The sequence below is a fragment of the Mesocricetus auratus genome, unplaced genomic scaffold (genome assembly GCF_017639785.1).
Source record: "Mesocricetus auratus isolate SY011 unplaced genomic scaffold, BCM_Maur_2.0 Super-Scaffold_6730, whole genome shotgun sequence".
Classification (NCBI taxonomy): Eukaryota; Metazoa; Chordata; class Mammalia; order Rodentia; family Cricetidae; genus Mesocricetus; species Mesocricetus auratus.
In genome coordinates this window covers 78,708,198-78,956,731 of record NW_024429184.1, presented here as the reverse complement: position 1 = coordinate 78,956,731, position 248,534 = coordinate 78,708,198, and the positions used below count along the sequence as shown (strand labels likewise).

Genomic DNA, 248,534 nt, shown 5'->3' with positions numbered 1-248,534 from the left:
AAGGCAAGGATATTTGCCTGGGAACTACCTCTTCCCTAGTGTGATATTCCTCAAAATTGGAGCCTGAAATGAAAAGAATTGCTACCAAGGAATTTCTAATTGGTTTGCACACATACAAGAAACATTTATAATTCTATTCCATTGATTCTGTAATATCTTGCCATTTCCTAGACATTTCTAAATAGTCAATTGCTTTTATCTATTTGATATGTGTAGAAATTAATAGACACTGGAAACAGCATTCACAAATATGGAACAATCTTAGTAACACTCCTCAGCCCTAGATCAAATGGTATTTAGCAGCCCTGTACAGCTAAAAATAGATTTCAAAGTAGCCCAATTTCTCCCATGCCAGGAGACTACACATGGGGGAGTCTATGTGGACTCTGGTGAATGCAAATTAAGTGGAGCTGTTTCAACAGCTGAAGTGGATAGGAGCCTTGCTAGGTCTGTGCTGGAGGAGCAAGAAGCACTTGAATTCCTGCCTCTCTCTACCCAGACTACAGCCAGAGTTTAAAAGCTGTTGTCATAGCAGTGCTGGAATTACTTAATTTGGGGATATTTTTGTTTGGCTCCTCTTGTTTTGTATGCAACCTCACTTTGTAAGCAGGCTCCACAAAGTCTGCATTCTGGCAAAATGACATAGACTTGTGTACTTTGTAACAATTTAACCTTTTCGGAGACAGGATATGGGTCTCACACTTTCTGTTTACTTTTCTTGATTAGTTTAGTTTTAAATTAGTGATGCTCCTGAAAGTTAATCCATTATAATTGTGTGCATTAGTGTTTCAGGTTGTTTTGACTGCCTATATTTGCAAGTTTTTATTCTGGAGTTAGCCATTGGCGATTCTGTGGCTCAAGTTACAGAATACATGTATTTAATACAAAATGTTGATGATCATTTAGAGAATGATTCATGGTAGACGTCACACTTTAGCTACTAAGCACTAATTATCCTGAATCTGCTCTGCTAAATTCTCCTTCTATTTTAGGTATAATTTTTGAAGGAAATAAAAAGGAATTATATATGCTATAAAAATGTAAAGTGTGCATAGCTTTCCAAGAGGTAGCAAAAATTTGCATAAAACTATTTGGTAATTTGATGTTTAAAATAGTTTGCATAGATTTAATGGAAGACTCCAAGTTCCACAATCTGAGATCGTTTCTCTTTAGAAAACTTAACTTCTTACATTGCATTTAACAACCCATATCCATAATTTTAATAAAGATTTTTGAGTTAGAAGTTCCATAACTGCTAATGGATCCAAGTGTAAATGTATTAAGACCAAGCGAGTCCTTTAGAGTTGCAGGCTGTTCATGTCACTCACATTCACAGCCTCTAGATCTCTTAAAAACTGAATTCTGTCTTTTGCCTTCCTTTGACTTGGATGGAATTTTGAAAGCAGTTTCTAGGCTTGCTTGAAAAGGCATTCATGTCCTCATGTCCACTCAGGCCAGACAATTCTGGCAGGCCCTCAGAATCCCGAGAAAGTCAGAGTGGCTACAAACCACTGGATCCACCGTTGTTTAGTGTGCAGATGGAAATAGAAACGCTAAAAGGATGTAAGCAAAAGCACAGGCCGGATCCACATTCACACAGCCATCCCGTGGTGCCTGGAGCTCAGGGCAGCACAGTCAATAGTTATGTTGGTAATAACACCTACTCATAACATTGATATATTCCTAGTCCCTTTCTCACAATAATTAATTTGATACAGATTCCCAGAGAAGCTTGTTCCATATTGATTTTCCATATCACAATCTCACCCTCACATTATTCGGGGAAGTATATAGGTAGTAGGTTATGTGATATTATGATCTTGTATTGGCTGGAAGAATCCGGAGGATATGGGAAGAATAAACACACTGCTGAAATATGCAACTTTCAGGTGAATACTGTTGAGTTCATCCTAGAACATTGGGCCACAAGGAGTTCATTCTTGTGGCTGCTTTGAAAATGGGCTTTATTTTGTCTATTAATTAATCTGCTTTGAAAAGGAGTCTCCCTATATTGCTCAGGCTGACCTCAAGTCCATAAGCCCAAGCAAGCCACCTGTCTCAGCCTCCTGAGATGATATTAGTGAGCATCACTGCCCCTGGCTTTGTATGCAGAATTGAAAGTTTCAGAGGGTTGAAGAGATTGCGGGCAGGTTTTGCTTTTATATGAAATGTTCATTCTTATGGTAACCACAAATGTAATTACCAGAAAGTTTCAGTGGTTATGTAAGGAAACAGACATGTCTAGCCTCAGTGGCAGTTATCGCATTAACTGGTCTCTAATGCAAATGCTATACTTTCAACTGTCGCTTACTTATAAAAAGATTAGCCTGTGGTCTTCCTACTGAAATACAATTTGAGAAAACACCTGTATTTTAGAATTAATTTGTTATGCCATATCTAGATTTTATTCACTTGGAAATGTCAAAATCTAAAACAAGTCAAAGAGACCAAGTATGTATGTGACTTGCTGCTTTGGATAGTAGCAGACAAATACTGTATCCAGGGCCTCCTCGTCTGTGGAGAGATTTATTTTCCATATGATAACCATTGGCTTTCCTGGCTACATGAGTTCATGCATTTTTTTTGTGACACACTTAGGTGAGAATGCCCACTGCATGCTAGACAGTTGCTAGAACTAAGAACAGGAAACAAACTACAGACTGGAGCATATAAATGATTGGAATGTATGCAAAATACCACCCAAGCCACACCCATAGCCCTAGTACTTAGGAGGCTGAGGCAGGAGGACCACAGATGTCAAGCCAGCCCATGCTGTATAGTGAGACCTTGCCTCAAGACAAAACGCAAATAGGAAAACATAATACCATCAAGTGGGGCTTACATAGCTGTTTTCCTTTAGCTGGCATTTAATTCAATCATCATTTTGGAAGATTAACAGTACAATATTTAATTCCATTGAATAAGCAGAACATGGGAAAATAAAACAGCTTTTCAAACTGCCTGGTAAATCAGTGAGCAGGTCTTGCTTTTTTATGAATTTTTCATTCTCGTGGTAATCATGAATGTAATTACCAGGATTTTTCAGTGGTTATGTAAAGAAACAGATATGTCTAGCCTCAGTGGCAGTTATTGCATTAACCAGTCCCTGTTATAAATTCAGTTTATCTGCAACAGTTATTTATGTGGAGTTGTTCCTCATTTAGATCAGTATCACCTGTATTCCAAGCTCCAGCCTTAAATGATGTTATTTTTCAGCGATTTGAAGTTGACATTTGTAACTGAGTTTTTAAAATCCTCTCTGGAAAGCCTCACACATGGTAGATGTTGCATTGTGCATGATTCAAAGGTTCAAACAAGATGGTCATCAGCCACCAAAAGCAGGAGAACTTTAGAAGCACAGCAAGTCAGACAGAATTAAATGGAGAGTAGCTTGGTCAAAATATTACCAACTCAAAACTGTAGATGAGAGGATTTCCTTGCAATCCCAGAGTGGGTTTCGCATCTCCACTTTGAATGACTTCAGTGAAGTTAAGTGATTTGAAATTGAATGCAGGGGGGTAAGCTGGTGAGAGGGCTCAGAGCTATTGCAGGTCAAGGAAATGAGGGAAAGAGGCATCATCCTGCCTTTCAATCCCCCTCATTGTAGAAACACCAGCACCTTCGGACTCTGAGCACGGCTGCATCTTGTTACACATATAGAAGTTTTTAAATCAATTTGATTTCCACGGGTATGATTCTCTAGTGTACTTAATATGCTATGGATGGATTTCCAAGAATAGTAAGAAGCAGTTACACTTCTCATGAATATATAGCAGATGAGGCACTCTGATTTATTATTCCATTCGATTTTAGAACACGCTTATGATTTTAAAAAAAGCAAAAAGAGAAATTCTTAAGAGTCAGAGTAGTAGATATGAGTTTTTATCCTCTCACTTGTAAGGGAACTCACGGTAAACGACACAAAACTATTACAAAACTTTGTATCTAAGTTCCTCTGTCTACAGAATCTGCTAAAACCTCTAATTTATTATACACATTATGTTTAGGTAACATATCTTGAAGCCTTTCAATGTGCACTCAGAATTAAATGTGTTTCATTTATTTTCTATTCATGAAATTTTTATGCTAATTTTTATTAATTTATCTGAAACTAAAAGAGACAGGAAACAATGGAAAGCTTTGCAGGAAAAAAATCACAGGTGTCTGGATGGTGGAAAGAGAAAACCAAATTCTGCAAGTTGTCCTCCTTTGTCCACATGCATGTGTCACAGTCACACATGTTCCCAGCCACCCCCAACACACACATACAAGAGAAATAAAAGTAAATGAAAATCAAATAAAAATATTGCATAGTGCTAACTCACAGCATCAACACTAAAACTCAAGAGAACTCTAGAATGGACTCAAAGGTCACTAATCAAAGATATGTAGGAAGTGATGTGCATGCAACTCATGATGGGTTTGTTTGCTTATTCTTTGAGCCATGTTTTCGCTATATAGGCAGGCTGTCCTCAAATTCATGGTCCCTCTTACTTTGCCTCCTGAGTGCTGGGACTACAAGAATGTGTAGCCACACTCAGGCCCAATAATACATTTTGAGTATCCATCAGGAAGCGTGCTGTTGCTGGGTTTCATTGTGACCTCCCTGGCATCACAGACTCCAACAGCCTCTCTCTTTTCACCAATGGAGGTAGCATTCAGCTGGCCTGTTCTTTCCCACACCCTCTTTGGTGATTTTTTTCTGCCTTTGTTTTTGTGACCTTACAAAAGTGTCAATAGATGTAACACCAAGAAATAAGCAAGGGTCAGTATATCCCACTGACAGAGTAGAAAGTCATTTAACTTTGCTTCCCATGTAATTGATTTTGCAATACTTCTCATGTAGTTTGTGTGTGAGCATTTATGTTCTTGTGCACGTGGGTGCACATGTGTGCATGAGCATGTGAAGACGAGGTATCAATACTGAGTGTCCACCTTATGCAAAGAGGCAGGGTCTCTCTCCCTCCCTCCCTCCCTCCCTCCCTCCCTCCCTCCCTCCCTCCCTCCCTCCCTCCCTCCCTCCCTCCCTCCCTCCCTCCCTCCCTCTCTCTCTCTCTCTCTCTCTCTCTCTCTCTCTCTCTCTCTCTGTCATTTGAACCCAAAACTCACTGATTCTGCTAGTCTAGCTAGCCAGTGTGTTCAAGGGATCTCAACTCTGTCTCTTGGATACAAGCAGACCATGACATCCACCTATTTAAGTGAATGCATGGGATCCAAACTCCAGTGTTCACATTTTACCTGCTAAGAAATCTCCCTAGCCTACATAATTGATTCCTTATATCCTGGAAGCAAGGTAGACCTTTAAAAACCCTGTAAACCATATGTTGTGCTAAAATTTTGATTATTCCAATTTAGACTAATTTTGACTGGATCTAACTTGTACCCCTAAGATATATAACAAGGAAAAGAGAAAAAGTGCAGGGAAGTCCTAAGCCAGATTACGAAGCTAAAATCAGTTACTAAAATTCGGTGTTTGTTTTGGCAATTGCATGGCCCTGTGTAGAGAGTACTGAGAGGCGAGAGGGCAGAGCAGCCATCCAGCTGGAGAGGCTGTGGCCTTCGTGTGTTGGGAACATTGTGTAGGGTCCATCCGCACCTCTTAGTGTGTGAGATATCTGCTTGCCTGCCCCAGAACACAGACAGAAATGCATGAGTCCCAAGGGGCTGTTGAAGCATTTGCTTGCCATACACAGTCATCTGAATGTGAGAACACACGTGTAATATCTCATATACAGATGCTGTCCCAAATCTAAACATGTGTATCTATCAAAGTGACCTTCCAGGGGATACACGCTTTCTTTCTGTGCAAGCAAACATGTTCTCCAAAAGATTTTCACCAAGTGTTAACAGCACTGGGAGGAGCAGTGTGCTGGCTTGCAGAGCCCATGTGCAGCTCAAGGCAGAATTTGAGGAGCTAGGTAAGCCAAGGAGTAGGACACCAAGGAGGGAGGGCTTTCAGTAGAAGGGATAGGCAAAAGCCAAATTGTTCACTACTTATATTAATACTTGGAGTTGATACTGTGCCTCACACAGATAAGACCCCCTGCATTCTAGGGTATATAACCTGAACATGCAGGTTACAATGTTTAAGTCTTAGTTATTTAATTCAAATTTTAAAATTTTGTTCTTATTCTTTGAAATTTTTATATGTGCATCTAATGTTCTTGATTATATCCACCCCTCATAGCTTCCTTCCAACTGCCCCCAGAATCCTCTATTATATCTCCCTCCCTCCCAAATTCATGTCCTCCTTTTATAATTGTTTACTTATTTTCTGCTATTTTTTAACCCACTGAGTTTAATGGGATCATCCACGGGGGCTTGGAGAACCTACCAGTGGCCTCACTCCTAAAGGAATGTGACTCTCTCCTCGCCATCAGCCGGTAACTGCCAATAGCTGCCCAGCTAGGAGTGGGAGCTTGGGATCCCCTCCTTCATCCATACTGGAGTTTTTAACTGGCTTGATCTTGCATCAGGTAACCACAGCCATTGTGAGCTCATGTGTGCAATAGTCAGGCCATAGTCAGAAGACAGCATTTGAGAACACTCCTCCAAGTCCTCCAACTCTCCCCCAGAGAGTGGGGAGGGTTTTAATGCAGCTGTCCCATCTACAGCTGAGCACCCACAATTAGTTATTCCCAATGCTCTGAGCAGGTGAGAGTCTACATTGGCCCCTGCCCACTCCAGTAAGAAACTGATCTGAGCAAGGCTGTAAGCAGCACAGGTCTATGGACATAAACATGAATGTTTAGAAAGGAGTTGGACTGCACAGTGACTACATCGATGGGTTCTCCACCTAGGTCCAATGAGTTCCCTAGCTATTGGTTTGGATCATGTTTACAACACCAGGCTTGAGTTCTGCCCTACAGAGCAGGCTGCAAAGCCAATAAAGAGAGCAGTTTGTTGCCTCTGAAGCAGTCTTGCCACGATTGCACCAGTGGGAATGTCACATCTTGGCCAGTGTTATAGCATGCAGGTCCAGTACTGGATAAGAACAATGATGGTTTTTCCTCTTCCAGAAGCCTACCTAGCACTTACCAGCACTATGAAAGCTAGCTATCAGGGAGCATTTCAGTGGCATCTGCTTTGTTAGCTGCTTTTCCTGTCCTGTGACTGTCAACAGAACATGACATTTCATCTATTCATGTGGCTCATGTCACTGAGCCTGGGGAAATGAATGTGCCTAACATTCATGTGGCCCTAGGTTTCATGTCTAGCAGATAAAATATAATTAAATCATGAACATAAATATAAAAATGAAAAGTTTTGTAATAAAATCATTATTGTAATAAAATTAATGAATTCTAATATATGTGACATTTTTATTGGAAGCCATAGCAGACATATATGTTAATTAATATTTTCCATGTTTTAGCTAGAATTCAGACTGTGTGTTTTCGAGGAGAAATTTTGGAAATGTCAGATAGGAACAAAACTTATTTTTCATTGGAACACCATAAACTTCCCAATAGAACTGAAAATATAGTTATCCTGATTTAGTCTGATTTTTAAAATGAATCAAAATGTATTCTTTCCACTTATAAGAGTTAGGCTTAACTGTAAGAATTCATTTAAATGCCCTCATGAAAATTGAAGATTTACAATAGCATTGGTTGGTGTTTCTTGCACAAACTAGAATAAATTAGCACAGCAGGCATTTGTTGGAAGTATGTACACCCTCCCTGGGGTAAGCAATGGATGTTGCTCCCTGCAGAAAGCAAAGCTCCTAGTCAGGAAGTAGAAGGGGAAAGGAAAGACACTTAGAACTTCAGCCCAGGAAGGTGGCCAGCATCATCGGCATTTGCAGATACTGAGACTGGCTCCTGGAAGGAGTGTCTCAGTCCTGTCTGGGTGCTATAACATAAATACCTTGCTAACTTAAACAATGTTTGTTTCTCAGTGCTGTGGACTCTGTGAAGTTCAAGATCAAGGTACCAGCAAACCATAGTGTCAGATGAGAGCTCCTTAGGAGATTCATTGGCAGCTGTTTCCTTGCTAGACAGGACATAAGGGGACAGAGCCCTAACAATGAAACTGATCCTATTCATAAGGGTTCCATCCTTACAAACTTCATCAATCCCCTAGCCTGAACTGCCTAAGTGATCCTCTCGAAGGCAGGGCTTCAATAAATGAATGTTGGAGTGTTAGAAATACTCAGTCCCTGCCAAAGAGACTTGGATGGCGTTTTGCTTTGGAATAGAAAGTGGGAAGAGGGTCAGGTACCCCAGGCAAGAAAGACAGTATGAGGCAAAACAATCCACAATGAAAAATATAGGCCTGAATGCAGTTAGGGATTTGCGTTGGCAATATGGACAGATGAGCTGGGGGACAGGGAGGTGGGAACACAGGTCATAAGAAGACCTGGAAACTCCGGAGGAATTTAAAGTGGATGTTTTTCCTGTGATGACCAGGGGATCCATTACAGGTTTTTGAACAGGAGTATGCCACAGTATTTAAGAGAAAGTGATTATATTTGAGCTTATAAAAGTTATGCTAGTGTATTCATTGACTGATTCTCTTTGTACGTTTATGTGTGTGAATCCTAGTCCCTTCTCATTTGGTTTACTATTTATGTATACTGTAGTATGGCACATTATCATATCCACCCCTCTTGTCCATTTTCTGACGGCTGAGTGCGGGAAAAACCAGGAATGGAATATCTCCTGGAACATGAGGCCACCTGGGCTGGAGGACCACAGTGAGAATGGGAAAGCAGAACCAGGTATCCAGGCCTTGGCTTTAGGTTGCCCTTGGTTGCCATGGGATTGGTCCTGCCTGGCATCCTGCTACCGCTAACAACTGTTGTGAGCACCACTCATGGAATCATGAAGGTACCACATGAAGGTGACACATCCCTAATTAGCATCTTCGGGTCTCATCCCTCCACCAATGCATTTATACGCTAGTGGTCCATGCCTTTTCCACATCACACCACTTGGGTTTTCTTCTATTGTCTGGCATGTTTGAGGCCAGGGCTCTAAGAAAGATATACCTTCCATGCATAATGTTCTTTCTGTCTTCTATCGCTAAGTCATTGAGGTCTACTAGCTTCCCCCACCCTCTCTGCTTGTAAATATTTTTTAAGAAGAAAGTAGGGGGAAGGAAGGTAAGCATTTTAATTTTTGGGATGCCTCCAAACCCATTCATTAATTTTGAAAAGTGAAATGCATCTAACCTGATGGAATATTTATAAAAATTGGAAGCTTGTTGTCAACTAAATCACATTTATTTAATCTAGTATTAGACTGCTTTTTTTTTCAACCAGATGGAAAACATTAGCAGTAATAGTGAACAAACATCCAGTCTCCCAGAGGTCATTTTTAACCACCATTAACAATCTGGTTTTCACAGATTAGCAATAATGCAGAAAGCGGCAGTCCAGTAAAAGACGCACAAAGCACAGCTGAGACTTCTCTGTGTCCTTATTTACCTAATACCTAGACACTTTCAAAAATGCATTGTAAAGGGGACATTTGTATCTTCTAAGCTCTAAATTGGTCATTTTTTGCTCAGAAATTGCAGTAAAATCTCTATTTGAAATAGACACCACCACAAAATGTTAATAAAACCTCCACGGAACTGATGAAAAGAACAGCCTGTTGTTAATGGCACCAGAAGATTTTCCTGTAGTCAGTATTTTTCCATTTATTAGCTATTGATTTACAGGTACTCTATGAATATAATGCTAGTAATTATGAAGGGGAAAGGAAACATGGTTATATCTATTTTAATTTTCAAAATTTATCCATCCAATTGAAATGTAATACAAGATAAACAGTTCTCAAAATACATTACTGAATCAAAAAGCTGGTCTACAGCATGGTAAGGACAAGGCTTCTAGATGTGTTTTCACACCTCACCGAAGTCATGTTTTGAAAGTTAGATTGAGAAAGTTGTACAATGGGACAGTGCCATCTCACTGCGTGTGAGCAAGTGCAGAGGCAGGCACCTGCTCGCTCTTCTCTGGTTAGATTCAGCATTGCATCAGTAGGGAACGTCTGTCCTGGTCAACTGACACTAAATAGGCAGACCTGTGCCTAACACACATTTATCTTCATTTCAAAATGCCACCATGCTTGGTTTACATATTAATGGTTTGTTATCAACCTATTTTTTCAAGTAGGGGATCAGATTTCTTAGGGATTCTTTTGCAGTCTACAACTGTGAGCCTTCACATGTATTTTCCTCACTGTAAAGAGAAGAAAACCGAGTTGCCAAGTTCAAGAGTGCACTTGAGCCTATAGAGAGAGGTCATGTTCAAGATGTATTGGAACGGAGTTGTAAGGATATGTCCCACTTGTTAGAGAATGCCTGCTACTAAGGACCACAAGAGTATGAAGGAAATATTAGACTCCAACCCAAGGATGCATCTGTTTGAGGATATTTAAATGTATGAATCAGTTGCATATAAGTCCTTAAGGGAAGGAATGCACATACACATGCACCTTCACACACTCCACAGTGTCAGCATGTGGAGTCTACATGTCTGTCCATGGTGTAGATTGCTGCTTTGTGAAGAAATCCTGTTTGTCTTTTTACAGAAATTTTACCTTGACAGTGAGATCTCCCAGTATTCCAACAAGTGCCCGAGGGCCATTACACTCCATTTCTTTCTGAGGGAAATTAATAAATAGCAAGCAGAGACTTGAGTGATACATTCTGGCTGGAGCCATGACTTAGAATTTATGTCCTCCTGGGGTTCCTTCCGTAACAACGGAAGACAATTTATTGAGGGCTTATTGTATGTCCAGCCCCCTGTTAGACACCAGCTAGCCTTAGAAAAGAGACAGAGTCCGTGCCTCCAGCAGCACCTGGGCTAGTGGGTAAAGAAGAGGAGGGGGCAGGCAAAGCCCCATGCCCAGGATCTGCTGACATATAGGAGGTGCCACGCCTCTGGGAACCAGCATGAAGAATCCACAGAACCTTTTTGGAGAACCATTACCTGCACTATCACACCTTTTTAGACAAACACAGAAGCTTAATCAAACCATGTGATTGTGTTGAAATTTGAAAACATAGTCATCTAACTGGCTGAATGAATGGGTTAAACCTTTGATGCATTTGGGCTCTCCAATTCATGAAGATACAATTTGCTGTAGTGAATGCACTGTTTAGTTTGCCATTACTCTAGTTAGCACATAGTGAAGCATGAACAGTCTAACCTTCATCCATAATGTAGATGACTAGCTTATTTAGTATGGCTCAGAAGCTGGGGTTGAAGCTTAGACCTAGTACTTGCGAAGTCTGTGCTTCCCTCCTGGGCTCCACCCTCAGTTCCCACGGTCCCCAAAGTCATTTTTATTGGTCCCCGATGAGTAGTTAAGAGACCCTTTCTGAGTGAGTAAATATTTTCAGACTACCAGATAAGTTACCTCACCTCTCTGCTGCAGTGTGCATTTCTTTTCAGTCAGCTGTCAATGGTCAGGAAACCCTCCAGGCACATGACCACTCTCCTATGACAAGTCAAGGACTCTTCACGCTTCCTTTTTCGCTGTTCCAAACTTGAGGGGGGCCAAAACTTTGGGAAACATCTGCCTGTTGAATTCTCAAGGGCCACTCAGGGGGAGCAGGTGTTGTCACTTCTGCAATTCTGTTCTTCAAGAGCCAGACAGGCTCTGCTCTCATTTCCTAGAGGGTGTCTGCGACTCAGTGCTGTTGTAGCCTTCACAAGAATAGCATTTAGTCCTGTGAGTTCCTAATGTCAGGTTGTATTAAATAAACTCTTTTTTTAGATGTTAAAAAAGTGAAAAGCTGGGTGAAAGTAGTCCATGCAAACTAATATTTCTCCCTATTTTTTTTTAGGTGAACACACACAAGAAACCAATTCACCTCATTCACTCAAAAAGGATGTAGAAAATATGGGGAAAGGTAAAAACATTATTGAATGTTGTATACTTCTCTTAGCTTTTAAAGAGTACAGAGATAATAAGAAGATATTTTTGTTCTGCACCATATTTTAAGCTTGACAAGCAACATATGAATAATATATGGACCATTGGGTGGATATAATTGAGATTAATGCATACATATCAATCAATACATGACACTGTAATATAATACTTTAAAATAATATATTACATTGATTTATATTCATGGATTTCTGCACAAAAATCTATCCTATGTCTATGCAACATTTTTTAAACTGGTAAAATATTTTGTCTTATAATAACAAATTGCCCAATGTAACAGTTCTCTGGAGAGTTATTTGTAAAGATTAGTAAAACTGCTCTTCTTTTTTTTTCCCCTTTTAGAGGAACTTCAGAAGGTTTTATTTGAGCAAATAGATTTACGGAGGCGACTGGAGCAAGAATTCCAAGTGTTAAAAGGAAATACATCCTTCCCGGTGTTCAGTAAGGAATCCCTTTCCTTTCATTCCATGTGTGATGTTTGCTGCAATTTCTACAGTTAGGTTTAAGTGAGTGCGAGCCGGAAGTGTCTAAGTGCAACGCCCACACAACTTCCCACACTGTGCTGGGATAATCATATGTGTTAATCCCTCATCTCCACTTTGAATAGACTCAAAGGCAAAACTTCTCACAATTTGCTGTTTATGTTCTAATGTATGGGTAGCTGTGTCTGTGCATTTAAAATATGTATGTAAACACGTAATTCAGCATGAAATGCATTCACATATCCAAATATGTCCAGATTATATATTTTAATACACAATAATCCCTTGGTATTTATTATTTCCTTACTAGGAAATAATAACATTATTATTTTATTATTACCCTTTATTCCCAGATAGCTCTGGTTAGCTACTGATGTGGGAGATATGTACAAACATGAAGATTTAAACAATTTGATGTTAATGAATCTATTTGATTACATTAGCTCCTGTGTTTTGAGGGGGTATGCCTGGCAGCACCCAATGGATGCATGAAACTTGCAGATAGTTTCACATGCTCTCTGTACCTTTTCCCTCTACTCACATTCTTATGATAAAGTTAATTTGTGAGAGATTAGTAAAAAATAACCAAGGACAAAAATAGGACAATTATGGCCATCTATACTATAATAAAAGCTATTTAAAATTTATGAATTGTTTATTTCTAGAATTTCCACTTAATATTTTTAGGCCATACTTGACCTTGTATAAATAAAACCAAAGAAAGCAAACCCAGTGCTAAGGGGCACTACCATAATTAAAACCATTTTAGTAGTTTTACACTCTCAATCTATTTTGCTGTGAAATTCCATTCCAGTGTGAAGCAGAAAACCTTGCAGCCTCTAGGTTATCACTTTGCTCCCAGAATCATAGAATTTCAGAAAGACCTCATGGTAGGTATACATGTAAAATTGTAAAATTCACCTGCTATGAGCAGGATAGCCCAGGAACACATGATAGTGGGGGTGTTTTTCAAGTTTCATTTAGTTGTGTTCCCCTCTTCCAAGAAGTGAAAGTGAGAAGTAAAATAGCATGCAAACAAGTTTTTAATTTATTTTGTTTTGCGTGTGTCTCTGTATCTCTCTCTCTCTCTCTTTCTCTCTGTGTGTGTGTGTCTACCTGTCTGCCTTTGTCTCTGTCTGTCTGTGTGTTTGTGTGTGTGTGTGTGTGTGTCTGTGTCTGTGTATGTGTATGTACACATAAATGTAGGCACCCAAGGAAGCCAGAGATGTCAGACACCCCTGAGCTGCCCACCATGGGTGCTGGGAATCAAACTCTGGTCCTCTGCAAGAGCAGTAAATACTCTTAACCACTAGGCCATCTCTCCAACCCCAGTATTTTTTAATTATGCAAATTCAATTTTTTCTGAGACACTTCTTTAAAATGTCAGCATGTCTCTTGTAATTAATCCGGACATCACAGAACTGGAGCTACATGAAGCTCTAGAGTTCTTGCTTGAGAAAGACCATACCCCATGGTCTCCACAGCACTATAGTCAGGCTGATCTAAGCGTGGGTTCAAGTTCAGTGAAGCCCCACAGTACCCTCTTAGTTCCTCATGAGGCCAGTGTGATCATAATTTCTTCTATTAGTAACAGCTAATTAAAAATCATTTAAGGGATTGAGTAACTCAAAGAAATGTATATACTTGTACATTGTCCTTACTCTAACATAAATCATGTATATTATATAATGTTAGACTGGCCTAGAGCATAACTCAGCCCTGAATTCAGTCCCCACACCATACAAAAAACAAAAACCCTGCAAAAATAACAAAATGTAGGTCTCTCTCCACCCACCGAATAAACATTCAGAGGCTTAGTATTAATTATAATTGTTTGACCAATGGCTCAGGCATATTACTGACTAGATCTCACAATTAAATTGACTCATTTTTACTAATCTGTGTATCGCCATGTGACTGTGGCTTACTGGTAATGCTCTGACAGCTTACTGCTTAAGTGAGGCTACATGGTGTCTCCCTGAATCCTCTTCTTTCTCTCTGTATTTCTGCTTGGATTTCCCACTTAGCTACATTCTGCCCTGCCTTATGCCAAAACAGCTTTATTCAGCATAAAAATAACACATGTTCATAGCATACAAAGGACTCCCTACATCAAGTAGTCACTTTTATCTGAGTTATGTGAGTCAGCCTATGACTGCTACACATATGAAGGATTTCAATAAGCAACATTTTCCAGTTTTGGAAATCTGTAACCTGCTCCACTCACCAAGAACGTGGTGGGTGCATACCCAATGTTGAACAGTGAATGGTTTAGACACACCAAAAATGTAGTTTGGCACAATGAAGATAGTAAATATGCATGAGATGCTTGTGAGCTAACTATAACTGTGGTGAGGCCAGCGTATAGACTCAGCCTTCCCTGTTTGCCAGACCTGGAGGAAGTACAGGAGACTCTCCTACAAGTCTCAAAAGCCTTTTACAAAGATCTTCACAGCCAGGGCAAAATCCCATGCTTAAGCCAGGCAGTGGTAGCACACACCTTTAATTTCAGCACTCAGAGGGCAGAGGCAGGCAGATCTCTGGGTTCTAGACCAACCAGGTCTACAAAGTGAGTTCCAGCACAGCCAGGGCTACACAAAGAAACCATGTCTCCAAAAAAGAAAGGAAGGAAGGAAGAAAGGAAAGATCCTTGAGCTTTGGAGCATGGGGGTTTGGGTGAGAAGCTGTAGGGTGTGGTCACCAGGAGTCCAGGTTCTACAGTCCACCAGACCCCAGCAAGCTTCTCCTCACAGGTTTTCTTGACCTTGGAGGCTGCCAACTGGGGCAGATAGTTCCTGCCCCCAGGATGAAAGAACTAAACGACACAATCCATGCAAAGCTCTGTGTGTGCACTTGGCTCAAGTGAGGTATTCAATGGCTATCCTCTGTAGTCCCCGGTGGCAATGCAGAAACAGGAAGAGGAGGGGAGACTCAGCTGCAGGGAGGATTTCTAAACATCCGGCTGTGGGGTCTTTGTGTGGCTCTGAGGGCTGAGCAGAGTCACAGAAAAGAGTCCTGGACACAGAGTGAATAGGTGGACATGTGAGAGGGAAAGAGAAAGGAGGCAGAGGGAGAGAAGAAAGAGAGAGTGGGGAGGAAGAGGAGGAGGGAGAAGGAAGTGAAGAACGGGGAAGGGAGGGGGAGCATGCCTCTTAGAGGAGGGCAGAAGTCTGGGAGGGGGTGGCAGGCTAATCCCACCCTGTGTTTAGAAGGGCTTTCGGGAACTAAAATTCATGTGTGTACCTGTCTGGCCCTGGTCAGGGAAACACTGGAGGAGGACAGGATCCCAAAGCCAGGCGCACAGTCACTAGAGCAGGGCGAGAACATGTGTTCTGAAGGGGGGCTCAAAGTTGCTTGCCCAGGCACATTCCCCAGCCTCTTTCCCAACTGTACAGCAGTAAATGGGTGCTCTGTGTCTACCCCCATCCTTTTCTGCCCCAACCCGCCCCATTCCCCTGAAACACCACCTTTGACACCAAGTTCTGCACCCAAGGAGCTGCCTGCTGCTCGTTAAGTGTCTGTAGTAACTCCTGCCCGGGGAAAACCCCCACCTGGCACCGCCTGCCTCTGAGCATTTCCACTTGTTCCGTCCCTGCTCCAGTGGGCCACAGGGTCATTCGGCCCCTCCTCTTCCTTTCTTGTCCCTCTAGTTCTCAAGGTCCCTTGCTCAGGTCCTCCTCCCCATCTGTGACACTGCTCAGGCTTCTCCACCACCGCGATGCCCTCCCACCCTGTGACCCTTTTCTAGAAGACTGAAGGATGTATCTCTCCAGGATTCTTCGTGACTTTCACCCATCCACACTGCTGACCTCCACCCGGGCACTCCTCTGTTGCCGCCTTCAACATGGGTGTGTTGTGGGTGCCAACGGCTCTTAGGAAGTGGTCGAGTCACGTGTTACTGTTGTATTTTAAATTAACACTGACCGTGAAGGATGATATCAGATCAGCAAAGGCTGGACAGAGGTGACTTGGCTGGGCTGATGAGCTGGTTCTGGATTCTGTGAGTTTAAAGACAAAACTCCTAGCCTTTTGCAGAAGAGGGTGAACAGGTGAGCAGAGCTTTGTGGGTGTTAGAATCCATCCAAAGTGCCCTCGAATCACCCTTCACATTTATTTTTCTGGTTACTTATTTTTTTATTTCTCTCTCTCTCTCTCTCTCTCTCTCTCTCTCTCTCTCTCTCTCTCTCTCTCTCTCTCTCTCTCTCTCTCTCTGTGTGTGTGTGTGTGTGTGTCGAGGGTTAACAAATGCGCGTGCAGGAGCACATACATACATATGCTCACTGTGGAAGCCAGAAGACAACCTTGGGTGTCATTCCTCGGCAAAGCCCTTTCTTTCCTTTGAGATAGGGCCTCTCACTGGCCTGGAACTAACCCATTAGACTAGACTGACTGGCCAGCCAGTCCCAGAGATCCTCCTGCCTCTGTCTCCCCACCACAGGATTACGTATCTGTGAAGCGACGCCTAGCATTTTTACATGGTTTCTGGGGGTTGAACTGGGATCACAAGGTAGCCTTTGCCCACTGAGCATCCCCACGGTCCCAATTATTTCTCACTGAAAACAAACTCTGCTTCACCTACAACAAATCCTATTGTCCCAATTGTTTTTTTTTTTTTTTTTTTTTTTGGTCCCAATTCTTTGTCTGTGACTTACTTATTTGCAAGGATTCGTTTTATACTTAAGGTTCTCCTCCTTCATCCCTGTCTCTTTTTGTGGCCTCCTCTGGAAACGAACATGGGAGAGAATTCCCAAGTCCTAAGGGACCAAAAGTCTCCAGAGTTAAGTTTGCAAACGGTAATAAAGGGTAAAGACGACGGGTCGCATGCCTACAGCTCTGTGAGCTGGGCCTTCCGGTGAGCCGTATGCGCCAGATGATGCGCTTCTTACCCACAGTCCTAGGAATGCGTGCGGCACACTTTCTACTGCTATTTGGAAAACTGTGCTTCCAAAGTGTTCTCAGCTGCCATGTGCAGCCCTGTCGCCATGTTGGCTGACATATTTCACTGCAACGCCTTTCTTAGCTGCCTCTCATAACAGGAGTAAGCTTGGTGATTTTTCATCTTCAGTTATTCCTTCGTCAGCGATTGAAATACAGCAAAATTTTAAATGTTTCATTTTCAAATTGGCAATCTTTTAATCTCAAAAGTCATGCACATGTTTATCACAGAAAAATTTAGACAGGAATACAAAGAGAAGAGAAGAAAGTCACTCATAATCATGTTACCAAGCTAACCCTCCCCTCAAAAGTTAGCATTTTAGTATTTTCAGTCTTTCTATTAAAAATATAGTATATCTTTTTAGAGATGAACCTCCTAATTTGTTAATACCAATTGTCAGCCCTAAAAACATACACATATGAGCAACACTAAACAGACTCAGTAGGTTGTTTTTATATATTAATTCATTATGTGTGTTAAAAATATATTTATTAAAATATATTAAAGAATGTAATAAATATTAATGAAAATGAATTTGAGGGGGAATAAGGCTTTGTGGGAGGAGTTGAAGGAGAAATGACATAAATACAGTACACATATTTGAAATTAAAAACTAAATAATTTTTTAAAAGGAGTGTAAAATGTGCATTGGACACCAAGCCTTGTCTGGAGTTCCAGATGAAGGGTGGCATTGCAGCTAAGTCTGCACAGCACAGGACATTATTACCTCTTTGTGATGTTCCTAAATGAACTGCTCTGCTGACGGGCATGAACTTGAAACTTCTTAATGTCTAACTTCAAGTCCTTTTCCATAAAGGATGCACTAGTCTGTATCCCTGTCCTTGGTACCACATGCACCATATTTTCTTTTTTATTTCCTTTTCTTCCTCTGGTTGCCCACATTTTGTTTGTCATCCTTTAAATGTCTTGTGAACCCTGTCTCCCCACATTTCTTTTGGCTTGTTACTTTGTTACTGGGTTGTAAGAATTTCTTTTTCTTTTGTCCATACTGAGGAAGGAACCCAAGATCTTATACATGCTGGGCAAGCATTCTACCCTGAGATGCAGTTCACCCATGCATAATCCCATTAAATAGTAAACTATTGTCTGATCTGTAACCAGTATTCCTTAAATTTATCTTTAAATGTTAACGATGGTGTTTTGTGGGAAGTTCAATGTGTGATTTGTTTTCATACTGAAGTTTTCAGTTTCTGGCTAATCAAATCCATCAGTCTTGGGTGTGGTACCACATGCTTATACTCTCAGCACTGGAGCACTAGAAGCAGGAGAATCAGGAGATCAGGGTTATCCCCAGCTACATAATGAACTTAAGGCTAGCTTAAACAGCTAGACCTGGCTTCAAACAAAATAAAACAAAAAAGATCAATAGATACTCTGCCCTTGGCCTTTTGCCATTGATGACCTTTCCCACTACAATCTAAGAAAAACATTCACCTTTCTCTCACCCTCGATGCCCCCATCTTTCAAGGAACTGTGTTCATTACATCACAGACCGGCATTGATTGTGAATTAGGGAAAGTCTAGTTGCCACCATTCCACTCTAAATTGCCCTTGGCTGCTCCACCTCACTCGCTTGGAACCCTCCGGGATCCAGGGAAGTGCCCTGGAGAGGTAACCAGCTCCTGCCTGTCCCTTAGCCTCATCCCCCTCACTTACCCTCCAGGTAGATCACTGCATGAAAAGAGGGATCTACTGTGAGGAAAGTCAAACCACTGTGTCTGGGAACGTGGTGACTCCGATGAAGGTCCTGGGAGCAGACTGTGGGAGAAGGCATGAAAACCAGGGCAGTTTGTAGTAGGCTGCTTCCCTTGTTGCCTGCTGCCCAAAATGTGACCTCCTGATGTGAGGTGGCTCCTAACTTCTCACATGGCACCTTCCTTCTAATTGCCATAGAGCATACATGCCAGAATCAAGCACTTCTAGCAGGAAGGGTACCTGGACCCTGACCAAATCACTTTGCTTTGTCATCAGATCTTAAAATGCTACAGCAAGAATAATCCTTAGGGACACCATCTCCACCCCATTCCTTCTGAGGAAGGCCCAAGACACCAGAGCTGGGCGTTTACCACTGGTGCTAAAGCCTGACCCTCTCTCTGTTGATGCTGATTTGTTTTTCTTACTCTCATTCCATCACTCTCCCTCACTGTCTGCTGAGGACTGCCATGGCCTGGAAATTTTTTAAGTATTTAAGTTTTACCTTTCTGTTCTGCGAACCCATTATATAGCTAGCTGGAAGACAAATGTATCCTAACTTATAATACATATTATGGATATGCTTGTAGGGGTGTGGGCAGCTAGCTGGAAGAGTCCAAAAGAAAGGTCTTTGATTCTGGCAGGAGAGTCAAGGAAACTGGAAGACTTTTACAGGGAGGATGTATTTGGACTGGGACTGAAGGAAAATGAAGGTACTTGCTGTAAGGGTAGACCACAGCAGGAACAAGGTTCCAGAGACAAGGAACATAATGCCTGTTTGAAAACTGGAGAATGGTTTGATGGGTGGCAGAGTTCTGGAAATCTCTTCCTTGCCCTCTGCTTCAGCCAGCCAAGCCACCTGTAGTTCCCCTTGCTCCTCCCAACCCTACCTAGGGTGCTGTTTACCTCTGTTCCAGGTCTTCCTCCCTCCCACCAATCCCTCTACCCTATGCTGTAAAGCCCTCCTCATCACATTTGGAAGTGAAAATAGGGATTGGGTGTTTTTCAGACAGGAATGATAAAATATGCCTTGAATTCTAATCACACAGAAAGGTAAATGCCAAGGAAATGAAAACAACAATTTAAAAAAAATTTAGACACCTACAAACTTGCGATTTGTTACCTTGAAAATGTTAAGAAGTCATCAGAGATTTTTCAGGCAGAATTTCAGGAAAATGAAAAGCGTTTGTGGAGGAAGAACTGGAGGTCTGAGGTCGGTCAGAAACCTGTTCAGAAAGAGGCTCCTGTGTTTGAAGGCAGAAGGGGGGCGGTGAAAGGAGAGCACAGGGTTCACTGACAGCTTGTTGACGGGAAAAGCAAAAGAAAGAAAGGAAAGATGTGGATGGTTTCTGGTTTCTCCAAGCTTCTTCCTGCCCACCACAGCGTGGTGTGAATTCATGCTCCTTTATTTTTTAAGGGGAAAGAGCCAAGTTATGCAAGACTACCCTTTAAAAAACAACACATGGAGAACATGCCATGCCATGCTATAGGTTTGGGAATGATTTATGCAAAATTAAAATAATTAGCACACATAATATCAATACTATTTTATATAACAGTCTCTCTTTTTTTTCTTTTGGTTTTTTGAGACAGGGTTTCTCTGTATAGCCTTGGCTGTCCTGGAACTCGCTCTGTTGACCAGGTTGGCCTCTAACTCATAGATCTGCCTGCCTCTGTCACCTGAGTGCTGGGATTAAAGATGCAACGATGGTGTGTGCCACCTCCGCCTGGCTTTATGGCAATGACTCTTAAAGTTCCCCTTTCCTTAGATTGTGGCCAAGTCTATAGCATTTGTGAGACCAAAGAAGACCAAAACAAGGCCGGCATGGGTGAGAAGGCTTGCTATTTGTAGAGTCGGGCTGGAGTACAAAGGTATTGAGTTGCAAGGGAGCCGGGCAAGCATTTTTCATGTCTTACCCATCAGGCATCACACGCATGCACGGCACTCAGCGTTCCCTTGGTTAGCATGCCCTCCACTGCAGCACTGCAAACACTTCTCATGCTGTGACCTGCAGAAGCAGAGGACACAACCGCACTGCTCATTTCTCATTCCTACATGCAAGGGAATCACAGACTCGAAGGAGGGTGGGATACTGTAAAGGCATGGCATGGTCTGACCTCAGAATTTCCTGTGCAGTCTACTAAAATTATAATGTTGACAACGCCTCTTCAAATTACTGAACTGTTTACTTACAAGAAAGGAAAGAAACAGACCTGTGCATATGCCTGTAATCCCCGCACTTGAGAGGCAACAACAACAATTTAAGACCATCCTGATCTTAGAGAGTTCCAGACTAGACAGGGCTATACAGTGAGAGCTTGTGCTAAAAAGAAAAGGAAAAGGAGGAGAGGGGAGAAGAGGGGAGGAGAGGGGAAGGGAGGGGAATCGAGGGGAAGGGAGGGGAAGGGATGGGAGGGGAGATCAGATCTAAAAGGGGTAAGAGACTCTAAGGTACTGCCAGTCATATTTTTTTCAGATGTAGTCATCCTTCAGTATACATGGGGGATTATCTCCAGGACCCTCTGCAGATAACAAAATTCCATGGATGCACCAGTCTCATGGGGCATTGCTTAGTGTTTTTATATAACCCATGTAATCCTCCCACATACTTTAGACTACACCTAATAAAATAAACCATGAGTCACAACCTCCACATGGAGTCACATTAGTGAGTGTGGGAGTCATGCAATTTGGGGCAACAGTGACAGGTTTTTGAACATTAGACAAGCAAAAGTTAACTCAAAATCAAGTGCATAGTGAATCCAAGATGTTTAGGGTCGCACTTGTACTTGTGTAGCAGGACTTAACTAGTACCGCTGACCAAGTCATACAGTTCCGGGGAACACCTCAGCTCAAGAATAACATATTTAAGTTTCATAATTATCATACAAAGTTTTATGCTCTTTAAATATAATGGTTTAGTTACAGAAAATTTTTAAACTATTTTATTTTTATGTATATGGGTGTTTAGCCTACATATATGCCTTTGCACTACATGTAAAGTACCAGGGAAGCCAGAATAAGATGTAGGATCCCCTTGAACTAGAATTACAGGCAGTTGTGAGCTGCCGTGTGAGTGCTGGAAATTGAACCCAGGGCCCCTAGAAGAGCAGCCAGTGCCCTTAACCTCTTAGGCAACTTTCCAGGAACCTGAGTGCTTATTTTTTATGTCTCCCTATAATCATTCTTCATCATATAAAGATCAATTTAATGTGTCCTTTGATTATATTGTGTTAGGATGTTTGGTTTTTAAAAGTTGTTGTTACTTGAGTAACTGACTTGAGTTTCCTAAGATAATAAATAAATGAACTTTGCTTTGGGATTAGGAAAGAATTTCCAACAATTTCTTAAGCATATATCTGCCATTCTGTAGTACATATTTATGTAAAAACCACATTCTCAGTATTTATAATTACAAGATCAAAATATCAATCAAATGAAAAATGCTAAAGATATCCTATGATATCAAATATTCTGCCAACATTTGACTCTTTACATAAAGTTAAACAAGCATATCTACCTGTGTAGTAGGTTTGATTTTGTCACTAACAAATTGTGAAGTTAGATGAATACCACAGAGTTGTTTTAAAATAAACTTCTGTATTTTTATATATTTATATATCAACCAGTATTTGGCTTGTATACCTATCTTATATACCTGCATACCTGGGTCACAAAAGTTTCTGAGAAACAAGTTTCCTATGGGCTCCTGAGTAGAGAGAGTTTCAGAAGCCTTTCTCTGGACGTCCCCATCACTGATACAGGTAGATGCTGTGTGGGTGGATGTTACTCCATTTTCCTTATTACAGATTCAGTGTCACGTTGTTGCTCTGAGGTTGGTTCAACAGTGCCAGGAGCCTAGGATTTGGTGGATGGACCGCACACTAAACCTGGATTTTGAACTTTCATTAATTTCCTTTCTGTTCCTCTTTTCCTCAGATAACTTTCAGGATCAGATGAAAAGGGAACTGGCTTACCGAGAAGAAATGGTTCAGCAGTTGCAAATCGTAAGAGGCATTTCTGCTTATAAATACATGCAAGGGCGTTGATTTGTTTCCAAGGCCCTTGATGCATGCCACACCATTGGTCCACTTACCTCTCAGCTGGTTGAGATGCTAATTACCAAGGGATTTACGTAGACTCTCAGAGTAAACAGATGTGTCAGTGTGTTTCTTCTAACTGTAACTACCTCCCATGTGTTAATAGACAGATGTGTGCATTGCCTCCGTGGGCAAACCGGAGGTACATAGCATTCTTTCCCAGTGCAAACTAGCAGGCACCATGTGTGGATGGAATGGGAACTCACATAAAGGACACAGCTCCTGCCCTCTGCACCTTCCACCAGCCAGGCCCTCCGCGGTCAATAGAACAGAACACACACACAATTAACCAATTTGTGTGCACTCGAGGATGATGAAAAGAAGCAAATCATTTCCAAGTGAAGTGCTCCTCTCTATCCTCATCATGTCTCAAAGTGATCTCTTTACATGGAAAACAGCAACAGTCAGGAAGATTTTGTTTTGAGTATTTGTTTTCTGAATGCCTTGATGTTCCATCCCATGTGGACACATCTGGTATAAGCTCTGGATTTTTAAATTGGTCTCCCAAGCTTCTTCATTTTTGCAAAGAGCAAGCAGTAGAGGAAGTAACTTATACTCGATATTTTTTAGATTATTTTTAAAACCTGGAAAAAGACTTATGCTGATCTCTGGTAGCATGATTGTCATAATTTTGGTTGTTTTTTATTGTGTTTAGCTGATTTGTTCTCTCCTTAGACCACTGAGCATGTCTAAAGTGTCTTGTCTTACGAGCCAAATATGTAGGGATTTTTTGGTCAGGATTATTTGAGGAAGATGGCTGGTGATGTTTCCTTGTATGGGAGGAGGAAGTATGCCCATGTTCACAGAGATTCCTGGGAATGTGTCAAAGCAACCTGGGATTACATTACATTTTCTGCATGAGGGTTGAGCTAAAAGTGGGGTTTATAGTAAATGTGACACTCCCACTGTGGTTTCTCTGGTCTCAGGTGCTCCTTAATAACTCTAGGTTTGGAAAACCTTTATTCCAGATATTGCTTATGTAAGGCCTTCTTGTGAGTTTTTGTTGTTGTTGTGGTTGTTGTTGTTGTTGGTGGTGGTGGGGTGTGTGTGTGTGTGTTGGTTTAGATTGCACTTAAATTCATTGGGCAGTTAAGGATATTCTTCATTGATTGATAGTACATACAGAGGGTAAAAACAAATGTATCTACTATTCTCAGTCTTTGATTTTGGATGGTAAGAGCTAAAATTCTTTATGGTGACTATGCTCATTGTTTTCTCCCTCCAGAGGAAGATGTAAATATAAGATTGGAGGCATCTGGGACAGGATGTTAAGGCCTGAATTAATCTGCTTACGCATCTTTTTTTCTGGCTTTTAAAACAGAAAATGCCATCCAAGAACAAACAGGAATTGAGATTTTGGGGTGATGGTGAATAGGACAAAATGAGAGTTAAGACAGGAGTTTATTTCAGGACCCCCTTTGAAGGCTATCTGTGTAACTTTAATGTCTTAATTTCCTTTGACAGTTTTTTCTTTAGTAAAAGAGGAAAGAATGACTATGCATATAACAAGCACTTACTATTTCTAGAAGAGAGAGTGTCTTTGATCTCACTATGTACTGCGTTCATGAAAGATACAAGCTGGTATTACTAACGTGGCAAGCTTTATTTATTCACATCCTACTAGATAGTAAAGTGCTCCTGGGGCGAATGAAACAGCTTGGGAGAGCCAAGACCTCCACAACACACATGAGCCACGCACACACATGAACATACTGCCCCCTACACACACACACACACACACACACACACACACACACACACACACACGCACCCACCCATGCACGCACGCGCGCACACACACCCATGCAAGCACACACGCACATACACGTACATCTTTGGGTACAGTATAATTACTGAAATTCAAAAAGACATTTGTATCCAAGCAACAAAAAAATTAATGAAACAAACATGACTTATTTTTTTCCTTATTCCCTCTCCTTTGGGTCCCTTGCAACAAGAAATCCAGGGCTATGGAGCTGCCTCCAGCACCCAGCATAGTATATAGCCTACAACACTTGAAGCAAACATTGTTGCACAAACTACCCCAACCTAATTCCTACACAATACAGCCATTCTTTTTTATTCTTTCTCAAGTTTTCCTGGGTTGGGCCTGATGTCCTCACATGCTCTTTACACCCCAGTAAAGGAAGGCACAGTAGTGAATTACAGAGAGCTCATGTGTCAATACTTCCCTGCCTGCCACTAATAGACATGCTATAAAGTCTACTAAATTGGACTCAAGGCCCATCCCCTGAGTGTCAGTTCTCCCAAAAATGAGCTGCAGTGAGGCTGAACCTAACAGGAATATTATAACCCGAAGTCACATGAAGAGTAAACATAAATATGCCTGGAAGTCTTGCAGTATGTCACCAGTGTGAGTGGTCGGTAGTATAGCATGGGCCTTCTCAAAATAGTGGGACAAAATAAGCCTGGTGTCAGAGTTGCTTTGGGACAGGAAGGACAAGTTTTCTAATCCTCTGCTTTCTCTTAGAAAGGAGACAACAGGTGCAATGTTGGTTGAGCAATTATTTATCTGGTTCCTCAATCAGCTTTATGTATCTACATGCCCCTGAGGAGATGTCATCAGAGAATCCCTGAAGTTTATGTACGAGTTGTGAAGTGTCACAGTTTTATTTGCTCTCACAGTATTTTAGTGGAATGGTCTCCTCATCAGTCAATATGGTTACAAACTTTGCTCCCTGGTAACAAAACAAACAACTCAGGTTATTTCATATTCAAACTCTACACAGCATAGGGTCACAGAATACACACTCTTTTCATTTTTTCTTCCTTTTTTTAAAATTTAAGTTAGAAACAAGCTTGCTTTACATGTCAATCCCAGCTCCCTCTCCCTCCTCTCCTCTCCAACCCCAAAGCAGGCCCCCCAGTCCCCCAACCCAATCTCCACTCCAATCCCCAGGGAGGGTGAGGCCCTCCAGGGTGGATCTCCAGAGTCTGTCATTTCATCTAGGGCAGGGCCTTGACCTTCCCCCAAGAGTTCAGGCTGAGAAAGCATCCATCATTGTGGGATGGGCACTCAAAGTCCATTTGTACTCCAGGGATAAATACTACCCAAGGCCCCTTAGATTACCTAGGCCTCCCCACATTTAGAGGTCTGGCTCAGTCCTATGCTTTCCACACAGCCATTAATCTCGGGTCCAAGAGCTCCCCCTTGTTCAGGTCAACTGTTTCTAAGGGTTAAACCAGCCCAATCTTTGCTCATCAGTTCTCCCTTTCTGTCATTGAATTCCAGGAGTTCAGTTCAGTGTTTAGCTGTGGGTGTCTGCCTCTGCTTCCATCAGTCACTGGATGAAGGTTCTGTCTCCAAGACTCTCTGGCAATGCATTCTTTTCTTGAGATGAAGTAAAAACCTAGCCTGTCTTTCAGTTCTGGATAATTAAAATATATTAAAGCCATCGTATTTGGTAATGGTTCCTGTAGATGCACAGGGCATTTATTCTGTGTTGTTACACAGTGTTCTTATTCAAAATACTTGCATGGAAAGCATCTTGGGTATCGTTTCCATAAAAAAGAAAGACTCGTGAATTTCTTTGGCTCCTACATTTTTAGGTCCTCTGCTGACTATAATTCCTGTGCCTACTCTTTCCATTTTGTTGAATACAAACATGTAATGGCTATATAGTCAAATGACCAGGCCTCCTTCTGCATTTATAAATGAAAGTGCATATTCTGCAACACGAATGTTAAAGTACATGCAGAATTAGATTACTTAACGTTTATAAATGGCCACAAGCTAACTCTTAAAATGACACTTAAAATTTGAATTTTCTACTACTTATGTGCACAAAGAAAGAACCTGCCATCCCTGATCTCTGTTTTAATATCCTTAGAGTGTTTTATTTACTAAACAAGATTTATTTCTACAAAACAAAGAAAGGCATTCCTCTAGCTATATACAAAATGCAAATGTTTTAAAATTTTGCAAGTTTGTAAAAATGTGTTAGCATAATAAAAGGCAAAGGACTTCTTAAGTCACAATGAATTACAATTCTGGGAGAAATGTGTTCAGTTTTAAAGAGTAAAATCTGTCATCTATTAGGGCTGGAAAGAAACTGAAGATATTTCACTCAGCACAAAACCTTTCCATTGAAATTGACCTAGCTGGAATATGTAATAATTTATAGCAAGAACTTGGCTTTCTTTTTCATTGCTAATCTGACAATAACTCCTTAAGAAAGTGCATCTGTATCGGCAATTGCAGTAGGTTTGCCTAAGGCACACTCTTCGAACCACAAGCTCTTCAAGGATGCTGCCAGCTACTGGCACAGCGCTCCCAATCCAGAGCTTGGCCCAGACTCAGCACCTGAACTTGCCTGACAGCTTCTGTGAGGCATGGAGATGCGACAAATGTGCTAGTCTTGAAGTGCCCTCTGCTGTTGTTCTAGAATGCTGCAGTGATGTGTAGCTAGGGAAACAGAAGTTCCCCCATTAAAAGACCAATTAAAATAATGTTCAAGCAATAAATTTAGTATTAATGTTTCATTCGTGGTAGACTTGTAAAATCAGTTTGCCACTTACCTGTGATGGGAACATAGTAGCTCTTTACAGAGGAACAGTAAGCCCTTATCATCACTGGTGAGCACCAGTGAGGTGGGGACATAGATTTTCAGTGATAACCATCATCCCTCAGATATTGTCCAATAATCTTTGGGATAGAAACTTGACCAAATTTCCACAGTCTCCAACCAGAAAGTTCTTTAAATTGCATTGTCTGTCTTTTGACCAAATTTCCACAGTCTCCAACCAGAAAGTTCTTTAAATTGCATTGTCTGTCTTTTGACCAAATTTCCACAGTCTCCAACCAGAAAGTTCTTTAAATTGCATTGTCTGTCTTTTTTTCTAAAAGGTGAATAGAACTGTTCCTATCTTGTGTTTTTACAAAAAGATTCCCAGAGCTATTAAGGGGTTTGTTTTTGTGGCTAGGCATATGTAATAAGAAGGTCCCTGCAAGCTTTGGACTTGATAGGAAATCTGAACTCCCACAGAAGCATCCATAAGACTCTATAGCACTAGACGAACTTTGATGTTATGCATCTTTTCTTCCCCTCGTAATCAAGTGCCCTGTGTCTTGACAATGTCTCCATTGTCCCTCCATCCTGGGGCGTTCCTCTCATGTTTCTGGCTTTAAGATATTGACTTGCTTGAGAGTCTGAGCTTGATCCAATTCTCCCTCCACACAAACTTGAAACTTGCCTTCTTTAGTGAGACACCAATGCTTTTGACCTATTAGGATCAACTGGGTGAGATTATACAGTATGTAATGTTTCAAAGATTTTTATCCAAACCTTGATGGTTTCCACACTGGTCAAAAATGAAAAGAAATTTTTTGTAAGTCCTATAGTAGACTTCCATGGGAATAAATAGCTTGAATGGATTCTCTAGAACATGAAACTCCCAAGCCAGGAGTACTTGCTGACACCTGTAAATTTAATATTATATTTTATAGAATTTGAGAAACCATAATTTGTACAAGGCACATTGCATAATGACTCATAAAGAAAAAAGCTTCCAAATATAATTCTAATATACCATTTACTATCATACACCTGATTTCAGTGATGTTAAAATGTGCAGGGGAAAGTGTGTCTTGTAACCAGTAAAATAGTGTAGTTCTAGGCAACAAGTGGGCCCTGTGATAATCTTTATTTATCATTTATGTATGATTCAGGGCCTGTAGTTTAAACACAATGGTTGACCCAGATGGTTTTGTTCTTTGTTTTTGTTTTAGTCTGGCTTTCATTTTATCCTTGTTCCAAGGAAACAGATATGGAACCCAGCATTTGTCTGAGGACAACACTCTGTGGCAATTTAAGTTCTAATCTGGAGTTTTGAGACTCTGATGCAATTATTTGGAAATACCTCCCTTTTTCCTAGCTATATAAAATGTGAACAAGGGAGGAAAAGAGAGAGAACAGAATGGAGGGAAAGTGAGAAGGGAGACGCATGACTTGGCTAAGCAAACATCATCATTCCTGCAGTTTTCTCAGGTTAGATGTGGTTTACACCCTTTGGTGAGTGGTCCAGGGTGGTATGAATTTCTCTCCCATAGTGCCTGGCATGTAACGGAAACTAACAAAGTCCTGTAGCATCTAACCGTCACCTTGTAAGCAGGAAAATAGAATAAGTGCATCTTACTGTTAACTCTCACACTCAGAGGCTTATATCAAAACTTCTGTCCTAAATAATAAAATCCCATTCAAGCCTCATGTCATGTAGCTGACAAGAGAGGTCACCCATGTTGCTTGGTACTTACAGCCTACACTAGAATGGAACCTTCCCCCCCCAACCAAGAGTGTCTCTGTGAATAGCAGATATAGCATAACCTCCCATGAGAAGAAGAGGTAACTAGCATAGATCCCCATCTAACTGCCCTTGTCATAGTTATATAGATGATCTTAACTTCCGTCCTAAAATATCAAATTAGAGTGCTGAAAATTTTGTGTTATTGTGTAATCATTCATTTAAATGTTGCTAGTTTTGATTTATCCAATATATTGTGTATCAAAATGGCCAGGTGCTTCCTTTTATCTTCTTTTTGTCCATTAAAACATTGCTTGATTTAAGTGACCAGCTTTATAGCAATATGGTCCTGCCTGTTATCTTAGTCATTGCATCACTGTAAGCCCCAGTCTCTTTTCATTAATAAAGGCTCATGTGTGGACCACTGAATCAAGAAAGAAAATCAAATACCAATAAAATGCTGGGGTGGGGAGATGCAGACAAAGATAGAGTAAAATATTCCATAACCAAGCGTGGTGGTGTGGTGCACACCTCTAATTCTAGTACTTGGGAGGCTGAGGCAGGGGAATCACAATTTTGAATTCAGCCTGAGCTACAAAGGAAAGAATAGAATAAAGAAGGAGGAGAGAGGGAGGGAAGAAGGGAGAAAGGGAGGGAAGTGTTATCTAATTGAAGGGAAATGATCATTTGTTTTTTTCTCTCACTACTTTTATGTAGCAATCATATTTTGGGTTACATTCTAAAAGACTGAATATTGGGACTGGAGAAATGACTCATCTGTTAGGATCACTGGCTGCCCTTCAAAAGGATCCAGGTTCAATTCCCAGCATAACTTCTATCCTAACCTGAGTATCTGACACCCACAGCACTGCAAGTAGTTGGTGCAGAGATATAACATCCAAGCAAAGCAATAATAAAACAAAAGCAAATAAAATATCAAAAAGGGTTGGGTATTTATTTCCTCAAATGTAACACAGATGCAAATTTAGAGTCCTAAATTTAACCTCATAATGATGCAAGCAGGTAATACAATGACAGAGTTGCTTGACCAGGGTTAGAATAACACAATGGCAGAGTTGCTTGCCCAGGGTTAATATAACAGCAAATGTAAATAATGTATGTGTCTGTGCTCAGCCATTTGAATTTTCTAATGAAAAGTCACATATCAAATGTGATAGGCTTTCATTCACAACCCACTATTCAGAAACACCTTTCAAGTTCATCCAGATAGAGTTCTCGAGTTGTGTCTCCCATTCAGTGCAGTTATTTCTGATTCTTCTCAACAGTAATTGAGAATTTACCCAAAGTAATAATTTATGTTTAGTCTTCTTTATGAGTCACAATGATAGCATGTTTTATGAAGAAAACACTCTAATTAACCTGAATGACTGCCTTTGGACTAGTTTGTAATCTCATTCATCTTTTGTGACCTTGGACCTATTTCAACATTGTAATTCAGTTTTCAAATAGTAATACTGCCATACTATTAAATACAAAGACCTTAAAACTTTTTCAAAAGGAAAGCTCCTCGTGGTAACCTCCCCGATTAGCTGTAGCAGCAATCCGATGTGTGGCTGCCCATTCTGTCCTTGCTGTGCTTCTCAGTCAGGCTCTGCGATGCTGCACCTCAGCAGCCTCACACAGCTGAGCAGAGTGAGCTCTCTGAGGGAAGATCCACTGGCGTCTGGGTCATTAGGGATGACAAAGGTTCCCCATGAAGTATCTATCCCCAGCTTGATGGCTTGCATGTTTCTGTCTTGCAGATCCCCTATGCAGCAAGTTTGATCAGGAAAGAGAAGCTTGGTGCCCATCTCAGCAAGAGCTAAAAGGTGAGTTCTCCAGAGGAGACAGGTCTTCATAATCTTTCCTGCCAATGCTAGGGGTGTTCCTTAATGAAGTGTTAGTAATAGCCTGAGAGATTGAGAACGTTGTATGCTGTGTTTAAGGCAATACATCAACACATCTGTTATCCCAGCCTCCGACTTCCTAGAGGAATGGTTAAGTGCTTCTAAGAAATGCCACAGAAAACTCCTGAATTGAAAAATTTCTCAATCACTGTTCTTCAGCAGTGACAGTCATTCTCTGTAGGTGTCTGATGTGTCTTTCTCTGTAGGTCCCACCCAAACGTCAGTAGTCATCCTTACAGTGTCTCATTCTCTCTGCTGTTTCCCCCAGTCTGACTTCCAGTGAGTCACAACACACAGTGACATGAACAACTGGGGAGTAATACAAACCATAGAGACTTTCTGTTCAGGGAATAGTAATCTGACTTCTTCCTAAACCAAAACATTTCTCTCAGATGAAACCAACTTCACAGGCACATTCCTGGCAACAATTTAAAAGAAAATCATCTAAACTTTAAAAAAAAAAAGGGCAGGCAGTGAAAATCCTCTGATAATAGTCAGTGCATGCCTGAAATTTCAAAAGCAGTCTTGTGAGTCTATTGAGAAAGACATGCGGATTAATTAGAATTGTAAGACTACTAAAGCGTGATTAGGTTTGGATGACCTAGCAATCAGGATTGCTAAATCAGGCCAAGTCCAGTGCTGGATGTAACACCCGACCCTGTGCGTGCGTGCGTGCGTGCGTGTGGGGGCGCGCACGCGCGTTTTATGGTGTACGCATGTAGGAATGCAGGCCCACTTGTCCACACATACGTATGGAGGCCAGAAACCAATGCCTTCCTATATTGCTGTCCATCTTACTTTTTGATGTACTGTCTTCACTGAAACAGGAACTCACCACTTCCGTTAGACTAGCTGGCAGCAAGCTACCACGATCCACCTGTCTCTGCCCATCCCCCCACTCCAGCGCTTGCTTGGGTTACAGATATGTGCCACCAGACCCAGCTTTTCTGTGGGGGTACTGTGGACAGATCAGGTCCTTGTGCTTTCACAACAAGCACTTTACCCACTGAGTCATCTCCCAACCCTCAAGGTAGCATTCCCTCCTGCTCATGGACAAGAGGTGCATTTTATCCATTCCCTCCAGATGGCACTGAGATTTTTCCTCCCTCCGAAACTTATCTTCAACTCACTAGAATCTATCTGGGTGGGGGTCCTTACAAAGCAGGCTCCTTGTCCTTTTTGTCATCCATGCTTCTCTTTTGCTATTGTGTACCTACCATGTGCAGAGGGCTGCCCTTGCCACCATCTCTATCAGGAGCATATTTCTGTAGTTGCTTTGATAATGATAATGTCACATATTACATTCTCACAAAACCCCATGAAACGCTCATGTGCTGTCTCTTCATTTTGTACATGGGGAAATGAAGTGTGCAGAAAAGACACATGACATCTCCTGTCAGTGTTGCCAAACTAAGAAGACGTGTCAAGGCAGGATGCCTTAGACACAGTGTTTGTCTACTCCAACCTGGACATCTTGTTCTCAGTGTAGAATAGAAGAAAGCAAAAGTATTGGAAGTAACAGTATTCTGCTTCCATCTCCATAAAGCCAGACTCAAATGTGAGTCTGGCTCTCAACTGAAATATTTATACTAAGACTGATGTCAACTGAATGATTTTTTTCCACATTATAGTAGAGCAGGTTAGTACTGTTAAAGTGAATGGAAATTTTTATGATGTTCCATGAATCTTAAATCAGAATATCAAGGCAAGAATAGCTCAAATGAATTGTGATGAATATTGAAAATGTCAAACAAATTGCCTTTCAAATCACAGAGAAAATACTAGCATGAGTGTTTAAAAAGAACCTTGTGTGACACACATTCAGCAAAACCTACAAATTATGAAGTTGTATAAATGGTAATGTCTGCAACAAAACTGAGTTAGTGTGTACAAGATTTCCAGCACTTGATGATAGTCTTGCCTGGCTCGCAGCCTCTCTCCCACTTCCTATCCCCAACGTGAGCCTCACATCGAAGAGTGTTTGACTCAGTGTTTGTGAGATTCGTCCATTAGAGGTGGCTTGATTTATATGTAGGAACCTCAACGAGTTCTTTAATTCACTTCCCCATCTCATCTTCCCTGCTCGTCACAAATCCTATCCTACACCTACATAGTGAAGACTCATTGCCCTGAAATCTCTGACAGTGGCATAGCATATGGCTAGGTGAAGAAAGAGATTGATTTATGTTTAGTAACTAATGCTTCCTCCATGCTGATTTCGCTTCCATCCTTGCAGACAACAGGGATTTCTCTAAGTAGACCCTGGTGCTTTCGGAAGATTAGCGGTTACTTAACTGCTTAGCTCACTCAGCCATGCAGAGAATCATGGCCATGTTGTTAGACACAGTCCTTGACTTTCAACATGTGGAGCCTGCAAGGAGTTACCCCAAGAGAGATTATAAGATAAAAATCATTACAGCAAGGGAGAGAGACGCCTCCATCTTGCTGAGTGACCACAGGTTTCCAAATTAGGGACTGATGCATTAACATCTCACGCAGGAGTGACCCTTAAGGTACTCTTCATGCCACCCAGTGGATTCCAATATGAATATTAAGGGGAGGAAGCTTTTCTAAACCACAGGCAATCCATTTAATAAGCTGAGCAAGTACTGCCACATATCACTGCTCCACAAATTTTCTTGGCCTTCTGTTAGAACATAAGAAATTCCATGGTGTGTCAAATTAAAGCGTCTACCCAGGCCAGCATACCAACTCCAATTCCACCAGAAAAGCCAAGCTAGTCTTATTAACATCAACCTCACAGTTAAGGCACACGCACTGAGCACTCTTAACTCACCCTTAATATATTCATTATCTGTGGACTTATTTAAAGTCTTTCTTCAACCTAGGCACCGTCCTCTTTGGAACAATGAATTCTATTTGTTTAGCAACCAGCTGTGTAAAGGGTAGTTTATTTTATTTATTTCTAAACCATCTACTAAAATAAGCCCCATTAGGTTAGACATAGTTCTGCTTGGCTAGTCTGTTGTATTGTGAGCTCAGGAGAGCAGTGGGAAGGAGTTGAGAAACAAGTGTAAGAGTTATGTGTGGATACTCATCTGGGCCCTTCTAAACATTTATTTTAGTGTGTGTGTGTGTGTGTGTGTGTGTGTGTGTGTGTGTGTGTGATGTATGTGTGTACCATGTATGTGCAGGAGGTCAAAAGTGCTATCCTGGAACTGGAGTTACAGATGGTTGTGAGCCTCCTCATGAGTTCTGGGAGCTGAACCTGGTCCTCTGCAAGAGCACTAAGTGCTCTTAACCACTGAGCCATCTCTCCAGTCCTTGGATCCATTTTTAACTCTGGAGTCACTGCTGATATTTTTCCTTGGCTGTAGTTATTGCTCTGAACAGCTCCTGCAAGGCACTTCAGTGTCACCAACATGCAATCTCTACCCCAAATAGAAAATGTTATGGTGTCAACATTGATTTAATTATTACTTTATGTTCATTTTCTTTTAGTTACCTTCAAAATTTTGCTAATGCTTCTGTGTGACCGGTGGAAACACCTGTGTCTTTAGCAAGAAATAATGAAATTGCTTTACCTAAGTGGGAAGAGCATCATTGGATGGCTCATTTACAGTGGTATTCTATTGTCCATGCTGTAAATACCAGTATCTAGCATTACTTTAGCAGTGACTGTGCCAGATCTAGGACTAAACGCTTTGCTTTTTACCCTTGGGGCATGCGAGTCTATAAGGGAGATGATATAAGTCTTGAGGTGGATTACGGTTCTAAAGGGAGATGTTATAAGTCTTGAGGTGAATTACGGTTCTCCCCCGGTTTCACAGATCCAATCACTGAAGCTTAGGGAGGTCACAGAGCTGGCAACTGGAAAGGCTAGCATTCAGCCTTGGTCTGTTTGCCACTTGGCTGTTTTCCTGCCATCCTTGGATTCTAGGACTGATGAGGAGCAGGCAGGATTCTAAATATGACATAGCAGCCTTTGTCGCCTAGAGTAGTCCCACCCAATGCCTTAGCCTTTGCTCTTGTCTGTACATTATAAAAGGGCAAGCTCTCTTCCTGTTCTGTAGCCCTGGGGCTCACTCTTGCACCCCAGTCTTCTGCTACATTCGCCCTCTTCCCTAAAGGGCTGCTTTTGCTTATTTTTAAGTTTTATATTATATTGTTTTATTTTTAATTATATGGAGGTGGATGAACATGACTACAGGTGCTCACAGAGTCCGGAGGAAGGTGTTGGATCCCGTATCTGACTGGAGTCACAGGCATGTGTAATCAGCCAAATGTGGGTGGCTTCTGGGAACCACACCTGGGTCCTCCACCAAAGCAGTGTGTGTTCTTTACCACTAAACTATCTCTGCAACGCCAGAGGCTACAGACTCACAGATCATGAGCATATTTTTGCCTTTTTGCATTATTTCTATCACTAACGGCTACTTCAGACACTTCTAGAGAGTTTGAATATGTGACTTTTGCCCCTATGTTATGAACACCTACCTCTTTGCTAAATTACTAGTATTTTCACTTCACTTGTGGAAAAACAAAAACAAGCCTTAAGAACAATGAGAATAACATTGCGAAATAATCTTGAGATGATATAGCAAACACTCTGCCTTCCTTACATATGACTGAAGATGAAGAAGGGTGGCTCTGGTCAGACCCTAGAGGAGAAGAACCTCTCCTGGGAACAGCAATGTGCCCCACTGTCCTCAGCACCTCATGGCAATTGTCTTAGGTCATCCTGAGTCAGCCCACTGAGATGCACACTGCTGCTTCGGCCATGCGCCATCATAGGCCTGTTATCTGCAGTGTGGCCTGAGACTCTGGGCTTGGTCTGTGCTTCTCTGATCTGTGACCTGAAGCTGCTGCCTGCTTCCCTTCTTTCCATCAGTTATGAATGTGCCAATCTGATTTAGAAATCACACAACACTTAGGCATGCTTGTACATTGTCACTGACACCACAAGACAAAACAGCAACAAATAAATAAAATAGCGTGACTTAGAGCACCCAGCCAAAGCCAGCAGGTGAGGGGCCATGGACTGTATCTGTTCCTTCATGGCAGTATGGCTTAGCACTTGCCCAACAACTGGAAACTGGAGTTTCTAGAGGGAGTCAAATACCTTTACTGTGTAGAAAGCACAGAGAAGCAGCACACTCTGATTTAACTAACAGTTCTAGATTGCTTCAATGTCAGCAGAGATGAATAGTCTCACACAGCAGACAAATATATACAGACAAAAATACTAGCATATCTATACTTTTAAAACAAAATCTATTCAGGATCTGGGAAGATGAATTAACAAGCAAAGTGCTTGCTTCACAAGCCTAAGTGCCTACATTTAGATCCCTATCAACCATGCAACTGTGCATTTTTGAAACCCCAGCACAGGTAGAGCAGAGACAGGTGTATCCTCAGAGATCTCTGACCATCCAGACTAACCAAATCAAGGGGCTCCCAGTTCAGTAAGAGACTCTGCCTCAATAACTAGGGTGGAGAGTGATCTAGGAAGACATCAACATTGACCTCTGGCTTCGACATACACACTGATGTGCATGCATGGGCACCTGCATGCATATACACACAACAACCTATGCAAATGCATATACCACACTCAAACACACACACACACACACACACACACACACAATTGTTGAAATACATTGAAAATGTAATAAAAAATCTTCTCTGTCACTTTAAGTGTTCATTATCTGACTGTGTTATGCTTAGGTTGTCATGTACTTTTTTTTTGTCTTATCCCAGGTGGCAGACCCATTGACTCTTGTTCTCTTGTAAGATACAGCCTACCACTGAGCACTTGGGACCTGCAGAAGAACTGTGAAAGGGCTTGGGAATCAAAATCAGGTTCAAGAGACACCAAGGACAAGTGGCCTCACAGCAGCATGGACAGCCATGTAAAATAGACTGTGGCCATCATTCATTAGTAGGGGGAAGGGGGGAGACAACCAGAGCATTCGATGCTTGTCACATCTCTTGGTGGAACCAAAGTTTGAATGTTTGTGTTTTTGAAGCATAACTGAACCAAGCATAGGAAGTGCTGTTGGCCAACAGGCTGGATGGGGAATCCATGATCATCCCACATGGCCTCTGTAGTGGCACGCGATTGTTCTTTGCTTTTACGGAAGTGATTAGTAGTGGAAAGAAAACAGAAAACCAATCCCAGGAATGGAGACTTACGTTTAGATGAGCCTGGTTTTCATAGTGAGCTGGGACAGACACACATGGCCCCCTCCTCTCTGGTACTTTGCCTGCTGTATGAAGATTGTATTCCTCTGGAAATATTTTACAGTTTAATATTGAGTGTAATTAAGAATATAATCATGTTATCAAAATGGTATTTAACTCTGTTGTAGTTTCTTTAACATTCATGTGGATAAAAAGTCTATAATAAAAAAACTATGAAGGAATAGATGTGTTCATGTAGTTAAATGCATACTTGCTTGGGGGCAACTCATAGAAACTAATGCTTTTTTAGAGTTATTTTGGCATAAAGTATTTGAATAAATTATTTTTGAAAACAGAATTCCTTCACAAATGATTATTAAAGGTTAGACTAGCCTTTGACCCTGTCAGCATTTGGGAACCATTCCATGACCTTAGGATCCTTTTAAATTCCTATCAGATCTCCTACCAGATTTGGTGACAGAGTTAGGGCCATGGCTTTCTCCTTACTGTGATGGTAAATCCCAATCTATATAATAGCTTTATGAATACAGAAAAATGTTTTAGGTGTAATAAATAGCCGAAATTGTGACCCTTTGCAGCAGTACTTTCTAAGGTAGCTCTGAACAATCTCTCGAATGATCACCATGGATGACCTCTTGAAGTTGCCAAGGACCATCCTAACTTAAGATATGCTCTACAGTTGGCATCCCTTGACAGACTTCAAAAAATATTTAAAAGGCATCACCATGAGACTGGAGAGACAACAGTTAAAACACTTGCTGCTCTTGCACAGGACCCAAGTTCAGTTCCCAGCATCCACAACCATCTGTAATTCCAGATCCAAGGATCTGGTGCTTATGCAGTCATTTTCATATTCATGTGGACACACACACACACAATAATAATAATAATGTGAATTTTTAAAATGTGCATTCATGATGTTTAATAGTTTTACACACCAGCTCTATTATTGTGAACTATCTGCGATAGATAAATGTCCTATCTTTGCTGAAACAGTGTGTTAGCTTTCTGATGTTGTAACAAACATCCGAAATATATGAGCTTATAAAAAAATTAAAAAGTTGGGGCTGGAGAAATGGCCCAGAGACTAAGAGCGCTGGGTTTTCTTGCAGAGGACCTGGACTTGGTTCTCAGCACCCATGTCAGGTGGCTCACAACACTACAACTATAGTTCCGGGAGATGTGGTGCCCTTTTTTGGCCTCTTTAGGCACTGCATGCACATGGTGCACATATATTCAGGCATATACACATACACATTTTTAAAGTTTTTTAAAGGATTGGGAGAAGGTTCAGTGAGTAAAGCACTTGTCTCAGAAGTAATGAAGAACTGAATTTGGACCCGAGAACCCACATAAAGCCTCGATGTGATAGCACACATCTATAATCCTCATTTCTCCTAAGAGGAATGGAAGGTCAAGACAGGAGAATCCTGAATGCTCATGGGCTAGCTACCCTGGTGTAGGCAGCATGGATGAGACCCTATCTCAAACAAGGTAGAAGGTAGCGACCAGTGCTGGAGGTTTTCCTCTAACCTCCATACATGCACTGTGGCATGCACATGCCTGCACTCACACATGTGAACATACATCAGGGAGAGAGAGAGAGACAGAGAGAGACAGAGAGAGGGGGGAGAGAGAGAAAGGGAGACAGAGACAGAGAGACACGGAGAGAGACAGAGACAGAGACAGAAAGGGGAGAGAGAGAAGTGAAGGAGAGAGACAGACAGGAGAGGGAGAGAGGAGAGGAAGAGAGAGACAGAGAGCATGGGAGAGGAGAGTGGAGTGTCAGACAGAGGAAAGAAAGAGAGAGGACAGAGGGAGAGAGAAACAGAGGCTGAAAACAGAAGAATAAAAACTTTACTTTGCCTTATTGGTTTCAGTCCATGGTCAGTTGACCTTATTGACCTTAGGGCAATCACACTGTGATGGGAGTATATGGAGGCACCAGGATGCCAACAGACAAAAACAGGGAGTCCCAGGACCCCAATATTTGACTCAAGGGTACACCTCTAATAGCCTCACTCCCTCCCATGGTGGTAGAGACCTTTTAAGGTTCAACCATGGGCAGCAACCAAAGCACACATTATGAAACCAAAAGAAGCCTGCATCTTTTGTACCTTTTTCTTGGCTCATGAAGAATAAGAGGTCACATGGGAGACAATATGCAAAGTCCCTGCAGTCCACTGAGGAAACTGATACAGATGCTGCAATGAAGATTGTTCCCTTTAAGGATGGGCCTGCACAGGGAGAGACACCTGTTTGAGAAACCAGACTAGAACATCATTATTTCATTTCCAATTGCCACTTCAAATGTCTCAGTTGTTGCCTCACTAATACCAGAAAATAGGTATGAAGTAAAATGGAAATTTGAATTGGATAACTTAATAATTAGGTCCAGTTACAATCTTAGCATAGCTCTGAGTTGCCTTGATGAGCAGTCAGTGCAGAGACCTGTGGCCTCTGCAGCTAGGAACAAAACACTACATTGGTGTCTTCCCATTCTTCTAAATCCCAGGCTCCAGAGATGTTCCTCTTCATGCCTTTTCCTGAGCACCTTCCTGCCCCAAGAGGCCCATTTCTTAAGGTATTTTTACCTAAGTCTCTTTTCCCTTTGAGCGCTAGAACCCAATGGTCCTCCATGCAAGCATAAAGCAACTCACCAGAACCCAAAAGCATTCATGGAGAAAGCATCAAGGAATCCAGCATGTGCTATGGAAACATAGCATTTACCCCACGCAGCTTCTCATTAATACAGAGAGCACCTCACCCTGACTCCCCCTGCAGTAACTGGAACAATAAGAACTTCTTGCTAAAACTGGATCTTCCTGGGCTATCTGAGCTGCCTTGTAGGAACCGACACAACACCATCTGCAGTGCTGCAGGGGGCTAAAAATAAAGCCACTCTTTGGAAGGACAAATAAAAATTCTTGCTCCCCAAAATAACACCAGAGCAATGTCATGGTCCTCTTTTTCACTGTCTTATCATGCCAAAATGCAAGGTCAATCCAAATGCTAGCTAGTGAGAAAGATGGGCAATATTCATAGTGTCCTCTATTTTAATGTCCAATTAAATAATAAGATCAAAAAAGGCTGAAAGGAAGCTTTTAGCCTACCCAACTCATAACACATTTCCTGTTAGACATATTAGCCAGTCCTCAGAATACCCAAGTAATTGCTGCAGGCAAGAAGAGAGGGGTGTTACACCCCAATTTCCTTAGGTTGAGCAGCGAGGGTGGACAATAAAGGGAGACTCTCTTGTAGCTACAAGGAACATGATCAATCAGAGAAGAACTCTGTCCTTTAAGAATTAAAGACAGCATTGGTCAATAGTGTGGAATGCTAGTGAGATGATTATCTTGTCAATTCTGACACAGTCTAGAATCACCTGGGGAATTACAGTAAGGGACCGTCTAGATTAGGTTGGGCTGTAGGCATATCAGTGAAGATTGTCTTGATTCTGTTCTTTGGAACAGGAAGCCCCAGCCCACCATGGGCAGCAGCATTCCCTGTGTTTGAGTTCTAGACTGTATAGAACTGGAAATCATAAGCTGAGTATAGGCATGTATGTATTCGTTCTCTCTGCTCCCGACTATGTGTATGGTGTCACTTGTCACTTCAGGTTCCTTCCTTGAATCTCCCACAAGGATGAACTCCTACCTGGGACTATAAGCTAACTAAATCCTTTTTTCCTTAAGTGGATTTTTTTGTCACCATATTAATCACTGCAACAGAAACTAGGTCAGTCAGAAAAAAGGAATTCTGTCATGTGGGATGGATATGAGACCATGTCATTTAGGGGTCATCTGACTGACTCCAAGGCCCCATGATAGCTCCTTTGTCCCTCTTTACTGCATGCCCAAGGTCTGATCAATTCATCAGGTTTCCCATACCCACCCAAACCTTCTTTCCATTACACCCTCTTTTGTAGGGAGTTGTGGTATTGTGGTTTGAATATGGAAAGCCTCCCTTGTGTTTGACCCCTGGTGACACTATTTGGGAAGGTTGTATTTGAAAGGTAGAGCCTGGCTGGAGGAACCACATCAATGGTGTGTGTATGGGGGGATATTGAGGTTTTATAACCCAGCTTCACTTCCTGTTCTTTCTCTGCTTTCTGAATATGCAGCCTCACATTCCCTCTGCTATGCCTCCCAATCTACAGTGGACTCTATCCCTGGAACTGTAAGCCAGAATAAACTTTATCCTCTAAGCTGCTTTCATCACAGAAACAGAAAAGGAATAGATAGTGCATGTGCTTGTGTGTGTGTGTATGTGTGTGTGTGTGTGTGTGTGAGAGAGAGAGAGAGAGAGAGAGAGAGAGAGAGAGAGAGAGAGAGAGAGAGAGAGAGAGAGAGAGAGAGGAGGGAGTTGGAGTTGTCAGGGTATTCTAACACAGCAACAGAAAAGGAACTGAGTGTGTGTGTGCGCATGAGCATGTAGGGGGCAGTGAGCGGCACACACACATGCCATGGTGCACATGTGGAGGCCAGGGAGACAACTCCAGAGTCAGTTCCCTCTATCTACCTTTGCATGGGTCCTGGAGTTTGAACTCAGGTCATCAGGCTTGCACAAGCGCTTTGCCCACTGAACACCTCCTCCTTCTTTCTTGAAGTCTGTAATGTAAACAAGCCATAGAAACTGTTTGGGGCAACGTGGTGATTTTGAAGATGGGAACAATATACTAGTAGGACACAGGAAGGGAACAGAAGCTTGAGTCCTTGGGAACAACTGAGTCACCATTCCAACTCTGGGCTTCCTATTTCCAGATTTCTTTTATACCAGAAAGAAAACAGGGAAGATGGAGTTTTATTCACTTCATAATAGAGTAATGCTATCAGCTATTCCCCTCATTACACTTAAAGAATATTGTGTAACCTTACCACATAGCTTTAAAACCCAGAAAATGAGCGTGCTAGCCTTTCATCCATTCAAAATGAGCATAGCCCTTCTGATAGGTCACTTTGAGATGGGTCTGCCAAGCTCAGAGTGACTGTCCGTGCTCAGGTCCTTTCTGGAAGGGAACAGGAACCCCCAATATGAGGATGTCACCTGCAGTGCTTTGACTTTTGCCTTGTACTTCTGAGTCCTTATCCTGCTACATCATGCCTCTTCTCCTCAAGATTTACTCCAACTGATTTAAAAAACTCTTCCACTCATCAAATGTGTGTATCCCAAACTGCAAGGCTTTGCTGTTAATGTGGATTGTAAAATGAAAGTGTTAAAGATGGAAATGCAGTAATCAAAGGCAAAGTTCTACATGCATTTTATCTGCTCCCTTATCATCCATTCACACACTCATGGGTCCTTTAAATCACAGAATAGTTATTGAAGCCCATTTGACCAGTATTGCAGTCACGCCTGGGTCTCCACAGGTTTTGAGATCACCCAGAGTTAACTGTGTAGGTGACTATTTTGAAGGATAAGATATTCAACCAGACATAGAATTCTGGAGAGGCATTTGAAAAATCTCAAATTGACAAGTCATGTCCTGCTTGTTTTCTGTGCTGGGTATTCTAATTTGGAGGGAAGAGGCTCCAAAAAATTGGAAAATATTAACCTGAACATAACTTTTTAGTACTTATGATGTGCCAGCCTTATGAGTAAGCTGGGACATCAATTGTTTGCAAGTACTAGTTGCATTTAAAGTTATCTAAGTTAACTAGTAAAGTGCATTCCCAAACTCCATGTTTTGTAGATATGTAAAGGCTTAGGTATTTTAGAAGAAAATTGATCTTCATTTGAAAATAAACTTAAGTATGAAAAGCAATGATGATAAAATGGAACCTTTATTTCTGTATGGTTACCCATATAAACAGGGTGGATTAGTCAGAAGGAGCCTGGAATATGTCTTGGTCATTCTGTTTTCTAGGTGATGTTTCTAAGAATGTCAGCTTCTGAAGAATGAACTAATCAGAGCTTCCAATGGTTATAACTATCTTTCCTAATGACAGCCCTCTATTGACACAAGGGTTCAAGGACCTACATATATAGGTGTCATTGAATATAGTTTACCCAGACTTAAAAAAAAAAGCTTACATTAGAACCAAGAAATGAAGGGGAAGGAAGGAAGGAAATAAGTACTATTCGTCTAACCACAGATATATTGGGTTTTCTGTTACCTCTGATTATAAACCCTCTGTTCTATTTAGGGCCATGGCTCAGTCATGAGTTTGCATCATTTGGAACTCATTGCCCTTTGAATTAGATATTGAGTGTAAAGGTTAGCTAGTCAGAATCCACCTTAATCCAGTTATTCCATGAGAAGCTTTCCTGTTGGGTTCTTAACTGGCTTAGCCGTTAAGAACACTGGCTGGACTTCTAGAAAACCCAGGTTTGAGTCCACACAAACACCATGGCTCATGACAGTAACTCCAGTTTCAGAGGATCCAACGCCCTCTTCTGGTCTGTGTGGGCACTGCACTTACTTGTTGCACAGACGTCCACAAAACAATAGAGAACAGAGCTGAACGTGAAGGTGGTTTGCTAGATCAGAAACTGAGATGGAAAGGTACGCTCTGCCGCATTTTCACAAGTTCAACGTGACACAAGCAAAGATGCAACTAGGTGCACTGCCAGTTCCAACAAGTCCAGAGCTCCGCGTTACAGGCATGTTCAAGAGCAGCCAGTTGTCAATCAACATTCACCGTAATGGAATCCAGCTGCTCCTGTGGCTTTTGTGGGCAGGTTCCAGTCTTTGGATAAAAAGAACACCGAGAGTGTCAAGGAACAAGCCTCATACGGCAACTGGTTCTCCTGGACAGCAGAGTAGCAGGGGAGTTTGGTAAATCAGGCCACAGCTCTGGGATGCCTGAACTTGAGCCAGGAATGGCCAGGCATGCCTGGGAAGGAGGAGCTAAGGCTCTCTCTCTGTCTAGAGCTTGGTCTGAGTTGATTTGCGTTCTGGAACAGATACACAGTCGTAAGAACATTAAAGTGGACTGGTTTTCACTTGAGAAAGTTAGTTTGGAAGGTAGAGCCGGGTTGGAGGAAACACATCAGCTTGGAAAATACCTTTCTGCAGATGGCCACCTTTCTCTACTCTGGGACAGATACACATGTAATTTATAAACAGCAGTTTCACATTCTCCACAATGAGTAGTCGTTCTGAATCCCCTTGGCTCCCCAGGAAAGCAAGAACTCCTTGACAGCAAGGCCTGGGGGTTTCAAGTGATAAAACTCATGCTGTCATCCAACTTTTACATCATCTCTTAAGGACAGCAGCTTCCTGGATGACTCTTAATGATGGTTTTCTTTATTATATTTTAGACCATTTAGCAAAGTTTATTGATTTACACTTCCTTGTAATTAGTTGTAGTGGTTTAAATAGCTTTTACGGCCCTCTAGAGATTGACTTTTTCAAAGACTCAACATTTCCCCCAAATTGTGTACTTTAAAACATGGTTAAATACTGCTTAAATTCAACACTGTCGTTGGTGAAACTGCGATTTTAAATGTACTTGTTTTCTCATCTTTCTGCTTAAACAAAGAGACCATCCAATTACTTGGCAGCCAATCTCAGTAACAGCAGTGATCATCAGTTGAGTTTTTACAATAAGCTGAACCTTGTGCTGAATCTCTTAGTCTATTAATTCATATGATCCTCTCAATAGCCCTACAAAGTGGAGCCTATTGAATTGAACCTCAGAGTTAAGATGTTAAATTACTAAGTAGCAAGGCAAGGATTTGAACCTGGAGCCAGTGACACTTTGAAAGCTTTGATTTTTACCATTCAGTGTCACTACTCACTGCTAAGTGAGCCAAGTCGACCCCCATCTGCACATGAGTGCTAGAATTCCTAAGGAGGACTCTTATGTGCCTATTTCCTCCAAATTGAAGCATTCCCTCCTGACGGGAGGCACCATAAAACTCAGGAAGCAAATGAAATTTACTAGACTCAGGATCCGCAAGGCCCCTCCCCAAGGATGCAAGAGCAGGGACAATCCTGGGGAGGGAAGACTCACCCACCAGTCCAGCTGCCTGAAAATCAGGCAGGGAGCTCCAGAGACACAGTTTCTGTGAGTCCTTACCCATGCTTGGGTGGTGTGGTGGTTTGAAAGAAAACGACCCCCAAAGGGAATGGCACTATTAGGAGGTGTGACCTTGGTAGAGGAAGTGTGTCATTGTCGAGGCAGGCTTTGAAGTCTCAAATATGCTCAAGATATCAAGTGTGGTGATATTTTATTTATCCTATAACAAATAAAAACTTGTCTGGGGATCAGAGTGCAGAGCTAGCCGTACTAGTTAGCAATAGAGGCCAGGCAGTGGTGGCATACACATAGCAATAGGGAGACAGATGTAGAGGGATCTCTGTTAGTTCAAGGCCACCCTAGGCTACATGAAATTGATCCAGTCTAAAAGAGAAACAGCTCACACAAAGGTGATCCTAGCACTTGGGATCACACACCTTTATTCCCAACACTAGCGAGGTGGAGACAGGAGTGACATGATTGGGCAGAGAAAGAAATATAAGGTGGGAGGAAACAGGAGCTCAGAACAGTCTGAGTAACTGTCAATCGGAAGCAGTCTGAGGCAGTTAGTCTGAGGAGCAGTCAGTCTGAAGATGCAGTCAGAGGACGGGATCACCTGTTTGGTCTGAGCATTGGTAGAGGTAAGGACTCCAGTGGCTGGCCACTCTGCTTCTCTGATCCTTTGGCTTTCACCCTGTGATAGCTGACTCTGAGTTTTTATTATTAATACCAAAAAAAGTTTGTGCTACAATCTAATGTCTCAGTTCACTTCCTGTTGCCTTCTGATCAAGATGTAGCCAGCACCATGTCTGCCTGCACACCATCATACTCCCGCCCACCATGCTCCTCGCCATGATGATAATGGACTAAACTTCTGAAACTGTAAGCCGCACCTCAATTAAATGTTTTCTTTTATAAGAGTTTCCAAGGTCATGGTGTCTCTTAACAGCAATAGAAACCTTAGCTAAGACAAGTGGGCTTTTCAGAAAGACAGGTGCCCTTGAGTCATCCATGTCTCTATAAGTAACCCTGACAGAAACCTCCCTAAGTAACTCCAGTTAACTGACGAATTCACTTAGTTAGACTAGGATGAAATAATTTCTTTGATCTGTCATCAATGCCCTCCCTGAGTGGACAGATGTTTGTTCATGCTTTTTGAGAGCTTGGGGAACCACACAACAATTACATCATTTGTAAGGGTACCGACAGAACTTCCCTTTCCCAAATGCACTGGAAGCTAAAATTACACTTTTATGATTCCTTTGCCCATGGTGTAATGATCCTGGAAAGAGAAATACTCCAGGAAGACACTGCTCAGGATGGACCATGAAAGAATTAACAACATCAAACACTTAGAAGAAAACCTTGGGTGAGACGATGATTTCTCATATATACCTGATGATGAGGCCATTGGTAAGTAGAGACTGTCCCTGGTCTACAACTGCCTTTATCCATCCACTGCTTCCCCCCAAGAATGGAGTGGACAGACAGAGAAGCAAAAACAAGGGTAGCTTTATTTGTCACACATGACCAGGAAGCAAGAAATCTGATGACTCGCCTTAGAAGGAACTCCCTGCCTGAGGTAGGAGTCTCAAGCACAAGACATCAGCAAATCCATTTCCAGTCCTCTTTTTCTGTCTCCTGCATCGAGATTTCTTGTTTCTTGCCTCCTTTTTGACCCTAGAGTACCTTGCATGTGTTGGCTGTCAGCTGAGCCCTGATTAGCTGAATGAAGGAGTGAAAACAAGGCTAGAAATGGAACCAGCTGTCAAGGAAGAGGTGTCAAGAAGTCTCCTTGGTTCCAGTTGCTATGACGATCTCTGCCAGCAGCTGGTTGTTGCTTTCCTACCTTTGTTGGGCACAGGGCTCTGGCCTAACAGCCTGAAGCCAGGCTGTAATTTCCCTTGTAGCTTCCTCACCCTTGAGTTTCCCACCTATCAGAGAATCTCAAACAGCATAGTGTTAAGTCACCATGTTGAGCCTGAAACACCTCATCAGAGTCCCTCCTACTTCTATCAAAGTACCTAGCTAAAGAGAAAAGAATACACAAATTGGACTTGATCAAAAATCAAATGTTTGAGTAGAAATGGCACCATAACGAAAGTGAAAAGATAGCTCAGTATAAAAAAATACTTTCAAATCATTTTTGTGCCAATATCAAGCTGTTTTCAGGACTATAGCTCTATAATAGAGCTTGAGGTCAGGGATGGTGATGCCTCCGGACGTTGCCTTGTTAAACAGGGTTGTTTTGGCTATCCTGGGTCTTTTGTTTTTCCATACAAAATTGATTATTGTTCTTTCAAGGTCTGTGAAGAATTGTGCTGGGATTTTAATGGGGATTGCATTGAATCTGTAGATTGCTTTTGGCAGGATTGCCATTTTTACTACATTGATCCTACCTATCCAAGAGCATGGGAGATCTTTCCATTTTCTGAGGGCTTCTTTAATTTCTTTCTTTAAAGATTCAAAGCTCTTACGATACAGGTCTTTCACTTGTTTGGTTAGCGTTACCTCAAGGTATTTTATGTTGTTTGTGGCAATTGTAAAGGGTGATGTTTCTCTGATTTCTTTTTCAGCCCTTTTATCATCTGTATATAGTAGGGCTACTGATTTTCTTGAGTTGATCTTGTAGCCTGCCACTTTGCTGAAGGTGTTAATCAGCTGTAAGAGTTCCCTGGTAGAGTTCTTTGGGTCATTGATGTAAACTATCATATCGTCTGCAAACAGTGAAAGTTTGACCTCTTCCTTCCCAATTTGTATCCCCTTGATCCCCCTTTGTTGTCGTATGGCAATAGCTAGAACTTCAAGTACCATGTTGAAAAGGTATGGAGAGAGTGGACAGCCTTGTTTTGTTCCTGATTTTAGAGGAATTGCGTTGAGTTTCTGTCCATTTAGTTTGATGTTGGCTGTTGGTTTACTGTATATAGCTTTTATTATGTTTAAGTATGTCCCTGTTATCCCAGATCTCTCCAAGACCTTTATCATGAAGGGGTGTTGGATTTTGTCAAAGGCTTTTTCAGCATCTAGTGAGATGATCATGTGATTTTTGTTTTTCCGCTTGTTTATATGGTGGATTACGTTGATGGATTTTCGTATGTTGAACCATCCCTGCATCCCTGGGATGAAACCTACTTGATCGTGGTGAATGATTGTTTTGATGTGTTCTTGGATCTGATTTGCCAGTATTTTATTGAGTATTTTTGCATCAATGTTCATGAGGGATATTGGTCTGAAGTTCTCTTTCTTAGTTGTACCTTTGTGTGGCTTGGGGATCAAGGTTATTGAAGCCTCATAGAAAGAGTTTGGCAAAGACCCTTCTGCTTCTATTGTGTGGAACACTTTGAGAAGAATTGGTATAAGCTGTTCTTTGAATTTCTGGTAGAATTCTGCACTGAGGCCATCTGGACCTGGACTTTTTTTGGTTGGGAGACTTTTGATGACTGCTTCTATTTCCATAGGGGTTATAGGTCTATTTAAATTGCTTATCTGTTCTTGATTTAGTTTTGGCAAGTGATAGCTATCCAGGAAGTCATCCATTTCCTTTAAATTTTCGAATTTTGTGGAGTACAGGTTTTCAAAGTATGACCTAATGATTCTCTGGATTTCCTCAGAGTCTGTTGTTATGTCCCCCTTTTCATTTCTGATTTTGTTAATTTGTGTGTTCACTCTCTGCTGTTTGGTAAGTTTGGACAAAGGTTTGTCTATCTTGTTGATTTTCTCAAAGAACCAACTCTTCGTTGCATTGATTCTTTGTATTGTTTTCCTGGTTTCTACTTTATTGATTTCAGCCCTCAAATCATATATCTGATATGGGACTTGCCTCCAGGATATGTATAGAATCCTTATAGTCAACTAAAAGCTAAGCAAAAGATTTAAATAGGTATTCCTTCAGAGAAGAGATCACATGGCAAGATGCTGAAACTCGTAAGCTAGTCAGCAAATGCAAGTCAAATTGACAGAGTTACTACCGCTATGACTATTACCAGAAGGACAGCAGGGCTAGGATATGGCTTAGTTAGTAGAATGCTTGCCTAGTGTGCCCAAAGTCCTGGGTTCAGTCCTCGATGCTAGCATATAAAACCTGGTGTGGGGGAAGAAGCCTGTAATCCCATCACTTGGGAGGTGGAGGCAAGAGGATCAGAGGTTCAAAGTCATCCTTGGCTACACAGTAACGTCAGTGCCAGCCATCTCTACATGATACCCTACTTCAAGCAAATGGGCAGTTAAGAACCATCAATGAAGATGAGGGGAACTTAGATTTCTTATAAGTGGCTGGTGGGGATGTGGCCATCACAGCAAACACTTCAGTAGTTCCTCAAAAACAGAGAAGTCATCATCACACCGAGAACTTCCACTGAGGATACACTTGCTGTAGTTCTGACATGAAGTGTCCTGTCTCTCGAGGCTCAGCCCCAGCTGTCGGGTCCCAGGAGTGGTCTGCCCTGATGGATGGTTTTGGTCCACTGGTGGGTCAGAATGTGTTGAGTTGCTTGAGAGATGATGGAAACTAGGATTTGGGGGCCTGCGTGTCGAAGGACAGTATAGGTGCCTAGGGTCAGGTCCTGAAAGCACACACCCTGCTCCCAGTTCCTTTGCGCTCTCTGTTGGCCACCCTGAAGTGAGCGACTTTCCTCCAGCCCCTTAGCCACATGTTTCTACCTTGACACAGGCCTAAAAGCAATGGAGACACAAGACCATGGACTTTAACAAAAACAAACCTTCCCTCTTTTAAAGTTGTTTTCCTCAGGTGTGTTGTGATAGTGATGCAAAATCACCAATATAATACAACAAAGTATTGGAAACACATTCAAACAATGGCTTCTGATGGCTAAATTTTTTCTTTAAAAAAAAAACCAAAACATATTCAGGAGGCTGAGGATTGATGTGTGTTGTTCTAGTTTCATTTTATTTAAAATTGTATTTTTTTATTATCTATCTGTCTATCTATCTATATCTATCTATCTCAAGACAGGTTTTCTCTGTGTAGCCCTGGCTGTCCTGGAACTTCATCTGTAGACTAGGATGACCTTGAACTCAGAAATCTGCCTGCCTCTGACTCTCAAGTGCTGGAATTAAAGGTGTCCACTACCACACCTGGCTTATTTTATTCTATTCTATTCTATTCTATTCTATTCTATTCTATTCTATATTAATGGGTGGTTTGCATACATGTATGTTTGTATACCACATTTGTGCCAGCAGAGCCCAGAAGAGGGCATCAGATCTCCTGGAACTAGAGTTACTGATGGCTGTCAGCCACCATGAGGGGGCTGGGAATTGAATGCAGGTCCTCTGAAACAGGATCCAGTGCCCCTATCTGCTGAGTCATCTCGCTAGCCCTCTGGTGTCATTTCCATTGCTGTGGTAAAATGTTATGACAAAAAGCAGCAGAGGACCCAAGCATGGTGGCGCACCTTTAACCCAGCACTTGGATGGCGGAAGCAGGGAGATCTCTGTGAGTTCCAGGTCAGCAAGAGATAGTGTGTATATGGGGGCAGGGGAGGCAGGCAGCATGGGAGAGGAAAGGGTTTATTTATCTTACTTTTCAAGGTTAAAACACATCACTGAGGAGAAGTCAAGGCAGGAAATCAAGCAGCAACTTAATCCCATGCACAGTCAAGAACAGGGAAAATGAATATACTATACTGCCTGCTTGCTTGCTAGGTCTGCTCAGTGACTTCTTCATCTTTATACAGTTCAGGAGCCAGCCTATGAAAACAGTGTGGCCCACAATGGCCTGGGTCCTCCTCCACCAACTAACAACCAAGACAATTCTCTAAAGACAGGCCCACAGACCAATCTGAACCAGGTAATTTGTCATCTGAAACTCTTTCCAGGTGTGTCCAGGTGACAGTTAAAGCTAACCAGGTCATTGTGTATTGAAGGCCATCTGGGCTACAGAGTAAGTTCTATGCTAGCTTGGGCTATAGAGTGGCATGCTGTCTTAACAAACAAAGAAATAACACAAAACAAAAAGGGGGTGACTGGGAAGATGACTCAGTAGGTAAAGTGCTTACTCCATAAGCATGAAGGCCTGGGTTCAGATCTCCAGCACCCACATAAAAAGCCAGATGTGTCTGTGCACACATCTGTAACCCCAGCACTGGGAAACAAGAGAATCACCAGAACTCACTGGCTGGCTGAAATGGAGAATTCCAGGTTCAGTAAAGAGAACTTGTCTCAAAAAAGAAGGTGGAGAACAACTGAGGAAACAATTGACATTGACATCTGGCCTTACACACACACACACACACACACACACACACACACACACACACACACACACACACACGTACGAGCGCACACACATACATACACCACTCACGGATCAATGCAGAAGAGGATGAAGAAGGACTAAGCATCTGCAGCAAATCAGTATTTGTAGAGCATGACAACCTTTACATGCATGAACTCACAACAGCTGTGTCTGCAAGCGCAAGTCTTCCAAGCACGGGGCAGGAAGGACCCATGAAGTCTCACCCCATGTGTTTCATGCACCGCCTTGTCCTGGAAGACATTTACATGAATTTTAAAGCCTCAGAGGATCCTGATGCACAGCTCAGTCCTAACCTGCCCTTTTGTTCCATCTTAGCACTGAAGGCCTGCAGCTACATACCTGCTCGTAGTCTGTACCTCATTTTTCTTCGCGGGCAGCCTCTCCCGCCCAGCAAAAGAAACAGACCTGATTGTTTGTGCTTACCCTACCGCACCTCCCCAGATCTCTGCATGATGGAAGGTACTTCTTCAAAGTTCAATAAAGTCCTTTAAATTATGTTTAGATTCATTTATTTTATATGTGTGAGGATTCTGTCTGGGCACATGTGTGCCTGGTACCCTCAGGGGTCAGAAGAGGGCCCTGGCCCTGGAACTAGAGTTACAGATAGTTTTGAGCCACCACATAGGTGCTGAGAACCAAACCAGGATCCTCTGTAAGAAAAACAAGTGCTCTTAGCCTCTGAACCTCCTAAAGGTCAATAAATTCTTGAATGAAAAAGATGGACATATGAATGAATGGGTGAATAAATGACATACATTTAAGTAGTTTCTATAACTTTTTTTAAATTCTGATTTTATTTACTCTTCTGAGTAAATAAATTGGTGAGCTCAACGTAGCTTCTTAGGATTAATACCATTTTAAAATAGGTACAGTGACTCATTTTTATTTTTTTAAAGAAACTTTCCATTTTAAGGTCCTATTTTCAGAAACAGTTTATAATGTACAGGTTTTCAGCTTGCAAGTGGCTTCATTTGAGTCTTGTAATAGAAAATAGCTTGTATGTGTCCACAAACATGAGTGGAGCTCACTTGTGGCCTTTTTCTATTTTGGTCCAATGCTGACCCAAATAGAAGCCATTTGGGTGAATTCTGCTGCCATAAGCCTGTTTAAACTCAGGGTTGCTACTGTAAGTAACAGGATTAAAAGCAAACATACTTCAGTCATCATTGATTCCCATCTCAGACATAGAGGAGAAAATAAATATATATACTAAATATATTAACAAGACAAAAATGGTTTTTAAAAAATAATCCATTTTTGTCAGACTTCAAACTGAGTCTAAATTTTTAATAAATAACACATAATATGTCTCTCCATGGGCTATTTTTTAATGACCACGGAAATAGAGATGCTGAGATGTAAAACCAGGAAGAGAAAGGGCCAAGTCAAACAGTTCATGGAAAAATTCTTCTAACATCTAACTTGGGGGGAAAACAAAACTACCATACACCTCATTGTTTTCATCAGTGAAAGGTTTTGTAAATGTAGTGACTGTTTTCTTTAATCCATGTTTTCATTTTTTTCCTATGACAAACTATGGGGATATAAAAATGTGGGAAGTTCTATGGGACGGATACCCACACTCACCCAGCAAAAAGCTTGTTTTCATAAGAAGAACTTAGGATGCTCTAGGAAGAATTGTAAAACCTCGGCATCAAAGCGCCGGGCACCGGACCGAATCCTCTGCCCAAGGACGGGGCCAGACCACTGGATGCAAATGCAAGAGGCGATTTATTGGGTACACAGGCGCCTGCGGATGCTACTCCAACTCGGGTGCAGAGCATACCGGGCTTGTAGGGAGTACACTATTTATGGAGTTTTAATGATTACATAAGTATCAGCATAGCAACAGGTATTTCATTGGCTACTGAAGCATGGGCTGAGATCATCTGGGGGGGGCAGGGGTAGTTGCCAAGGACTAGGTTTCCTACATGAAAGACCCCGGCATGCTTCAACAATTAGTATCCGGGTCCTATGATTGCTACAGTGATCAGACACAATTGGGGGCCAGGGTAGTTGCCAAGGACTAGGTTTTCTAGTATTGTCATATGAAAGTTCCCAGCACGCTTCAGCAATTAGTATCCGGGTCTCATGATTGCTATAGTGAGTAGAGACATCCTGTTTTGAGGGTGAGACACCTGTCTGGGTTTTTCCACTAGGCAATGGCTTGGCTTTGTTTTTCTTTTTCCTAGGGGGGGGCCCTGAGTAGGGGTCTTTCAGAATGAATTGAGAGAGGGGCAAACCTTCCTAGGACACTCAAGAGGTGATGGAGCTGAGACCAGGATTTCAGTTAATGAGAAGGTGGGAATCAGTTAGAATACCCTAGACCCTGCCCTTTATGGGCAGAAATATGTTGGCTTACAGTTCTGGGGGCCAGAGAGCCCAAGATTAAAGAGCTAACAACTGGTGAGGGGATTTTTGCTGTGTCATTCCATGGTAGAAGGGCAAAGAGACACAAATCTGCCCTTTTACGATGAACTAGCTTTTGAAATTCACAGTATTAACCTACTCACAAGAAAAGTTAATAGATGCTAGTGGTCTTAGGTGTGACCTGAACCAAAACCCGTCCTCTGCAAGAATAGTTAAATGTTCTTAACCACTGATCTTTCCAGTCCTATCCCAAACACACTCTTATTGTTTTCCTTTGCAGGAAGGAACCGACTGGTTATTGAAGGTCCTAGTTCCTTGATTCCTGATGAGCAAATAAAAAGTCTCCAAATTTGCAATTATAAAGACACTGTATAGTAAGATGTTTTACGATAACTGACTGTGTTGTCTCTTAGCTCAGAGAGAAAACCCCAAACAGACAAAACACCCAGAAGGAAATGATGAAAAGTCATCACAGTCTGACCTTGGAAAAGTTTCACCTCCATCAGGAACATCTGATACGGTGATTGACATGAGTACATAAACCTTCTCAAATGTCCATCAGGAGCTAGGGTTAGACAGTGAGACCCTGTCACTAAATAAGCAAATAAACTGTAATATATATATATGTATATATATATATATTTCTACGTTTTTGTATTTCTTTGAAAATAAAGTAACATGTGTCTTTTTCGTTGTTGTTTCTCAAGACAGGGTTTCTCTGTGTAGCTCTGGCTGCCCTGAATACTCTGTAGACCAGACTGGCCTCGAACTTACACAGATCTACCTGTCTCTACCTCCTGAGTGCTGGGATTCAAGGCGTGGGCCACCACTGCCCAGTGCAACAGTTGTCTTAAAGGATATCCTTTTGAGAGAGAATGAATCAACTAACACAGCAGCAGAATTGTATACTCTGATATTTTAAGCTCGTTTTGCTATATTTTATAGAGAAAAGGACTTCAGAGATGATTATCACCTAATTTTATAAATGAAAGGGCAGAAGCCGGGAGAGATTAACCCGGTTTTCAAGGCAGTCAGAGAATCAGTTCACGTGGCAGCTGTAAGGGATTGCTCTGGGCAGCTCTGTTTCAGCTTCCATTCCAATCACTAATATATAGTTCATCACTCCCTTTTCAGTTCATTTTCTGTTCCTACAACAAAGCACTGGACTCAGGAGTCAAGGAGGGTGGGGTCATCCTAAGGCTGCAGCCGTGAACTGTTAGAAATGTTACTACATGCAAGTATTTCCATGTGGTCTGTAGTATTTACATCCTGGCTAAAGTTTGATCAACTTCCATCAAGTTTGAATGCTTCCCTGTGAATAATGTTAATAATTTTATACATTTCTTCAGGGGTAAAACCTGAGCACAAACTTTCCACACGGTTCTTGGGAACATGTAGGGGGCAGACAGGTTCAACAGAAACACAATACAAGCCTCACTTGTGATTCAGTTCTCAGAGGCACAGTAAACAAGAAAGCAAAAGTGGTTAGAAAAAATTGTTAGAAAAATATTTACTTCAAATATATTCCTATCACTTCAATATATAAAGAACATTTTTAAATTGTGCGATACTCTACATCTGTCAGCTCCTGTCTGTGAAGAATGACTGCTGTACCAAGTGTTCCAGATGCCCTGGGCAAGCCCAGAATGAACTCAGCACGGGGCGGGGCTCGGTCAGAGGAGGCGGGGTTCAGCCAGAGGGGGCGGGGCTCCTCGGTGAGCGCGGTTTGGGCCGCGCGGACTCCCGTAGCAGGGCGAGGTGGAGGCGCCACGTCCCGGGCGGCGTCCGGGAAGGAGTCAATCGGGCTCTGCTTGAGGGTTGACCATGGCCTTCACGCTGTATTCCCTGTTGCAGGCCGCCCTGCTGTGCGTGAACGCCATCGCGGTGTTGCACGAGGAGCGCTTCCTCAAGAACAGTGAGTGCCGGGGCGGCGGAGGGGCTGGGAACTGCCGAGCGGCCGGGAGAGGAGCGTCCCCGCGTGGCGAGCCGCGCGGGTGTGTGGGGCCTGGGGCTGGCGGCGAGGGACTCGGACTCGATCCTGCCCGCCTTGTGTTTCGCTCGTCATATCCTTGCATTTTTTTGTGGTGTTACCGATTCTACAGATGGGAAAGCTGGCGTGTGAGTTTTAAGAGCTGGGAGTGGAGACGCATGCGGAGTGCTCGTTGTTAGAATGACTGATGGAGAGCAGGAGGTTGGTTGGTGGGAGTTGCGGGTAATGGGGAAAGGAGTTAGTAGGGACTCCAGCCACCTTTGTTCCAGGAGCACGGCATTCAATTAGCACGACCCATATCGGTGTCTACCGTGTACCAAGGACCGTGCTGGAGTCCAGGAATACGAAAATGAAGACACGCACACGTTACAGTTTCTTCGACCTCACAGTCAGATCTTCATGCCAGTCTGGTCCAGCTGCTGCTTGCTAAATAGGGCAGAACAGACAGGACTACATTATGCGAGTGATTTGTTTCAGTATGCCAACTGTGTCCTTGGAATCATTGAAACTCAAACCCACAAGCAAGAATGATGCCATTTCATTTATTACTCTGGAAGAGATGAACACGAATATGTGTCAGATCTATGTAACAAAGGCAGGTTACACCAATTACCTGCCCTTAAAATGGAGTTTAATTTAATTTAAAATGATTAACAGATGTGTCAAATATTAAAAAGATGTAGGGTGATATTAAGGAGAATCCGAAAGGCCTGGAGGAAGTGTGTCTGACCTGAAGTCTAGTGAGTGAGTAAATATTAACTAGTTGAAAGCAAAAGATTGGGGAAATTTTGGAGGCTGAAGCCTTGAGACACTCTGTTATGAAAACTGAGGTAGGTGAAAACAGTTGTAATCAAGGATGTGACATGGCCAGGTTTGTGTTACTGAGTTCTGTTAGATGCAGTATGGAGAAGTGATGGGGAGGGAGAGGAGTGGATTTGGAAAGGGCCAGCCCAGGGCAAGTATTGATTGTAACCAGTAATTATGTAGTTTTTGCGTTAAGTGTTCACATACATGTGTTTGTACATGTAAGAGAGCACATGCGCAAGCTAGTTTACTGCAGCTCTATGATATAGTTGCTGTTTTTTTCCAGCTTCCAGGTAAGGAATCTGAAGCAGGAAGTGACTTGGTAACTTCTAGGATCACATGGGTAGAAGGTGGCACAGTTGAGCATACTGACTCCAGAGTCCATTTCTTTACCTCTGGACTATACAGAAAACTCTTTGTGATCGTGTCCTGACTCCGTGGTACCTGTGGCTGTGACCTTATTTGGAAACACCATCTTTGAAAATTTGTAATCAAATTGAGCTCTTCATGAGAGGATGAGGTGTTGGGCCTTAGATCTAACCAAGGAGAGCGAGATACTGAAGCACACAGACACTGAAGCACAGTGGCCACAGAGGCAGAGATTGGAGTGGCTTGGTTTCAAGCCAAGGACCCAGGAATTCTAGCAACTACCAGATGTTACTGGAGGCATAGATAAGATTGCCCCTCAGAGTTTCCAGAAGAAACCAGTTCTGGTGGGTTTTGGTCTTTGCCTCAAACTGTGAGAAAGTGATTTCTGTTGTGTTAAGCATTAGTTCATGGTGCTTTATTAAGGCAGCCCTAGGAGACTAATACAGACCAGAAAACAAGGCAGAACGTATTGTTGGAGAAGCTTGAAATTGTAAGGCCAGACTGAGCTACAGAGTGAGTTTAAGGCCACTGGGCAGCTTAGTGAGACCCTTCTCAGAAAATAAAAAGATGGCAGGACATACAGCTCACTGGTAGAGTGTTTGTTTCCCATGCATAAGCCCTAGGTTCAGTCCCTGCTTCTCCCGGCCACACACACAAAGAACATGTTACATTAGTAATGAGGGAGAAAAGATAAAGCCAAAAATTCCCCTGGTTTTCTGACTTTAGCCACTGAGTGAAATACCTTTATGGTGTTAGAGGAAAATTGGTTGATGGTGGTAGGTCAGGGGGTAAAACAGCAATGAAGTAAATCTGGACCTGCTCACTTTGAGATTTCTGTGCAAATAGATGTAGAATAGTTGGTGGGTTGAAGATAGCAGAAATGAACCAGGTGGATATGGAAATTTGAATGTGTTGAGTATAGATAATAAATGAAGCTGTGTGAGGAGATAGAATTGCTAAAAAAAAAGGGGGGGTTAGAGACATGATTGAGTGGTTAAGAATATTTGTTGCTTTTGCTGGGCCCAGATTCTGTTCCAAGCACCCACACGATGCTCACAACTCTCTGTAACTCCAGTTCTAGGGGAGCCAATGTCCTCTCTGACATCTATAGGCACTGCACACACTACATGGGGGCACATAAAAATAAATTAAAAATAAAGGACTAGAAAGAGAACACACAGATACCCAGGAGTGCAAAGCTCCTGTAGTATGCAGTGTTTAATGACTCACAGGAAAGTGTAATTGATCAAAACAGAAAACCTAGACAAGTGGGGGTTCCATTAAAAAGACAGCTGTTGAGCCAGGAGGTGGTGCTCTCCCTCCCCCTCTCCCTCCCTCCCCGCCCCCCCCACACGGACAGACACACACACACACGCACAGATTCCTTACTGTCATCAAGTACCTATTTAAATTTCATCAGATGTTCTTTAGAAGCTTGTGGTGGCTGTTCTTGGTTCAACCACATCTGGAATTAACTAAATTCAAGTGGCTGGGTACACCTGTGTGGGTGTTTCTTAATTAAATCATTTGAAGTTGGAAGCCCCACCTTTAATCTGGGCCACACCTGCTGCTGGCAGCCTAACTAAAAGACATGGAAGAAGGAGCTCTCTCTCTTCACTTGCTCGCTCTCCCTCTCCCTGGGAAATCCACTCCTTCACTTGCATTAGAGTCTGCTTCTTTGGTATTCTGAAGACCAGATAACATATCAGCCTTGCAGATTGAACAACTACTAGATTCTTGGTAGACAGTCAATGTTAGACTAGCTAGACCACAGCCTGTAAGCCATTCTAATGAATCCCAAATGTATATGGGATACACCACACACACACACACACACACACACACACACACACACACACACACACACACACACACACATTCATTCTCTAAGTTCTGCCAAGGGAATTAATCCAAAACTCTTCACTTTAGCCTCAGGCAGATTTTTCAGACAAGAGCAAAAGGCAGCCACATTCTTCACCTAAAAAGCATAAGAACAATTAGGCAACGTAACTGAAATTTGCTGAAACCTTCTGAGCCAGTTCAAATAATTCTAAGCACCATTGTCTTCCATGTTCATACTAGTATGGCCCATCAAGCAGCAGTCTCCAAATACTTCAGAGATCTACAGAATATGGCATTTAAGAAGTTTTAATAACGTAAAGCTTCTCATGACAGATATGTCCACTCCTGGCAGCACCAATCTACTTTAAAAAAAGTGGGGGAGGATGGGCATTGAAAAAACCTCCATATGGAATTTGCTTTCAAAGTGGCAAAGTTAACCAATGGGCAAGAAGTTGCCCTTGACTGCTATTGTATACTGTCCAAATTGGACAAGCAGGATACAAAAGGAGGCAAATGCCAAACTTTGGCAAGACAAGGTAGGGAAGTCCTTCAAAATTCTGGCCTCACAGAAAAGTCAGATATTCTAGGCCTGTAGGCAGAAAGTGGATGTCCCAACATTGCAGAGAAACCTTGGGTGACTGTGGCAACGGCCAGATATCTCTGTCAGATGTCTCTGTCGGTTCTATAGTTTTGGAATTGTTTGCTCTGAACTTCCTGTTTGCTCAAGTAATATTGTATCTTTCTCAGGTCTTCTGATGGAGTTGAAGATTAGATAGTTATAGTTACAGTTTTCCTTGTTACCAGGTTAAAAAAAAAAAACTCACAAAAGATGTAAAATATGTAAGACTGAGAGACATAAAAGTTTAAGTTGCTTATCTACAAAGATGTTTTAAGAACTAAAAAGAAGCCGGGCGGTGGTGGTGCACGCCTTTAATCCCAGCACTCGGGAGGCAGAGGCAGGCGGAGCTCTGTGAGTTCGAGGCCGGGCTGGACCGATAGCCTCCGAAACAATACAGAGAAACCTTGTCTCGTAAAAAAAAAAAAAAAAAGAACTAAAAAGATATTTCTAGGTTGGTAATACAAATTATGATAGAAAGTGAATTAGGTAAAAAAAAAAACTTTGGACTCACCAAGATATGATAGATAATAGAGTATTTTCTCCAAAATTGCCAAATATAAATGGACAGGACATTGTGAAAGTAATTCTTACCAATTCTTACCTGATAATTGTTTTTGTTATATATAGTTTTACTGTGTAACAGTTAAACACTTTCCTTTTTATTTAGACAAAAGGGGGGAGATGTTGCGTAATAGTTGTTTACACTGTGTGAAGATGTGTCACTCTGACTGATTTAATAAAGAGCTAAATGGCCAATAGCTAGGCAGGAGAGAATAGGCGGGACTTCCTGGCAGAGAGAGAACTTGGGATAAATCTAGGCATTTGAGATACCAGTGAAACACTGAAGTCGGACATATGGTACAGAGAAGAAATAGCCAAGCCACGTGGCAGAACGTAGATTAATAGAAACAGGTAAATTTAAGTTAAAAGAGCTAATTGGGAAAAAGCCAAAGCTAAGGCCAAACTTCCATAATTAATAGTAAGTCTCTGTGTTATTTGTGAGCTGGTGACCTAAAGAGCACTTAAAGCATTCCACTACTTTTCTAATCCACAGTTCCAAAGCCCATATTCCTTCAAACAAAATTGTGGTCGAGCCTATCACAGCAATACCTCACTCCTGGTACCAACTTCTGTCTTAGTTAGGGTTTCTATTGCTGTGAAGAAACACTATGACCATGGTAACTCTTATAAAGGAAAACATTTAATTGAAGTGGAGGCTTACAGACATTTAGTCCATTATCAATGCTGGAGCAGGAGCTGAGAGTTTTACATCTTGATATGCAGGCAGCAGGAAGTAAACTGTCTCACTAGGTGTGGCTTGAACATATATGAGACCTCAAAGCTTGTCTCTACAAAGATATACTTCCTCCAACAAGCCCACAGCTCCTAATAGTGCCACTTCATTTGGGGCCATTTTCTTTCAAACCACCACATTCACCAATGTATAAAAAGCATTATTTAACATGACCAAGTGGGATTTGCCCAAAATTTCAGGATCATTTCAGCATTTCGCTGTATTAATAACAGAAACCACATGACCAACACAATAGGCACAGGAAAAGCATTCAGAAAGCCCAGAATTCTGTTAATAGTACTCATCAAGAGGGCTGGGAATGACTCAGGTGGTGGTGTTTGCTGCAAAAGTAAGCTAAGGAGTTGGTCATTGAGGCCAGGTGTGACTTGTGCCCATAATCACATTCTGAGGAGGTAGAGACAGGATGGCGCTTTCTGGCTAGCTAGTCTAGTGGAATTTGCAAACTACAGGTTCAATGAGAGAATCTGTCTCTAATAATAGTAATAATAATAATGTGGAAAGTGATTTAGGGAAATACCAGGTTTGAACCTCTAGCCTAGGCATGCACATGTATATACACATACACACACAAAAAACAAAAATATTTATCAAACTAGAAATAGGAGGGAAGTCTTCAAACAGCCATACATCTTCTATGAAAATGTCCCAGTTGGATAGCATGCTTACTGGTGGAAGTCTGAATGCTTTCCCTGACTAAGAGAGGTCCTCTCTTGCTATTTCAGTTTAACACTGTGCTAAAGGTTCTGGCCAGGGAAATTTGACAAGAAGCAAGAACTAAAAGATCTACATTGTGAGATTTAAAAAGCAAAACTTTATCTGTTTGCAGATAATATACTCTTGTGTGTATAGAAAATCCTGAACAGTTCATTAGAAAGCTGTGAGGCTAGTAATACACAGGCTCATTAAGGTTGTGGAACACAAGAAAACACATAAAGACATGTTGTTTGGGGCTGGAGTGGATGGCTCAGTTGGTTAAGTGCCTCCCATAAAATCCTGAGGACTTGATTTGAGTTCCTGCCATCCACATGAATGCCTGCCTATAATCCTGGCACTCCAGGGGTACAGACAAGGGATGCCTGGAGCAAGCTTGATAACTAGACTAGTCAAATCTGGGAGCTCTAGGTGCAGTTAGAGACTGTACCTCAAGATACAAGTGGAGAACAGTCAGAGAAATTCCTGAGGTCAACCTCTAGTCTCTACATGTACACAGGTACATGCATGCCCAACACCAACACATATCAAGCTCTTGAACAAAATAGTTGAGAGACCCTGTGCAGCATTTAGAGGGAAACTGTCTGTGATAAACATCTCTTTCCCCTGGTCCTTCACATGCCATGTTTGTGTTTGTCTGTGAACACATCCATATAGAAATTGGCCCTGCTTTCCAAATGTTCATTGTCTAGAGATGAAGCCTAGCCATATTTCTTTCACTGGTGGATAGCCGTCTTTAAAAGTTTTCCTTTTTATTTTCGGCTTATTTTAAAGGTTTTCTTTTTTTTTTATGCATGTGGAAGTCTGGGGACAAACTCAAGTATAGGTCCTTGTGTTCCACCTTGTTTGAGACAGGATGTCTGTTGCTGCACAGATCAGCAATGCTGGTGCTCAAGCTTCCAGAGATTCTCCTTCCACCTCCCATCTCTCCACAGGAGCACTGGCCTTACAGATGTGCAACTGGCTTTATGTGGGTGCTGGGGATTTGAACTCAGGTCTTTGTGCTTGCACAGCAAGTGTTCTACCCACTGAACCATCCACAGTCTTCCCTTTTCTCAGTTTTAACTCAGTCTGCTGTAGTTCAGTTCAGCTTCACAGTCAAGAACTCATCTTCCCTTCCATTAAGCAGACTAACTCAGTCCACTGTAATTCAGTTCAGTTGCACACCATCTGCTCAGTACTTGCTGTGGTATAAGGAACGTGGAAACATGAAGACCAATGATTGAATGACAGCCCCTGTCCTCTAGGAATTTGTAATCTAATGGGGAGTTCTTGAAAGCACCTAACCAAGGGGAAGAAAGTCCCTATATATGTGGGATTTGGGGAACAAAGAGAAAGGGGGTTTACTGTAGTCCAGGCCAGTGCCTGGATATGACAGTCAGACCAGATCAGAAGTTGGCTTTAACGGTCGATGGGTAATTGGCTGGACCATTGTCTCTTAGTATCTGTGAGGGCTTGGTTCCAGCTCACCTTAACACACTCCACAATGCCAGTTTAAGGGCTTTGCAGTCCAGTGACCACTGTCACTGAATTCTTAATTTAAAGAAAATCTAAAGGGATTGAAACAGTGAGATTTAAGAGACATCTGACTTGAAAGTCTTGTGTTAACAAGGTGACAGAATGCACTTGGAAGCAAAAAGCCACTGACACCCTTGAGAGCTGAAGCCTGGAAGCAGACCCTCAGCCAGGCTTTGGGGTGGGGGTGTGGGGGTGGAACTAAAGTCAGCTCTTTCTCAAGTTGAATTTGAAATTGGTTTCATGCCACAACAGGACAGAAATGCAGACAGCCATTATTTAACTGTTATCTCAACCCAATAAAAGCTGATTAAGTAGAGTTTCCTGACGCTTGGTTCTCTTGTGTATAAAATAGACTTGTTCTCCGTCTTTAGGTTTAGAGGTTAACATGCCAGGAATTAATTAACTCTGTAGTCTAGTGAGAGTGCAAGTGGACCTGAAATGAGGACAAGAGAAGGACGAACTGCTGAAATGAGGACATAGCTTCAGAAAGTAACAAAAAGAAGTAGTAGATAAAGGATAAAAGTGGCTTGTAATGGGGAAGTGACAGGAGGTGAAAGACTCATTTACAGAGACTGACTCCAAATGCAAAAGTGAGGAATGATGGAGGAGATGGAAAACTGCTTGCGCTAAAGACCTGTCCAAAGTGCATGTTAAAACTGCCCACGTAATTCCCAGCTACTGCATTTTCATATGGGTACATTATTAGATGATAAACTTCTTAATTGAGTTAGTAATTATTTGCCCTAGCATATTTTCAGTTCTGCACTGAGAATCAGGGTTCCTTTGATAATATTAAAGAAAGAAAAAAACATCAGGTTGTGAGAGCAACCGTCTTCTGTGAATTGAATACCATGGATACAGTTGAACTGCAGATTACTTTATAAACTCAAAGAGAAATGAGGAGAATATATTTGTTGCCACTATGAAAAGAGAAAGAAAACCTATTTAGCTCGTATCTTAAGATGTATGACTTTATACTTTATGTCTTTACAGGGCTCAGACTAATCTTTTAAAAGATGACTAATGAGGGAACAAGACAAGCACATAATACATTTAATTCAGCTAATCATCTTTATCTTGCACAGTTGGCTGGGGAACAGACCAGGGAATTGGCGGATTCGGAGAGGAGCCAGGAATTAAATCCCAACTAATGAACCTTATTCGATCTGTAAGAACCGTGATGAGAGGTAAGAAGAAAACCTGACAGGCACTTTAAGTTACTATTTTGTGGTAGGATTTAAGTAGCAAAGCTTTTGAGAGTGAGAACCACTGGGTTCTCATTTGCGGTGGGAACTCTTTCTTTTTTAACCTAGATTTACTGCTTGAAGCTTGCTGGTCTCTTTTTTTAGTGCATCTGATTTCTAGGGAGATGGAATGTTACTAGTGGCTCCCACGTTGTAGAAGTAAAGGTTCCGTATCTGCCATTGTATTGAAAAATACTTTGGAACAATACTTCAATCAAGAAAGAGTGCAGATACCTTGTATTTAAACATCGAGATTAGAGACTTCTTATGTCTTAATCATAACTTTGGATTCATTGTTAACAAGTTTATTCTTCTTGATGGAACTACAGAACCTTCTTTGCACTGTATTTCTGCTCAGATGTGCAGCCATGTAACTCTGCCTGGTCCTTCTTGTTCCCATGGCTCTCCCAGTACCATCCAAAGACGCCTTCATGCATGTAGACATTCAGTGTGGTAGTCCACACCTGTAATCCCATCCCTTGGGAGGCAGGGAAAGGAGGTTACTGCAAGCTCCAGGTCAGCCTGAGGTATAGAGGAAAATGTCTTAGGTTTTATAATAGTATATTTTTCTATTGTTATTATTACTATTACAGTATGATTATGATGGCATATTTTTAGATACTTCCATCCTTCCTGGAAGCCACCTACTACTGCTTTTTTTTTTTCTTTCTCTTTTTTTATAGTAACAAACTTTTTTTTCTTTTCAGTGCCATTGATAATAGTAAACTCAATTACTATTGTATTGCTTTTGTTATTTGGCTGAACATCATTGGGAAATCAGAGACTCAGAAGAAAGGCCTCAGAAGTTACTATTGCCATCATGACTGGAATATTCATGTTTTAGCAGACTCATCTTGCAGTTGACAAAAAATGTAAAGTTGACAATAAAACCAGTTTCTATTTATTTGATTTTTCCAGTGTTGCACTTGTAGTTTCAGTACAAAAAGATCAGATTGTTAGAGGCAGGAGTGCTCTAGGATTGCACACAGTATGTGTGGTTAATCTAGGTTGTTAAAGGGCTGCTGCCTCTGTCTTCTTACGTATTGTTCTGTCTCACAACTCAGGGATGAACTTCTCTCCAAAGTTTTGGAATCCCCTGTTGTTAAGGTATAACCTAAGGGTAATTAACTTCTTGTGTAAACTTAAAAGAGTTTTTTTTTAAAGCAACAATTAAATATGATTGGCAAATTAGTAATTTAGATAATTTATTCTGAGCTCTTTGCTTAACTAGTCTACATCATCTCTGCTATAAAGAAATTTATAGATAACTACGTGGGGCAATACCCTGATTTCAGGGAAAATTCCAATTCTGTAAATCATTTGTTTGGTAACTGTGGTTTTAAGTTCTTTTTATGCTGTTGTTGACCTGAACAATGAGACCAGAATATTTACATATTTTCATTGTTAGAAAGTCTTCCCTTTTTACAATGATGATTTGTTTGATAAAATCAGTATAACTGTTAGTTGGCAAATTTGGCCCATATAATCACAAAGTAAGCTGTTGGAGCAGGACGTTTATCATGAAGTGTACCCCTTTCCCAGGTCATATTTCTATTTCTTGGTGGAGCAGCATAGGTAAAGTACGATTCTTAGTTGCTCATTCTGTCTGTCAGTAGACCATTTATGCTAGATAACTTTTGTTTTTTGTTTTGATGTCTTTTTTTTAATGTCTTAGGCCAACCTTGTGAGGTACTTTGCTCATCCGATATTGCTATAGTACAGTTTTATACTAGAAGATTTAAACTGTGCAAATATTATGTCAAATGTTTCGGTTACAATGTTTTAAAGGGGTGGGATGGCATCTTTCTGTACAGGAAAACTTTTATAATAAAGCTGACTTTCCAACTCGCATTTGGTTTGTGCTTTAGTGTAAACGTAGCATTATTAATTTGTTGACTTCTATTTTGTTCTTCACTGTAAAATTGCTGAATAGAGCTCTAATAAAATTAATTCTCATAATTCATTTATTTCTTCAGTGTGAATTGCTGACATAAATCAAGAGGACCCTTGAGTAATTTTTTTTTTTTTTTTTTTTTTTGGTTTTTATGAGACAGGGTTTCCCTGTATTGTTTTGGAGGCTGTCGGTCCAGCCTGGCCTCGAACTCACAGAGATCCGCCTGCCTCTGCCTCCCGAGTGCTGGGATTAAAGGCGTGCGCCACCACCGCCCGGCCTCGAGTAATTTTTTATGGCTTAATTTACTTCTAAAACTGGAGTAGGTGCTGAAGACCTTTTGGTCATATCTCAGTTGGAGAGGGTTGACCGATGTTGGGGAAGTCCTGTGTATATGTCAATAAAGCACTGTTGGCCAATAGGGAAGCAAGATAGGTGGGACTAGGAGTCGAGGAGGACTCTGGGTAGGAGAAACACAGGAAGTCAAGATGTAACCTCCATGGGGTAGGAAGCCCGGAAATTTCTCCGGTAAGAGAAATACTTAGATTAACAATTATGGGGTAAATACTTAAGTCAGAGCTAGCCAGTAAGAAACAAGCAAGGCCAACAGCTTCAAAATGAATATAGCCTCCTGTGTGTTTATTTGGGACTGATACAGCTCTGGAATCAGGCTGGCAGGAAGGCTTCCCTTTAAAGACCTTTCATTTGGACAAAAGGGCTGGTAGCTGGACCAGGAAAATATATTCAAATGCTTGGCTCCTAAGAGGAACTAGCATATTTGGTACTAGGATGTTCCTCTGGCCTAAGAGTTAATAGACCAGGTTTTATGTTTTTAAAACATTGAAGATGATTGAGTCCAAGTTTGAGTCTCTAATGAGATCTTTAAAAAGTGATCGATTCAGGACATCCCTATTTCTACGTACTGAGTCATTTCAGATTTTCAGAAAGAGACTTTGGTCCTACCCCTGTTGTTCATATAAGATATAACAACACAATTTCCTGTTAATTTAGTTTGGAATATTGTTCAAGTTCATTATACTGGGAGCCCGGCAGGACCAGTGTACTCTGTAGCTAAGCAGTTCTGAAAGCATGAAGCACTGGCTCCACGACACTTGCTTCTGGAGCCATGCTCATAATGTAGTTTTGATGTTGACTGGAGGCCTTGATTTCCCTCGAGCGAATGAGATTCAGAAACTGTAGTGTCTTATTCTAGTCCACAGTAGCCTGATATTCCTGATTCCCTCCTACATCCTCCCCTTGACCATTCTCAAGATGAACAGTGTGTGATCTTTCTAGACTCCAAGTGTTTTAGTAATTATGGTCCTCATGCTCTGGCCAATGTCTGCTTGTATAATGTGATTCTTTCTGCCAGCCTGGTTCCAGAGCCTTATCAACCCCAAATGACACACAGGACACTATATTAATTATGAAGTTGTTGGTCGTTTGCTTGGTTTCTTATTGGCTAGCTCTGACTTAATTATTAACCCATAACTGCTAATCTGAGTATTTCTACTTGGTCTTTTCTTAATGGAGAAAAGATCCGGACCTCTTACTTTTCTGGTATCCTACATCATGACTGACTGTGCCTCTCTTTCCCAGAATCCTCCTCGACTCCTAGTCACACCTATCTTGCTTCCCTATTGGCCAGCAGTGCTTTTTTTTTTTTTGGTTTTTTGAGACAGGGTTTCTCTATTGTTTTGGAAGCTGTTTTGGAATTCGCTCGGTAGACCAGGCTGGTCTCGAACTCACAGAGATCCACCTGCCTCTGCCTCCCAAGTGCTGGGATTAAAGGCGCACGCCACCAACGCCCGGCCCAGCAGTGCTTTATTTATCAACCAGTAGAACAACATATACACAGAAGGACTTCCCCTATCATCTCCTCTTTTCTGTCTAAATAAAAAGAAAGGTTTTAACTTTAACATAGTCAAAATTATACTTCTGACACCAAATGAAGATGAAACTGATCCCCAGAATGAACATTGGGAAGGGGGGGGTCTAAGATATTTATTTAGAGAGAGCAATCACATTAGAAGCTGGGTCAACACTATGGTCTCCGAGCCTTGGCCAGGATCCAAGAGAGTGTGCCCCTCCTCTACCATCTCTTAACAACTAAATCTACATACCTGTGACCACGCCCCCATGGTCAGCTGCAGGTAAGTGATCTCTCCCTACAGTCCTGCTCTGTTTTAAAGGGCCTTGATATTACTCTAGATATTAAACAAACTCAACACAGTTTTACTCGAGTATAGTGGTTTTTAGGCTTTGCTTATGAACTACAGACCCAGACTAGAAAGAAATAGAACTATGATGCCCTAACAGGTAAAACTCCACAGAGATCTGGTCTTTGGCAGTCATTTCTGTAGGTGTTAGGCAGCAGTGAGTGGAGGGGGCGGGCGGGTGGGAGGACCAGTGAGAGGGCTACAGACTTGGTGCAGGCCTCAACATCCTTAGCCTTATTAGAGTTACAACTCTGGTGCAGGCCTAGAAAGTCAAGATTCAAAAGTTGCTGACTGTGCCTCCAGGTAGTCCTAGGTCTCTGCCCTTGGTAGCAGTCAGTGTTACAGCTCATGAGTAGGCCTAGGCATTTGGAGTTTCTTGGCCTTAAAGACTTGGCTGTTTCCATAAACGCTCCCAGGCTTTTACTGTTTTTTGATCTGTCTTGGCATTCTGCCATTTTGTGCTGCCCTTGCCCTTTTTTCTTGCTCTGGCCACTCTGGCTGTTCAGCTACAGTTGGCTGCCCTCTGTAACTCAGCCCCACCACCTGCTGAGCTACACGAATGCATATTACTCTCCTGCTTCTTCCTTGGCATTGCCACCTCACCCTACACAACTGAGTAAGTGAGACCACTTGAGAGAAGATGTTTATGGCACCTGATGCTGCTGTACCAGGAGAGGCAGCACAGGAAAGTGTCTCCCTGTTGACTCTGTGAACCTAGACAGCCTACTTCCAGAGCCAAGAAGGGATGTTTGGACCAGTCACAGCTTTGTCCCTTCCTACCAGTTACAGCCATTGAGGCTTGAGTTTGGGGTCAATCACAGCCTCACAACTTTTGCACCAGGCTTGTTAACAAAATGTCTGGTACAATCTGATTCATCTAGACCAGCCTCAGATTGCACCTTCAGGAGGTAGGGTATTCAGGCATGACAAGGTGGTGTATTCTTCAAGGTTCTCTAGGGTGGCTTACAACCTAGTGAGGCTGTGGTCCAGATAGTCCAATAATGACCATCTACCAATGGACAGTACTTGCCAGATTCCCAAAGAAATTGACTCTAATGCCAGTGAAGGAATAGACTTGCCAGCAAGAGCAAGCAAAGAACAGACTTCCTTCTGTGTCTTTCTATAGAATGTCAGCAGAAGGTGTGGCCCAGATTCAAGGTGTGTCTTTCCACCTCAAGCGATCAGGGTTGAAGGTCAGTCTTCCCACTTCAAATTAAGAAAGAAAAAAATCCCTCCAGTATGGTCTACATCAAGAGCTCCAGGACAGCAAGGGCTACACAGAGAAACCCTGTCTTGAAAAACGGAAAAGAAAAAAACTCACAAGTGTCCCCAGATGTAGTCAATAGTCATCACAAGACTTTTGTCTTAGTCACTGCTCTGTTTCTGTGAGGAGACATTTCATTGGGGGTTTGCTTACAGTTCCAGAGGGTCATCCCCATCTACAAGCTGCAGACAGAAAGACACAATCAGGGCCTGGTAGGCTTTTGAGACCTCAAAACTCACCCACCAGTGACAGATTTCCTCCAACAAGGACACACATCCAAATCCCTTCCAAACAGTTCATCACCTGGGGACTAGGTGTGCAAACAGATGGGGGAGGGGATTCTCAGTCAAACCAGCACAGTGTCTGTGGAGTGTTACGGATGACTTGCTGGCATAGGATAAGTCAAGATGGCCGTTTCAGACTTTTTGCTCACAGCTGCCTGTTCCCCAGAGTCTGTGCTCGTTACACATTGAATGGTTTAATACATGGTGATCTCAACAGAATTCTCTGCCTCCTTCCCCAAGGACAGGTGGTCTCCCCGGTCCATCTCTATTGACTGCAACACTGGGAAGACGTACTAGATGGTGCTCTAACAGCATCTGGGTTCTGGGTCAGCTTCAGAGCAACATCTCAAGAGGTTCTGTATGAGTAAACTGTCACACCACACCTCCCAAGAGCTAATCCATTGTCACGGCATACACTTGCTTTTCTCACTGCTGTGACAAAACACCTGACCAAAACAACTCACAACGGATTTTTTTTTTCCGTTTAAGAATACAGCTCATCATAGTGGGGAAATTCTTGGCAACAAAAACATGAGGCTGCTGGCCACATTCATCGACAAGAAGCAGAGACAAATGTTGCCGCCCAGGGGACTTCTCTCCAATCCCTTTGTAATTAGCCTGGGACCTCGGTCTATGGACCAAGGATGGTACAGCCTACATTAAGGATGGGTCCTTCCCTTGGACAAGCTCTGCAAACACCTTCATAGACATGCCCAAAGGTGTGTCATTGGGTGATTCCAAACCTAGTCAAGCTGACATAATTAACCCTCACACATAGTGGACATATAAGGATGTCTATACCTGCACTCAATTTATTTGAATAAAAAGAAGACAAGCAGCGACTCCTAATGTGTGCAGAAAGGGGTGGTAAGGAAGACTGAGGCAAGTGGACCAAGATCTTCGTCTCCTAAAAACAGGTAAGGCCCATGGGAGCTCTCATGGAAGGAAAAGCAGGCCAGGAAAGCTGAAGGCACAATTTTGGATGACGTGATGGGAAAATGTAGAGGCCTGAAGTTACTGGAACACAAAGAAACACCAACGCAATTTAAGTAATAAGAGACAAGGGGCATGGGTTGTTGAAGGATTACGAAAATGTCTGCAGCCCCTAAAAACGACAAGAAGTAGGGAAGCGAGGAGGGGGAGGAGGCAATGCTTGTGCAATGGTGCTGCGGTGTGGGGCTCTATACCGAGCAATTACAGAAGTGACAGCTCCTTCGATCTCCTGGGTTCCAGAAGCTGCCCACCCGCCCGCCCGCCAGCCTGCCAACTGTGGCCGCTTCCCCTTTGGAAGCACACCAGAGTCTCCGGGCACTGTGCTTGGACGCGGGGCGGGGCTTCCGGTACGTCGGGACTCCTTCCGGGTCAAATGTGGTGCACCGCGACGCCTCGGCCTTTCCAGAGGACAGCGGGGCAGCGAGGGTGAGGAGGCGCGTGCAACCGAGAGGCCGCGGGCTGGGGAATGGCGGCCGCACCCCCTGCCGGAGGCCCCTTCTCCTGGGAGCGGGCTGGGGAAACGCCAGCGTCACCTTAGAGAGCAGCGCGGGCCGGGTCTCCCACGTCCCGGTGGAGCCCGCCCCTCTGCGCATGCGCAGAACTGCCCTCCCAGGGCCTTCCCTGGCGTTGTCTGGGCTCAGTTTCCCTAGGCGGATTATTGTGTGGTTGTCATTTTTACTGTACTGCGCTGTGCAGTGCGGACGCCAGCGTCCCCGGACCCTGGAACCCGAGTTAGGACAGAATGCAGGGGCCGAGGGCCTTCACCTCCAGGAGGTGAAAGCCATTGCAGTTAAGTTTGCAAAAACGAGGCCCTTGATCTTAGGTCTTGCCAGCTCAGAGAGAAATGCCTGAGTTCATTTGATTTAAGAGTCTCTTTTGAGCGTTCTCAGAAGAAAAGGCAACGGCCCTTCCACGTACAGAGCTCTACAGTTTAGTGGGAGATGCAGGCGGGGTTGGGCAAGGCCGGCAAGCTTTATACTATGGACACACAGAGCCCCGGAGAGGAGTTATCAGAGAAAATGATACCTGAGACTGGGCGCTACAGGAGGTGGCCAGAGGGAAGGAGCCCAGTGAAGGATAGGGGCAATTCTAGACAGCCACCGATGAGGGAAGCAGAAGTCTTGGACTGAGCAAGCTGCCAAGAACGTAGGTGTGGGAGTACTACTCTTCCTCGTATGGACTTCGGCTTGAGAGTATGGGGTTCCTGCAGAAGGAAGACCCAATAGGAGAATGGCTAGATAAATAATAGTATCATTTATTGATGTGACAGTGGCTTCCCAAAATGTTGGTAACCGTAAGAAAAGGGAAGCGTTTTAATCCCGAGCGTCCAGGTGGCATTATTGAAAAAACTCGATAAGAATGATTTTTTTTTTGAAATCTCATGTTTTACCTTATTTATACAGGCTCTTAAAATTATACGCAACAAATACCCTTGCTTTGGTAGTGTTCTCAAATCCCCAGTGCTTGCATCGTATTTGTCTTGGCAATTTTTTTATAGCCCTTATCACATCCCTTCTCAGTCTGATACAGAATCCCATCTTCTCAAGTGTGTAGCACTATTCATGGTGTTCAGTACACTCAGCAGTGAAGAAACAGGCTAAGCAGATACAATGTCCCCAGTTCATGTAGGCAGGGCTCATACCCAGACATGTTCCAGGTCGTGATTTGGGACGGGACTAAGACGATCGGAGAGGAGGTTTGAGATTTTCTTAAAATAGTGAAGAGGTGATATTAAAACTAAGGCAGTTTTGAAGATAAAGAGAAGTCATACTGAAAACCAAAGGGGGTAGGACTGACTGGATTGAACATTTGGGCTGCTGGTACTGCCTGTGGTTTACAGAGAAACGAGTGTCTTCAGGTAAAGACTGAACTGACCCAATGATTTTTTTTTTTTTTTAGGGCAACTGCACTCTGCAGTATTTGGCTCAGTTCTGCTTGGCATAAAAGTAAACGTGCTTTTCTTCTTTGCACTAAACAGTTCCCATCAGTCGCTTATGGGGTTTGGTTTTGTTTATCCGCCCTGGGTGGTCCAGCTCTTCATAACTGAGATTCTGTATAGTTTGTGGTAATTGACTGTTGGTCTCAGATTAGAACAAGACTGTAGGCTCCCTTTGAAGCCCTGATATTTCTTTCCAGGTTGATGCTCACCTATCACTGCAGTTGACCCTCCATATCTGCAGGCCCCGCCTCCGTACATTCAATCAACTGCCAACCAGAACTACTCCAAAAAAGGCAGATGCAGTGGTAGGCACCTGGAATTCCATCACTCAGGAAGCATGAGTTCATGAGTACAAGGCCAGCTTGGGCTGACTTTGTTCTAGAAATACAAAAAAGGAAGGAGAGAGGGAAGGAGGGCAAGACGTATTGTAAGGAGAAATAAAATTTTATTTATGCCAACAGTATGAAGTTCTTGTCATCATTACCTAAAGGATCCTGTAGAGCAGCATTTATTTACATTGCTTTAAGTGCATTCTACAGTTATCTGGAAGAAGAGGGATAGCTGTGGGCAAGTACTGTACCACATTAGACAAGGGTCTTGGGCCCGAGCCCATGGATACCAAGTGTCTTTGTCAAATAATAGTTTGTGGTTCAGTTGACAGGAACTATACAGGTTCACAAAGCGGTAGGTGTATTTTGAAGTTTGACTGGAGCATCTAAGTTCTGTTTTCCCTTTCTCACAGGAGCTCCAAAAGAATAAGGTATGTTCTATGGACATGATTTGAAAAAAAAAAAGTAGGCTTTTAAAATAACATTATGCCTTTGAGTGTTTCTGGAGGAATTAAAACCAAAACCATCAATAGTTTTGTGATTATTCTCTGGCACTAGTTGGACAGTTGTTTGCACAGTTTCTTTCTGGTGTTTTTCTAGTGTTCTTTAATAACCTTCAGTTAGCTTTTAGTTATGAGACACAGCCTTGCTAATTAGCTCATGTAAATTTGCTGAATGGCCTAGACCAGTCAGTCCCTTGCTGTGATCCTTCTGCGGTCTCCCAAATGCTAGGATCACCAGCATGCATAACCATGTCTTCATTCTAAGGTCACAATAAAGACCAGGAGAGAATGTTGTGAAGATTCATAAAAGGGAGAATTTTGCACTTGAGCCTCGCTTGACCACAGCTTTTCTTTTCTTTTTTTAATTATGTGTGTGTTCGTGTGCCTGCATGTATCTGTGTGCTGGCAGGAGCCCAAGGGAATCAGAAGAGAATGTTGTATTTCCTTGGAACTGGGTTACTTGGCACAGGCAGTTATGAACTGCCACATGGCTGCTGAGAACTGAACCTGGTCCTCTGCAAGAGCAGTAAGTGGTCTTAACCACTGAGCCATCTCTCCAACCCCGACTATTGCCTGTTTTTTGTTGTTGTTGTGTTTTGTTTAGTTCTAATAGGCCTTTTTTATAATTTAAATTAGAAACAAGGTTGCTTCACATGTCAATCCCAGGTCCCTCTCCCTTTCCTTCCCCTCTTCCCATACCCTCCCACCAAGCCCCCCAACACCCCCTCATTTCCCCAGAGAGGGTGAGGCCCTCCATGGGGTGTCCATAGTCTGTCATTTCATCCAGGGCAGGGCCTAAACCCTCCTCCAAGAGTCCAGGCTGAGGAGTATCTCTCATTGTTGGATGGGCACCCAAAGTCCATTTGTATGCCAGGGAAAAATACTGTTGCCTGTTCTTAATACTTTTTTATTTTATTTTTGGTCTCTGCACTCTTCCAGCAGGTATTTGACAAAAATAAGTAACCCAAGCTTGCCTCAAACTCAACTATATAACCAGAGGGTGTTCTTGAACTCTGGAGCTAGCATCATAGGTCTGTACCACCACACCCAGCCTTTTTCTTAAAATTAACTAATTCTATGGAGTTTTGTGCTGAGTGTATAAAATAACACCATGATTACAACTTAACAGTATTCTATAAAGGGGGATGCATGTACACCTTCAGACCTTGCAAGACCTCAGAGAAATGCTCACAGGTATCCACAAGGAGACATGGAAACTTGTTAATAGATGTGCTTTATGGTATAATAAAATAATAAAACTATGATTGCTTAACAAGAGAACATATTATAGTGCATTTATATAGTAGAAAACAGTGGTGAAAATGACCGTCCAAAGCTACCTATAGGAACCTACACACATCTAACATAATAGGGAATGATGTGGCAAATTGCTAAGTGTATACACCTTATATTATCATTAATATAAAAGCATTGATTATATAAGAAGAGGACTTGGATAAGATGGTAAACAGGAGGCTCTGACTATATATTTGTCTTCTGAAGTTGGAAGATGGGTAAAAGGGATGCTTTTATTGTTCGTAATACCTCTTTTGTAAAGCTGACAGTATTCTTTGTATTCTGACTAGTTTTATGTCAACTGGACAGAAGCTAGAATCATCTGAAAGGAGGGAACCTCAACTGAGGAAGCGCCTCCATAAGATCCAGTTATAAAACATTTTCTTAATTAGTGATTGATGGGGGAGGGCCCAGCCCATTGTGGGTGGTGCCATCCCTGGGCTGGTGGTCCTGGGTTTTTATAAGAAAGCAGGCTGAGCAAAGCTATGGAAGCAAGCCAGTAATTAGTATCCCTCCATGGTCTCTGTATCAGTTCCTGTCTCCAGGATCCTGCCCTACTTGAGTTCCCATCCTGACTTCCTTCAGTGATGAACAGTGAAGGAAGTGTAAGGCAAATAAACCCTTTCCTCCCCAAGTTGCTTTGGTTATGGTGTTTGATCACAGCAATAGTAACCCTAATTAAGATACCATGTAAAGGTAAGACAAATACCTATAATGCTGGCACTGGGAGACAGAAGCAGGAGTGCTGTCATGCATTGGAGGCAAACGTGGTCTACAGAATGGGTCCAGGCCAGGTAGGGCTACATGGTGAGACCTTATCTCAAAACAAACAGTTAAGTCTCAAATATCATTCCTGCTCTTGAGTCCGTCCGTCCCGTCTGTGCCCCCCCCCCAATGATCTATATTTATCATTAGGTGCTAAAACTCACAATAGACGTTAAAGGGGTCAGGCATGGTAGCACAGACCTGTAGCTTCAGCTCTTAGGAGGCAAGAGGATCGTGAATTCAAGGTTAGCCTGGGCTATAACAAGACCTTGTCAAATAAACCTAAGTAGTTAGCAAGTGTTTGAGGGGAAAGTATGCAGAGTAAAGTGGCACAGTAGAAAGTGAGGAAGCAATCTTGAAATATTGCTACAGGAGCTAGAGATGTAGCTTAGCTGATAGCATGCTATCCTTGCATATGTGAAGCCCAGGATTCAATCCCCAACATTGTAAGAACCAGGTATAGGGGTGCACAGCTGGGAGGTGGAGGCAGGGGGCTCAAGGTGGCCCTCGGCTGCACAGGGAGTTCAGCCTGGACTCTGTGAATACATTTATTTATTGTTACTATTATGACTCTCCCCCCCCCCAGTACCTATAAATACTGGCAGCTCCTTGGCCATACACACCAGTTCAGAACATAGCAGTGGCAATTAAAATGTTTTAATTGTCCATAACCAAAAATGAAAAGACCTTGTTAATGTCGTGTTCCTGTCTATGTATTCATTATTCTCATACTTAAAACAAATTATTCACCAGAGCTTCTCTAAGAAACCTGAAAGTAGGTAGTAGTATCTCATTTTAGCATTTTCCTTCCAAGTTTTAACTCGACTAAACAGAAAATAGATAAAAACTTAAGCATTATTAAAAGTTTCATGCATTAAATGTTGGGGTTTTGATTTTTTTAAATGCTATTTTTTTTCCAAAGAGGAGCAGCTTAACACTAAGCAATATCTTCCTGGATGTGAATGGTATTTTTGATTGCTTACCAGTTTTTAATTGTCCATTGTTTGTTAAACTGTATTTTTAATTTCATTTGCTCTCTCCTAGGGAATGAAGGATGGCAGCGCGCCGTGCGTTAAAAGCTGTTTTGGTAGATCTCAATGGCACACTTCACATTGAAGATGCAGCTGTGCCAGGCGCACAGGAAGCTCTTAAAAGGCAAGCTATCCTCCAGGTTCAGATGACAAATACGTTTTTAAGTGCCGCTTTACCAAGGCGGATCATTAGCTAAATGGATGGCCTTGAGATTGCGTCTCACCAGCTCACCATACATGGAGCAACTGCCTTGGGTTTAGCTAGAAGATGTATGCATTATAATATCCTCGAACATTGTTCTCTCGCCTTCATTAGGTTTGGCCTTTTGCTCTAGTCCTTTTGTTCTCTCTCCTCTCTTCCCCCGTCTGGTTTTTTTTAATCAATAATGTAAATTGGGGATGAAGACTCAAGAAACTAAAGTAACAATTTAGTTCTAAAAATATAACATAAATAGCTCTGGAAAAAATCATATGAATCCTGGAATTCAACTGAAAAATATATATAATGTGCATGCACACAGGCTTGTTCAGCCTCCTAATATCTAACATTGAATTTGCAACTGTTAAAAATAATGCTCACTTGAAAGACTTGGAATTTTTAAAAAATATTTTCATCAACTGCATTTAATACGTCCAAAGATTAAGGACTGTCTTATATTTCTGACTCACCAATATAGTACTAAACAAGTACAAATATAGAAGCAAGCAGAGAATACATGGTAAAAGTGTGTTAAAGAGAACTGAGTGGCTAGAAAGTTGACTCATTGATGACAGTGCTTGTCCTGTAAGCATGAGGACCTAAGTTCAGTCCCCAGCACCCACTTAAAGACAGGTGTGGTGGATCTGAGACTCACCAGCAGGCCAGTCGTCTTGCCAAATCCACCAGCCTCAGGCTAATGGGAGACTTGTCTCAAGAGAGGTAGAAAGCACCAACGAAGAAACACCTGAGTCTGTCCTCTGCACACCCACACACGTGTGCGCATATATACACAACATAAACTGAATATGGACGTTTGCTTCCAGGTGTCATGAACAAAAATTAGAGACTTCAGAATCAGCAATATAAAATTTGGTACTTGTCATTTTCAAACCCTAGAATATTCACTGTGTGAAAATCCGGTGACATTTATCACCCCTGCTGTGTAGGAGGGTAACAACTGACACAGGTCATCCTCCCTCTAGTCCTCACTCTCCATGTAGAGAATCAAACATAAGAACGCCAGTATACCTGGTGCTCATACAGTGGAGCTGTTCTGTTCATTTGCAGTCATGATGCTAACTTTGTAATCAGAGGAATGACGGGCAGTGCAGCGTTTAAAACCAAAAGACAACTGGGTATCCAGCTAGACTCCATCCCTTGACATAGTCTCTCTGGGTCAGCCTTCTAGGGCCAGGATGGGTATCTGCTGACCAGTGAACTTCTGTGAATGGACTCCTAGTGTTTGCTTTCTTGCCTTTTCAAGTATCTCAGGCTGGCCTTGAACTCAATAAAGCTGAAGGTGACCTTGTCTTCTGACCCCCATACTTGGATCTCTCAGGCAATGGAATTGCAGGTGTGTGCCACTACCCCCAGCCTGTAGAGTACTGGGGAGCAGAACCCAGGGTTTTGTGCATGGTACGAAGGCACTCATCCAACTGAGATGCAGCCCCAGATCTATTTATTTTTAACAGCTAAACTTAATTTTTATTTCCTTCATAGAAACCATTAGAGAAGCTGAGTTAAAATGTAATGCTGACTTTCTGCAAACTGTATAAAGGGCTTTATAAAAATAAGTAAAATTAGACAGAATTATTTAAACTATTTTATTATTTAAGGGATTTCCTTTGTGATAACATTACTACTCATCCAAGTCATCTTAGCTTCTCCAAAGCCAGAGCTTGAGATTTCTCTCCCAGATCGCCTCCCAGTTAGAGCACTGGTGTTCACTCCAGTGCGTTCCCAGCCCACAGTTCTTTCATTTGATTTTCTTTGATCTACACCTGAACTATGGAGACACTGATGGCAAGTGATTAAATTAGCATTAATTTCTAGAAGCAGTTTACTTGAGAATCTATTTTGGAATGGATGCTGTGCCACTTCTGTTAACACACTGAGCTCAGCTAATGTTCCCACAAGCTGCCAGTCACACTTAGGAACTTACAGACCTGTGGGTATGCCAGTGCTGCTTTCACAGTAAGACACCTACCTTCCACCCCACACCTCGTGTTCAAGGTAGAAACCTGTTGTCAGGATCTCCATTACCTTTAATTGTCTTAAGTATCATATTGCTCCATGTGTATATCCAAACCCACACTGAACAGAGAGTTCTGGATTGAAAAAGAGTTCCCACTTGTCTTTAAAATCTTTGTCCACAAGTTCAGCAAAACCACACATCAGTACTAGGTGTCACTACTTTGAAGATGCACTTTCTGCTCTAGGAGGAGAGAAAAATCTTTTTACCTCTGCTGAACAGAGACACCTGTGTGATCTGTGTGACCTAGGAGCCTGCCCCTCTGCCAGGCAGGAGGCTGTCTATTTCTCTGTCATTGTCACTGGCAGGTTTTCCTACCAGGGAAATCTCTACACTGGCCCTCCCACTCTGGTTTCTATGGAAACAAATAGACAAAGGAAGTTGAAGGACTAGTTACACAAAAAGTTAGTTGTTTGTCTTTAAACAAACTCAGTTGAAACTGGTGTGGTATTGCACAGTAACACCCGCCTCCCACCCAACCCGTCTTTAGCATAAGAGCCATGTTGAAGTAGCCACTTTCTTTTGTGAGATAAACCACCACATTGAATGTGTTTTGCTGAAAAGCTATCACACAGATTACAGTGAATTAGTCAACTAAATTTATTTAATGTTCTTTGGGTGAATTCTTAAAATTTCTATTTGTTTGATTGCTTTAAATTGTGTCTAGTACTTTTATGCCTTGTGACCTTCTGGGGAAGACATAAAAAGCAAGTTTATTAGTATAAATTCTAAATTATAGCTAAATTATAATTTTAGATTTTATATTAAAACACTATTGAACCAAGAAAAGAATATTTTTAAAGAAGGCTAGCTAGATTCACAAATTCTTTCTCTGAAACCATGCCAATTATTCAAAAACAGGTGGTGGAAGCAAACTAGTCCTATGTGTAAGCAGTTCAAGAGAGACAGGGCCTTGCTGTGTAGCCTGTGCTGGCCTTGAATTCACTGTATGGCCCAGGACAGCTTCAAACTTTCCATTCTTCTACAAGCTTCTGGGTCTGACAAGACACCAGTTTTGAGCTTCTCTCTGAGCTGTCCAAGTAGCTTCTGTTTGTAAGCACGATGACTCACTGGGGCAGGGCCATCTCCACTAACATCTCACTCTATGAGATGTGAGATTTGCTGGATTATCTATTGCACTTGTTTGGGTTTTGTTGTTGTTGTTATTTACTTCCAGATTACTTTCACAAGTCTCAAGTAACTGTGGCATCCTTGGTTCTCTTAGTAAGGGATATAAAACATTGCTGGAACACAGGAACCATTGTCATGGCTCCACTGAATAAAGCTGGGTTTGTCATGTTACACGAGTGGATCATCTTTAAGATACCTTACCCCTCAGACCTGTGAGGACAGTGGTATTTCGTTTCTTTACTAACCTCCACAGCAAAGGGTAGCTAAAGCCCAGAAGGTCCCACAAAAGTGGATGGAGCTTTCCAAATTTAACATTCTAGATTTTGGAGGTAAAGCACTGTCCATAGGGTGTAGATAATTTGTAAGCACTGGAAGATTAAAACAACACCAGCTTTATCCAGTCCACAACAGCACAGTGACTGATTTAGCCTTGTGCCCAAACGCTTAGCTTAGGCTCTCTGGACTAGGAGGTGAAAGCTGCCTCTTCACTTCTGAGTTTTCCTTTTCTAGGTTACGGGCTGCTTCTGTGATGGTTAGGTTTGTGACCAACACAACCAAAGAGAGCAAGCAAGACCTACTGGAAAGGTTGAAGAAGCTGGAATTTGACATCTCCGAAGATGAAATCTTCACCTCTCTGACGGCAGCCCGAAACTTAGTGGAGCAGAAACAAGTCAGGCCCATGCTGTTGGTTGATGACCGTGCACTGCCTGATTTCACAGGTGAGACAGGCTCGGGAGGAGTTACAACAAGCTCTTCATGCCTGATAGCATGTGGAAGAGGCATCTCCTTAGATGTCCCTGTTATTACTGAAAAGTCCACAAAACAGAAACAACAGAAACAACCTTGTCCATATCAATACAGCGACTTACCCGCTAAGGCTTGGCCGGCCAGCTCTATCACACACATTAGGAGCTGCTATAGACTAGGGAATAAAAGAAGTGCCTCTGCATTTGGAATTTGACTTTTCCAAGTCACCTGCTGTGTTAATAGAGTTTGAGTCTGAGTTGATGTTTCTCAAATCTTCTTAACAACCATCCACAGTAAGAGAGATTCACTGTGTAGTGATACATGTGTGTGGGTATGTTTCTATGTGTTAAATCATACTCTAACTTTGTGAGAAATGCTATATTATCTGTTTGTGTTCTTTGATTTTTAATGCTACTTAGAGTATTACAGATTAATTTCATAATCTGTTAGTGAATTGTGAGCCATGGTTAAAATGAATTATTTTGAATATTATAACTCCTAATCCAGGATATGCTCTCTTACCTTAGTTAAATAAGATAAATCAGGAGGACCTTCTTAAGAATAGATGCCATTCTACATGTTCAGTAAAAATTTGTTTTCACTTTAGAAAAAGTAACTATAAAAAATGTCCTCATTATATGAAGCCTTGCCGCATTGTTTTGTAAAATGATCAATATGCAAAATAGATGTGAATATCTTAATTATAATGCCATGTGATAGTTTTACAGGTTGGTCAGGACCTCCAAACCTGTACTAATAGGAAATATACTGTGTAGCAATCAGAATTATTACTTGTAAGAAATAGAAACTAACTTTGACTGCACTCAACTGATAAATATATTTCCATCCCTAAAATTTTGCAGGTTGTGTAGGTCTTCCAATGAGTGTGACAAACACGCACTTAGACTGTGGTGTCTGTTGTCTTTTTCCCTACTGTCGCTCCTGGAAAAGTGGCAGGCTCACTGCCTAAGCATGCAGTAGATGAGTATTGCTTGGTGCATTACGTTAGTAGAGAAACTCCTGAAGAGTTAATGATGAGGACATGCCCAAAGACCTCTATAAGGGATAATTTGAATATCAAAAAGAATGATGTGGTTTTTACAACACACATACAGACAAGCCCAGTGATGTTCAGTCCAGTATAGGCCACTAATGGAGATTAGGAGGACTCTATCTAGCTCCTTAACTCTGAAAAGAACAGGACAAGTATTTTATCTTACTCTTTCAGTTAAACTGTATTTTAGGATAACCAAATATTTGATAAAATTAAGTTATTTATAGAAGAATCACAGATAGAAATGCAGAATTAAGCATTACCACTTGATAAGTTCTCAAGAAATAGGCAAGAATATCAATAGACCTTAAAGTGTTAGCTAGCTGCAGGAGTGTGGGTAACAGTTCCTCCACTCCTCCAGTGATCAATTTCAACACCACTGCAAGTGGAATAACCAGAATCTTGCTTCATGATGTAATATGGTAAGAGATTCATAGTGTCATCTATGAAATAAGCTAGTTGGATATGAACCTATACAGCCTCTCAATCTAATGTCCCTGTACAGGAAAGACAGGGATAAAGGAACAACTTTACAATCAGCCAAATGCAGAGTTAGTGTCTCTTCGCACCAAGAAGGGGTGGAAGTAAACTTAGAGAATGAGAAATAAAAAGCATCAGTCAAAGGCAACATGGGCTTTGTAGATTGCCAGTTTGACATTCTCTATGTTAAGAAACAATTAAGGATGTTTGGGGAAATTCAAATATTGGATGATATTATGAGCTATTAACTTTTTTGTATATTTATATTAAGGTTTTTAATATTTTCATCATTTATTAATTAAAATAAATACTGAAATATGAAAGAGTAAAATGACACAATAATCTGGGTTTGCTCTAGAAAGACTTTCCAAAACTACAAGAGCTGATTGGCAAAATGTTGATGGCTGAAAAAAGCTAGATGACAGATCTACCTAGGCTTTCTGCTTTTGTGTGTTTGTGGATATTTTCATGATAACAAGAAAGGTCATGGAATAGCAGAATGGCTTAATGGATAAAGGCACTGAAAACCTGGGTTTCATCCAAGGGAACCTACACTGTGGAAGGGGGGAACAAATTCTTGCAAGTTGTCCTCTGATCTTCACACTTGCGCAAAGAAACAAATCCAAAAGACACACACACACACACACACACACACACACACACACAGTATTTTCAAGGCCCTGTAGTAGCCCACAGAACTGTCAAGGAAGCTGAAGAGTTAGTGTTCAGGGCTGTGAAGGCAGAAGCAGAGTGCAGCACCCATAGTAATCAGGTCCCACTGTTGTCCCTGTGGCCCCAGTAGGCACTACAGCTGGCACCTGGTAAGGTTGGCAGCCGCTGCTTTGGAGGAGTAGCTTCCTGCTCCTCTATGTTTCAAACTCCCAGTTCAAAGCCCCGCCTGGGGCTTCTGACTGGAAGAGCTTTAGTCTTAACCCACCCTTCTCAGCTTCAAGAGACCCCATTATTCTGGTATTCTCTGCCTCTGCCCCGTGATGCCACATGAGCCAACAAGTTCTCCAATGTGATACAGAAGCTGAGCAACTGAAAATCAAGACTCGTCTCCATAGTCAACATAGTCATTTCTGAAGAAGCAGAGGAAAGCAGAACAAGCTTTGAGTCTGACTTTCCCTTGCTGACTGTAGTAAACATTAAAATTCTAGCTATTAAAAAAAAAAGTGGGATTCTGATGCAGCAGCAGCAAGCTAGATTTGGGACATAAAAGCAGAATCCTGAGTCAGGACATGAAAGAAATCTTGTCATTCAGTGATCGGACTGCACCCCTTGGAACATATTTATATACATGAAAATAACCAATGTAGGTGAGTATTTCAAGAAAATCGTAACATCTTTGCCAACATCTCTGTTTCAGTGGTAGATATAATGAAAAGAATTAACATTACAAATACTCAATTCTCACTAAAGGCAATTACTTTAGTTTGTTTCCTTAACAAACATTAACAAGTTATTTAATATTTATGGCAATTAGTAACAAAAGAATCAAAACTGGGTATCTGAACACAACGACAGGCAAAGGTTATTCCTATGAAGGCACAAATTATCACTATGAAGGTAAATGTGTTTGTCATATCTGAAGTCCTATTATTAGATACTAAGGCCCTAAAACATCCTTTAATATGTGTGAAACTAAAAGTAGATTAGGAAATTATTATAAAACTGTAGAATTCTACATGATGGTGCTTTCCATATTTGTCATGCATGTGCCATTTAGAAATCTAATTTCCCTTGCCTCTTAGAATTCCATTCCCTCATCAGTAACTCATGTTCTCCTGGCTGTAATCAGTAAAACATTTTGAAATCAGGAATCACTAGCAAATATGAGATTACAATTTTCAATTCAAATATTCTAGATACTCAATAGCTATAAAACCATATATGAAGAATATAGAAAAATATTAATGTCTCTCCTTACCCAACCCTCTCCCTTTTCCTTTCTCTCTCCTTGTAGACTTCCAAATTATGGTGATAGCAAAATGTGCACGTCACTGGAAATTTGTTATGCAGTGTGACAACTCTCAACTCTTACATTTTTTCCATTGCCAGGAGTACAAACAGATGACCCCAACGCTGTGGTCATTGGCCTGGCACCAGAACATTTTCATTACCAGCTTCTGAATCAGGCATTTCGGTAAGCTAGCTACGTTTCGTCTCCCTTCATTTCTTCTTTAGATTTTAGCACATAAAATTTTGTATTTTAATTTCTAACTACCTAGATTGTGCATGAGGACAAATGTCTTCAAAGTCACTTCCATGTCAACATTAAATAATATTAGCTATGTTGGGTTTTATATTTGTTTGTTTGAGACAAGGTCTTTCTATATAGCTCTGACTGTCCTGGAACTCTATATGTAGACCAGGCTGGCCTTGAACACATAGAGATCTGCCTGCCTCTGTCTCCCAAGTGCTGGTATTAAAGACATGTGCCTCTATGCCCAGCTTTGTTTTTAGTTTTTTAAATTACATGTATTTCTTTGTGTGTATGTGTGTGTCACTACATGGAGGCTGGAGGAGAGCTTTCAAAAGCCGGTTGTTTCCTTTTAGCATGTGAGCCCTGAGGATCAAGTTTAAGTCATTAGGCTTGATGCAAGCACCTTTACATGCATCTTCTTGTTTTTGTTTTTCTAGTCATCTGGATGCTAATATGTGGTGATCATTTTTTCCTCTTATTGATAGAATCAGTGTTCTAGAATAGGAGTTGATAATAAAATTGCAGTTGGAAAGGAAGTGGTGTTTTGGTGTGGTTTTTATTATTATTACATTACTATTGGCTTTTTCCATGGACAGTGCTGGTCACTGAAAGTAGCATGCAGCTACTCAACTGAAAACAATGAGGGTGATTCCTCCTCACTGAGAAGCCAGGCTATGAAAAGAGTGGAACCTTTGGGCACATTATCAAGGCATCTAACAGTCAGTGCTATGAGGGACGGCCCTGGCACAGTGACTGTAGTGGAGGGTGGAGATTCAGGTAGTGTCATGTGACTTGCTAAATCACTAGGTCGGGTGGATCAGGGGCTGAAGAAGAGCATATCCAGAAGAATGTCAGATTCCAAGAGAGCTATGCACAGGCTTTAGTGGTGAGGAGTCTCCACTGGTATTCACAGACTCCTGCATGCCAATGCTGTAAATCCAGTTTATGCTTGTGTTTAGCATACACCAGCTCCTGTAGCTTCTTCCAAGAGAAAGACCATGGGCTTCTTCTCTTACTTTCCAAGAAGTTGGACAGAAGTTACTTACAAATCTGATCTGGAGAGATATTGTGATATTTTTCTGTAAAGTTTTCATTTTCTCATGTGCTTTTTATTTTTTGTCAAACAACAGTGTTAATTTGCCTTTGTATTTATGGCAGGTAAATAGTTTAAAATATTACAGAGAGATATATAAATTAATTTACAAAACAAAGTCAGTGGTTTGACAGAGGACTAGGAATGTAGAGTGCTTGTCTACCATGCACAAAATCCTTAGCTCAATCCCCAGCACCACATAAACTGGGACTGATGTGGCATGCATATGTAATCCCAGTCTCAAAGACTGAATCAGAAGGATCAGAAGTTCAGTCATTCTCAGCTCCATAGAGTTCAAAGTTAGCCTGGAAAACAAGACACTCTATCCCAAAACAACAACCCAAAATAACCAAACAAACAAAAGAAGGAAAAACAAACAATGGCCTGGTAGATGTCTAGTATTGTAACTGCAAGAACACTACTTTTTATTTTTCCTCCCAGTATAACGACATACAAGAATCACCCAAACATATCCTTGATGTAGAATTCATTTATTGATGTGCCATGCCCTATAAGAAATGTTAACTAAAACACAGTAGCAGGATTATGCATCTGGCCACATTGTTTGCTGTCAGTTTTGGAAAATGTCCACCCTCACCTAAAATCTGAATGGGCAGAAATTGCAGTTTGAGGGCAGGAGGGGTTTTTTTTGCTCTGTGCATGGCCATTGTGAATCCTTAGTCAATGGGAATGTCTTACTTACAGTTTCCACTGCTGCAATGAAACACCATGACCAAAAAACAAGTTGGAGAGGAAAGGGTTTGTTATGTTAGGCTTACATTTCAGCATTGTTGTTTATCACTGAAGGAAGTTATGTCAGGACCTCAAACAGGGCAGGAACCTGGAGGAAGGAGCTGATGCAGAGGCCATAGAGGGATGCTGCTTACTGGCTTTCCCCTTTAGCTTGCTCAACCCACCTTTGTATAGAACTGAGGACCACCAGCCCAGGGATGACACCACCCACATGGGCTGGGCCCTCCCCCATTGATCACTAATTGAGAGAATGTCTTACAGCTGGCTCTCAAGGAGGCATTTCCTCAGCTGAGGCTCCTTCCTCTAATGACTCTAGCTTGTGTCAAGTTGGCACACAGAAAACCAGCCAGTACAGGGAACCACCATTGTTTGCAGCTCTTGTAGGTATTGTGATACCTACAAGCCTTTATTTAAAATTCATCTGGTAATTGCTGAATGGCTTAAGAATGTATTTCACAGTGTATGACATTAAAATATCTTATGCTCCACATACTTTAATTATCCTGCTTTAGTTTCTTGTGGAATTGTCTGCCCTCCTTTTGTAAACCTCCAACCATATCAGAGCTGGTGTTTATTTGAAATAGAAACCCTGCATTGTTCTGTACTCCTGTTAGCCTCTTATGCATCCTCTAGCCACAGAATTCAAGAAGAAACTATTGATTGATTTTAGCTGGTAATTTGGGAAGGACATATTTAATAGGAAGTTGGGAGGTCTCTTTTAAATGAATACTAGACTCAGAGTAATAAAATGTATGTTGACATAATACTGTCTCTGTAATTGCTCGGATGCTGTCTAATTAGTACACTTTCCTAACCATATTGATTTTTTCAAACACCACATTTTAAAGCATTACAGTGTATTTATAGGTCAACTCTAATTTCACAAACGCACTTAACAGCTGGATGGAGAGTTAACAAAGATTCTAGGTCTTGGCCTTGTTTGCATATTGATGTTCCCACAGAGACTGTGCCTTCCAACCAGTGACTGCAGCTGTTTGGATTATATGTGGCAAATATAGGCATCTCAAATGAACCACCGATTAAATTACTATTCACGTTGATAATGAGAATAAACGTTGGATGTTAAAGCCCATTGCATAACTGCCTTCATAGGCATTATGCATCAAGACAGATGCATCAAATTTCATATTGCACTGCTTCATCCGTATTATATTTTTAATGAACTGGCCTCTCTAAAATGCATAGCTCATACATCTGTCTTACCTGCCTGAGTGAAATTGCAAATAATTTTAAAGCATTGATTTGGGGAAAGGATATAAACCAGCTGTAAAAAAAAATGGGTATCTGGATTTGTTTTGTCTAAAACATACAAGTCCTAAGACCCTGTGGCAACTTCTTTCCTCTTTCCTTAATACACACTACAGGAATAATTAATGTTCCTGTACCTATCAGTTATTTTAAGAAGTAGAAATTATCAGTATATTTGATAGTTCCTACAAATGTACACACACACATATACACACACACACAACACCTTGGTAATTGTAGTATTAGGACCATGAATGTGGTGCTCTCGTTTTCATTCATTTCTTTATCTGTGTCACATATGTAGTTATCCCTGACTGGTAGAAAGTATTAATTTTTTATCTTTTATAATTCTTCACCAGTTTGATTTCTTTCCTAGAAATATTGTATGACTCATTAATATGAACATAGTTGTATTTTTAATTTCACAGCATTATAGAAAGGTCTGTTTATCTTATGAGCATAACTAGAAGCAGTTATGTAATGGACAAATTGGAAGGAAGACTACATAGGTAAATATATAATTTAATAATCTAGTCTGATCCTAGTATTAATAAGACTAAAAAATAAGCTGGGTGTTGGTGGCACACACCTTTAATCCCAGCACTCCGGAAGCAGAGGCAGGTGGATCTCTGTGAGTTCGAGACCAGCCTGGTCTACAGAGCGAGTTCCAGGGCAGCTTCCAAAACAATACAGAGAAGCCCTGTCTCGAAAAACCAAAAAAAAAAAAAAAAAAAAAAAAAAAAAAGACTAAAAGATACTAAAACATAACTAATCATGAAAATAGCATGTTTTCATTGTAAAAAGTTATACATGCTAAGAAAGAGTAAACTAAAATTTTTCTGCTTTTGCAGATAATTAAAAGAATCATATTGGGCGGTGGTGGTACACACCTTTAGTCCCAACACTTGGAGGCAGAGGCAGGTGGATCTCTATAAATTCAAGACCAGCCTCAGCCTGGTCTACAGAGTAAGTTCCAGGACAGCCAGGACTGATACACAGAGAAACCCTGTCTCAAAAAGAAAAGAAAGGAAAAAGAATCATTTATGTATGCTGGAATATCACAGTACACAAAGGCACAGGGCATCACAACTCAACATCCAGGCACATAAGTGTTGCCTGTTTGAGAGGCAACTCTGCTGATAACCTCTCTCCTGTCTGAGCACTCTCCCAAGGTCAGGGCTGGGCTGATTTTGATATATTTTGGATTGAGGGGACATTTCTTTTTTTTTTTTTGGTTTTTACGAGACAGGGTTTCTCTGTATTGTTTCGGAGGCTATCGGTCCAGCCCGGCCTCGAACTCACAGAGATCCACCTGCCTCTGCCTCCCGAGTGCTGGGATTAAAGTCTTTTCTTTTTTTAATTAAACAATTGGGGTGGACTGGGGAGATGGTTCAACCATTAAGAGCACTGGCTGCCCATCCAGAGGAAGATTCAAATGCACAGGTCCCTCACAGGCACACAGGTGAAACATTCATACATATAAATAATTGTAATTATTTTTAATAATTCCATATATTTATATAAATAAATTCGGTCATTTTTACCTCCCATTCTGCATCCTCATCTCCCTCCCTCTCCCACTGAACCCTTCCTTCTTCCCAACATTGCTGTTGGATGGAAGAGTGCTTGCTTGGGAGCATATCAGGTTTCAGTGATCCAGTGCATTTAATTATGAATCATAAGAAGACAACAAAGGGGACAGGGGAAGAGGAACAGTTATGACCTCTGTGAGTACTGTTTGCGTGTAACTCTGGAATCTAAGTATTTGGAACACTGGATGGGTAATTTCAGAGTAGTGTGACACCAAGGCCAAATTAGAAAATTTTTGTGGGACTTTTCTATATTTGAAATGACTGTCTACTGTGCAGTTCTAATTAAAGCCCCCAAAAGGGTCAGCAAGATGGCTGAATATATAAAGGTGCTTGCTGCCCAGTGACCTGAGGACCGTCTCTAGAACCCACATAGTGGGAGGAGAGAACCTACTCCTACAAATTCAGACAGTAAGAAGTTAAAGCTTTGGACATGAGGAATGTAGAAAACATAGCCCAGAAGATTTTAGACCCCTGTGTACCCTGAACTGTGCTCACAATAAAGAGCGTTGCACCCCAGATGCTCCCATTGTTGGCAGCAAGGCTCCTCTCCAGGTAGCCCCTGCTCTGGTTTCTGTCACTAAGGCCAGATCACTTTTTGTTGTTCTGAGATTTGCCCACTCTTGGCTCTGCTCCTTCTTGCATTGTGTAATACAGTGTGAGCTTTCCACGCCTCTTATCTACTGCTCCTGGGCATCTTGTTAGATGTGTGGAGGTGTCCGACAGACTCAGGCTGTAGCCCGTCCTCACTGCAGATGCTGACAGACTGATCCTCAGAGGGAAGTCACTTGAAAAGATGGTGTAGTGTAGCTAAGAGAGTTCCCGGTTCTGACCCTGGTTCTGGCTCTCTTAATGTGTGAGAAGGTCCCTCTGACATACTCTGCTGCTTAGAGTCACAGTCCCCATCTGCCCTCGGGCAGCTTGTCTCTTGCTATGCAGTTTTCTGTATGCTGTTTCCCAGCTAGGGTTTTTTCAGTTATTTCTTTGCCAGCCTGAAACTTAGAAGCAGAGGCTCTGTTACCAGGCCTTTTTGTCTTTTCCCTTCATTTCTTACACCATTATAGGCTTATAGTTAAAAAGTTTTACCTTTCCTGCCAACATGTTATTTCTAGCAACAGAAATAGACACCAGCCACCCGCTGTTGCCTACTTAGTAGATATAGGAACACTCAAGATAGAGAAGAAGCTGCTTTTAATACACTTGTCATTGTTCTTGACACAGCATTTCACTGTTATCACTGTGTGTCCAGGCTGGCTTTGAACTTGAGATCTTCTAGCTCCTGCCTCCACAGAGGGAATTCTGAGAATACAGGAGTGTGCTACCATACCTGACTCTTATTTTCATATTTTCTGAAAAATATTTATTCACAAAAGACCTTTAAATCTGTGCCTAAGAAATATTTACTTAAATGTTTTTTTTTTACTTAAATATTCTTCAACCCTTCCAAGACCCAGTGAGGCCCATGCTGAGCAGAGAACAGTAGAGCGAGAGCCACCTTCCCAGCCACTACAGAGCCATCTTAGAGAATGGAGAGGAGCCCACAGGTTCAGCCCTTCTAGGGAAGACACTCAAAATTAAGTATACACATCAATCAAGATGGTAATTCTCAGCCCAGTTAATATATAATAAAATATTAACCAAGCTAAGTCAAATGAGTTTTTAGTTTTGCTATGTAAGTGGAAAGCAATTTTGAGGTCTATTGCATAAAGGATTTCAGTTCCGTGATGCAGAAGCAAGTAAATGGGCTTGGGAGGTGGGGCTAGGTGAGTCATCCTGGGCCGTGCTGAGCCACTGTGGTTCTTGAAGACCAGCAGAGGGCTTTGTAGGCTCTGTCCTGTGCTGTGAGCAATTTGTAGTAACTAACAGTAAACCTGTAATAGTCCGGGATTGGTTTTTACTTAATAAAATATTTAATCATAAATGTCTGAATTCTGCATCTCCCACAGGAAGTTATTTCTGTGCCCACTGACAAGAATAATTTAGCAGTTTCATAGCTGAGCGCTTAATTACTCATAATTGTGAAGGATAAGATGTGATGAATTCTTTCTCCATGGACTTACTAAATATTTTAACTAAGTAGATGACTTAAAGTAAATTAAGCTAGTGAGGTCATTTATTTCATGGTTAAAATCAGATTAAGTAGTAATGTCATATCTCCAATTCCACTAGACAGTAATCCAAACGTGACTACTTCTGCTTGACTCAAGCTGCTTTGTTGGGATAGGTGGCAGATTTGAGGGGTAGGTGTTAAGTTTGTGTAGATCTGCAATGTTTTTGCCCGAGTCGCTAACTCCTCACCCTAGTTATGTGTAGAGCTTGTTTCTCACACTGTGCGAAATCTTGACACCTTTTGTCCTGAGAAAGAGTACGGTTTGTCCTGTGGTAGATGTGTTAGTAGGCTGCACTTTAAACCGTGTTAGTAGTGTGGTGTTGGGAGCAGCCAGAAGGCTTTATGAAGAGGTGAAATCACAAGGAGAAACTAGAAAATTCTCTACTAAACTTCTGAAGAAAAAGAAACTTACAGTTTGAAGTAGAGGAGACGGAACTGCAAGTACTCAGTGCGAGCGCTCCTCCATCAAGGCAGCAACAACCCTGTGGTGTCTTCAGAGGCTCTGGAGCCTCCTGCTTCCCATTAGGGAAGGGAAACAACTCGTCTCATTAAGTTAAGCTTCTTCCCTCCAGTGCCTTATTTAGCATTAGTTCTCTTAATTCTCTTTCCCTGGTGATTTGGTAAAGTGTGTAAAATCACTAAAGGTAAAAGGTTGAAGCAATCCCAAATTTAATAATCTATCACCTTTCTTTAGTGTATCTGTGTGTGTAATTCCCAGCAGTTCTTTGTGAATTCATTAGAAGACAGCAAGTCATTAAAAGTTAATAAGAAACTACTTCGTTTTTCTGTGAATGTGAATAAAACCACTTTGTAAGTCTGACATTTTTTTCCCAGTCATAAAAGACTTGCTGTTAGCCTGTCTCTATTTTCTCCTTTTCTCTAGGTTACTCCTGGATGGAGCCCCTCTGATAGCTATCCACAAGGCCAGGTATTACAAGAAAAAAGATGGCTTAGCCCTGGGACCAGGACCGTTTGTGACCGCCTTAGAGTATGCCACAGACACGAAAGCCATAGTCGTGGGAAAACCAGAGAAGACTTTCTTTCTGGAAGCATTGAGGGACACTGGCTATGCGCCAGAGGAGGCCGTCATGATAGGAGATGTAAGTAGAAGAGCTCAAGAGATGTCCTGAGTTGTCTGTCATGCTAGCATATGCAGCTTTAAATCCCTGCCTCCTGTGGCAGCTGTCCTGTAGATGTTCAGTGGCATTCTTGTAAAAATAGTGTTGTGTCTAACATGTCTCCATAGCAACAGAATATATATATGCATATATATGTTTATATATATATATGAAAAACCATTTATACTCCAGTGAGCTAAATGCTTTATGTATCCTGCTAAAGAAAATCCTAATTCAGATCTCAAATATTTTTAATGTAACTTGTACAGAAAACTTATACCAAAAGAATTGTTGTTTTTTATCATAAACTTATGGAATTATCCAACTGGTGTATCCCTTTAACCAGGGATGCTGACCACTTTAGTTCTTTGAGTAGTGGGGCAGAGCCTGGAATGAGTGGAATGTGGTGATGTGCACCTTACTGTTGTCCTTATGAAGTGAGCTAGTATTTGCTATGTGTGCTGTGTATGTCAAGTTAGTATGAGTGGGTTAATTTAGATCTAAATAACAGCATGCCAGGCTGGAAGCAACCACTAATACTGTCTGATCCAACCCTTATTTTACACATTAGGAAACTGAAGCCTACGGAGGTGGGTGTCCTACCTAGCACCGCTGGATATAGACCTCAGGGTTTGACTCCCTCCTAGCTTCTTAGTCTCTGGTGGTGAAAGAGTCACAGTCCTCCTGGTGTCACCTTTTGCTTCTGGAGTCATTTACTAAAGTTGATAGAACGGTCATTGAACTTGATCATAGTTTGACAAACTATGTTTTTTGTCCCACCTTTTCCTCTTGGCATTTTACCTGGTTCCCTAGACAAATGTGTGTGACAAGTTAATTATCTGGGACTGAAAACTCCGAGAGATACAGAATGGGAGGAGGGAGAAGCATGTAGCGGTGTGCTCAGCTGCATGTGGTTGCCATTATCCAGGAGGGAGGCAGCTCCCTCCTCCCTCTCCCCATCCTCATTCTTCAACAGGGAAAATTTAGCTGTGTTAACATAAAAGGTCTTTATAGACTTCAAAGGAAGACTTTGACATTTGGGAAGATCATTTCCATGAACCATTGGTGAATAATAGTAATCATTTTTTAGAAAGGAACTGTCTTCAGGCATGATCTAAGTGAGTGTGCTTTCAGACGTGAATTGGATCTAAATGAGTGTGCTTTCAGACACAAATTGGCAAGGCTGGGTGTCTTGATGTTCCTCCTAGGCTTTGAATTTTTAGTTACCCCACATCCATTGTCAAAATCAACCAAGTATATGTTGGTGAAGCTTCTGATTTGGAGGGAATTTTTTTTCTGTTTCTTTTTTTTAATATTTTATTTATTTATTATGTATGCAATCTTATGCACGCCAGCAGAGGGCACCAGATCTCATTCAAGGTGGTTGTGAGCCACCATGTGGTTGCTGGGAGTTGAACTCAGGACCTCTGGAAGAACAGTCAGTGCTCTTAACCTCTGAGCCATCTCTCCAGCCCCTTGGAGGGAATTTTTTAAGATAAAATTTCCTGAACTGCCCAGCTAGCCTCAAGCTTATTCATTCAATGAATTTTTATGTCTCAGCTTCCTGAGTGAGTGCTGAGACCTTGGGTATGTGCCACCACACCTAGCTCCAGCAGGCATATTCATCTCTGCCTTGAGTAAGAATTGGTTTACAGAACTCCCTCCAGATGACTCTAATTGCTAAGTGTGAAACGAATGTAGACACTCTTCTTACATAAACTGCTTCACTTGATCCTACCTGGTTAGATGGACTTTAAAGGCATTTGGCCACAGAAAAGTTATTTTATGAGTCTAGTTCATTGACTGACTGAAGCTTGATAATTAACCTCTCAAAGATGCAGTTTCTCATGATCTCCCTTGAGAGGGCAGACACCCATGTGAAAAGTCTGGGGACTCATCCCTGTGTGTGTTCTGTGTAGGGACTTCTGCCCTGATGGTGTTCTCCAGCATGGCTTCCTCCCTAAGAGTGTTCACACATAGCTCCCTAACCCTTTATATACATGTTCTTTTCATGCGTTTTAAGAAAGACGAAAAGCAGGGTTTGGTGGTTTGAATAGGTATGGCCCCTACAGACTCATTAGTTTGAATGCTTGACCATAGTGAGGAATGGCGCTATTAGGAGGTGCCATTTGGCACTGTTAGGAATTGTGGTCTTGGAGTGGGTGTGGCCTTGCTGGAGGAAGTGTGTCACTGTGGAGGCATGCTTTGAGGTCTCATATATGCTCAAGTCACGCCCAGTAGGACAGTTGCTTCTGCTGCCTGCAGATCAAGATGTAGAACTCTCAGCTCCTCCTCCAGCACTATGTTTGCCTGCAAGATGCCATGAAGATAATGGACTAAACCACTGAAACTGTAAGCCAGCCCCAATTAAATGTTTTTCTTTATAAGTGTTGCTGTGGTAGGGACTGGAGAGGTGGCTCAGAGGTTAAGAGTGCTGACTGCTCTTCCAGGGGTCCTGAGTTCAATTCCCAGCAACCACATGGTGATTCATGACCATCTACAGTTCAATCAGGTACCCCCTTCTGGTGTGTAGGCAGAACACTGTATATGTAATAAATAAATAAATCTTAAAAAAAAAAAGAGTTGCCATGGTCATGGTGTCTCTTCACAGCAATAGAAACCCTAACTAAGACTCGGAATTTTAGGTGGCCAGTGCAGCCCAATCAGTCATTGGTGAAGTTTGTTGGCAAGCTGAGTAAGACTGGACTAAATGTCTTTATGTTTTACCAGGACTGCAGGGATGATGTTGGTGGGGCTCAGAACACTGGCATGCTGGGCATCTTAGTCAAAACTGGTATGTATCTTCTATATATGACTTCTCAAAGATAAGGATGGAGTGGGGTATGGTGGCACACCTTTAACACCAGCACTTGGGAGGCTGAGAGTGATGGATTGCCATGAGTTTGGGGCCAGTCTGGCCGACGTAGCAAGTTCTAGGCCAGTCAGGAAACTGTCTCCCTGAAACCAGGATATTAGAGGTCACAGTTGCTAGAACAGCCGTGGCAGAAGTGGCAGAGCTCTTTGGCCCTTTACTTCTCTTTCTAGCATGAAGCTAAAAGGGAATGAGTTTAGGATTCTGGGAAAAGGCTGCGAGGGATGGAGACATTGGAATAGTTACACAGAGAAGTACACACAGTTGTGTAGGTGTTCCTAGAAATGTGATTCTCATCAGAGGAAGCAGGAAGCCTGGGTCATGGTGCTCTGAAAATAACTCCTGTATTGTGTGGCAGGACAGTGAGGATGGTGATCTCTAGAAACAGGCCTGCTAGATGCTTTTATCCTACCTGTCCATTGTGCATTTTTTAAAGTATATGCAGAAAACATTTTTCTTGTCTCTTAACTTGTTTTGGTGTCAAAAGTTTAGGGGCCTAGGAATAAAGGTCAGTGGTAGAATGCTTGACTGCATAAGGCCTTGGGTTTATTTCCAATAAAATTAGTTTCCTTTACACAGTCTCTCAAGTTTAGGAAAAAGGAAATGCCTTTGACAGGTTCAGCTAATCTAGTCTAGGTTACTTGTCCTGTGTCTTGGTCTCAGCTGTGTGCTGACTAGCTGTGTGAGACAATCAAGCAAGGATGAAAACATGAAGTCACAGAAAAGTTATTACAGTGACCATTAAACGCCATCGCTTCAGAGTTAACTCAGCATCTCTTTAAATTTCTCCATCATCTCCTACCCAGAAGCACTACAACCCTATGATGTCAGCAACAAGGAAGCAGGGAGAAGTCAAGAAAAATAGCCCCATCCATCCTCCTTTTGTTTCCTTTTCACTTCACTACCATTGAAGGAACCCTAGGGAAACTATTTTTGCTTTTGGCTATTAGTTCATGAATGTTTCCTTTTTAGGCTCATAAAACTAAGGATTTTTATATCAACCACCCTAACTAGATCTGTGCAGTGCTGTGAATATTCCATCTGCCCTGACTGAGCTCCACCCACTCTGCTTTCTTCCTATCGAGCTGCTGATTATCAGCAACCTATCTCAGCTGCATCAAGTTAGTCCTGAAGAAGACAACATCTGAAACATGTAATCAGTAAAGCAACGGGCCCTTGAGAGAACAGGCCGTTCGAGCTGTTGATCTTAGAAAAACTTAGAGGAAGCCCATCGGTCTAAACCACAACAACAGAGTCCCTGGTGACTTCCAGCTCAGTGCAGTGGATAAGCACAAGCTGTCCTGGAATTTAAGATTATTCTGAACATCTATATTCATATTCAGTAAGAGTACTTTTCGTGGACTGTCTTGAGAAATTTTGCATATGGTCAGTGGTCAGTTTTGTATGTTCAGCTGCTGGTTAAAAGACTTCTGACTTGTCCTAACCAGAATTTATTCCTGCTTAGCATGTGAAATGGTGATCTAGAGAGCCGTGTGTGAGTCTTACAGCATCCTCATAGCTTCTTTACTGTCTCTCTCATCTCCCTTTATTGACTCAGGAAGGCACTGCTGCTGCTGTGAACCGGACAGATGTGCACCCTGCTTCATGCATTCAGCCAGACACCATGACAGGACAACTAAGCCACTATGTCTTTTGAGCCTTGTAGAAACCCCACTTGCTAACTAGTCTAGCAGAAGCATTCCAGAACCCCCTGGCTTAGACACTTATCTGTCCCTTAGACCACTGGATCTGGAAAGTAGGTGGTAGAGGAGTAGTCAGTCATTGACATGCCAAGCAGAAACTGCCAGCAGGTTTGCTCTTAGCAGGATTTAGCTTAGAGTCTGCTGTGTGCAGCGAGCACCTTGAGAAGTTGGGGTGAGTGAGGTATGTGTTAATCACATTTAGACCTTTGATGTTGATGTTGAAGAACTCCAGCAGGACAGAACAAGAACCGCCTTCTGAAAGAGGGAGCAATGGAACCAAGGGGCCTGTTTTGTGAGGAAAGCTAAATTCAGGCAGAGAAACCCTGATAAAACTACAGAATAAATAGATGTCATAGAAAAGGAGACAGAAAAAGAAAGAAAAATGCATGGTGGTCATGAGGCGACAGGCAAGTGTCTCCTCACCCCTCTTCTCCCTCCCTTTCTTCCCTCCTGTCCATTTTTTAAAGACATATTTAGGGAATGCTTGCCATGTGGCCATCATGATGTTAGGTGCTAGGTATCCATTAGGGTGCAGAGCAGACATAATCCCTGTTCCCAGAAGTCTTACAGTGTCCATCGCTATGAGCCATCAAACACATGGTAACTATAAATGATAAACATTGCGGAGACAACTGGATGCTAGAAGGGAAGAGGAGATTCAGAAAGCCATTGGGCCCAGGAAGACTCGTGAACCTGGACCCTGCTGCCTCCTTTACATATGCAAAGCCTCCCCACATCCCCTGCGGGGACAGGTTCCCCTTGGGACTGGTGTGCTATGTGCCAGAGTCACAAGTTAAGCAGCAGGCCTGCACTTGGCACCTGGTTCATATCTAGTCTATTTTAAAAAGCACTGATTCAAACCACCAGTCCAGCTTTAGACCTGAAGGTTGGGGAGAAAATGATTCCGTGATTTGAAGGAAACCTTAACTGTGAGGTGACCCTGCGTCTAGAACTATCCATTGTGAAAGATCAGAGGACCTGGGGAAGTTGATAAATGTAACAGTTCTTTGAATTGCCCTTTGCCTCTTCAAGCCTCAGGGGAAGGTGCTTTTGGGGGATGTGGACCCCTAGGTTCTCTGGTAATTGTAGGGTGCTCCTGGGTGTGTTGAACTTGGCATTCTAGCTGTAGCTTTTGTTCACTGGCGTTGCCTTCATTTCAGGGAAATACCGAACCGCCGATGAAGAAAAAATTAATCCACCTCCCTACTTAACTTGCGAGAGCTTCCCTCACGCTGTGGACCACATTCTGCAACATCTCCTGTGAACCAACATGTGATGTGAGGCAGCTTGATCCATAGCTTCCATTGTCTAGACTGGATGGATGGAGCCCTCTCTAATGCAGTGGCATCAGCAGACAGCGCCATCCAGTGCCAATCCTGTTGAACCTTCTTTCATTGTGCATTAATTAGAAAGCTGGGTACTGAATTGCAGCCAGCCCTGAGCTGGCTAATCTCTTTTGTTTAGTTTTGTAAAACAAGATGAGACCTGAAGAAAGGGAGAGCCGAGATTCTGTGCCATTCCTGTTAAAATATTCATCAGGTTCACTGGGCTGGGAGAAGCTCCCACGGGAGTGGAGTAGCCGTGGTTCCCACTTGTCTGCTGGAAATGAGAGGACAGCCGACTCATGCAGGGATGCACTGAAGGTGCATTAGGCTGTCATGGAGATGCAGAGTTCAACTGTGAAACCCAGCACAAGAGCCAAGTAGACCGCAAGACAAAAGCAGCATGGCAAGTCCTTCTGTTGAGATCCAATGAAGCTGCTGTAACAGATGTGGAGAGCCAAACCTTCCACTGTATTCCCAGCACAGATGACTTCTTTTTCTCTTCATTAGCCAGAGATGACTAATTTAAATTTAGAACCCGAATTTAATTTAAAATAATATTTCCATTAATAACCTATTCATTGCAGATACCTATTATACTGTGTAACAGTTGTTTTGGAAATTTTATGTAAAATTAAAACTATCAGTATTTTACAGATGTTTTAATTAGACATTGTTATTAACAGGAACAGTGCAGAAACTAAAATCAAGCCTTTAATGTCTTATAGACCGTGCATTTTTGAAGTTAGTGTCCACTGGGGACCTATTAACTGTACATTTGCAAGATTTCATTATTTTTGCCTCTGACACTATGGGAGAAATCTTTTCAGAACTATTGGGACAGATTCAAGCTTTTATGTACTTCTTACTACAGTTGTAAAATGAGATCTCGTCTCAGTGCCTGGATTATTCTTCTCATGTTAAACCCACCCAAATGAAGGAGACTAAGTGGGTAATGATTTTCCTGGTGCATTTGCATGCTGTGCTAATCCGAGGCCGTGGCAATTGCTTTACAGGGCTCTTGGGCATTGAATTATTAGAATGTAATTGTGCATCATTGCAGTGCTCACCTTATTGAGGCACACACTAATGTTAATGAGCTTCAGGCTTTGATGCTTGTTTAGAGATCAGCTCTGTCTTGGAGGAGAGAGAACAAAGCTAAATAAATGTCCTTCAGTAGGTGCTGCTTTCTTGGTTTAACAAATCCCCCAACTTAGTACTTATACACGGTCAAGTGCAGATGACAGTGGCATGATCACCGTGCCCAGTCAGAAAGATGTGAGGAGTGGCTGGGGGTACGGTTCCTGATATCTGACAAGCTCATGCCCTTTGACTCTGAGCAGGACTAAGTCACCCCACCCCTCACTGCACAGTACTGCTGCGAGCATCTAACATGGAAACCCATACTAAGTTCTTAGCCTAGAAAACCTGAAAAGGGCTGTCTTGACGAGATTGGTCTTGAGGGTCAAATGCTGTGCTGCATAGCCCTTGGGAAGAGCTGCATGTGATAAAAGTCAGCTGGCAGGAAAGCTGCACTGCCCTGGCACCTGGGGAAGGGGTCACAGCCATTTGTAGTCTGTGACTTGGGTACCAAGAGCAACTGTTCCTTTCTCAGGATATTCCATAGCTGGTGTGCACGAACTGCTGTGCTGGCCCCGGGTATTGTAGGAAATATTAAGTGTGGAAAAAAAGGCTTTTACCCTAAGGGGCTTTCTAGTTGAGAACCTAAGGAGACAATACTGAAGATCACTAGGAAGGTGGGACTCCATGTGTTGTCTGATGACTTCCCCACCTGCAAGATGGAACAAGGTGTCACAGCGTTCTGCCCAGGTGGTATCTGTAACAGTGCCCTCAAGCAGTTCCGCATCTCTTCTCTGGACAAGAGTGGCTCATTCTTTTTATGTCTGCCACCACGAAGGCAACTGAACAGTGGAAATGAGCTAAATATTACAGGAATTTAATGCTAGGATGCTTTATTGTGGGTGGAGAGGAAGCAAACCGTGGAGCAGATGCTCTGGAGACAGGACAGAGCTAAAGCAAAGGCAGCTCATGATAGAGCCAATGTAAGTATCATGGTCACCGGATAGGAGAGACCTCAGCCAGGCATCCAGCCTGGAGAAGAATCTTGTTCCAGTGCCACTAGGACCATGGGAATCTGTAACATTTAACACACATTAGGGCTTGTTAACTGGCCTGTCCGGAGGTCCAGGATGATAGCTTACAAGCTTACCTTAGACTTGCTAGAAACACTCCAGTAAGCGGCTGAGCTGGTTAGTCATCTTGGCCTTCTGCAGGAAATGTCACTCATGTGTCTGAGGGGCTTCCTCCACCAGCTGTCCTAGTTTTTCTTGTTGCTGTAACAAAATTTCTTGAGAGAGGGAGGTTTTAGCTTACAGTTCATAGTCCCAGTTCTTCATGAAGGCAGCAGGGGCTTAAAGCAGCTGTCCACAACACATCTCCACTCAAAAGAATGCACCAAACTGCTCAAGGGTCTTAATCCACTTTATATGGTCCAGGGTCACAACCAGGAAGTGGTGTCCCCCAGAGCACACAGTTCTTACCATACCAAAATCAAGAAAATCCCCTACCGGCAGCCCAGAGTGATTCTCGGTTCTGTTGAGACAGCACTAGCCATCACCCAGTCTCACAATCAAAGGGTTATGTTGTATTGATATGAAAGACTGAATCCACACTGGTTTCACTGTTAACTTATGGGCCAGGAAATGGGTTAAATGATACTATGAGCAGGATGGTGCTGACGATAGGGCATGACAGGGAATGATGGGTATCATGAGCACGGAACACACTGGTGGAGTGTGAGCCAGTCCAGTAGCGGCCGGGTTCCCACCGCTCCTCTGACACCTCACACAGCTGTAGTGGGTGTAGTTCTGCCTGCCTGCCACACTACATCCAGCAGAGCCTACCATGACAAGTCACAGAACAGAGGCCACTCCATTGTGATGGTTCCGCACAGGAAAGGGACCACTCCACTGTGATGACTCCACAAATGTCTCCAGGTGTGATGTCAGATACTATACTCCCTTGTAATGATAGCGCTGTCACTTCACCCTTAATCCCAGACTTTAAAATTCCAGTATCCTGTAGGGTGGGGAAGGTGGAAACACCCCTGTATTTATTATGTTCAGTTAGCTTTGGATCAGTGGTTCCAGTAACATGAAATTAAAGTCCTTAGGCTCCTGCAATAAAAAAATTTTTAAAACTGCATTAATCTATTTGACCAAAACACTCCTCCCTGAGTGGCAGAATGAATCCCTTTTTCATATTACAGTCATTTGCGTGGAGCCATGTTTACATTATCGTGTTTATTTGTCGTAAATCACAAAGATGTTTTCCACATAAATTCACGAGGGTTTTGCTGGCTTTTTATGATACCAGCCATCAAGGCCTACTAGCTGGAAGCACATTTCTGTCTTTAAGAGGCAGTAGTGAGGCATCAGATCAAAAATCATATAAACTGCATAGGTCACTGACAACTCTGAGTGTCTTCTAGTGTTTACTTTCTTGTCATATACATTGGAACCGTTTCCAAGACTGATGTGCCTTGGAAACTTCTATTTATTAAATGCTTACTGTGGCTAAAGCATAAGGAAGACAGCAGACATAGCTCTGTCTCCTAAGATGAGTATCTTCTAGTCAGGGTATTGAGGCATATAAAAATGAACTAACAGTACAAAGGACTCCGACAAATTCAAAGCAATGGTAGACTTCCTATAATGGAGTGCAGAAGCTGAGCAAGTTTCCTTAACTTCTGGGGATCAGGTAGTTGTTGGCCAACACCTTTTTAAAGAACACTTCATTAAATCAGTAAATGACAAAAGGACCTCAAACCATGGATCTTACTTCTGAGGACAACCAACGGAATCACACACACAGTTGCCGAATACAGTGCGAATGATTGGTAAGCGATGAAGACGACAACTAAGGCTGAGTTTACCGGTGATAAGTGTGGTCCACCAACCAGACATATAAAGGATTCCAGTAATACAGGAACAAGGGTTGACTAACCCTACTTGCCATCATTGAGAATGATGTTTCTAGGAAAATTAGATCTGGCAATGTTAGGCCAATGTTGACCTGGGCTGGGTCACTACTGTGCCCTTTAGAGAGTCCCTGGCCCTCACCAGTTCACCTGCCCCCCTCCTGCCTCTGCCTTATTCCATACCTAGCACACCTTACTCATGTACTATCAGTTTCCTTGCTACCTTAGTCATTTGAGTTGTGAACTCTGATTTATAACAAATAACAACAAAATACCCTACGATGGACTAAGTTAAATTTTATTTATTCCAACCACTGAGAAGTCAACTTCTCAGACAACTTCATATGTGTGTGTATGTAATGTGTGTATGTGTATAATCTTTTTTAAATGCATGCGTGTGCATGTGCACGTATGTTCTAGAGCCCAGAGGACAACCTCCAGTGTCACCCTCAGAAACACCATGCGCCACCTTTGAGGCAGGATCTTCTTGGTCTGGAGCTTACCTGCCTGGCCAGTGAGCCAGGGTGTCCTCCTGTCTCTGTTACCTCCCCAACACTGGAGTTGTAAACATGTACCACTCAAGATGGCATGTTTATGTGAATGTTAGGGATCAAACTCAGGCCCTCGTATTTCTGAGGCAAGCTAACTGAGCTATCTTCCCAACCCTTTAGAGCACTTGCATTCTTACAGAGGACCCCCTAGTATGGGGGTACACAGCACTTGTGTTGAGAGCTCACAACTGCCTGTGACTCCAGCTACAGGTGACCCCAGGAGCCGGCACACTCCTCTGGCCTCCATGGCATCTGTACACATGTGACATACACTCACACAGAAACATAAGGAACAAATAAATAACTGTAGAGTATAATCTAGAGTAAATCCATGCATTAGCTGGTCTCCTTTCTCAATGCCCCCCCCCAAAGAAAGGAAGAGAATTGAGAAATTATAAACCCACAAGATCAGCCAGTGAGAGAATGCAGATGAGAAGATGGAACAACAGAAGATGCAAAGTAGATGGAGAGCCAACCAAACTGAGTACACAATTTATCCTTCAGAACTCTTTCCTCAAAGCCTGGAGTCTTCCAGGCACCAGGAGGGGTTGCGAGGCAGAACTGAAAAGTCAAGTGATTGAAAGTTAGCTAATAAACTAGTTGGGATCCAGAAACCCTGAGAAGCTAGAGCAGGAGAATGGAGGTTTTCCTTTATTCCCTGGGAAAACAGAAGTTTGGGGCTTGGGGACAATAAGTGTGAGGCAGGACAGTGGTCACAGTGGTCAGCTAGGGTAAGAGGGACTGGAAAGAAAGGGTAGGTGCAAATCCGGTTCTATGGTGGTCTCCTTCCCCTAGAGCAGAGGAAGTGGGGAGAACAGAGTCACATGAGGTGTTCATGTTTAGGAAAGCACACTCGGGAGGCAGAGGTAGATGGATCTCTGTGAATTCAAAGCCAGACTGGTCTACAAAGCAGGTTCAGGCCAGCCAGCACTACACAAGCCTTGGAAGAAAGCCAAGAAAGGGGATGGGGGAGGGAGAGGGAGAGAGGGGATACTGATGATATCTGACAGGCTCGAGAACGTGTTACAAGAATGAAATTATGAACAGAGACTAAGAAAATACTTTTCTTCAAAATGAAGACCTCGGTTCACAGACAAGGAATACTACAAGAAACTTCTTCAAAATTTTATAGTCGAATTGTGAGGAAAAACTGCATTGCCTGACCCAACAGCACACATAAATCTTCACTTTGCTGACATCCATGCCACAAGATCTCATGTTTCCAAAATAACACAATTGTCCAAATTCATCCAGCGTTCAAGGATAATATCCTCCCTTCCACCAGAGTCATTGCTGTGGAGGCTGTCACTGACTCTGGCCAGGTCAGGCTGAGGGCAGCTTTACACAGACTCATATCTCTCTTGCCAGGCCAAGTATTTCTCAGTCAGATTCTTTGCTGAAGGCTTGGAGTGAGCCAACACATCCAAAAAGTCGCTCGTAGTCACAGTATCCAGCTGGATCCCGGGTAAACTGCTACTGCTCTCTAGACAAAAAGGCAGCAGTCAGGGCGCAGTGCGTAACAAGAATTCTTGAAAAGCTACTGGGCCAGGTCTGGAGACAGTGCCTAATATCCCGTTCCTGGCTCTAATGGAGCTCAAATGCACATCTGAAGAGGGCTGCTGGGGAAACTTTCTAACGTACAACTGACACCCTGACGCCCCACTCACCCTCACCTCCCTGCCTCCAGAAGGGACGTCAATATCTTGTTATCAAAGTACCATTACTGCTTTTGTAGTACCTCAGATGGACCCAGCCCCACACCAGCGTGTGCCAGAAAAGTAAAAACCCAGCAACTGGAATCTTGCAACAGAGGAAGCAGCTGAGTACATGGGGGATGGGGATTTGACCAGAGAGCACACAAATGTAAAAAACCACCAGGCTCCAGGCTCCACCTGCTGGTCAGACCGGGTGAGATGTTTGCACTCAAAGAAAGCATTTGGCCACTAAGCTGAGTCCATTTTAGTATTTGTACATTGAGACAACGTCTTGTTAAGTTGCCCAGGCTAGCTTTGAGCTCTCTATGTAATCCAGGCTGGCCTTAAACTTGATCTGGCCTTCGGTCCCAAGTGACTGGGAGTACAAGCATGTACCATCACATCCCACCAAGAGTTGGGATATGTAAACACAGATTTCTCTCCCAAGTCACGATCACTGTGGGACACCAATCATACCTGGCTGGTGATTTTCCAGCAGGTTGAAGATCTTTCTCACTGGCCGCATGGCTGCTTCCCTGCAGACTAGCTTGATGTCGGAGCCCGAGTAGCCCTCTGTCTCCTGAAACAGTAGCAAAGCTAGGACAGTCAGCAGGCAGAATGCTGGTGTCCTCTTCATTCTTGCAGGCAGGACCCAGTATCAGACTCCTGGCTTAGAATTTTGTCATCCCTGCTCACCATGCCAGCATCCCTGGGTAAGCAATGCTGGAGGGACAAAAGGTGCTAACAAGCACAGCTAACTGGCCATTGGGGTGATAGCTTCCTCATACCTTCGAATACGCTGTGAGATGACCATGGAGGACTGGACCACCCAGTGTTGTGGGGCCCTTATCCTAAGTCCATGATGGCTATAGTGGATGTCTTGTTTGTGCGTTAAATAAGAACATCATTGCGTTTGAGGAACTTCAGAAAACATTAGGTTTAAATATCTACCCAAAGCAGAAATCCTGGGAATGGATGCCTGTGGATGGCTGTTCTTGGCTGTATACTTGACTATATCTGGAATTAAATAAAACCCAAGCAGCTGGGTATAACTGTGAGGGATATTTTCTTAAATAAATCATTTGAAGTGCCAATAACCACTTTTAATTCAGATCTTTGGGGGTGGGAAGATCCACCTTCAATCTGGGCTATACCTTCTGCTGGCGGCCTATGTAAATGCATTGAAGAAGGAAGCTTACTCTGTCTGTCTGTCCTCATTCTTGCTAGAAACTCCATTCCTTCACTGGCACTAGAGAACCATTCAACTACCTCTTTGGGACTGTAGATTATACTGAAGACCAACTGAGACATTAGCTTTGTGGACTGAATTCTTGGGCCTTAATCTGGTAGACAGCCATTGTTGAAGTAGCTGGGCCATAGCATGTAAACCATTCTAATAATCCCCTTCATATGTGCATACATGCATGTACTGAATATACATATATTCATTTTATAAGTTCTGTTCCTCCTGAGGATGCCGATCAATACAATACCCAATGAGGATCAACAAGATACATGCCTTGAGTTTTTCTTTGCAGAGGATTCAATCAATTCATTAATCACAATAACCCACAATAACTGTGGATTCTTCTCTACCCATTTTAGAGATGGAGAAACTAAGGCTCAGAGAGGAAGTGATGTCCCTGAGGTCTCACAGCTGACATGCTGCAGGGCCAGGGTTCGACTGTAGGCTCTCTAAATCTGAACACCATGCTACTTCCTACAGCTCCCGCTTCCTTCTTCACTGTATCCCCACCAGCCTTGGAGCCCACTCTTTCATAGGGGGGTCCACTACCCTGCTGGGCAGCTTGGAGCCTCCCTCTGAGGCTGCCCACCTGGCTCAGCACGCTGTACTCCAGCTCTGTGTGCAGCTCCAGGGCATGGTTCTTGCTCACAGGGGGCAGCCAGTGGTAGATCATGGCCTCTCTAGCCTCTTGGCTGGGGAGATCAACCAGAATCCTCTTCTCCAAACGCCGTAACATGGCACAGTCCAGCTCCCTGTATCACAAGACAGGCAATGGATGGGGTGGCAAACAGTGCTTCAGATGGACAGACAGACAGGTAGATTTCTTACATCTAGAGAGAGAGAGAGAGAGAGAGAGAGAGAGAGAGAGAGAGAGAGAGAGAGAGAGAGAGAGAGAGAGAGAGAGAGAGAGAGAGAGAGAGAGAGACGGGACATGTGTGGAGGTCAGAGGACAGATTCTAGAAGTTGGTTTTCTCTTTCTACCTTGTGGGTCCCAGGTCACACTCAGGTCACACTCAGTCTTGGAGGCGGCTGACTTTACTCACTGAGCCGTCTCACTGGCCCCAGCATCTATATTCTAAGTGCAATCTATTTAGCCTTACAAGAAGCAATTCTGTACGTTAATTGTCACTATAACAGAGTAGTTAGGACAGTTACTTCATGTTGTTTAAAGAGAGAAAGAAAATTTAAAGATACGACAAAGGCTGGTGAAAAGGAAAAGGGAAGAAGGAGGAAAAGAGACAGGGCACCTTCAAGACTCGTCACCTGAGGGATGTGCATTAGTGACAGTGGGCAGAGGACGACTCACAACAACGAAGCATTTGACATTCCACTGAGATTTTAATATGACTTGCTGGATTTGATCTTGCCAGCAAGTCAGTTATTCTATAACGTCACTTGAGCATTCTGGAGGTATATGAACTTTCCTGAAACTCATCCATCCTGGGATGAATAACCACCTCAGTCCACTGCTCTGCTGAACTCAGCACCAATACCCTTCTTCCTAGATGCCCAGTACCAACATAGCCTAATGAAACATCCATTCCCCGTCAGGCCAGGTTTATACAATTTCACACTAGTAGGTAGTTTTCCTAAACCTCTTAATGTGAAAAATCCAAGTAAATAGAAAAGCAGAATAAAAGAATGCAATCCGGGGCTGGAGAGATGGCTCAGCGGTCAAGAGCACTGTCTGCTCTTCCAGAGATCCTGAGTTCAATTCCCAGCAACCACATGGTGGCTGACAGCCATCTATAATGGGATCTGATGCCCTATTCCTGCATGTAGTCTATATACATAAAATAAATAAACCTAGAAAAATGCAATCCATTTATACCCCTGCCATCTTGACTCAATAGCAGACAACACTTGGCCACATTTGCCTCATGTAGCTTCCCATATAGTCTTACTAAGCTTCTAGATAAATTGCACCATTAACCCCATCTATAAATTCCACTCCATCATGCCGAAAATATCTCTCCAGGATTTCCCCACCAAATCCAATGAACATGTATTGTATACAGTCATTGTCTCCTAAATCTGTTGCTCAAAGCGAGCCTCTCTGTCCCAGAGAGAAGGAATGGAGCTCACTGTAAAATGCCTCGCATCCTAAATTCTGGTGTTTTTCTTATGGTGCTGTGTGACAGGTCATTCTGTTACCTAGCTTTAGATAGAAGCTGGGACTAAAAGTTTGATTAGGACCAAGGTGCTCATTATGGAGAGTGTGTTTCTCAGGCAACATGGTTTTGTACTACAGCACATCAGGATACATATTTGTGTGTCTCAATATCAATGACATGGTGTCAATTGCTGAGATCATCTGGATACATCTTCTAATAAGTATTAAGCATTCTGTGTACAAGCCTTGACACCACATGTCCGTCCCATCCTTTCTCAGTTAGTAGTTGTAGAATCTGTTACTGACCCTTATTTGAAGGAACCACTGTTCACATAAGCTTTCATACAGTGATTTAATACTGTTTTTGTACCAGATTTTAAAAAACATTTATTTACTTATTATGTATACAGTAATCTGCCTGCATGAACACCTGCAGGTCAGAAGACGGCACCAGATTTCATTATGGATGGTTGTGAGCCACCATGGTTGCTGGGAATTAAACTCAGGACCTCTGGAAGAGCAGCCAGTGCTCTTGACCCTTGAGTCATCTCTCCAGCCCATGGAAAGATTTTGTTTTACTGAGACTATTTGTCTAGAAGGCCAACAGATCAATACCAGGAGTTCCAAAGAAAATGGCAGAGGAATCTCATGAAGAAGACAACTCAAGGGAATGTCCCAGATTCCCAGTAAAAGGTTTTCTGTGTTTGAAATGTTAATGAGACCTAACGTTGAAACAGCATTTGCTAGATGGCTGTGCCAAGCTCTTTACAGACACTAATTCACTTACAACCCCATGAGGCTATGCTATTGTTGTTAAGGATGAGGAAACAAAGGCTTAAAAGGAGTAAGTAGCTCACCTGAGCTACTGATGGCTCAGGAACGACAGTATGACTTGGAAAACAGGCTGGCACAGTTCTTGGCTCATGACTCCCAAACTGCCTCATACTGAGATTTCAGTACACCAGAACAAAGAAAGGATGACAGAAGTTTCCGGAGAGAAAACAACAAGTTACATACGATGGATTACACAAAACGCTTCTCAAGTCACACATGGTACTGCATACCTGTAATTCTAGAAGTTGGGAAACTGAAGGATGAGGATCAAGTGTTCAAGATTAGCCTGGGTGCTGGGCGGTGGTGGCGCATGCCTTTAATCCCAGCACTCTGGAGGCAGAGGCAGGCAGATCTCTGTGAGTTTGAGGCCAGCCTGGTCTAAAAAAAGCTAGTTCCAGGACAGCCTCCAAAGCCACAGAGAAATCCTGTCTCAAAAAATAAAAAAAATAAAAAATAAAGATTAGCCTGGGCTACACAAGCAAGCTCTGGGCCAGCCTTGGCAGCACAGCAGGATCGTGTCTAATTAAAAACAACAACAGCAACAAACTTTATCCACAGCCACATGAGATATTAAAAGAGACCAATGTCTTTAAAAGTTTGAGGAAAAAATAATTTCCAATAAAAAAATCTGTAGCTTGATCAAGCTATTGATAAGAATACAGATAGTTTCAACATGCGAAGCCTAAACAATAAAACGAACCAAAGCCAGGCAGGATCTAAGCTCCAGAGGACCTGACACAGAAGAGAAGGAAATTACCAGGGTGTGACCCCCTCTGCACATAAGGTGCATGGGACAAGCGATTCTGTTTGGACCTGGCATGAAGGTTCTAGAAGACAATCTGCAAGGAGAAGAATTTGACAGACTGGTACATCTGAGGGTATCAAGCAACTGTTGATTTTTGGACAGTACCTAATTCTTGTCCCCAACTTATCCTGAGTGGCTTCTTCATAGGAAGATCAAGACAACAGAAGCACATGGGGGGCGGGAAGGCAATTATTCAGTATAGATGTCTGTATTGATCAGCTAATGCCCTAAAGTGAGAGATTTACCTCAAAACTGCCTGTGGGTACAAAATAAGTGCAACTCTCTGACAGCCAGGCCTGATGAATGCACTCTTAATGACATCAATAATCATATCATCATATGAGAGAGGAAACAAAGGACAAATGGAATGTACCCAGAAATCATTCTTTATGCCAATATATTTATATATAAAATGTAACTTGTGGTCACCAGAGAAGACTCCTCCTGGCTCTTTGCACTTAGATTTTACACTAGTTATTTTTGTTCTCATGACTCCTTCCTCCTGGTTATTCAGTACTTCTATGCCATCAGTGGTCAAATCAGCCAGTAAGCATGAGACACATAAGACATATGAAATGCAGCAAGGCTCGCAGACCTCTGCCTACTCTAAACACAAAGCACGATATACCCCTGGCCACACTGAGCACTACCAAGGGCCACAATGCCTGGGATGTGACAGCCTCAGTAACCAAACCAGACCTTCAGGTATCCCCTCAACCTTGACCATCGTCTTTGCCATACTGCATTGCCCTGGAACTGTGATCATGCCAAAATTCACAGCATGAGAGAATCAAGCACAATTAAGTGTGTCCCTTCAACAAATACAGTATTTCAAGTTCAAGCTATCTCGGCATGCTAACAGAAGAGCAAGCCTCCATTCAGTAGACAAAGTCTTTGCAATCCATCCATAACCACATGAAATGGATGGCCATGGGAGAGCAGGCTGCGGAGCTATCTTTGATAGCTCACAGGGAGACAGAGGTTCAAGTGCTGTCTTCTACAGTGAGCCCCACACAGAAGGCTGCTACGTACACATTTCCCCAGATGGATCCACTCTCTGTCCTTGAGTTCACTTTCAATTCTAGCTCTGATGTGGGGGGAGGGGGCATTTACTGGGTTCACTACAAGGGAGGAAGTCTTGGCAGTAACTGCAGAATTGTTAGCATGTTCATGTCATTTTCTTTATGGGGACTTACTTTCCACTTTGTCAAAAGGGATGCCGTTGTTCAAAATCCAGAGAAAGTGCTCTCTCTGTGTGCAGTAAAGACTTTTGGTTTGCTTTATTATCTATCATAAAAATTACTTATTACACCAGGCATGGTGGTGCACACCTGTAATTCCAACACCTGTGCAGTGAGGAAGACAGGGCATGAGTTGGAGAGAGCCGGAGCCATACAGTGAGTTCAAAGCCAGCCTGAACTCCTAGCAAGATCACTCTTTTCTGTCTGCACACGTAGCTTACACGGTGCTGACTACATTCCTAGCTCATGGCTATTTATGCATATGTCTCCAGAGGCCAAGTATCACGGACAGTATGTCTTGGATTCCTGCTTCTTCCATCATGTAGAGCACTGAAAAGATCCCAAGAAATCCCACTCAGGTGGGCAGGTGTGCAAACTGTGCACGTGGATCTACTGGCTTTGTGTAAAATGGCCTGCTTTCTTAAACTCCTTGAGTTGTTTATAAAGGGGGTTGTGCTTTGTTGAAAAGTAGTGCATTATAGCCAAAATTAGCTTAGCTTCATAGGGAGGTACTACATTGACTTAGGCAATGGGGACAAAGCACTGTACTTCCATTCTTAGTGACAATCAGGGACATTGTGAGTTCTGGAACTAATCTGCTGGGCTCACATGGCAGTGCTTTTGAAGAGGCCTGGAGAGATGCATGTGCAGGGCTCCTCTTATCTGAGGGTCTGGAGAATCCAGCAAGGAAGCCGCAGCAGTTCAGTCTTTGCTGTACTCGTGTGTGAGCTAGAAGTGTCACTTCGTAGGAGTGACAATGACCTCACATTACCTATTGATTATTCCCATCCCAAAATACAGTACTGATAACTGAGGAGAAACATCTGATGGCTCTGACCACAGCAAAAGGATGAACTAGAACAGAAATCTTGTCTTAAGTCCCCTTTAAAACCTCAAGTAATTATAAAAAGCACTTTCTGAATGTACAGTGGAACCTCCTGGAGACAGAGGTTCTCAAGAGCCAAAAATAAAGAAGCTCAAAATCAAAACTGGATAGAAAATTATGGGAGACTTGGGCTATGTGCCTCTTGGTTGCAAAAGGCTTAGCTTTTAAAGGCTTCGTGTGGGGCAACCAAGAAGGCCTGGGTTCCTCAGAGGTAGCGCCAAGGCTTGTAACATAAAACAAATACTCGATATGGCTGAAGACATACCCAGTATGATAGCGTAGGTTAGAATATTTCCCCATTAGCAATGGAAGACATCAGGAAAGCAAGTTCTGCCTTGCACTTTGGGGAGAGAAAGTCTTCATGGATAGTTTTAAACTATTGGCCTTGTTGTCACAGTCCGAGATATCTTAAGCTGAGAAGAAAAATTAAGTGAAAGTGGTTCAAAGCCTGAAACAGTCAAATTTTCTCTAGGGTCTCAATGCATGACTCACATGGATAGCATCTATCATCAATAAAATTACAAAACAACCATTAATAAATTACCCTTAATGAATAAACCATTAATAAAATTACATGTAACGACCTCCATGAATGAAAGCCAGAAGGAAAAAAACCTAACAAACATGCACTCTATTGACTGGAGAATAAAATAATGTTTAAAATGTGACTCAAAAATATGATCAAGAGACTTGCACTTGTCACCCCCTGATGACTGAAACCCGTGGCTTTTATACAATAAATAACCTAAAGGGAGACTCTGAGAGGCTGGGAGAGGAGGCAGACTGTCCGGGGACCTCAGGACTTAAGAACTGTCATGGCAACCAGTGCCCTGGGCTTTCTCGCCTCTCATCTGTCCTGATGGTTCACTGGAGAAGCCTGTAACGCAAAACTGCACAGACAAAGCACCAGGAACCCTCTCCAGTCACAAGATCAGAAAGTGGAAATTTATAAGACAGAAACCTATTTGATATTATCTGTTATAATCTAGCCAAGCACCGCTGAAGATACCCCTCCCACCAAAAGATTGGAGGGGTGGCAAGGAGGGAGCAGAGTCACCAGTGGGATGAGACAAGTAGATGATGGAACACTAATGTAACAGAATTGTTTGCAAAGGTGACCGCAGTACATCAAGCAGGCCACAGCACAATACAATTCCACCCACAGGATGACTCCATTCTGTTGCAGTATGTGCTCCATGTGCACGGTCTGAACACATGGTATCTCTGGGGTGTGTTTGGCCACTAGATCTTCTTTTCAGTTTTGTTTGTTTGCTGTGCCGGATGGAACCCAAGGCCTCAGTCACACATGCTAGGCAAACACTCTACTTTCCCAGATAGGTCCTGCTTTCTGCACAGTGCTTACTGACCTGTGAGAGACCACATCAGGAAAATGTAGACCAGGTCAAAGCCTGAAGCTGGAAGACAGAACCTCAGAGAGCACTTCTCTTCCGCCAGGTTCAGAATGCTGGTGGCTATTGTGAAAAGAACCGGGGTTATGTTTGCTGGTCTTTTCCATCACAAACATGCATTTCTATAGGAACACCACACCAGGCAGGAGCATACAACAGGAAGAAATGCATTTACACTGGTGGCAGAAAGGCAGTCAGTCTAAGCCAGCCTAGCAGCTGTCCTAGGAACATTTTTTTTTATGAGACAGGGTTTTTCTGTATTGTTCTGGAGGCTGTCGGTCCAGCCTGGCCTCGAGCTCACAGGGATCCGCCTGCCTCTGCCTCCCGAGTGCTGGGATTAAAGGCGTGCACCACCACCACCCGGCTGTCCTAGGAACATTTTAAATATTCTAGAAAAATGGAAGTACAGTCACAAGGGCTCCCCCCATACAGGCCAGGACAGTTTCATTTGCAGAGCAGGAGACTCTCTGCTCTTACACCCTTTTCTGACTATTAGAAGAAACTTATCTTCTAGTTTTTTAACCTGCTTCATTGGGTCAGTATCTACTTTCCTAGAGGGTTCTTGGAATTTCTAGCCGTTTGGAAAGCAGCCAGGGAAGACAGGAGTGTCAGCATGTCACTCACTGCCCCCACACCTTATTTGTACAAACTACTGTAGAATTAAATAGACATCGCCAGCTGGAATTTGCCTTAATGGCCCTGTTCAGCACGTCATTTCCTCTGGACCGCTGGGCCTGAGCTTGTGAATATGCAACAATCAAGGCAGGTCAAATTAGCCCTAATTATGCTCCCTACATTTCTTAACATGGCTATTACATTAAGTGGTAATATTAAATGTGCAGCACTGTTTATGCCTCTTTGTTCACTTACACATCAGAAGACAGGGAGAAGTGTTCCTTCTTGCTTCCTTCAGGCCCTCTTCCATGCTACAGACCAACCAAGGTAAGTGAATAAAAACTGTAAGCCAGAACACTGCTGAGACAGCAATAAAGGATTGCTTGCCCAGTGCCTGAATGATGCGCTTGATGAGAACCGCCCCAACTCTAAGTAATTGGGTATTTTAAGACTGAGTTCTCCCATGATTGTTCTGAATTACTTACTTCCCCAGGTTAGACTGCTTGGGTCAAATGAGCCCCTTTCCTCAAGTAAGATCCTGAAGCCAGGAAAATCTTATTCATTAAGAATATTCCTCCTTCCTAGAATTTTCCTTATGAAAAGGAGTGGCAGTATGTCTCAAGAGTGTTAAAATACAAAGCCCTTTCATTCAGTAAGCCCACCTCCAGATATCTTTCATAACAACAGAACTATTCCCAAAGGTGTTGTTTTGTGCATGTGTGCACACTGGTTTATGTATGCACACTCATGTGTGTGGTGGGGGTACATGTACATGTGGAGACCAGAGGACAATCATGAGGTATCATTCTTCAGGTGTCACCACCCTCATTCCCCCACCCCCATTTTGAGAGAGTCTATCACTGGCCTGAAGCTCATTAAGAAGTCTTGGTTGGCTGGCCAGTGAGCCCCAGGGATCCCCAGTGCTGGGATTACAAAGACTTTACTGGCTGGCTCTCTCCCTAGTCCTTCCTGTTCACAAAGGCTTCTGTGCAAGGAAGCTCATTTCAGTGCAACTTCCTAATAGAGAAGGTTTGGGATCTTCATGTATGATCAACGGAAAGGAATGATCAAATGATGGTATAGTCCACAGGTGGGAATTTTGGGCAATCATTAGAAAATCCAGTTTCCAAGGATTATTTAATAACATCAGAAGTGTTCTCACTATAATGTTAAGTAATGAAAACAAGACACTAGTGGGACTAAAAAAATGGCACAGCCTCTATGGAGGGAAATCTGGCAGGCTACACCGCAATTCCATGAGCATTACCCTTTGACCTGGTGGTTTTCCTTCCAGGAGTCTATCCCAAAGCTGCACTGTTGAAAACAAACAGTGGCATATCCATGCCCACTCTTGACTGCATTGCTATCTGTAACAGCAATAGTAGGAATAGCCCTGTTGCCAACACTAAATGACAGACTAGATGAGTTTTCAGAGATTCACAATGGAGTTCTACGTAACTATCAAGGGAGTAAGGAAGAACTTGTGGCCTTATTTGGAAAGGTCTCCAGGGTATTCTGATATTTGGTTAAGAAAAAAAGCCAAAATATAGAACAATGTATATAGTATGCAGCCTTTTGTGTAGGAGATAAATACAAGATGTATGAGGCTGTTGCCTATAAAACATTGAGTGCTAGTTATAGTAAGATATTTTTAAACAGATTTTAAAATAATAAAAAGCTAGAGTAGTAAATATGTTTACTAACAACATGTAAATCAGTAACAGTCATTTGTTCTCGTTATTACGCACTGTACTGTGTATACTATACTTTGACACACTTAACACTTCAATACATTTACTGACACCAGCATCAACAAACATGTGAGCAAAGTGTTCACACTGTGTGGTGTGGAACCTCTGTGGCTCCGTTATTATCTCGTGGGACCACTGTGTATGAGGCCCATCATTGCCTAAGACATCATCTTGTGGTGCATGGCTTCAGTACATTCACAGGACTATGCAACTGCTACCACAAGCAATTTTGGAACAGACATTCTCTCTACCCCAAACCCCTCAGGTAGCTGAGGCTGACTTCAAACAATGGCCATGAACTCTTGACCCTCCAGCTCCCAAGTGCTGGAAGATCTGCCGGTGCCACCATGACAGGCCTTTACTGCATTTCTTGATTGCCTCAAGCGGCTACATTGAGTGAGTGGCTTACATCATCTAGGCTTGTCCTGCCTGCGTGATGGTAGATCTCGACAGTTCACTTAATGGGGCTAAGGGACAAGCTTCTGAACCGGTCTGTAAAGGCATTTGTAGGGAGGGTCAGTTGGGAGAAGACCCTCTTCAAGATCGAATGGCACCGGTATAAAACGGTCTGAGGAGAATGCAGAGCTGCTTGCTGCCTGCTTGGCTAGCCGTGTCGCTAATGCTGCTGGGCTGTCCCTAACGGCAGACTCTAGCTTGTTTGACCTTCCAGAGACGACTGAGAACCAGCGATTCCCATGCTCTTTCGGGCCTTCAGCGCAGACTGGCACTGCTAAGACATCCACCTTAGGAACTGAGCAACTGCCAGGCTCTCGGTCGGCCCAGCGTGCACATGGCCAAGGTTGGACTACCCAGCCACTATCAGTTGGAAGTCATTCCAGTAAACACCTCCCTTTGGTTTTTTGTTTATGTGTACCAATATTTTATGAACCACATGTGTGCCTTGTGTGGGAGGACAAGGTCAGAAGAGAATCCCCCAGGCCTGCAGTACAGATGGTTGTGAGCCATTACATGGGTGCTGGGAATCAAACCTGGGTCCTTTGCAAGAGCAATAAGTACTCTTAACCAGTGAGCTCTTAACCTTCCTTGATCAGGGGATGCTATACTCAGAGAGGTGTACAGCAGAGGAATAAAACCAATATCCCTGACCCCACAGATTAAGCTTGACTCACCAAAAGTGGAAAAACAAGACATTGTCCACCTCAGGGTGGGATGCAGTGTGATGCTTCTGATACTGAGGTAAAGTTTTAAGAAAATCTGTTGAACAGGAAGAAGATACTACCAAGACGACAGCTGACCTCAATCAACACAGCACAGAGTACTGCAGGAACTACTGAATTCATGTCGAGGAGAGGGCTTTCCACTCTTGGAAAAAAATTGTGTTTAAGTCTCTCAAGGTACAGACCTGGAACACGCATGTTAAGAGCTTCACAGCACCCACCCCAGTGAACACCCACAGTCACCAGGCGGCAGAGCAAAGGCATAAAAATCAAAAGCAGTTTGGTCCATTTCAAAGTAACAATCCTTGGAAAGTGGGAGACAAGGATACAAAACAACAGAAATAATAACAACTGACTGGCCAACGTCCGGTACTGGGTTGAAGTGTCTGGTTGTGGCAGTGCAGAGGGCACAACAGAGCCTTGAGGCATTTATGTGTAACTGGCCTATTTGTTTTTGAGACAGGGTTTCTCTGTAGCTTTGGAGGCTGTCCTGGAACTTACTTGGTAGACCAGGCTGGCCTCAAACTCACAGAGTTCCACCTGCCTCTGCCTCCCAAGTGCTGGGATTAGAGACATGCGCCACCAACACCCGACTACAACTTTTGAGTTCTTAGAAGATTAAATAACAACTGTCCCAGTTTGACTGAATGGAATTTTAACATTGCCAACTCCACACAGAAGCTTAGCCTAGCCCCAGATAATGGCTTCCAGTGGTGTTTATTGGACTCCACTTTAACAGTGTGTATCAACAGATCTTCACATGTTAAATGCTGGTCATCTGAGCATAACAGAACAAGTACTATAAATGCGCAGGTTAGGTTACAACTGTGTCTAAAGGAACAGATCACACATGAATTGCCTAAAATTGGTCTCGGTGTTTTCTGGTTTGGAACCTGGGTGATGAGCAAACAGAGGAGCGTTCTGTTTGTCCCCACATGTGGAAAAGGAGATGTGGTGGGGTGAGAGCCCTGGTCTGCACACTGCAGCTAACCCCCAACCGGCTGGTTCACCTTTCATGACCTTGGCCACCCTCTAAGAATGGTTCCTCATGTACCCCTTCCCTGTCCAGGACATAAAAGATAGCAATGTGAAAATGTGCTGATAACTGTAAGAGGATTATAACATTTTTGAAATATATTCTCCGAGTAGATATTGTTTTCCCCTAATCAACATCTCTTATTTCCCAATTCTTCTTCTAGAATTGTTATTAAACCACTCTGGGATACAGTTTGAGTAGGAAACTCTGAGAGTAGATTATATTTTCAATTAGAGATTATTTAGCTTTTTTATTTACTATATGGCATTAGAGAAAGGGTTTTCCTCCTAACTTAAAAAACTTTAATTTTAATACCAATAAAATCAAAACATTATTTCTGAAGTGTTCTTTGAGAACAAGAGATATTAAGCAATTATAGATCTATGTAAAACCTCTGCTTGATTCAAAAAAGAAAGCATAGTCCCTTCGTATGTCCTAATTTCTGTTACTTTAATAGTAATATATAAAAAACCGGCAAAGCAACTTCAGGGAGAAAGGGTTCATTTTGACTCACAGTTCCAGGTTACCAACCATCGTTGCAGGGCAGTCAGGAGGCATGACCCCTGGTCAAGAGCAGAGGGGAAGGAATGCATGCATACCTCTTGATCAGCTCGACTCGGCTCGTATGTAGCTTAAACCCCAAGCCCCAGAACAGTGCTCCCCACTCTGGTGCTGCTCTTTATGTCCGAAGGAGGTGGGCTCCTTGTCATACCCACATCTACTATGAATTCAACCTGAGTATAACTTCAGTACCTCCTCCTATAGCTCTCTATTTAGTGGATCACGGAAATGTGTGCAATGTATTCTCTTGACACCTTACCATGGCAGGTTAGACGCTGCTAAGACAAATACAAGGTCTTCTGAATGGGCCAACCCGTCCATCTGCACCAGTAATTCGGTCTTCATCCGAAGGCTTCCTTCGTGTTCTCCCCTACCGAGACAAGGAGATATGATTCCCTCTCACAGCAGAGACTCTGCTCTCGTGACAAGAGTGGCACTCACAGCAATGACCCTACGACTGTAAAACGGGCTCTATTCTGATAGCAAGTTAAAGAAAACTGGCATTTCGGGTACTTTATTTTTACATGAAAAGAGGTAAAAAGGTAACTAACACAATGATGATGTTTAAAAGAAAAGCAAAGGTTCACGGAAAACTAAAGAATAAATGAAGAACAGTTAGATTCAACATAACCCAGCTGTGTCTACCTGCTCCATTACTTAATCCTTTAAAAATGCCATAATTGCCACACTGGTGAGGCTGAGGCAGGAAAATTGCCATGAGTTTGAGAATAGCCTGGGCCACATAGTTTCAGGCCAGCTTGGGCTTAAAAATCAAATTTAATTAATTGAAATGGCATAACAGAATAACTCCTTCACAGCTGGGCGGTGGTGCCGCACGCCTTTAATCCCAGCACTCGGGAGGCAGAGGCAGGCGGATCTCTGTGAGTTCGAGGCCGGGCTGGACCGATAGCCTCCAAAACAATACAGAGAATCCTGTCTCGTAAAAACAAAAAAAAAAAAAGTAACTCCTTCACTTATAGAGCAGGCATCACATAATTTTCATGTTTCTTATTACTTGCGTATGTGTACATTTGTGTGTTATAAAATCCCTACAATGAATTGGCTTCATTCTCTCATAATGAAATGCATGATGATAACATAGATTTGAATCTGTTTTCTGAGCGAATTTGCCCTCTCAGCCTCCATTACCATTGCCTAAGTCCCTTCCACCAAGGGACACGCCATGAAGATCTGAACAATCTGTATTAGATTTAAACTCAGAACACTCTATGGAGATTCCATTCATTCACACTGATTTAGTTAAAAGAACAACAACAAAATGTCTTTCTTAGACTGAACAACATCTGACCTCTCGTGCATGTGTGAAAGTGACCATGCAAGTACAGACTGAGTATTCCTTATCCCAGATGCTGAGGACCAGCAGTGTTTCAGACTTTCTGAATCTTAGACAAAAAGAGTCATGTCCGGCATAAAACCGCAGTTTAAGCATGAAATTAATTTAAAGTTCATCTCTACCTTTTCACATGGCCTGAAGGTAATTTCTATGATATTTTATACTTTCACACATGAAATAAACTTTTGTGGGTAGAATTTCCCACTTTGTCTGCCAGCACTAAGAAAGGTTCAGAATAGGTCTGTTCAAACACTGGATTCTCACACCGGGGGTCTCCACCTGTGTGACTTCATAGACTCTGTGCCTCTCGAGGTCTAGACATTGTTTTCTAAGAGAAAAGACTCCCACTCTACAGTTCACATATCCTTTGCCCACAATTATGCATAATATGTGTGCATGTGCTAATTTCAATGTAACTGTCCATACTTATGCACAACTTGCATGACATGACCCAGGGAGACATCAAAACAGTTGCTTTTATTTTTTTATCTGTTTTTGTTTTTTCAGACAGGGCCTCAATATGTAGCCTTGGCGAAGTCAGAACTCACTATGTAGACCAGGATGGCTTCAAATTCACAAAGATTTGCCTGCCCCTGCCCCTGCCCCTGCCTCCCCTGCCCCTGCCTCCCCTGCCCCTGCCTCCCCCTGCCCCTGCCTCCCCTGCCCCTGCCTCTCCCCGCCCCTGCCTCCCCCTGCCTCCCCGTGCCCCTGCCCCTGCCTCCCCCTGCCCCTGCCTCCCCCTGCCCCTGCCTCCCCTGCCCCTGCCTCTCCCCGCCCCTGCCTCCCCCTGCCTCCCCGTGCCCCTGCCCCTGCCTCCCCCTGCCCCTGCCTCCCCGTGCCCCTGCCTCCCCCTGCCCCTGCCTCCCCTGCCCCTGCCTCTCCCTGCCTCCCTGTGCCCCTGCCTCCCCCTGCCCCTGCCTCCCCTGCCCCTGCCTCCCCCTGCCCCTGCCTCCCCCTGCCCCTGCCTCCCCCTGCCCCTGCCTCCCCCTGCCTCCCCTGACCCTGCCTCCCCCTGCCCCTGCCTCCCCCTGCCCCTGCCTCCCCCTGCCCCTGCCTCCCCCTGCCCCTGCCTCCCCCTGCCCCTGCCTCTCAGGTGAGCACTATTGCACTCAGCTTAGCTGCCCTTAATTTTTAAACTGAGATCTTCAAGTCCTATACACGGACACTGAAACTCAGAGAGAACCCAGATGAAGCACTTGCAATCAGAGATGGTAGAGGAAGAACCAAATTAGCAAAATCTAGGCCACAGGGAACTCTAGGAAGAATGGGCCACAAGGCAGGCAAAGGCCACCCCTGAGGCAGGCCCAATAGGCCTGTCTTTGCAGGGGGAGACAACTAGAGCACCCAGGGGCCTGTGGCTCTGGTGCAGCTGGGTGATCCTGTCAGGCTGGTGTAGCAAGGCAGAGGCTGCTGTGGGGTCTGACAAGGCACAGTAAGGACAGGTCCATGTCCCTTGTCAGTCAGCTGTAAACCCCCACCGTCTTGCCTGCAGCCTCCTTCTTCTGTTTCCCAGCTGGGAAAATGGTTCCTACTGAATAAAATTTCACAAATTATTTTCTAATTCAACTTTTATATTTCCAACAAGCAAATTCTTTGCCTTTTATTACCATGGGCTTTGTCTTGATAGCAGATTATTACAGGTCACTAATAAATACAGCTGCACAGAGATTTTCCAGACACCTGTTTTTATTTTTCCAGACAGAGGTGCCAAATTTAATAAAAAGTTTCAAAAAGTATCTCTGATCACAACAAATCAACGAGGTTGATAGAGTGCTTTCCTAGCAGACACAAAGCCCTGGGTTCAATCCCCAGCATGTATACTCACACGTGTAATACCACTCTTAGGAGGTGGAAACTGGAGAGTCAAAGTTCAGGATCATCCTAAGCTATATAGTGAGCTCAACACCAGCTAGAATACATGAGAACTCTGAGGATGTTTGGGAAAGCTATATGGACACCTGCTATTTTATGTTTCATATGTGTGTGATGTGTTTACCTAATTATTCTTTGTCAATGAAAACTGGCAGTCAGATATTAGGATAAGAACCTAAATGATCAGAGAAGTGACAGAGAAGCCACCAGTGACCTCCTATCTATTCCTGTTCCTCTAACCAAAAGGGCTGAGATCCTCTCTACTTCTTCCTTACTGCCTTACTACTTCCTGTCTCCTATTTGTCCTCAGTCCTCCAAACCTCTATGGTTAATTGTCATCAGCTAGTAGCTAGTTACACCCTCTGACTCAAAGCAAACTATTGTTGAAATCAATCAAAATATCATACATCATGTGTGTATGTACCCATGTATGTGTATATACATGCACATATTATAAACATGCTCACACCATATTCATTAAAAGTTTAGTTGGAGTTGCCCTTCATAGGGAATTATACTCATCCTAGAACCCATCCATGTCAAAAAGCTCCAAATTATCCTCTCCTCTATTGTTGGTCAAGGGTATCCTAGAGAACCCCCAAACAGTACAAGGCATTACTACTGCTCTCGATTGCCCATCAGAACTTGATTGTAAGATCCTATTGCTGAAGACAGCATGAACATTGGTCATAGAACATTGAGAAATCATGTTAGTATTGACCAGGAAGCTTCCTCCCTACTGGGTAACTCTACTAGAGAGTGCTATGCAGGATGGTGGGGGAGGGGAAGTTAATAGTCTTTTGTTATTGTTTTTCGAGACAGGGTCTCACTATGTATTTCTGGTTGTCCTGGAATTCACTGTTACCCAGGCTGGCCTCAAACTCACAGAGATCTGCCTGCCTCTGCCTCCTGAGTGCTGGGATTAAGAGTACCACTATGCCTGGCTTGGGAGTCAACAGTCTTATCCAGCTGTGACCCCTGTAAACTGCAATAATGACAGGTACGGCAAGGGTCACATTAATGTTATGGGGGTAACCAACTGCTTTCTGATTGGAGTGAAGGCCCCGTTCACCAGAGAAAGTACATGCCTGGTACTGCAAATCTAATCACTTTCCCAAGGTTAGGGAGTTCACAGGCCCCAGGGGTGAACCTACTACTGTTATTTTGCTAATTGGACATAGTATAAACTGTACTCTAAATTCATAACACTCTACCCATAGATTAATGGTGCTCTCATACTTTATCAGAGAAGTTTCTTTGTGCAAATATCGTGGCTAATGCAGAAACTCAAACTGACCAAAGCCACACATGAGACAAATCTATATGACACCCTTCCTTCCCTAGGGCTCAGGGACCATTGCAGAAGATGGGGTAGAAAGACTGTAAGAGCCAGAGGTCAGGGAGAACTGGAGCAAACAGCTGCACTCATGACCTCATAGCAGCTGTGAATGCCGGCACCAGACCAGCACAAGAGCAAGCCAATCAGCAGTCTAGCATGGAGTGGGAGGGGCTTCATGAGCCCTCACTCCTAACTGAGGAGCTGTGGACAGCTGATGGTTTCTAGGGGAGGGAGAATCAGTTCTCTTTAAGGGTGTGGCTTCTGGTAAGTTGACCATGCTCCAACAAATGGCCCTACACTCAGAAGTATATAGTCATCACATACTGGAGTCAATACATTTTCAAATAAATAATTTTTAAAAACTGAAGACACGAGCCAGGCAGTGGTGGTGCACAACTTTAAACACAGCACTCCGGAGGCCGAGGCAGGCAGATCTCTGAGCTGGAGGCCAGCCTGGTCTATAAAGCAAATTCCAGGACAGACAGGGTAATACAGAGAAACCCTTTGTGGTGGGAGGTGCAGGGGAGGGGGGGAGGAGTGAAGGGTGGAGAGGATTTGGAGAAATTAAAGGGAGTAACTAGGAGTGAATGTGCTCAAGATATACTGTATGAACTTCTCAAAGAATTAATAAAAATGTTTTAAAATAAATTTTAAAACTTAAAAATGGGGACTAAGGTGATAGCTCAGTTGGTAAAGTGCTGCTGTGTAAGCCCTAAGGACCTAAGTTTTGATTCCCAGCATCCACATGAAAAGCTAGACACATGCTCTCTCAAAACAAACAAAAACAACTTGGAAAGAGACCTCAGCCCCCACCACACATACAGACACACACGGAGACACACAGGTTACATGCACCAGCACAAATGTGCACACACAGCACAAGCCACACACACTCAACAAATCAAGCAGGCAGCAAATGACCCCACGTGCCCTTTCCAAAGCACAGCCAGAAAGCCTTTGTAACTGAGAGGTGTGCCTTCTTCCTTCTGGGGACATTTTTGGACACTTGATCTTTAGAAACAGTCCATGTGACAGATGTCAAAGAATCACTGGTTTCCTTGGCTCACGCACCATCAAACGCCGCCTCCAGAGAATGTGACGCAGAAGCAGCCCACCCTGTGGCTGCATGGGCGAGCCCCAGACCCCACTGGCAGCCCTCTGGCTCCAGAGGAGGTTATTTTGAGGCAGCCAGGCCATCATGGCAGCCTGGGGTTCTGCGGCTGGACCATCTTCAGGCCTGAAAGCCACTCTGTGGGGAAGGGGGATGATGTTTCCTCCGGTTATAAAGACTATTTAAATCAGCTACTCAGTTAACAGGATCTAATTTAAAGACCTTCCCATGTGACTGCAAAAAAAGCTGTGGGCTCATTAATAAGCTCATTCTGCTGGTAAATGTCGATGGGCTTCCGACCGTCACACACACTTACAAAGGGGAGAAGTGATGACCAAAAAAAAAACAACCCTGTCTGTTACCCAGGAGTCATGCCTCTCTGACTCATCACAGATTCCAGCTCGTCCAGGAAGATCGTGGAGGGGGCATGATAGCGGGCAAGTTCAAATAGCACCTGGGGGAAAAGCGAGGGCAGGTTCAAATGTATATTCTCACGTTAGTCCTCCTCACACACTTAAACTCTGGTCCTCAAAAGTTCCCGATTACACATTTATAGTTGCTGTAATAAGCATTTGTTCTACACCCATACTCTGAGGCAACTTTATAATCATCACTGTTATTTCTCCCTAGTTCTACCCTAGGGGGTTACATGGTCCAGTTATTTCAATTTATCATTTGAATAAATTAGTGCCAGAGAGAATAAGTGGCTAGTTCAAGGTTACCAGTGATATATGCGAGAGCTGAAGATAAAATTCAATTCCCAAGCTTCTTATTGACTTTTTAACCCCCAGGGATACCTGCCACTTATTCCAGGTAGACACAAACATTCTTAGAATATATAAGATCACGTAGTAACTTTCCCCCTTTCATCTTTGGGGACTATAGGATTGTTCTCAGAAGGAAGAAATTCAGGAAAAGGCCAGTCATGGATAACAAACTGAAACTGTCCTTTCCTGCTCCCCGAGTGATTCCACAGGGCCCCCACACCACCTCAACACTGCTTGCTAGGCTCGGGTTCTTTACACACCTCTTTTTTTTTGTTTTGTTTTGTTTTTTGTTTTCTACAGCTTAAGATAGACTGGAACTCACAATGTAGCTCAGTTTGGCCGGTGAACTCGGGGTGATCCTCCTGCCCTGCTTCCCAAATACCAGAGGAGCAGATTCTCAAAAGCAATTCCTGATTGAGTAAGATGTTCTGCTCCAGAGTGAAATATTACAGACTGAACAAGAACAAGAAAGCAGCCAGCAAAAGAACAGACATAGAAACCAAATAAAGAACCCAACAGGGAGACATAGTGGTGGTGAGCATTAGAAAGAGCTAAATCTTTTTTCTTTCTTAAATCCTGCAACTGATCTCTTGAGCCCCATATACCATTCTTCACTGGCTGATTGGAGAATGCATCAGTGATATGGAGAAGAGCAGAGAGTCTTGGGTTGCCATGGGGTATTTATTCTCCATGTCACTTAGCACAGGGAAAGCATTACAGGATAAATAGGAGGGGAGAAAGCTCGAGTGTGGCTTTTAGGAGTAGAGGCAGAATGTCCCTCTGAGGCCTCTCTGCCACCGAGGAGGAAAGCCCTCACCTTCCCCACAACTCAGGGTATGGTTGAGCCCAAGGTGATGTGTCAGCACTCCCCTGTCACAGGATCCCGGTTCACAGGACCCGGCTCCTTCTCATAAACTAAGGGAAGGACTGTGTGTAGATACTTCCTTTAATTGAAATATCCCCTCTTAGACAAAGGAGGGAAGCTAAGGAGACTCAAGAAATAAAGGGAACTTAAAAGTATCAGGAAGTAAAGGGAATTTACAAGGCTAAGGGAACAAGGGGAATCTACAAGCTTAGGGGATAAGGGGAATTTACTAGGATTAGGAAGAAAAGGGAACTTACATGGCTCAGGAAGTAAAAGGAACTTACTAAGCTCCAGAAGTAAAAGGAACTTACAAGACCCGAGGAAGAAAGGGAATTTATAAGGCTCAGAGAATAAGGAGATTTACAGGCTAGGGGAGTAAAAGGAATTTACAAGGCTCAGGGAGTCAAAGGAACTTACAGGCTCAGGGATCTTCTAAAATACAAGGTTTATAAGGCTGATCCCCATGGTTGTAGAAACATGAACAACTGGTACAGAGAGGCGATTCTGTGATTGGTGGAACTCCCTGCAAGTTGCTCAGGGAGCAGTAGGTATGCAGCCTCTGTGAACCGTCACCTAAGCTAGGTAGGCTTTTTGATGATGCAGATGGTTTTACTCCTATGACCATTCATACATGCTCCAAAAACTCACTGGCTGACACTTGGATAGAATTATTTATGTGATATGTTACCAGTGCCCTATCTGGGTGGATACACATTTGTTCACACCTTCTCAGCAAAAGTCATGAAATGAAGGGCAGTTCTGGGAAACTTATCACTAATACCTCTCTCATACACTGGAGACCAGCCAATTAGGAGCAAGTAACTTTTCTTCCTGTTAAAGAGAAGCCCAGCCAGGCGGTGGTGGCGCATGCCTTTAATCCCAGCACTCGGGAGGCAGAGGCAGGCAGATCTCTGTGAGTTCGAGGCCGGGCTGGACCGACAGCCTCCAAAACAATACAGAGAAACCCTGTCTCGTAAAACAAAACAAAACAAAACAAAACAAAATAAAGAAAGAGAAGCCCAATATGCCTGATTTTAAAGGTGATTACAATAGCAACAATTTACTCAACAAGAAAGAGGATGTTAGACCCCTGTATCAGACCTATACATACTTTTAAGGAGCTTACTTGGGTGTAGGCAACCATGGGCCTCCTAAACATGAAGTGAGAAGAACTAACTGCATTTAGGGCTTCGGTCTCCAGATTGCTCAAATTATTGAGTTCCCATTCCCAGAGAATAAATAGAATCCTGGTAAGTGCTTCTAGAAGCATTAGTCCAAAATGTCCAGAGGTGCTTGGAAGAAGCTAAATCATATGAGGGGGAGGGAGATGTAATCATCAACAGGTGTATGCATTTGCTAAAGAGATCACTCAGCTATTCAGTAGTGTTCAACTCCTAAGTGGCAAGAGCATTAGGAGAGGAGGGGTCCACAGCCCAAAGGTTTCCTATAAATAACTTCTTAATTGGAACAGAAAGAGAAACGAATGGGAGAAAACGCTTTTCTGATTTAGGGGAAGGTCCTAAAGGGTTTGCTTTCTCTAAAAACCTTTACAGGAAGGAGTCAACAGAATGACGAAAACCCTCCAGGTAAGGATCTTCCCAAATCTCAAAGGACAAGGAACAAATATCTTCCGCTAAGAAATAAGAGAGGGGCCTTCAAGACTGGCAGGGGATTCCAGTTTCATCCTGAATATTTTTCAAATATTTAAATCAAAGTATATTTTTATAAGAAAAGGGAAATGTTAAGCATCTTCTAAAGTAACTTGTAAAATGCTCACACTAGGGGCGGGCGCCTGGGAGATGGCTCGTTCAGTGAGGTGCCTGCCATGTGAACATGAGGATATGCATTCTCATATTCCAAGTCAAAGAAATGCATGCTTCCATGCATTTCTCATAAAGCTAGGTTCTTTTAAATATGTGTGTGAGAGAAGGCAAACTGGGGAGGAAGCACTGCCTCTCCTAGAATAAAACTGAAGCAGAAAGAAGAAAACCTCAGCTGGATAAAATCCTACAGAGAAGGGAGCATTCTTGTGATTCCCAGCCATTCAACACTAAACAAGAAAATAGTTTCTCTCCATCTCTGTTGAGGATATTCAAGAAATATCTAAATGCACATGTTTCTCCACCTAAGGCTTGTCCAGGGGGCCTGGGGTCTTTCTGTAAGCACTTTTCATTGTCTTGTGCTCATGATTCAAAACACTTTTTGTGACAGGACATGAATCTATACTATTCAGGGGCGTGCATCTTTTGTGAGTTGTATTACTGTTACTCTACACACAGAAATTAAACACACATATCCCAAAGACTTGAAGGCTGATAATGATTGTAGCTCATTGAATCTCAGCCCTTTGAAATAGAGCTGACCAGAACCCTGGAGATCCACACACGTAAGAGCAAATAAATAAGAGTCCCAGGAGATGTGCCCTGAAATAGCCTCAAGATAAAGATCAAAGAAGAAAATGTAGGCAAATATTTTTAAAGATTTCATCTTGGACCAAGCATGGTGGTATACGTCTATCTCCAGCACCTAGGAGAATGAGGTGATCCCAGAAGACAGATCATGAGTTCAAGGCCAGTCTGGGCTTCATCTACAAAAAGACCTTGTCTCAAAACACCACCACTACAATAAACAGAACAACAACAGTGTTGAGGGGGTGATACAAATTCATAAAAATGTAAACATTTGAACAATACCAAGGGGTTAAGGGCTAATCTAGTGTTGCGGCACTTGCCTGGAAGGCAAAAGGCCTGCATTTAATCCCCAGAAGATGAGTGGTTGAATAAATCGTCAAAGTAATAAATAAGTACAGCTTTATTTTTAATCAAGCCTTCTAAAATATTCCATTATGTCTCCCAAGCATCTATAATCATTTGGAAATCAGCTTTATGAAGGAGCATAATTCCAGAGTAATATTTTAGGATAATTTCTTTTCAGAAAGTAAATTTTACATTCACTTGGTATTGATTACTTGTCAGTCCTTCTACAGCAGGCAATAGTCTAACAGGGTTTCTGGCAAGGATCCCCCTTTATGGTGAGGTATACAACATAAGCAGCTGTTCTCTTAGGGTGACAGGAATATACAGCAAAATGTCATAGTGTCATGGACCATGAATGAGATACTGTAAAAGACGGAAAGGGCCTTCCAAGGAAAGAACACAGTTTGCAGGCAATGAACAGAGGAAGAAAAGTTGCCCAGAACATCCGAAAGAACAATTAAGGTTTAAGCCTCTCAATTCCTCCACAGAGTACTTAGTGCAGAGTCTGGCACACAGCATCGGCCTCTCACTAAATGTTAACTGGGTATACTGTACATCCTTAATAATGAATGGTCCTTGAGTGGAGAAAACTGTAGGCCGCTTTAGAGATGTCTATTGTAGCTTTTATTGCTAAATTGTATGATTCAAAAAAGGGCTGTTGGTAACTCCAGAAGAAGGGAGTTCATGTTATACTGATGGCAATATGATTATTATCCACATGTGACAGTCAATCCACTTCCTAGGCTTTTGGTAGTCACGATCCATGTCTAACATATAAATCACCTTAAAACAAATAAACTCTAATATAACTTTGTACTTTGGTATTCTCAGAAACCGATTTTTAAAAATACTAAGAACTCCTACCCGGACAAGTTTTTCTGAATCTCCTCTCCACTTGCTGACAATGGTGGATGCAGAAATATTAAAGAAGGTAGTTTTGCATTCAGTGGCCACAGCTTTGGCCAGTAAAGTCTTTCCTGTACCTAGGGACACAGGAGGATAAACATGAGCAGGTGCTTCTGCTCCCTGCCTCACTGACAGGCAGAAGCCAGTCTCCCACAGGCATCCTTTGCCTGGTCCTCAGGCAGAACAGAAAGATGCATTTACCTGGAGGGCCGTAAAGCAGCAGTCCTTTCCAAGGGGAGAGGATTCCTGTAAAAAGCTGTGGGTACTTGGAGAACAAAGAACAAGGTGAGCATGAATACATCAACCTGCATGGCCTCAGCAGGCAGAGCAGGAGGTTTGCAAAATGGCCACTCTGGAGCTCAGGCCCACTTTACAAGGTCTGCTCCTTCACGTGTATCTTGTTTGTCACAATGGCATTTTCACACTGGACAAAAATGCTGGGCTTAATTTTTTGTGGCTTCTTAAAAGCAATAAATAAATAAGGAAAAGAAAAGTATATGCAGCTATTTTCTTCTCTGTGACAACAGTTATTTCTTAGGCTTATAATTTCCTTTCCCTCTGAGTTCTCTATGTGGAGTATTTAGCTCCTTTTTAAAATTGTAAAGAAGGCACAAATCCAGGATGACTCCTACATCCAACCCATAAAGGTGTGTGCCCATGTGGAGCTCTAAGGGAGGCCTTCGTGGCAGAAGCTGGAAAGAGGCACTGAGTCTCAGAGGAACCTCACAGATTTCAGTTGAGTCTCTTCCATTGGTTCAAGTTCAAACCACCTAGGAGCTGGACAGGACTGGTAGAGGACAGGAGAAAGGGAATCAGGAGTAAACTTACTACATGTTCTTAGTGTTGACAATAAACCCACTACCTGCCTACGGAGGGAATAATACCATGGAAACGGCACATCCAGATAAGGGAGAGGGGCTGCAGCTCTGTGGTAGATCTCCTTCCTACTATGGTAAAGGCTGTCTGCAGATTTGTTCCCCAGAATAATGAGAAAATAACATATTCAGGGTGCCAGTGAAATGCTCTGTCCTTCCTAAAAGTTTTGTGCTATGGTTTCTCTGTCAGTTCTGAATAAAATATGTCTTACTCCCATCTTAGCAGAAGAAGGGGGTGGGAGAAGATAACATGAATTTAATGTTTTTTGTTCCCTTAGAATAAAAGTACCCCCCAAATCAAGGGCTTCATGGAGTCAGAGGTAGAAATATACAGTTGTTGTTTTAATGAATGTGTTATCCTGGCCTTAGGAAATTAATAGTTGCTAGCCCCAAATTCTAATATAGTGGTTTCCAACAGAAGAAGGTAGAGTTCTCCACCACCTGCATCTGGTTCCTGGCCCTCTGCCCTCGATCAGAGGATGCTAGACTATGTAAAACCTACTCAGGACCTCTGCAAGAGCTGTAACTGGAAGGGGACCTGCACTGGTATAGCACAGACTGGGCTCAATGCTCCAGCACTGACCAAGTGTGGTGCAGTCCAAAGGCTAACTTACAGGTAGATATGTCACCACACCTTCCCCTCTTGACCCAGCTTGTCCAGTTGACAGTGATCAGAAACATGGTTTCCCATACTTACCCTTATTGGGTACACAACGGCTTCCTTGACTAGCTGCTTGGCCGAGTCCAGTCCAATAATGTCATTCCACTTTATGTTGGGGTTATGAAGATAAATATCCTGCAATGTGCATCTGATTATTGTGTCTGTGCGGCCATGTTTTCTTCCACTTCTGAAATCAACATGGCAGCACAGAACACCTGACTTAATAGGACATAAGGAGCTGGTAATAAAAAAATGTTTCATGAGTATTGTAATGTATACGTATGCGTTACAATTTGGGGTTAGTTTACCAAAGAGGAGGGAAAGTATTCAATGATCTTCCATGAAGAAGATATTGGTAGCATAATACGGTACTTTGGGGGAGGGTCTAACAGTGAGCCATGCTTGCCACCCGTCAATAGCAACCTGCGCTGATTTATGACCATAGTCAAGAACTGCCTCCAAATTACCCTGATTTTTAGTGAAAAACATATCCTTACCAGCGCTGGGCGCCTGTCTAGCTGTTTGGTCTGGCAAACACTTTCTTAATTTGTTGTAAAGGGAGACTGCTCTTATGCTCCCCTGAAACCAATTCCCGTTTTCCCTTGTGAGCATTCCCTGCTTCCAGCTGGAGCGATTGCTTCTACAATGTTCAAGGAGGCCAACAACCAAGTACATGCAGTTTCTGTCTTACAGGAGAACCCTGGAGCAGCCACCCTAGGGCAATCAATTAAGTAGCTTTTACTGATAACTAATTTACAGTTTCCCAATTTCAATTTCACAAGATGCCTCTGAACAGCCACTCAGGGGCCTTCTTGATAGGAGCTATTTCAGGCAAACAACGTCTGGAGTATTACTTTTTTTTTTTAAGGTCTTTTCCTATGTCATTCTGACTAAAGAACAAGTCTGGAAACTGTTTCTCTATCTACTTGTTTTGTGTCTGTGTTTCTAAATAAGCGAGATGCGCATGAGTTTCAAAATATCAGAGTATTTTTTTAAATGGCATAAGATGTTATGGTACTATGTCTATTTCCCCTCTCCCCAGCATTCTCCACCAGGAGTTCCACTTTACTGAGAAAAAGTATTTATTAGAAATGACTGGGTCATACATAATGTATTTATCCATTATTGGACAGGGTGGTGGATAAAGGACAGTCTTCCGTGTTTTGCGTTTTGAGAAACGGTCTCACTCTGTGCCCCTGGCCTGGAATTCACTGTGTGGCTGGCTGAGTGCAGGATGACAGAGATTATATCACACCTGACTTGGGCTTTCAAACCTTGGGGAAGAGCACACATCTCTGATGAAGGCCTTTCTTAGGAAGTCTCTGCAATGGGGGTCACAAGGAGGATGCATCTTCTTTGGTATTGGAACCATCCGTAGAGAAGTGTATTTCTCTCCACACACAAGAGGTGACATGAGTTTAACAAGATGGTGTTTAATTTCCCAACTCAAAGCTCTTCCTTATATTCATCCAAAGTTATCTGTCAACAGCTTTGCCTCATGAGGTAATGATCTTCCCATCACCGGAAGCATACAAGAAGGATCTGCATCCACTTCTCTGGTACTATGGGATCCTTTCAGGTCACTTCCTCTCTCTACTTTGAATTAAGTCATCCTATCCTTTTGCAAAAACAGGAAGGAGACTTCAGATTTTTTTTGTGGGTCTAAGAAGTGCTAGCCTCTGCTTCCTTGTCATCCTAACCTGGCTTAATCTTTATCCTGCTTCACTGGTGAAAAACTTATAGCCAGCTTCTCTTCTCCATTGCTTTGCACCATTCACCTCACGGAAACCACCTCTCAACACACAGGCTGAACTGCCCCCGAGAGGGATGCCAAGGTTCTCATCTCTCTACCCAATTTTCCATCCTGGATACTGCTCAGGAACCCTCCACCCCTCTCTCCACCCTAAATTTGTTCCAGTACCTTCCAGCCAGCTCCTTCTTCTCCATCCTTTTCCTCATGCTCTCTAGATGCACTCATCCATGCAAGCGGAGTCTCTTGAGTGACTCTCCTCTGTCTGCATGCCTCTGACTGTGCAGTGGACATCTACTGACTGAAGAGAGCAGCAAGATGCCCCTGCAGCTCAGCAACTATGCACTTTCTAGAGGATTTTTAAGCATTTTCCTGATTCTACCTTAGTTTCAGTCTCCAACTAAATTGAGATCAGTGCAAATCAGAAAAGTCATCTGTAATCAATAATCTAGTCTTATCCCAAGGAGCTTGCCTAAAACCACATAGCTAGAAAGAGAAGGCTCTAGAAATCACATGCAGGTCAGTTGATTTTAGGCTGCACCATTCATTTTTCACCGCCATTAGGTTCTAGAGTGCAAGCTTGAAGTATCAGTGCCCTGGTGGTAAAATCTTTCTTATAAATCTTGTTATATTCATGGATATTTCCAAGTGTCGGGTCCTCACACTCCTAGGCCCTGTGTTTCCAGACTGTGGTGCTTTAAACAAAATGCATGTAAGCCCCTTTTCTTAGAACCTCTTTTCTCAGCTCTGGAGCCCGCCGGAAAGCCTTTCACCTGTCCCTCCCTTTCTGCATCTTTTTGGCTGTCTGCTTTCTTGGCCCCTATAGTAGGATGGTGGGCTTTTTCTATTGTAATTTTATGATTCTATAATTTATTTATCATGCATTATTGTGCCTCTAAACAATATGAGTGCCTCTGCAAGTGGGGGCACTTTATAAATAAATGATCATATTTATTGTTATTAATAAAAGAAGCAGCCCACAATGCTCCAGGAGCCCTGGTCTGCCTCCATAAATTTGTGAATTGAATAGCAGATCTTACCCGGCTCACCACTGCTGCCAATTCTCGCATCTCACTGTTCATGCCAATAAATGCACTCAGAGGTTTCAGCAATCGCTCCTGGTGAGAGGAGCAGAATGGCTGGCGTTACAAAACTGCTTCATAATTCAGGAGGAAAAAACAGGATCTTGGAGAAACAAACAGTGACTGGTGGCAGTGACCTTTGACTGGACCTCTCAGGTCCCTGGACTCAGGGTGATAATCCTAGAAGTTCCACGAGATTTGGGCAGTTTGAAAGGGGAGGAACATATATCTTGGTCACTTACTGAAGGGTCTGGGTTACATTCGAAAGTGTTCAAGGCAAGTTCACTTGTGGCTCCTTTGATAGCATCTGTGAGCAGTCCCCGGAAGTCAATGATTTGGCCCTAAAAGGTAGCGATGATTATTTAAGCCATAAAAACAGGTGACCAGAGTAGCCTTAGTAGCTATGGGTCTATATCCACATATGTGAGGCAAAGTTCATCTTAAGGGGAAGCTGAACTATTGCTGAATAAGATGTGCTAAGTTGGGACTGTGTAAAAAAAAAGAAACTAAATTAAATAATTCCTCAGAATGGTGTTAGATGAAAAAAATTCAGGGACATTTTGCATCCCTGACACCCGCCATCTGCTTCCTTGCCCTGTCTGACCACATCCCTTTAAAATATTACACACACAGGAAGAACCCACTGGGACAGGGATAAAGATAGGCCCTGTGTGCTGACTGTAGCCTCATTCAGCAGAGGACAGCCCTGGACAAAACGGTATGCAAGGCTCTCAGGTCCCTTGCTAGTGGTGAGTGACATTTGAATTTCTATAGAGGGAAGCTGGGTGAGTTAAGCAATTTTCCCAGGGCCATAAGACTAACAATGGGCTAAGGCGAGGACTCAAACCCAGGAGTATTTGCTATTATGCTTGATTCTGAAATGTCTTCCATAGTGTCATGAATTTGAATGTCTGGTTCTAAGTGATACCAGTGGCACTCTTTTCAGAGGCTGTAGAACCTTTGGGACATGGTGCCTGCCTGGCAGACATTGGCCACTACCAGCATCCCTTTGGAGGTCACACTTACCTCTGGTTCTAGTCTAGCTTCTGCGTCCTGGCTGGACACCATGGGAGGAGTTCAGCCACAAGCTCTCACTACCACAGACAGAAGCCACCCGCCATGCCTCCCTGAAGCACAGAGCAATAGCCTACCACCTTAGGTTGCTTCTGTCAGCCACTTGGTCCCAATAAAAGAGTAACTGACATAATCGTCCATGCTCTTGGTATTGTTTCCCTTAGAGTCAGGACAGGTCATCAACAGAGCAGGTAAGCCACACCTACAGTACTCACCATCACCAGTGCTTACTGTGTGCTTGTTGTGTGGAAGTGAAGACATGAGGACCTCCCTTCATTCTCACATCTAAAGCAGGTAGCATTATGTTTCCATTTTACAGATTAACAAAAACAAAAAGCATACGGCTTGACCACAACCTGACCACTGTGGCACTGTGGACTTGGGCAAGCTAATTCCCAAGCTTGTGCTCCAAAGAATAACATACTTTAGAGATTTTCAGCAAGGCACCAGAATCCCAAGTTAGAGTCCCTAATGTAGTGACGAGAGATCCCCTAAGGGGAAAACTCCTAGGCACTGCCACTCAACCCATGAATATTTGAAAATGAAGGAGGGGGAAAAAATCTATCTACCTTTTACCCTGAAGCCATTTCTACTAGAAACAGAATTTATAGCCAGACTATTTCAAAGGTTAAGTGCTGGGTTAAACAGTCCCTTCCTTGTGACTCACACAGAGGTACCTTTATATCAATGAGAGGCATTCACAAGAGACTAAAGCAACAAAACTGCTAGGTACACCACAGGGGACTAAGAATCTGACAAAGTCAGTGAGGACTAACAAGGGACCAATTTCTGGTGGGAGGTAGATGCTTCATCTCCTACAGCAGTCAGTTCCTTGACGCCTGCCAGGGAGTCCATGCAGGCCCATAAGGCAGTCACTATGCTTGGCGGGTCAGTGGGCCTGGTAGCCGTATCAGCATATACTACAGTGATTAGTCTGTCTACAGGGCAAGCCAGTGCTAACCCAGCAGCCCAAGGTTCAACAACTTAACTGAAGGAGAAGAGTTAAGGAAGGACAGCCTAGAGGGTCCCTCAGGAGGACCTTGAGGTGCTCCTCCTTGCCAAAGGTCCACTACCCCTACCTGTTCTATCCTTGCCATGTGGGACTTTTCTCTTGGAGAAACTATTATTTACAAAGCCAGACCTGAGTTTCATCAGAAAAAGGGCAGAAAGAGCTAGTGGACACCTTTAATCCCAGTTTTGGGAGCTAGAGGCAGGTTTGAGGCCACCCTCGTCTATATTGTGAGCTCTATGGCAGCTAGTGAGACCCTGTCTCAAAAAAACAAAACAAACAAGGAGGAGGAGGAAGGAAAGGACAAGGAGGAAGAAGAGGAGGAGGAGGAAGAGAGCAGAAATATCTACTGAGCACAGGACCAGCTTTAAACCAACTCATCTTCATGGTTCACAAATCTCACACAAGTCTGGAGCTGTGGAACTGTGTTTCCAAGCAGAGGGGCGTGGAACAACCACCCTCAGCAGGGCCAAAAATGAATGAGCACGGGACCTCCAGGGCTGCCCTTGCTGGCTCCTGTAATGCAGCACACCAACGTTGTCACTGTCATCATGGGGTTCTCTGTGTTTTTTTTTTAACCATTTCTGATGCTGGAAGCAAATACTGGGTTTTGTGGATGGCAGGCAAACACTCTACCATCTGATTACACCCCAGTTAATCACTGAAGTCTTAAGCAGAAAGGAACACAGAACCCTCTCTTTTCTGAACTCCATTGATTTGAAATTAGGAGATGGTGGTCCCAAGGGAAGAACCACTCTAGGTCATCCATCCATTCATCCATCCATCCATCCTTTGTTCTGCAAAAATCATGTGCTTTCTTTTCCTTTTCCTAGAGAGAAACAAACTCCCCTTTGCATCCTAGAACCTGAGTTCCACTTACTCTTCGTGGGTGGGTCTTCTCCTCTGTGCTGTCTTTGTGGATTTTTGATATGTTCAGGCCGAAGTCAGCATTCTCTATTTGAGTGTTATTGACACTCTCCTGGAGAAAAAGGAAGACTGTGAGAAGCTAGACAGGGAAGTAGTTGCAACCCTGGTTCTTCCTGTCCCCATGCAAAATCAAATGCTGGATACCAGCTTCTGTAAAATGGTCATTTGGCCAATTTTGTTCAGATTTCCAGGATGAATTAACCATGTACCCGAGCAGCGAGAAAGGGGCTAATCCCAGAGGCCGAGATTTCCAGGCCATAGGCTCTGAGCAGCCCTGCCTGTGGAAAAACACCAGTCCTCAGCCCACTCACACGTGTCTTTTCTGGCTTGTCTTTTCTCCTCTGGCCAGGGCTGGCAGAGTCTGGTGACTCAGCACAGTCACCCAGCTCCTGTGGAACCCACCTGTCCACATAACCTCCCTTCTACCTGGGGCACAGTCATAGACCCTCTGCCAGCCAACTGAATCCCATGATCAGCTCTCTCCAGCCCACTGATCCTCAGCATTAACTTTCTGCTGCTTCTCTCGGTTCCCACTGGTCCTTTCTCTGGAATGTTCTGTCCTAGATAAGAAGGTTCAGGAGCATTGATTTTGTCCATCTGGTGGTCCCACTTCTCTCCTACCTTCCCTTCTACAAAGTCTAGTGTTGAGGTATGGGGTGAGGACTAACCCTACACTCTCTACAGAAGCCCAGCAGGAGATGCCGGGGCCCAGCTCCATCTCAGACTGTTCCTGGACCACACTGGGGAACTGGAGGACATGTTTGGATGGGAAGAGTGCTTCTTACACTTATCTCAGCTATGAGAATCTTACCAGCCAGCCCAACACCATCCAGTACCCTCGCCCTGAGCTAAAGCTAGAGAAGGAGCTGGCAAATCTAGGAACTTGCCCAGTTTTTCTTTTCTTCCTTTTGTTTTTTTCTTTTGCTCCAGCATACTAAAACTAAATCTACAGTATTCAGGTTAATTAACTCAGCAATTTTTAAAAAAAGAACTTCAAAAAAACAAATAAAATAAGTTATTTTTCTTGAGGCCACGTATCAGCCAAGTGTAGTATTACCGACATCAAGCAGTCATCTCGACCTGTTTAGAATGTTCCTTGACAGATCTGGTGTCCCCTGTCTTCCCTGTTGAGGTTTTGGGTCGAGGCTTCTGCTGACATATCTTGGGCAGATTTTGACAACTGTCATTCGTCACCCTAGGGAAGGAAACAAAACCCTTCAGGGAAGCATTTAATTCCAGGTAAGTAAATAATTAGTGTAGCACACTTACAGAGAGTTCTTGTGAGACAAGCACACAGCACAGTGAGGCGCTTCCTTCCGCCACCATTTACTAGCTTTCTTTCACCTGGCTCCAGCTCCCTCCTGCCTACTCACTGGGCTCCTCCCAGCTAAGCTAGAGTGCCCACCCCTCCCAGAGGCCCAAGACACCCTCTTCCATTCTCTTTCACGACACATGTTTCCTCACTTTGACAGGTTGCTTTAGTTCTCAAAAACCCAGCATATGAATAATATTTTTTAAAAATCTTAAAAAACAAAACAACAACAAACATTGCTTTAGATCAGCAGTTCTCAACATGTGGGCCTTGACCATTTTGGAGTCAAAAGACCCTTTCACAGGGTCACATATCAGATGTCCTGCTTATCAGATATTTACAATATGATTCATAACAGTAGCAAGATTACACTTACGAAGTAGCAAATGAAAATAATTTTGTGGTTAGGGATCACCACAACATGAGGAACTGTATTAAAGGGCCGAAACATTAGGAAGGTTGAGAACCCCTACTTCAGAAGAATACTCCCATTGTTAACATCTCCATCGAACCAGAGAAATGTGTGGGTGGAGGGAGGCAACAGTCCTTCCACTCAAGCTAGGAAACGTCAGAAGACCTCTCTGTCTGGGTTGTAACCCTGTATACTGCACACACTCTCTCAGCATCAAAAACATCACAGGGCCTACAGGCTGGAGAGATGGCACAGTGGTTAAGATGCTCTTCCAGAGGACCTGCGTTTGTTTCTCAGAACTCACATCAGGCAGTTCACAACTACATGTAACTCCATCTCCAAGGGATGTGACACCTCTTCTGGCCTTTACAGGTAACTACACACAGAAACACATAAATAAATAATAAAACATTTTGAAAAGAGGGCTATGGAAGGACAGCAAAACTTAGCCTTTGTCTACTGCCATAAGTCATTCATCTTTGCAAAATGATTTCTCATGAGTATATTCATTTCTGGAAAAACACATTGACAGGATTGGAAATCAAAAGAGTGGATAATTCTGGTAAAGATGGAGTTTATAGGAAGGGAAAGGATAAAGGGAGTCCATTGGTGGGCTGTCATGATAGTTACAACACACATTTGAATGTGTTACACATTGTCACAAGGGCAGAACTAATTTGCTCAATACATCCTCATCAGTAGACAAAAAAAAAAAAAACGGTATTGGGATGTTTGCATTTTATAATGGAAGACAAGGTCAGAGACATGCAGGACCTTCTTAGGAGGCCAACATTAGCTGCTCTCTTCTCTCAGCTCTTTGCAAGGTATCTAAAGGAGGTTCACTGGAGGAGTGGCTCTCATGTTCTAAATTATCCCAGACAGCTCTGCTTCAGTTCCAGTTCATTATGGAAAGGAAAAGTTGATCATCTCTTGTATAACTATCAAGTCAACAATACTACCGGTGTCCATACTTAGATGTAAAATAATCTGTCTTTCAGGCCTTCTGCTAGCACAAAAATGAAATAATCATTAAATGAATATCAAGCATTTTATACAAGCAAACACTACTAATAGGGTTGGTTTAAATGAAGTTATAGATAATACACACACATGTACATGCACACACACACACATACACACACCCCTCAATATCCATTTGGGTCTCTCCAAGAACCAGAACTCCTGTCTTCCCATTCTGATTTTCTACTAACAGCAAAATAAGACACGAAGTTTGCTGGACTATCACTCCAGACAAAAGCACCAATGATTATAAACTGTTTCTGAATATAGAACCCAACTTCTGCCTTAGCTTTACCCATCAATCCTTGTGGAGATCACAGACCTTGGCCAGAAACCCATTCCTTGATCAGCCTGGGAGCTGAAAACATGTTTACTGAAAACAATTCAGTGCCATAAATTCCTGATAAGGGCTTGATAAGAGCTCAGTCACTGAAACACCATGACTTTGATCTTCCCGATGGCTAGCTACTCCCTGCTGTTCCAGATTCTGGTGCCAGAGACTTAACCACCAGCCAGGAGGAAGGAGAGGTCTGCTAGAGGTGTGTGAGAAGGCTGTTGGAGATTTGTGCGTGTATGGATGGCAGAAGTTTTTCTGAAGGGAAGCGTTTTTCTTGGGAAGTTCTCCTAAGCTGATTTGGGGAGCATAAAGTTTTCTTAACGCAACCGACCGGTCTCTGTGTCATCAATCTTCGACACATTCTCGGATACAGGTTGCGCAGGAGGCGCGGCAAGTCCTGGCTCAGGAGAATCTACAGAGAAGGTCCTGCCTCTTGTTAGGTTTGTCAACTTGACTGGATTAAGAAACACCTGGTGAGGGGCAGGAGAGGTGGCTCAGTGACCTTCCCCAGTACTCATGCGGCAGCTCCTAACTGTTTGTAACTCCGGTGCCAGAGCATTCAATGCCTTCTTCTGACCTCTGCAAGCACTGTACACATGTAGTGCACAAATAAGCATGCAGGCAAAACACTCATACACATGAAATAAAAAGAAACACCTACAGCATTGACGAGGCATACCTTGGGGCATGCCTGTGAGGCTGTTTTCAGAGAAGTTAAACTGAGAAGGGAAGACCTACCCTAAATGTGAGCAGCAGCATTGTTGTGGGTATCTGTACACTGTGTGAAGATACAATGCTGTGATTGGTTTAATAAAGAGCTGAATGGCCAATAGTGAGGCAGGAAGTATAGGCGGGACTTCTGGGCAGAGAGAGAGACGGGAAGTAGGCGATGGATCTAGGCCAGTGGAGATGCCAGGAGACTTAAGAGAGGAAACAGAAGGTGCAAATTGGAAGAGAGGTGATGCCACATGATAGAATGTAGATGAATGTAAGTGGTTTAAGTCATGAGAGCTAGTTAGGAACAAGTCTAAGCTAAGGCCAAGTTTTCATAATTAATAATAAGTCTCTGTGTCATTATTTAAGAGCTAGCTAGGGGGACAAAAAAATACTTGTTAAACAGCATCCCATGGGTTGGGGTTCTAGAATTAAAAAAGAAAAAAAGGAGAAGGCCAATTGTCCTTTTTCGTTCCCTGGCCAGTGCACAGACAAGTCACTCCTGTCACTGTGCCTTCTCCACCATGACAGAACACATTTTTCTGGGCCCAAATAGACCCCTCCTCACCAAGCTGCTCTCTGCTGGGAATTTGGTTGCAGTGGTGATAAAGCAACTAACCTAACCCTCAGGAGGTGAAGGAGATGTGGGCTGTTCTGTATTCTAGCCAAACACCCCTAGTTGCTCCTGTCACTGCTAAAAGTCACCTGGCTCCCAGATTCCTTCTTGGCTAGCTACTCTTTGTCCACTGTCTTTAGACCAGAATAAACTAATCTCCTACTTTTTGGACAGTGTTTTTCTATTGATAAGGCCTGAGACCACATCATACTTCACTCAAGAGGTGCTGCCCTACTGTTAACTTGATTTCTAGGTCTCGGGCCTTTTGGGACCCCAATTCTGTCACCTGTCTCATTAAATAACTTCCCTCCCTTGGCTCATCACCAATCTGTAACTGGGAGAAATCTCTGATGTGAGGCACAAAATTAGGAAAGAACACTTGGATGACTGATGACCAACCTGATAACACATCCTGTTACTGAGTGACTGATAGCCAATCTGATGACACACCCTGTTACTGAGCGAGTATCTCACATAAAACTGTGCCCAGAGTAGCTGCAGAGATGGCTCAGTGACCAAGAGCACTTGCTGGTCTTTCAAAGAACCCAAGTTCAGTTCAAGCACCCATGTTGGGAGATCACTACTGCCTGTAAATCCAGCTCCACAGGATCCAGTGCCCTCTTCTGGACTCTATGGGCACTGCACAGATTACATGATGCACATGCTTACATGTAGTTAAAACACTCTCACACATGAATAAAAATAAAAATCCTTTTTTAAAAAAAAAATCCCACAGTGGCCAGAAACACTGTCCATTGTTTTCCTGATTCTCCTCCCTGACTAATCAATCTTTGTGCTTGCCATATACAGACATCAACTCAGAAGAACCGAGGAAAACCCAAGTGGCACACATGCCTACCGAGTATCTACTAGGTGAAGTATCCTAGCACGCAGCCAGCACGAATGTGCTGAAAAGCAATCAGAGCCCAGGTACATTCCAAAGCTGGCCTCTTAAAATGCCCTTACTGTTGCTACTCACAAGTTGCCATCGTTTATCAACAGAGACTGACCAGCTTTATGGAAACTATAAATAAGGCAATAGCACCTCCATCAAGACAGTGCAGTGACAGTGTCCCTAAAGGACAGTGTAAAGCAGGGGTGGCCTCAAGAATAACTGTTCTGAACATGGCTCTATCTAGCCACTGTTACAGATGATGTATACCAGAGATGATGCCTAGGGCACATGATGCCTAGGGCACATGATGCCTAGGGTACATGATGCCTAGTGGCCCTGGTGAGGTCTCTTGGCTATTCCTTCTCAGGCTGGATACAGGGAACTGAATTCACCAAAAGAGACATTAAATGGGGCCTACAGAATGCCCACCTCTCAAGACCTAAGCACTTATTATCTCAATCTAAGTTCCCTTTCTCTGGCACATTGTAAGATTTAGAAAACAATGTTTTTCACTGCCTAAATGGGTGTGCAGTGCAGTTCCTTCGAGAATCACACTTACATCTTCCCCTAAGCTTTTGGCTTCTTAACACTAGCAAAAATCTACAGTCTCTGCTGCCCCAAACCAGTCAACCCTGGGGAATATACCAGAAGCTGCTCCTTCCTTACAAAAAGCAGTGGTGAGAACCTGGTGTCAATCTTTTAACCTTGGAGATCCAGACTTTCCAAGCCACATGGCTGAGAAAGACTGGATATCATTGAGCATCATTTTCAGTGTCCTGGGAGATTCTTAAGTCCAGGCAGTGTTGACAAAAGGGGACTCCAAGCTCACATGACCTCATTCTGGTACTGAAGGCAGATAGTCATGGAGCTGCACAGGTGACTCTTTAGGAAGCTGATATCACAGATTCCTAAGAGTTAACTTGATCGGGCTTGGCATGGTGGTACACACCTTTAATCCTATCATTCAGGAGACAGAGGCACATGGACCTTTATGAGTTCAAGACCAGCCTGGTCTACAGAGGGAGTGGAAATCCAAGGCTGTATAGAGAGATTCTGTCTCAAAAAGAAAAAAAAAGGAAAGAAAAAAGTTAAGTTGATCAAGATGAATCGATTTACCTTCTGTTCTTCCCTCCATTTCTTGGTGGTAAATTATTTTCTATTGTGGAAAAACAAACATGGGGGAGAATTTAGTCTTAAGAGAGAGCAAACAAACTTTCAGGTGCATTTGTTTCACAGTGTCCTTACATGTTCTTACATTGTGTGTTTCAGCCTTCTGGATCACACACAGCTATTTTAATGAGCAGTGTGGGGACCACACAATAGAAGGTAGTCACATCTTCTTGGGCATTTAGAGCCACGAAGAGAAAGATACCCGGCCTCAGTTAGTAAATGTGTCTCAGATCCCATATTGTGGGAGCAATACCTGTAACAGGTTGGCTTTATGACTTGCCATTCCACTGAATTTTCAGTGTTTTTCTGGGTCACATAGCACTCCAGAATTGCATGAGTCTGACAGGGACAATTACTGAGTCTCATCTGCCAACTGACCTTTAGAGTTAAGCCACTGTGTTCAGTATCACAGAGGAAAATGAGTGCCAAGCCAGATGAGAAAAGCCCATCTAGAGATCAGTTCCTTGAGAACGCGGCTTGTCCTTATGTCGGAGCCAGAGCCCAGATCAAACAACCAGCCAAATCACTGAGTTCTGAGCCCTTCACTAGAAGACAGCTCAGAGAAAATAAAAAGAGAAAATGAAAATCACAGACATCTTCCAAGTCTAGATTTGGCCCTGGCTATTTTTAATTGATGTTCCTCTTGGTTTCCTGGTCCCTACATGAAATGTTAACATCTGTGGCTTAACAAGTGCCTTGTAAACAGGACAATGATCTCCCCTGGTTTGTAATTACTTCCCCTACTTACAGACTTCTATGTCAATGTTACTACAAACCTAGGCCCTCAGCTTCAGAGCCACCCTCTGACTGCTGACCTATCCTGGGTCTTTGCATTCTATTGATCACCATCTGGATTGATGGCTTTCAAAAGCATTTCATTATCTATACATGAGCTATTAGCTTCACCAATACTCATTTCCATGTTATTTTCAAGATAGATAATAGGTCTTCTTAATAAGAAGACGTCTTTTGTCATTTATCGTCTTCCAACAGCCCTTTCCATCACTCCAGAAGTCAATGCTGGTCTTTCTTCTAAAGAGCACCTGCAATACACTGGGGTTTTGCTCTCATTACCCTAAAACATAGTCCTCAGACAAACACCAACAAGACTAGAAGATGTCAGAATCCAGGCACTCATGTTTGAATAGCCAATTCTAGGTCTGAGATGGGCTCCAGATCTCTGGTATACCTTTCCAGGCACAGAAGAATACCATCTAACCATGTTCCTGGCAACACCTTTTGTTGGGAGAGGGATAGGTCAAGCTGGCACTAACTTAATCTTCAGAACTCCACCTCCCTGACATTGGGGTTACAGATGTGGGCCACTAGAAACACCATTCTTAACAATGGGATAAAACAACATTTCCAGCACAAAGCTATGTACCTGAGTCTGGTGCCTTCTTAACCACTTTGGGGTACTTCTGGAACTTGACAAAATAATAGCTCTCATATTCCATCAAAATTGTTTCCAGGTCAACATTGTCACAGACTTCAAAGCGCCGTAATCCCAGTTTAGTTTCTTCATCCAAGGCATTGGCGGCATCGATGTAGCTGGCAGTTTTACATGAGAGAAAAGATTGAGTCTGGGTATAAAGAATAAAAGCAAACAGGGGCTGCAGATCCAAAGGGAGGCAACACAAAGAGGAAGCAGACAGGAAGCAGCAATTATAGAAACACTACTGTGGAAGAGCTTTTTCTAGAGTACGGAACCTTGTATAGGATTTTGTGTTTGCCGGTTTTGATTTTGTTTTCTGGGTTTGGGTTTTTAACACTGTTGTATGGAGGTCTTTTTTGGTTGCCAGCGATTTTGGTTTTGATTGTTGTTTTAAGGATAAGGTTTGACTACACAGCTCAAGCTGTCTTAGAATGCATGACCCTCCCCTCTTGTGCCAGTCCCTGAAGCCCTGAGATTACAGACATGCAGTTGAACCACATGTTAAATATATCCAAATACTGTCATTCCCAACAGTTTTATCTGCTTCCAGTGACATCCAGTGATGTTACCATTGTCCAAAGCAATTTTGAAAGTGCTTACAGTCAAATAAGTAAGTCAATTAAGAAACTGTCTTTGGATTGTCTTTCCTCATTTTTAGTCAAATATGGGTGTACCTGCTATAACTAGTTACATTTTATTGCTATGGTAAAATGACACGTGGTAAACTATGGACTTGGAGAATGTCACTGTATTAGCACGAACTCATCAGTTATAACAAATTAATTCAAGATGTTAACAATAAGGGGCTGGGATGGAGTTCAGTCATAGAGTGCTTTCCTGGGGTCCACTGCCAACACTGCATGTAATAATATAATAATAATAATAATAATAATAGTAATAGTAATAGTAAGACAGACAACAGATGGGGATAAAGAGTGTAGGGATTCACTATACTTTCTGCTCATTTCCTGTAAATATGAAACTGTTCTAAAATTAATATTTAGTCTCTGCTTCTGCAGTGTCAGAGAAGAAAGGCATCATCATAAATATGTGAGAACATACCCTTCTTGTGTTAAATAATGCAAAATCAAGATGAGGAGATTTTTTCGACGAGCTTCTGTTCTCATCTCGAACTGTGAACAAAGAGGAAAATTTAGTCAGTGCTTTATAAAAATATCAGCTTAGAGGGAGAGGCGATCTGTCAAAACCAAATAGCCTGTCCTAAAGGCCGGCCAGCCTCTAGAGTCTCAGAGGCAGCATAAAATTGTTTTCTTCTTCAGTCCAGCTCCTCACCAGTAAATCTAAGAGACACTGACTTGAATTAGGGTGGCACATGACTAGTTGAACTCACTGCCAAGCTAGCCAGCCTAAAAGCAGAAGGAAATAAATATACATACCCCTGCTATTTAGAACAGGTTAAAGAATATGGTTACAAAATAAACTTGTGGGGGCTGGAAAAATGGCTTTCCAGGGGGCTGGTGTTTGATCCCTAGCTCCTACAGGAGGGCTCACAAAATCTAATTCCAGGAGAACCAATGCCCTCTTCTGGCCTGCAGGGGTACTGCATGCACATGGTACACAGACATACAAGCAGGCAAAACACCCATACATACAAAACAATAATATACATTTTAAAAATAAAACAAGCTTATGCTCTAGAAATCAGCTTGACAACACATATACACATGGTAATACATTTTTAATTTACTCAGAGTCCAACCCAGTTCCTGAACCAACTCATTTATCGATTCCTGCAAGCCATGACCAAGCACCCAGATTAACCACTGAGAGGAGCAGGACCAGTAAAGGGAGATTTCAGCTAAGAAGGTCATCATCCACTGGATGAATTTGCCTTTGTTTGCCATGCTAATGTGTACATTTAATATTCTGGGATTTCAAATTCCCCTGGTGTATTCTCTACATATCTATATCCAATAGCACTTCTCCTAATAGGAAAGTACTATCTTTATCGAGAGAGAGCACAGGTAAGACAGGTGTGTGTGTGTGTGTGTGTGTGTGTGTGTGTGTGTGTGTGTGTGTGTGTGTGTGTAAATGGCCTCTGTGTAGTCCAACTTATGACATAAACTTTTGTACATGGGCTGGCAATTCAGTCATTTAGTAGGGTCGTTGCTTAGCATGCACAGAGAGCTGGACGCAGCCCCAGCACTGCCTTAAACCCAAAACTGGATGAGCCAGTACATGCTTGTAGTCCCTGTAATTGAACGATGCACACAAGAAGACATAAAGTCAAGGTCATCCTCAGCTACAAGGGGAGTTTGAGGCTAGTCTGGGCTACAGGAAATGCTATCTTGAAAATTAAATCTATATACAAACATTCATGACACACATGACTTTCATAGCTTTCTAAAAACTAATGTTGTTATAAAATAAAAACATGCATGTAATTTATGATTCAAAAGGCAGTAGTACTTTTTCCTTTTTCTTTTGTGAGCATATAGCCCAGGCTGGTCTCAAATTCGCTATGTAGTTCAGGATGACCTTGAACTCTGATCCTCCTGCCTCCAATTCCCAAGTGCTAGAATTACAGATACCAGCCACCACGCTCATGCACTTTTTTTCCTTTGAGTTACTCTCTATTGTAGTAGAATACGTGCACGTGTTTAGGTAAGAGGCACTTCATGCATTCGTATCCCCATCTGCCATCTTCAGAATGCCTTCATCTCCCTCAACTGAAATCGTCTGTACTTGATAAGCACCAGAAACAAACAAAAACCAACTGAACATAAAGCTATACTATGACCTGCTACACTAGTCCTGAGTATAGACTTGAAAGAATCAGAGTCAGAATACAGTAAGATGCCTGCACATCCATGTTCACTGAGACATTATTCACTCTAGACAAGTCATGGAGTCAGTCCAAAAACCACCAGTGGGGAATGGACAATGTGGAGTGTGGGATCTAACATATTGTAATTAAGGCATAAAGGAAAACCTGGGGGACCCTCTTGAGATGACGGATCCATTCTGCTTCTGTCTGTTGGGGTTGCTGTATGGCTGTATGCATTTGTCAGAACTCATGGAGCTAAACTCCAAGGAGAACAAATTTTATTATATGTTAATTTTTTGAATAAATATAAGAACACAATTACATTATTTGCAGGAAAATGAGCAAAACTGGAGATTATCATGCTAAACAAAGTAAGTCTGAATCAGAAAGACAAATGTCACATGTTCTCTCCAAAGAACCTAGATTTAAAATTAAAAAAAAGCAGGATAAGGTAGTGCATGCCAGTAATTCCAGTACTCAGAATGCTGAAGCGGGAGGACTGTGGAAAGGTCCATCCAGTCCGGGCTACCTAGCAAAAATCAGACTAGTTAGGATTATACAGCAAGACCCTGACTCAATAAACAAATAAAGAGACAATTTAGGAAGAGCAAGGAACCTAGTAGGAGGGAGACAATTGATGAGCCAGAGGATTATAATGTTGAGGAATAGTATTCTCAGGTGTGTGACTTTAATTTAGGCTGCATTCATTTAAACTCTGTGAAGCTGTGTTACTATGCCTGTCTCAAACACCTGATGAAGAGCTGAACGGCCAATAGAGAGGCAGGAGCAAGGATAGGCGTGACTGGCAGGCAGAGAGTGTAAATAGGAGAAGAACCAAGGAAGAGAGGATCCAGGGGTAGAGGACATCAGAGGCCAACTATCCAATCAGCCAGCCAGCCAGCCAGCCAGCCAGCCAGCCAGCCAGCCAGCCATGGAGTGAGAAGGAAAGGTAGATGGGTTAATTTAAGATAAGAAAAACTATCTAGAAACAAGCCAAGCTAAGGCCAAGCACTTATAAGTAATAATAAGACTCCATGTATATTTATTTGGGAGCTGGGTGGCAGGCCCCTCAAAAAAAAGCTAAAAGAGCAAAAACAACGGACAACATTATAAGGGTGGGAATATACTTAAAGTTCATTCTATTCATGGATGAAAATGTCACAATGAAGCCCATTGTCTTGCAAAATTAAGATATGTAAAATAAAAAGACTTTTTGCAGGGCGGTAGTGGTGCAGGCCTTTAATCCCAGTACTCAAGAGTCAGAGGCAGGCAGATCTCTGTGAGTTCAAGACCAGCCTGGCCTACAAGACCTAGTTCTAGGACAGCCTCCAAAGCCACAGAGAAACCTGTCTCAAGACGGTCAAGGTAGGTAACAAAATAAGGACAAAGAATGAAGAACTTCTCTTCTGTACAAAGAAATATAAAAACACATATGCTATTATGATATGCAAAGAGATAAGGCATTACTGGAGACTGTTCCTTCTACAGCATTATGTAGTTGCTTCCTCCATATTGGAACATTCTTTCCAGGAGGGGGGTTGTGCTCTTGAGAATTCAGGAGGTCAACCAACTTCACAAGACTGGGAAATCTGAAACTTGCAAGAGTCCCGAGGGCCCCTTTCCAGAGTGACAGCTGCAGAAAACAACTGCAGTGAGCATTGAAGATCAAATGGAGCCGGGGTTTTTTTGTGTTAAATGACGTAAGCCAGAGCCATAAAAACAGTGTGCATGTTCGCCATGATCTGGATGGGGCTGTCTACAAACTGTGCAGAGAGCTCCAGGTATGCAGCTTGCAGGAGTCCTACCCTGGGGTGGGCCCTGCAGTGATGCTGCTGCTTTGGGCTCATCTCTGCTCCTTTAAGTAACCCCTCATCCGTACTCCTGTAGTAATCCTATAAAAGCTTAAAAACTTACCCATTCACCAAGCTGGACTTGGGGGTGCACTCCTTATTTTGGTCTGCCATGGGTTCCCTTTCTGGGGTGAGCAAGTATGTGTGTGTGGCATTGTGTCTCCCCATGAAAAGTGTCATACAACATAGATAAGAAATAAACTGGGAAAGGGCCAATGTAGGGAAAATGGCATTAACTTTTTATTATAGACTTTTCTGTTCGTTTTTGAGACAAGGGCTCTCACTATGGAACCCTAGGTGACTTGAAACTTGGTATGTAGACCAGGCTGCCCTCAAACTTGCAATGATTCTCTTGCTTCCATCCCCCGAGTGTCAGTATTACAGGCTCGGAGACGTGTGCCAACACATTCTACAAACAAGCTATTGCTTGCAGCCCTGTTAACTTTGAACTCTCAAAGGTAGACCTCAGCCTACCAAACCCCGGGATTTAAAAAGTGTGCTACTGCACTGAGCCTGTTTCCATTTTTATGTCTTTTTAAAAAATCAAACTATTGAAGCTACACAGTTTAATGATTAAGAACACTTGCTGCTCTTCCAAAGGACCTGAGTTCAGTTTCCATAATTCACAGCAGTCCTCTCACAACTGCCTGGTACATACACATGGTATACACCCTCTCTCTCTCTCTCTCTCTCTCTCTCTCTCTCTCTCTCTCTCTCTCTCTCTCTCTCTGTCTCTGTCTCTCTCTGTCCTCTCTCTCTCTGTCTCTGTCTCTCTCTCTGTCTGTCTGTCTCTCTCTCTCTCTGTCTCTGTCTCTCTCTCTGTCCTCTCTCTCTCTCTGTCTGTCTGTCTCTCTCTCTCTCTGTCTCTGTCTCTCTCTCTGTCCTCTCTCTCTGTCTGTCTGTCTCTCTCTCTCACATACACACATACACAGAAATAAAAATAATTTTTTTAAAGTTTACTATGCTAATACTAACATTTATACACAAGAAAATGTATTCAATTGAAGAATACAGAGAGGACTGGAGGACTGGCTGAGCAGCGAAGAGCACTGCTGTTCTTGCAGAGGACCTGGCTTCAGTTCCCAGCACCCACGCCAGGCTGCTTACAACTGCCTGCATCTCCACTTCAGGGTATCTGTCTTAGATTGAGACACAATGACCACAGCAACTCTTATAAAGGAAACATTTAATTGGGGGTGGCTTAAGATTCAGAGATTTAATCCATTATTGTCCAGTTCCTTATGGGTTTCAGACTGAGGGCCTGTTTCTGGTTGCCTATTGGCTGGAAGCTGCCTTCAGTTCCTTGTCATCTTGGATTCAAAGTTACTCATAACATAGCAGTGTGCCTTGTTAATTCAGCGGGTGTTTCTCCTACTTGGGGGCTTTGGGTTCTTTGGTTTGGTTTGGTGAGACAGGATTTCTCTGTAGCTTTGGAGCCTGTCCTAGAACTCACTCTGTAGACCAGGCTGGCCTTAAACTCACAGAGATCTGCCTGCCTCTACCTCCCGAGTGCTGGGATTAAAGACACTACCTGTCTTCTTTGGGGGGTTTTATGATCTATAAGAACATGTTTGGCCATAATTTCTTCATATTCTTTTCTTCTCCCCAAGTTCACCCTTGGGTATGAATTGCATTTCTCTGGGCCATGTCCTTCATTTATTTTCTTCAGTCCTTTCTCTGTGTAATTCAGTTTAGATCATTTCTGGTGTATCTTCTTCAGTTCACTAATCTGTTTGTTACATCATCCAGTGAATTTGCCTTTCAGGTGCAGTGTAGTACTGTATTTTTCAGCTCTTAAAGTTCCATTTTATTCTTTGTTTCTTTTTCTTTCTTTTTTTATTGCTCTGATATATTCCCCCCCTTTTTTTATTTAAGTTGGAAACAAGTTTGTTTCACATGTCAATCCCAGATTCCTCTCCCTCCCCTCTTTCTTTTTTTTTTTTTTTAAAGACAGGCTCTCACTATGTAGACAAGGCTGGCCTTGAACTCACAAAGATCCACCTGCCTCTGTCACCTGAATGTTGGGATTAGCCAGGCAGTGGTGGTGCATGCCTTAATCCCAGTCATCAGAAGGCAGAGACAGGTGGGTCTCTGTTTGAGGCCAACCTGGTCAACAAAGCTACACAGAGAAACCCTGTCTCCAAAAAAAAAGTCCTTTTAAGATATATCTGGGTAGAGTTGGAGGTGTGGCTGCTCTTTCAGAGGACCTGAGTTCCCAGTCCCAGCACCCTGATTGAGTGACTAGCAACTACTTATAACAACAACTATGGGGGGGGTCCTATACACACATGGCAGACACATACATATATGATTGATAGATAATAGATAGATAGGTAGGTAGGTAGGTAGATAGATAGATAGATAGATAGATAGATAGATAGATAGATAGATAGATAAAATCGGGGCTGGAGTTGGCTCCATGGTTAAGAGCATGCACTGCTCTTACAGAGGACCTTTGTTCAGTTACTAGCACCTACAACTGTCTTAAGTCCTGCTCCAGGAGATCTTAGGACTCTATCACTGCCTGCATTCACATCTGCACACACCTACTCATATTTATGCATATAATTAAAAACAAAATAAACCTTAAAATAATTTTTTTAAAAGTATATATTCGTGTGATGAGATTTCTATTTCTTGGTGGTTTAAGGTAAAACCTAACCAGGCATGAATGGCTCATGGTAGTAATTCCAATACATGGGAGGCAGAGGCAGAAGGATCACTGCAAGCTAGAGACCCCATAATCTACAGAATGAGTTTGTAAAAAATCCTATCTCAACCCTCCCCCCAAAATAAGTTATTTGTACAAAAGAAAGCCAGTAAGGATGTTTTAAATACAAAACCTGGATATTCATGGTGATGATAATAGGTCTCCATGAGTACAGCATGATGCTCGCAAAGTGTTCCCACTTCTCTGGTAAGTCCACCTTCCTTGGTCCAGGTTTACAAGAAGAATGTAGTTTAACAATAGCATTTCATTTATTTATGTTCTGGGTTTTTGTTTTGTTTTAAAACATGTCTAGCTATTAAGCCCACGCTGGCCTGGAACTTACTGTACAGCCTAGGCTGCCCTTGAACTCTCAGCAGTCCTTCTGTCTCTACCTCCAGTGTACTGGGATTACAGCTGTGCATCAGAATGTGCAGCTTTTAAAGCCACAGCATTTTGGAAGATGCCCACAAAGCTGCATAGTGGTCAGCAATGAAGTAGTTAATCTTCATTGTGTATGAACAGAGCAGAGCATAAAACATGAGTTACTTACAATTCAGCCTAGCTTTATGGTGATTTAGAACTTGCTTAATTAGTATTTAGAACTGAACATTGTTTATAGCTATTGGTATTTCAATAGATGCTTAAATGTTTTGAACATTTAAAGTTTAATAAGCCTCAGTTCTTTGAAGGAAAACACAGAGGTAATTAGATTTTCAATTACTTGGGGTTTTTTGTTTTGTTTTATTTTGTTTGTTTGTTTGTTTGTTTTTAGGAATCCATGCAATTAATAAAAGCTAAGGCATTTAATGCTCATTTTAAAAGTTAGTCAACTGCTTCATCAATTAGCTAAATACATACTAAATAATTTTTAATACAATAGGCTCACCCTAGGCAAAGCAGAAACCTCTTTGAAAGGGCCTCTTCCAGTCTGCTGAGGCTGGGCGAGAAAAGGGAGGCGGGCTTCATATCCCCGTTATCGGGAGTGTACACATGAGTGTGTGGACCAGGCTTTCCAAAACCATTTCTGGGCATTAATCCGGTCATTATTAGTTTATAATCATGTGTGCACACTTAAAAACACTGACACTATTGCTCCTTACAACCGACCTGGTCTCAGAACATTTCAGAGGTTCTTATATTCCAGTTTGGAAAAAATAAAAACAACTAACAGAGGTGTACAAATTGGATACAATCTTTTTTTTTCTTTTTTGAGACAAGGCGCCATTCAGGTATCTCATACTGACATCAAACTCACCATGTGGCTAAAGAAGACCCTGAACTCCTAAGATTACAGACATTTGTCATGTTATGCTGGACATGAAACTTAGGGCTTCTCTACCAACTCAGCTAGATTCCTAGCCCCTGCATATAGTCTAATTTTAATTAAACACTAAATTTAAAATACTCTAAGAGAAAATCTTCCACCCAAAGACACCAACAGCCTCAGTATTTCATACAATCTTGTGATACAAACCTTGATTTATCAGGGTTCTCCAAAGAGACAAAACCTGCAAGATATAACATATATGCCTGCATGCATACACCCCCCCACAAACACACACACTTTGGGGTAGGAGGTGAGACATTTTGGTGTCCAGGAGTGAATTGGTTCCACAACCTCCTTCAAATGCAGAACCTGTGCATCTCCAATGTCTTATGCAAAATGTAACAGTATTTGTGCACATAATCCATACATATCCACCATAGACATAAAGTCATCTCTAGATTACTTACCCATTATAAATTGTTCCTAAAGGAGGGGAGAGCAAGGAAGTGAGTAGAGAAGAGAAAAGTATCTTAAAATATGCTACATTATTTTTCGGAAGTGAGGGCATAAATTCCTTTAATGTAAATAACATGACAAATCTAAGAACATAGTGGGTCACACAAGACACTGGTCTTAAAGGAAACATTCTGAAAATCTGAATTCAGTGATGGAAATTCCTGTGGACAACTGGTTCTCTTTCTAATGAATTCACGTGTCACCACGTCCACCTCCACATTATTCCCACCTTAGGACACCTAATCAGAACAATCCTGTGGCTCTTAGCCCTGAGCACATCCAAACACTGCTTTAGCGCCATCTAGGGTCTAAAACAAAACAAGGAAGCAAACAAAAAGACTTGGATTCTTTGTCTTTAAGCTTCAGAAAATTCATTTTCGAGAGTATGATACAAACAGACAACAGGTAATTAATCACAGTTGGATACTAGCTTCTAGTGTACAAGCTCTATGGAGTTTGGACAAATGTCTGATCAGAAAGAATGCATCTGCTCCTGAGGGAGCCGAAGCAGACAGTGGTGGGGAATCACTGACAGATGGTTATGTCTCACTGTGGTGTTCCCCGGGTTCCATCAAAGTTTGGGTTTGTTTTTCCAGGATAATGGAAAGCCATTAAAAGGATCCCAGCCAAAGAGTAACATCAATGAAGACTGGAGAGAGGCAAACCCAACAGAGAGTAGAGAAAAGCCTACTAAATAGGGAACATGAGGGCTCCCAGGGTATCAGGATGCAGGTGGTAACATGAACTATTAAATATTAAAGATAAGTTACAGAAGTACAATGAAGACTATTTGTTGATGTTTTCTTTCTGTGAGTGAAACTGTGGGTAACTGGGAATTCTGATTTGAAAAACTGGGTTTATATCTCAGAGTCAGGAAGATGGAAAAGGTACAGGTGTTGATAAGGAAGGTTGAAAAGTTAGGTATTGAACAAGTTAAGACAAAGGTATCTAAGACATCCCACTTGCTGTGTCAAGTCCTCAACAATCACAGTCATCTCCACACAGCATCTTTCTAACAGCAGAGTGGTTTAGAAGTAGTTTGGTCTCATGTAAACATGAGACCATTTAAGGCTGTGCTTTAAAAACTTGGTGTGCTTATGATGCCAATTTCACAAGCCCTGTCCCAGTTTGTTTCAGCAAGTGCTGTTGAAGCCCAAGAATGGGTTTTATTAGGAGGCAGTGCCTCTGATTATGATGCAGGTAGTGCAGGCACAGTGGAATGGCTTAAACACAATGCCTGGGTGAGCAAGCAGCCAAGGACAGCCAACTCTCTAGGACTTGCCTGACAGAAGGGTGTGTGCTTTTTGTGTGGTAATATTGGCACTTCAAAAAGTAGAAGAGTTGGAGAGATGGTCACTGGTTAACCAGCTGCCCAAGCGGTCAAGTCACAAGAAAACCCACAGAGCCACCTAACCTGTGCTTATAGGGGCTCACAGACTGAACCAACAACCATGGAGCCTGCACGGAACTGCTGAGGGCCCTCTGCATGTATGTGATGGTTGTGTAGCTTGCTCCTCTTATGGGACTCCTAACAGTGGAAACGGGCACCATCTCTGACTCTTTTGCCGGCTCTGAGGACCCTATTCCTCATATTGAGTTGCCTTGCCCAGCCCTAATTCAAGGGGAGGTACCTAGTCTTACTGCAACTTGATATGTCGTACTTGGTTAATGCCCTTGGGAGGCCTGGAAACGGAGGAGTAGATGGAGGAGGGGGCAGGGGGGACATGGGAGGGAAAGACTGGGAGAAGAGGAGGGTGGAGAAAGAGGCTAAAAAATAATAATGATAATATTAGAAGAAGAGGAAGAACAACAGCTCTGCTGTTTTGGAGGATCTGGGTTCAATTTCCAGCACGCACATGGCAGCTAATAACAGTCTCTAACTCCAGTCCCTGAGGCTCCAGTGCACCCTTCTACTCTCTGCAGGCACTTAAACACAAGTGGTGTATGTGCATACACACAGACTAAATACTCACATACAGAAAACAAACACTTTATGTAAAGGTAGAAGACACTAGAGCAATGATTCATAAGCTTAGCTATATAACGTAGTGGTCACTTGTGGTGCTTTAATATACATATAATATACATATATATTATATATACATATATCAATACTTCCTGAGTAAGCGCCAGATGTCCAGGTTTTCTTAGTTTGAATTTTATTCATCTTTCCCCCAGCCCCGCAGCACTGCCCCCACCCCACTCCTGTACCCACAGTTTTGTTCTCCTGCCCGGTGCCTGCAATAGGATAAGCTTTCAATTCAAGTTCATCGTTGTGGAAATATTGCTGGCAGTAGCAGATGACCCAGACCACAGGACACCATGGGGTGTATTGTAAATTCACGAAACCCTCGTGTGAAAGGATCACAGTCAATTCTCTTACTTCACAAGGAGACCCTGAAGTGGGTTGGGAGGAGTGATTTACTGCCTATTAGCTCTAGCCTTGATAATGACAACTGAGGACCCAAACCTAGAATTTTACCTTCAGGTTAGTTAGGAGAGGGTTTTTTTTTTTTTTTTTTTTTTTTTTGGTTTTTCGAGACAGGGTTTCTCTGTGGCTTTGGAGGCTGTCCTGGAACTCACTCTGTAGAGCAGGCTGGCCTCGAACTCACAGAGATCCGCCTGCCTCTGCCTCCCGAGTGCTGGGATTAAAGGCGTGCGCCACCAACGCCCGGTTTAGGAGAGGGTTTTTGAAGAGGGAGGGAGCAGGACGCTTTCAACCATCTCATTTTTGTTTTTTTGTTTGTTTGTTTGTTGGGGGGGGGCAGGACGCTTTCAACGATCTCATCTTTTTGTTTTTGTTCTTTGTTTGTTTTGTTTTTTGAGACGGGGTCTCACCATGTATCCTCCCTGGCTAGACTGGCACTTGCTATGTAGACCATCCTGTTACTGCCTCCCGGGCGCTGACGTTAAAGGCAAGCATGACCATGCCCAGCCTAACAGTCTCATTTTGCGCACTTCCAAACTCACATCCTCAAGCAGCCTCTAACCTGACGCTCAAAATCCAATTTCCTTAATCACAAACAGACCGTACAGCTCTGTTTCATAAAAGTCCTATGACATCCCCAAGCCCTCCACGGGTCAAACCCAGCCTCCTTCACCAGGGTAACCTAGGGCCACTGCGCTTGCGCCACTTGAGCATCGGCCTCTGTCGCCATAGCAACTGGAGACTCGTGAATCTGCCTGTTTGCAAAGAGTTCCTGACTCAATGCTGGGTTTCGTTTGTTTGGGATCGCCTTTCTTACCGCTTCCCGCGCCTGGTGCGTGAATTTGAGAGTCTGGTAAGAAAGCTCCATTACACACTGAGCCAGGGCACACGAGGAGTGAAGAGAGGCCCGCCACCTGTGGACGGGTGTCTAAGGACAGCGGCTGGACATCCGACGCTCAACCAGCCCGCCCCCTTCGGGATTGGCCAGGGCCCAGACGTCCCAGCCAATCACTGGCCTCAGACGGATTCTTTAACGAGTCAATCAAGGTTACACTAAGCGTTTGAGCCTGAGCGTTTGCGCGATCCCAGTCAATCAAGAGGTTGAGAGGGTGTGATTGGCAGAGCCTTTGGGGGCGGGCTTTGCGGTTGTTTGGATTCTCCTGATTCGTCCTTGTCCTCGATCTGCGGCAGTTGTGGAGGCGGTTGTGGCCCAATGGCTAGGTTTTGATACCCCGCCTCCGTGTCAAAGGGTAAAGGTTAGGGAGTTCCTCCAGCTTTTATTTGAAATCGAGTCCCAGACTGGAAGGCTGCCAACACTCTGTCAGGTACTTCCAGGAATACAGCCGCACACCAAGCTTTCCCTTCTCCCTTTGCAACAGCCGGTTTCCGTCAGGAGTGGACACGCGCGGGTTCTAGGATTTCTGCCCCCCATTTTCTTAGTATATTGACTCATTTATGACTTGTCTTCCCTTTTGTTTTCTTTCTTTCCTCCCTCCTTGCCTTCCTCGCTTTTTTTTTTTAAGGGGCTAACATAGTAGAACATTTTATTTGAAGATTTATAGCGGGAGGGGCGGGGATGCTCATGCATGTCAGAAGAGGGCACATGATCCCCCGGAGCTAGAGTTACTAGCAGTGTTAGCTACCATGTCGGTGCTAGAAACCTAACTGGGTCCTCTGGTAAGAGCAGTATATGCTCTTCAGCCCTGCATTTTCAAAAATTGAAGGAATATGGCTACCCTGCAGGAAGGAAACTATTGGTTCCATTTTCCCAGCATCTGTTTAATTGCTATATTAGTGCCACAGTTCATGACACTTAAAATTTGTCTATTATTATATCTGTTATGTCCTGCAACTAATGGTCTGTGATGTTGCTATTATAACTTGGGGGCTGTCTCTCAGACTGTACCCAAATAAGACAATGCACTAAACTTTGTGGTGCTTGCATTCATACTGTCCCCTACTAATTGGTCTATGGATTCCTAGATAAACAGCAATATTGAAATTAAGCCAATTAACAAGCTACAATGGCCTCTAAGTGCCCAACCAAAAGAAAGAGACCTATGTCTCTCAGTTTAAATCAGACCTATGTCTTTCGGATTAAGTGAAGATGTGTCAAAAGCCAACATGGGCTGCGTATATAGCTCAGTAGTAGAACACTTGCCCAGCCTCTGTGAAAGCCCTGAGTCCAATCCCCAGTGGTACTAAACAAATGAATTAATTGACAAATGAGGACAAGATAGGCTGGAAGTTAGAGCTCTTACACTAGTTTTCCAAGTCATAAATGCAAAGGGAAAGTTCTGTAGGAAACTGAAGTTGCTACTTGAGTGAGCACATATGACAGCTTGTCTGCTTAGGACACAGAACAGAACAGCAAGCCAACATCTCATTCTGAGCAAGACCCTCCCTTCAGGTATGTGAAAACCAAGGTAAGCAAGCAGCAAATGAGAACTTTGACACTCCAAGCCTGGCTTATAAGGATTAGGAAAATCAACTGGCTTTGGAGTACAAAATATAAAGAGAGGGGTTTAGGCATTGAGAGCATTCATTGCTCTTGCAAAGGACCTGGTTCGGTTCCCAGAACACACACAGTGGCTCACAACTGTTTGTAACTCCATTTCCAGAGGCTGATAGGCCCTCTTTTGGTCTCCACTGAATGCATGATTTTTTTTTTTTAATGCAAAGGGAAGCTCAAAGCCTGATGTAAAATCTGAAGCAAGTTGTCTAGAAAATGAAGCTAAGACTCTTGATGAGGGGGCCTATATTAAACAGCTCAGTTACCAGAGAGTCTTGCCTAGTGTGTAAGAAGCCGGGTCCAATTCACAGAGCTGAATAAACCAGGCGTGGTAGTGCATGCTCCTATTCCTAGCACTCAGGAGGCTGAGACAAGTTCCAGGTCACTTTTGCTTACACAGAGAGGCAGTGTCTGGAACAGTCAATGTGAGACCCTGTGTTAAGCAAACAACAAAGCGATGATCAGTGTAGATGAAAGAAACTTGTTGGGAAAGGATGCTTTCTAGGATGTTAGCATGTAGAAAGACGTCAATGCCAGCCGGGCGCTGGTGGCGCACGCCTTTAATCCCAGCACTCAGGAGGCAGAGGCAGGCGGGTCTTTGTGAGTTCGAGACCGGCCTGGTCTACAAGAACTAGTTCCAGGACAGGCTGCAAAGCCACAGAGAAACCCTGTCTCAAAAACCAAAAAAAAAAAAGAAAAAGAAAGAAAGAAAGAAGTCAATGCCTAGACTAAAGCACCAAAGGGCAGGCTGATACTCCTCTTGGGAGTCAAAGGGCAGGCTGATACTCCTCTTGGGAGCCAAAGGGCAGGCTGATACTACTCTTGGGAGCCAATGGGAACAGTGACTAAGAAAGCAATGTTCACTTCCCATTCATAACCTCCTAGGGCCCTTCATCATGTTCTTAAATCTCTGTGTTCTATAAATGGAATAACAAAGCTTGGATATCTGTACCTCTGGTTACAACATGGCCTACTACCTATTTTAAGCACTTTTCAGAACTACTGAGCAGAAGAAAGAAGACCCTCTCAAAATAATATTGCTTGCCAACAATTGCTGTGGTTACCCAAGCAATCCAATGGAGACTTGTAGGGGTGAGCCCACAAAATTCTTCACACCCATAAGGGCAGAGATAAGGAAATTAGCACAGGTGAAGATAAAAAGAAGCGAAAGAAAAAGGAAGCCCTCTTTGGAAGCCTGCCACGTTTCTGATTCCCAGGTTGTGTAAATCTTTCTTTCTTTCTCTGGTAAATAAATATATTGTATTCCCTATTGCATTGACCTTCATCTTTAGAGACCCACAAGACTAATGCTGTTTTCATGTCTTTGAAAAAGACATCTAGTCTTCAGCTCATGGGGAAAACAGTGATTTAACCTTCGGGTTGTATTTAGGAAGCACATGAAGCTCTTTGTGTTGTGGCAGAGACAGTGACTCCACAGGACCCTTTCTGAACGATCTGGGCCAAGTAAAATGAAACATGCTGGGATTTGCCATTCCAGAAACCATCAAGAGCACCCATGAGCTGGGCGTGGTGGTCCGCACCTGGAGTCCTAACTAACACAGAGGAGGCTGAAGCAGGAGGATCTCCTTGAGTTTGAATCCAGCCCAGACTATAGTGCAAGACGAGAAGGGCAGGGAGCATAGGGAGGGGGAGGGAGAAGCAAAGGAAAAGTCTGGGGACCCAGGTCGGGGTTGCACTCGGCAGTGTTGAGTACTTGAGGAAGAACGCCAAGATTGAGTCAGCCTCTGTGACCTTCTGAGTTCCAGATCTTTCCAGACCACAGGAGTTCTAAAGATAACTGAAAAGGAAGGAAAGTGACTGAGGACTCCGAAGGGACAAGTGCCAGGTGATGGAGGTCAGAATGGAGGTTAAGCAGCAGGCCCTGGTCTCTGGAGTAAGATCTTACCAATCGCTACCCGCACAGCCTTTTGTGGTGTCCCAGAGCACTAAGACCCTCACGGAGGGAACAGCACCCCAGTCTCATCTCTGTTCATGCTAAAGTATATTTTGCACAGAGCTACCATGTTAGATGCAGAAAAATGAGCCATTTCCTTTCCTGTTGGGAAGTTCTGTTTGGAATTTGTATGATAGATATCCGAGGGCATTGCATGTGCTAGCGAGGATCTTCCTCACGCTACATCCTCAGTTCTCTCAGACTGGCTTTGAACTCACCATGCCACCCATCCTGTCTCAGGCTCTGAAGTACAGAGAATACAAGTAAGAACCACACACTTGACTTTCAGGATGCTTTCTGAAGCTGGTGTTGGTAGGTTCGATGGAGTTTCTCAGTCTCATCACTACTGACATCCAGAGTCCCACTTTTTTTTGTTGTGGGCTGTCCTGTGCACTGGAGTTCCCCTCCCCTTTATCCACTAAATGCCAGTACCCTGCCCTCAACTTGTAACAACGAAGAAACATCTTCAGGCATGGCTGTCAGGGTTTGAATGGGAAATGTACCCTGGACACCATCCCAACCTTGGGCTCCTGTTCTGAATGTTGCAGTCCCCAGCTGGCAGCACTGTTTCAATGGTCGTAGAGGCTTTGGCAGGTGGGGGCATAGTGATAGAATAAGTGACTAAGGCCAGGCCTTTGAAGCCTATACCAAGCCCTGGTTCTCGCCTCTTCTCATTTCCAGTCAGCTGCTTCACATACGCAGGGTCATAGCCTCCCCCGTGCCTTCCCCACCATGATGGACTAATACTGTGAGCCAAAAGAAACATCTCCTCCCTCACTTGTTTCTGTCAAATACTTGCCAGATGGCCACTAGAGACAAAATTGCCCCAACAGGGTTCCTCTGTGTAGTCCTGAATGGCCAGGAACTCACAGATATCCACTTACCTCTGCCTCTCAACTGCTGGGCTCAAAGGCATGTGTCACACCGCTTTTGCCCATTTTCTTATTTATCCTAAACTACAGAACCATGCCTTTCCTCAGATACAGACAGGACTTCAAAACCCCCTGTCTAAGGTGATACAGGGTCAGGGTAGACTCTTGCTCTGTCACTGCTCCGTCCTAGGAAATGCAATATCCGTTCAAGCCTTGTTTTCCTATGTAAAATGTGCAGCTGTGCAAGGATTAAATGGACCAGGCAAGAGTCCAGTTTGATTAAAGATTGGTTTTGAGCCAGGTGTGCTGGCGCATGCTTTTAATCCCAGCACTTGGGAAGCAGAAGCTGGGGGATCGCTGTGATTTTGAGGCCATCCTAGTTGGCATAGCTAGCACCAGGCTGACCAAGGATACATAGTGTAGTGAGACTCTAAACATCAACAACAAAAAACAATTGATTCAGTATGGGTCTGGCTTAATGTTGGTGCTATAATGCAGTTGGAGGTGGGACCAATGCGGCTCCTGTGGTGGCAGGAGGACACAAACATGTCACCAGGCAGAACTTACATAGGAAGGGACTTTTATTGGGGAGGAAGGGGAGTGGGGAAAGGGAGAGAAGAGAGAGAGAGAAAAAAAAGAGGAGAAGGAGGAGAAGAAGAAGAAAGGAGAAGACATAGGAAAGTCCTCCCTGCCCCTTCAGAAGAAGGGGTGGGGAGGGACAGGCCAAACTTGTCTCTCTTTTTTTTTTTAGGTTAGAAACAATCTTGTTTCACATATCAATCCCAGCTCTCTTTTCCTCCCCTCTTGCCCCTCCCTCCCCACCAGGTCCCCCAGTTCCCCACCCAATCTCCAGTCTGATCCCCAAGGAGGGTGAGGCACTCCATGGTGGATCTCCAGTAACTGTCATTTCTTCCAAGGCAGGGCTTAGGCCCTCCCTGCAAGAGTCCAGGCTGAGAGAGCATCCCATATTGTGGCATGGGCACTCAAAGTCTATTTGTACGCCAGGGATAAATAGTATCCAAGGCCCAATAGATTACCTAGGCTTTCTCAGTGACACCCACATTCAGGGGGTCTGGTCAGTCCCATGCTTTCCACAAAGCCATCAATCTGGAGTCCAAGAGCTCCCCCCTTGTTCAGGTCAGCTGTTTCTGTGTGTTAAAACAGCCCAGACTTGACTCCTTTGCCCTTCAGTTCTCTCTTTCTGACACTGGATTCCAGGAGTTCAGTTCAGTGTTTGTCTGTGGGTATCTGCCTATGCGTTCATCAGTCGCTGGTTCTGTTTCCTAGATTCTCTGGCAGTGGAATTGTATGCTGGCACTCCCCTGATTCATATCTAAAATGCATAAATGAGTGAGTCCATACCATGTTTCTGTTTTTGTGACTGGGTTACCTCTCTCAGTATGGTTTCTTCTAGTGCCTTCCATTTGCCTGCAAATTTCAAGATTCCATTGTTTTTTTTTCTGCTGAATAGTACTCCATTGTGTAAATGTACCACATTTTCTCTATCCACTCTTCAGTTGAGGGGCATCTAGGTTGCTTCCAGGTTATGGCTATTACAAATAATCAAAACTTGTCTCTCTCTCTCTTTTTTTTTTGTTTTGTTTTTTTGTTTTTTTTTCAAGACAGGGTTTCTCTGTATTGTTTTGGAGGCTGTCCTGGAACTCGCTCGGTAGACCAGGCTGGCCTCAAACTCACAGAGATCTGCCTGCCTCTGCCTCCCGAGTGCTGGGATTAAAGGCGTGCGCCACCAACGCCCGGCCAAAAACTTGTCTCTTAAAAGGGACATTTGCACCTGTATGCAGGCTACTTAATGATATAGCAACCATAGGACTCTGGGCTGGCCATGGTACTGCCTGAATGCATTCTGCCAGAGCAGGCCAGCATAATGCCTAAATCCTAATACTTGACACTCAAGAAGCAAAGGTAGCCAGATCTCTGTGAGCACAAGGCCAGCCTGGTCGATGTAAGGATTCAGGCATTATGCTGGCTTGTCCCTGTCACCTGGCAGAATGCACTCAGGCAGTACCCTGGTCAACCCAGGGTTCCATGTTTCATAGTCTGTGTACAGGTGTGAAGGACCCCTTTAAAAGAAAGACCCCAGCCAACATGGAATCTGCCAAGGTCCCCCACGAAAGGTTCCCCACATGCATTATCAAAATGGTCTACATATCAAGTTTCTGGTTAGCCAGAGCTACATAGTGAAATGTTGTTTCCAAAAATTTGGGTTGTCTTTATTGTGCCCAAATTCTGAATCCCCAAATCATCAAGAGGCTCATTTTGATGTAAAAGCAAAGAGTCTTTAATTGTAGTTAAAGAGCTAATCCCTTTAGCTCGGGCCCTTCACCCATCCACCATGGTGGATAGCTGGAGAAAGACCCTGAGAAACCTCAAGGCAGAGATCTTAAAGGGTAGCGTAAGGGGAGTGTCTAGGGGTATGCAACAATCTCAGGATTGGTGAGCTTCCAGATTTGGATGACCTGCTCTGTGTTGATTGGTCAACTGGCTGTTATGGCAGGGCGGTTGCCATGCTCTGCACGTCACTGTTGTGCACTTGTCCGTAAAGCACAGCCAGAGCTGTAAAGCACAGCCCCCACCAGCTAACTTCTGATTGGTTCCTTGCCATGAGGAGGGCATCTGACCTCCTAGTGACCAGCACAGGAGAGACAAGGTCATGCAAGCACATGTTAGCCTGTCATGGCTGCTAAAATGGGGGGGGGGTTTGGAGCTGGTCACTACAGTTTTATTTTTAGGAGTGTTCATCAACAAAACATGCTTTAAAAACTGAAGACAGCCTGGGGATGTCGCTCAGAGGAAGAGTGGTTGTACTAGGCCCTGGGTTCAATTCCCACCACTGGGGGAAAAATATAACTAGCCACTCATGGTGGTTCCTATCTGTAATCCTAGCACCACTGGGGAGAGGCTAAAGCCTGTACTACACCGTAAGACCTCAACTCAAGAAAATAAAAAGTTTTTTTTCCTGCCCTCTGTGCAGCAACCCCAGATTACCACCATGTTCTGTTTTGTCCTTTTTAATTCCTGACTCAGAAAAACATAACTTTCCTTCCCCTCCCCACCTCTGTTCTGTTTTCTGAGACAAGGTCTTACTTTAAACTAGCCTGGCCTGAACTCGGAGAGCTACCTGCCTCTGTCTGCGGTACTGAAACTGAAGGCGGTGCCACTGTGTTCAACCTTCTTTTCCTTGTGTATGCTTCCCTAGTAATCTGGATTTCTCTCTAAAACTCTCCTCTGTACCATGTGTGTTTGTTCACCATGAGGCTGGCCCCACACACACACCACATTAACTCAAACTCTGAGGCTCTTTCTTTCTCTCCTCTGTCTCCTCTAGAGGATTAAGCATCTTGCTGAACCTGGAGCCTTTCTTTCTCTCTCTCTCTCTCTTTCTTTCTTTTTCTCTTTCTTTCTTTCTTTCTTTCTTTCTTCTCCTTCCTTCCTTCCATTCTTCCTTTCCCCTTTCCTCCCCTTTCCTTTCCCTTCTCCTTTCCTTTTCTTTCCCTCCCCTCCGTTCCCCTTCCCTCCTCTTGTTTTTTTTTTGTTTGTTTGTTTTTTGGTTTTTCGAGACAGGGTTTCTCTGTGGCTTTGGAGGCTGTCCTGGAACTAGCTCTAGTAGACCAGGCTGGCCTCGAACTCACAGAGATCCGCCTGCCTCTGCCTCCCAAGTGCTGGGATTAAAGGCGTGTGCCACCACCGCCCAGCATCTTCTTGTTTTTTCAAGACAGGGTTCCTCTGTGTAGCTCTGGCTGTCCTGAAACTCACTCTGTAGACCTGGCTGGCCTCAAACTCATAGAGTCTGCCTGCCTCTGCCACCCAGCTTTTCATTTAAATTCTAATGAAGCTTAAAAAGAAAGAGAGAAAGAAGGAAGGGAGGGAGGGAAGGAGGGAGGAAGAAAAAGGGAGTGTATGTTATTGGAAGGAATGACTGTGTGGTTATTTGTATCATTATGCCAGAAAGTACAACACAATTCAAAAAGGGTTGTGAGCAGAGCAGCTTCAACAGCTGTTCCTGTCACTCAGAAGTGTCCTGCCATTAGCATGACTCACTTTAAAGCCTCTTGAGCCTGTAACACTCAGTCCAAACTTAGAAGACATGAAATGTTTCTCTCCTGGCTGACAGATGGGATCAGCCCTGCCTATAGTGTATGATCTCATAATAGAAATAGGTGTGCAAGAACCTACTGGAGGAAGAGCAGCTCTGATGTGTCCTTCTAGGCCCAAACCTAAAAGTATCTGGCACTAACACTTGGAAATGTCTAGCACATAGTTCTCAGTGGATCTTAGGCACTAACGCTAGTATTTGTAGATTCCCTTATTGTTTTCAGCCCTCATGTTTCATTAGACCATGTTTACTTCTGAAATAACCTTGCTTTCTCCCTCAGTCTCTCTTCCTCTCTACTTAAATCTGTTTGGAGTCCCAGATGGAACCCATGCCTTATGCCTTCCCTACTTTAGGTGATAACAAAAGTGTCCATTTATCCATTCGTTTAGAAAAGATTTGTCTCATACTTGTTATGAATCAATGTTTTTGACAAATAAACTCAAAGTCAACTTATGAAACTTATTTTCTAGTAGGGACCAGATACTAGTACTATTATATCCATAATCCATGAATTAATATGACTTAAGGTAGGGGTTCATTTCATAAAGAAAATAAAGCAGTGTAAGAAGATAGATAATGATCAGGGAGTGAAAAGGACAATGAAACTTTGAAATAAAGAACTGTTGTAAGGAATTAGATTCTCCCTTTTAGACTGGTGTAATTTTATTTAATAAATAATTTTACTTATTTTACTGTTTATTTTGGTTTTTCGAGACAGGGTTTCTTTGTGTAGCCCTGACTGAACTGGAACTCACTCTGCAAACCAGACTGGCTTGGAACTCACAGATACCTGCCTGCTGTTGCCTCCCCAGTGCTGGGATTAAAGGTGTGGGTCACCACCGCCCTGCAGCTAATGTAGTAAGGGTATGTTAGATGTGATTTATTGATAGACTGAGAATGATTTTGGGTGGACCAGGGTAGAGAACGAGGAGAGAGTGGGTGTGGTGGCTTATCTTTGTAAATCCAGAATTTGAGAGACAAAAAAAGGGAAATGTCAGTCTTGAGGCCAGCCTGGGCTACACAATGAAACCCTCCACCGAATAAGAGGGAGGGTGGTAGGAGAGGCCGGAGAGATGGCTCAGTAGTTAAGAGTGCTTACTGCTCTTGCAGAGGATCCTGGTTCACAAGCATCTGTAACTCCCCCAGGGTTTCTGCATGTACTTGTGCACATTGGCACACTTAAGAGGTAGAAGCAGGTGTATCTCTGTAAGTTCAAGGCCAGCCTGGTTTACATAGCAGGTTCTAGGCCACAGCAGTACACATAGTAAAACCCGGTCTCAAACAAATATAAAAAAACAAGACAACTTAAAGATAATAGGGCATATGGCAGCTGGGCTGGAGAGATGACTCAGTGGGTAAGAGCACACACTGCACTTGTAGAGGACCCCAGGCGAGCCAAGGCTACACCACGACACTATCTCAAAAAACAAGTTAGGGCTTCTATTGTTTTGCTAAAACACAATGACCTTTGCAATTTAGGGAGGAAAGGACTTATTTTACTTTACAGTCTTTAGTTCATCGTCCAGGGAATTGAGGACAAGAACTGAAGGTAGGAACCTGGAGGCAGGAAATGCAGAGGCCATGTTTACTGACTTGATTCTCAGGGCTCGCTGTGCCTGCTTTCATATACTATCCAAACCCACCTGCCCAGGATTGACACCACTCACAATGGGCTGGGTGGCTCCTTCCCACACCAATCACTAATCAAGAAAATGCCCCATAGGCTCCATAGGCTAGCCCTCAAGCAATCTCACAGAGTCACTGTCACAGTTGTGGTTCCCTCGTCCTAGGTAACTCTGGTTTGTATCAGGTTAACAGAAAACCAACTTTTTGGTGCCTGTCACAAAGTCTGACAAGCTGAGTTTGATCCCTGGAACCCACATGGTGTATACTAGTTACTTTCATATTGTGATAAAACACCATGGCCAAGGCAACTTATGGAAGGAAAAGTGTATTTATCTTATGATTCCAGAGGATAACACTTCATTGTGGTGGGGAAGCATGGAAGGAAGCAGTAGACCTGGCCTCTGAGGTGGTTTGAATGAAAATGCCCTATAGACTCATATGTTTGGATACTTGGTTCCTACTTGGTGTGACTGTTTGGGAAGGATCAGAAGGCGTGGCCTTGTTGGAGGAGGTGTGTCACTGGAGGTGGGCTTTGAGTTTTCAAAAGCTGACACCATTTCCAGGTAGCTCTCTTTGTCACACATTTTGGATTGGGATGCAAGCTCAGCTATTGTTCCAGCTTCATGCCTGCTGCCATGCTCCCAGTCATAGCAGCCATGGGTTTCACCTTCTGAAACTGTAAGCCAAGCTACCATGGAGAATCATAGCTTTGGAAAAGTAATCAGGAAAGATCTGCCCTTCTCTCACTCTCAGCCATAGCAAGTAACTCAGGTCTATAGCACATACCCTTTTTTTTTTTCCGAGACAGGGTTTCTCTGTATTGTTTTGGAGGCTGTCCTGGAACTCACTTTGTAGACCAGGCTGGCCTCGAACATACAGAGATCCACCTGTCTCTGCCTCCCAAGTGCTGGGATTAAAGGCATGTGCCACCAATGCCCGACAACTTTAAGATTTTAATTTGGGAATTTGCAATGAGTTTTCTAATTGGCCAAATTTTAAGGCAGTGATTTACTGTGGTATTCCTCTAGACCAGTGGTTCTCAACCTGTGAGACATGATCCCCTTTGGGGTCACATATCAATTATCATGCATACCAGGTATTTACATTATGATTCACAACAGTAACAAAATTTCACTCATGAAGTAGCAACAAAATAATTTTATTGTTGTGGGTTACCACAGCATGAAGAACTGCACTAAAAGGTCCCAGAATTAGGGAGGTTGAGAACCACTAATATAGGTTCAATTCACAAATAATGTGGAAACTTTTTATTATTATAAAGTGTTAAATGAAGAACAGAAAGAAAGTACACACAAATACCCTTCAATGAGGTTTATTAGAATGAAAAGGCTCTAGATGAGAGGCTTGAGATGGGAGGAAAAGCATCAGGCAGACTGTAAAGATATATGGAGATCTAAACATGATAGAACCTTAAAGGGAAAGAAAGACTTTCCTTCAAAGCTAGGAGAGGAGCTTTATTTGTGGAAATTAGAGAAATGACTGCTCTTGCAGAGGACTTCCAATACCCACATAGCGGCTAACAACTGCCTGTAACTCCAGTTCCAGGGCCTCCCCAGGCAATGCACACATGGGCTGCACAAACATACATGCACAGAGGTGAATAACTTTCTTTTGCTGTTTTGTTTTCAAGACAGGGTTTCTCTATGTAGCACAGGAACTCACTCTGTAGACCAAGCTACCTCAAACACAGAGGTCCTCCTGCCTCTGCTTCCTGAGTGCTGGGATTAAAGGTGTGTGTCACCACTGCCCTGTCTTAAAGAAAAAAGAAAGAAAGAAAATAAGGGGCAAGGGAGAAGAGAGATGGATGGACATCATGAGAGGGATGGTGTGGAAGGGCCAGAGGAGTCTCCAGAGAACAGCCTTCAGAGTAATGGTGAGAAAGCATTTTTTGTTGTTGTTGGTTTTTTGAGACAGGGTTTCTCTGTAGCTTTGGAGGCTGTCCTGGAACGCACTTTCTGTAGACCAGGATGGCCTCAAGCTCAGAGATCTGTCTGCCTCTCCTTTCCAAGTGCTGAAACTAAAGGCGTATGCCACCAATGCCTGCTGAGGAAGCTTTTTTTAACTCTGAAAATTTTGTGTGTGTGTTTGAGTCTTCCTGTGTATATACTGTTGCTCTTTTGCTTAAGTTATTCGAGATGAAACACTGAACCATGAGACTCAACAAACCCACGAGGAGTTTATTGGGGGAGGGAACAAAAGGGGTGTCAAGTGTTGGCCAACTGAGAACAGAGAAGAAAAAAGGGGCAAAGGGGTGAGGGGCGCTTGCTTAAAAGGGGAAGCTTGCACATGCGTACTGAGTCCTCATGCAGCCCCAAAACATGTGACATAACCATGATGTGGCCATGAAACACAGGGCCCTTTGAGCTGTATAAGTATCTGCCTGAATGCTGGATTGCGTGTCCTGCCCATTGTCAGGGGGTGGGGTCAGCATAAAGCTGGGGGTCCAACAATCTCACCTCTTCGTATTATTAAAAAGGTGCGGAGTCAGGTGAGTCATGACACCAATGTTAGCATAAAGCTTGAGGGGGTCCTTGGGTGGGGGACCATGGCGGATTCCATGGCAGGTGAGGATGACCAAGGTAGGGGACAAACACACCAGACAAACAGAGTTTAGGTGAGAAGTTTTATTAGACAGGGGAGGGAGGAGGAAGGAAAGAGAAAAGAGGGAAAAGAGGTAGAGACACAGAGAGGGGAACAGCGGGAAAGAGAGTGGGAAGAGCAGGAAAAGAACAGAAAGAGAGGAGAGCTGAGAAAGGGAAGAGCAGCAAAGAGAGCGTAAGTGGGCAGAGGTCTTTCTTTCAAAGGGGTCCTTTGCACGTGCAGACTGTACTCATGGAAGCCTGGGCTGACCAGGGTACTGCCTGAGTGCATTCTGCCAGGTGACAGGGGCAGGCCCGCATAATACCTGAATCCTTACATACACTATTTGTGTGTAGGTGCCCATGGAGACCAGAAGAGGGTATTGGTTGGGCCGTGGATAGTAGATCAGGATTTATCCCTGGCATACAAATGGACTTTGGGCACCCATCCAACAATGAGAGATGCACTCTCACCCTGGTCTCCCAGGGGAGGGTCTAGGCCCTGCCCTGGATGAAATGACAGACTATGGACACCCCCATGGAGAGCGTCACCCTCCCTGAGGAAATGAGGGGATATTGGAGGCAAGGTGGGAGGGCGTGGGAGGAGGGGACTGAAAGGGAGAGGAACCTGGAATTGATATGTGAAGCAACCTTCTTTCTAATTTAAATTTAAATTTAAAAATTAAAAAAAAAAGAAGAGGGTATTGGATCTCCTGGAGCTGGAGCCATAGACTGTTGTGAGCTACCCAACCTAGGTTCTGGAAATCGAATTCAGGTCCTCTGCAGAAAGCAGTAGTGCTCTTAACCCTGGAACCATCCTTTCAGTCCCAAAAGTGTTTTTTCCCTATTAAATGCTCACCAAGGGTCAATGGTCTAGAAGCCCCCATCTTGTGGTATGCCTATTTTCCCAACCTCTAGACTGTACAGCCCTTTCCCTCCCTGCTGATCTGCCAGTTGAGATGGACTGTGATGCTGGGCTCCTGCCCATAGGATAAGACTTAGTCATCACTTGTACTAGGATGAAAACTAAGGGAACTTCCTGCTCCAGTATGCTTGCTAGTATAGTTTGGGTTGTGGTATACTTTTTAACCAAAAGAAATTGCCTGGCCAGGTTATTTTTGCTTTGTGTATATGTGTATTTCTGAGAATATTCTTTCGCAACACAATCTCCCCAGCAGTTCCCTGAGGGATCTTGGACAAATGCACTGAACAAAGTAAAGATCTGAATTTTAATAACTTTTTATGGGTGATAGGAAGTTTCACATCACATAGCAAAGAGCATGGATGAACCAGGCACCATAAATTGAGAGCTGTCAAGCCACAGAACAGATTGCTTCTTCATCTTCTGTTTTGTTTTTTTGATATAGGGTTTTACTGTCCAGTTAGCCTGGACTTCACTATATAAACAAGGATGGCCTTGAACTTATATTCATTTGCCTCTGCCTCCTGAGTGCTGGGTTAAAGGAGTATGTGACCACCCTAAGACATAGATCTAAGACAGAGATTTTTTTCTTTCCTTCTTGCTTTCTTTTTTTTTTCTTTTCTTTTTTTTTTTTTTTTTGAGACAGGGTTCCTCTGTATTGTTTTGGAGGCTGTCCTGGAACTTGCTCTGTAGACCAGGCTGGCCTTGAACTCACAAGAGATCCACCTGTCTCTACCTCCTGAGTGCTGGGATTAAAGGTGTGTGCCACCAACGCCCGGCTGAGATTGTTTTTAAACCCTGTTTAGCAAGAATGGCAGGGTGCTATGGCCTGATTTAGGATATGGTACCTGGGTTAAAAGTATATGTCCATGTTCTAACAGAAAGATGATAGTGTGGGATGGAATTCTTTTGGTGGAAACATCTTGTAATTGACTGGAAAGATGCGGCCTACCTTGGGAAGAGAGATTTTTACAAATTCCTGAGTCCATAATCTCTTCCAAGGGTATTTGGTTTGTGGTTTTCGTTTGTTTTGTTCTTTGAGACAGGGTTTCTCCATAGCCCAGGCTGTCCTGGAACTCAGAGATCCACCTGTCCTCTGCCTCTTAAGTGCTGAAACTAAAGGCGAGCACCATCACCACCACTCCACTCCTTTTGGACAAGTGAGATGTAAAAATCAGACTCAAAGTCGAACAACTCACAATAGTGTGTCCATTACATCTTTTACCACTGAAGTCTGTCTTTTAAGTGGATAGCACATGACTATTAAGTATAATTTCAGAAAGGCATCCAATAATCTGCTTCATGAAGATAAGTCCCCATTCTGGGATTTTTTTTTAGTAACAATTAACAAAAAACTCAAAATATTTACATGCTAGAAGGAAGGTATTGGCAAAGGCAATTCTAATTTTTTTTGTCATTTCTGATTATGAGGCCTGGTATTAAGGTTGGCTTCTCAACCTTAGCAAAATATTTCCTACCTAAGGGTTCTCTCATTTGTAATCATTGAATGCTCCCAACTTCCATGACCTGCCAATCATAAGGTACACTTGATCTAAAAGACCAAACCTAGAATTGCTCAAAGGCAACTAGAGCTGGAATCACATGCCTAGCATTACTCCAATCACTGACTAGACCTTTAAGACAACAATTCCTCCCCCAAACAAACAAAATAAACCCAAACAACAAAGCCAAGGGCATTGCTATGAAGAATAGGTGAGTGAAGGTTGGAGAGACCCTTACTGCCTCCCAGGTCACATGGTACTACAAACATGGGCCAGAACCACATCTTAAGGGCTTTTCTTCATAATTGTCAGAACTTGGAAGCTGTGACACTGTCAGGTGCAGCAAAATAGAAGTGAACTACTGAGGCATCTTAGTTGGTTACAGCTTGGTGGTTTGAATGACTCCCATAGGCTCACATATTTGAATGCTTATTCACCAGGAAGCAGAAATATTTGAAAGAACTAGAAGGATTAGGAGGTGTGGTCTTATTGGAGGAAGTGTGTCACTGGGGGTGGGCTTTGAGGTTTCAAGCCCATAATTTCTCTGTGCCTACAGATCAGGATGTAGCTCTCAGTTATTGCTCAGCATTGTCTGCATGCTGCCATGCTCCATGTGATGATGATCATGGACTGAACTTCTGAAAGTGTAAGCAAGTTCCCAGTCAAATATCTTCTAATAGTTGTCTTTGCCATAGTGTCTTGTCACAGCAAATGCCTATTGACAGGGACAGAAGTTGGTACCAGGAATGTGATGCCATGCTGTGATAGGCCTGACCATGCTGCTCATTGGTAGAATATGGGCTTTGGATTAGGAAGCAGTTGAATGCTTTAGGTGGGACTTAATAGGCCATCCTAGTAGGGGGATGGAAGATAGTGGTGCTGAGAATAAAATAGATTATGATTTATGGCCCAGTTCAAGAGGTTTCAGAGGGGAAGAATATTAGAAGTGGCTTCAAAAAACAAAACACAAAGAATGTGACTCCTTTTTGCTCTTGTCCTAAAAATCTGCCTGAGGCTAAATTGAAGTTTGGATTAATGGCTTTGGCAGAGGAGATTTCAAGATACCCTAGTATTGACTCCGTCCTATGGTTTCTAATTATTCTTATGTAGATCTATAATGATGAAAAGGTTAAAGATGGACAAACACAAATGTTGTCTGGGGAGAAAAGAAATACCAGGAAGCATAATGGAGCTAAGTTCAGTGCTCAAGGAGACAAAAAGTTTAAAGAAAACCATGGTGCTAAATGAAATAAAGGGAGTTGTGACCTCATCCAGCTAAGCTTCCAACTTGTGGAAAGGAATTAAAGAAAAGCTTAAGCGGTGAAGGAAACCATTACCAACAGAACGCCGGTGAAAATTTAATTGAAAATTAACCAGCAAACAGAACTTGGCAGCTTCTGTCATGTGGTTCTGACTTAGAGACAAGGAAACAAGAAGGGGGTTGTGGAAGTGGACTCTCCCTCTGAGACCAAGGAAAGCTGTTGAGACCAGTCATGTTGGGGTGTCCCTGCATGAAGGCCCAGAAAGGCCATTGTGTGAAGCTGTGAAGACGAAGCCTAGGTTGTCTTGATTCCTGAAGGTGTTGGAGATGCCAGTCATGGGATACCTGCTAAGGAGAGCTGCTAACAGGATATGGAGACAGTCCAAGAGAGAGAAGTAAGTTGTAGTCAACAAAGCTGAAAGGAGTTGGAGATCTAAAGATTGCTTTGGCATTAGACATGGAGATGCAGAATTTGGTGTTTGCTTTGGTCCAGTATTTCCTCACTATCTTCCCTTTTGGAATGCTAATGCATATTTTGTGACATGTTGGAAGTATGTGATCTGGGTTTTGATTTTGAGTTCACAGGTGATTGCAATTAAGAGATTGCATGAATCTCTGATGGGATTTCGAACTTTGAAACAATGTTGGGACTTCTTAAGTTAGACTAAATGAAATTTTCATTATGAAATGGATACAAGTCTATGGGGTCCAGTGAATAGAATGTGGTGGTTTGAATAACCTCCCCTTGGCTCATATATTTGAATGTTTAGTCACTAGGAGTGACACTATTTGAAAGGATTAGAAGGATTAGGAGGTGTGGCCTTGTCGGAGGAAATGTGTCAATGGGAGTGGGCTTTTAAGTTTCTAAAGCCCATTGTAAGCCTAGAGTCCCTCTCTGTGCCTATGGATCAGGACATAGCTCTTGGCTACTGCTTCAGCACTTGCCTGCATGGTGCCATGCTCCCTACCATGATGATAATGGACTAAACTTCTGAAAACTGTAAGCAAGTTCCCAGTTAAATGCTTTCTTTTATAAGAGTTGCCTTGGTCATGGTGTCACTTCATAGCAATAGAAATGCTGTGACTAAGAAACAGAACAGTGACCAAGATGTAGCTTTTTGTTTTTGGACCTGTACACATTCTATTTACTGAAGCTCAGTTAATTACACACAAATACCTTACTCAGTTTAGGCTTTCAATTAGCTCTTTCAGAAGAGGCATACTAGGGCTTAGTTTTTTGTTTTGTTTTCCTGTGCTGGAGATGGGAGGTCAGGGTATACCATTGTCTAGACAAGAGCTTACCACTGAGTTAAGACCTAACTTTAGGAAGGCATTTGAATTCAAATGGGCAAAGGAAGATCTTAGTGTGTAAGACTCAAGGACATACAGAGTAGGAATTCCTTGCCCATGGATCCAACACTTTAAAACTCATGTAAGTGCAAAGCTCTCAGAATGAAAGCAAATGTTAAGAATTCTTAGGTAGGAGCAATGTTAAATATGGAACTACATCATCACTCATTGTGATTTTTGCTTTTTTCAGTCTCACATTTACTCCAGGCTGGCCTCCACCTGGCTACGTAACAATTCCTAATCCTCTGGCTTAGCCTCCCAAGTGCAGACAGGTACCCAGCCTTTTCTCCCCCGCCCCCATTCTTTCATCATGTTTGGGAGCACCAGCAATCTTTCTTCCATCTCACGTCTCATTTGTCCCCCAGCTATCAGATTTTCTGAACCTTTCAACTTCCATCAGGGTTCTCTCGGGCACTGTGATTTCCCTTTTCTCCTAATTCTCACAATTCTTTCAACTCTGTTGTGCAGGCCATTGGCATGCACTTCAAGGTCAGTCAGAAATCAGTCAAGGTGAATACTTTAAGGACATACACGAAAAGCACTGATGCAGCTGGATGTGGTGGCACACAACTTTAATCCCAGCACTCAAGAAGTTTAGGCAGGTGGATCTCTCTTGAGTTAGAGACCAGCATGGTCTACAAGGGTTCCAACCTAGCTAGGGCTATAGGGTAAAACCCTGTCTCAAAAACAAACAAACAAACAAACAAACAAACACAAAAACTTGTTTGTGGGCACCATTAGCTTGGAACAACAGCTTGCCCATCACCCATAACCCATACTTGGATTATCCCACCAGAGGTACTCTGGGTATGGCATTTGAGGCTGCTTCCTGTGATCTCAGCCACCTTGGGAAGAGCACTGCGAGATCTTCCCGAATGCCTCGGTGAGTCCGTCACCTCTCTTCTCCCCGCCACTTCCTCAGCCAAGGCCTTCCTCCAAGTCCGGGAAGAACGCCGCAGTTCCGACCGCGCTCCTACGAGCCTCGGCAGCGGGCAGCGTCCCTGAGTAGGGAAAAGGGAACAGGGGGGTGGGGCCGGGAAACGCGGGCCAGGCAAGGCTCAGCGGGGACAGGCCACCACCGGAAGCGCGTGGGGGGCGCTCGGGCGGAAGGCCGCGAGCGCGTGGTGGGCTGGGGGCGCCGCGAGGGGCGGGGCCTGCGCGCGCCGGGGGCGGGGCGCCCGCGCAGGTCACGTGACGGGCCCGGTGGCGGCGGCGGTGCGGCGGCGGCGGCGGCCGCGGCGTCAAGAGCGGCGCCCCAGTGCAGGATGTTGCAGGAGGCGGCGGCGGTGTCGTTGGCGGCAGCGGGTGGAGGAGTGGCGACGGCTGAGGCGCCCGCGGGCGGGATAAAATGGCGGATTTCGAGGAGTTGAGGGTGAGCGTCGCGGGGGGGAGCGGAGGCCGCAGGGCGGGGGGGGAGGGGAGGCGGGCGCAGCGCGGCGGCGCCGGGGCGCGCGGCCGCTTGGCGGAGCCGCATCCTTGGGCGCTGCGAGGGGAGGGACGGAGCGGCCGAGGGCGGGCGGTTGGCCCGGGGTGGCGGGCCGCACACCTGGAGGGCCGGGGACATCCCGAGGGCCGGAGGGGCTGACCCGGAGGGGCACGGGCAGCGGCGTCCGCCTCGGCGGCCCCAGGGTCTCGTGGCTGCCGTTCCCCGGGTGAAGACTGCCTCCGGCAACGTGAAGTTGCGTTTAGGAATTTTCCTCTCCCCGCTGTGGTCCAGGCAGCTCTGTCACGAGATCAGGCCCCTTCCTCCCACCAATGCTTCCTCAGCGTGAGGAGAAGCGCGCCCTTTTGGGAACGCCACCCTCCGTAGTCCGCCTCATATCCAGATACTTGGTTTGTAACCATGGTAAGGGATCTTCAAAGTCCGTGTTGTCATGTAGTTTGTGCACCCCTTTTGCTCTTGAGGAAAAACTATTTCTTAGCGTGAGAGCAAGGTCATAACTTTATTGTAGTCGGGGATCTAAAAGAGCGGTGGTTACACTGAAAAAGATTCTTTTTCTCCATCAGATTCACAGAAGTCTTATCCCTAACCAAGCCAGGTGCGATAAATGACTCGGGTTGAACCCCGAATTACTGAGCCTGTGGGATGTTTACAGACAAACCCAGAGTTTTTGTTTTAAATTGTGTCTTAAAGTGGAGACGTATGAGTCTGCATTTGAAGTTAAATGACCTGCAGTGAGCTGAGGTAACTGGTAAACTGTTCTGCTTTGTAAGACCATTGTGTGGGAAAAGGATGTTGCCTGGTTGGACACCAACAAAAACATGAATGTGATTGCACAGTACCCTCCTGTTTCTGAAATGAATGATTTTCATAATAAAAAGTATATCATACATGTTGTATCCCGTATTAGTTTATACAGAGAACATGATTGTAAAGCGTATTTGAACCTTATCTGTCTTGTGTTTAGTGGTGCTCCTGACACAACCGTGCCTCACTACAGTAAACTGAACACTGGAGTTCTTTTCCCCTGTAGAGTAACAGATGTATATTTCCTCTTCCAGGAAAGGTGGCCTTTTTGTTTTCTTAAGTTTGGCTGGTGGAAACCTCTCTAGGGCTTCTTGTATTAGGCTTTTATTTCTTGTTGTTTTTATTGTTTTGTTTTGTTTTTCAAGACAGCATTGCTCTGTGTAGCTTTGGAACCTGTCCTGGAACTCTCTCTGTAGACCAGGCTGGCCTGGAACTCACAGAGGTCCTCCTGCTGGGATTAAAGGCCCGGCTGTATTAGACCTTTAGAAGTGTCGTTGGTTAAAGTGAAGAACTAAACTAACTTAAAGGCACCAGTGCTCAGATGGAAGTGGAACCAGGACCTTGGAAGCAGTATCCCTTTTTGCTTTTCTCCATTTTGTTTTCTGGATAAGCTTCACCTTCCCCATCACTTAGTTACCTGGTGTTTGCATCTTCTTGTGCTTGGTGCAAGGTAATGTCTTTGGCTCACCCGACTCAGTAGATGACCACCGGAGACTTGGCCTCTGAAGGTTTTCAGAGGAGAGGAAGGGAGGTTGTAGGCTGAGTAGTGTTGTGTGATATTTTGTTTGTGTTCTGACAAATAAAGCTTGCCTGGAGATCAGAGGGTGGAGCTAGCCACTAGTTAACCATAGAGGTCTGGAGGTCTGTACAAACAGGAGACAAAAACTGATAAGACCAGGCATAGGTGGGATCTCAGCCCTTTTTGTCTGAGAGGTAAGAAGTGCAGTTGGCTGTTTATTTGCATCTCCAATCTTTCCACATTTACCTCGATATCTGACTCCAGGTTCTTTTTTTTTTTTTTTTTTTTTTTTGGTTTTTTTTCGAGACAGGGTTTCTCTGTGGCTTTGGAGGCTGTCCTGGAACTCACTTTGTAGACCAGGCTGGCCTCGAACTCACAGAGATCCACCTGCCTCTGCCTCCCGAGTGCTGGGATTAAAGGCGTGCGCCACCAACGCCCGGCTCAGGTTCTTATTGATAAGACTATTTAGGAACCCGATTCAGAGTAGATGCTGGAAGCCACTATCTTTTGCCTTAGCTGCTTAGGGCAGACAAATGTTATCTTACTTCTCAGTGCAAAAAGTGATGATGATGGCACATACCCATTTTAATGTCTCTGTATATGCTGAACTCTGGTTCAAATATTTAATATGTACATTGTTATTCTTGTAATTCTGTGAGGAAAATGAAACAGATGAGTCAAAGATGAGTATAATACTGTGGCTTGTTTAAGAAGCTTTCATCTGCTGGGGAAATTATTTGGTATCCTAGATGCTCACTTATAACATCTTTGTTATAATTGAAGGGATAACCAGCTAGTTTTGTGAATTAACTAGATAGATGTAAATTAACTTGTTACAAGATTGTTTTAGTTACTGTTCTAGTTCTGTGAAGAACCACCATGACCACCAAGGCAGCTCTTAGAAAACATTTAATTAGGGCTTGCTTTCAGTTTTAGAGGGTTAGTTCACTATCATCATTGTGGGAAGCAGACAGGTATAGGCAAGAGCAGTAGCTAAAACAGTGGTTCTCAACTTTCCTAATGCTGGGACCTTTTTAGTACCATTCATGTTGTGGTGACATCCAATCATAAGATTATCTTCTACTTTATGACTAATTTTGCTACTGTTATGAATTATAATGTAAATATTTATGTTTTTTGATGGTCTTAGGCCATTCCTGTGAAAGGGGCATTCGTCCCCCAGCTTGAGAACTGCTGAGCTAAGAACTATATATCTTGATATGCAGTCAGCAGGAAGTAAGAGAGACCTCAAGCCCACCTCCAGCTACATACTTGCTCCAACAAAGCTTTGCCTCCTAATCCTAATCACTCTCAATCAAAGTCACCATAAAGGACTGGGTGGTGTTGGTGCACACCTTTTATACCAGCACTTGAGAGCAGAGGCAGGCTGATCTCTGTGAGTTTGAGGCTGGCCTGGTCTACAAAGCCAGTTCCAGGATAGACTCCAAAGCTACACAGAGAAACCCTGTCTTGAAAAACAAACAAACAACCCCCCAAACCTAAAACACTCCCAAAAACACCACAAAGAAGTGTGGTATGTCTGTCATTGCCACTTTGCTTTTTCTCCTTAAAGTATTCTCAAGGAGCTAAGTACTGGGTGCAGTCATAAGGGCAGAAAAGTTAGGCTTCTGATGTAGACAGTATCTGTCCAGTCTGGTCCCGCAGCCATTCAGCCCCAAATAAACATACAGATGCTTATATTAATTATAACCTGTTTGGCCAATGGCTTAGGCTTCTTACTGGCTAGATCTCTCTTAATTATTAACCTATTTTTCTTAAACTGTGTATCTCCATGTGGTTTTGTGCTCCAGCATGTAACTCTTTGAGCAGCTACATGACGTCTCTCTGGTGGCTTCTGTCAGCTTCTCTCGGCCTTTCTCTCCCCAGAATTCTCATCTATACCTGCCTGGATACTGGCCAATCAGTGTTTTATTCATCAACCCATAAGTGAAACATATATATACAAGGACATCCCACATAATCACTTTTCTGTCTAAACAAAAAGGTTTTAACTTTAACATTAAAATATGTATAACAAAACAGTTATCAAGAACTATAGTTAACAGTATTTAGTCCATTAACATTTAGCAATATTTAAAGAAAATATTCTATTTTTGTGAGTCTAAAATTTTATATGTAACCTATCTTTTATCATAACCAAGGGAAACCATAACCATAACTATCTGTCTTCAACTCCATCAAAGACCTCAGAAGGATTATATATAAACTCTAGAATTGATAGAAATCTCTTGCTGCCTGGACAGTCACCCAAAGATCTTCTGTAATGTTGGGGCATTCATCTTCAGCCTATAATCCTAGAGTGTCTGGCAGACTTCTCATTGAAGCAGGAAATTTGAACCTATCCTGTCTTTATTGGCAGGTTGTCATTTTTCTGTGTCCTGTAGAATGTCTGACAGACTCTTCCATGAAGCAGGAACCCTGAAGGACTGTCCCATCTTGTTTTTGGCAAGTTCTGCAGTTTCCTGTGGGTCCTGCATATCCAATTTATGCAACATATAGTCAATCAGTCCAGACAAGAGCCCAAATGGCTAGTCTGGATGAAAGCAAACTCCATAACGAGTTTCTTTGATGCCCATCTTTCTCTCTGATGTAATTGGTATTGCCTGGAGCAGTTGTGTCTCTTTGTCATGAAAACCCTAAGCCATTTAAAATACTATTCTGTAGGTCTTTGAAAGGTTTGAAGAATATCTATCAATCTCCTATATATCTGTATATCTAGAAAACTAACATGACTAAGTTTTGAGTATTATACGTGACTATAATCTGTATTTAAGTATACATTACATTTTTACAATGAGCTGTATAAACACAATGCCTACGAGTAGAAATATACACAACAAACTTGGTATCAACAAACTTTGGTATCAATAAACCAAAATCCATATCAATGCAAAGTATTCATTTCTATATCGTATTCCCTTTTTTTCTTTAGAAAGAGATTGTGATTGTTAACCATTTATAACCACCTCTGTAAATGAAAACATTTATAAACAGTATTTGGGAATTTGGGCGTAGTTCCCTCCATATTGCTTCCTGCTGTTTGGGGGTGCTGTCAATCCTAAGGTTATCCTGTGAAAATCCAAAATTGTGGCCAACTCCTGGCTGTAGTAGTCTGAGGTGGCATTGTCTCAGCTATTTTGGATGTTGGATCACCTGGATCACTGCTTCAGGGGTTTTGTTGCCTAAGTTTTGCCACAAAGAAACTAAAGTCCTTGTGGAATTTCTTCTATGCCCATCATCTTCTCTGAAGTAGTTAGTGCTGCCAGGAGCAAATGTCTCAGTATTAAAAAAAAAAAAACAAAAAACAACCAAACCAATGTTAATACATCTTAAATGCCATATTCTCTAGACCACTGAAGTATTTGAAGATAATCTGGTCTTTCTAAAATATATCTTTTGACTTTGAAAACATACCTAATAAGACTACAAGTTCAGTTGTAATAGGTGTCTAATTACTAACTTGAATTTCCTTATTATCCTAAATAGTTGGTAATGATAACTTTCAAGGGCTAAACTTTTGCATTGGATTGTTAAATGAGTTGCATAGATACAATACCTTGAACAAGATTAGAAATGTATGTACAATATGTTCTAACAAAAATAATCTCAACTTTGACCAATATACAAGAAAATCCAAGTCAATGTAAAATATGGATGCTGTTTTGGTTTGAAAGTAGATTCAATAATCTGCTGTTTTATCCTGTTTCTATATCCCCCCTTATTTCTTTTCAGAGTAGATTCAATAATCTACCTTATATCCTATCTATATCCCCTTTTTCCTTTTTAAAACAAGAACTCTGAATCTAATCTTTGTTTCCCTTTCTAACTGACTATAACTAGAACAATTGTAACCAACCCCCCTAAAGAATGACAAGTATCCATAACTCATTGAACTACCCATCCTACCTCTTGGGATGTGGTTGCCATTGTGTTCTTAAATTTACTTCTTGTTGTCTCTGGGTCATGTCATCTTTAGAGGATCCTGAAAAGAATATTTTGGGTTAATTTTCAAGCCCTGGGAGAGGTAGCTGTATCATTTGTTGGCCCAACTCTGTGTAATGGGTAAGTACAGGGCTTGTCTCAAGTCATGGCTAGAGTAGTCTGTAAGGCTGGATCATGTCAACTACCTCAAAATTGTCCTGAGCACTTTGTGGTCCAAAGCTGATCTTTAAGTGGTGTGTTTTAGTTTAGTGGTATTATCATAAGTCCTGACGGAATTGTCATTATGGGTCCCCATTATCCTTTTGTAGAATTCAAAGTTCACTGTTACGTGTGGTCATGGTTCACTGTAGAAAACTTAAACATTTAAATGCCCTATGTAGTACATTTCAAAGAGGTTAAAGGATCAGTCTTTGTTATGTACATTCAGTGTAAAAAAACGTAATTCCTAGTTACCTAATAGAGACTCGAACGCAAAATCGTGTTCAAGAAACTATATGATGAAGCCTTTTTCTAGAATTAATTAGTACTTTATGTGACCATTAGTATCATAATAAAAGTTAAAAATACATATATATTAATCTTATAAATTTTGAGACAATGATTATACCTTAAGGAAAGCTTCAAAGATTCAAAATAGGACCAAAGGATTATGAGATTAGTGGCAGTAAAATAGTCCTATAATTTTTGTTTTACTTCTGCTTCATATCAGGTGGCTCTTCTGACAGGAGACAGATTCTGGATTTTACTTTGTTAAACATTCTTGGGTTTAGAAGAGGAGAGAGCCACATGTCAACTCCAAAGCCAGCTTCAAATTTTATTTGAACTGGGACTATAAATAGAGCATTTGCATTATATGTTAGTGAAGAAAAGCAGAAACATTTGGGAAAATTTATGAAATTCTATCCTGTTGGGAATATGTTATTTTTTTTTCTGGGTGATTTGCCCTTTTTCTTCATTCCTTATTAGTTCATTGATCTTTAGATTCCTTAGCAGGATGGCTTCATTTTGAAAAGACAAAAGACAAAAACAAACCCAAACCTAATTTTGGGTGACATTCCCTTATGGCAAGTTATATCTGATTAAATGACAAGCATTTGTTAGTTTTAAAGTAACTTTAGATTGAACGGTCATGCTGTTTGATTAACTATCACCTCTCCTAATCAGGAGGTCTCTCCCGTGGAAACAAGGAAAACCTCTTTCCCTATGTAACTCGTATCATGGTTTCCATTCTGAGGTTAATATATCTTAAAATATATAGGCTGATTCAATTCAGGTTTTTCTTTTATCCAATGTCTCTCCACAGCCATTGTTCTTGTTCATTAGCATTTTAAAAAATCTAATGTTGCCAGGCAGTGCTGGCATTTGCCTTTAATCCCAGCACTCTTGGGGGCAGAGAGGCAGCCGATCTTTGTGAGTTTGAGGACATCCTGGTCTACAGAATGAGTTCCAGAACAGCCATCTCTACACAGAGAAACACTGTCTGAAAAAAACAAAACAAACAAACAAACAAAAAAGTCAATAAAGCACTTTATAATCTATCTCTTGGAGTCTGTTTCTGTTTTTTGTTTATTAAACTTACCTGTTTTTGGATTTTTGAGACATGGTTTCTCTGTATCTTTGGAATCTGTCCTCTAACTCTGTAGACCATGCTGGCCTTGAACTCAGATTCACCTGTCTCTGCCTCTGGAGTGCTGGGATTAAAGGTGTGTATCACAATTGCTCAGGAAAATATGTCTTTTAAAGTATGATTAGATCTTTCTGTAACTACTTGTCCTGTAGGATTGTGTGATATACCAGTAATATGTGAAAAAATTTTTCATTTTACTAGAGACATATGCTGGAGCATTGTCACGCTTAATTTGTACAGGTATTCCCATAATGGTTATGACTTCTAATAATTGTGTAATTATGGAATCAGCCTTTTCAAAACTTAAAGCAGTTGCCCATTAAATCATGAATATGTTTTTATGGTATGATGCACATAATTTTAGTTTTCCAAACTCTGAAAAATGAAACACTCTATTTGCTAAATTTTGTTTCTTTTTGAGTTATGTCCTATAGGTCATAGAGTTTGATTATACAAAGAACAAGTAGGACATTTCCTTATTTCTTTGTCTTCTTGACAAGTGATAGAAAAGTCTTTCTTCAGACATTTGTGTTTGAAGAAAACATAAAACCATTGTGTTTCTTATGAAATTCTGAGGCTTCTAGCACATTTCCTAACAGTAGTTGATCAATTTCATCAGTACCTTGTGCTAGAGGGCCTGGTAGACCTGTATAGGTCTGATATATGTCTGATTACTGTTGTAGATGAATAAATAACAGTTAATTTCTGAATCCGAGATAAGGTCAGCTGTTTCAATATGTAAAATAACTTTATACATATTGAGAGTCAGTAACTATAGTATGAGGTTCTGAAAAATCTAATAGTACCATGAGAATAGCATATAATTGTGATTTCTGAACAGGATCATAAGGGTTTTGTGTCACTTTACTTAATTTTACTGATTTACAACCTTCCTTTCCTGATTTATTTGCATCAGTGTGGAATGTAGGAGCTCCAGAAATAATTGTTACCATTGTTACACGAGGGAGGATCCAGTTAATTCTTTTTATAAACTGAGGTCTCTTGCTTTTGGGATATTTGTTGCTAATATCTCCTAGAAATTACTGCAAGCTCTTTGCCAATGTTTATTTTTTTGCCCATAATGAGGCGATTTCAGCATTGGTAGAAGGTACCATAATTTCTGCTGTGTCTATTCCTGTCTATTCCTGCTAATTTGATGAGGTCTTAGTTTTCCTTTCAGAATCAATTCTGAAACTTTCTGTATATAGATATTTAAGTTTTTTTTACTCTGTATGGTAAAAATATCCATTCTAAGATACCATCTTTCTGCAAATGATTCCTGTAGGAGGGCTAGGCACTGGTGGCACACATCTTTAATCCCAGCACTTGGGAGGAAGAGGCTGGTGGATCTCTGTGTGTTAGAGGCCAGCCTGGTCTACAAGAGTTAGTTCCAGGACAGTCTCCAAAGCCACAGAGAAACTCTGTCTCGAAAAACCAAAAAAAAAAAAAAAAAAAAAAGGAAAGAAAGAAAAGAAAAAATATACTGTAGGAGAATGAGTAGAAGGTTAAATAAACAGAATATAATCAAGCTCTGGATCTAAGTGATCCACAAGTGCAGCATGTAGTTTCTTTTCTACCAGAGCCAACTGGTTGTTTTCTTGGTCTATTTAAGTCCTTATTCCCTTTAAGGTTTGAAGTAAATTACTTAGGCTTTGAGTAGTTAATCCAGTTGTATGCCATAGCCAGTTAATATCTCCCAGCAAATTTGAAAATCATTAAGAGTTTGTAATTGATTGCCTCTTATTTGTATTTTCTTTGATTAAAATTTCTGTAAACCTTTCACATGTTTGTGGGATTTTTTTTTTTCCAGGAGCAATTTGTAATACCCTACAGGGCAAAATTCTTTTCATCAAACATCTTTCTAAAATATCTGTGTCTGCATCAGCCAATAAGATATCTCTCATAAAATGATAAATTGTCGATTGGAGAAACTGTTTATGAATTAGTTCTAATGACTGTTGTACAAAATATTGAAATAAGATGGTGCTGCTTCACTCCTTGTGGAATAACCTTCCAGTGGTATCATTTAACAGGCTGGGAATTATTATAAGTAGGCACTGTGAAGGCAATTTTTTTTTATGATGTTCTTGGAAAGGTATAGTAAAAAACAAAACAATCTTTTAGATCAGTCAGTAAAGTTAGACAATAAAGAAGGCAAGGGAATTCCAGATTGTAAAGAGCCCATTGACTCAATCACCTTATCTCTGGCTCTTAAATTTGTTAACATTCTCCGTTTTCCAAATTTCTTTATAACAACAAATACAGGAGAGACTCAAGGGCTGGTTGATTCTTCAATATGTTGAGCATTTGGCTGCTCCTGTGCCCACTCTTCTTATGCTTGTAATTTCTCTGATGTCAAAGGTTTGGGTAGAACCATTTTAAAAGTAGGGCTGTTGGTACCTTTGAAAGATCAGCAGTTGTTATACCCTGCTTATGTACATTCTGAACAGTCAGTGACTGTTACTGATAATTCCTTTTAATATATTTCTCGGAAGCAAATGTTTATGGTTTGTTTCAGACCTTGGATGAATGTTAATCTCTGTGTTTTATTGCTGTAACAGATCACATCCCCCCAAAATCATTAGTTTGTTAACCATATGTGGTTTTTACTTTCCTTACTGTCCTGGTCCTATACACTCAGCCCATCTTGCACTTTTTTTTTTAATGTGAGATTAAAGCACCACTCCCTAGTAATTGAACATTGACCTCCTGAAGAAGCCAAACTGGATGTTAATATTTTGGTGAAATGATTGTTACATCTGTATTTGTATCTACCAAACCCTCAATTTCAATGTCATTTAATTGTATTTTAGCTTTGGTCTTTGATCATTAATAGAAGTTTGTCCAATACTTCATGGATGGTCTCTCATGAAATTTTTCTTATCTACTCAAGCTTTTCTTTTATCCAGAGCAGTATGGGGTTTTTGTTTTTTGTTTTTTTTTTGGTTTTTCGAGACAGGGTTTCTCTGTATTGTTTTGGAGGCTGTTCTAGAACTCACTCTGTAGACCAGGTTGGCCTCGAACTCACAGAGATCCACCTGCCTCTGCCTCCCGAGTGCTGAGATTAAAGGCGTGTGCGACCAACGCCCGGCTGCAGTATGGTTTGTAATAACAGTCATTAAGTCCAGTATGAGCAAAAGGGTCTTAGGAGCAGATACAGAGTCAGAGACGTCCCCACTCCCACTATTAGGGTTCCCACAAAATTATCAAGCTAACAACTATAACATATATGCAGAATATCTATCTAGCACAGACTTGTGGTTGCCAGTTCAGTTTTTGTGGGCCATTATGAGCCCTACTTAGTTGAAGTCTGTGGGCCATGTTCTCTTGGTATCCTTGACCCCTCCTGCTCCTACATTTCTTCCTCTCCGTCTTCCACAGGGTTCTCTGAGCTCCAAGGGGAGGGACCTGATGGAGATCTTCAATTTGGGCTCTCCTAATGCTTGGCTGTGGTCTCTTCATCTGCTTCCATCAGCTGCCAGAGGTAGTCTTTTTAATGATGATTGGGCTAGACACGAATATATGAGTGCTTAAAGATATCGTTAGAAATCATTCTATTAATTCCCCCGCCCCTATCATAGGTTCCTGGGCTATACAGCTCCCCTTCTTGGTCATCCTGTCAGTGTTTGGTGTGGGTTCCCTCTTGTGGTGTGGGCAGTTAGACTAGTTATTGGTTGGTCACTCCCCAAAGTTCTGTGTATCCATTTTCCTAGTATCTTGTAGATAGATATGAGTTAAAAGATTTTGTGTCTGGCTTGGCGTTTCATTTCTACCTGTGGAAGCCTTGCCTGGTTACAGAGGATGGCCAATAGAGGCTCTGAATCCTCCATTACTCAAGTCCATGCTAGGGTCACCCTTGTAGAATACTGAGAGTTTTGTTCTAGGTTTCCACATCAGTCCACCACAACAACTGCCAGATACCTTCCAATTCAGTTGTGTCTCATTACCTCCCACCCCATCCCATCCCTCTTGTTCCCAGTCTACCCACAAAATCTATTGTTTTTTCCTTTTCCAGGGAGATTCCTGCATCTCTCTTAGAGCCCTCTTTGTTATTTAGCCTTTCTGGGTCTGTGTATTGTAGCATGATTATCATTGGCTTAATAGCTAATATCCTCTTATAAGTGAGTACTTATCATGTTTGTCTTTTTGGGTTTGGGTTATCCACTCAGGATAATTTTTCTAATTCCATTCATTTGCCTACACATTTCATGATGTCATGTTTGTTTTTAAACAGCTGACCATTGTGTAAATCATTCTTCTCTTGAGGGACATCTAGGTTGTTCCCAGTTTCTGGTTGTTATGAATAAAGCTGCTGCCCATCTTAGTTCCAGTACTTGGGAGGCAGAGGCAGGCTGATTTCTGTGAGTTCAAGGCCAATTGGGTCTACAGAGTGAGTTGCAGGACAGCCTCTGAAGCTACACAGAGAAACCCCTTTGTGCACTAGGGTTTCACTGCCAGAGATGCCACAGACTGCCCAGGCCTCCTAACACCCATGTCATGGGGCCTGGTTCGATGGTATGCTGGTTCCCCAGCTGTTAGACTCCTTTTCCTCATGGGTTATAGGTCTATTTGAATTGTTTATCTGATTTTGGTTTAACTTTGGTAAGTCCTATTTATCAAGAAAATTATCATTTCTTTGAGAATTTTCCAATTTTGTGGAGTGTAGGTTGTGAAGGTTGTGGTTTTTCCTCCCTCCCCCCTTCCTTCCTTTCTTCCTTCTTTTTTTTTTTTTTTTTTTTTTTTTTTTTGAGACAGGTTTTCTTTGTGTAGCCCTGGCTGTTGTCCTGGAACTCTCTCTGTAGACCAGGCTGACCTAGTATTCATAGACCTGCCTGCCTCTGCCTTCTGAATGCTGGGATTAAAGGCATAGGCTACCACTGCCTGTTGCAGTACGGGATTTTGAAGTAATATCTAATGATTCTTTAGATTTCCTAAGTAACTCTTGTTGTATCCCCCTTTCCCTTTTTTGATTTTGTTAATTTGGATATTCTTTCTCCCTCTTTAAGTTAGTTGGGGTAACTGTTTCATTGATTCTTTGTTTCTATCATTGATTTCAGCCCTTAGTTTATTTTCCGTAGTCTACTTTTCTTGGGTGTTCTTGCTTTTTTGTTAATTCAGTTGTGATGTTAAGTTGCTAGTTAGCATGAGATCAGTATAAGTTCTTTTTGAATGTACTTAGTGCTATGAACCATCCTCTTAGCACTGCTTCCATTGTGTCTTTTAAGTTTGGGTGTTTTGTGCATTCATTATCATTGAATTCTAGGAAGTCTTTAATATCTTTATTTCTGCCTTGACCCAGTAGTCTTTCAGTAGGAAGTTGTTTAATGTCAATGAGTGTGTAAACTTTCTGTTAATTCTGTTGTTGAAATCCAGCTTCCATCTATGATGTTCTGATAGGATGCAGGGGTTATTTCAGTTTTACTTTATCTGTTGAGAACTGCTTTGACTGAACGTGTGGTCAGTTTTGAAGAGAGTTTTGTGAGGTGCTGAGAAAAAGGTGTATTCTTTTGTGTTTGGGTGAAATGTTCTATAAATTTCTGTCTGGTCCATTTGATTCATAAGGTCTGATAGTTCCAGTATTTGTTTATTTTTTGTCTAGGTGACCTGTCTGTTGGTGAGGGTGGGGTATTGAAGTCTCCCACTATTAATGTGTGATTTAAGATTTAGTAATGTTTCTTTTGCAAAGGTAGATGCTCTTGTGTTTGGGACATAGATATTAGGAATTGACATACCATCTTGGTGGATTTTTTCCTTTGAGTATGAAGTGTCCCCATGCTTCCTGATTAATTTTGGTTTGAAGTCTTATTTTGTTATATATTAGAATGGCTACTCCAGCTTTTTCAGGCCCTTTTGATTGCAAAATCTTTTGCTAACACTTTACTCTGAGGTAATGTTTCTTGTATATAGTGGAAAAATGGATCTTGTTTTTGTATCCATTCTGTTAGTCTGAGTCCTTTTATTGAGCCAACTGATAGTGAGAAATATCAGTGACTAATGATTATTACTTCTGTGTTTTTGATGGTGGGGTGTGTGTGTGTGTTCATGTTTATACACATGCACTTCCTTTTTGCCTTTTGCTGGTTGAGATTATTTACTGTGCTTTCTCCGGTGTGTTTAATCTTTTTGCATTGGAGTTTTCTAGTACCTTCTGTAGGGCTTGATTTGTGAATAGATATTGTTTAAATTTGACGTTGTCATAGGCTATCTTGTTTTCTTGTTTCACATGGTTGAAAGTTTTGCTGGGAACTGGAATTTTGGCTGGAATCTGTGGTCCCTTTCAGTCTGTAAAGACAACTGTCCAGATTCTTCTAGCTTTTAGAGTTTCCATTGAGAAGCCAGGTGTAATTCTATGTTTGTTACTTGCTCTTTTCCCTTTGCAGGTTTTGATATTCTTTTTTTGTTCTGAATTTTAGTGTTTTGATTATTGTATGTCAAGGGGACTTCCTTTTCTGTCAGCTTCTTGTACCTTTGTTGAAGTCTACTTTAGGGTAGGAAATTTTCTTCTATGATTTTGTTGAAAATATTTTCAGAACCTCTGAGCCAGGAATCTTCTCCTTCCATTCCTTTTATGCTTAGGTTTGGTCTTTTCATAGTGTACTGGATTTCCTGGGTATTTTGTATCAGGAACTTTTTATGTTTAATATTTTCATTGACTGATATATCTTATTGTATCTTCAATGCCTGAGATTCTCTCTTCCATCTCTTATATTCTGCTGGAAATGCTAGAGTCTGTAGTTCCTGTTTGCTTACCTAGATTTTTCATTTCTAGAATTCCCTCAGTTTGTGTTCTCTCTCTCTCTCTCTCTCTCTCTCTCTCTCTCTCTCTCTCTCTCTCTCTCTCTCTCTCTCTCTCTCTTCTTTCCTTCCTTTTTCCCTCCCATCCTTTTTTTTTTTTTTAGAAGAATCACATTAGTTAAGACAACTACAGGTTGGACATAACACACATGCTAAAAAGTGGATTGTCTTTTAAAACTTCAAAGGTAATTTTTTTCCCAAGCCCCACAGTCATTTCCATATTTACAAAATAAAGGCCCACATTAAGACATTGAACAGTAAAGTAGGTAATAAATGCTCCGATCTACCCCTATAATTCAAAATAATGAATTGGATTAGCCATGCCATTGAAATACCTCAGGATAAGCCGGGCGTTGGTGGCGCACGCCTTTAATCCCAGCACTTGGGAGGCAGAGGCAGGCGGATCTCTGTGAGTTCTAGGCCAGCCTGGTCTACAAGAGCTAGTTCCAGGACAGCCTCCAAAGCCACAGAGAAACCCTGTCTCGAAAAACTTAAAAAAAAAAAAAAAAAAGAAATACCTCAGGATATTCAAGGTTGAACAAGTTTTCAATGTATCAGCCCTGGAAAACATTCAGTGTTAATCCTAGCTTCCACCCCAAGCACATTGTAATTTGTTTTACATTTTATAAATAAGGAATTAACATTAAAGCCTGTTTAAAAACACACAAGTTAAATGAAATTCCTTTAAGACTTTTCCTGGGCAAAACACAACTTTCTGGGAAGACATTTGAACCTACTTATCACCATTCTGAAATAAAGCTGTTAGCAAACCCACTTAAATGTATGGCTATCCTCTGATTTTTTTTTAAGCAGTTAGTTAGCACTAAATACAACCTGAAGAACTTTTCTTACTGTGTTGCCTGGTTTTCTTCCTTGTGTTGGAATACTGACTAGTCTACAATCTGAAGACCTCTAAAATGCCCTGAAATAATCTGGAGACATTTCTGACTGTCAATGTGGCTCTAAGAACCCTGGCAAGTCAGTGAGGACTAGAGTTTTTTGTTTTCATATTCAGGTCTTAAACAGTTTTATTCATTTCGTTTAACGTTTTTTCTTGAATTTCTTTAAGAGATTTATCTATTTCCTCTTTAAGGACTTCATTAGTTTTCATCTATGTTGGCTTTAGGGTCTTTTTCTTGTGCTTCTGCTGTGTTGGAACATTCAGGGCTTGCTGGAGTAGGATAGCTGGGTTCTGGCCTTGACTGAAGTTGATTGTGTTTTTACCTGGGTTTAGGGTGATTATAGGTGTAGGTGCTGATTTCTGAGTTTGTGTGTTTTGTTCCTTAGTTTATGTTTCTTCTCTGTACTGACAGGCGTGGACTGTGCTTGAGCAGGGGGTCTCCCCTTGAATTGGGGGATGGGATACATTGATTAGGCAGTTTCAGGACTGGGAATAGAGTAGGTGGACACTGAGAGAGAGAGTGGGGGGACTTGGGGGGCAGGCAGCCTACCTGTCAGTATTTGTGGTCTCTCAAAGCTTCTTAACTTTTACGACTTTCCAGAAAATTAAGTTTTTGACTTTGTGCTCTTTTATCATTTTCCCATTTCATTAAATTTTGCCCTTCATTTCTTACTCTTTTGGGCTAATTGCCCCCCTCCCAGTTTCTTATATTGCATGTCATTATTTTTCATCATTTTAGTATATAGGCATTTAAGACCATGGGTGGGGGAAGAGAGAGAGGGAGGGAGGATTGTGTGTGTGTGCACGTGCGTGTGTGTGTGTATATGTGTTTGGAGGCTATAGGTTGGGTGATTTCTTTAGTTGCTTTCCACCATACTTTCTGAGATATTGAATCATTGAATGTGGTTTTTTGACTGCCCTAAGCTTTGGGTATCCTGTGTCCTCATCTTCCTAGCACTGAGATTACAGGTGTGTGCTACTGTACCCAGCGCTTTTGTGGATGCCAGAAATCTAAGCTGAAATTCTCACGGTTGTGCCAGGAGACCTTACACCTTTACAAACCGAACTATCTCACCCCTGCCCCCATTTTTAAAATTTTACATTTTGTGTATGGGTGTTTTGTGTGCATGTGTATCTGTGTACCACATTTGTTCTTAGTATCCGTGGAAGCCAGAAGAGTGCATCAGATCTGCTAGTACCAGGGTTTATATATGGTTGTGAACCATCATGTGGGTGCTGGAAATTTAACCTGGGTCCTCTGCAAGAGCAGCCAGTACTCTTAATCACTAAACCACCTCTCTAGCCATCATTTATTTTGTGTGAGTGAGTATTTTACCTGTATATATGCATGTGCATTGTGTGTATACCTGGTGTTCACAGAGATCAGAAGGATGTAGTGGGTGCTGGGAATCAGAGTCCTTCGCAAGAGCAAAATTAAATTTTAATCACTGAGGCATCTCTCCAGCCCTGCACTCCTCTCTCCAGAGATGGAATTATACCTGTCTTATGCTGGGATGATTTTATTTGTTTATGGAACCTGAAGTCTCATGTATCTAAGGCTGGCCTTGAATTTGTGTGGCCAATGGTGACTTTGAATTGCTGATCCTCAGGAATGTTGGAATTGCATGTATGAGCTACCATGCCCAATTTTGTACAGTGCTTGGGAGTCAAACCTAAGGCATTGTGCATGCTAGACAGGCATTCTACCAACTGAGTTAACTGCTGAGAAATTCTCCTCCCCCTGGATTTTTTTGTCCTGTTCAGATTTTTCTTAATGTTCTATCAAGGTTTATATACGATGATTATCACATTAGAGTTTGAATCTATTCTGCTGGATGTTTTTCTTTAGATTAGTGCTTTATGGTTTTTATTGCTGTGAAGAGACACCATGACCACAACAACCGTGGTGATACCTTGGTTGTACAAATAAAGCCTGTTTGAGGGTCAGAGAATGGAACTTGCCACTAGCTAGCCATTGAGGTCTGTACAGACAGACAGGAAGTGAGGTATGGGGCAGAAACAGGATATAATCACCGAGAAACAGAACTCGAACTCACTCTCTTGTCTGCTGAGACACTGAGGAGGTAAGATGTGGCGGTGGCTTGCTCCTTCTTTGATCTCTCAGCGTTTCCTTTTTTTTTTTTAAATGATTGTCCTGTCTCCCTCCCTCCCTCCCTCCCTCCCTCCCTCCCTCCCTCCCTCTCTCTCTCTCTCTTTTGAGACAGGGTTTCTCTGTAGCTTAAGAGCCTGTCCTAGAACTAACTACTTCTCTGTAGACCAGGCTGGCCTCAAACTCACAGAGATCCACCTGCCTCAAGTGTTGGGATCAAAGGCGTGCACCACCACCACCAGCCGGCTTATGATCACCTTTCTTTTTTTCTTTTCGGTTTTTCAAGACAGGGTTTTTCTGTGGCTTTGGAGGCTGTTCTGGAACTAGCTCTTGTAGACCAGACTGGTCGCGAACTCACAGAGATCTGCCTACCTCTGCCTCCCGAGTGTTGGGATTAAAGGCATGCTCCAACGCCTGCCTTTTCAATGAATCATTCTCCATTTAAGATTGCAAATCTTTCTTTGTTGTTTCCTTTGTCTTTATTCATTTTATCCATCATTACTTATAAACATTTGTTTAATTCTTTATTCTAATTTGGGGCTAATAAATTTTCAAGTTCCTCATTAGTCATTCATTTGAAATATAGAATTTTATCCTGCTTGTAGTTACCTTTCATATTGAATTTTATTTTTAATCTGATAACATGTTCTTTTAGCCCTTAATTTATGTAGTGTTTCTTTTACACTCCATGTCTTTGGTTGTACTTTGAGATCACATATCACTTTGTAACCCTGGATTACCTGGAAGTCTCTATAGACAAGAGTGGTCTTGGACTCAAGAGCACCTGTCTGTGCTTTCCACTGTACTGGGATTGAACATGTGGACTACCACTCCCCCTCTCAGTTGTATTTTAATGTTTGAAATTTATTTTTTCGTATTTTCAGTTTGTGTTATTTAGGGTTCCCCCACCCCCAAATTATTAATTTTCTTTAGTCATTTAAGGCAGGTTCATAACCCAGACTGGTGTGAACTTTAATCTTGTAATGTTAGTTCCTCAAATCCTAAAATTACAGGTGTGCTACTTATGCCCAGGTAATGCAGTGGTGGGGATGGGACCTTAGGCATCATACATACAAGCTAAGCAAACATTCTACCAAATGAGCTACATTTCTAGATCCTACTTCAAAGATATTTTGTTGCTTTGTTATGTTATCTGGAATCTTTGGAATAATGTTTAATGACAAAATAATATACATTTTATGGGCCTTAAATTTATTATTCAGTGTTTCATTTCTAAGAGGATATTTGCTGTTGATTTCTGATATCATTTATTGTGTTGACAAGTTTTTTTATACCTAATTGGGTTTTTATTTTACCATGAATAAATAAAATTTCATCAGATGCTTTTCTGTCATTTAAGACATGTGACTTTCCTTCTTAAGCCAGTAAATCTTTAAAAAATTGGTTTGCTTTTCATAAACTTCAGAATAATTGGTTACTCATGTCCTCTAAAAGAAATCGATGAGTTTTCTGTTATTATGAACAAATTTTATTATATATTTAATGTTTAAATTAAGTGTAATTACTATTTTCCAATTCTCAGATTACATCGTTCTGACTGAGACCTCTTATAGTTTTTTTTCTGTGTCCTTCTACGATCTAAGTAGTTTTGTTACTTTTTTGTTTTCTGTTATGATAAAATTTTATAAAATATTGTAAATTCATCTTGTATAGTTTTAAATCAAGACCTGTAGTTCCTGCAGTGAGCCATTTTCTTCAAAGAGCCTGCATTCCTTTTATATGAATTAGTATTTTGACTACAACCTTTTTTACCCCACCTTAAAATAAAAAAAAATTTGTCTTTCAAGTTAGATTTGAATAAAAGTTTGGAAATTAGTAGTCTCTATATGTCTATATTGACCTGCTTAATCAATCCAGGAAACATTCTTGCTTTTTCAAAGATGGCAGAGTAGCTATACTCATTACCTAGCTTAATTAACCATTGACTACAATTTTTTTAAATGTTTCCACTTTGTACAAATTATTTGAATGTGTATGTCATACTCCTAGTGTAAGTACTCAACTCCGAGATTGATTTAGGCTCAGGGTTTCAGAGATTTTAGTCAGTGGTTCCTTGGTACCTTCTTTAAGTCTCGTGGTGAGGAAGAACACTTCAGGGAATGTGTAGTAGAGTTGAGGTGCTTACCTCATGGCAATCAGGAGGAAAAGGGACTTCAATCCCAATAGTCCCTTCAGGGTTATGCACACTCCCTCCATACACTCCACTAACCTCTTCCTTACAGTAGACCTCTACCTCCTAAAGGTATTATCATATTACCATCTCCTAGTATCCTCATAAGCTGGTGACTAAGCTATCAATGTATGGCTGTTGTAAGGCATTGAAACCATGGCTGGGCATGGCACGTGCCTTTAATCCCAGCACTTGGGAGGCAGAGACAGGCAGATCTCTGTGAGTTTGGTCTACAGAGTGAGTTCCAGGACAGCCTCCAAAGCTACAGAGAAACCCTGTCTCAAAAAAAAAAAATAAAACCATAACCATTTTTATGGGTTCTTTTAGGAAATGAAAAAGTTGCATGTGAGTTTACTGTTGCCAGACTGAGAGTTTGGTTGACTGATCTGCACCCTTGTTGTCTAACAGTTTCCTCTGAGATTGAAACAATCGATTCTGCAAGGAAGCTCCTTATGCAGAAAGGTTTAGGACTCAAAAGAGCTTCAGGAAGCCCCTGAGACTGACCAGATTCACTAGGCCCCTCCCTGCCAGACTAAACAATAAAAGCTGAGAGTCCTTCTCAGAGGATAGAAAGCTGAGCTGCTAAGAAGACTGAGACCAGACCAGCTGGCTGGAAGAGGGTTAGACCAACAGCTCACTCTCCAAGCTGTGGAGCTGCAGGCTGTGCAGAGTGTTTCAGCTTTGTGAGCTGTCAGCCATGCTGGAGTGGGCCTTGGTGATACAGCTTTGAGTCATTTCTGCTCCTGAAGCAACCCCTAACCCATACTTTTGTAGGTAACCAATAAGACTTTGGTAGTATCTGTACTTTGTCATGGGATCCCTATCTGGGGTAAGTAGACATCTGTGTTGTGTCTTGGTAAAAGGACTTAGCCTCTGACACCTGTATATAGATTTCAGGTCACAGGTTTTCCACTGGGTCTCTTAGATCCTTACACCATTATTTTCAAGACAGAAAAAGTTGTGTCACACTTAACTCCCACTTGCTCGTAATTTTGAGTGTCAATGCTTTACATAGTTCAGCATTTTTTCCATGTTTCTTTAAATAGAGTCTACGTCAATTCCCCAGTAAGGAATGAGGTGATAACTCTGTGTGCTAAAATGCTCTTAATATTAACTTCACATTCTCTTGAACAGTCCAGGAAATAGAATTCCTTCTCTTCCTTGGAGGTTTGGCAGGTGTCTTGAGATGGAGGTGGGAGACAATATTGCTATGTCTTCCTGATTCAGGTGACATAACTTAGGTTTTCCATCAAAGTGCATACATGCAAGCAATTGCTCTCTACCCTTAGTTTTTTGCCACTGTGCTGTGTGTGTACGTGTACACACAAGTGACTTACTCTATAGCTCACACTGTTGCCTTGGAAGTTGAGCAAGGCATGAGTTCTTGGGAAGGACTTGTTGCATGTACTTTTTTTCTTCTTCAAGGAAGTTTAGCTTTCATAGCTCACAGTATTCTCAAATTTGCCATCCTCCTACCTCAGTCTCTAGATCATAGGGATACCAGGTATGACCCACCATGCCCAGTTTCTTTTATCATCACCGTCGTCAGCATCATCATCATCATTATTTGAGATAGGGTCTCTGTGTATTCCTTGATGTCCCAGAAATAGCTAAGAAGACCAGGCTAGCTTTGACCTTATAGAGATCCTCCAGCCTTGGCATCTGGATTGCTGGGATTTAAAGGCATGTGCCACCATGCCTGATCTTTTTTTTTTTTTTTAATTCATAATCCTGTACATTTGTTTACTTTTATGTTTTTTGGAGTTGACTTCATTTTGTTTTCTAGTTTTTTTTTCCGTTATTCTTTATTTCTCCTTTTTGGGTTCATTTTGATACTATTTGTTTTTTGAACTATTTTCTGTAATTCTAGATAAACATTGAGAGAGATGTTTAGAGCTGTGGGTTGCTCTATATAGATTTTGAAATCTAGTATTTTTGGGGGGGGGTTCGAGACAGGGTTTCTCTGTGACTTTTGAGGCTGTCCTGGAACTAGCTCTTGTAGACCAGGCTGGTTTCAGACTCACAGAGATCCTCCTGCCTCTGCCTCCAGGGTGCTGGGATTAAAGGCATACACCATCAACGCCCTGCAAAATAAAGTAATTAATTTTTTTTATGTGCATTGGTGTGAGGGTGGATCTCCTGGAACTGTTGAGCTGCTATGTGGGTGCTGGGAATTGAACACGGGTTCTCTGGAAAGGCAGCCAGTACTCATCTCTCCAGCCCCCTCTCGTATGTTTTTAAGGGTTTATTTCTACTTTATGTGAATGAGTGCTTTGTATGAATGTATGTTTATGTATGCAGTGCATGTGGAGGCTGGAAGAGGGTGTCATGTTCCCTGACACTGGAGTTACAAGTGGTTGTGACTTGCCCTGTGGGTATTGGGAACCTAGCATGGTTTTTCTGCAAGAGCAGAAAATGCCCATAACCACTGAGCAATCTCCAGTCCCTGTAGTATCTTCTTTATTGCTTCTTTTAATAGATCACGTTTACTTTTGTTTTCTGTTGTCCTTACATGAGTTAAAGTATTTTATTGCAAGCAAGATATCCACTTAAAGTTCCTCAAGTAAAGGTAGACTTAATAATAGAGAATATTTGATTCTATGAGGAATGGAGCTTTCCATGACCTCAGAAATAGGCAGTGGTTAGGAATTAAGAGGTCTTTATGACTTACCATGCAGATTATTTTAGGATGCTGTATCTTTATTTTTTGAGATGTTGATTTTGTTAACCTGTTTTCTTTATTCCTATACATATAGATGCAGGTTGTTTTTATGCAGTTATAGCTAAAATAGGTAGCAGTTAATAATATAGTTTTCTAGTTTCTCTATCAATTAGCAAAGTAGCCTCCCAGATTCTTTCTTAATATCACGGGCAGATAAGGAGAATCAACAAAATTTGTATCAACGTATAATCAACTAGAATTTACCTAAACTTCAGACTTCTTGTTATTTCTGTCTCATGCTTAAATAAGAGTTTAAAAGCAGTTTTAGGAAAACAGTATATTGGTGATTACATATAACTAGAACATTTTCCTACTTAATGAGGTATTTTCTAAAGCAGTGTGTCTTGCTTACCTTCACATACACCACAGCTTTAAATTTTTCTAGTTTGTATTTAGCAAAAGGTTGGATTATATCCCTAGTTTTAAGTTTGTAATTCATCGTGATTTTTTGGTTTTTGAGATGGGATCTCTTTGTAACACTGGAACTCATTATGTAGAAGACAAAGGTGCCCTTGAATTCAGAGAGATCCACCTGCCTCCCCTTTGTGTGTGTGTGTGTTTGTTTGTTTGTTTGTTTTCGGATTGAAACTAGGGTATTGCAAATAAGTGCCTTGCTATTGAGACACCCTTAGCTCTGTGCATCTTTAAAAAACAAACAAAAACCAACATTTTTCTGTGTAGAGCAAGTAGAAAGACATACTAAAAGCCAGAATTTGGGAGCCAGTAGAGTGGAATGGAATACAAAACTAAAAAAGTCAACTTAAAAGATTATACTAAAGATACAGACATCAAACTTTGGTGAAGAAAAATAGCCAAAAATCCATTCTTGTGTTATTGTCACAGCAGGCTTATACTACCCTTTGAGGACTCTGATAACTGTACTTCCTTTCCAAAGTACCTGGATGAAAGTTGCTGCCAAAACTTAGTTAAAAAAAAAAAAAAAAGAATCCTAGCAAAAGAATCCTAGCCAGGCGTTGGTGGCGCACGCCTTTAATCCCAGCACTCGGGAGGCAGAGGCAGGCAGATCTCTGTGAGTTCGAGGCCAGCCTGGTCTACAGAGCGAGTTCCAGGACAGCCTCCAAAGCCACAGAGAAACCCTGTCTCGAAAAACCAAAAAAAAAAAAAAAAAAAGAATCTTAAAAATATCCTATTTTTAACTATACAAATATATGTGTAGCTATGTGCATGCCAGTACAGGTGTGTGCAGAGATCAGAAGGGAGTTCTCCTCAGAGCTGTTTCCTTTGTGTGCTAGGGATTGAACCCTGGTCCTCTGATAGAGCAGCCAGTGTTCTTAACTGCTGAGCCATCTTTAAGAGCCCAGGGTTCTAAGTCTTAGTGACTGAGCTTAACCTCTGACACCTGTATATAGATTACAGTTCATAGGTTTTCCACTGGGTCTCCTAGACTTTTAGAACATTATCTTTGCAGGAATTTCAATGTAAATACTATCTTGAATAATTCAGAACCCTGTGATTTCATATTCTTATTTCTAAGCCCATATCTCTGTTTTCTTTTTAGTTTGTACACGGTACTTCTCCCTGTCTTTTTCCCTTGTGTTAAAATCTTCACCCTTTCAGGAAAGAAATCCAGGCTGCCTCATGCCTAACTGATGAGATAGGATAGTAAAACCCGAAGTCATTGTGAGAAGAGGGTCTCCTAGGAGTAGGTTTTGAATGGGTGGCTTCATATCTCTTCCTTCCTCTTGGTAGATCATTCACTTTTTTTGTGCCATAGGTACATCTTACCTATGTGGTTTACCTCTTGTGTTCAGATTTGACTGAAAACTGCTTAATAGCTAGACCTACAAGTACCTACTAGATTTTATGAACAAAATAAGTGAGGTATGCAGAATGGGAATTGCTTATCTTGTTTGTTTTACACTCAGGTAGGAATCAGTAAGAATATGAGAGTAATCTTAATTTTTAAGGATTGTGACTACTCTGTTCCTTACTTTGTAGAGATCTTATTCTCGTTTGAATACCAAGTTGAAGTTTTTAATCATCTTTGAAGTATGACTGTTAAATAGGATGCATGTGATTTTTTTAAAGCCTTAATATTTTATTTATTCACCTGCCCGCCCGCCCATCTGTCCATCCATCCATCCATCCATCCATGCTTTGAGACAGGGTTTCTATGTGTAACCTTGGCTGTCCTGAAACTTGCTTTGTATAGTAGACTAGAGTGATCTTGAATTCACAGAGATCCACCTGCTTCTGCCTCCTGAGCACTGGGATTAGAGGTGTGTCATCAGCCTCCCTTAGTCTTTTTTTTTTTTTTTTTCGAGACAGGGTTTCTCTGTATTGTTTTGGAGGCTGTCGGTCCAGCCCAGCCTCGAACTCACAGAGATCCGCCTGCCTCTGCCTCCCGAGTGCTGGGATTAAAGGTGTGCGCCACCACCGCCCGGCAGCCTCCCTTAGTCTTAATGTTTTAAAGTATCTTTAAAAAATTATTTTGTCTGTTTCTTAAGTTTGAGTATGGGTTAAAAATACATTGACTCTGAATACCAGTCACAACTGGGTTTTGTAATTTTACTAAACATCACTAGCAGTTATACATGTGACATAAAAAGTCAACTTGTTTAATTAGTGACAATTTTGTAACAAATACTGTGTAAATGGAGTTCTTAATCAGTCTAAGTAATAAAAACCCGAGTCTAAGTAAAAAAAAACCCGAGTCAGATAGAGAGGGAAATGCAGAGAGATCAAAGAGAAGAAGGAGCATGCCACTGCCACTCCTTAGCATCTCAGCAGAGGGAGCAATTTCCTGTTTCTCCTGCTTATATCCTGTTATCACCACAGTGCTGTGTTTTATATTAGGAGGTCTTAGTTTTGAGAAGGAACATATTTATTGGTTAAACAGTTCATAATGAAGAAGCAAATAGTGATTTATATTAGAGCATAATCTGACAATAAGGTGGTTAATAAGAACCAAGACCGGGTTTCCAAAATGAAGAGGAAAGCAAAATCCGATTTAACAACATAACTCTATTCAAGAGGATAGCTTTTTGATTATTGATGTTCTTGGTGGTGTGGTCTGTGTGAATATTGGTTAGTGTCAGGAAAAAAAAATCTAATTTTTATACTATAATTTAGATAGTGAATTTTTTTGTATGCTTGATGATGATTTGTCCTTTTTTCTTTCCCCTTTTAGAATATGGTTTCTAGTTTTAGGGTTTCTGAATTACAAGTGTTACTAGGCTTTGCTGGACGGAATAAAAGTGGGCGTAAGCATGACCTCCTGATGAGGGCGTTGCATTTGTTGAAGAGTGGCTGCAGCCCTGCGGTTCAGATTAAAATTCGAGAATTATATCGCCGCCGATACCCACGGACACTTGAAGGACTTTCTGATTTACCCACAATCAAATCAACGGTTTTCAGTTTGGATGGTAGTTCTTCACCAGTAGAACCTGACTTGGCTGTGGCTGGAATCCACTCGTTGCCTTCTACTTCAATTACACCTCATTCACCATCATCTCCTGTTGGTTCTGTACTGCTTCAGGACAGTAAGCCCACATTTGAGATGCAGCAGCCATCTCCTCCCATTCCTCCTGTCCATCCTGATGTGCAATTAAAAAACCTGCCTTTTTATGATGTCCTTGATGTTCTCATCAAGCCTACAAGTTTAGGTAAGTATTAAGAAAAACTAATTTTTAATTAATACATTTTAGAAGAGAATAAAACAGCTTACAAATATTTATTAGTGATTTGCTCTTAGTACCTTAAAATTGATAGCCACGGTCGGCAAGATGACTCAGAGGGTAAAGAACCTTGGTGCCAAATCTGACAACCTGAACTCACCAAGATCCACAGGGTGAGAGGACAGAACCTCTTCCTGAAACAAGTTCTCTGATCCTGCATACATGTACCACAGCATGCATCCTCACACAGATGAATAAATGCTAAAAATATTCATAAGAACTAATAACCAGGCATGATGATGTGCAGTAACCCAAGAGATCTTTAGACTTAAGCAAGGTTATCATAGGGAGTACAGCCTGGATACCTAGTTTTTTTTTTTTTTTTTTTTTTTTTGGTTTTTCGAGACAGGGTTTCTGTGGATTTGGAGGCTGTCCTGGAACTCGCTTGGTAGTCCAGGCTGGTCTCAAACTTACAGAGATCCGCCTGCCTCTGCCTCCCAAGTGCTGGGATTAAAGGCGTGCGCCACCAACACCCGGCTGATACCTAGTAATTTTGAGTCCAGTCTGGATTAACATAGTGAGTCCTTATCTCAAAAGCAAAAACAACTCCCCCCTCCAAAAAAAAAAAAAAAGCAAACAACAACAAAATATACCAAAACCAAAGTGACTAGGGAGATGCTTTAGTGTGAAAAGCAGCAAGCTTGAGGACCTGAGTCTGAATACCCAGAACCCATGTAGACCCAGACTTGGTGACACATACTTCTGTAACTCAGTGCCCCTACAGGGAGGTGGGGGTGGAAAATCTCAGGACACATGCACGCACGAATGCACGCACACACCTGCCTTACTGACCTTACATTTGAGGTTCGGCTTTGGCTTATATGCTCTTGCCAGCATTGGCAAATGTGAATGTGGATACACATGAATGTTAAAAGTCAAAACAAATCAGGCATGGTGACTATTCCTGTAGTCCTAGTACTTGGGAAACTGAGGCAGGAGGGTTGCTGAGAATGGGGCCAGTCTGGGCTACATAGTACTGGGGCAGCCACGGTTATTGTCTCAATAGCAAGATGTTTTCTCAAAAGCAAAGGGAGATAACAAAACTGAACAAACTAAAACTAAAAAATGGAGGTCTTACTGATAAACATTGAAATGTCTGAGTAAAATATTGTGGTAGTAATAACTGAAATTTAATGTAAAAACATTATATCATTTGAGCCTTTGGTTTCTTTTCGTTTGGTTTTTCAAGATAGGGTTTCTCTGGAGCCTGTCCTGGAACACAACTCTATAGACCAGGCTGGCCTTGAACTCACAGAGATCTGCCTGCCTCTATCTACCTCCCGAATGCTGGGATTAAAGGCATGCTCTTCTAATCTTTAAGAGTTGTGTATGTGTGGCAGAGGGATAGAGAGGGGTAGGAAAAGCCAATATAGAGCTTATCTAAACTCTGTTTTTGTTTTTTGTTTTGGTTTTTTTTTAATGTCTTAAGGACTCAAATTGCTATTGTATGAAGGGAATAGACTTAGATCTTAATGTGTGTATCACATTAGACAGAGTCCTAGTTTTTGTTTAATGTAGTTTTAAGCTTCTTTCTTGGGAATGAAGAGACGACTCTGGGTAACAGTAAGTACTACTCTTGCAGAAGACCCAGGTCAGTTTCCAATTCCCTTATCATGGTGCTCACAGTAGCTGTACTACAGCTCCAGGGATATACATACCTTTATACCCATACACAAGCATATACACACACTTAAAAGAATTAATCTTAAAAATAAACCTTATACATAATGTTTTTCTAAAATGGCAAAGTGTCTGATAAAACTTACAATTTCTTACTATATTTCTATTATTTTATGTGTATGTGAGTGGCACAGTGTATCTTAAGTGATTCAGGATGTAGTTGTTAGACAGGGCTGGTTAATTGGGTTATAATGGTCTGATTGCTGACAGGCCAAGATAGCTACTTGGTCTCTTTTACTCTTTGTTTCATTTATTTATGTTTTAGCAGTTTAAATTCTTCAAGAAAAGCAAGAAACTCATTGAACTTCTTGGCATTATTAATGCTATTAAAAACGAAGGGGCAGTAATAAGGCGGCTCAGTGAGTAAAAGTTGTTTGCTGTGGAGTCGTGTAACCTGAACCTATGTGCTAGAACCCACAAGTTAGAAGAGGTCTGACTGTGTGTGCACATACAGATATAAGTGATATTATAATGTCCATCCACCATAAAAACTGCACATATCTTTGAAATTTTTATATGAAAACTTACTTGTTTAAACTTTTAATTTGAAAATTATTATTATAGGGAAAGCAATATGCTTCAGTAGGTCAAAAACACTTGTATGATACTGCCTTTTGTTTATCTGTTTGCCTATAGATACTGGGTTGCTTTTACATTTTAGCTGTTGTGAATAATACTTCTGTGAACAAGACTAAGAATATTTCTATCCAAAGTAGAATTGTTGGATCATATGGTAATTGTTTTCAATTTTTAAGCAACTTTCATACTGTTTCCACAACAGCCGCACTATCTTAAATTGCCATGAACTCGGACATTTGCATGAAAATTTCTCTACACCCTTACCAAAATGTTCTGGTTTGGGAGCATGGGGGTGGTGGTGCTTCATTTTGGATTATAGCCAACCCAGTGGGTATAAAGTAATACTAAATTGAAGTTTTCACTTGTATTTCTTTAATTATGAGTGAAATTGAGAACTTTTAATGTGATTATTAGTCATTATGTATATTGTTTGGAGAGATGTCTTTTCAAATTCTTTGCCTGGTTTGAATTGGGTTACTTTGGTTTTTATTGTTGAATTTTAGGAGAACCTTCCCACTTCTGCTTCCTAGCACCCATTTATTTTTGATTCAGGGATACAATGTAATAAGGAATTAAAGAAGACTATTCTTAGATGACAGTGCAGTGATTGATGGAGTATGGAAACCAAGCACAGTCTTGATGCAGCATAATAAATTAACTTACTTGCTATTAACTTTATTAATTATCAGGTTAGCTAAACTGATCTACAAATCTACCTACCAAACTTTAAAGTTAAAAAAATGGTTTTTTTTTTTTTTTTTTTTTTTTGGTTTTTTGAGACAGGGATTCTCTGTATTGTTTTGGAGACTTGTCCTGGAACTAGCTCTGTAGACCAGGCTGGCCTCGAACTCACAGAGATCCGCCTGCCTCTGCCTCCCAAGTGCTGGGATTAAAGGCGTGCGCCACCAACGCCCGGCAAAAAAGTGTTTTAATGCATATAATTGTCTTTATATGTCTGTGTACCACATGCATGCCTGTTGCTCATGGTGGCCATAAGAGACCATTGGGTCTCCTGGAATTGTAGTTATAGATTGTTGAACCTCTGTGTAGGTGCTGGGAATTTAACCCCAGTTCTTTGGAAGAGCAGCTTGTGCTCTTAACCAGTTAGCCATCTCTCCAGCTCCCATTGAGATTAATTATTACATCTCATTATAAACTACTCCCAACCTGAGTACAACTTCTAGAGCGAGCTTGACCAAAGTACAAGCAAGCCTAATACAGGATGTCAGTATAACACTTCCAGGGAATGGAGGGAATGGCTTAACAGACTTCATATTTTATTTGCAATATTGAACAAGGTATGTTAAAATGCTAACTTTTTACCTAAATGTTTTATCAAGCCAGAGTCATTATTATCAAATAGGTAGCAAAATGCATGTATCAGACTAAAGCTTTTTTTCCTTGAAATATTTCATTTATTTTACTTATTTTTGAGACAGAATCTCACTATGTAGCCCTGGCTAACTTGATAATTGCCATGTATTGCAGGTTGGCCTTGAAGTCACAGAGATCTGTTTGACTCTGTCTTCTGAGTGTTAGTATTCAAGGTGTGTGCCATCATGCCTGGCCCAAATTCTAATTTTTTTTATAGCCATCCTCAAAGTCCAAAGTAGGTGTTGAACCTTCTGCAGTAGAGTTTCAGGGAGATGCTCCCTCCCCTCTCCTCCCCTCTCTCTCCTCCCCCTCCTTCCTTCATTGCATCCCTCCCTCCATTCCCTCCCTCCACTTCTCTCCCTCCCCTTCCCTCCCCTCCTCTCCCCTTCCCTCTCCCCCTTCCCCCCTCCCCTCCCCTCCCTTCCTCTTCCCTTCCTCCAGAAATATGCCTGTATATTTTCTGTTTTCAGAAGGCTTTCACATGTGTTTCACATTTGGCTTATAAAAAAGTCAAAGTATTCCCATATCAATTGAGAGAGAAATCTAGACTTTTATGGCGTGTGTGTGTGTATGTGTGTGTGTGTGTACACAATTTGTACTTGGTTCTTTGGGCATACTGGCTAGAGAAACCCAGTGTTTGTGCTATTAAATAAGATTAAAAACACTGTATGTCTTCACTCGGTTGCTTGGTTTGTGCTGTGATTAGGTTTAGGGTCTTGTGCAATCCTAGACAATGATTCTAGTGCTGAGCTATAGCCCTTAACCACTTTGTGTTGCTTACAGTCTTATAATGTGGGTTACTGTATTATATTTGATAGTCATGGGAGAACTTAACTGTTAGTAGGGGCAGGTGCAAACCATACAAGGAGGAAGGAATGAAAGAGCAAGTAGGAGCTGTGGCAGTGGACAGACTTACTTTGTTTGATGTCCTATATTTATCATGTAATGTAAAGCTGCTTCATGTGTAGTTCTTTATCTTAAATAGCCCCTCTCCTCATTTTAGACATAGTCTGAGACAGTATGAATTAGCATTATCATATTTCTATCAGGTACGGTTCTGCAATAAAATGACCATACTTTTTACTCAAGTAGTTGATATTTTTCTTAGATTTGGTGTGACTGACAAAGGAGGGCCTTTTGACATTAGACATTTAGTTATTATTTTGTTCATGATCTGGGATAATTATAGCGATAACATACAGAAGTTACTTTTGCTTGGTCTTGGGTGATGCTGCAGTATTTTATGATCTATTCTCCCTCTCTGTTACTTTTTGAGACAGGGCCTCTGTAGCATTGAACTCCTTATGTAGCCTAGGGTAGCTCTGAACTCATGATCCCCTTGCCTCAGCCTCAGTGAGTGCTAAGATTACAGGCCTGTGCCACCATGCCTATAGTGAACATTAGAACATCATTGAATAATTCATCAGTATTAATGTATTACAGTGCTTTGTGACATTATCAGTACATGTTAGCTTTTAATAATTGTAGTTGAACAGGATGACTTTACAAGCTAATCATTTTTAACTAGGCATCTTTTATAAGTAATAAGTACTATTCATCAGATTTACCTAAAGTTCTGAAAATTTGGATTTTCTTTTGTTTGCTCTGAGTAATTAAAGTGCTGAAATAAAGAAACAACAAATATTCTAAAAACATCTGTCTCTTGGATTGCATTACTGCAAATGAATGTTTCTGACATGCGATAGTCCGGAGTGAAATGTCATCCTGAGTGTTTTCATTGTATCCTGACATCACAGTATAGTGAATATTTTAGAATATTGAATGATTAAGTATTTAAAATAGAGCTCACTTGCCTGACTACTCAGAATTAAATATGAATGCAGTCTCACGAAAACACTGGAGTTTAGAGTGTGAAATATAACCTTGAATATTTCAGAGTTTAGCAAACACTTTCTCAGAAGGTTCTGGTTATTGCAGGTGCTTATTTGTTACTGAATGATTTTTTTTTCTTTTTTCTTTTTTTGCCTTCAGTTCAAAGCAGTATTCAACGGTTTCAAGAGAAGTTTTTTATTTTTGCTTTGACACCCCAGCAAGTTAGAGAGATATGCATATCAAGGTAAGAGGAACATTTCCAATATATTTTTCCTTAAAGGTTATGTTTGTCGTCTAGAGTTAAACAACATATGATAGACCAGGTGACTTAGAGAGAGACTTATTCTCAGAATTCACTCTCAGAATTCTTAAGATTGAGGTATTGAGGTTTTGTTACTCCAGAAACTTTTCCTTAGACCTTACACATTTTTCTGTGTTACACGTGACTTTTGTGTTGCAATGCATCCCTCTATGAAACATGACATTGTCATGACACCATGTCTTTTAGCTTAGGGGTTTCTTTAAGAACTTTAATTGCTTCTGTAGAAGCAATTACAAATACAGTCACATTGTGGGTTAAGTCTTCCATGTACAAACTTCGGGGGCTCACAGTTCAGTCTTTAAAAGTTGAATTTTTTTTTTTTTTCTCCCCCGAGACAGGGTTTCTCTGTGGCTATGGAAGCTGTCCTGGAACTCGCTTGGTAGTCCAGGCTGGCCTCGAACTCACAGAGATCCGCCTGCCTCTGCCTCCCAAGTGCTGGGATTAAAGGCGTGCGCCACCAACGCCTGGCCCCTCCTTTTTTTAGTGCGCGCGCGCGCGCGCGCGCGCGCGTGTATATGTGTGTGTGTGTATGTGTGTGAGAGAGAGAGACAGACAGACAGACAGAGACAGAGAAATGCCATGGTGAAAGTGTAATATCAGGAATTCAGGAATTCTCTTCTGTTATGTGGCTTAAGGAGTTAAACTCAGATCATCAGGCTTGGCATTAAGTTCCTTTGCCACTACTCCCTGTTGCCAGACCCAATTGGACTATTTCTTAAATAATATGAGTATAGTTTGACTAAGATTTGTCAAGTAGCAAACACTATATATTAAAAAATGTCACAACCTTTGAATTAAACATCAAGCACCTTTTAAATTATTTTTAGTAACATTTGCCAATATATTTGTTTGTTTTTCTGATGCTTGAAATCAAACCACCTCTCTGTGTGCTGGGCAAGGGTTCCTGTCACCATCAATATTCCAAAGGAAAATTGTATTTCAAATAGGGCAATATAATAAAAGATGGTGTGAAAATTGGGTGTGGTGGTGCATGCCTGTGATCCTCATGCTCCCAGAGGTAGAGTCAGGAGGATCAGAAATTCAAGCCCAGCTTCAGCTGCCTGAGATTCAAAGTAGAAAGGAATTTGATAGTAGCCCACAGATAAGTAACTATGAACAAATATTTCTGATACTAAATATGAGTAATATTAATGATTCTGGAGTAAGAACAAAAACTGGACTTGGGCATGGTGGCATTTATCTTTAATCCCAGCACTTAGGACACAGATATCTGTGAGTTGAAGGCCAACCTGGTCTGCATACTGATACCTTTCTTAAAAAAAAAAAAAAAAAGTACTGGCTAGTTTTATGTCAGTTTGACACAGATGAGAGTCTTTATGGAAGAAAGAACTTCAATTTAGCAAATGCCCCTACTGGATTGGCCTAAGGGCTGTCCTGCTGTCTTTTTTTTTGGTTTTTATGAAACAGGGTTTCTCTGTATTGTTTTGGAGGCTGTCGGTCCAGCCTGGCCTCGAACTCACAGAGATCCGCCTGCCTCTGCCTCCCGAGTGCTGGGATTAAAGGCGTGCGCCACCACCACCCGGCAGTCCTGCTGTCTTAATGTTCTATTTCTGTGATGAAACACCATAACCAAGGCAGCTTATAAAAGGAAGCATTTAGTTGGGGGTTTGTTCATAGTTTTAGAGGGTTAGTCAGTGATTGTCATGGTGGGAAGCAGGCAGTCATTGGAGCAGAAACTGAGAGCCTGATTGATTTATAGGCAGAGAGAGTGGGGGGGAGGGAAAGAGAGAGAGAGAGACACAGACTCTGGGCCTGGCCTGGGATTTTGAAGCCTCTAAGACCACCCCTAGTGACACACCTCCCCCAATAGGCCACACCTACTCTGACAGGACCATACCTCCTAATCCTTCCCAAATAGTTCCTCTGACTGGTGACCAAGAATTCAAAAAGGAGTCTGTGGGACTGTTCTCACTCAAACCTCCACATCTGTAGTGCATTGTCTTGGTTGTTGACTGATTCAGAACACCCAGATCTCTGGATGTGTTCTGGGAGCTATAAGAAAGCAAGCTGAATAAGACAGTAAACAGCATCTCTCTGGCCTCCTACTTCCAGGTTCTTGCCCTGATGAGTTCATGCTCTGATTTCCTCATCAGTGGAGTCTTGTTACCTAAGAGTTGTAAGCTGAAATAAACCCTTTCCTCCCTAGATTGTTAAGATCATGATGTTTATCAGTACAATAGATACCCTAACAAAGATCACAAACAAAAACCACAAAACCCAGAACAGTTCATGGTAAAACTGACTCAAATAATAGATACCCCCAAACAGTTGTCAGTTTGGAACAGAGAAGAGGTCCAGTGGCACTTAGGTGAAAAGAAGAAACTCAAAAGTCATTTTATTTCTCTGTAAAACACATTTAAGAGATAAAAAGGGAAGAAGGAAAGTCTGTAGTATGACTTCCGGTTAAAGAGGGACTCATTTTGCAGGTGCTGGAGAGATGGCTGAGTGGTTCAGAGCACTTGCTGTACTTGCAGAGAACCCAGGATTGGTTCCTAGTGCTCACTAGGTTCACAGCTGGCTGCAATTCCAGTTCCAGGGTTCTGGTGTCTTCTTCTAGCCTCTGATGGTTCCAGACATGCACACAAACAGCATACTACGTAAGTGCAGGCAAAACACTCATAGAATTAAATAACCTTTTCTAAAAGGGGGAGAAAGTAGGCAGGCATCATTTTTGCTGTTAGTACATTACTCATACCCTTTTTCTTTCCTTTGTGGCACTAGGGAACATCAAACATGACTAAGCAAGTGCTGCTCTGCTGAGCAACACAAGCAGCCCTTAAAGCTGTCTTCTTTTTTTTTTTTTTGGTTTTTCAATACAGGGTTTCTCTGTATTGTTTTGGAGTGGAACTCGCTCTGTAGACCAGACTGGTCTTGAACTTACAATGATCCCCCTGCCTCTGCCTCCCGAGTGCTGGGATTAAAGGAGTGCACCACCAACGTCCAGCAAAGCTGACGTCTTACAAGACTGAGCATGAGAAAACTGAGGACTTTGCAGGTTGCATTATGTCCTGGGACTATAGTGAAAAGCAGAGGGAGGACTTGAAATCAGATGACAACTCTTCTTTTTTCACCTCTTTCTTAAGGAGGTTTCTGTGAGATGTTCAGAGAGAAAGGGTACTGTAGTAACTTTGGGAAATTCTGTACTTAACATATATGTGTTTACAGACAGATGTTTCAATCTTTTATTACGGAAGTGCGCATTGTCAAGCTTCTAAGTGACTATAGCCAGATTATATATCATGAATTTTGTTTTTTGTTGTTTGATTTTTTGTTTTTCTAGACAGGGCTTCTATGTATAACAGTCCTGGGTGTCCTAGAACTCACTTTGTAGACCAGGCTGGCCTGAAACTAACAAAGATCCGCCTGCATCTGCTTCCCAAGTGCACCACCACTGCCCAACAAAATTACTTATCTTAAAAAAATCTCAAGATTTTATGCAGGGCAATGTTCACATAAATAAACTGGTTTGTAACAGTCTTGGGAAATTGCTAAGCCAACAAAGAAAGAAGTAAATTATAATTTATATAAAAATGTGTCATTAATCTGTTACCTAGCGATAATCCTTACTTAAGGTTAACACTAAGTGATTTCTAGGTACAAGGTGAGATATGAAATTACATCACTTTACACAACTGCTTGCAGTCTTATTTGTTGTTGTTGGTTTTTTTTTTGTTTTTGTTTTTGTTTTTTTGAGTCAGGAGGGTGTTCTCCATGTAACCCTGGCTGTAAAATACTCTGTAGAGCAGGCTGGCCTTGAACTCACAGAAATCTACCTGCCCCTGCCTCAAAAATGCTGATATTAAAGGTGGATTGCAGTCTTGTTAATGAGCCAAATTATTTAAATATAATGTGCATTGGCACTGCACATTGTTATATTAAAAATTAATTTAGTCATGGCAAATGAGTTGCTGTGAGGAGACAGGAGATCACTGTTAATCTTGGTGCCTTAGAAACCTTTACTGAGTTAATGTGTGTGTATGCTTATATGTACACCGAGTTGTAAATTGTTGTGAGCTACCTGAGCTCTCCAACAGTCAGAGACCATGTACTCTTAAAATCTGTTTTGTTTTTCCTTCTTTGTTTCTACCTTTGGTGTTTAAAGACCTGTGCCATAGGACTTCTTTGTTGAATTCATACATTGTCATCTGGCAGTTCCTGTTACCTGCTCTTTCTAGCCTCACTCTCTTTCTCCTCTCCTTCCTCTCTAGCAGCTGTGCACTTTCTGCCTTTCTGGGCTCACTTCTTGGTCTTTCTCTTTCAAATTATGCTCCTCAACCCTGTGAAGTTCTAATCTGACTCTAGTTGAGAAAACTCACTCATGGAAGCACTAAACAGAAAGAATTACTCTTGTACATCCCTGTGTTCTAATTTGGTTGTGGCAAGTAACTTGAACTTTTAAGATAAATTAGCCCCCGCCCCCCATTTTTTTTTCATGTAGGGATTGCCACATTTTATTTTGGTCTACTACTAGCATGGATTTTTAAGGAAAATACTGTTTCATTTATCTTTGAAGCTCCAGAAGCAAGACTGAATTGCTTGACTTGAATAAATGGAATATTTGAACAGTTTAATCAAGAATTGCTTAGAAGTGGTCAGTAATATTTAGGATGTTGGTATATTTTGAAGAAGGATGTAGGTTAGTGGAAGGGAAGCAGCAGAAACAGAAGAGCCAGCAGCTTATACTTGTCATTTTAAACCCAGGCATTTGAATTAACTTGATGAAGTAGATGTATTTATTTTCTCTCTTTAACATATAAAGAAACTGAACACAGAAAGGTTGACTAATTTGCCAAAGGTCAGAAAATTTGGTGCTAGAGAGTTAAGTTAGTTACTGCTGTCCCTTCCAGGGAGTCACATAATAAAGAAATAGTGTGCAGGGGAAGTTGTTGTTCTTCTTGTTCTTCTTGTTCTTGTTCTTCTTCTTCTTCCTCCTTCTTTTCTTTTCTTTTTTTTTTTTTTTTTTTTTTTTTGGTTTTACGAGACAGGGTTTCTCTGTTTTGGAGGCTGTCGGTCCAGCCTGGCCTCGAACTCACAGAGATCCGCCTGCCTCTGCCTCCCGAGTGCTAGGATTAAAGGCATGTGCCACCACCGCCAGGCTTACTTCTTCTTAAGGTAGGACGACTCTGTAACATTTCCCTGCTATAGTCCAGTGCTTAGAATAATGATTAAGAGTGATTCTGCATTTTTATCATTTTATTATATTTTGAGACAGAGTGTAATCTAGGCCATGGCTGGCCCAAAAATTGATGGTTTTAGCTAAGGGTAATCTTTTGTTCCTGATCTTCATACCTCTGTGTTGGGATACAGGCACATGCCACCCACCATGTATGCTGGCTAGTTTTTTGTTGTTGTTGTTTTTTGTTTGTTTTGTTTTGTTTTTTGGTCAACTTGACATAAGATAGAGTCATCTGAAAGGAGGGGAATCTTAATTGAGGAAATGCTTCCATAAGATTGGGGTGTGGGTAAGAGTCTAAGGTATTTTCTTAATTAATGACACCCTCCCACCGGCAGGTTCCTGCCCTGTTTGGTTTCTGCCTTGACTTCCCTCAATGGACTATGATTCGGGACATGTAAACCAAATAAACCCCTTCTTCCCTAAGTTGCCTTTGGTCATGCTGTTTCATCACAGCAACAGTAACCCTAAGACATTCATCAAGGAAATTTCTTGAATTGTAATGTGCATACTTGTCTCTTGTTTTATTTTCTTTTTTTTTCCTTAATTTGTGTGTGTGTGTGTGTGTGTGTGTGTGTGTGCGTGCATGTGTATGCAGGTTTCATTGGAGGCCAGGGAGTTGGATTCTCTGGAGTTGGATCTTTAGGTGATTATGAGTCATCTGATACAGGTGCTGGGAATTGAATTGGGTTCATTGGAAGAGAAGTTTATACTGTTAACCACTGAACCCTCTCTCTAACCCCCGGAGATCTTGTTACAATGCAGATTCTTATTTTTAGGTCTGGCACAAGACCTAATATTCTGCATGCTTAATCATCTCCTAAAATATAACAGTTCTTAAGTGTAGAATAGACTTCATTCTGATATTAAATATTCCAGAAATAATAAAGGATTCTGTGTCTATAGTTGGATATATGGTTATGAAATTACCCGTATTATCATGTTGAAACTGTAGGTATTAGTTTTAGTGCTTTGTTAGAATCACCTATGTAGCTCTAAAAACTGAGACTATATATACTCAAACCAATACGAATTACCTGATGAATGAAACTTTAAATAAAAAGTTTCCAAGTGGTTAGAATGTTCAGTCAAGATGAAGAACAACTAAGCATGTAGATTTAATAAAACTCCTTCAGAACCTAGAATGCTCTTTGCATGTTAACTAAATTTGTTATGTGTTAAAGCAAATATTGTATCACCAAAGTTCCTGCAAACTGAAAATACACTTCAAAACTGATATGAATAATGACTAAAAGTGTAGTGAGCAATGGTTATAATTATTGCATTGTTTTGTTTGGTTAGTATCACTTTACATTTAAAAAGTGTGTGTGTGTGCACACGTGCGTGGGCACATCTTTGAACTCACTCATCTTGAGTGGTGGCCAGAAGTTGTCTATATTTTGTTCATTAAGCCAGGGTCTCTCTGTGAGCCTGGAATTTGTTATTCTAGTTAGTCTGGCTGAGCAAGCAATCAGGGATTTCTTGTCTATAAACCTTGCCCCTTTCAGGGTAGCGGGATTTAGTTGCTCACTGTTAAAACAGCAGCCCTGCTTTAATATGAGTGCTTGGGATCTGAACCATTACTTACTGAGATATGTCCTCAGCCCCTGTTAGGTGAATTTTTATTGTACATTTGTAACCTTTCCCCCCCCTTGCCAATAGGGATTTTTTGCCAGGTGGAAGGAGAGATTATACGGTCCAAGTTCAGCTTCGGTGAGTTTGATATTTTTTTTAAGTTCTATATGCATTGAAGTTTTAAAATATGTAAGCATGTTTTGGTACCCTAACAATTCTTTTTTTTCTTTTTTAATACAGACTTTGCTTGGCAGAGACCAGTTGTCCTCAAGAAGATAACTATCCCAATAGTTTGTGTATAAAAGTAAATGGGAAACTCTTTCCTTTGCCTGTAAGTTGCTCTCTGTTCACCAGATTTTTGTGTAGATTTAGTATAAATAGTGACAACTTCACACTGAATAATAATTCTAGCCACCTCTAGAGAGGTGCATATAACTCCTTGGATATATAAATGGCTAATTTGGGGCCTAACGAAGACAGAAAGGATGAGCTGAAACTTTATATTCTAGAATTCAGGGAAGTTTTGATTGGCTCTTGGATCATATCTAACAGCTGAACATGGGCACTTGAGCCTACAAAACGTGATATAGTGAATTTCTGAATTAGCTGGGTTTAGCCTGTAGATTCTATCAAGGATAGCAGAAATAGCAACTGAATCCAGGATTCTAAGCTTCGCTTTGATGATGCATGCACTTGGGGTTCCAGGGAGCAAATATTGATTGGCAGCTTGTTAAACAGTGAAGCAACTTCTGGAATATATACAATGTGAACATATATAGTCGATTTCTGGCTTGAGATTACTGGAATCTTCAAATCCTTAGGTCTTACAATAACATTTCAGTTGTTGAACTGTACTATATATTAGTTCCCACTGCAGCCTGTAATAAGTCACTAAGTTGGTATGGTTGTGTCTAGCTAACAATACTGTTATTCAGGAGCAGGGGAGAAGCCTGTATGGAGCACTACAAACTGAGGTATATTTTTGTTGTGAGTGAAGTACTGACTCCACTGGTATTCCATGTTGCCTTTTCAGCAAAAGCAGCTGTTAGAGACAGGGAAGCTATTTGGCAGTCCTGCTCAGCTTGAAACTTGACTTTGAATCATTATGTGAGCAATACCTTTGAGCAGCCGAACAAGTCACACGGTACAGTCCAGGAATCTAGGTTCTCCAAGAACCAAGGGCTTATAACTGCTCATGACCCAGGCTACCCTCTTTCACCAAGAAAACCTATCTTCTATAGTTGCTAGGCATATCATTTGTCTTCTTAATGGCTGTGGGGCTTAGAAACCTGAAAAATTACTTGTCCCTTGAAATGTGTATATTCATGTTTGTGGATGCATAGGAGTGCCATGGTGAACACATGGAAGTCAGATGACAGTTTTGAGGACTGAGTTCTCTCCATCTTTATGGGTCCTAGGGATTGAACTCTGATGACCAGTCTTATATGGCAAGTTCCTTTACCTGATGAATTTATTTACTGACATGCCCAATGAATTTTATTGAGCTTAAGCACTGCTGTACCACTAGCTGACTCGTCTAAAAGATGTTTGAGAAACTGTGAAGTCTGAGATAGTCCTTGAGGACAGAAGGGGACATTAAAGGGCCTGGGTCCATATGCAGGAGGATTGCTTACCTTAGATGATCATCTGTATATGATGTTCAGGTTCAAAAGCCATGTGAGTGGGGCATGGGAGCACACCTGGAATTCTGGCATGTGGAAGGCTGAGGCAGAAGCATCTAAGGTTCAGTGCCAGTCTGGGCTACATTATGAGACTGAAAAGCCCAATAAGACAATTTGCCTCTCAGATTTCTAAATTTCTTCAGTAAGAGTCATAAGAGCTGTCTTTTTTCGAGTGTGTTGCACAAACTTCTGAACCAGGGGAGGAAGCACCTCTACTTTGAGCTGAAGAATGCCAGTTGGGTGGTTGGATGTTTGACAAAGGAAGTCTGGCATACTTTATGTGATAGTTTTCTGCCCCACATTTATTTTTTTACTGCTTAGTATGTGCTAAGATTCATTGAACTCTTTGTTGTTTACCTCTTTTAATTATCCTAGGAGAAAGATAAAACTGTGGAGGCTCTTTTTATGTGTTTACAGACTCACTTTCAACCTCTCCAGTGTTATATGACTGTGCCATTGATGGAATTTGCAGTATACCAGATCTTAAAGTTGTTAACATTTTTATAGTAACTATGGTAGCTATACAGTGTATCTGTGTATGTTTCACAAAACTCTAAATGGCCCAGTCAGTACCATTATTTTAATGGTTCTGTAACTTCACTATGACAGGTCTCTGTTACTCTTCCAGACAGTTTGAGACAATGAAAACGAGATACTTGAGTACTAGTGTCTGCCCTAAAGCACCAAAGACCCCTTCGTCCCTATGTTAATTAGGCTGTCTGTGAAGATAGGGGTTCTCTGCCACTCATCCTTGAGCCAGGGTGCTTGTGAAGAGGAAGAGTATGAGTACTGGGAGTAAGACTAAGACATATTTCAAAGACAGAAGCAGCAAGGCGGTTGGTGTTTTGCATCAAACTTTATGAAAGCAGCAAGGCGGTTGGTGTTTTGCATCAAACTTCATGAAAACCTTTTCTTCGTTATTTTGAGACCTGGTTTGTCTGATACTTGGTATATGGACCATGTTGTCCTAGTCTCCTGAGCTCCAGGATTAGAGATGTGTGCCACTATGCTTGGGAAATTGTAGAGAACAGATGACATGGGCTCCCATGTTGTTGATGGAAAACGTCTCAAAGTACCTGTTGGTCCCCAATTACTAGTCACTGGGATAATGAAACATAGTTTTTATTTGCACTTAGCAGGATTCTGAGGTTCATGCCAATCATATAAGTATACTACAGCCTCAAGAAAGATACAGTGAATCTTTAGGGATTGAATTGCGCTCTATAGATGTGGGACCTTAATCCAGTTGTAAAGAGCATTATTAATAGGTCACAAAAGATTTTGACTTGTTCTTGCCTGTGATCCCAATTTGCTGCAAACAGATCCTGCAGGGATAATCTTGATTGGATTATGGAATTTCCGATGGTAAATCTGAACATAAGTTGTCTTTGACCTAGCATAAGACCTTACATATGTGTATTTATTATAATATCCAGTCATGTGGACCCATTGCAGATGACTACTATATTGCATTTACAAAGTAAATGGAATAGGAAATATTAATTGCTTTGACAGTAGTGTGTGCTTGGACTCCCACATAATCAAGTAAGTGATAAAAGCAGCTTTATTTTGCACACTTTAAGATGATTTCATTTTTTAAAAATGTATATGTTGTGTGCATGTATATAGTATTTTGTGTTCACGTGTTGGCATGTGTTCAGGCTGATGTTTGTGCATGCATGTAGAGGCCTGATGTTAATGTTGGGTGTTGTCTTTGATCCCTCTCCACTCTATGTTTGGAGGCAGGGCATCTAACTGAACCCAGAGGTAACCAGTTCCTGCTAGCATAGCTAGCCAGTTTGCTCTGGGAATCTTGTCTGTCCTCTCTGTTGTTGGGATTATAGGAGGTTGCCATGCCAGTCTGGCTTTTTCCTGTGATCTGGAACCAGAACTCTGGTCTTTATATTTGTTTTATCTACTGAACTGGCTACATGTTTTAATTTTTAAATTTGTGTGTGATTGTACATGTGCCAAAGGTTGACATTGGCATGTCTTCCCCTATTCTCTCTTAATTCTTTTGAGATAAGTCTCTTGCCGAACCTGGAACTCACCAAGAGTCTTAGTTTATTTCCTCTTACTGTTATAAAGCACTCGGATAAAAGCAACTTCAACAGATTTCCCCCTTGATGGGAAATCTTACTGTGAAGAGTGCAGAGTGAAGTCCTTTGATTGATGTGATGAATCAGGGAAAATGGGACAAGTAGCTTTCATTTCCTTCATTATGTGGTACCATAGAAAGGACACAACATTCCCTATGAAATACTGGTATCTAAAAATTCAAGCCCAAGGGCTAGAGAGGTGACTCAGTGTTTAAGAGCACTTGATGCTCCGACAGAAGACCTGAGTTTGGTTTTTAGCATTCACATAGGGCAACTCAGTGGCATGTAACTCCAGTTCCAGATTCTAGCATTTGCCTCCCGTTCTTCTTGCCTTTTTGCGTGAGCGCATGCACACGTACACATACTCTCTGCCCCCGTCTCCCCCTCCCTCCCTCCCTCCCTCTCTCAAAGATAAAGAAATAAAAGCAAAGATACTAAGAGAGTGAGGTTGATTGAACCCACAGCCTTGTTCATGCAAAGCAAAATGCCCTATGTTTAACACTAATACATTTACTCTCGCTTTCTCTGCTCTTGTCCCTTCCACACTGTTGAAATGCCTTGGGACTCAAATTCCAACTAGAGTTGATATTTAGCTAAGGCACGAGCTATTTTTTATTATTTTGGCAGGCCTGCCAAATGATTTGTTTGTATTTGGTTAACTTACTAATAGATAAAGCAAAAGCTAGAATTATTTTCTAGGTCCCAAACAGACAAAAACAAAAGTTTGCATTTATAATTGCTGAAATACTCGTATTGATATTCCTGTGTTTGTTGCTCGTTAAGTACTATTACTTTCCTCCTTACTGCTTTGGGACAGGTCTCTAACTGAATTGGAAGCTGTTTTGCCTAGGCAGACTGGATGGTCATCCAGCTCTCGGGATCTACCTCTGTCTGCCTTCTGGTGCTGGAGCTGCAGGCCTATGCAGACCAGCTTTTTACATGGATGCTGGGGGCCTGAGTTAGGTCCTCATGTGCCCACTGAGCCATCTCCCCAACTCCTAAAGTAAGAGGATCTATTTTTGAATTTCTCTTTTCCTCTGTGTTTCACATGGACCAGTTTAAATGGGCACACCCTTCTTAAACATATAAACACATACCACTCCTATTTCCATGTTGTAATGAAAGTTCTTTGTGCAAGAGGTTTTGATGATGTTTAGAATTTTGTTGATAGTCGTAGATGACAAATTATCATATGGCTATTCACTTAATAATTATTATGCTCCCTTTAAGAGACAGTGAAGGAAAGGGTGCTCTCCAGTTCTGGTTGACTTGAGCATATTCTGTAGCTCTGGTTTTATATCAATCTGAATTTTAGCTTTTGCAAGGTGTGTAATTCAACATTGTTGAAATCTGAAAAGGATCTTTTTTTTAATTTTTTTTTATGTGCATTGGTGTGAAGGTGTCAGATCCCCTGGAACTGGAGTTACAGACAGTTGTGAGCTGCCATGTGGGTGCTGGGAATTGAACCTGGGTCCTCTGGAAGAGCATCCAGTGCTCTCTCAACTGCTGAGCCATCTCTTCAGCCCCCATCTACAAGGTTCTTAACCTTTGCTGATGATCTGTGTGAGCTGTGATATTTTGCCATTGCCTATATGTGTATAACTTTGATGCTGTTCATCAGAACTCAGTGGGTAGCTACATGCCCTCAGCTTTTGAGCCAATAGATAATTTTATGGACATTGTGAAAAAGAAGCATGGATCTTGGCTGTTGTCTGAAAACCTTCCACCTATAATGGGAGATCCTACATTGTATTATCATTAACACATGCAATTAAGGTTGTCATTGATGTTCAATGAGATCTGAGGTGTGAATGAGGTGTGGAATGAATTATAGTTAGTTTTATGATGTATTTGTAAAGCTTTTCTGTAATAAATAAAAATGTGTTAGTGATAGAATGAAAAGTTCCTCAGAAGATTCTTCTGTCAAAAAGAACATGGTAGGCCATATATGGTAGTATACACCTTTCATCCCAGCACTTCAGGAGGTAGAGGACAGATCTTTGAGTTCCATACTAGCCTGGTCTACATAATGAGTTCAGGACAGCCAGGCCTATTAATAGAGAGGACCCCCCTCTCCACAAAAGGAGAGAGAGAGAGAGAGAGAGAGAGGGAGGGAGGGAGGGAGGGAGGGAGGGAGGGAGGGAGGGAGGGAGGGAGGGAGGGAGGGAGGGAGGGAGGGAGGGAGAGAGAGAGGAGAGAGAGAGAGGGAGAGAGAGAGAGAGGAGAGAGAGATTGATTATAAGACTATGGTAGTCAATTCATTGTGTTTGTATTTTCTTGGAGTATGTATGAAAATAAGCAATAACTGGGCTTGGTGGTGCATGCCTTTAGTCCCAGCACTTAGGACGTAGAGGCAGGCCAATCTTTGTGAGTTCAAGACCCTGGTCTACAAAGTGAGTCCTAGCTTGGCCAAGGCTACACAAAGAAATCCTGTTTCAAAAAAACCAACCAACAAATAAATAAATAAACAAACAAACAAATAAACAGTCATATTTTCTATTAAAACCAAGAGTAATTAACATGTAAAATTAAAAAAAAAAAGAAAATAAGTAATGATATAATGAGCTGTGCCATGGGTGTTTTAGTGGAAGATCTAAGATCTAAATGGCACATCAACTCCCCTACACGGTGAGCATGCTGTCTGCTATTCAGTATGTGGACATTACTGCAACTAAGAAATTTTGATTTTCTAAAAGGTATATTTTGCTTTTGAAAGTTGCAGCCTTTTGGTAATTAAGAATTGTATATACTATAAATAAAGCATGAGTACTGTTTCTTATTTAAAGCAAAGTGCATCCAATTTAATACCAACTGAAATAATGATTTAAAAAAAAAAGTATTACCCTGGGTTTTCTGTTTGCTTTTTGTTTTGGTGTGCTTTTGTTCTTGTTTTGGGACAGACTATATAGTCCTAGGTGACCTGGAACTCACGGAGCTCAATCTCCCTCTTGAAAGTTTATGGGGTTGGTTTTGGCTTTTTTGTTTTGTTTTGTTTTTGTTTTTCCATTAAGATTTTGTTTAAGTTTTATTTGGGAATGTGTGCATACATGCATTATCTGCTAATGCCAGCTGAGCCCAAAAGAAAAAAAAAAAAAAAAAAAAGAAGCCTGGTCCCTTGGAGCTGATGTTATAGGCAATTGTGAGGTAGCTAATGTAGTTTAGTGGGTGTTGAACTTGGGTTCTCAAAAAGAGCAGCAAGTACTCTTAACTGCTGAGCCATCTTTCCAGTTCCTTAGTGCTAAAGGTCATAGTTTCTTTTTCATTCGGAACAGGCAATAAAAAGCCTTTTTAATTACAAGATTATAAGGAATCCTTTAATAATGACTTCATTCTCCAAAATTGCTCTCCACTCCTTCCCATTCATGTATATGTATTTTGAATGGGGCCTCCTTTAGATGAAGTTATTGAGGTGGCAATTATCTGTATAGATTGGTTTTCTGTAAAAGGATTCATAGTATGGCAAGATGTGAACATTAAATGAGGGACATGAATTTTTAATTTTTTGGTTTATTTGTATCTAAGATAAAAATAACATGTAACAAAAACTAGGCATGATCCTGTTTGTATCTTGGAGAGAGAAAACATTTAAACCCTGACAGAGCCTTTAAAATTCTTTTTCTTTGTATGATTATAGGGCTATGCACCACCACCTAAAAATGGGATTGAACAGAAGCGCCCTGGACGGCCCTTGAATATTACATCTTTAGTTAGGTTGTCTTCAGCTGTGCCAAATCAGATTTCTATTTCTTGGGCATCTGAAATTGGAAAGGTAAGAATTTTATTCCTGGGTAGGATGAAAAGTGTGCCTTCATTGAGAATCTATTTCTTAGGATGCCAGCTTTGAATAGTACTTTGTTGTTGCTGTGACAAAAATCCCTGATAGAAATCACTTTAATGAAGAGGTGCTTACTGTGATTCATAGTTCTTGGTACAGTCTAGCATGTTAGACGGAGCACAGTGGCAAGCAACTACTTTCTCTGTCTCAGCCTTTCTTCCTAAAGGTTCCACAGCTTTGAAACAGCACCACCCCCTGGAGACCATAGGATATCAGTTGTTTTCCCATTTCATGGACATAAAATGTACTACTCTTGTTGTATGGGCAAAATTGAGCTATATGTTTATAGTAGGATTTCTATTTGTTTCATTTTAGTCACAAAAATAATTATAGATATGTAAATAGCTTAAATTTTTAAATGAATGGTTACAGTCATTGTTTTGTTGTATAATGGAAATACTTTGTTCTTTTAAAAAGTTAAGGTGATCAACGAACCTAAACTTTAAGCAGTGCTGTTGGAATTTGGATGCTTAAAAGAACAATAAAAGTATTTGAAAGTATTTGGTTTGGCAATTATTAAATGTTTTCTTTGTTGTAAAATTGAGTGAATGTATGCAACGAAGAGGCATAATAGAGTATTTTAGCCCTTGTGCCTCTGTAAATAGGTAACAAGAGTTACTTTATGTAATATCTAGTCATGAAATCAAACATAGGAACTTTCTGGTCTTGGTTTTTATTTTTGTAATTTGTTTCTATGTTTTAGTTGCTGTTCCTTAGTAATATACCCACTAAGGGTATAGAGTTAATTTGTTAGTCTTTTCCTCAGAAAAAAACTGGTGTGGCTTCTTTGGTATGATTTGCTCAAGGCTGAAACAGGTGGTCTCTTTTGAAAGAATTAGAATTTTGGCACTGTGAATTTGAAGTGTTGATTTAGAGCAGTGTCTTTGTGCAGTGTGAACCGTTTTCAAATGAAACTATAAGGGCAAACATTGTTACATAAGTAAATGAAAACAAGATTCTGTTTGCCATTGGCAGGAAAATGTTCTCATGGTGGCCCCCAGCTACTCCTTATGCCAAATTAGACTACATAATCAGAAAAGTACTTTTCCACACTATTTAACATACAAGTATATATTTTAAAATAAATGATTGAAAATAATTTCACAATGAGAAAACCATTGCTTCCCCAAATGCTTAGTTGATGTTGTCTGTCCAGTTGCCGACTTGCCATTGGAGGTTGTTTGAATGTTACTTTTAGAGCCTAGAGTTTCTTCCATCTGTATTTATGTAAAAAAAAAAAAAAAAAAACTAAACAAACCAATGTCTTGTCCTTAAAACTGATTTTCTTTCTTTATAGAATTACTCCATGTCTGTATATCTTGTACGACAGCTTACATCAGCCATGTTATTACAGAGGTTAAAAATGAAAGGTATTAGAAATCCTGATCATTCCAGAGCGCTAAGTAAGTATGTTTGTAAGACTAAACATACGAGACACTTAGATGGAGGAAAATTCTTACATATATAGCAATATACCATATATACACTGTATATACTGTACACGCACGTACTCCCACTCCCCATACATACATATATATGCTCGTGTATGTAACTTGTATTATTACGTTACCTAGTGGAAGAAACCTCATACACATTACCACATTGTTTGCAGTTGTTAGAAGAAATAAAGAATATATCTTTCTGTCTACACATTGAACAGTTGTTGGAAACAACTAATGCAACCTAATTAAAATGAAATGAGTGTGTGCTGAAAAGCGTTAAAGCTCAGGCCCATGTTCCATTCCTTATTCCTCTCCTGTTAAATCCTAAAACAATTTTTTTGTTTGTAACCCTTCCCAGTTGCCTTATGTTGTAAAAGAAATCTTAAAAATTCAATTAAATATGTGATGTACCGTTTGCCTGTTGATAATTCCTTAATCTAATAATGGGAATGTGGTTGTGTTTTCATTACATTAATATTCAACATCTTGTCTTTTTTTCTCCTATTCAGAGGAGATAGGGACTTTTCAAATATTTTCTGTAATTCTGCTCCAACATTACCATTAATTTCAAAGTTTATTATTACCATTTTCTTCTTTTTAAAGTTAAAGAAAAACTTACTGCAGATCCTGATAGTGAAATTGCTACAACTAGTCTTCGAGTGTCCTTAATGTGCCCTGTAAGTAAAGTGACAAAACACTCTAGTCAATTTTGCTTTTCAAAAATGACTAATTGTATTATAAAAGCTAGGGTGGGGATGAGTGAAGGAGTATCTGGACAGAATTCTTAAGTTAGGTATTTTCATGAGTTAGGGAATTTTTGTGTTCTCTAAGCAATTATAAAGCACTAACCTACATGACTGTTAGATCAGAGAAGAAAGCTTTAGACTCAGAAAGGCTGTAATAATGAATGATATAAGTAATTAGTTTAGTAAGCATATTAAAAGCTTTTATCAGAGTTCATGTAATAGTATAAGTAGCAATAACATTACTGGAGTTTGAAAATACTAGTTAATGATCTAGGTTTAATGAGTTAGGATGTATAGACTGTCTTTGGAGTGTACTCTTTAATTACACAATAATTTTTATTTCATGTCTCCTTATATCAAGACTTAGGTGAGAAATCATTCAGCAGCTCTGAGATCCTTTGTAATGTGTGGTTGGCACTGAGATAACTGAGAGAAAGTGGACAGTCTATGTAGCCAATACAGCCCCTGAAAAAGAGGCAGTCTATATCTAGTGATACATGAAGGTGGGGGGAGTGTCAGGGAGAGTGCATGAAAACTTCTGTCAAGTTAAGTGTGTGCAAGAAAGCCTTTTCAGAACGAGAATAACTGTGACAAAAGTAGTGAATCATGTATTTCCAATGTAGTTTTGAATGACAGGTTAGATGTTTGCTACCTTTGTAAGCCATGGTTTTTAAAAAAATAATGGAAAGCTATGTCAGAGGGAAAGAGAAGAAAATAATTATTGTTTCCATGACATGTAAATTTTGGAGCATTTTTATTTTGTAGATGAGGATACTGGTCAAGGTTGGCTAACCCAAATCATAGGGTCACTAATAGAACTGAAATAATGCTTTTATTCTGTGGTTATTCCAATTTTGTTTCTAACAGTTGCTGCCAGATTGGGCTAAAATATCAATACACTGGTTTTTTAGTAGTCCTCCTGCTGTCTTGACAAATGCTGCTCAGTCATTTATCTGTGTGTGTCTGTCTGTCTGTCTTTGCATGTGCAGCCAGAGGTCAGTCTTAGGTGTTGCTTCTTCAGGAACTGTTTACTCTGGGTTTTGAGCCAAAATCTCACTGGAAAACGGGGCTTGCCTGCCAGGCAGGGTTTCTGGTTAGTGAATCCCAGGGGCCTCCTGTCTCTGCCTCCCCACCACTGAGATTACAAGCATGCTACCACACCTACTCTCTCCTTCTCTCTTTCTCTCAGTCTCTCTCTCTCTCTCCCCCCCTTTTCTCTATGTAGCTCTGGCTGTCCTGGAACTTACTCTGTAGATCAGTGCTGGGATTAAAGGCATGTGCCACCAACGCCTGGCGGCTTGTTTTTCTTATATAAAAGAGCTCATGTGAGTAAGTTTAGTGACCATGTGAAAAATGAATAAAGAGTATTCATAGAGAATTCTCAGAGTCACAAATAGCTCATTAAAGTAGAAGAGCTTCAGTTCACACTGAAAGTAAGAGGAATGTAGTTCACAGCTGCCTTGGAATAGTTCTTCCCAACAAGACTGCTGTAAATCAAACTTTCATTAACACTGGTGAAAATGGTTGTGTAGAGTCTAGAACTTTAGTGTACATTAATTTACATATCACTAGATTTCTCTGTTTAAGGTAGTTTGTCAATGTTCAAAGACCAGAAAGATTTCCCTTTGATCCAAAAAAATTCATCTTGAGGTACCTATTTATAACATTATAATGATACAATGTGAGAAACTCTAAATGCCTATCACTAGTGTATTAATTAACCATAATGTCTTTGTATCATAGTAGCAGAGAGAGAGAGAGAGAGAGAGAGAGAGAGAGAGAGAGAGAGAGAGAGAGAAAGAAAGAAAGAAAGAAAGAGAGATAGATTTACTTTCTAAAGTGTGTGTTTTCACATGAGGGCAGGTGCCCACGGAGTTCAGAGGAGTGTGGAGTTGGAGTTACAGGTGGTTGTGAGCCTCCTCATGAGGGTGCTGGGAAGTGAACTCTGTTCTCTTTACATCAGTATGTGCCTTAACATTGGTATAGCTCTCTAGCTCCTGCTGATTGCTTTTTATGTATACAGGTTTATATGCAGTAGCTAACAAATTGGGTAGCAATAAGGTACAAAATTTTGTGAAGTATACCACCATTTGTGAGAAAATAATTTTAAAAATGTGTACTTGATTTCCACTAGAACTTTCATGAAAAGGGGTGCAAGAGATGTCTAACAGTGATTTTCTTAATAGAGAAATGGGGGGGGGTGTCCCATGTCCTCCCCCACAAGTAAGGCTTGGGGTTTTTTGTGTGTGTCTTTTCCTTTGGACTTAGACATTACTAAAGTGAAATGATCTTTCAAAAATCCTGAGACCACCCATAGATTAAAAGATAAAAGTCTTTATGAAAGTAAATTTAGGTTGGGTCTTTTTATTTTGATTTTATTGTTTGACTCCATAAGACCTTTATGAATACTTCTTTTCTCCTGAAGGCTTTCTTTACTTGCTTTAACTCATTTTCATGTTGTGTTCTGTATGTTATAGTTAGGAAAAATGAGGCTGACAATCCCATGCCGGGCAGTTACTTGTACACATCTGCAGTGTTTTGATGCTGCCCTTTATCTTCAAATGAATGAGAAGAAACCCACCTGGATTTGTCCTGTTTGTGACAAAAAGGCTGCCTATGAAAGTCTGATATTGGATGGGTAAGTGTATCTGTGGATAAGTATAACCGGGCAAGCAGCTAGATAGAGAAATAGAAAGAAAAAGTGGGGGGGGGATAATAAAACACAACTCTATGTTGAAGGCTACTCAGAGCTATATAGTAAAACTCTGTCTCAAAAAAAAAAGCAAACAAAAAAACCACCATAATAATATGTAGTAACAAGGGACATGGTAAATGCAGTCACATAACATAGCTGCCAAGCTTTTAAAGCTGGGCTTAGGTTATTTTGGCTCTGGAGTTCTAAATGTGATGTCTTAATATTGCTTATATTAGAATTGGGCAGATTATGTAAACTGATTTTTTAATAAGTTAGGCCTTCTTTTTAGTAAAGATTTATTTTGTTTTTAATTTGTGTGCCTAAGTACCAGTACATGCAGTGATAGGCCATGATTCTATTCCTCTCCTTCCTCTCTTCCTACCTACTTGCCCTTCCTCCCTTCCTTCCTTCCTTCCTCCCTCCCTCCCTCCCTCCCTCCCTCCCTCCCTCCCTCCCTCCCTCCCTCCCTCCCTCCCTCCCTCCCTCCCTCCCTCCCTCCCTCCCTCCCTTCCTTCCTTCCTTCCTTCCTTCCTTCCTTCCTTCCTTCCATCCATCCCTTCCTTTATTTACCTCCCTCTCATGGAGGAATTATAATTGTTACAAAATGTAAAACAATTGAAGATCCCAAAAAGTATCATATTATTATGTTTTCTTCGGTGTATACTACTTTATTTCATCTTTGACTTTTATGACATGTATGTACTTTAATTGATTTACAGGCTTTTCATGGAAATTCTCAATGACTGTTCTGATGTAGATGAGATCAAGTTTCAAGAAGATGGTTCTTGGTGTCCAATGAGACCCAAGAAAGAAGCTATGAAAGTAACCAGCCAACCCTGTACAAAAATAGAAAGTATGTGCTGCATGGCAGAATGCCCAAAGAAGTGTAAATTATGAAATATTAACTCTGTCCACTAGAACTATTTTTAGTATTTAATTTGCTAACTATCTTTGGGCCACTAGTCCTTCCCTAGTCATTTTCTTTTTCTTTTTTTTTAAAGAATGTGCTAATTTCTATACTATCTTAAAAGCTTTTAAACAGTATTTTATGTGCAAACAAGTAAAAGTTACCTAAAGCTTTGAGGATGGGGATAGCATGAAGACTGGAGTTCAGATCTTGGGCACCCATAAAGTGGGTGACCATGTGTGAGCCTTGTGTAATCCCTGTGTTCTGTAGGCACTGACAGGAATCCCTAAGGGAAGCTGTTCTCCCTTTTGGACTCAAGCAGCTCTTTCACAGGGTTTGCCTAAGATCATCGAAATACACAGACTTACATTATGATTTATAGTAATAGCAAAATTGAAATTAGGAACTATCAACAAAAGTAAGTTATGGTTGGGGGTCACCACCACATGAGGACCTTTATTGAAGCATTAGGAAGGTTGGGAACCACTGAGCTAAACTCAGTAACCAAATTGGTTCAGCGAGACTCTCCCTGAGTCAATAAAGTGACAAGCAGTTAAGGAAGATGCTTGGTATTAACTTCTGTCCTTCATATGCATGGTCGTATGTGTGCATACATATGCATGTATGTATATTATGTATACATACTTGAGCAACAAAAAGGTTTGAAATTGTTTTGTGTATCTCTACAGAACCCAGTGTAGTTGGAGAGGTTATATATATATCATTTATTAGTGTGAAGATGAAGTTGTTGTTGAACAAATTCTTCCATTTTTTTTTCTTCATGGAAGAATTGTATATCTTTAGTTAACCAGAATGTGTACTTGTTTTTAAACTTCCTGCACTAATCTGCGTTGAAAGTGCACACTAAGGAAGTTTGAAGAACTGAAATTCATGCACACATTCAACCTCTGAATTCATTGCATTTGACTTTTTTCTGGCTCTGTTGAAATTCTAAGAAACAGTAAGATTTTCTGAGTAAGAAGGGAAAGTAAAGACTTTATGGCAACGATAATTATTCTCTTGTGATTGTGACAGACCTCTTAAGGTTGCCCTTGTTACGTAAAAAGTGTGAGCAGACTCAGTTTTATTGATAAATGTCTGATGCCTTTTCACAATGAACTAGCGTTCATTTTTGACAGATTATAGGGAGTAATGTTACATAACATGATAAATGTGATTTGATTTCCTATATATACAGGATGGGTGGACTAGATGATTCGTGTCAGAGCAACTTAGGTAATCAGTTTGGGACTTTTTTAATTAAAATATGAGCAGGATTGCTACAGTGAAATATCTGATTCTAACTCAGTGATGCCACGTGCAAAAATATGCAGCTGCTGAAAGTGTGTACTCAAGGCTAGATGCCTCTAACTTAATGGTGCCACATGTGTATAACAACACACAGCTGACTGTGCAAACTCTACATTCTTGTCCCATGGTGTAAGACCAGTTCTCTAACCCTCAAGGTCTATCTGTATAGTGATTACTAACCTAGAAAGACTGAACAGCACTAGACTCTCTACTAATCCCTGATAGTCCTAGAGAGAATAGGTGCTGTGAAGAAGGGGTCTGACCTCTGTCCTCACAGAAAGGGTTTACAAGGTAGTCACCTGGACTCCATTCTACTAGAGAAAAATGGCTTCCCTGGATGTCTACTGTCATGAATATAGATATACATTTAAGACTACTTTGTGTTATATCTTTGATATTTCTTTTTTCTTCCTGTTTATCTGCATCCAGGTTCCAGTGTCTTTAGTAAACCTTGTTCAGTGGCTGTAGCCAGTGATGCAAACAAGAAGAAGATAGATGTTATTGATCTAACAATAGAGAGCTCTTCTGATGAAGAGGACGACCCTCCTGCCAAAAGGAAATGCATCTTTATGTCAGAAACACAAAGCAGTCCAACCAAAGGGTTTGTCAATTTATAGTTCACTATTGTTCATTGCACTTAAAACTAGTTGTTTTGGGGATGGCTTTGAAATATGTCTATGAGGAGCCACTATAAAAAGCAGTTTTCATTTGCTTTTGGTACGGTTGAAATATTTTCAAGTAAGCACATAATTGACAGAAAATTGAATTTTGATGAAAATATTCAACCATCTCTGGGAAGTAGTAGTTAGTGTTTGTACATTGTGCTGTATTCTTGAACCTGCTCATGAGATTTGACAGTCCAGTGTAAGGATGTTGGTATAATGGAATGTAAATGCGGGAAGCTTGTAAGGACAGAGACATTTCTGGCACTTGCATACCTGTGAGGTGGTTTTGGTTATAATACTTGACTGACTTTGTGCTACTTTCTGTTTTGTTAAAATGAGGTTAAAAAAAAATGCCTGATTTTTTAAGGATCACTGTTAAGTTTTCATGAGATTATGAAAGAACCTGGCCACCATGTCAGGAATGTGATAGTTCCTTAATGAAAATTCATCATCTTTCCTTTCCACTTTACAAAGCAAAATATGGGCAAGTAGATAGTTGCATCTAATGTATATTCTGTGACTAATATTGGGGAAGCTATTGGAACTTTTAAGACAAGATAGAGAGTCCAGCAACAGATCCTTGTCACGGAGAGATTTTGACAGCTATAAATTGTTGCGACAATCCTTAATCACATTCTTTGGGTTTTTCTAGTCTCTGTCCTCAGCCTATTTAGTGTGTTCTTGGGCATCTTTTTTTGTTTGTTTTTTGGTTTTTTGAGACAGGGTTTCTCTGTGGCTTTGGAGGCTGCCCTGCAACTAGCGTTTGTAGACCAGACTGGTCTTGAACTCACAAAGATCCTCCTGCCTCTGCCTCCCGAGTGCTGGAATTAAGAGGTGTGTGCCACCACCGCCCTGTGGGCATCTTTTTATTAACAAAAACTTACCCATCTTAAGTATATATCATATAATTGTACATTCAGCATTCCAAGATAGTTTTAGCATATTTCCCATGTGAAAAAATCCCACATACTTAAGTTTGTTGTCATGCATCCCCTAGTTGTAGGCAACATCAGTTTTCTATTTAAATTCCAGCACCCAGGAGGAAGAGGCAGGTGGATCTCTTGAGTTTGAGGCACGCCTGTTCTACAGAGTGAGTTCTAGGACAGCCAGGACTACACAGAGAAATCCTGTCTTAAAACCAAAATTACAAAATTCTGAATTGCCTGTTTTGGACACTGTCTATAAATTAATTATATTCTGAGTATACTTCAAATTCCTTTTTATAATTCTTCATAGGTACTTGGAAATAACTTTTAACAGTTACTTTTTAAACTTAAAACATGTGAGCTGCTTTTTGCACTATTGCAGCATTTATTCTAAGTAGGTGTGGCAACTAGTGTGTGTGACAGCAGCATTTCAGAGACTGAGGTAGATAGATAGATCACCATGAGTCTAAAAACAACCTAGGCTCCTGCTCCCAAAATATCCTAAAATATAGTATTTTTATTTTGAATGTGATTTCTATATCATAGTATAATACAGACTTATGTTTTCTTCTACCTATTTAATTAGAATATGGTTTTATTTTTAATAATACAAAGTAAGGAAAATTACTAGATTTTTTTTTTAGTGATGTGGTGATTACTGCTTATTTGAATAATTTGTTTGATACTTCTGAAGATCAAATGATAGACAAATGAAGGTACAGTTTTGAAGTGCTTACTGCAATGGATGCTAAAGTATTTCTATATTTTACCTTATTTTAAACATAATTAAATGGTTTACAATTATTAGCAGTTTCAAACTTTGTCTATTCATGATCAGTTTTTGCTTGAAATTTTTATGTGATTCCAGAAATATTAACTAAGTATATAAATCAAACATTTACTGAGTATAAATCATAAACTTATTTAAAAGCAGTTCTTTAGTATACATACAACTTTGCCATTTATTTAAAATGGAAACAAATCATGTACTGATGAATTAGGTGTGCTTATTTTTACATAAAGAATTCAATGGGAGGCCAAGGAGATGGCTCAGTGGGTCAAGTGCTTGCCATACGAGAGTATGGATAGGAATTTAGGGCCCCAGCACCCATATGAAAATCTGACTTGTGCATCTGTGACCCGGTGTTAGTTTGGGGGGACAGGCCGGCAGATCCCAAAGGCTTGCTGCCCATCTATTCCAGCTGAATCAGTGAGTTCCAGTGAGAGATACTATCTTAAAAACTAAGATTTAAGGTGATTGAAGAGCACATCTCGTTAACCACCTTTGACCCACACATATACACACATGTACACACCCACACCCACACACACACCCACCCACCCACACACACACACACACACACACACACACACACACACACACACACACACACACACACACAAATTTTTGGCTAAATAGTTGGTATTACTGGGTATAGAACATCTTCAATATGTTTCAGAATTGATCACTATTTTAATTTTATAATCATCAAGGCTAAGAACACTCATTCACACAAATATATATAGTATAAAATTATGTATGTTAAGGAACACTTCAGAAATTGTTAGAAATTTCTTCCTAATCATACTCCAATTCATTTAATGATTTTTTTAAATGAACCTCAAATGAGCAACTCTAAAATAAATATTTGAAGTCAAACTGTAATACAATATGATACTAAGCTGTTATATTTCAATACTCACATATTGACCAATAGTGGTATAAAAATTAAGTTTTATTTCGTAAATGTTATATTCCTATAACAGTAGAAAACTTCATATGTACATCAAAAAATGGTGGGTCATACTAGTGATGAATTTGAGTAAAGGCATTTCAGGTGGCATGTGTTGCTTGATGTAACATCGGTGAGCATTGCTAAAATCACCTTGACTTACACATTTAAGTATAAATTAAATTTTGGTAGTGTTTTCAGAAACCTTTGCCTATTACCCCATTGGCATTACCTATTGTTTTAAGAAACTGTACTTTAGCTGGATGTTGGTGGCGGCATGCCTTTAATCCTAATCCCAGGACTCGGGAGGCAAAGGCAGGTGGATCTCTGTGAGTTCGAGGCCAGCCAATGCAGAGAAACCCTGTCTTGAAAAACCAAAAAAAAAAAAAAAAAACCAAAAAAAAAAACAAAAAAAAAAAAAAACAAAAAGGAAACTGTACTTTAGAATATGAGGAAAATTGAATATCTGGTCTTAATGGTCCATTTCATGTGTGGCTGAAAATTGTATATGATACTGACTCATAAATTGAAGCAACTGTAGATGGTGCCTCCTTTCATACTACAAAGGTCTACCACAATATGTCCTGCAGTTCACCAGTATTTGAGGAGGACATGAAACTGGCACATACATCAGGTTACAGAAGTCAAAATGACTACAGTATGCAGAATAGAGGTAGTTTATACTCATGGTCACATATCGCAGAGGTTGATACTAAGATTCTTTATCTAGATTGAAAAGAAAAATAACACTGCTAAATATAAGGTAGAAATTTGTTACTATATCAAGGATACTTGAAAGTTTTTGTTGTTTTATTTTTAAATTTTATTTACTTATTATATGTACCGTGTTCCTTCCTGTACCCCAGAAAATGTCCCCAGATCTCATTATAACTTGTTGTGAGCCACCATGTGGTTATTGGGACTTGAACTCAGGACCTCTGGAAGAGTAGCCAGTGCTCTTAACCTCTGAGCCATGTCTCCAGCCCTGAAAGTTTTTATTTTAAAAGTCTCTAAATTTCAGCTACTTGGTTACTTGGCTTTTTCCATAAAGTTGTCATAATCCTTAATACCTAAATCTCATTTGTACCTTAACACACATAAAAATATAAGTGAGGATTCTGAGCTCAGTCTTAGGAGGTTCATAATTGTATATTAAAATGACATTCACTACAGCTAAATAGAGTTTATTCCAGGAGCTCCTTAGTATTGGAAACTATTGATAAAACGGTTTTGTCATAATGACAACTATCTAGTTAATCTTTTTTTTATTTTATTTATTTATTTTGGTTTTTACGAGACAGGGTTTCTCTGTATTGTTTTGGAGGCTGTCGGTCCAGCCTGAGCTCGAACTCACAGCCACTTACAATTCTTAATGATACTGATCTTTTCTTAATCACTCTTATTTTTTTTTTTAGCACCAGTTAACCAGCATCACTTGTCCCAGGAAAGCAAAGGGTTCACTTCAGTGATGCTGGACTCTTGCCAACCACAGCTCATTTTTGAGCCCCAGGTGACCAGAACCACAGATTTTTAGTTCACCATATCAGATGTCCCTGATTCAGTATTTCCAACTTCCCTCTGAAACTTCACAAGCTAGACCCCCATTATCTGTATTGATTCTATCTCCCAGGCTCCTACAGGACAGTTCACTGAATTATGAACATGAAACATAATTCTTCCAGAAATATATGATCAAGTCCCACATCAATACCACACACCACCTGTTAACTAGCATCCATGGGATGCTAATTTGTATATTTTACTCCCTTGCTGTATCTTACTACTTGTTTTCATTGTAATCAGTTCATAATGATGCTTAGTTTCTTAAATACATGTGACGATATTTCTCTTAAAAAGTACTAGTTGTTTCCCCAAGCTTATGAGTGAAACCTCACTTTAAGCATGGCCTTTCAAACATATGCTCAACTTTTAATTATACTACTTCTCGGGATTATAAAGTCTTAATTATATTGTACGCATATTTTTATTTAAAATAGATTGTAAAGTATTTGTTGTATGTTTGATTTGTTTTTGTAGTAGCCTGAATAGCTCCTTTCAAAGTCATAGGTCTTCTTAGAGAGTAGACAGTATGTCATAGTAACTAGCATTTTTATTTCTGGATATCATAAAGATCCTAAATCCCAAAGACTGCTCATTTTATCTTAATTTCTGATTGGCTAGCTTTAGGATTGCTTAATTTAGTTCAGATCACTTCCAGATTTCAAGTAATGTAATTGAATAATTCTAGCTTAAGAGACTGATTGAGCTGGTGTTAGTAGTTTCATATAGGTGTTTCTTTTTTTGAGACAAGATCTCACTGTGTAGTCCTAGCTAGCTTGGAACTTGCTGTGTGAATCATGCTAGGGAATGCTGGGATTAAAGGCATGTACATTTTGCCCAGCAATTAAAGCAAACCTTAACAGCTGTCTATTTTAGTCTCAAATTTCCTTATAGACAAATTATTATTATCTATATATTCTGTAATCTATTTTTCTATTTGTGAATTAAGGTATTCCCTTATAGCAGTGGCTCTCAACCTTCCCTAACACTATGACCCCAATCACAAAATTATTTTTGATGCTACTTCATAACTGTAATTTTGCTACTGTTATGAATCATAATGTAAATAAATCATAATGATATGCAGGATATCTGATATGTGACTCCTGTGAAATAGGTGTTCATCCTATTTCAGGGGACATGACCCACAGGTGGAGAACCACTGCTTTATGTTGTATTTTAATTCCACCTTGCTCCTATAAGCTCCTACAACAGCTAGAGGTTGGAACCAGTATGCATTCATGTTAAATGAAGGCTGTTAAGAAAGATGAGAATAGAATTCGAGGTACTGTGTAGTGAATAGCTGCTATATGGTTGTGCTGAGACTAAGTGAACGTACATCTGAAAATGCCCAGTGGTTCAGCTCTTCTTTTTTGTGAACTAACAGCTAGATTATTTGTAATTTCTCATACTATTTAAAACAGGGTTCTCATGTATCAGCCATCTTCTGTAAGGGTGCCCAGTGTGACTTCAGTTGATCCTGCTGCTATTCCACCTTCATTAACAGACTACTCAGTACCATTCCACCATACGCCAGTGTCAAGCATGTCATCAGATTTGCCAGGTATGTGGAGAGCTTTTTTTGTTTTTCTGTTTGTTTGTTTGTTTTAGTTACATTCTTTTTATTCTTAATCAGCAGAACGTGTGTGTGTACATATATGCACATATATATAAATAAATAAATTTTGAATGTAAATGCTAAAAGAAATTTCAAGGCTTCATGTAGAAGTCTTACTATCTTACTATCTTATATTTGGTTGTTACTTTAATTATGAGAATCTGTAGATTTCTATCAATAGGAGACAACAGGAGTATAGTAGGAAGTTTTTATAGAGTTGAGCACTTAGGCTTTTTCTTAGAAGCCTAGGGGGCAGAAATTCCTCAGAAGTCTTTCTTCAAAACTTCTATACAGTTGGGTCCATTTTTATTTAGTGATTTTTTTTTACTTTGTTTATTTTCTTCTCTGTAAGGATAGGGTTAATCATGTATTTCTCTAAAGTAGATCTTAATCTTTGGAGAAACTTTCACATGTATAATGATCACATTTTAACAATTCAAATTTGTTTGAATTTCTTTAGTGCTGGAATTTATGCAACCAAGACCATGATCTAACATTAACCACAGCCCTCCCCCCCCCCGCATACTCTTTTTCTTCTTTCCTCCATGCTGAGCTGCTTTTTTTTTTCATATTTTTTGTCAATGAAGTCTGAGCAAAGCTAGAACTAGTACATCATATATCCATGACTTCTAATCTACGGATTATTTTTAGTAATACACTTCCCTCCATCTGTTTTTTGGAAATTGATTTTGACCTGCAGTTTATTTTTATTCTTTAATTGGTAATTTACCTATCCTTATTGTATAGTCTTGCCTCTTGAATTTAGTTTTATCTAAATAAAATGTAGAGGGGAAAAAAGTAGACTAAAAATAATACCAAAAATGTCTTTAAAGGAACACCAAATGACTTTAAGATTAACATATGTTTGTTCCATGTGTAAATTGTGATTTTATACTTTTCACATTCTTTGTGAGACCAACCAACACCAGTCAGAACACACCCATGGCATAGATGTGAGGCTTCATGGTCTGATGACAGAGTTCTTCCCAGTCATATGTTGTACCTTGGCTAAATTGATGAATGAATGTTCATCATCTTAGTACGGGTTAAAAATTAATATTTCTAAGTGATTTGCTTAAGACATTCATTTAAATGTTAGTCTTCTATAAAAAGGTAGTGAACATTTATGTTTACTAAAGTGAACTTCTATTAAGCAGTAATACTGAAAAATGTATAAATCACTAGTCCTGCTAATTTGCAAATTTGAGGATCTGGGAGAATTTATATTCTGATTTTGAGCATAAGTAAAATTCTTATGTTCGTGATATGTCTTAAATGTGTCTCATCTTTGTATTTTATAAATTAAGCTTGTGGAAAACATACTTATTCTAGACTGATATTTGGCCAATATAAACCAATAATCTGGTTAAATGCTGAAAATTTTATTAGCAGTTGATAAACTTAAATAGAATAGGACTAGTTAGTCTTAGGAAAAATTATTAGTTATTAAAAATTATGTAGCAATTAGACATCTAAGAAGTTCAGTTTTTACTTCTGTTTTATTGTCTATGCACTTTTTTGCAGTTAGTGATCTGCTGTATAATTTTTATGTAATTAGTCATAATGTGCAGTTTTGGTATTGGTAAATTTAATAATTTTATAGTAAAAATTTAAGTAGAACACCAAGAATGGAGAGAAGACAGTTTTAATAGATTCTAACATTCCTTTTAAACATCATAAATCTGAATCTTCTGAATCTGCAGGAGAACAAAGAAGAAATGATATTAATAACGAAGTGCAGCTTGGAACATCTTCTGATACTGTGCAACAGTGAATACAAAATAAAACATAATTTGTATTTATGGAGTGGAAACAGCTTGATTATTTCAAGAAAAAATATGTCTGCCTTATTATTGCTAGTGCCATATTGTCAGGTGCGAATGGTGCTCAAGAGTTGTGTGATTAAATTTTAAAGTGCTAAAACTTTTTTTACATATTCAACCATGTAGCATATATGCTTTGTGAAGTTCGTGGCTTAAGTAAGGAAAAATTGTGTGGTTGTCAATGAGGGGATGAAAAGCAAATGATCAGTCCATTTAATTAATGAAGCATTCAAAAATTGCAACTTCATTAGTGTTATTCAAAACGCATAGATTATATTATCGGAATTTTTAATAGCACATTTATATTTAAGTTAAAAACAGCAGCATTTTCAACTGAAATATTTGAGGGCAAAATAAAAAGCCTATCAATATGTTGTTAACAATGGAAACATAAAATAAGGAAATAATATTTTGCTAACAAGGCAGTAAAGTTTTACTGTTGAAACCATTTCATATGTAAAATAATGTAATTAAATGATAAAATGATGATATTCTATTCTTTTATTAGGGATAGCTTTTAAACTACACGGAATGTTCATATTAACCTCTTTGCAGTTTGTGTGGTACTTGGAAGAAAATCTAAATTTCAACAAAACTTTATAAAAATGTTTATATCTCTTATTGGGGCATTATGTAAGTTGTAGTATGTCAAGTTATCTGTTGCTGAGACATTAAAACAAATAGATCAAGTTCATCTAAAAGATTTTTCTAGATTTTACATTTGCTGGGACATATGAAGTCAGCAAAGAAAATTACAGTACATCTGAAAAGCTGAGTTGAAATAGCTAATATTGGTAAGCATTGGCCCTCAGTGTACATCCTATAATAATAGAGCACAGAAACATTTGTAGTATTTTATCAAACTTACACGTTTACTTAGAGTTATGAAGTGGCTACAGTTGAGCATTGGGAAAAATGAGTATTCTCAAATGATTTGTTTTCATTCGTGGTGTTATCTTCTGAAATGGTAGTACTTTCTTTAGTTTATATTTAGCTTCTTATTAAAACAGAATGAGGAACTAACATAAAAATAGTGAGCCAGACATGGTGACTTGTGCTTGTCATCCCTGCAGGCAGGAGGTCTGTGAGTGCATGTGTCAGCCTGTGCTGCAGAGTGAGACCTTTTCTGTTCCTTTAAAGAACCTGAGTTCATCTTAAAGTACTCATGTGGCAGCTCACCAGCACCTTTAACTGCAGTTCTAGGGTATCCAGTGCCCCCTCTTCTGACCACTGAAGGTTCCTGCACACAAAAACACAATAAATAAATTTTAAAAAGTAGGAGCTATTGTAAAATTGAAGAAAATGTTACACCGCTTCAAGTAAAACAACATGAATAAAATCATGACTTGGTCATATAAAATTCTTAGAAGACATAAAAAGGCTAGACAGATTTTAATTGTTATTTAAAAGCAGAGAAATTAATAAATAATTTAAAGTGTTCTCCTTACTTGATTATATCACCTCTGGTTATCATTTTTATGGGTAAATCTTGCAACAGTGGATTGTGATTTACTTTGTTCATCAATTTAAACTGCTATGTCATATAGATAGTAACAGATTATACTAATGAGTTTTAAAAGTGCTTTAGAAGTTTTTTCAGTAATTCCTTCCAAATAGCTGGGGTTACGGCCTGTATCATGATAAGTGTTTAAAAATACACTCATTTGTAAATAAGGGACTACTGATGCTTTAAATTTTTTTAGTTAAAATTATTCATAGTTTTTATTAAATGTGCCCATTATCTTTCTTACTAATCTCTATTTTCATAATGACATTATATTAGATTTTTACTCCATGTGGTTGGCTTATTAAATGCCAGCATATAAATATTTATGGGATTGAATAGACATTGGCCTTTTCTGTTTGTATGTTTTTTGTCTTTTGAAGTAGGATCTCACTGTGTAGCCCTGGCTGACCTGGAATTTGTAGAGACCTGACTATCTGCCTCCAAAGTGCTGGGCAAAGTTACCCTAACTTAGTGGCCCATGCCCAGTATGTGGTTTGTTTTCTAATGTTTTAATATAACTTGAAAGCATTTGATCACACAGGGAAGTCTTCAGAAGTTGACTTTGAAGATTATTCTTGAACTTTTCAGACATGATTTTTTTTCTATAGTTTATTGTTATTTGAGTACTTATTTAAGGAAAATGTTTTTCACATTCCTATTCCCAGAATATAGTTGTAGAGTTCTAGTTCCTTGGTTTAGGGCATTGCATTAGCTTAGAACCTATTAACTGTTGACTACCTTTGTAGTGAGTAGTTGTTTCCAGGATTCACTTTGTACAGAGTATTACACTCTGTACAACTCTTGATGTGGGAGTGGGCAGCAGCTAACTGCTGATGAAATATTTGTTAAAGAATTGGTATTATTAGACTAAACTAATGTGGTGTATTTCTGAAAAATAAATTTGAAGTATCTTAAGAACCTCTAAGTATGTTGTTTTTTAATGGTCCAAAGATAATTATCATGATTTTTAAATATGGTTTTGTTTTTGTTTTTGAGACAGGGTTTCTATGTGAGGCTTTGGAGCTCTGTAGACCAGGCTGGCCTTGAACTCACAGAGATTCTCCTGCCTCTGCCTCCCGAGTGCTGGGATTAAAGGCATGTGCCACAAACGCCTGGCTGATTATCATGATTTTTATTGCTTCTTGCTATACTAAATGACAAAAGGAAAAGATTTGGATTAACTGGTCCAACTCTGGAAATTCTGGACTGCTGTTTTTTAGTTAACCTGGAGGCAGTTTTTCCAGTTGTTTGGTCAGAGAATATATTCACCTTTGGTTTTAATATCACCAATTATGATTATAGAACTTCACTGTGACAGAGAGGTGAGCATTTGCTACAGATGTTCCCTGGCTTATAAATGCAGAGAGATCTTGGGAAATAATTCTTGTCTCCAAAATATGAGACAACTATTAACAAAGCATTTTTGTTTTAGGTTTGGATTTTCTTTCCCTTATTCCAGTTGATCCCCAGGTATGTATCCTGAATTTAAGCAACTAATTTGTATTTGGTTGTTGATTATGTTATACTAACTAAAAATTTAAGACCAGTTGCATAAAATCAGGACAGTCAATTCTCATGTGGATAGAAAAGGGAATACTATATAAATATTACACATTTTTTGAAGTAATAAAGTTACTCGTTTTCGATTTATTTTATTGGTCTTACTACTTAAACTTCTATTTTTATTGAACATAAACAGTTGGTATTTCTTACAAGTGTTTGAGTGATTAGAATGAATGAAAACTACTAAATGCATGGAAGTTAAGATTTTACATATTAAAAGCATTTATATAAAACAATCAACTAAGTCCATCAGATTTGGTTCAAGTTTGGATCATTGTTGGAAAGACAGAGTCAGACTTTGAAAAGGCTTCAGTTGAAAGTTGCAGTGTTGCAGTCAAAGAAAAGAGATTCTAGGAGTATCCCAGAATTCCAGCCTTAAGACTTCGTGGTGAGCGTGGATTCTGCTGACAGTCTTTAACAGCAGAGGCAAAGGACAGAAAGCGAAAGGGGCAAGGTGGAACAGCAAAAGAAAGCTCTTGAGGTACAGATGTGGTACCTAGGGAGAGTTGGAAGAATTGAACATGTCTCACCAACTTCAGAATTGACTAACTGCAGGTCCAGTATGAGTCTCCTATCTCAGTATCTGCATCTCATTGCAAAAGCACCACAGGAAATTTGAGCCCAAGATATGTGCCAACTGAGGATGTTCTTCTCAACCTGCCTTGACTTTGTTGTATGAGTATGACATTACAAGGGAAGTTGCATAGTTTTCTAGCATGTAAGTTCTTCAGGCTTAAGACAATTACATAGTTTTATGTGAACAGTGCTTTAAAGGAAAAATAACCTTGGAACCTACGGTTTTTATTTCATAGTTTACATGCTTAGTGGGGGGCCAATTTATTTGGTAACTTGGTAGGAGGATGAGAGTGGTGCCTTCTGCCGATTATAGAATCCCTAAGTTTTCCTACATCTCCATGTTATTCTATAATCTATTATCCCTGTGCAGGTGTATACTAGAGTAAAGAACAAAATGAGTATAACCCAAGTTTTAGTATTCAAGACACAGAGTCCATTGGCAGCAGGACGACAGCATTTAGGGTTTTTACAGATTAGTGCTGTGGTATAGGTAAAAACAAGCTTGAATGGTAGCAGATTAAACTGGAATCTAGGCTTTTCTTTATATTTTCCTGTTTTAATATAATTGACTTGATTTTAGAGTATTTTTAATAATTGACAATTTCACTGTCAGAGCTTATGAATATCTGTTAAATTTCTTCATGTGTGGCATTAATTTTGTAGACAAACCAAGAGTTAACCATCCAAAAAACCCAGTAACTTTCTTTGTTAAAAGGCAGCTTAAATCTGGCATTGTGGGTCACATTTTCAATCCATTACTTGAAGGCAGAGGCAGGCATATCTGAGTTCCAAGGTTAGCCTGGTTTACATAGTGCTTCCCAGGAAAGCCAGTGCTACATAGTGAGACCCAGTCCCGGGGGGGGGGGGCAAAAATAAATAAATGGAAATGCAGCCTCAGTTTTCACTTGTTCTCCCAAGCTGTTTCCTTTTTCTTCTAATGCGCCTTGACAACAATGTAATCTGAACAGCTTAGTTTTGAATTACTGTCCATTATTCATTGTCTCTAAGAAAAATCTGAATGATGGATAGGATAGATAATATTAGATGTCCTTGTTGATTGTTTTTTTCCTGTATTCTAATTGAAGACAAACATAGCAGCAATAGACATTACATGTGCTAAAGTAAGTGCAATTGTGCCTCATGTAAAACATCCTGCAGTGGAATACAAAATTCCTTTTAGCTCTTTATCTCAATTCCTTAGCATTTTAGATTACTGTGCTCAGGTTTGTATTTGTGTGTGCATCAGCCATCAAATGGAAGGATTCTTGAAATAAGAACATTTGCAGAGGGATGTTAAACATCATAAAGAATATTGAGTTTGCAGTTATGGTATTATTCTCTGAACATCCCATGATAATGAGCTGCCATATAGCCTCCAGTTCAGAATAAATGTTAGTTTCTAATTACACAAGTATTGCTCTCTTTGTTTACAGAGGAATCCAGTGCCTTCATTCAGCTTGTTGCACTTAATATTAGTCATAAAGGACCTGTTTGATTTTAAATTTTGAACAATCACTGAACTTTGTTTCAGTTATTAAGTTATCTTTGAGGTTAGTTCAAGTCATAATTTTGGGGAATCAGTATTTAACATTAAATGATTTCAATTACTGTTGACATTGTGTTTTCTCTGTGTATATGGTTAACAAACAAGTTCCACACATTCAAGACAATTAAGAATGTGTGGCTTTAAGTAAAGAATGTAAAATAGCTAAGTCTGTACCATCTTCCACTTAAATATGAAATTTGGTATTTTTAAATCCCAAGAGGATTTAACTTTGTGACTGTTGTATATATCTAACAATTTCTAGTCTATTTATTTAAAATCAATGTAGCCTCTTCCTCATCACCATCATTGTTTGTTTCAAGCAGTACTGTCCTCCTATGTTTTTGGATAGTCTCACCTCACCCTTAACAGCAAGCAGTACGTCCGTCACCACCACCAGCCCCCATGAAAGCAGTACTCATGTTAGTTCATCCAGCAGCAGGAGTGAGACAGGGGTCATAACCAGCAGTGGAAGTAACATTCCTGACATCATCTCACTGGACTAAAGGCGGACATATTTGATTCTGGGAATCATTCATCAGAACTACTTCTTCTTGGATATCTAGTCCATGGAAGCTAACTTTTGCAATTTAATATTTATTAAGTTGTCAGATGGATTCTTTGCTGAGAAATGAACACAGATAACTTCAGCAAAAACCAAATGGCAAACAAGGACTTTTCTTATGCTGTACACTGAGCATCAGATATATTTCGTCTACAATGGTGTCTTCTTGAGCAGTGGATTTCAGTTTCTACATTACTGGATGGATTCTACAAGCAATTTTTTTGTTACAATAAACAGCAATAAAATTATGTAAATACTTAATCTTTTCTAATTAAAATAATGTAATCACTGATCTAAAATAACAGCAAATTCTGTTTAATCCAGTATGAAGGAAAAATAGATGGGAAGAAGTCATGTTTGCTGAATGAATACTTTCTATAGAGATTTGTTCTATTTTGTTGAAGTAATGAAGTTTCAATAACTGGCCAGAACTTGGGTTCCATCTTTCTTCTTTTGGTTTACCGTTCTTCATGATCCCATCAAAGAAAATGGTCTTCGTGTTGTGTGTTTTTCTCTTGTCGTTTACACTTTGACGTTATTTGCTGATAATATGCAGAGTGCTGGGGTTTGGTTGCTCTTTATAGTGATCATGTTTAAGAACACTGGGCAGATTTTTGTCCTGATACAATGTGCTATTTTTAGTTGCTATAAGTTCTTCTAGAATTTTCTAAAATCTTGAGACTTTTTTTTTTTTTCAGAAAGAAAGTCTTCAGCGTTTAAGTGAAATGTGCCTGTGTTAAGATGTGGCTAGAATATCTGGTAGATTTTTTTTTACAATGTTCAGAAATATTTAATAGTTGGAAGGCACCAGAACTTATTTAGGAGAGGTGGAAATAGCTAAATTCTCCCTAAGAGCTTAATTTGTTTTATAGAATAATAGAGTATACCTTGTTGGTTGAAGGTTTTCACATTTTAATGACACTGATACAGAAATTATATTTAAGGTCTCTTATCATAAATCTTATCAATGTAATTTCAGTTTCAGCAGTGATTTTTCAAGTTTAAAGAAAAGTCAATAGTAAATGATGGAGGGTGGTACCAGATCTTATTTTGCTGAACTTTTTAAAAGTGTTTTGTGAAAACACAGACATATATACACATTAGGGGTGTTTGTTTTAAAGTGAGGCAAAGGGGCACAAGGGCCTACTTAATGCTTCAAAACACACCTCTTGTGTGGCTCTTCTGGATGTCCTTTGAAGACTTCTGTGCCTCCTACACTGTATGTGAGTCACTCAGAAAACTGGGTTTCACTCATGGAAGCTTTCGGCAGTCCTGATTTTCCTTTGCTTCATTTGGGTTTCTTAATTTTTAGTTACTGAAAAGTTTAGTACTTTCTTGATGCCTAGCTTTTCTCTGCCTATGCTGTATCCAACTTAAAGTTGTTTTTGTTTTTTAAGTGGCTATTCTTAATTTCTCAAATAAGTTCCAGCATGAGGACTCTGAGCTTCCACACCTGACAGGGACATGTTACTTCCCTAATCGGTGCAACTCTAAAGAGCTGCCTTGTCCCTGCTTGGTGTTTTGTCTTCTCAAGTTTTCTTAGCCTTTGAGTGCTTTTTGTACAAAATGCCCATGTAGTTGTCCATATGGTCCCTTCTTTGCCTCCAGCATCCCATGTTCTATGATCTTTCCTTTTGAGAGGGCTTTTGTATGTCAACGGTATGGAAAACAAAGCCAGCCCCTGTGAGCACAGTAGTCATTGTACTATTGCCCCTGACTTTAACTTCTTAGCCAGTCCTGGATAGAAACTTTCTTCCTGTAGGGTTTTATGTTGCTACTGTAAGTACAGATGCAGTTTCTGTTACCTCTGTAATCAGCAAGAGCCACCTGGCTTCTGTGGTATAATTTGTTAATAAAGAAGTGATGCAGAGTTGTCATCATTTTGTTTACCCATTGGAGTATCAAAGACTCCCTTATTATGATCAGTGAAGTCTTACAAGTAATGAAGATGGTAATATAAATTATTTACCTAGTTCTCATAATTGATATCTCTGTACATTTGACATTTTCACATGAGGAGTTTTAGTGTTCAATTTTGGTGTTTAATGAAATTACAAAAATTTTTACTTTATCTCAGGTGACTAGCACCTACAAAATAAACTTAAAAGTTTTTCAAATTGATATTGGGACTAACTTTGTACATATATTTGAAGGTGTGTAGTTTTCTTTATGCCCTTGGCTTTGTGACTACATATTGGTTGCAGAGCCATATTCTTATGAAGATCCTGGCTTCTTAGCAGTGTCTTGCTAATGCAGATTTCTATAGAAGTTCATCCTGGTATTACACATGTTAGCCAGCTGGCAATTATATCAGATGTCTCCACTTAGGGAATAGTGCTTAATGCTTACAGTCACTTGGCTAACCTGTATTTTCATCTTTTCCTTTTTTTTTTTTTTTTTCTTCCCCACTTAGAAATATTGAAGGGTTTTCTTTCTTGCTTTGGTAACTCGAGGCAGTGTTGTAGCTGCTGCACAGACCTCTCTTTGCTCATAGCTAGCTTTCTGACCCCCAGCAGAGTGAATTTTAGATTTCATTTCCTTTTCTGCCCCCAATTAAAAATACTTGGTATCTGTCCTAGGACAATTTAAAGGCCCAGATTAAATAGATCAGGTGAATTTAATTGGCCTTTTATTTCATTTCCTCTATAATACTGTAATAAAAACACGATGCATAGGTAAGGGATAGTTAACATGATCCAGTTGGTCATAACTTTTTATGTTAAACAAGTTTCCGTTAGTCTTCATGAATTTGAAGGGAAGATGCTGAATTTTAAACAAACTCATGTTGAATGGAGTTAAAGGAGTCTATTTTGACTTTAATGTCTTTAGTCCTGGACATTCACCCTTGTCTTCTGCCAATAAAGATACTCCTTTAGTTGCTTTTGTGTTTTTAAGTAAAGTTGGTTTTTATAAAATACTTAAATTCTCAGGTATGCCTTTTCAGTCACTTTTGCTTGTTTATTTAAAAGAAAAAATACTTTTTTAGTAAACATTTTTTTTCTTTCAAGTTATCTCCAGTTCTAAGGAAAACATAATTTATTTCCTCTTTTTTTATTTTAAAAAAAATTAGTGCCCTTATAACTTGAGTCTGACATTGATTTTAGTAGCTGTGGGTGCAGGCAGTGTGGCAGTTTGGAGTTGCCATTTGGAGAGTGATTAATCATTGAACCTGAGTCAGCATCTTTCCTGCAACAGTTCATATATTGTGGTGAAACAGGTTGGAAAGATTTGAAGGATTTCTCAGCTTTTTTATAGTTTGATGCTCTTGGTAAATGACTGGTTTGTCTTCCTTTTGTTAGGGGCCACATCATAATTTACAAAAGCAGCAAATAAAGCTAGATCAGAATGTTTGCCCATTTTTCACTGCCTGCCTTGTTGAATAATGTTTTTGTTTGTCTGTCAGTGGTATATGATCTTTGTAGAGAATTGAGACAGGTAAAAAGCAAAAGTTACAGCCACCTATCATATTTCCAGTGGAGGGAAGTTTCTCTTTCGTTTTTGCACATTATACACACCAGCAGATAATATGAAAGATTGTAAACTACTTTTTCCCTAGAACCCGTTTTTCTTTGCAGGTATCAGCATTAAGATCTCCTGACCCCTTGCCGGGGGTTGGTGGCGCACGCCTTTAATCCCAGCACTCGGGAGGCAGAGGCAGGCGGATCTGTGAGTTTGAGGCCATCCTTATCTACAGAGTGAGTTCCAGGAGAACCTCCAAAACGATACAGAGAAACTCTGTCTCGAAAAAAATCTCCTGACCCCAGTGAAGTGGATCATGAGGCAATAATTGGAAGATAATTTCCCAAGCTTCCCGAAGTTTAAGAAAAATACTTTTAGTTGTGTATATGTGTCTTTATGTGGTTATGGGAAAATTTGTGTGAGAGCCAGAAAGGGCCTTGGATCTTCTGGAGCTGGTGGCTACAAAACATTTATGAACCACCTGAACTCAGGATCTCTGATAAAGCAGTATTGCTTTTAAGCTGTGAGCCATCTGTCCAGCCACAGCCTTTGAATTTTGAATACAAATAGTTGCCTTATGTGTGGGATATTGGTTTCAGAATCCTCCAATACAAAAATCCACAAATGCTAGAGTTTCATGAAATGGCATAGTACTTGCATTGAACTAATATTTATTCTTTGATATGTCTTATATCCTATTGAATGTAATGTCTAATAAAAATGCTATGTGAAAAGGTGTTACACTGTAGTGTTTAGGAAATAGAAGGAGTCTTCTCAAAGTGCAGTTTCAGCCCTTTCTCTGGCAATATAACTTCAGTTGATTGAATCCATGGATACAAGATGGATGGATATTGAGAGCCAACTACATGTCTGACATGTTCCTGAAGCAACTGTATGTGGATACCCAATTGATTTTTCACATGGTTTTACTTAGCACTTTGAAGACATCATCTACCCTGTCAGACTGAAATTTGATTTTTGTTTTGTTCAAAACCATTTGTGCCTAAGGACAACCCTTAAACAGTGAGCTCTTATAAGGTCCATTCATCTTTCTGAACTAATGCCCGTAGGATTTAATGAGTAAAGACAGTCCAACATAAACTGGAAAGGTGGTGAAGCTAAGACAGAACCAACTGCCTTTCACACTCTCCCCTGAAAGAAAAAAGTGCCATTAGAATAAAACACTGGTTTTATTTTGGTCATCATGAAGTGTACTTGAAAAGGTTTATAATCCAGTTTTGAAAGACCAAGACTTCGTAATTGTGCTGAGAACCTCAACTAGTATATCATTTCCTTGAAAAATAAGACAGATTTCAGTATGTTTCGTGACACACAGGATAGTAAATAGTGACTTAGGGAGTCACCAAAACCAACTGAAAAAAAATCCTTGGTCTCAATTAAGGTGACACTAATTAGTGGCATTTAGGAGACTAGAGTGGAAATGTAGACAAACTGTTAAGGACTGGTTCAGATGATGACCACAGTAACTAAAGGAATGTATGCAGGTTTCTATCCTCTCCTGTCTCTGGGAGTATTATGCAGCTGTTTACAGGCACAATGACAAGTCATCTAGGGGAGGCACTTT

General features: G+C 41.5%; 5 protein-coding genes and 1 long non-coding RNA gene across 17 annotated transcripts in view; 4 read left to right on the top strand and 2 right to left on the bottom strand.

The window, feature by feature from the left end:
* Skor2 (SKI family transcriptional corepressor 2) overlaps positions 1-37,770 on the top strand; it is a 45,628-nt gene extending 7,858 nt beyond the window's left edge. The window contains exons 5-9 of the mRNA XM_013118020.2: positions 11,803-11,868; positions 12,252-12,350; positions 22,981-23,048; positions 31,166-31,231; positions 37,034-37,770. Of these exons, the coding sequence (XP_012973474.1) occupies positions 11,803-11,868; positions 12,252-12,350; positions 22,981-23,048; positions 31,166-31,228 (296 nt within the window). The 3' untranslated portion in view covers positions 31,229-31,231; positions 37,034-37,770. The remainder of the gene's footprint in view (positions 1-11,802; positions 11,869-12,251; positions 12,351-22,980; positions 23,049-31,165; positions 31,232-37,033) is intronic.
* An 18,053-nt stretch (positions 37,771-55,823) lies between these two features.
* Ier3ip1 (immediate early response 3 interacting protein 1) lies at positions 55,824-66,351 on the top strand. Its single transcript, XM_005076461.4, has 3 exons — positions 55,824-56,003; positions 64,342-64,443; positions 65,208-66,351. Exons 1-3 carry the CDS (start codon positions 55,913-55,915, stop codon positions 65,261-65,263), a joined length of 249 nt encoding a protein of 82 aa, XP_005076518.1. The 5' UTR covers positions 55,824-55,912; the 3' UTR covers positions 65,264-66,351.
* Positions 64,440-71,376, bottom strand: LOC121138811. Its single transcript, XR_005875669.1, has 3 exons — positions 70,960-71,376; positions 69,932-70,056; positions 64,440-65,022 (listed from the first exon to the last, which is right to left on the bottom strand). It is a non-coding gene; the product is annotated as an uncharacterized LOC121138811 (long non-coding RNA).
* Positions 71,377-71,493: 117 nt separating this feature from the next.
* Hdhd2 (haloacid dehalogenase like hydrolase domain containing 2) lies at positions 71,494-99,871 on the top strand. 4 transcript variants are annotated; one of them, XM_040741578.1, is made up of 9 exons: positions 71,511-71,577; positions 73,288-73,395; positions 77,028-77,138; positions 80,887-81,095; positions 84,719-84,803; positions 88,407-88,487; positions 92,561-92,777; positions 95,526-95,589; positions 98,531-99,871. In XM_040741578.1, exons 3-9 carry the CDS (start codon positions 77,038-77,040, stop codon positions 98,632-98,634), a joined length of 861 nt encoding a protein of 286 aa, XP_040597512.1. In that variant the 5' UTR covers positions 71,511-71,577; positions 73,288-73,395; positions 77,028-77,037; the 3' UTR covers positions 98,635-99,871. The 4 variants fall into 4 exon arrangements, with proteins under 4 accessions (XP_040597511.1, XP_040597512.1, XP_040597513.1 ...); XM_040741577.1 differs by lacking the exon at positions 73,288-73,395 and having other exon boundaries at positions 71,494-71,577; XM_040741579.1 differs by lacking the exons at positions 71,511-71,577; positions 73,288-73,395 and adding an exon at positions 71,663-73,009.
* A 4,483-nt stretch (positions 99,872-104,354) lies between these two features.
* Positions 104,355-157,400, bottom strand: Katnal2 (katanin catalytic subunit A1 like 2). The gene is made up of 16 exons (XM_005076463.4): positions 157,248-157,400; positions 145,934-146,004; positions 144,821-144,987; positions 143,383-143,422; positions 138,041-138,155; positions 136,914-137,012; positions 134,193-134,291; positions 133,909-133,986; positions 131,155-131,253; positions 129,784-129,847; positions 129,541-129,659; positions 124,651-124,742; positions 118,872-118,982; positions 106,773-106,935; positions 105,415-105,517; positions 104,355-104,726 (listed from the first exon to the last, which is right to left on the bottom strand). The coding sequence occupies exons 1-16, from the start codon at positions 157,296-157,298 to the stop codon at positions 104,584-104,586; spliced, it is 1,614 nt and encodes a 537-aa protein (XP_005076520.2). The 5' UTR covers positions 157,299-157,400; the 3' UTR covers positions 104,355-104,583.
* Positions 157,401-157,684: 284 nt separating this feature from the next.
* Pias2 (protein inhibitor of activated STAT 2) lies at positions 157,685-247,683 on the top strand. Of its 9 annotated transcripts, none has more exons than XM_040741568.1 (15): positions 176,330-176,515; positions 187,102-187,204; positions 201,591-202,065; positions 207,763-207,847; positions 214,782-214,832; positions 214,935-215,025; positions 222,110-222,244; positions 223,608-223,713; positions 224,356-224,429; positions 226,976-227,136; positions 227,913-228,046; positions 229,841-230,012; positions 235,720-235,859; positions 240,676-240,713; positions 243,249-245,383. In XM_040741568.1, exons 2-15 carry the CDS (start codon positions 187,160-187,162, stop codon positions 243,429-243,431), a joined length of 1,890 nt encoding a protein of 629 aa, XP_040597502.1. In that variant the 5' UTR covers positions 176,330-176,515; positions 187,102-187,159; the 3' UTR covers positions 243,432-245,383. The 9 variants fall into 9 exon arrangements, with proteins under 9 accessions (XP_040597507.1, XP_040597502.1, XP_040597508.1 ...); XM_040741574.1 differs by lacking the exon at positions 243,249-245,383 and adding an exon at positions 241,362-242,788; XM_040741575.1 differs by lacking the exon at positions 243,249-245,383 and adding an exon at positions 247,066-247,683 and having other exon boundaries at positions 176,331-176,515.
* Positions 247,684-248,534: the final 851 nt, after the last annotated feature.

Excerpts from the sequence above, each read along its gene's own strand:
- Ier3ip1 (XM_005076461.4), top strand. The coding sequence starts at position 55,913 with ATGGCCTTCACGCTGTATTCCCTGTTGCAGGCCGCCCTGCTGTGCGTG. Across the intron at positions 56,004-64,341 it reads GGAGCGCTTCCTCAAGAACA|TTGGCTGGGGAACAGACCAG; the intron begins GTGAGTGCCGGG and ends TATCTTGCACAG. Across the intron at positions 64,444-65,207 it reads TGTAAGAACCGTGATGAGAG|TGCCATTGATAATAGTAAAC; the intron begins GTAAGAAGAAAA and ends TTTTCTTTTCAG.
- Hdhd2 (XM_040741577.1), top strand. The coding sequence starts at position 77,038 with ATGGCAGCGCGCCGTGCGTTAAAAGCTGTTTTGGTAGATCTCAATGGC. Across the intron at positions 88,488-92,560 it reads TTGGAAGGAAGACTACATAG|GTTACTCCTGGATGGAGCCC; the intron begins GTAAATATATAA and ends CCTTTTCTCTAG. Across the intron at positions 95,590-98,530 it reads GGGCATCTTAGTCAAAACTG|GGAAATACCGAACCGCCGAT; the intron begins GTATGTATCTTC and ends CCTTCATTTCAG.
- Katnal2 (XM_005076463.4), bottom strand. The coding sequence starts at position 157,298 with ATGGAGCTTTCTTACCAGACTCTCAAATTCACGCACCAGGCGCGGGAA. Across the intron at positions 138,156-143,382 it reads AATGGAGGGAAGAACAGAAG|GGTGACGAATGACAGTTGTC; the intron begins GTAAATCGATTC and ends TTCCTTCCCTAG. Across the intron at positions 137,013-138,040 it reads TCAAGGAACATTCTAAACAG|GAGAGTGTCAATAACACTCA; the intron begins GTCGAGATGACT and ends CTTTTTCTCCAG.
- Pias2 (XM_040741568.1), top strand. The coding sequence starts at position 187,160 with ATGCTTGGCTGTGGTCTCTTCATCTGCTTCCATCAGCTGCCAGAG. Across the intron at positions 214,833-214,934 it reads ACGGTCCAAGTTCAGCTTCG|ACTTTGCTTGGCAGAGACCA; the intron begins GTGAGTTTGATA and ends TTTTTAATACAG. Across the intron at positions 215,026-222,109 it reads GGAAACTCTTTCCTTTGCCT|GGCTATGCACCACCACCTAA; the intron begins GTAAGTTGCTCT and ends GTATGATTATAG.